The sequence below is a fragment of the Aquarana catesbeiana genome, linkage group LG11 (genome assembly GCF_042186555.1).
Source record: "Aquarana catesbeiana isolate 2022-GZ linkage group LG11, ASM4218655v1, whole genome shotgun sequence".
NCBI lineage: Eukaryota > Metazoa > Chordata > Amphibia > Anura > Ranidae > Aquarana > Aquarana catesbeiana.
In genome coordinates this window covers 52,029,589-52,263,483 of record NC_133334.1, presented here as the reverse complement: position 1 = coordinate 52,263,483, position 233,895 = coordinate 52,029,589, and the positions used below count along the sequence as shown (strand labels likewise).

Genomic DNA, 233,895 nt, shown 5'->3' with positions numbered 1-233,895 from the left:
AGCATTTGCTTGCCCGTACGAGGTATGAGCAAACAGATACACTGACAGATCTGCAGGAGTCCTGCATGGCATCAGCAATCTGCTGATCGCTTGTGCAATGCTTTACAGGCCCACCCCCAAAAAATAGTAAATGCACTTTAAATTGCATTTTTTTTTTTTAACCTGCAAAAAAATGTGCTTTGATTATTTTTTGTTAAAGGGTGAACTTTCTTTTTACTCATTAGAAATGTCTTTAACATTACAGAACAGGTCCAGCTGAATGTGACCAACTACTACTAGATATACCATGACCTGGATAAATGAAAATCTCTCCAGGCATAATCCCTACTTTATGCAAAACGAAGAAGAAAAACTTGACTTGTTACACTTTTAACTAGAATGTATAAGCCAGAGGAAGAAAGATGTCGGTATGGTGGGTGGTCAGAATTTTGGGGAAAAATCGAGGACCTTTTTTTACCAGAGTATCACATTCTTGTGTTTTGGGGTCCTGCTGTGCCCCAAAACATCATCTGTACAATGCGGTGGATTTCTACTGCTTTTTAATTGTTGCATGAATGGAGTTTAGGCTTTTCTTGCATCTTGTGGCTTATGTACTGACAAACACCCCCATTAACTGAGTGTCCTGTTCAGGGTATAGAATGCCGAATGGACCTATTCTGTTCAGTGCTGGCTTTTTTTTCTCTTGTTACTTTCTATATTGTTGCACAAAGTATCTGAAAGGGGAAAAAAACACGTGTGGTATACCATGACAATCATGAACAACTGTGGCATTGGTAGAAAATCTTGGTTGGTCAATAAGTCAGTTGAGGGAAATTGCACATGTTGTTAAACGCATTATTGTGTGCTAAAAATCTTGAGGGGGCTATTCGTGGTTTTTTTTTTTTTTTTCAGCAGTGTTTTAATTTTGTAACTAAAAATGTCTACAGGCTTTTTTTTTTTTTTTGTTTTTTTTGTTTTCCGTTCAGCAGAAAATATGAATGTTGGGGGCTGGAAAAACTTGTGACCAGGACATGTCCACATTTTAATATTTCCAGGTAGTACAGGTAGGGGGAGTTTAAGCTGTGCTTCCCTCTCCTAAATGATATGTGCCTTTTTTTTTTTTTTTTTTTTTTTTTTTTAATTGCATGTCTTTTTTTTTTTTTTTGAGCATCTACTCGTTTCATGGTCTTTGTTGAAATCAAATTGTTACTCTCTTGCAGTAGATAAATATTCACCTCTCCAACGGCCCGTCTCTCCTCCCTCCTCTCTGTTCCAGAGCTGCAGTCCCTGCTCAGGGACTGCCATATCCTTCCTTCTGCCAACCCCTACATCCACCGCTGTGTCCTGTAATGACATAGGGATTTGAGGAAGGAATTCTGGTGTGTGGTGGGGGACACAGGCTTCCGACACTCCCAGAGGAGTTCTACAGAAGAAAAAAAAAAAAGATGGAGGCTTTAAGAGCTCGAACAGAGGGAAGATGGTAGACACCGGGCCATTAGAGAAGCGAGTGTACTTATCTTCTATATCAGGGGACTACTGGTTTGATTGATTGATCTTTGGACGATGTGTGAAAGAGACCTTCACATCTCTAAAGAAAAGTCCACAGAAATCTGGTACCTTTTTTGAAAAGGCTTACTTGCATATATTTCCCAAAAAGCACAACCTGAAGTCTCCCACCCTGTACTTTGATGATGTCACTTGTATGATGCTTCACATGCTGGTAAGAACCACAAGCCTTCGGCTGAATCACTACTACTCACAGGTGGTTGTTCAAGTTCAGCAAAGTCCATGCAGTGATTTAAAATGACCCTGTTGTGAGAGTAAGAGGATTAAATTACAATAACCCTATGAATGAAAATGTTTATTACTCGCCTCTCCAGCTCAAGTTGAGTCAGATCTCCCTTAAAAAACTACAGAGTCCCAAACACCACGGAGCGACAGACCATATTGGATATCTGGTCCTCTGCTTTGGGCTGTGGTCACTATGTCACTACTGTGTCCTTTAGCACCATAGCGGCTGGTGGGAGGGAAGCACAACCTGCATCAAGGATATCTGACACAACCGAAAATGTTAGACATCTGCAGCAACCTGTAGCTGTTAAAGCGAGATCTTATTTTCTGCTTGTTGGAAAGGTGAATAATAATCACTTACAAGGTGATCTAAACTTTCATATTCTTTAAAATGGGTTACTTTAAAATCCTAGTGAGCTGAGCATTTACATTTGGACCTGCATGTCTTTTTTTTTTTCTACAAGTCTATTTGAAGGTTCTCATTTCTCCAGGTCATGGTATATTTGTAGTAGCTGGTCACATTCAACTGGACTTGTTCTGTAACGTTGAATAAGCTTTGCCGTTTACTAAAGCCACTTCAGTTTAAAGGAGTTGTAAAGGCAGAAGGTTTTTTATCTTAATGCATTCTATGCATTAAAGCGTAACGCCACTTTTGTTGAGAAAAAACACTCCCACCGCCCAGGTGATCTATGTACGTTGCAAGGATTATAATAACCTTTGTTGCAGATTCCTACCTTTTTTTTTTTTTTTTGTTCTGAAGAAATCCATGTCTGTGCCTCTGTACTGAGTGGGTCTTATGGGAGTGGTTTCATAATTAACTGTCAGGTGTGCAGCTGCAGGGCACTAATGAGGAAAGTATCTCTCCAAAAATGACATTTTTGTTGCAGGGGATGCCTGAAATCAGACTTGTATATTAGGCAGATTTCTGGGGAAATTGGTGAGCCAATTACACAAGCAGGAAATGATGTTTCTGGGGAGTGGTCAGTACACATTGTGTGTACAGAACTCCAGGTAGCCATATTGCATTGCATTGCATTCTTAGAAACTTACAGTGACTGCAGATTGAAATGTAAAGGTAATTTTTATTAACATTCAATTACAATATGATTAGTGTCGAAATTATATGTGCGCTATTAATTTTTTTTCTTTATTTGCAATTGTTTTTCCCCACAAAAGTGGAGTTACCCTTTAAGATAAAAAGCCTTTCTGTGTGTAGCAGCTGCCCCAGCACCCCCTAATACTATTCTGAGCCCTTCTCTGTCCAGCGATGTCCACGAATCCCTCAGCCATTCGGGACTTTCCCAATCAAACTTTTTCCAATCAAAGTCAGTTAGCCAAACGGGGAAAGAGGGGGCGGGGCTGAACTGAGTTCGGCTTAGGTGCACCTTCAGCACGCTGCTTGCTGTGGGGGCACTCGACAGGAGGGAGGGGCAAGGAGCAGAGAAGAGGGGCCCAAGAAGAGGAGGTTCCAGGCAAAACCAACTGCATATAGGAGGTAAATATAACATGTTTGCTGTTTAACAGCTTCCTGACCGCCTCACGCGGATATACTGCGGCAGAAGGGCACGTACAGGCAGATTAACGTACCTGTACGTTGCCCTTTGAGAGGCGGCTTGCGCGCGCCTAATGGGAGCTCCGTGATTGCGGGTCCCACCGACTCTATGTCCGCGGGGATACCCGTGATCGTCTCACTGTGAGGAAGAATGGGGAGATGCTAATGTAAACAAGCATCTCCTCGTTCTGCCTAATGACACTGTCACTGATAACAGCTCCCTGTAATCGGGAGTGGTGATCAGTGTAGTGTCACACACAGCCCCTCCCCCTACAGTTAGAATCACTCCCTAGGACACACTTAACCCCTACAGCGCCACCTAGTGGTTAACCCCTTCACTGCCAGTCACATTTACACAGTAATCAATGCATTTTTAATCGCACTGATCGCTGTATAAATGTGGTCTCAAAATCGCGCCAAAATTGTCCGACGTGTCCGCCATAATGTCGCAGTCACGATAAAAAACGCTGATTGCCGCCATTACTAGTTAAAATAAAAATTATCAATAAAAATGCCATAAAACTATCCCCTATTTTGTAGATGCTATAACTTTTGCGCAAACCAATCAAACGCTTTTTGCCATTTTTTTTTTTTTTTCCAGAAATATGTAAAATACGTATCGGCCTAAACTGAGGGAAAAATGTTTTTTTATATATTTTTTGGGGATATTTATTATAGCAGTATCGCTAATGTCGCTATTTTTTTTGTTTATAGCGCATAAAATAAAAACCGCAGTGGTGATCAAATACCAGCAAAAGAAAGCTCTATTTGTGGGAAAAAAAGGATGTCAAGTTTGTTTGGGAGCCACGTCGCACGACCGCACAATTGTCAGTTAAAATGACACAGTGCCGAATCGCAAAAAGTGCTCTGGTCTTTGGCCAGCCAAATGGTCCGGGGCTTAAGTGGTTAAATAAAAATAAAATAAGACTTTACAATCACTTTAATATTATGGATGAACATACTGGGGTATGCTCCTGACACTCCTCAGAACCGAAGAAGGGATTTGGATAAGTTACGGTAACATTTTCAGAATTACAGAACAAGTCCAGTTGAATGTGATTAACTCCTACTAGATCTACAAGCGTTTTCTTCTTTTGTAGAAGAAGATTTGCATAACGGTTACATTGGGTAAACTCTTTGGGCAGGTCATCATGACAGTTGAGGAACTGTGGGGTTGATTTACTAAAGGCAAATAGACTGTGCACTTTGCCAAGCCACAGCTTAGTAAATGAGGGGAAGCTCTGCTGACTTCCATTATCCAATCATATGCAAGCAAAAATGCTGTTTTTTTTAATTTCCTTACATGTGATTGGGTGTTCTTTGTATAGTGAAGCTTTACCTCATTTACTCAGCTCTGGAGCAACTTCATTTGCAGAGTGCAACTACACTTGCAAAAGTGCACAGTCTATTTGCATTTTAGTAATCAACCCCACATTGTCCTGGTTTGTCCTGTGTTCACAAGTATTTTCCTTTCCAAAAGAATAGGCCATTAGAATATCCGATACCCCGTGTGACCCTCCTTATATAATATATATATTTGCGTGTGTGTATATATATGTATAGAGAGAGAACGTTTTTACGAGTTGGAATAGATCTAATTTTGCATACCTCTTTATGAACACTATGTTGAGAGAGATTTAATAAATTCTTTATCTTTTGCATGGAGTCTTGATAATAAAACCTTTCTATTTATTCAAGATACATAAAGTGTTGTCTTCAATTATTTTAGGCAGTGGTGTACATTAATTGGGTTGTAGTAAACCACTTTTTAAAGACTTCTGAAAACCGCAGTATTCTGTTAAGTCAGGCTTGTTATTTACACATGCCAGGTAAGTTTGATGTGGTGGAACTCAAGTGACCTGCACAGAGCCCTGACCTCAACCCTAAGGCCGGGTTCACACCATTGCGAATTGGATGCAGCATCCAATTCACAATAGCAGGAGATTTTGACTGGCTCTCTATGGAGCAGGTTCACATATCTCCGCAGCAGGTCCGGTGCGTTTTACGTTTTGGTCCGTTTTCCGGTGCAAATTCAGCCCAAAATTCAGGCTGAAATCGGACCTGAAACGGTAAACCAGCACGCATCGGACCCCCTGCTGTGAGCTGCATGCGGCTCATATGTGAACCGAGCCTAATGAAGACTTTTAGGATAAATTGGAATAGTGAGTGTAAGTTGGGTCTTGTACGATACAACATTATTAACTGACCTCACTAAGGCTCGTCTGGTTGTTCTCTATCATATGGAAAGTCTTTTTAGAAGAGTGGAGGCTCTTCTAGCCACATGATTTTTAAATAAATTTGTCCAACAAACTCATATGGATGTGATCAAGTGTCAACAAACAAATGTTTGGTCATATAGTATAGATCTAGAGCCCCGGTGCCCAATCTGCAGTCCAAGGGCTGCATGTGACCCTTTGGTATATAATGAGCGACCCTCGGACTTCAGCAGTCGGTAGTGTGATTAGGGTAATAGCATTGATCTCTACTAGCCTCATGATTCCAGTTTCATATAGTCTTCTGCAGCATATCCCCAGTCAAAAATGTAGTATGTCCACACTCATTTCCTCTAATAGGTCTGCAGATTTTGACAGTCCTCTCAAGCATTACATGTATAGAACATTATGCTCGACCCTTTGGTGATGTCAGGGGCTGCATTTGAGGCCCCCTTTAGCTCATTAGTTGACAACCACTGATCTAACGTAGGGTTCTCCAAACTTTCTAAGCAAAGGGCCAGTTTACCAATCTTTAGACTTTAGGGGTGGAAGGACTGTGTCCAGGTGGAGTGGAAAATGTTCCAGCATCAGTGGGCATAAACAATGCCCCCCCCCCCCCCCCCCCATCATTGGTTCGAATGGAAGGAATAGTGCCCTATTCTTTGTATGAACGGGAAGAATCGATGAGGTCACTTGGTGCAATATTGCCCCAAGGGCCACAGATCTATAGGAACCTCTACACACTTCAAGTTCAAATTATGACATGAGCTTTTTAGCCACAAAGATCAGCAGTTTTAGACATGCATTAATTGCATAATGAATTTAAACTGCATCTCTTATTTGTTCCACGGTGCTTTTTTTTTTTTTTCCAACAAGGACTATATTGAGAGAATAAGAATCTGTACAGTTCTAGTAGTAGCAGCGATACAACAGGGGTAAAGGGCCTATCAGCCAACTCAGTAAAACAGTAAAATAAAGAACACCAAAACAGTACTCCATCTCATGTGTCACATACAACGGAGGAGTGGTAATGTTAACCACATTGTTTAGTACCCTATAGATTGATAATCGCTCCCACCATCCAACAGGGAAAAAAAAAGGGGGGATGAAAAGAGGCAAGAAACCAACCTATAGACCAAGTCATTCTACAAAACATGGTAGATGTTAGTCACGGTAAAGAGCTTGAAAACCATGCTCCTGTGATGTAGCTCAAGAATACAAGTGCCACATGACCGCCCCGTCCACTTTGCTCTCTTAAACAAGAAATAAGGAGTTAAATGAATTTCTGGGACACAAGCGGGTGTTTTCTGTAGTTGCAGGGTCTTTGGGGCCCATGCAAACCAGGAAGTGAAATTACAATACATTTCTGTGAACTGCGGTGGCATTGCGATGTGGTGGTACTGTATGCAAAGCTATGGTGTGATCTGACACCATAGGAAATCGGGAATTTTTGGGGGGCTGCACTGGAAATGTCTTCCCCAACACTGGCGTGAATAGGCCTTTAAAGGGACAAACCATAGGGAAACGTGCACGTATGGCAGTTGAAACTGGGGTTTCCAGCTTAACCCCTTCACTGCCGTACGGACCTGACAGCGAGGGGGTTTACACACATTCCTAGTAGCTACAGCCACTGGGAGTGTGTGTAAATCTGACAAGCAGACTCCTGCCTGTCGGTTGGATAGCTTTCACACACTCCCCGTTAATGGCAGGCCCATCTGTGGGCCCAGGACCGACGTATTGGGTGCCGCAGGGTAGAGAGGGTTGACGTCCCATGCTGGCCTCTCAGTGTCCCTGCAATGCGATCTGATTTGCATTACATTCAGTGGAGCACAGGGGAGACATGCAGGGTCTTTTAGAACCTGTCACCAAAAAATCATCATGTAGGGGACTTTGTTCCCTATGCGATGAAAAAAAAAAAAGTAAAAAAAAATTGTCTTTATATTTCAATATTTTTATTGAAAGAATAACAAAGTTCAGAATAACCAGACGCATAGACAGATCGGCGTCAATTTTTCAGATCATCACATAACAATACAGAGAAATAAAAGGTATGGCCATACTATTTATCCATCATCTATCACAATAACAGAACGTAACAGCTGCGGTATGTATCCAAAAACTGATGGGGTTTAACAGTAATTTCCCCGCTATGATCCGGAGTACCCCTGTATGAAGGGATGGTAGAGATCCAGAGTCCCGGCAAGTCCCTGTTGCGATCTCCGGGACAATCTCAGGACTCATGGTCGTATGAGGCCTCATACATGATCATCTGTATAGTGTATAAAGTTTCTGGAGAAACAAGTAAAAAAGAGAGGAGAGAAAAGAGGGAGAAACGAAGGAAAAAAGGGAGATGAGGAGAGAGAGGGTCGTCATGGAGTTCACTACGGAGTCAAAATGTAGTCGATCCACGGGTCCCATATCTTATTAAATTTCTTGGTTTTAATACAAAGAATATGGGTGAGTTTATCATTAATCATAATCCAATTGAGTTTACTTTTAACCTAGTCAGGAGGAATTATCGTCTGTTGCCAGTGTCTTGCGATTGTGATTCTCGCTGCTAACAATATATAATTAATCAATTTTACCGATTTTTTTTTTTTTTTTTGGGGTGTTAGTGGAAATTTTGGATAGCTGATAAGCAATATCTTGCCATTCAGTCAGATCAAAGGTAAGGTTCAAATCCCTTTCCCACTGGTCCATATAAGCAAGTTTTGTGTCTGGCTCAGTAAAAGAAGTATATATTGCAGATATCTGACCCCTCTGGAAGCCTCTGGCAGCCTCTTGCCTTACATGTCAATTCAAATGTTGTAAGCGTAAAGGGGCCCCCCACTTGGTTAAGTTTGGATCTGACAAATGATGCGATTTGGTTGTATCGAAATATTTCATTAGGAGGCATTAGAAACTTGTCTTTAAAATGTTGTGTAGTGTATAGTTGATCCCCATTAAGAAAATCTCCGATTCTCAGTAGCCCTTTATTGAGCCACCAAAAAAAATAAAGTTTTTGATAGTAAAAAATTAAAGTGACAACCGAGCACATAAAAAGAATTCTTATTTTTGTGTCCCCTCACATATACACACGTATGTACGAAAGAAAACGCACGCGTCGGGGCACCTACGCATGAAAGCGTTGATTGCGATACACGTTACATATCACCGCGCACACCATGAGTGTGAACAATGTTTCTAGCACCATACCTCCTCTGTAACACTAAACTGATGCCCTATAGGGGGCTTTTAGAGTGTCACCTATGGAAAATATAGGGTACTGTTTGTCACCATTTCACAGGCACATGCAAGTTTAAGGATTGACATGTCGGGTATCTGTTTACATGGTGCAACCTTGTCTTTTAGATTTTACTAAAAAAGAAAATGGGTAATTTATTACATTTGTGTGCCCTAAAATAACTATAGTGTATTTTTTACTGAAAGTTTGCGTTTTTGTGATAAAATTGCGTGATATAAAAAATTGGAAGTACCACTATTTTATTCTCTAGGGTGTCTGCTTTCAGAAAATCTGTAATGTTTGGGGAGGTTTCATGTAATCTTCAGGCCTATAATTATTTTTTAAGCATGTGTGCAAAAAAAAAATAAATTGCGCAACGATGGCTTTGGCAGCGAAAGCGTTAAGTAGTTCTTGATTTGTGGCTAGCCATGCTCAGAGTGCACAAAAAAAAGGTCCGACCTCCAAGCACTTCTAGTCTGGCACCAGAAGTTAGATTAGCATTTAGATTTTGCTTTGAAGTTTTCATGGTCTATAAAATGTATGCTTTGGGAAATACAGAGGTCCCTCGTGTGGTTAAAATGTATTACTACTGCTGCTATTTATAGCAAGCATGCTGCGAATAGGATGGAGTCATTGTAAAATTGTGTAAGGAGATACAGCAGTACTACTGAGCGCCTGACCTGCAAATACAACTACTTTTAGAGATTCGAATTGAAAAATATCTAGTAATTGAGATGAGTATTTGATTCGTCTGCTTTGCGAAACCACCAGCCCATTTTTTACTTGCAAAGCTGTCAAGCAATTCAAAGGAATTGTAATCTTAATGAATAAGTGATCTTCGCATTGGAGTGCTTAGACACCACGCTACCTTCCTCCGTAGTCACTTTGCTTATAGTACTCACTAGCTCTGCTCCGTACAAGTAGCAGTATTTTTTTTTTAAGCTGTTAGATCCGCCTGCTATCCCCTGTTCTGTGCTTCTATGACATTTGAATAGACAGATGGCACAAGCATCATAGGTATGACTAGAGGAACTGCCATAGAGTGTATAGGCAATCCCCACCTGCACCTCAGTGCTTCCATCATCCATGATCTTCTAGATGACCCTAATTCATATATACACTCACCGGCCATTTTATTAGGTACACCTTGCTAGTACCGAGTTGGACCCCCTTTTGCCTTCAGAACTGCCTTAATTCTTTGTGGCATAGATTCAACAAGGTGTTGGAAACATTCCTCAGAGATTTTGGTCCATATTGACATGATAACATCACGCAGTTGCTGCAGATTTGTCGGCTGCACATCCATGATGGAAATCATCTGTTCCACCACATCCCGAAGGTGCTCTGTTGGATGGAGATCTGGTGAGTGTGGAGACCATTGGAGTACAGTGATCTCATTGTCCAGGGGGGAGATGATTTGAGCTTTGTGACATGGTGCATTATCCTGCTGGAAGGAACCATCAGAAGATGGGTACACTGTAGTCATAAAGGGATGGACATGGTCAGCAACAATACTCAGATAGGTTGTGGGGCTTAAACGATGCTCAATTGGTACTGAGGGGCCCAAAGTGTGCCAAGTAAAATATGCCCCACACCAGTACACCACCACCAGCCTGAACCATTGATACAAGGCAGGATGGATCCATGCTTTCATGTTGTTTATGCCAAATTTTGACCCTACCATTTGAATGTCACAGCTGAAATCGAGACTCATCAGACCAGACAACGACCAGTCTTCCCATTCCCCTCTGACATCAACAAGGCATTTTCATCCATAAACTGCCTCTCACTGGATATTTTCTCTTTTTCGGACCATTCTCTGTAAAACCCTAGAGGTTGTGTGTGAAAATCCCAGTAGATCAGCAGTTTTTGAAATGTTCAGACCATCCCGTCTGGCACCAACCACCATGCCACATTCAGAGTGACCTAAATCCCCTTTCTGATGCTCGGTTTGAACTTCAGCAAATTGTCTTCACCACATCTAGATGCCTAATTTGTGTTACCAAGCAATTAAACAGGTGTACCCAATAAAGTTGCTGGTGAGTAAAGGTTCTCACTACAGACCTCAGATGAGTGATATGGGCCACAGCCCTATAGAGGGTTCAGCAACACTTCCATACTTTCCATGCTTTCCAATCGAGTGGGTTGTAGTGCCCTGCTTATGTACATGGGCATTTCTCCATAGACCCTAATTAAGAAGTAGTATATAATCAAGTCGATGGCCTCTATTAGGATCTATTGAGAAGGGACCAGTAGGCTGCAGCCAATGGACAAGGTCATTGGCTGATCTGAGGTCAGCACTGTGCACTACATATATGGAATGGGGAGGGTGAGGCCTGCTCTACATGTGGCAAACGCAACAAAAAAAGTTAAAATATCTCTTTGAGCTTTGTGCACTTTGTCGTGTGCAAAATCGCGCATGCTGCACTTGGGCACCACAAACGCAACATGTTTTTTGCACATTTCACGAACGCACTTCAAATTGTGCTACACAACTGTGAATGCAGTCTTGGTGATCCTACCAGTAACACACTTCCTGTCCTAGGGTGACAATGCTCACTCCTTGTTCTGTATCTATGAAGGAGCAACTTTGTCACCTTAGAACAGGACTTCCAAAACCTCCCCTGTTTCTCTCCTCCGTAACATAGAGGAGGGGGTTCTCTAGTCCTTAGAGATGCATGGGCACAATGTAAGAATGGAGCACGAGAAAGTATTGGGGGACATGATTTCTGGCAGGATCAACAGATATTTTTGGACTTATTGAACAGATATTACAAAACTTTTTCAATGGTATATTTAACAGACCAAAGGAGCAAATAAAAGAAGTTGTTAGGGTTTACATACAGTTTTTAACCGCTTGCTGACCGCCGCACACAGATGTACGTCGGCAGAATGCCACAGGCAGGCAAATGGGCGTGCCTGTACGTCCCTTCAAATTTGCCGCCTATCAGGCGCGCGCCCGCGGGTCTTGGGAACTGTTCGCTGGCGGCCCGCGATTGCGGTGTGGAGAGGTAGAACGGGGAGATGCCTATGTAAACAAGGCATTTCCCCGTTCTGCCTAGTGACATGACAGAGATCTACTGCTCCCTGTCATTGGGAGAAGTGTTCGCTGTCATGTCAGTGGAAGCCCCTCCCCCCACAGTTAGAACACCTCCCTAGGACACGCTTAACCCCTTGATCATCACCTAGTGTTTAACCCCTTTCCTGCCATTGTCATTTACACAGTAATCAGTGCATTTTTATAGCACTGATTGCTGTATAAATGCCAATGGTCCCAAAATAGTGTCAAAAGTGTCCGATGTATCTGCCGTAATGTCGCAGTCACAATAAAAATCGCAGATCACCGCCATTACTAATAAAAAAAAAATTATAATAAAAATGCTATAAATCTATCCCCTATTTTGTAGACGCTATAACTTTTGCGCAAACCAATCAATATGCGCTTGTTGCGATTTTTTTTTTTTTTTTTTTTTTTACTAAAAATATGTAGAAGAATACGTATCGGCCTAAACTGAGAAAAAAATTTTTTTTTTATATATTTTTTGGGGCTATTTATTCTAGCAAAAAGTAAAAAAATATTGCTTTTTTTTTTTTTTCAAAATTGTCAGTCTTTTTTTGTTTATAGCGCAAAAAATAAAAACCGCAGAGGTGATCAAATACCACCAAAAGAAAGCTCTATTTGTAGGAAAAAAGTACATCGATTTTGTTTGGGTGCAACGTCGCAGGACTGCGCAATTGTCAGTTAAAGCGACGCAGTGTCGTATTGCAAAAAGTGCTCCAGACAACACTGCAGTTACAGCAGAGTTAAAGATTTTACATGAATAAATAAGGACATTCTGGTCCAGTCACACGATCGGCTCCAAGCAGCCAGCCTCAGGGGAGAGGGGGGACAGTGACCAATGGATGCCCCATAAGCCTATGGGTAACATCACCACCCTGGCATTCCATATGTTGGCGCACTCTCCTCTCTCCAAAAAGCTGGCGACTGGAGAGATCACATGACCAAACCTGAGCACCCTGAGAATAGGTAAGTCTACACACTTGAAGAGGGGTGGGAGCAGTTTTAAATTTTGTTAATCTAGCCTGGAATTCTACTTTAAGCTGTTTACCCGTTATAAGTATATATTTAATTAATACATGAATTGAAAGTCAATGTTCTGTGCTGTGTCCCTTTGGGTCCCATAGGCACATGAGGAAGTGGGGATTTCTTTTTTTTTTTTCTATGTGGGTTTATAACCACTTTAATTTGCTTTGTGTGCACCAGATGCCTTTGCAAATCCAATTATTATCTTGGCCCTCCCAGGCCACACCCACTATAAGCTGCCTGCAGAAAATACAGCAGGGGGCGGAGACAGGACCTGTCACCCTGCACAAGGAGAGAGCTGCAGTGACCGGTCTTTATTACATGAAGCTTCTTCACAGAGGCAAACTTTTGTATTAGATTACTAAACAGATATGGAAATACACAACACTCAAGATTCAAGTAAGAATACACATGACTCTTGTATTTAGGTAATATCTGCTTATCCCAGAGTTCAGCTTTAAATATAATTTAATAGCGGATCCAATTACAGCCAATTCACAGCATAGTGGTAAAATGACTTGGCAAATATGGTGAATTGATGCTGCCAGCAAATGGTAAACATGACATATTATTATTCATTATTTCATATTCAGACATAAAATATATTGGGCAAAAATGCTTTACATTTCATATACTGTAATAATGCAATACATAGAAACATCTTTCATTTCTTTCTCCTTCCCTTTTTTATTTTCAACCCACTCACTTCCCCCCCCCCCATCTTGCCCATTCTCTCTGTCTTTGTACTCTCCATTTCTCTTCTCTACCCCCCCCCCCGTTTCTCTCTTTACCCCTTTATCTCCGCTTCTCTTTTCTTTACACATTTTACTACTTCTCTCTCTCTTTATTAACCCCCTTCTTTTCCCCTCTCGATCTTTTCTTTCATCACCCCTCACTTACTCCCTCTTCTTACTGCCTCTCTCTTCCACCGTTCTCTGACCCCGTGTCTCTTCACCTCCTTTTCTCTTTCTTGGCCCATTCCCCCTTTTTTTTCTTTGCCCTCACTCTCTCTACACCTCCTTATCTACGTCCACTCTCTTTTCAGCCCTCTCTTCACCCCACTTTCTCTCTTCCTCTCTTTTTTTGCCCCATCGCTCTCTCTCTCTCTTCACCTCACTCTCTCTCTTCACCTCACTCTCTCTCTTCACCTCACTCTCTCTCTTCACCTCACTCTCTCTCTTCACCTCACTCTCTCTCTTCACCTCTCTCTCTCTTTACCTCACTCTCTCCTCACCCCACTTTCTCTCTTCCTCTCTTTTTTTGCCCTATCGCTCTCTCCACCTCTCTCTCTCTCTCTTCACCTCACTCTCTCTCTTCACCTCACTCTCGTTCTCTCTCTTCACCACTCTCTCTCTTCACCACTCTCTCTCTTCACCTCTCTCTCTTCACCTCTCTCTCTTCACCTCTCTCTCTCTTCACCTCTCTCTCTCTCTCTCTCTCTCTCTTCACCCCTCTCTCTCTCTCTCTCTCTCTTCACCTCACTCTCTCTCTCTTCACCACTCTCTCTCTTCACCACTCTCTCTCTCTCTCTCTTCACCACTCTCTCTCTCTTCACCACTCTCTCTCTTCACCACTCTCTCTCTCTCTCTCTTCACCACTCTCTCTCTCTCTTCACCACTCTCTCTCTCTCTTCACCTCCCTCTCTCTCTTCACCTCCCTCTCTCTCTTCACCTCTCTCTCTCTCTTCACTTATCTCTCTCTCTTCACTTATCTCTCTCTCTCTCTCTCTCTCTTCACTTATCTCTCTCCCTCTCTCTCTCTTCACTTATCTCTCTCTCCCTCTCTCTCTCTTCACTTATCTCTCTCTCCCTCTCTCTCTCTTCACTTATCTCTCTCTCCCTCTCTCTCTCTTCACTTATCTCTCTCTCTCTCTCTCTTCACCTCTCTCTCTCTTCACCTCTCTCTCTCTTCCTCTCTCTCTCTTCACCTCTCTCTCTTCACCTCTCTCTCTTCACTTTTCTCTCTTATCTCTCTCTTCACTTCTCTCTCTCTCTCTCTTCACTTATCTCTCTCTCCCTCTCTCTCTCTCTTCACTTATCTCTCTCTCCCTCTCTCTCTCTCTCTCCCTCTCTCTCTCTCTTCACTTCTCTCTCTCTCCACCTCTCCCTCTCACTCTCTTTGCCACCTTCTTATCTTTTTCCATTTGCACCACCCTCTCTATCTCTCTTTGCCCTTTGTTTTAGCCCCTTTCTCTCCCCTCCTCTATCTCTTTGAACCCTTCTTTTCCCCCTATCTCTCTCTTCACCTCCCCTCTCTTTTCTTACCCGCATTGCCTCTTCTATTTTTTCTTTTTTTCTTCACCTTTCTCACTCTCTTTCACCCCATTCTACCTTTTTTTCTGAGTGTTTAGATTTTTTGTTAACTTTTATCATTAGCCTTTGTGTAATTGTAAATGGATTCAGTCAATAGCATTAATTGCTAAGCCCCTTTGGATTACAGGAGCCTAAGTGCCCCTATTAGGCATTTCATTGCTATGATTGATTTCCGATTACTTTCTAGATTGCATTAGAGGTATTGCTCACAGATCCCATTTTTCGTCATGTTACAACCAAAAACGTAAATGTATTTTATTGGGATTTTATGTGATAGACCAACACAAAGTGGCACATAATTGTGAAGTGGAAAGAAAATGGTTTTCAAAATTCTTTACAAATAAATATCTCAAAGGTGTGGCGTGCATTTGTATTCAGCCCCCCTGAGTCAATAATTTGTAGAACCACCTTTCACTGCAATCACAGCTGCAAGTCTTTTTGGGTATATCCTCTACCAGCTTTGCATATCTAGAGAGTGAAATTTTTGCCCATTCTTCTTTGCAAAATAGTTTAAGCTCTGTCAGATTGGAAGGAGAGCATCTGTTAACAGCAATTTTCAGGTCATGCCACAGATTCTCAATTGGATTTAGGTCTGGACTTTGACTGGGCCATTGTAACACATGAATATGCTTTGTTCTAAACCATTCCATTGTAGCTCTGGCTGTATGTTTAGAGGAGTCGTACTGCTGGAAGGTGAACCTCTGCCTCAGTCCCAAGTCTTTTGCAGACTCTAAAGGGTTTTCTTCTAAGATTGCCCTGTATTTGGCTCCATCCATCTTCCCATCAACTCTGACCAGCTTCCCTGTCCCTACCAAAGAAAAGCATTTCCACAATATGTTGCTGCCACCACCATGTCTCATGGTGGGGATGGTGTGTTCAGGGTGATGTGCAGTGTTAGTTTTCTGCCACACATAGCGTTTTGCTTTTAGGCCAAAAAGTTCAATTTTGGTCTCATCTGATCAGAGCACCTTCTTCCACATGTTTGCTGTGTCCCCCGCATGGCTTCTTGCAAACTGCAAACTGGACTTCTTATGGCTTTCTTTCAACAATGGCTTTCTTCTTGCCACTCTTCCATAATGGCCAGCCTTGTGGAGTGGTTGACTAATAGTTGTCCTGTGGACAGATTCTCCCACCTGAGCTGTGGATCTCTGCAGCTCCTCTAGAGTTACCATGGGCCTCTTGGCTGCTTCTCCGATTTAATGCTCTCCTTGCCCAGCCTGTCAGTTTAGGTGGATGGCCATGTCTTGATAGATTTTCAGTCATTTTATGCCATACTCTTTCCATTGTTGGATGATGGATTGAACAGTGCACTGTGAGATGTTCAAAGGTTGGGATATGTTTTTATAACCTAACCCTGCTTTAAACTTCTCCACAACTTTATCCCTGACCTGTCCGGTGTGTTCCTTGGCCTTCATGATGCTGTTTGTTCACTAAGGTTCTCTAACAAACTTCTGAGGGCTTCACAGAACAGCTGTATTTATACTGAGATTAAATTACACACAGGTGGACTCTATTTACTAAATAGGTAACTTCTGAAGGCAATTGGTTCCACTAGATATTTATTTGTAAATTGGAAAACCATTTAGCACTTTCCTTCCACTTCACAATTATGTGCCACTTTGTTGGACTATCACATAAAATCCCATTAAAATACATTTACATTGTTGGTTGTAACATGACAAAATGTGAAAAATTTCAAGGGGTACGAATACTTTTTCAAGGCACTGTACACCAATCAGCCATAACTTTATGACCACTGACAGGTTAAATGATTAACATTGATTATCTCTTCACAATGGCACCTAAAAGTGGGCAAGATATATTGTGCAGCAAGTGAACATGATGTCACTGAAGTTGATGTGTTGAAAGCAGAAAACAAATTGACATCACAGTTTGTTGTGTATGGGGCTGTGTGGCTGCAGACTGGTCAGGGTGTCCATTCTGACCCGTGTCCACAGCCAAAAGCACCTACAATGGGCATGTGAGCATCAGAACTGGACTACAGAGCAATGGAAGAAGGTGGCCTGGTCTGATGAATCACATTTTCTTTTACATCATGTGGATGGCCAGTTGGCGTTGCTTACCTGGGGAAAAGATGGCACCAGGATGCAGTATGAGAAGAAGGCAAGTCGGCGAAGGCAGTGTGATACTTTGGGCAATGTTCTGCTGCAAAACCGTGTGTCCTGCCATTCATGTGGATGCTAATTTGACATGTACCACCTACCTAAACATTATTTGCTGACCAAGTACACACCTTCATGGAAACGGTATTCCCTGATGGCAGTGGCCTCTTGCAGCAGGATATTGCGCCCTGCCACACTGCAAAAATAGTTCAAGGATGGTTTGAGGAACACAACAAGAAGTATGAGGTGTGAACTTGGCCTCAATTCTCTAGATCTAGATGTACTGGAAAAACAAGTCCAATCCATGGAAGCCCCACCTCCAATGTACAGGAATTAAAGGTTCTGCTACTGAGGGCTTGGTGCCAGATACCACAGCATACCTCCCAAGGTCTAGTGGTGGCCATGTCTTCACGTGCCCGGGCTGTTTTGGTGGCAAAAGGAAGGGGACCTATTAAGTTACGGCTGATCGGTGTGTGTGTATGTATGTGTATATATATATATATATATATATATATATAGATGTAGCACCCTGATGTTTAGGCAGGGTTGCTAGTAAATTTATTTGGCCAATTAATAGGAGGTCATATGATTTCACCCTAATTCTAGAATTGCTGCACTTCTCTCTTCTGTCACCAAATGGCTGGGTATCTGGTGCCATTAAATAAGACTAGGGCATTCAGATTAAGAATAGATGGGGTGTCTCAGCCAATGGGCAAGGATTTTCTTAGGTCCCTTGGCCTGCTGGGAGAGCCTATTTATTTTTCGGTAAGGTCAGATGATCAGGGTTCTGTGCCACCTGGACGGCTGTCTGGGTGGACGTGTGTTGTGCTGCCCCAGGCTGCTAGTCCAGAGCCTAAGGCCTATCCCGGGGACATCTGGCTGCTAGGCTGTCTGAGGGACTATCCAGAAGCAAGAGAGCAGCATAGATTTGGGATTGCAGCTTGCAGTCCAACCAGAAGTGACGGTTCTGTCAGCCAGAGAACCTGTCGTGGACGGAGGTAGAGGGCAAGCTGTCGCCACTAAGGGACCATCCACCTTACTAACAGAGGCCACTGTGGGTTGCTGAAGCAAGTATCAGAGCAGTATTCTCATCAACTGGGGACCGTGAAGAATTGGGAAACTTCAGCCGATGTCAAGCCAGGGACCCAACCAGTGGAGGTGACGGTTGCAGAGCAGTCTTGTGTGCCAAGCAGGCCAGTGGGGTGATGCTTGAGAAGTATCTGAGTGCCAAGCTAGGGACCCAGCAGGGAAGCAGGGGTGACGCCTGAGGAAAATACTAAATGAGAAGATTGGAAAAGCTCAGAGGATCCAGTGGCAGTGGATCAGCAAGTCTAAAGCTTTGTACACACGATCCGATTGTTGGCCAACCGAGCGTCTGATTTTTATTCAAAGGGCATGTGCCAGGAACTTGTCTTGCATACTAAAGCCTCGTTTCGGCCAACAAATGTTGCATGGCAGGCTAGTACATTTTCGGCGGACAACGGTCTGTTGTCAGATTTTCGTATTGTCTGTACACAAGTCCGTCACACAAAAGTCCAAAGTACAAACAAACATGCTCGGAATCAATGCTCACCAAACACAACATTAGCAGAAGTTGCCCAAAGGGTGGCGCTCAAGAGCTGAAATTCCATGTAGTACGTCACTACGTTCCTGTTTGTTGGCCGACATTTGTGTGCCATTAGTATGCAAGACAAGATCCAAGCACACGCCCTTTTGACAAAAGTCTGACGCTCTGTTGGCCAACAATCCAATCGTGTACGAGGCTTTACAGTATACAATTGTCTATGGGGGTCCTCTATCTAATTGCCCTTACTTGTGTGTTCTCCACCTGTTGAATGTTAGTCTATTATGCCCTTTAATCTGGCCATACCGGCTGGCTGAACAAGAAAAACTGACCGGATTCCCCCATGCACACATTAGAGATGGGTGGAGGGACTCCTCCCTACTGCGCTATTATATTCTGACAGCAGGGAGACTAACCTGCCATCAGAATACACTGATCAGCGCTGCAGCAGCTGATTGAGCGGCTTTTATTCGATAGGGCGTATTTCTGTTTAGCAGTGGTGGCCACGCATGGGCTGAAATTCCTCCAGTCCCTGCTGAATCGGGTGAATTTCGATTCATCTATTCTAAGGCCACTATAACTGATCTGTATTTCAGTTTCCTTTCACCATTTGTCAATCCCAGCTGTGATTTCTTTTAAACTTTAAGAAAACCAGTCTTGATAATTAATACGATACAATTGATACAATGGTATTCCTACACCTACACCAGCAATCTTAGCATTTAATGTTATTAGAAATGACCTTTCCAGTTCAATCTGATTCTAAAAGAGATCCAACATAAGTTGTAGGTCTCTTTCTTATACCCATGGCAGACCGGGGGCGTTCTGTGCACACACCGCTCACCGGCAAAGGGCTTTTTTATTTTTTCTGCAGGTGCTCTTGAAAGAAAAACCATATGGAGAGAAATGCAAAGGCTGCCGCTGCTGACCTCCTGGAATGCTAATTGCCTGGCTGTCATGCCGATTCATTGGCTTTTATACATTCTGCGTCCATCAGAGATGTCAGCCTGGGAGGATGGTTCAATGGCTGAGGAGGAAGGGGCACACGGTGAGGCTGAATGGTGCAGGGGGGTGGCTTAAAATAAGACTTATCAATCGACAAAGAAAAAAGATGATGAAGAAACATGTGGAGTTGTGCAGTGCAAATAGCAACAAAATAAGAACAGATACTGAGAATTACACCCAGCATACTGGACAAGAGAAGTGGTACTGTGCAAAGTCCACGCATACAGAATAAGAACAGATACTGAGAATTACATCCAGCATACTGGACAAGAGAAATGGTACTGTGTAAAGTCCATGCATACAGAATTAGAACAGATACTGAGAATTACATCCAGCTTATAGAACAAGAGAAGTGGTACTGTGCAAAGATCACACATATAGAAAAGGAACAGATACTGAGAATTACACCACGCATACAGAAAAAGAGAAGTGGTGCTGTGCAGTGTCCATACATACATAGTAAGAACAGATACTGAGAATTACACCCAGCATACAGAACAAGAGAATTGGTACTGTGCAGAGTCCATACATACAGAAAAAGAACAGATATTGAGAGTTACACCCAGCATACAGAAGAAAGGAAGTGCTACTGTGCAGAGTCCATACACATACAGTAGAATAAAGACAGGTACTGAGAATTACGTTTAGTTTACCAAAGATGTGAAGCAGTATTGTATCAAGGAACAGATACTGATAATTACACCCAGCTTACAGAACAAGAGAAGTGGCACTGTGCAGAGACCACACATATAGAATAGGAACAGATACCGAGAATAACACCCAGCATACAGAAAAAAAGTGGTACTGTGCAGAGTCCATACATACAGAATAAGAAGAGATACTGAGAATAACACCCAGCATACAGAACAAGAGAAGTGGTACTGTGCAGAATCCATACATACAGAATAAGAAGAGATACTGAGAATTACACCCAGCATACAGGACAAGAGAAGTAGTACTGTGCAGAGGGTGTGGCTGCTTGTGGAGCAGCTGAAGTCTGTGTGGTGCTGAGCTCCTTTGATGTCTGGTACAAGCCCAGGGTTGGGCTCCCCTGGGCGGGGATCTCTCTCAGGAGAGTCCCAGGCTTTCCGGCCTACTCAAGGACTGTCTGGTGAAGCTGTGGTTGGTGGTGAAGCCGGAGGACAGAGTTCTGGGAATGGGAAGACACTTGCAGAGACTGTAAGTAGACATGGAAATGTTTGTATGAAAAGTACCGATAATACTGATAAGAGGAAGTCTGTTGATGTTATTCAGCAAAAGAGTTCTCAGTCCAGCCAGTCATTGCAGGCCCAGCAAGCCCAGCACACTGCAGCTCAGTCTGTTCAGAGACATGTTATTATCGCTCAGCACAGTCCAAACTCTGGAAGTGCAACTCAAAGAACCCCTCAGAGTGGGGCTCATTCAGTCCAGAAACATACTAATACCACCCAGTACAGTCCAAGTTCTGGAAGCGTGATCCAATCCAGCCAGCCATTGCAAGCCCAGCACAGTGCAGCTCAGTCTGTTCAGAGACATGTTATTATCGCTCAGCACAGTCCAAGCTCTGGAAGTGCAACTCAATCCAGCCAGTCATTACATTCAATGCAAACCCCTAAGAGTGGGGCTCATTTAGTCCAGGAACTTACTAATACCACCCAGTACAGTCCAAGTTCTGGAAGCGTGATCCAATCCAGCCAGCCATTACAACCACAGCAAGCTCAGCAGAGTGCAGCTCATAGAGCTCAGAGTGGAGCAGAGACATCGGTTTCTCCCAGTACTCCTCGCAAATACACCAGAACTTCCTTAGAACAGAAAACCATTAAAGAGAACTTACAACAGTGTGTAATGGTGGACAGCGGCCAGGGACGTTCATCACGCTCTAAGCTGCAGCAGAATAAAGAAGAGGGTGGTAATAATTTTCCACAATCTGCCCCAGTGAAACCATCTACACCCAGCAGAGACCCTCAGCCCAGCACTGGTAATAGGAAGGTGGATCAGGATTTCAAGCGTCCTGCAGCCGCGAAGCAGAAAGTGTTAAAGTCTGAACCTGGGCTGCACCTGGCTGACAAGATTCCTTTCCTTGTAAAAAGAATGGCGTCCCTGAGAAAAGCCAAGACTAGGATCCAGAAGCAGATTGAATGTGTTTATAGACTTAAAGCTGCCAACCCCAAGAAGGAAATTTTATACGACAGCAAACTGAACTCCCTGGGCATTGAACTGGCCGGTGTGTCAAAGGACATTGATACTGTTCTGGAAGAACTGGGACCAGTGGCGGAGGTGTACCACAATCGTGATCGATTTGAGGCGGGATTGAGTGGAAGGATTGAGTCTTCTACAGAGTCAGACTCTGGGGATCCGGTCCAACGCACGCAGCCACCACATGTGTCTCCTGAAGGGAAGACTGTGCAGCCTCTGGAGGACAGTGAGGTTGGAGTAGATCCTTCTGCTGGACTTCCAGCTCTGGAGGGTGGTGGGAACATCAGTATAACCCAGCAGACATTCACAGTACAGGAGACTCAGAGGAGTGACATGGTGGACTCCCAGCACATGGATTGTGAGAACAGTGCTGCTGCCACTAGTACTCCTGGTGGGAGCCATGCTGGGGGGACTGGTGTTCATGTGGGGAGTCATGCTGGGGGGACTGGTGTTCATGGTGGGAGTAACACTGGGGTGACTGGTGTTCATGGTGGGAGCCATGCTGGGGGGACTGGTGTTCATGTGGGGAGCCATGCTGGGGGGACTGGTGTTCATGGGGGGAGTAACACTAGGGTAACTAGTAATGATGCTGCTAGTAATGATGATATGAGGTGCAGTGATGATGTCACTAATATTGATGTGAATAATTCTGATGTTATCAATGCTGGTATATCTGAATGGGGTCATCAGCAGTCTGAGGGCTCTGAGAATGTAGCGATGGAGGAGTCAGTTCAGAATAACTCTCAGGATTTCCCCCCTTTGGTGGATCCACCACCTGCTCCACAAGGGAATGCTGGTCCATCTGGTCATGTCCCTCCTCGGAATGCCTGGAGCCGTGGGGCCCCTTCTTTTTCCACCAGTAACAGTTATACTGGTCAGGCCTTTAAGAGAAGGAATGTGGTCAGATTGAAGCATAGGGGTTCCAGAGAGGAGCTCCCTGATAGGAGGTTTGTAGTAAGGGAGTTGCTGTGTCATCAGATGGGGTTTGCTCCTGCAGACATACTGGCAGTCATCAATCTCCCTGACAGACAAGGTTATGATGTCAGCTTTAAGCTCATGTCTGACTTAGACCGGTTCTGGGCCAGTTTCAGTGGTTTGCGGGACAAAGAGGGTTGGAGGAATTTCATCTTTATTCCCATCTCCAAACCTGACACAGCAAATGTTACCATCATGTTCTGGAATGAGTCTGTGCCCCCCCAGGATGTTGTCATCTGGCTTAGAAGACATTGTGAAATGGTTTCTGAGTTGACAAAAACTAAAGACAGTGATGGGATCTGGACGGGTGGTTGGAGGGTTCTTGTTAAGTTGAGGCAAAGTAACAATGTTACCCATCACCTACCAAACTCTTTTTTCATTGGGCGGGAGAGAGGGGTTTGCTTCTATGCAGGTCAGCCCAGGTTATGTTATAAATGTGGTAAATCTGGCCATGTGGCGAATGTTTGTACGATCCTGAAGTGTAATCTTTGTGGGGAGGTTGGCCACATCAGTTCTACCTGTGAGAAGGTTAAGTGCAATCTATGTGGTGGGCTTGGCCATTTCCATAGGGATTGCCCGGAGGCCTTCCATAATAAGGATGGGGAATCTGCAGACAATGAATTGTTGGCTGCAGCAGAACAACTAGAGGAGGAAGCCTTAATGAATGGGGCTGTATTGACTAGGGAGGAGGTGGTCCCGGAGGTCCAGGAGACTACTCCCGGGTGGACGGACAGTGTTCAGCAGGCTGAGGAGCAGCCGGCCCCACATTCCTCTTCTGTTCCAGTTCCTGTCTCTGTGAAGATCACTGGTCAGAAGAGGAGGAATAGGAAAAAAGATAAGTCTACCCGTAAACCCGAAAGTGACTGGACATTAGTGCAGAAGCCAGCTAAAAAAGTGAAAGGGGCACCAGAAGTGGGTACGGCAGTTTCCACCAATAGGTATGAAGCCTTATCAGATTCGGATGCTGACTCCTATTCTCTGGGGGCCCGGGAACTGGAGCAGGAATTAAAAAGAGTGGAAAAGGAGTATGTGATTGGCTCAGAGGATGACCCGCCCACTAAAAGGCGTCCGCCCCCTGATCCTGGATCCGCAGAATCTGACATGGAAACTGGTAGTCAGCAGAGTGACTCCGATTCTGACTTATAATGGAATGTTGGAGAAGTATAGATTTATGGAAAGGAGTCTTATTGTCACATTTATTACTATTGATGCCCTTTAACTGCTAAGTTTTTGACCTAAACAACATGTCAGTAATTGTTGTATTTATGTTTTTTTTCAGTCAGTTAGTTTGTTATTATGTATCTTGTTTGTTTTTTACAAATAAAAATCTCCATACATACAGAATAAGAAGAGAATGTGAAGCAGTATTGTATCAAGGAACAGATACTGAGAATTACACCCAGCTTACAGAACAAGAGAAGTGGTACTGTGCAGAGACCACACATATAGAATAGGAACAGATATCGAGAATAACACCCAGCATACAGAAAAAAGTGGTACTGTGCAGAGTCCATACATACAGAATAAGAAGAGATACTGAGAATAACACCCAGCATACAAAACAAGAGAAGTGGTACTGTGCAGAGTCCATACATACAGAATAAGAAGAGATACTGAGAATAACACCCAGCATACAGAACAAGAGAAGTGGTACTGTGCAGAGTCCATACATATAGAGTAAGAAGAGAAGTGCTACTGTGCAGAGTCCATATATACAGAATAAGAACAGATACTGAGAATTACACCCAGCATACAGAAGAAAGGAAGTGCTACTGCACAGAGTCCATACATATACAGTAGAATAGAGACAGATACTGAAAATTATGTTTGGTTTACAGAAGATGTGAAGAAGTATTGTGTCAATTTTTTATAGAAAGACCAAAAACAAGAAATGATATCCAATGTACACCATATAATAAAGGAAGTAGTACTATGCAAAGTCTATATGAAAATGTTGCCAGCCTATTAAAAACAAAGCAGTAAACACACAGCTATGCTGAGCGTGGAGCAGCGTGCTTGTTACGGGTCAGTGTTTCAGAGGGAGCCAGGCAGCTAATATTTTCAAAAAGTAGTCCTTTGCAGTTTCTAATAACATGAAATACACACTATGCTCCCATGTGATCTTATTGATTTTATTTACAGTTCTATTTGAGTTCTATTGAATTGTGCAACTTTAACAATAGGTCCATTTATGCTATTTTTTTTCTTACCAAGCCCAAGGCACATTGTCAGAGCAGAACTATATGCAGGCAGATTATTTATCATCTGTGACACCAGGCGATGGCTGTGCTGCTCTGGGGACACCGCGGACAGCGGCAGGCTCTATACATATGTACTTACACTGAGGGGTGGGGGTGATGATTCTTTATTAGCAGCCCAGAGCTGATCACTGATACAGAAACTTTAAAAAGATAGAAAAATATCTCTCTGCCTGCAGGTGGAAATTGTACACATAAATTCCTCGGGAAAATGGGTCATTTTTACAGGCAACATTTATTTTCTTCGTTTTATTTGCTTGCTAAAGCATGAAGAATGTTTTATGGCGTAATGACATCGGAGCCCGCAGGAACGCCGTGCGATGTAATGTTATAAAATAAGCCACTTACTTGATCATTAGAGACCTAAAGTGTGTTACGCGCTTCTTGCTGAGCGCAAGGATAAGCATAGGATTTTGAATAGCAGATTTCCAGCATTGCATTTTATCAAAGTGTTCACAAAGTAAGACCCCATCCACACCGGAGCATAGCGGAAATGCGCACAGAAACGTGCGTTTTTACGAACATTTCCAAAACGCGTGAAAAGCAGCAAAAGGCAGAACACACATTTGGGTGCCATTCAATCTTAATAAACTCTTTAGAAAAGTGAGTTTTGGCATGCGCAAGTGTGAATGGGGCCCATAAGGTAAATCCAGGCTACCAGTGAAATCAATCAATCAATCAATCAACTGCTAATGTAATTCAGCCAGTAATGTGCTGATTAAAGTGTGTTGGTAAAATCAAAATTTCAGCACAAATCTGCAATACAAGCACATTTCCCCGTGTTTTGTCTCTTTAAGACACTGCGGGTACTTAAGGTGGTTCTAAAGTCTTATGTTTTTTTTTTACCTTTACCTTTGTATCGCCATGTACAGGTGTGATGTTACCATGAGCCTGCCATTCAAACGGCTGGAGAGCACAAAAGGAAGACAGGGTGAAGATGGAAGTGCCTGCAGTGGTGAGTCTATCATAATGTGCTAGTGCACGCCTGACCCAAATCCCATAGAGAATCTGTGGGGTATTGTCAAGAGGAAGATGAGAGACACCAGACCCAACAATACAAACGTGCTGAAAGCCACTATCAAAGCAACCTGGGCTTCCATAACAACTCGGCAATGCCACAGGCTGATCGCCTCCATGCCACGCCGTGTTGATGCAGTAATTCATGCAAAAGGAGCCCTGACCAAGTATTGAGTGCATACTATACTGTACATGGACATACTTTTCAGTAAGCCAACATTTCTGTATTAAAAATCCTTTTTTTTATTGGTCTTATGTAATATTCTAATTTTCTGAGATACTGAATTTGGGGTTTTCACTAGCTGTAAGCCATAATCATCAAAATTAAAAGGACGAAATGCTTGAAATATATCACTCTGTGTGTAAAGCCTCTATATAAAATATATGAGTTTCACTTTTTGAATTGAATTACTGAAATAAATGAACTTTTTGATGATATTATAATTTTATGAGATGCACCTATATACAGTGCCTTGCAAAAGTATTCACCCCCCTTGGCATTTTTCGTGTTTTGTTGCCTCACAACCTGGAATTAACATGGATTGTTTGAGGATTTGCATCATTTAATTCACAGAACATGCCGCCGCAACTTTGAAGATTTTTTTTTTTTTTTTAATTGTGAAGCAAACAACAAACAGGACAAAATAACAGAAAAAAGTCAATGTGCATAACTATTCTCCCCCCTAAAGTCAATACTTTGTAGAGCCACCGTTTGCGGCTATAGCAGCTCCAAGTCGCTTTGGATAAGTCTCTATGAGCTTGCCACATCTTACCACTGGGATTTTTGCCCATTCCTCCTTGCAAAACAGCTCCAGCTCCTTCAAGTTGGATGGTTTGCGCTTGTGAACAGCAATCTTTACGTCTGACTACAGATTTTCTATGGTATTGAGGTCTGGGCTTTGACTAGGCCATTCCAACACATTTACATGTTTCCCCTTAAATCACTCAAGTGTTGCTTTAGCTGTGTGTTTGGGGTCATTGTCCTCCTGGAAGGTGAACCTCCGTCCTAGCCTCAAATCACACACAGACTGGTAAAGGTTTTGCTCAAGAATATCCCTGTATTTAGCACCATCCATCTTTCCCTCAACTCTGACCAGTTTCCCAGTCCCGACTGCTGAAAAATATCCCCACAGCGCTACTTTAACTGGCAATTGCACGGTCATGCAACATTGTACCCAAATGAAATTTATCATTTTTTTCACACAAATAGAGCTTTTTGGTGGTATTTGATCACCACTGGGTTTTCTATTTTGTATTATATAAAAGAAAAAAGACCCACATTTTTGAAAATATTTTTTACTTTCTGCCATAAAACATATCCAATAAAAAAAATAAATCAAATTTCTTCATAAATTTAGATCAAAATGTATTCGCTTGAGACGTACTGGTTTGTTATTGTGCCTGTATGGGACAACCTGCCATAGTAAATGTATTGTGGTGGGTTCAGAAGAAGTTAATAAATGTTGAGGGGTGAATGTGACCTATAGCATAGGACAGGCTTTCTCAACTAGGGTTCTATCAGGGCTGGACTCAGCCCTTTCTTCTCTGAGCTGGCTGCTCAGCTGTCAGCTAATTTCCAGCTCCTATCTCTCCACAGTTACTCAGCTGTTGATGATATCCTGCTTGTCAGTCCTGTGAGTCCACCAAAGTCGGTAAGAGTATTCCATCCCTTACTCAGATTTGGATTTTTTATTGTGATGTTACCCGCCTGGGATTCAATTTGGGTCAACCACGCCATACATCATATGGACTAATTTATTATGCCTATATTGTTTACTTGGGAGTTATATCTCCCCACTTGCATTGTGGACACTTTTGACACTATATTTTTTTCACTACTGAAAAGTTTGGATATTTTATTTAATAATTTTTGATATATTCATTATTTTTCTTTTGTGATGTTTTGTGCTCTTCCTGAAAAGATAGAGCATTTCACTTGTTTATAGGTGTGGTGATATTGGATGTTACACCCATATTCACTGCACTATTTAGTATACATACCTTTCAGGTTTGGGATTAGATGAGGTCACTCGCTCCTTCAAATGTAAATAGACTTCCTTCTGTCCTATACCTTTACACTTGTTTTTTCATCATAGCGCTACACTTTTAATATCTAGTTAATGTGCACAAATTTAGTCGTTTTGTAGTGTTGGCTGCTGTTTTGACTTGTTGGATTGGCGCGGTATTTCACTTATCCATTTGCTTGTCAGTCCTGCCTACCTAAGCCGTCCAGTCCAGAGGATCTCTGCCTTCGCCTTGGTCAACATCACAGAAACTATCTCCTGCAATCCTGTTCAAGATTTGCTTTGCTGACATCCCTTCTGGCTCCAGATCCTGCTTGCTGTTCCGCTGCATTGATCCCTGACTTCTGGCTTGGCTGACTATCCATTCCGGTTACTGAACTTTGGCTATGTTTTGACTCTGTTTGTTCTGTTTACTTTTATTATTAAACAAGTGTGATTTGACTGTACTTCTGTCTCGTCTTGATTTCATGGTTTCTGACAGGTTCCTCCAGAGGTTATGAGGGGTTCCTTGAGCAAGAAGCAATTTCTGCCACTCACTGAGACCAGAACATTATTTAAAGATCTCCTCCCTATTAAAAAAGTTGGGAATGGCTGGCATAGGAGGGATCTCATGGTACACATTGTAAATTTAATATTCTAGGGAGAACATTTTCTAGAACTAGAGATAACTGTAGAAATGATAGCGGACTGACTACAATGGCTTTGGTGGAGCTGCTATTGTGTCTATATGGTACGTACGGTTCTAATTAGCTCCGTACATGCTGCTTTTACATCTGTGTTTTACAATTTCTTCGGCAAAGCTCCACCATTGTTGTGTCCCGTGGATTGTCTGTGTATCATTAACATATCATCATGCGTCAACAAATTAACCTCTTAATGGTTCCATTTGGCTGATCCAGTTCACAGCTGGTCATGAATATCTCAGGGTTGATTTTTGACTTAAAAATATGGAGCTGTGAGAGCAGACGTCTCCTGATCTAAATTCCGCACCCTGCCTGCTTTCTCCTGAGACTCCTTGAGCTTGATTACCTTGTAATGAGGCCCAGGGAAACCCAGCTGCTGTCAGGGTGAGACAACTGCGAGATAGCGCTCCATCTGCCCAGGGAATTAAAGATTAGGTGGAGAGACGGTGAGCTTTGTAAACAGTGACTGCTAAATGTGGGGCGTCCCTTCCCGCTGAAATGCTAACATATGACACCGTATGTTCCTATTAAAATCTTCTCGTATTTTTCCATTCTGGAAGAATAAAATTGGTAGATGAAAAAATGGGATAAGAGCAAGAATGGGGTCACATGGTGCTGTCAGTCCAATGGAGAGTTCAGTGCTGTCATAGATTGTACTTTTTCAAATAGTTTTACAATCGATCTGGTCAGCCCAATTTTACATCTTTATAAACTTTCAATTTTTTTCCATAATTTTTTTTTTTTTTTTAGACAAAAAATTAACCACCTACAGCTGTGATGGACTTACAAATTACTTTGAGGAGGGTGACACATAAAGTAAGGTCACCAGATTTTCAAAATAAAATCCAGGGACATCCTATTTTTTGCCGACGACACTAAGCTAAGCAGGGCAATAACTTCTCCACAGGATGTGGAAACCTTGCAAAAAGATCTGAACAAATTAATGGGGTGGGCAACTACATAGCAAATGAGGTTTAATGTAGAAAAAGGTAAAATAATGCATTTGGGTGACAAAAATATGAATGCAATCTATAGGCTGGGAGGGAGAACCTCTGGGGGAATCTAGGATGGAAAAGGACCTGGGGGTCCTAGTAGATGATAGGCTCAGCAATGGCATGCAATGCTAAGCTGCTGCTAACAAAGCAAACAGAATATTGGCATGCAATAGTAAGGGAATTAACTCCAGGGATAAAACGATCATTTTCCCACTCTACAAGACTCTGGTCCAGCCGCACCTGGAGTATGCCGTCCAGTTCTGGGCACCAGTCGTCAGGAAGGATGTCCTGGAAATGGAGCGAGTACAAAGAAGGGCAACAAAGCTAATAAAGGGTCTGGAGGATATTAGTTGTGAGCACTGAACTTATTCTCTCTGGAGAAGAGACGCTTGAGAGGGGATATGATTTCAATATACAAATACCGTACTGGTGACCCCACAATAGGGATAAAACTTTTTTGCGGAAGGGAGTTTAACAAGACTCGTGGCCACTCATTACAATTAGAAGAAAAGAGGTTTGACCTTAAACTACATAGAGGGTTCTTTACTGTAAGAATGGCAAGGATGTGAAATTCCCTTCCACAGGCAGTGGTCTCAGCAGGGAGCATCGGTAGTTTCAATAAAGTATTAGATAAGCACCTGAACGAGCACAACATACAGGGATATACAATGTAATACTGACACATAATCACACACATAGGTTGGTGTGTTTTTTCAACCTCACCTACTATGTAACTATTGACCACGCCCACGTTTGACCAAGCCCACAAAATCATGCCCCTATTTCAAGCACTATTTTAGGTGTTAACAATACCCATAAGGGTAAACTGCCTACCTAAAGTCAAACTAGTATGACAATCAGTGGCAGCCGCTCCATTAGGGGCACAGGGGCGCCGCCCCCTAATCTACATGCAGGGCGCCGAACACATAGATTTCCATATAAGGTTTTTTCTTTGGAAGCATGTGATTAGAGGGTCTAATTGGCTTCAAAAGGAGTGGGCTCGGGCCCACCCAGTTGTGTGACAATAGCGAATTTATATTCGCTATTGTCTTCCAGCTTCTCATCCTGGCCAATCAGAAAGCGGGTCCTGATTGCTTGATTGCCCGAGAGAAGAAGCGACCATATAGGCTGGTACCGGGGAAGATGTACATGGAGATCCGGGAGATCCAGAGGAGGCCATCCTCATCAGAGGGCGCAACCTCGCTTTGCACCGCCGCAAGCACCGGAGCCTGACCACGGGAGGGGGGGGTTTGCTGGGGGGGTCGGATGGTTTGTTTGCCGCCCCCCCCCTGGCTGGAGCACCAGCTGCCACTGATGACAATATGTGAGCATTACTAGAGTTCAGGATTGTAATTTGGTTTCCTCCCTCCATCTCACTCTTGATAGGGCCTGGGACTCTCTTCACAATCAAGGGCACTTTTTATGCAGCCTCCTAAAAGTGGGATCTGTCCCCAGCCCACAGAAATCAGGGACGTCCTGTCACCCTAATATAGTGGTGATGGTATTTGTATTACACTGGGGTTGATTTACTAAAGGCAGAAAATACCCAATCATGTGCATTGAATACCCAATCATGTACATTGCAGCTCTTCACACTGGCTGCCCTTAGTACTGGTACATGGATTCCTCTCCCTCTTCATCTTAGAGACTGTTGCTATGGACTTTGTCCCTCCTGGTGAGAGACTCTTTTAATCACATTTATTTGATCTGTGTACACCTCCAGGGTCTGAGTTTATTTTTTGTCTGTCTACTCTGACAGAAAAGACTGTGCTGCTTGGCAGAGCTGTGTAGATCTCAGGGCTGGATAGACAGAAATACAAATCCTATGGCAGGTAAAAATGCATTTTCTCTGAGTATTAGCTCTTTGCCTAGAATTTGGCTGTAAACCAGACTGCAGATTGCAGAAGGTTGATTTAAAACTGTATCTAACCACAGCTAATCATATTGAGCACTTTATCTGAATTTAGGAAGATATCGCCTTGTTACATCAGTGATTTACTCGCTGTCATATTTATAATCAGGCGGTGCCACAAGCCGGTCTTGGCATCGGATAGAATTGATCTGCATAATTCTGGGCCTCCGCCATTTCACTATTGTCATATTTAAGATAGACTAGCGGGAGCGTTCAGCAGCTCTATACATTGTACATAATATATAATACACAGTAATGATAAGAAGAGGGAAGTGCTGCCTGCATAGCATGACCTTCAGACACCAGAACAATACAAGTCTATCTAATACCTTCTTCCACAATCCTTTGCCTTGCATGGCACACAGGGTAAGTAAACACTGACAATTCATCTTGCATACAGAATAAGGTATGTTGTGCTGGGGGCTTTGTGATAGTCCTCGGAGAATGAACGCTGACAACGTTGTATGTTGGTTTTCAGTACAAAGATTCTGCCGCATATTAGTTCTTCCCAGCGTGGGGCTTTCACTGCTAATAATATAAAAATAAAGTATGTGTTTCAAATGTTCCCGATTCCTAACCTTACAGAGGCTCTAAACTCAAGAACAAAAATGTAATATATTGCAGCTTATCAGTCATCCGTGGTTGTGATTGCATGAGTTTTCTTTTTTCAGGATTTTCTCATTTATTTTCACCTGATCATCCTGAAAATAACACGATTCCTGCCCTAGGGTGACAACACTCAATCATTGCACTGTATATGTGGAGGAGCAGGGATGTCTCCCTAGCACAATAAGCAGTGGCAGCCAGTGTCTTTTTTTTGGGGGGGCTGCAAACAACCACTCCCCCCCCCCCGGTTGGCCGGCAGCACACACCCCACCGCCCGCCCGCTGTAGGCCAGTGGTCGGCCCTTACTCCATAGGTCGCGGGCAGACATCGCTCCGGCGGGGCGATGGGCAGCAGATCCTATGTGTCCTCTTCTTTTTCGCAGGGGCTTCCGTGCGTCTCCTCTCTCCTCCTCCTAGGCACTAGGCGTCCAATAGATTTGCCTGTCTTTTCAGCCTCCCCCCCGGGTTGGCTGGCAGCACACCCCCCCTGCCTGCCCGGCTATAGGTCAGGGGTTGGCCATTACCCCATAGGTTGCGGGCAGACATCGCTCCGGTGGGGCGACGGGCAGCAGCTCCTGTGTGTCCTCTTCTTGTTCACGGGGCTTTCGTGCGTCTCCTCTCTCCTCCTAGGCATTAGGCATCCAATAGGATCGCCTGTCCTTTCAGCCAAGCAGGTGACGGGTCTCACGACCCACTGATTGGCCGGGAAGAGGATTAGCATACCTCCCAACTCTTTGAGATGGGAATGAGGGACACCTATCAGCAAAAGTATGCAGGCATAGGACACACCCCCAGCCATGCCCCCTTAACCCCCCTGGCGGTATTCCCGAGTCTGGCTCGGGGTGGTATTTCAGAACCAAAAGCGGTAACCCCGAGCCAGACTCGGGATGGCATCGCAGGATCCAGGAAGAGCTTACTTACCTTGTCCCCTGGATCCTGCAATGTCTCCCCTCAATGTGAGCAGCTCGTCCGTCGCTCGATTCATGACGGAGCCGAGCTCCGTTCCCTGCGAGCGCTGTGACGTACGGGGACGGAGAACGACGCCAAATTCAAAAAGTGAAACACACAATACATACAGTACACTGTAATCTTACAGATTACATTACTGTATGAAATTATTTCACATCCCTTTTGTCCCTAGTGGTCTGTCCAGTGCCCTGCATGCAATTTTATATTATAAAAACTGTTCTTTCTGCCTGGAAACTGGAGATTGTCCATAGCAACCAAAACCGTCCCTTTACATCAAAAGTGGTTTTAGACCAGCGAGAAAACAGCGATAATAAATTAGAATCACTTGCAGAATTGAGTGATAGCGATTTGTGGGGAAATCCGTCATCAAACACTGAAAAGGAATGACAGCGACAATTCTGCAACTGAGCAAATTTCAGTGTTTTTGATTTGATTACATTATTGAATCATTTTTATTATTATTATATTATTATTTGGTATAATTATTTATAGTTTTTTTATTTTATTATAATTTATTATTTCGTTTTTCAAACTTTATCATACCCGGGATGTCTACTAGACTCTTGTTTGGACAGATTTAAGTGAATTATTCCTAAGAATTACAGGCCTACAATATAAAACGCCAAATTTCCATGCAAAATAATTGTACCGCTTTCAGCACCAAAAATCTGAAATAATCATACCGCCAGGGAGGTTAAAGGAGAATTGTACCAAAAAACAAGATTAGTTAAACCCACAAGTGCTTTTTTACTGCTACTATTCCTTTATATTGGCTTTTGGAATTTATAAATGCAGCAATTTAGAAATCAGATGAAAGGTTTAGCGCTGAAAAAAAAACACTTTTTGATAGATAAAAAAATGTATTTTATATACATCTATAAAGATCAAACCAAAATGAGGGACAAATGAGGAGGAATGAGGGAACAGAGGGACATTCTCCAAATCAGGGACAGTCCCCCAAAATCAGGGACAGTTGGGAGCTATGGATTTGTGTGAGAATAGCGAATATTCATTCGCTATCCTCACACAACTGGGTGGGCTCAGGGCAGAGTGCTCTACACCCCGAGCCCACCCTTTTTTTTTTTTGGATAGGGGGCTGGACGCATGGATAGGGGGGTGGCACCCGTGTGCCCCTAAATGGATGGGCCGCCACTGACAATAAGTGTGTTAAGCCGACGACAGATGGAATGAATCTCAGCAAGTTCAGGAGCGATCGGCTAAGATTCAATCCATCTATGGGCAGGCTGTTTGTACTGAAGTTGATCCATTAATCGACTTCAGTACAACCAGCCTGTTGGATTTTTAGCATGCGGTCACTGCTGGTGTCTATAGCCTCTAGCAGTAATCATTGTGTTCTACCAACAGCGAAATCTCCCCATGGACTGGCGAGACTTGTCCGGATTTTTCTCCCCTATGCACCATGAGATCACTATCCAAGATTAGAGGTGAATTAAACATCACATTATATATACATACTGGGTGTGGGCCTTTGCACTCACACTCTCATACAGGGTTTTTCATATTTATTTTACATTGTGTTTATATATTTTCTTGTTTTTTTTCCTCTGGTGGGTTTAACCACTTCCGGACCGCCCACCGCGGATATACGTCGCTACTTTGACGTTAAATACTAGATAGCTGCCATAACCCCAATATTTTTATCCACGGCCGGCGATCCTCTTTCACATAAAAGTGGTCTCAGCAGCGGATTCGCTCACTTTTATGGGCGGTGGTAGTCTCCGCCTCTTACCTGAGCCGTTGGAAGCGGTGGAAACGATCCGATCTCCTGGATAGATGGGCAAGAAGTCGAGTGAGGGCATGATGGTCCCCACTCGACTCTATGCCCTTGGAGGACCAGAGAGACATCAAACGTCACTTCTGCCCTCCAGCCTTAAAAGGGACAATTTTTTTTATTGAAAAAAAAAACAAAACATATTATTATTATTTTTTTTTTTTTGCTTTTAAGTGTAAATGTGAGATCTGAGGTCTTTTTTAGGCCCTGTCATGCCTTTATTCTATTACAAGGGATGTTTACATTCCTTGCAATAGGAATAAAAGTGATCCAAAACATTTTTTTTAAAGGGAAAGCGTAATAAAAAAATAAAAAGTAAAATAAATAATAAGAAGAAAATTTAAGTGTCTTGTCCCTCTGAGCTTGCGCGCAGAAGCGAATGCATATGCAAGTCGCGCCCACATATCTAAACGGTGTTCAAACCACATGTGAGATATCGCCACGATTGTTAGAGCGAGAGCAATAATGATAGCCCAAGACCTCCTCTGTAACTCAAAACTGGTAACCTGAAGAAATATTTAAACGTCGCCTATGGAGATTTTTAAGTGCCAAAATTTGTTGCCATTCCAAGAGCGGGCGCAGTTTTGAAGCATGACATGTTAGGTATCAATTTACTCGGTGTAACACTATCTTTCACATCATAGCAAAAAATTGGGCTGACTTTACTGTTTTCTTATTTTTTAATTCAAAAAAGTGTATTTTTTCCAAACAAATTGTGCTGGTAAGACTGCTGTGCAAATATGGTGTGACATAAAGTATTGCAACAATCTCCATTTTATTCTCTAGGGTGTCTGCTCAAAAAAATATATAATGTGTGGGGCTCTAAGTAATTTTCTAGCAAAAAAAAAAAAAATGATGTTAACTTGTAAACAACAAGTGTCAGAAATAGGCTCGGTCCTTAAGTTGTTAAGATATTTTGGATGTAATTACATGTTGTTGTTTACGCTGTAAGTTTCTTCATCTATTTTTTTCTTTCAATATGATTTCAGTGTTCATTTTGGGGTATATGTTAGATTCAAGGTCCTGATGAAGCGGGGGTTACCGCGAAACACGTCAACCCTTTGGATGGTGATTTCATTGGACCCTTATATATCCAGTGTCCTGCCAATTCTTGCTTGAGGATATATGGCATTATTGACATTGGATCTTAAACCATGTGATTATTAAAATATTGAAGTTTTAAGGTTTCTCAACCTACATACAGTATTTTAATGTCGTCATAATAAAACTGTATATTCTTTTATATGTATTTGTGATTTCTATTTTTCTACCTTTGGAGATATGTATATGTAAAGTCCCAAGCATAAGACAAAGTGTAACAGGCAGTGAAACAATTGTAGCACGGGGCTGCCTAGGGGTAGTTTCCACAAAGGCCACTAGGTGGCAGCAGATTACAGAATAGTAATATCATTATTATATTATATTATATTATAATAGTATATAGAGAACCAAGTACTGTATAAGAAAAAAAATCACTAGTAATGAGCAGCACAATACAGATTAGTATGTAACAAGCATAAGACAAAATGGGGAAATTTATTAAAACTGGTGCACACAGAATATGGTGCAGCTGTGCATAGTACCCTATCAACTTCTAACTTCAGCTTGTTAATTTAAGCTTTGACAATAAAACCTAGAAGCTGATTGGTTATTATGCTGTGATACAATACCGGCAAGTGAGCCACGGTTCTCCCTCCTCTGACACTCCCTGGATATCTGGCCATAATCCTTGCATCCACCCTCTGGAAGGATTCCATCTGGCACCCCTGTCTCCCGATGTGCCCATCCCTTGCCCCAGGCAGCCTTTGAGGTGGGACAGCCATCCTTCTACCCCCTCTGGCTTCTATGACTGGCACAGCTACTGTGAGTCCATGTGCTCTTTAGGCACTTCTAATTGTTTCATTGATTATCATTGCCTATGACACCTGTACCTCTTGGTTATATACAATTTTTTACACAATTTTATTTTTATCCTACCAATAAAGTCCATATGGTATACATAGATTTTATCCTTTATTGACTGTTTGGCACTCTTTGGATCAGCGCTTCCCTATTTGTTTTTCTCTGTTTTTCCTCATTTGGTCACTTGAGTCTGGGTGCAGCGGCCTAGTTTGGCACCATTATAAGGCTTTCTTGGTTTTCATTTTTTGCACCTGGCTTTCCATTGTATTTTTCATGTTTTGTACCTGAATGTTATACAATGCAACTGAGTGAGCAACAGTTGTCCATTATTACTGGTCAAAGCCAAAGTCGTATCCAAGTTGCACCCGTCTAAAGTTGCGTCTTGCATCAAAGTTGCATCAAACTTGCTCCAAAGTCATCACAACTTAGGAGTGGAATCAGTGTGAATGGAGCCTTAAGGGTTGGTTCACCTTTTTACCGCTGTACTTACCTCCATGGGTGAAGAACTCTCAGTGCCCATGTAGCCGGTCCAGGGATTTGAAATACCCGCTTTTTTCCATCTTCTTTCTGCAACGCTTCTATAAAAGATCAGATCGACTCTGATTGGTCAATGCTGGCACAGAGCATCACTCTGATCCATCCCAGAAGTGCTGCAGAAAGAAGAGAGAGAAGAGCAGGGATTTCAAATCCTCTGCGCGGGCGCTGACAGCTCATCCCCCATGGAGGCAAGTACAAAGGGGACCAGAGGTGAATTGTGGACAAGGAAAATGACCAGAGGTAGGTGGGGGGGGGGGGGGGTGTATACAGTGTTATGCACACGGTCGGACTTTTCGACCGGACTGGTCCGACGGACGCCGATGGACCAAATCCGGCGGACAATCTGATCGTGTGTGGGCTTCACTGGACCTTCAGCTGACTTTTCCAGTCGCAAATCTAACAAACTTTAGATCTGGAACATGCTTCAAATCTTTACGTCGTAACTCCGCCGGACCCAGAAATCCGCACGTCTGTATGCTAGTCCGACGGACAAAAATCGACGCTAGGGCAGCTATTAGCTACTGGCTATCAATTTCCTTATTTTAGTCTGGTCGTACGTCATCACGTACGAATCCGTCTGACTTTTGTGTGATCGTATAAAGGCAAGTCCGTTCGTTATAAAGTCCACCGCAAGTCCGCCAAAAGTCTGTCGAAAGTCTGTCGGACGGGCTGTCGGACTTTTGTAGCAGCATTAGTTCCCCTTTTCTGTTCCAATTTGTTTAGTGAAAGTTTTTCCAAAAAGGACAATTGTATGCAAAGCATGACATCAAAAAGTGAAGCCCAAGTAAGGCCCACAACGCAGGTGGAACATATCAAGACATCAATAACAGAAATAAAGATATCCAACTAGTATACAACCAGTCTTCTACAGCAGTGGTTCTCAGCCCTGTCCTCAAGTACCCCCACCAGGCCATGTTTGCAGGTTTTCCTTTATCTTGCACAGGTGCTTTAAATCAGAGTCAATGGCTTGGAATTTTGGAAAGCTATGTCATCTAAGAGAAATTTCCAAAACATGGCCTGTTGGGGCTACTTGAGGACAGGGTTGAGAACTACTGCTCTACAGCCCAAAGGATCACCATGTAAAGTATAAATTCAATATAGGGATAAAGAACTCTTGTAAAATCATATAACAATCCTACGCAGAGAACACCAACAGGGGGAGGGTTTAGAACCCCTACATCTCCACCACCCACCTTGCCAGCCAGCGTGGGTCGAAAGTATATAAAGAGTTCTACAAAAAGTGCTGTCAAAATAACTCACCTTTTCATATTTTCTGAAAGGTTGAACGTAAGTAGAACTAAAAGCAAAACTTATTTTTCATTTTGGATAAAGTAACGGAGGGTTATAAACTCTACAAGGTTTATTTTTGTTATATGTGTCCCATTGAGGAGATTTCACTTCACTTCCTGTCCCATAGCTAATGGTGAACAGGACAACTAGAGAGAGTGAATCTTCCTAAAGGGGACACAGACAGCAATACAAATCTGACAGAGGCTCTAATCCCTCTCCATTCTGTAGTTATTCAGTACTTTAATGTTATAATCCAGATCTGGCCTCTTCTTCTTCACTCCATTCCCTCCAGTGACTCAGAAAAAGTTCTCATGTTGTTTGCCCTCAGGGTAGTCATTTGGTGCCTGCAGGTCTATGGCTTTAGGGCATTTTTTCCATGCACTTCCCTGGATTGTTGAAGATCCACACCAATTAATATAGATATGTATTCATTCAAAAATCTAAATGTAAAAATGTGCATTTTGCAGAACAAAGGGCCAATCTGGTGTGTTACATGCACATGTGCCAACAAGGAACAGGAGGACAGAAAAAAAAAGAAATTACCTCATCGGCCTACTGCTGCTCAACATTTTCCAATCACAACAGCTTGGGAGGGGAGGTGACCAAGTTGCAATACCCAGAGCAGTAGAGAAAAGCAAGGTCACCAGTCTGGCTCTGCTATGTGGCAGAGCTGTATAATACTCAGGAGTGAATGGACAAAAATCCAAATCCTTTGGCAGTGTATGTATTTCATTTGTGTATTTAGGTATTTGCCCCAAGTTCAGCTTAAGGCTGGGTTCACACTGCGGCATGGAGCGGCTCCCAGCAGGGGTCAGGTGCGTCCCTGTTCTCTGTTTCAGGTCTGATTTCAGCCTGCATTTTAGGCTGAATTCAGACCTGAAACAGGCCAGAAGACGTACAGGACTCCTGTGCAATTTGAACCAGAGCCACCCTGGAGATGTTTGAAGCAGCTCCATAGAGAGCCGGACACAATCTCTTGACATGCAAATTCGCAATAGTGTGAACCCAGCCTTAAAGTGTATGTAAACTCTAACAATACATTTCTCCCTTTTGGTTTGTTATATATACCATTAAAGCATTTTATTATATCTGTTCAACAAGTGCAAAAAAAAAATAGCTGATCATCCAGCTGGAAATCTTATGATCTGATAGCTTCTATACTCTGTCTCTGGACTGTTATCAGTTTGCGTTGCTCCCTACTATCTATGTGGACAACAAAACACCTACACCTGTTATGAAAAAGATATTATGTAGTCCCAGCACAGTGTTAAGTAGTCGTAACACACTTTGTCTCCTAGGTTGACAATGCTGCTCAGTGCGGTTGTCAGCCTAATGCCTCGTACACACGATCGGATTGTTGGCCAACAAAACCATGGAATTTTGTCCGAAGTCTTGCATACAAACAGTCACACAAATGTTGGCACACAATTACGAACGTAGTGACGTACTGGACGTACTATGTGTTTTTTCAGCTCTTTTGCGCCACTCTTATGCCCTGTACACACGGTCGGATTTTCAGACGGAAAATGTGTGATAGGACCTTGTTGTCGGAAATTCCGACCGTGTGTGGGCTCCATCACACATTTTCCACCGGATTTTCCGACACACAAAGTTTGAGAGCAGGATATAAAATTTTCCGACAACAAAATCCATTGTCGGAAATTCCGATCGTGTGTACACAAATCCGACGGACAAAGTGCCACGCATGCTCAGAATAAATAAAGAGATGAAAGCTATTGGCCACTGCCCCGTTTATAGTCCCGACGTACGCGTTGTACGTCACCGCGTTCAGAACGATCGGATTTTCCGACAACTTTGTGTGACCGTGTGTATGCAAGACAAGTTTGAGCCAACATCCGTCGGAAAAAATCCTAGGATTTTGTTGTCGGAATGTCCGAACAAAGTCCGACCGTGTGTACGGGGCATTAGTGTTAGTAGAAGTTTGGTGAGTGTTGATTCGCACTTTTCTTTTCGCGTTTTTCATTTAGTGCTTTTTAGTTCATGCTTTTCAGTTCATTTCTGAACGGATGTTCGTCAACCAGAGACGTTGCGGAATCGGAGGAGATAACATGTTATTTATTATTGGCCTTGGAGTTATTGCTTTGACATTATTTTTTGGTTGAATAATGATTTGATTTGTTCTATTTTATATTTTTGGATGCATAGAATGTACTTTTTGATTAAGTTCTATTGGCAGATAGCATGTCTAATTTTATTTGTTTTCTTTTTTTAATGCACAATAAAAAAAATTGTGTAGAATAATACTTGGCTATGTGTTTTACTTCAAATGACAGTTTGGGAGTAGGCAGTTGCATTTTAAAAAATACAATGTAAAATCGACAAGGGACACCAACATAGTTGTATCTTTGATCTTTAAAACTACGGGATAATGGTGTTGTGGTAACTTGCCCAAAAAAAAAAAAAAAAAAAAAAAAGCATAATAATATTATTCTTGATATCATTAGAAAAAAAAAGCCTTTGAAAATTTGTTTGCAACAACTCCATCAGTATTACCAGCAAAGCAGTTTGATTATTATCCCATTAAAGAAGAAGAGAACTGTGCGCTGTATTTTGAGATTTCATAATTTGCCACGTCACAAAAGTTAATTCTCCATTACGAACGCTAGTTTACAAGACCGACCGCTTCTGGCTCGTCCTTCCGAGCATGTGTGTTTGTACTTTGGACTTTTGTCCGACGGACTTGTGTACACACGCTCGGAAAATCCAACAACAGACATTTGTCCGTGGAAAATTTGAAAACCTGCTAGCCAACATTTGTTGGCAGAAAGTCCAACAACAATTGTCCGATGGAGCATACACATGGTCGGATTTTCCGCCAACATCGACATCACACATTTCCCGTCAGAAAATCCGATCATGTGTATGAGGCTTAAGACTAGATAATGGCAGCATTACCAGGTTAGCACAAGGCCTCATGTAAATAAGGCAGGGCACCTCCCCAGGCACTAGAAAGTGCCAGGAATTTTATGCCATTTTCGCATTAGGGGAGAAGCACCGTACCTGCATGAGCGGGTAAAAGCTAATGCAATCTGCATTTACTCAAGCGCGGTTGCATACAGCCATTCACTTGCATTGCCATCTGTATGCGGTATGTACAGCTTCCTGGGTACCAGCATTACCAATTTCGAATAAGGCCTCATGCACATAGATGCTTAGTTGAGGTATAAACTCCCCACCGCTTTCTGGTGCTTGGGGAACCGCCATGTCCTGTGTGTCTCTTCACCCTGCATGTGGGGGTACCTTTCACCAACGCAGACAGGGACTGCGCTCATGTGGATATCAAACATTATGGTGGTTCCCCGGCTTAGAGATGAGCTGTACACTGTGTGCAGCAACAATAGTACAGATATCAAAAAATGTGTCAAAGTGCAAATATTCTACATTAACGGTAGCGCAGTGATATATATAATCTCAATACCATTCATCAAGTGATAAAAATAAACATAGAAATAGAAAAACGTTTAAAAAAAAAAAAATAGTCCATAATAGTTCAAAATAAAATAAAAATTAAACCAAGTGTCATTTGTGCTCAAGTAAACGATCCACCAAATGCTGTTATGAATGATTGTTGGTGTTTCCACACGCCCGTGGCTACACGGCAACCATAGGAGATGTTAGGACAGCATCCGGAGGTGGTGAGACATTGCCGTCCATCACCAAATGTGACTCCTGATGCCAATTATAAAAAGCGCTTAATGTGCTTTTAACCTGTGAGTGGCTTTTCATTTGTTTTAATAACGGAAAATTGAATTTAAATACTTACCGTAAGTTTCCTTTCCTGACGAGCTCCATGGCAGCACAGCTGCCCCCATGCCTCCAGGACTTAACTCATATAAATTTGAGCCCACCTACAGCCTCGGCGTTCTGTAACTAGTCCTACCAAGCTGGGTGGGATCTGTGCTGCCATGGAGCTCGTCAGGAAAGGAAAATTACAGAAAGCATTTGAATTCAATTTTCCGTTTTCCTGATGGCTCCATGTCAGCACAGATGGGAACTAACTAGCCAAAACAGGGAAGGGATAATGCTACACACTCCTCAATTCTGACTTAAAAAAACAGAAGCCAGGATGCCTCTGCCAAACTCAACCGTCATTAAGCCATGAATATGAATATTTTGGTGCCCACGTAGCTGCCTTGCAGATAGTTTCAGACACTCGGCCTGCTGCCACTCTCAGGGTCGAGACCCTTCTAGTGAAGGGTGCCATGATTCTAATGGCACGGCCAACCCTTTCAACTTGTAGGCCGAGGAGATGAGCTTTACCAACCAAGAGGCAATAATCTTGCTGGAAGCCGTAAACTCATTATGTGTTCCACCTGGAATGAGCCATTTAGACCAGCCAGGTAGAGGAGCACACCTAGGTCCTGCGCAGAGGAGAAAAAAAGAAGAACGTCGAGGCTGTAGGTGGGCTCAAATTTCTATGAGTTAAGTCCTGGAGGCATGGGGGGGCGAAGCCTATACCCAGCTGTGCTGCCATGGAGCCGTCAGGAAAAATACATTTGGCTTGGTTACTGTACCATTGGAGGCATTTGTTTCCCTCTTTTATATGGGATTTGGCCATACATAACCCTGTGGAGGAACACTACTACATTGCTTATATAAGGAGAGAGCTGATTTATTGATACATTGCTTATCATGTCAACCATGAGAATGGAAGGCATGGGAATCTGGTGAGTTATTTTCTATTGGGAGAGGGATCACTTGCACACAGGAGGTGTTTTTTTCCTTGGATGACATCGAAATCAGGAAACAGTGGAAACACCAACAATCATTGATAACAGCACTTTGTGGATTGTTTTCTTGAGCACAAATGACATTGGGTTTATATTTTTATTTATTTTGAACTATTATGGACTTTTTTTTTCTTTAGTTTTTTCTATTTCTATGTTTATTTTTATCACTTGATGAATGGTATGGAGATTATACACAGTGGGGACGGAAAGTATTCAGACCTCCTTAAATTTTTCACTCTTTGTTATATTGCAGCCATTTGCTAAAATCATTTAAGTTCATTTTTTTCCTCATTAATGTACACACAACACCCCATATTGACAGAAAAACACAGAATTGTTCACATTTTTGCAGATTTATTAAAAAAGAAAAACTGAAATATCACATGGTCCTAAGTATTCAGACCCCTTGCTGTGACACTCATATATTTAACTCAGGTGCTGTCCATTTCTTCTGATCATCCTTGAGATGGTTCTACACCTTCATTTGAGTCCAGCTGTGTTTGATTATACTGATAGGACTTGATTAGGAAAGCCACACACCTGTCTATATTAGACCTTACAGCTCACAGTGCATGTCAGAGCAAATGAGAATCATGAGGTCAAAGGAATTGCCTGAAGAGCTCAGAGACAGAATTGTGGCAAAGCACAGATCTGGCCAAGGTTACAAAAAAAATTCCTGCTGCACTTAAAGTTCCTAAGAGCAAAGTGGCCTCCATAATCCTTAAATGGAAGACGTTTGAGATGACCAGAACCCTTCCTAGAGCTGGCCGTCCGGACAAACTGAGCTATCGGGGGAGAAGAGCCTTGGTGAGAGAGGTAAAGAAGAACCCAAAGATCACTGTGGCTGAGCTCCAGAGATGCAGTCGGGAGATGGGAGAAAGTTGTAGAAAGTCAACCATCACTGCAGCCTTCCACCAGTCGGGGCTTTATGGCAGAGTGGCCTGACCGAAGCCTCTCCTCAGTGCAAGACACATGAAAGCCCGCATGGAGTTTGCTAAAAAAATACCTGAAGGACTCCAAGGTGGTGAGAAATAAGATTCTTTGGTCTGATGAGCCCAAGATAAAGCTTTTTGACCTTAATTCTAAGCGGTATGTGTGGAGAAAACCAGGCACTGCTCATCACCTGTCCAATACAGTCCCAACAGTGAAGCATGGTGGTTGGCAGCATCATGCTGTGGGGGTGTTTTTCAGCTGTGGGGACAGGACGACTGGTTGCAATTGAGGGAAAGATGAATGCGGCCAAGTACAGGGATATCCTGGACAAAAACCTTCTCCAGAGTGCTCAGGACCTCAGACTGGGCCGAAGGTTTACCTTCCAACAAGACAATGACCCTAAGCGCACAGCTAAAATAATGAAGGAGTGGCTTCACAACAACTCTGTGACTGTTCTTGAATGGCCCAGCCAGAGCCCTGACTTAAACACAATTGAGCATCTCTGGAGAGACCTAAAAATGGCTGTCCACCAACATTTACCATCCAATCTGACAGAACTGGAGAGGATCTGCAAGGAGGAATGGCAGAGGATCCCCAAATCCAGGTGTGAAAAACTTGTTGCATCTTTCCAAAAAAGACTCTTAGCTGTATTAGATTAAAAGTGTGCTTCTACTAAATACTGAGCAAAGGGTCTGAATACTTAGGATGTGATGTTTCAGTTTTTCTTTTTTAATAAATCTGCAAAAATGTCAACAATTCTGTGTTTTTCTGTCAATATGGGGTGCTGTGTGTACAATAATGAGGAAAAAAATTAACTTAAATGATTTTAGCAAATGGCTGCAATATAACAAAGAGTGAAAAATGTAAGGGGTTCTGAATACTTTCCATCTCCACCGTATATCACAGCGCTACCGTTAATGTGGAATATTTGCACATTTTTTATATTGATACAATTTTAAGGTGGTAGCAGTGAAAACTATTGGTTTAATTACATACAGAGCCTTGAAAAAGCATTCATTCCCCTTGAAACTTTCCACATTTTGTCATGTTACAACCAAAAACGTAAACGTATTTTAATGGCATTTTATGTGATAGACCAACACAAAGTGGCACATAATTGTGAAGTGGAAGGAAAATGATAAATGTTTTATATTTTTTTTTTACAAATAAACATGTGAAAATTGTGGGGTTAATTTGTATTCAGCCCCTTTTACTCTGGCACCCCTAACTAAAATCTAGTGAAACCAATTGCCTTCAGAAGTCACCTAATTAGTAAATCGAGTCCACCTGTGTGTAATTTAATCTCAGTATAACTACAGCTGTTCTGTGAAGCCCTCAGAGGTTTGTTAGAGAACCTTAGTGAACAAACAGCATCATGAAGGCCAAGGAACACACCAGACAGGTCAGGGATAAAGTTGTGGAGAAGTATAAAGCAGAGTTAGGTTATATAAAAAATTTCCCAAGCTTTGAACATCTCATGGAGTACTGTTCAATCCATCATCTGAAAATGGAAAGAGTATGGCGCAACTGCAAACCTACCAAGACATGACCGTCCACCTAAACTGACAGGCTGGATAAGGAGAGCATTAATCAGAGAAGCAGCCAAGAGGCCCATGGTAACTCTGGAGAAGCTGCAGAGATCCACAGCTCAGGAGGGAGAATCTGTCCACAGGACAACTATTAGTCATGAAATCCACAAATCTGGACTTTATGGAAGAGTGGTAAGAACAAAATCATTGTTGAAAGAAAGCCATAAGAAGTCCTGTTTGCAGTTTGCGAGAAGCCATGTGGGGGGCGCAGCAAACATGTGGAAGAAGGTGCTCTGGTCGGATGAGACCAAAACGGAACTTTTTGGCCTAAAAGCAAAACCCAATGTGTGGCAGAAAATTAACACTGCACATCACCCTGAACACACCATCCCCACCGTGAAACATGGTGGTGGCAGCATCATGTTGTGGGGATGCTTTTCTTCAGCAGGGACAGGGAATCTGGTCAGAGTTGATGGGAAAATGGATGGAGCCAAATACAGGGCAATCTTAGAAGAAAACCTGTTAGTCTGCAAAATACTTGAGACTGGGGCAGAGGTTCACCTTCCAGCAGGACAACAACCCTAAACATACAGCCAGAGCTACAATGGAATGGTTTAGATCAAAGCATATTCATGTGTTAGAATGGCCCAGTCAAAGTCCAGACCTAAATCCAATTGAGAATCTGTGGCAAGACTTGAAAATTGCTGTTCACAGATGCTCTCCATTCAATCTGACAGAGCTTGAGCTATTTTGCAAAGAAGAATGGGCAAAAATGTCACTCTCTAGATGTGCAAAGCTGGTAAAGACATGACCCGTGTAAGACCGATATCCCCAACTCTCCATAACCCCCTTTTACCTTGTTAAACCCCTTTCTCTTTCCCCCCTTTTATCTATAATGAAATAGACCACACACAGGAGTTTGGAGTAAAACTGGCCATAGCAGCCTTTTTTATTAATAAACTATTAAAACCAATATTAAATAACTTTTTTCATCAACATGTATAACTATGTACAACCTTTTTACCGACAATTTTATAACTCCCAATCTTTTGGTCTTCTGATGGTACTTCACATTCTCCACTTTAAACTTTCCACCACCAGTACACTGCGGGACCATATTTTACCATACCAGGCCTCCAGCCGTATTAACAGCTCGGAGACAACCCCCTTCCCGCAGTGCAACTATTTCCATATTCCAGCCTACCCTTCTGCTGGAAACACACCAGAGGGGCACATACCACCGAATGAGCCCCCCACCACTTCCATCACATCTGTTTTGTAGCACCATCAGAGACCAAAGATACCGCCATTACATCACTGAAATGACGACCCAGATCCATCAAACCTGAAAGAAAAGAAAACAAAGAAAGAAGACCCACACAACAAAGGGAGGGTGGGCAACTTCTTCCTATACTTCTGTCTCTCCCCACTCTGCTCCTGAAAAACCCCGCCTCCTTCTTTTATACCACTCCACCCCCATTAGTTCATTTCTAGCTCCTCCCCTTTACTTCCTTCTCCCATTAACCCCTTGTTGTCTCACTGCTCCACACTTGTCATGCCCAGGCCTTCATTATTTTTCCATGCTTTCTTTGCCATTCCGGGCCTCACTTCCCCAAAAAGACTTGCAGCTGTAATTGCAGCGAAAGGTGGTTCTACAAAGTATTGACTCGGGGGGGGGGCTGAATACAAATGCCCCCCACACTTTTCACATATTTATTTGTAAAAAAAATTTTAAAATATTTCTTATTTTCCTCCCACCTCCTTATGTGCCACTTTGTGTTTTTCTATCACATAAAATCCCAATAAAATACATTTAAGTTTTTGGTTGTAACATGACAAAATGTGGAAAATTTCAAGAGGTATGAATACTTTTTCAAGGCACTGTATGAGTTTATATTTAAATACATATATATAAAAGGTAAAGTACAGTAGAAAAGAGGGTTTTGGGACTTTAAATGAGGTTACAGGGGCCATTCAAGTCCCCTCCTCCATCCCGGTTCAATATATTAAAAAAGAGAGCAAGAGGCGGGACTTTGCATGAAGCACACGGAATCAAAGAGATGAATTGGGTAAAAAACAGCTTTTAATTGTCATAAAATTTTATATTTAATTTTTTGCATTTTGCTATATATCTATATTTTTACAATTCATTAGAACCAAATAATACACATTAATTAGCACTCCAACAAGGAGTTTTTACAGTATTATGCAAGTACATGAGACAAATTGATGCATGATTATACACATTGTAAATTATACCTGTACAAAGATAATTGATGCACTAAAGCGTCACTTAAAAGAGATAAAGGAAAAGTGAAATAAGTTGAAAGGAACGGCCATAAAGAATTCATGAATATATACACATAACGGTAGTTGTAAGCTCTACGCGTTTCAAGGCCTTATAGCCACTCATCAGGAGCAAAACCATAGTGATCATCTATAAATAAGAAAAAAATCATATTGGCTGCTTGGTCGGTTCCACCTTCCTCCCCCCTGTGTGCTCTGGCGTGACGTTGGGGGTGTGCTTGTGGCAGCGCTGCTTATATGAGCCTCCCCCCTTACTGGGCCTCACTCACAGAACCAGTCACACCACTTTTTTCCGTAGAACATGATTCACCATGGCACCTTTACTCCTATCCATTATTCAACAGGTACTCACTCTCTCTCACTACCTATCTACCATCTGTTTTTTCTTTTCATCCTTCTATGTTCCCCCTCTGCCTTTCTTTATATTCATTTGCTTCCCACTTGTAGTTTTTTCTTTTTCTCACTTTTCTCAAACTTCCTTCTTTCACTTTCCTGAACTCTTTTCCATACATTTTCACATCAACCTTGTTTCCTTTCATTTCGTTCTTGTCACATTTTTTACACAGGTTCCCCATATTGGGGCTACCCCATTCAGCCCACACTTGCGTCACTTTATACATACCGGCCCACTCGGGGCGATGTTTTGTGTGGGTTGCTGTCACCCTGTCATGCCCCCTCAGCTCCCGGAAATGGCATTTGTGGCGAGTCTGGGATTCTCATGGCCGCCCCACCATTGCGCAGATACATATGTAAGTGTGTGGGCTAAATAACTATATGGGTGGCCTTTCTCATGTTTTATATTTGCCCACATGATCATTAAATATAATTGTTTTTCTTATTTATAGATGATCACTACAGTTTTGCTCCTGATGAGTGGCTATAAGGCCTCGAAATGAATAGAGCTTACATCTACCGTTATGTGTATATATTCATGAATTCTTTATGGCCGTTCCTTTCAACTTATTTCACTTTTCCTTTATCTCTTTTAAGTGACGCTTTAGTGCGTCAATTATCTGTATACGTATAATTTTACAATGTGTATAATCATGCATCAATTTGTCTCATGTACTTGCATAATACTGTAAAAACTCCTTGTTGGTGTGCTAATTAATGTGTATTATTTGGTTCTAATGAATTGTAAAAAATATAGATATATAGCAAAATGCAAAAAATTAAATATAAAATGTTATGATAATTTGAACCAATTAAAAGCTGTTTTTTACCCAATTCATCTCTTTGCTTCCGTGTGCTTCATGCAAAGTCCCGCCTCTTGCTCTCTTTTCTAATGTAAAGTACAGTAGTTTCTCTAAGGCATGGAGATTATTTGTATATGTATAGTACAGAGTCCTTTTGTAAGAACCCTGTCCTGTGTCACCACACACCTTGCATTATAATAGTTTGCATTTAGGGGGACCCCTACTGAGCCTGTGCCCTCTCCTCTGCCACCTCATTCCCAGTGACAGAATGAGGGTCTGCCAAGCACCCAGTGCAGACCTCATGTGTGCTCTCACTCCTTCTCTTCCGTACCATGCGGCCGGTTACATGAGGTCTTCATACTGCGGGTTCCATCCCAGATGCCTTCGGGGAAGCAACCGCTAGAAAAGGAACCAGGACACTGATCCCCTTGCTACCAGAGGACCTGTCATCTACGCCAGGTACCACACTTCATGACTGGCTGATTTGTACTTTGCACTAGTTCTGGTTACCCGTATTCCTCTTGTCTCACTGAGTTAACCTTATAGTAGTGGCTTTACTTCATACCCCACATGTGTTTTACTGACCCTGTCCTTTTATATGCCAGAAATGACCATGCACCCCTTGAAATTACTTTAAACCAGGCTTGATAGCTAAATGTATACTTTTTGTATTGGACCAGGCTTGGAACAGTCTGGGAAAAGGCTTGGTTCACACTGCAGCGACCTGAAAGTCACCTGACTTCCTGGCGATTTGCTGGCAACTTGAGTACTACTTGATGCAACTTTAAAGCGACTTTGAAGTGACTTTGAGGCAACTTTGAAATTACTTTCAGGGAATGCCTGGGCAATCTTCCAGTAATGTCAGATCCAAAGGATCCGACTCGGAGGCGACTTCCATTAAAGTCTAGGGACACAAATCAGGTAGAAGTCGCTTTGAAGTAGTACAGGAAACTTTTCTAACGTTGGAGCGACTTCTGTAGTGCTAATTATGACAGCTCTCGTTGACTAACATGGGACTTCACATGTCACGCAACTTGGGGTCTCACAAGTCAGAACGCAAGATGCGGTAGTGCGAACCGAGCCTAGCTCTTCTTTGCAGAACATACAACAGATGTAACGTTGTCTAGACCCTAAACTGAATAGTGGAAGTGGCTGTCCAGGCATACCTTTGCAGTTGTTAGTCCATGTATGGTGATTTCCAAAGGCTGGTAGTGTCCACCCAAAACCCGGCATCTTGTGGGGTCACATACAGGCTCTTGAATTCCCAAACTTCATGAAGTTGGTGCATTCCCTTGCTCTAAGGCTCCCGCAGCCGATCCAAAGGCCTCCTGAACCAGACCTTCCCCCTATTTATCTATGACACAGGGTGGAAGGCTGGTCCAAAGCCAAAAAGCCTGGGAACTGAGGTACTGAAAGTTAACTCTTCCCCAGCCTGGGGGAGCCAACTACCTTGCTAGTGCAGTACACTATAGGTAACCTGCCTACATGTGCAGCCTTTCACTTGCATTGGCAGCTGTATGCTGAATGGCGGCTCCCAGGTGCCAGAAAGCACCAGTGATTTTCTGTCACTTTTCCATTAGGAGAGAAGCACGGTATGCACATGTGCAAACGCTGATGCAAAGGCCATATGCATTTACCTGAACTCAGTTGCAAACTACCAGGGCTGCTGTTAGACATCATGGGGCCCCATACGGCCTATTGTACAGCCCCACCCCCCCCATTTCCGAAAATATCAAATAATATTTCTGCTAAAATGCCCCGGCTGCGATGCCATGCTTCACAGCCATGGCAGAAACTATACCCATCATCGATAAATACCCATTCAATTGAATAGCACTGCTCTGCAAGTGCTCCACAAATATGTGGGGTTAAAACAGACAGTAAGGAGGCAATATAAAACAAGTCCTTATTAAAAAAAAAAAAAATGAGAATGTTACAATTTTTTACATTTGTTTAGAATTTTATTTTTTATTTAACTTTTTTTATTTTTTAACTGCCCTGTTGGGGGTTAGCGGACTTTGATGAAATATTAGGGGTCTAAACAGACCTCTGATGCCTCACATTTGAGACAGAAATAGAGACTGAGGACAGAGCTTCATCAATCCCTTTCTCTGCAGCCTCATCTGCACTGGATCCACGAGTGTCAGCAATAGGGCAGTACAGCTGGCTCTTCTGCATAGCAGGTGCCCGGGCCCCCCTTTTGAACTGATGTGGCCTTGCCCCTGTACAGGAGGGCTGGCTGTACTGCCTTATCAGTGGCCCTACATGCAACCGTTTAGCACAGGAGCTGTTAAGTGTCCAAGTGTCTGTGTATGAAAGTCCATATGGAAAAACTACATCAACAGTGAAAATAATAATTGAGTCCGTAGCAGAAAACGAAAAACAGTGTGATTCCAAAAGTCCACACTTTTGGAATCACACAGTTTTTTTGTTTTCTGCTACGGACCGGACTCAATTATTATTTTCACTGTTGATGTAGTTTTTCCATATGGACTTTCATACACAGATTCTGCACGTATTGTTCACTCAGAATTTGTTTTTTTTTTTTAGTAATTATGCTTCAGTAATGAATGGACACAGGAGTAATCGGTGCTGATCGCTCACTGTGTTCATTCAGGAAAGGAAGAGGCCAGTAAATTACATCCCTCTCTGTGATCACAGCAGCTGCCGGCAAGAGGGGAGGGAAACTGGCAGTGCTGAAGGGGAAAGGGGCACACAGGTGGGCCCAGACAGCAGATGGAAGGAGCGCATGTGCTAGAACCAATCCCCTTGCAATGGTGCTGGAGTGAGGGAGAGAACGAGAAGCTGGCAGCACTGCAGTGGGAGACAGAAGAGGAATTGGTGTCTGCAATAGGACAGTACAGTGGGATCTTCTGCTCAACAGATGCCTGGGCCCCTCATTTAAACTGATGGGACCCGGGCCCAGTACAGGAGGGCTGGCTGTACTGCCTTATCAGTAGCCCTGCCCGGTAGGGGGGTTCCTCCATCTACCTCACATGTGTGAATAGGGGAATCCATTTGTTTTTTTTGATTTGTGCAGCCTGCTGGCTGATCGAAAAAAAAGAGACCCACCTGTGGCCAGCCTAAATACTGGTAAGCTGCAATGCTATGAATGTTTATTCTTGGGTTTAGCTAAGCTTTAACAATTTCCAGAACCACAGGATTTGATCTGTCGTTTCTTGATAAATAGGGAGGCTTTTATGTGCGACGTGGAACAGAGTAAATCGGACAGCATTTCCCGTCTTTGATAAATATTCTCCAGCTATGGACACCCACATAGTTAAACCACCTACATGCCACTGACCGCCTCAGCTACCAGCAACCACATAACCTATGGCGAACCTAACACACCTATTTGTTGCGATTGGTCTCGGTGCTTTTGTGGCCGCGGCGCCTAATCCGTCACGCGCCTTATAATATGGAACACTGTGGAATCAATTTGGACACTCCATCAGGCATTCCGCTCCATGCCGTGTACATTGTGCTACTGACAATATTTAATATGCAAACCGTGTCAGAAATTATCTTCCCTCTAGCCACGAATAGAAATTCCTTCTTTTTTTTTTTTTGCTGGCGCATTTCGAAACACAAAAGGACAGCTCTGTCCCAAATTCCTCCATCCAGCCTGCCTGCCATTCCCTTCATCTCGCCGTCACTTTTTCTATTTCTATATCGCAAGCTCGGTTTCCACAGCGACCAAAGTGAAGCGTTTAACAAGCCACCCTCTCAATTTCTGTTACCGCAAAGAAAGAAAAAAAAATAATAATAATAAAGGAAAACATGAAAAAAGCAATTAAAAAAAAAAAGAAATAAAGCTCAGCAAGTCTGTGTGTGGATCTGAGGTGAAGGGAACATTGGATCAGTCAATGTGTGGATGACCTGGATCACAGCGTATGATTTCATACACACCGCCTGTCAATCTTGCAGCCTCTCCCTGTCATCTTTGTCATGTGTGCCAGAAAGGTGACGTCATCCAGAACCCCCCAGCAGCCTGCGATGCTTGGCACAGGAGCGCACACCGAGGGGCTCTCCGCACAACGCTCGCCGCCTGCTTAAAGGGTTAATGAGAGGGAACCTTCGCACAGCTCCAGGCTGCTGACAGTGTGACAATACATAGACACAACACCCTGCCAGCGTCTCCAGAGTTGTGGCTGATTGACAGTATACACTCCAGCAGCTGAATACGCTGCCAGCGCTGTCACAGTGTCACAAACCTGCTACACACAACTCCCCCCCTCCCCCCACCATCCTGGGCTCCGCTATGGGGACAGATGGTATTCTTACATCTCCTCCTCCCTATGTGGGGACTAATACGTTGTATGGGGGTGGGTGGAATGAGCCCCCTTTCCAAACACAGACATCCTGTTTAATCATGAATCAAAATTTAAGGGAGGTTTGCCCAGACCTAGAGAGAAGGGGACGGACCTGGATGGATGACAGGAGGAGAGATACAAACACAGAAATGTACAAATCCCATCAAGGGTACAAATGGAACGCAACGGCACGCTCCGCTATGTACACAATACAATAGATGTGATAGAGGGCCACCAATTAGAATTCCTCTTACACCACACACACACACACACACACACACACACACACACACACACACACACACACACACACACACACACACACACACACACATATATATATATATATATATATATATATATATATATATATATATATATATACAGTATCTCACAAAAGTGAGTACACCCCTCACATTTTTGTAAATAATTTATTATATCTTTTCATGTGACAACACTGAAGAAATGACACTTTGCTACAATGTAAAGTAGTGAGTATACAGCTTGTATAACAGTGTAAATTTGCTGTCCCCTCAAAATAACTCAACACACAGCCAGTTATAATCGGAATTTAGTTGCGTCAGCGGCACAACGATTCATATCGGATCCATTCGAACACTCACTACAGTCCCATTCAAATCTAGTCGCGTTGGCGGCACAACAGTTCGTATCGGATGCTTTTCATACATTGATTCACATCGGTTCATGTCATTTATCCTACTACTGATTCGTATCAGATCCGGAGTTGACAATGCGGGATGAGTTCTTTACAAACTGGAACGGCATATCGATGTTCATCCCATCAGCATCAGCTCTCTCCCCTCAGGTAGTCACTGATGCCGCAACCTCCACAGGCTTCGCTGCAATTTTTGGCCATTATTGGTTTGCAGGAGCTCGGCCTCCAGAAATTCTCCTGATCCAATGCTATTCTAGTCGCATCGGCGGCACACTTCTAGTGGCACACAATCCAGCCACACATCATTTTAGTGGCACATAATCGGCCACACATCATTTTAGAGGCACATAATCGGCCACACATCATTTTAGTGGCACATAATCGCCCACATCCTCTCCAGTGGCATACAATCGAGCCACTCACCGTTTCTGTCTGTCATTTCTCCTTTAGGTCAGTCGAATTCAGGTCCCATCCTGCACCAGGTTGGACGTTATTTTTTAGGTAAAAAAAAAAAAGAGATTGCATCTTCACCAGGGCCATTTGCATTACAGGGGTGGGACAGTTCGTTTCAGGTAAAAAAAAAAAAAATGATATATGTACTGGACTTATGTCACCCTTACTACAGGTTTCTCCAGTCAACAGATTTCTCAATCTCAACTAGGACTTCGCTACTAGCGTGCCAGTTAGGTGTGTAGTACACGGGTCCTTCTATCACATCATCCTGCAGCACCCTTTCACTAACGTTCACTTCACATATATGATTTGGTGATGCTCAACGGGCGTTAGTTACTGTATGTATCTCTGCATTACTCTCTGTTTTCGAAGGGCGACCCTTCACCTACACAGACAAGGTCGCCAAAACGTTAAACTTCACTATCCTACTTCTACGTCTCTTCCTAATACATGCACCCCCTTGGTTTTGTTTTATAGCCGGAGCCATGTTGCAGGCCAGCAGTGATGAGTTCACACAATGACTTCAATCTATCTCTGGGGCCATTTCCCAGCTTCACTCCTTGGCCTCCACCTTATCCACAGCGGTCTCTGATGTTCAGACCAGAGTGACAGTTCTGGAAGTGCGTCCAGCCACGGCCCTACCTGACTCAGTTGCGGTCCTGGGACTAACTCTTCTCCTTCAGGTACCTCTGCTCATCTGGTCCCAGCCAGCACCAGGACGGACATCTTGGAGGGCAAAGACATAAATCTGGCTTCCCTCTTCATATCAGTACATGACCTGGCCGAAAATAAATTGTACGCCCGGGGGGACGTCTCAGCAGTCATGAAATCCAAGGACCCAAGGCTCAGCCATAAGCTATCAATCACTGAGTTTGTCTTGGCTTTTGGGATGTTGAGAGACGTCCTCTGCTCGGTCACCCCCCGCAGGAGGGAGGAGCCAGGCTTGCCCAGTTCCAGGCCAGTGGAGACAGAATTGTTCTGCCACCACTTTGACGGTCTACGCTCCCCACTCTGCACTATCTGTCAGTCCTCTACTCACACAGCAAACTGATGCAGCCACAAAGTGCCCCAATTTTCCCTTCACCTCTGGTTTCGGTCAGGGCTTGCCAGGCCCCACACAACCGCGACAGGTGGACAAATTAGGATGACCTATCTTGTCAGTAGAGGGGGGGGGGCAGCTATGTGTAATACCTTTAATTACAGTGCATGCACCTTTATCCAGTGCCGGCTACTTCACAACTGTTCAGGGCACATCTGAAGGTTACGTGTCAGTTGAAGCAGCTAAACAAATCCTGACTAGGCCAAATAGATGTCCTTTGGTTGGGGTTCTACCTCTCTATACACCCCATCCCCTCACTGCCCTATTCCTGATAAATGGCTTCACATTAGGATTCCACACCGGCTTCATCACCTTACACCACGCCACTCACAAGTGCAAGAATCTCCTGTTAGCGGCTATCGATGAACAGGCCATAGACACTCTATTACAGGCTGAACGAGGGTTCATCATCAGCCCCTTCGCACAGTCACCTTTTTAGACCTGGAGAGTCAGCCCTATTGAGCTTGTCAAGGGCAAATTGTCTAATAAACTTTACTTAGTGTACGATTTGTCTGCACCTCATTCTTCTAACATCCAAATCTGAATTCCCTGATTCCTTCTGAGGAATTATCCCTGAAATACACGTCGGTTGACTTGTCTATCCAGGCCATCATTTAAATAGGTACCGGCACATGGCTGTCTAAAGCAGATGTTTCAGACACATTTAAACTTCTGCCTATCGAACCATTCCTCTGGCGGTGGCACGGCATCAAATGGAGAGATTCTTATTAGTTTGCCACTAAGCTGACCTTCGGGTCCAAAAGCAGCCCATGACTGTTCAACATCTTCGCCCAGTCTCTTACGTGGATTTTATTGCACCAGGCCCAGTGTCAGAAGGTCATTCATTACCTTGATGACTTACTGCTCATTGAACTGCCAGGCATACCCCCGGTAGACCTGGACAGGTTAAGGGTGGTAATTAGCAGCCTCAACATGTCCATAGCCGAACATAAAGTGGAAGACCCGGCGCATTCTATCACCCTCCTAGGCATCACCTTGGACAAGCATCGCCATGGCCAGCCTGCCTCCTGACAAATTAGCCCAGATCAGGTCAGTTATTCACAATTTTACCCTTTCGCAAGGCTGTACTAAAAAACAGCTACAATCCTTACTAGCGATGCTCAATTTCGCCATGAGGAATATCCCTCAGGGGCGGTCTTTTATTTCATGGCTCTTGGTCTTCCTCTCCCAGGTACGAGACCCTGATCAAATTCTTAAACTAGACCTAGCAGCGATATCGGACTTAACAATGCGGGATGAGTTCTTTACAATCTGGAACGGCATATCGATGTTCATCCCATCAGCATCAGCTCTCTCCTCTCAGGTAGTCACTGATGCCGCAACCTCCACAGGCTTCGCTGCAATTTCTGGCCATTATTGGTTTGCAGGAGCTCGGCCTCCAGAAATTCTCCTGATCCCCGGTTTCACTCAGTCTTCATCACTGTTCGAACTGTATCTTATTGTGGCAGCTGCTCAGGTCTGGTGCCACAACTGGACAGGACAAACGGTGGTCTTTGCCACAGTTAATCAGGCTACTGCCGTCATCATCAACAAGGGCAGGTCCAGGTCGCTCCCCATCATGTCCTTCCTATGCAGACTGGTGCAGTTGTCACTTCATTACCAATTTAACATTCACTGTATGCATATTCCACACAAGTGCAATGTCGCAGCCAATGGACTGTCCCGTTTCAATTATGTTTCGTTCTTCCAGCAGGAACCTGGCGCCGACCCAATGACTACTCCTGTCCCACCTTGGTCACATCTAACGATGGATTAGAGCCACACCTATTCAACGCAACCCAGCTCATTAACCACTCGTTGTCCCGCAACACACTGTAGGCCTATCACACAGCTTGGAATGCTTACTAGCCTCATACCCCGGAGCACCGACAGGTGACATCAGGCATGTCCTAGCCGTAATATCGTATTGCCACATGCAGCTGGCACTCATAACACCATCAGGCTATACTTAGCCGGCATCCAGTATTTCCTGTCCTTACAGGACCATGGGAAGCCATCTTTGTTCACGGCCCATACAGTCAGATCCATCCTACGTGGCATCCAAAAGCATCAGCATGTAGCCAGCGGCAAACGCATGCCCATAACAAGTGCCATATTTAGGGACATGTCTAAAATACTTGCACGTTCCCCTTTCGGGGTTCTGCCCAGCCTGGTCATCCAAGCGGCCATCTACCTGGCCTTCTGCGGCTTCCTACAACCTAGTGAGTTCACCTCTAGTGGTACCGGCAGCCAGATACTATACAGACATCACCTGACTCACTTTAAAAACCACTATGTTCTTCACCTGATAGTCTTCAAAACTCAACAATCTGGACCCGGGGTCGATATCAACCTCTTTCAGACTAACAACGCCTGGTGCCCAGTGATGGTGCTCGACCGCTTACTGGCTCACCTGCCCAGCCAATCAGACTTTAGCCCCTTGTTACCTTTTCCAGCCCCCTGAGTGGCAGCCAATTCATCAGGCACGTTAGAATCCTACTGGTTAACCTAGACCTTGACGTAAGTCAGTACTCTGGCCTTTCCTTCCGGTCATCAGGAAATTAGGCAGATTGAAATCCGCCTGCTTCACTCGATACATTTCAAACCCTCAGGTAGAAATGGCACAAGCCTTCACCAAGCTTGCTCAATGATAACACAAATCATTAAAGAGTTACTTCCCTATCCGAGTATTTTTGCCCCGTTTTCTTGGCATACTGACCACCCGACCAATGCACACCTCAAGTCTATGTTATGTTGTAAGTCTTGTTGCGTTTTTATGTGATTCATATTTGTCTCAGTTGAAGGGCTTTGACCATAAATAAGGAGGCCAGTATGGTGGCCTGAATTTATGGGAGGAATCCTGGGGGCATTTAAGTGGACCACTTGCCTGTGCTCTTTGACGATTCCACTGCGCGATACCCTCTCCCCCATTTCCCTTTTTAGGGCAATTCTCAGCACATTCCTCTCCACAATCTTCCATTACTTATCTTGGGTATGCCCCCTTTCTTGGCATACTGAACAGCCGACCAAGGCACACCTCAGGTTTATGTTATGTTGTAAGTCTTGTCGCGTGTTTATGTGATTCATATTTGTCTCAGTCGAAGGGCTTCGACCATAAATATATAGTAATCTGCAAGGTTGCTGCAGATTAATACCTTTGTGGGGCTTTATTAAACAAGCTAAATATGTCCTTTTGCATTTCATCAAAAAGTCACCTTTTGTTGATCTGAATTTGTTGTTCTTGACATATAAATACTGTATAAAGCATATTAAGAATTGTATTCTTTTTATATTTAATATATTATATATTGTTATATTATATATTAAAAGCACTCCATCCTTTATTACATATAATAGAGATGAAAATTGAAATTGTAATAAATAAAAAGCAAATTCCATTCTTTTTATATTTAATATACAGATAGTAATCTGCCAAGTTGCTGTAGATTATTACCCTCACTCGGCTTTATTAAACGAGCCAAATGTGTTGCATTATACTGCATTATATTGAAAAGTCGGGTTTTGTTGATCTGAAATATAAAGTCAATTTGGTTGCTATGGATAAGACGACCCCTGTTGTGAAAAATATTGTATTACTATAACTTTACATGAATCCTTCTTGATGATATTTGTTATATAAGTATTAATGCATTTTGATTATTTTGCATGTATTTATTTGTGTTTGGGCTGAGACCAGCTCCAGTGACATCTATTTAATAGGGTATTCGCTTTCATCAGTGACGTGCACAGAGCTGTGATAGATGGAGACCTATCAGATATGCTCTTAGACCCCTTTCACACTGGGGAGGATTGCAGGCATTATTGCGCTAAAAATACCGCCTGCAAACCGCCCCTAAACAGCCTCCGCTGTTTGTTCAGTGTGAAAGCCCGAGGGCTTTCACACTGAAGCGGTGCGCAGGCAGGGCGGTGAAAAAAGTCCTGCAAACCGCTTTTTTGGAGCGGTGAAGGAGCGGTGTATTCACCGCTCCTAAACCGCTCCTGCCCATTGAAATCAAAGGGACAGCGCGGCTATACTGTGGCAATACCGCGGCTATAGCCGCGCTGTACAAGGGATTTTAACCCTTTTTCGCCCGCCAGCGGGGGTTAAAACCGCACCGCTAGCGGCCGAATACAGCTACAAGAACGACGGTACAGCAGCGCTAAAAAAAGCGCTGTTGTACCGCCGACGCCCCCACCGCCCCAGTGTGAAAGGGGCCTTAGGCAACATTCACATGGGCGACCAGAGGCACATACATTATATTATCAAAAGTATTGGGACACCTACCTTTACACTCACATGAACTCTAATGGCAATCCAGTTTTAGTCCGTAGGGTTTAATATTGAGTTGGCCCACCCTTTTCAGCTATAACAGCTTCAACTCTTCTGGGAAGGCTGTCCACAAGGTTTAGGAGTGTGTCTATGGGCATGTTTGACCATTCTTCCAGAAGCGCATTTGTGAGGTCAGGCACTGATGTTGGACGAGAAGGCCTGGCTCTCAGTCTCTGCTCTAATTCATCCCAAAGGTGTTCTATCGGGTTGATGTCAGGACTCTGTGCAGGCCAGTCAGGTTCCTCCACCCCAAACTCGCTCATCCATGTCTTTATGGACCTTACTTTGTGCACTGGTCCAAATCATTATGGCGTAGGGTTGTTTTTCAGGGGTTGGGCTTGGCCCCTTAGTTCCAGTGAAGGGAACTCTTAAGATATCAGCATACCAAGATTTTGGATAATTTCATGCTCCCAACTGTGAGAACAGTTTGGGGATGGCCCCTTCCTGTTTCAACATGACTGCGCACCAGTCCACAAACAAGGTCCATAAAGACATGGATGAGCGAGTTTGGGGTGGAGGAACTTGACTGGCCTGCCCTCTGTTGTTCCGCATTGACTTTAATGGGATGCAATACCGCATGCGGCCAGAGGCGGGGGGCGCCGGAGAGCCTCGGAAACGGCCGAAAAGGCCCGGGCACACTTTGGCTGACCTTGGCAGACCTCGGGAAGACTCCGTTCATGAGCCTTTCCGAGGTTTGCCGAGGTCAGCCGAACTGTCCTCGGGCCTTTCCGTGCATTTCCGAACGCCGACGATCGGCGCTGTTCGGCTCTGGCGCCCCCCACCTCAGGCCAAAAGCGGTACTGCATTCTGCTTTTGGCCTGAATCCTGCTCGTTTTGGGAGACAACACTCGCAAACCGAGTTAGGATTTTTGAGAAATACAGTGCTTGGTTTGTGAAACGCTCGTTAACCGCATTACTCGCAAACCGAGGTTCCACTGTATAGGATATAGAAACCCAGACAGGTGAGCATTATCTTAGGATGTTCTGTGCACTACTCCTGGTTGACCTCTCCTTATTAATGTGGAGGTTCGCTTTTAAGGGGTGTTACATGCCTTACTTATATTGTCTCTATATTGAGCCAATCCTCTGGATTTTTGCAAAACATACTTATCCTATTACCCCCCTTTTTTTCTATGGTAGGTCACATGTCCATGTCATTTTGGCTTAATCCTTGTGAGCATTGATGCGTTGTGCGGTGAGGTAAACGCTGCTGCCTTTCAATACATAGCTTTTGTATTCTGGTTGGAACCACTTAACACTGAATGGGGTGAGGCACCTCATGACCCCCCCATACAGAATATCCCTTGAGTTTTGTAAACAGGTGGTGGAGCGGAATAGGAAGATTTCAGCCTCGCCTTGTGTCAATTTATCCTGCTGTGTAAAAAGACACAAACTATGTAAGTATTCTTTGCAAATTGTTGATGTTATGCCATGCTCGTGAAATAGCGAAGAAACAGCCATTGTATCAATACTATTATATTTATTTAGTATTTTGTATCATTTTGTTTTTTCTTTTGTTAATAGAATCAAACAGCATACCTCAGTTCAGCCCCTGAAGAAGGAAATATATACTATACCATCCATCTGAAACATGTTGGGTATATTGCAAACACATTGTGGTTGACTACAGGTCTAGACCCCATGTGTATGTTAGATAAACTCTATGCTGTTTATAGATTATCTTTTGGCGTCATGTACTAGTATTTTTATAGGTATTTCTACGCTTTGTATATCCAAACTATGCTTATGTGTATTTTCAATACATTTTTGTATACTTTTTATACCTTTTTATATGATCTGGTTTTACTTCCCATGCCCACACAATCCCTAGGGCATTTCCCTTTTTGCTAAACCTTGTGGACAGCCTTCCCAGAATAGTTGAAGCTGTTATAGATGCAAAGGGTGGACCAACTCAATATTGAAACCTACGGACTAATGCCCCGTACACACGATAGGACTTTCAGACGGAAAATATGTGATAGGACCTTGTTGTCGGAAATTCCGACTGTGTGTGGGCCAGTGGCGTAGCGTGGGGGGTGCGAGGGGGGCATAGGCCCCGGGCGCAACATTTGGGGGGGGCGACATCCTGCTCCAGTATGTGTCACCCTCTCTCCATACAGCTAAATTCTGTTCTGTGACCCCGCGCTCCGGCCGCCATGATAATTCTCAGGCCGGCCCCTGGCGCCCTGTGATTGGGCGAAAGGGGTCATGTGCGGCAGGTGGGGCTGGCCTGTACTCAATGGGGGGGGGGGGGCGGGGCTGGCCTTTGTTGTGGCCGCCGTCTTCTCCTGCTCCTCCTCTCCAGCCCGGGTCACCAATCATGACGGCCGTTGCGGAAGGCAGTCTGTGGCCGCCGTCTTCTCCTCCTCTCCTCCTCCTCTCCGGCCCGGGTCACTGAACATCATGACCCTGTCGGCCGTCGCGGCAGGCAGTCTGTGGCCGCTGTCTTCTCCTCCTCTCCTCCTCTCTGGCCCGGGTCACTGATCATCATGTCCCCGCCGGGGCAGGCAGTGTGACAGTCGGCGGGGCAGAGGCACAGCAGATGGAAGAAAAAAAGGTAAGAGACTCACTCGGCCCGGGGGGGAGTAGATATGGTCTGAGGAGAGTGAGCAGCCAGAAAGTTAGCGTATAGTGTAATGTATAGTGTTGTAGGTAGTGTATAATGTATTGTGTGTAGTGTATTGGTCTGTGGGTAGAGTGTTGTGTAGCAGTCAGTATGTAGTGTATTGAGTAGTAGTGGTCTGTGTCTAGTGTATTGTGTAGTGGTCAGTGTGTAGTGTAGTGGTCAGTGTGTAGTGTAGTGGTGTGTAGTGGTCAGTGTGGTGTGTGGTTGGTGTGTAGTGTAGTGTAGTGGTCAGTGTGTAGTGTAGTGGTGTGTGGTTGGTGTGTAGTGTAGTGGTCAGTGTGTAGTGTAGTGTAGTGGTCAGTGTGGTGTGTAGTGTAGTGGTCAGTGTGGTGTGTAGTGGTTAGTGGTGTGTAGTGGTTAGTGGTGGTCAGTGTGGTGTGTAGTGGTCAGTGTTGTGTGTAGTGGTCAGTGTGTAGTGGTTAGTGGTCAGTGTGTAGTGTAGTGGTCAGTGTGTAGTGTAGTGGTCAGGGTGTAGTGTAGTGGTCAGTGTGGTGTGTGGTCAGCGTGTAGTGGTCAGTGTGTAGTGTAGTAGTCAGTGTGGTGTGTAGTGTGTAGTGGTCAGTGTGTAGTGGTCAGTGTGTAGTGTGGTCAGTGTGTAGTGGTCAGTGTGTAGTGGTTAGTGGTGTGTAGTGGTCAGTGTGTAGTGGTTAGTGGTGTGTAGTGGTTAGTGGTCAGTGTGTAGTGGTTAGTGGTGTGTAGTGGTCAGTGTGTAGTGGTTAGTGGTGTGTAGTGGTCAGTGTGTAGTGGTTAGTGGTGTGTAGTGGTCAGTGTTTAGTGGTGTGTAGTGTAGTGGTCAGTGGATAGTGTAGTGTATTGTGTAGTAGTATAGTGTAGTGGTCAGTATAGGAATCAGGTAGGTCAGTGTGTGGTGTTTAGTGTAGTGGTTAGTGTGGTGTGTAGTGGTCAGTGGATAGTGTATTGTGTAGTGGGTAGTGTAGTAGTATAGTGTAGTGGTCAGTATAGGAATCAGGTAGGTTGGTGTGGTGTGTAGTGTAGTGGTCAGTGTATAGTCGATTGTGTACTGGATTGTATAGTGTAGTGGTCAGTGTGTAGTGTAGTGGTCGATGTAGGAATCGTGTAGGTTGGTGGGGTGTGTAGTGGTCAGTATAGGAATCAGGTAGGTCAGTGTGTAGTGTAGTGGTCCTTGTAGGAATCGGGTAGGTCAGTGTAAGGGTCAGTATAGGAATGAGATAGGTCAGTGTATTGTATAGTGTAGTAGTATAGTGTAGTGGTCAGTATAGGAATCATATTAGTGGTCAGGTAGGTCAGTATTATTGTAGGAAGGGAAGGGACTCAGGGAGTGCGAATTGTCCGCAGGTTAGGGGGCGCAAATTACTTGCCTTGCCCCGGGTGCTGGCAATCCACGCTACGCCACTGGTGTGGGCTCCATCACACATTTTCCATAGGAATTTCCGACACACAAAGTTTGAGAGCTTGCTATAAAATTTTCCGACAACAAAATCCGTTGTCGGAAATTCCGATCGTGTGTACACAAATCCGACGCACAAAGTGCCACGCATGCTCAGAATAAATTAAGAAACAAAAGGAATCGGCTACTGCCCCGTTTATAGTCCCGACGGACGTGTTTTATGTCACCGCATTCAGAACGATCGGATTTTCCGACAACTTTGTGTGACCGTGTGTATGCAAGACAAGTTTGAGCCAACATCTGTCGGGAAAAAATACATGGATTTTGTTGTCGGAATGTCCGATCAATGTCCGACCGTGTGTACAGGGCATAAGAGTGGGATGCCATTAAAGTTCATATGCGTGTAAAGGCAGGCGTCCCAATACTTTTGGTAATATAGTGTCGTTTGCTACGTTCAGAGGCAGCTACATGCCTCCTCTGGGTGCAGCAACACTCTGTGCTATGGCCATATACAGACTGGCAGATTAGCTGCGGCCTTTTATGTGTTTGGCCAGAACTCTGCAGAATGGCTGACCCTGGATGCAGACTGTTGGTGTCTAGGGTTGGTCAGAGGCTATATTTACGTTCTAGCTTTGGAGTCAATTGGGAAGGGGAAATTAAAGCCCACCTTCACAAAAAAAAAAAAAAATTGCCATTGCAACTCAACCCACCATCGAGTTTGGAACTTTGCATATTAATTAGAAGTCTAATTGAATCAAATTATATGAAGCTGTTAGGCCGATCCAGGCACCCTCTTCTCCCTATGCTCCGGCAGTCTAAGGTCCTCTGAGGTCATCAAGACCAATATAGGATGAGGGACAGTGCACTGCTAAAGCTAGGGGGAGCACCATCTGTGAGGGGAGCACTGGATCAGGTAAATAAAAATGCTTTTCCCATCCTTTAGACTTTTCCTGCCCGGGGGGGGGGGGGGGGGGGCGCGTCGGGCAACCCCACTGCAAGGGTATATTTTTATTCTTCGTGAAGTTGGGCTTTAAACCATAATTGTTTTAACATTCAAGCTGTGGAAGTCTATCTACCTTGTATGCTACCCTTCCTGTTTTATCAAGCTTGTCTTTATAGCTGTTCCTTCCAGTCCCATGATTGCTGTCCCTACTTTTCTGTTCTCAGGTGTCTCCTGTGCCCTGTGGGATCCCATGGAGGCACCCTTGATGTGTGACATACTTGCTATTGTGGCACTAGAGATGAGGCTGGTCAAGTGACAACAAAATGCAAGTACTTCAACCATCGACAGGGTACACATTTGCTGTTTTATGTATAACTGACGTAGGAGGGACAGGGGCATACAAAATGCTATCATTCGGATGAGGGAACCCATAATGCTGACATGAGCAGTCATGTGACCATTATAGCTTACGTTCCCCATCCTCCCCAACTGGAAGTAGTAGCATGGATCTATAAGGAGTGCCTGACAAAACAGTAAGACATTGGGGATATAGTAACAAAAATAATTGGTGCAATAAGTTGCCTTGGTTTGGGTAAATGTTTTAACCACTTATGGACTGGAAGGATTTGCCCCCTTAATGACCAGGCCATTTTTTGCGAGACGGCACTGCGTCGCTTTATCTGACAATTGTGCGGTCATGCGACGTTATACCCAAACAAAATTGGTGTCCTTTTCTTTTCCCACACATAGAGCTTTCTTTTGGTGGTATTTGATCATCTCTGCATTGTTTTTTTTGGTTTTTGTTTTTTTTTTGCGTTATCAACAAAAAAAGTGGCAATTTTGAAAAAAAATTATATTTTTTACTTTTTGCTATAATAAATATCCAAAAAAAAGTATAAAAACAAATTTCTTCCTCAGTTTAGGCCATTATGTATTCTGCTACATATTTTTGGTAAAAGAAATCGCAATAAGCGTATATTGATTGGTTTGCGCAAAAGTTATAGCATCTACAAACTATGGCATAGGTTTATGGCATTTTTATTTTTTATTATTTTACTAGTAATGGCGATCTGCGATTTTTAGCCGGACTGCAACATTGCGGCGGACAGACCGGGCACTTTTCTTTGGGACCACTGACATTTATACAGCGATCAGAGCTAAAAATAGCCACTGATTACTGTATAAATGTCACTGACAGGGAAGGGGTTAACACTAGGGGGCGATCAAGGGGTTAAGTGTTCCCTAGGAAGGTATTTCTAACTGTATGGGGGCTGGGCTGACTGGAGGAGGAGAGAGATCATTGTTCCTAATCACTAGGAACAGACGATCTGTCTCTCCTCCCCTGATAGAACAGGGATCTGTTTGTTTACACTGACAGATCCCTGTTCTGCCTGTTTCTGGAGCGATCGCGGGTGGCCAGCGGACCTAGAGTCCGCCAGACCCGGTGGTTGGCTCTCCTGCTTGTGAATGGGCGCACGTGCGCCCACAAATCGCTGTGTATGCGCCTGACGTACAATGACGGCAATTTGCGCAGGGGAGCCAACTTGCCGCAGTAGAACTGCGGTGGGCAGGCGGTAACTAATTAAAAGAAGAATCCTAGGTATGGATATTTTGTACATACTGGATGAGGTTGAGATGCAGGGCGGTGACGTCACATTCTCTACCTCGTCTAACAAGAGAATGCCTTGCATTCATTCAGAAAATGCAAAGCATTCTCTGAATGGTGCCCATGCTAAGCGGCTGACCTCCTATGTTCACAATGCAGTAGGCCAGTCACTCAGCACAGGACCCGGAAGCAAGTGGAGATCATTGGAATGGCAGTGTCTACTTCAGTCATTTACACCTTCCAGGGTCATTAGCCAGGTATGGTATATACATAATTACATTGGTCCAAGCTGGTGGATTGTAAATCTGTAAAAATATGTCATGCCTAGAATTCTTTTTTAACATAAAAAAGAGGATTATTAATCTACATCAACAGGTCAGCTCAGCTAAAACAACAAGCACGAGTTATCCGTGTGAAACCGGTCTACCAATGTTCCTGTAACGTCCTGTCTACGTCCTTTGGCACCTTGACAATAAAGTAACTATTCTACAGAAGTTATTCCTTCCAGGGTGTGTGATCAATTTTCTTTTTTCTTCAATTACCCTTGACGGTGGTGAGCCGGGGCCAGCACCCAAGAGGAAATCTTTATCCACAGTCTGAGCGGTGTTATGCCCCGTACACACGGTCGGACTTTGTTCGGACATTCCGACAACAAAATCCTAGGATTTTTCCGACGGATGTTGGCTCAAACTTGTCTTGCATACACACGGTCACACAAAGTTGTCGGAAAATCCGATCGTTTTAAATGCGGTGACGTAAAACACGTACATCGGGACTATAAACGGGGCAGTGGCCAATAGCTTTCATCTCTTTATTTATTCTGAGCATGCGTGGAAGTTTGTCCGTCGGATTTGTGTACACACGATCGGAATTTCCGACAACGGATTTTGTTGTCGGAAAATTTTATCTCCTGCTCTCCAACTTTGTGTGTCGGAAAATCCGATGGAAAATGTCCGATGGAGACCACACACGGTCGGAATTTCCGACAACACGCTCCGATCGGACATTTTCCATCAGAAAATTCGACCGTGTGTACGGGGCATTACACTCTTTCTGGACCAGCTAAAATTGATATTTCAGTATTTCAGGGGACCCTAACAATGAGTAAAGCCAAGTTAGGTGAAATCACCCAATCATCCTTAAGTTCAGGCTCACATTGATGCGATTTGACATGTCAAATCGCATGCCAAATCGGCGGCTATTGCTGACAATGGCACCGTTCGAATTAGTGCGACGCCTCACCGATTCCCAAAAGTAGTTTCTATACTACTTTTGGTGACTTCGGGTGCGATTTCAATAGACATCTCTGCAGGGCCCCTGAAGTCGGACTGACATGCGGGTATGAGTTCAGCTGAACTTGCATGATTTCAATCCCGCAGCAGTGTGAACCTAGACTAATAGAGATTTCTGCACACCTGCTGTGCCCATTATAAGGGGTTCCCACCATCCCTGCTGGATTTATGTTATATTATAGAGAATGTAACAGGAGCAGCTGGAACTCACAATGGGAGAATGAACACTTAAATCTCTCAGGTCCACAGGAACAGATTCTGAAATTATCATAGGGAGATCTTGCTGTAAAAGTGGTAGTAAACCGCCGGCAATTGTTTTTTTTTTTTAAACCTGCAAGGCAAAGTTATAAAGTGCTAGTATAAATCGCATACTAGCACGTTATGTCAAACTTACCTTAGAACATAGCCCTCCAATGGCGTGCTGTCACAGCTTCCATCTTCACCCCGTCATCCTTCCAGGTTCGCGGACACTGGCTGTGTGAGTGGCCGGAGCCATGATGACATCACTCCTGCGCATGCATAAAGGAACCGCCATTTACGGCACAGAATTCTGAAGGAATGGCCTCGAGTGTCCGTTCCTTCAAAGCACATATGTCGTTGACGTCACCGGCTGCATGTACAGTAAATATCTCCTAAACGGTGCACGTTTAGGAGATATTTACAGTACCTATAGGTAAGCCTTATTATAGGCCTACCCAGGGCTTTTTTTCAGCAGGAACTAGGGTGAACTCAGTTCCACCACCTCTGGCTCAGGTCTTCTGCTCCCTGCTCACCACTATCACTTGGTAACACTGAAGTCCAGCTTCTGCATTTACAAGTGATAGCTTATCTCCCAGTAGCTCCCACAGGTCAGATCTCCTGCGCAGATCTCACTGAGTGCCTGACAGGGACCAGGGACATACAGAACAGGTGCCCAGGGTTCAGTGCAGTCATGGGCAGGAGAGGGTGCCTGGTAGGCTGCACCCTCTGTGGTCTCCATTTTTTTCCCTGTTGACCAGTTGTTGATGCTCCTACTGCATGATCTCCCTTGCAAGTGACTGTACTATAGTATAGTATGCTGGGAGGTACTATAGCCAGATAGGTGCTTCAACTTAATATTGCAACAAAGGTAAGACATATGACAGATGGTGGAGCTTTTAAGGAGGGGGGAGAAGATGAGGGCAGTGGAGGGAGGGGTTGTATGCAGAGAGAAGAGCTACTATTTGATGCCATTTGGCAGGTATGTATGTGTGTGGAGGGCATGGTTGAGTTTCTGCACCTATTCTCTGAGAAAAAAAGCCCTGGGCCTACCTATAGGTAAAATTCATTCATGGGAGTTTACTCCCACTTTAAAGGAGTTCTATGGTCAAAGTATATGCTTTCATTTTATAATACCAACATTGTAATAACAATACAAACAATAGTTATAGTTGACAATCCAATATAAACTTAAGTAACCCTCTTTTGGTGGGTTTATGAGAAATGGCCCTCCCCAAACAGGATATTGCGCTAAACCTGTAGGTAAATAAGAGAGCCAGAACCTTAGCTAAGTGGAAGAGTGGGTTTGATAATAAACTTGGCAGTGCCTCCAGCCAGAGAGGATTTCCTTCCTGGGAAATTAACGAGTTATCTGATCAAACTAATTGGGAGCAGAAGAAATACTGCAACCAGCATATAACATTACCCATAAGTATATAGATGCACACCAGAATAGAAATATTACAAGTTTTATATAAGAAAAGATTAATAATCGTACATACATATAATGTACAGACAGATATTATCAGCAAAGGGCCCGATAGCAGTCCTGGTTGGAATTGTGCACATATACCCAGGTATATATAGTTTATTAATAAAGATGCAGTTATTCCAGTTAAGTGTTATAATAAAGTCTAGTTGAAGGGGCCCCAGCGGATGATGCACTGCCTGTTTTTGTGTCAGAGACCTAAAGATAAGATCAGCAGTCACGCTGGGATCTTCCAGCTGTTGTCCAACCGGCCTGGAACGCAGCTTCTCACACGCAGAAACCGTGGTGTGGCACTGGAACTCAAAGTCAGACTATCTACTCTGCATTATGGTCCCTCCCTAGTAGTTTCTAATCTGTTATGCAACCAGACCTCTAACTACCAGAAGTGGCTATCGGTTACCTAACCTGGCCCCAGCCTATGCTTGTTATGGAGCTCTAAGCTAAAAATAGCTATATAATCTCAGACCAGAAGGGACAGGGTTAACTAAAATAACAAGACCTGTATATAAACTCTATTCCAATAAACAGTTCACCTACTAATATGCAGCAAGGTGACCACTACATATATACAGTAGCATAGACCCAGCTATCTGGCACTGTGCATGTAAGATAATGACAATAGGACAGAAATATTCTGTCACAAGGATTCAGGTACACACTCAAAAAGCTATGGGCAATTGCAGTTAAATTATTAGAACATAGGGATACATGCATAATGGTCTCTGCTTCTGGTCTGGGTGAAGATACAGCAACTTTCGCTTGGATAGTACATGTGTCTCTCTCTCCACTCCCTCCTTCTGGAGTTTCAAAGCCCATCTCCCAGAGACAGGAAGTGCTAATACATAATTATACATATCACTATGATATTAGCAGTGAAGAATAGAGGGTAGCAAGTCCCTACACTTACTTCAAAAATCTCCTTTTATGTTGTGAGCACTGCCTGTCTGCTAGCCATCTCTTTCATCATCTTCTTGGATTTCCTGCATGCTTTTCAGTGTCTCTTCTTTTTACTTTCATATTCTAAGGACTAAATATCCCATGGTACCGTGCTGCCTGCAAGCAGTGCTTCCTGTGCTGACTCCGCCTCCTGAAACTCCTCCTCTCAGCACCTCTGCAGTTCAGAAGGCAGACTCTGTGAAATGTGTGACACAGCAGTGCCTATGTACAGAGCATAGTAAATACGTGCCACAGCATTCAAGTAAATTTACAAACTTGAGGATCATTCAGATTAATAGGATTAGGCTAGAAATAACTGAAATACAGTGTGGAAATGAATATAGGATTTTACATTTTGACCATGGATAGATTTTGAGTATCCAAGACAAGAGACTGGGGCTTTGCGTTTAACTAATGGATCAATTTTGGGTGAACTGACCCAATCAGGTTGGCACGTTCCCGCAAATCGCCATAGGTGTACGGCGGCTCCTTTAAGGAGTTGAAGCAGGCGCACGTGCCCGCTGTGCGGTGGGAGACCCGATGCGTGTGGCCACCCGCGATCGTTGGAACGAGAGCCAGAATGGGGATCTGTCAATGTAAACAGACAGATCCCAGTTCTGACAGGGGAGTTAGAGAGAGATCTGCTGTTCCTAGTGATCGAGATTAGAGATCTCTCTCCTCCTCCAGTCAGCCCAGCCCCCATACAGTTAGCAACACCTCCCAGGGAACACACTTAAAGCAGAGTTCCACCCAAAAATGGAACTTCCGTTTTTCTGGTTCCCCCCCCCCCCCGTGTCACATTTGGCACCTTTCAGGGGGGAGGGGGAAGCAGATACCTGTCTAATACAGGTAGTTTGCTCCCACTTCCGGGCATAGATACCCGAGCCACCCGCAAGTATTTACGCTAATTCCCGCCCCCCGTTGTCTTCTGGGAGACACACGGGTCACAGCAAGGACCAGTGGGATAGCACAGCGCGAGTCGCACATGCGCAGTAGGCAAGGCTTCACTTCCTGATTCCCTTACCGAGGATGGCAGCAGCAGCACCCGACAGCCGAGGGATAGATCGGCTTCGGGTGCCCAAATCGCGGGCGCCCTGGACAGGTAAGAGTCCATATTTTAAAAGTCAGCAGCTGCAGTATTTGTAGCTGCTGACTTTAAAAAAAAAAAAAAAGTTAGGCGGAACTCCGCTTTAACCCCTTGATCGCCCCCTAGTGTTAACCCCTTCCCTGCCAGTGACATTTATACAGTAATCAGTGGCTATTTTTAGCTCTTATTGCTGTATAAATGTCAAAGGTCCCAAAAAAGTGTCCGATCTGTCTGCTGCAATGTCGCAATCCCACTAAAAATCGCAGATCACCGTCATTACTTGTAAAAAAAAATCAAAAAATTAAAATGCCATAAATCTATCCCCTATTTTGTAACTTTAGCGCAAACCAATCAATATACGCTTATTGTTTTACCAAAAATATGTAGAATACATATTGGCCTAAACTGATGAAGACATTTTTTTTTTTTTTTGGAGGGGGGGGGGAATATTTATTATAGCAAAAAATTAAAAATATTTTTTTTTTTTCCAAAATTGTTGCACTTATTTGTTTATAGCGCAAAAAATGAAAAACGCAGAGGTGATTAAATACCACCAAAAGAAAGCTCTATTTGTGGGGAAAAAAGGACGTCAATCTTGTTTGGGTACAGCGTCCCACGACCGTGCAATTGTCAGTTAAAACGACGCAGTGCTGTATCGCAAAAAATAGCCTGGTCAATAAAGTGACACTAAAGGTATTTTTTTTTTTCTTTTAAATAACAAACATGTCATACTTGCCTCCACTGTGCAGCTCGTTTTGCACAGACTGGCCCCAATCCTGGTCTTCTGGGGACCCCCGGCGGCTCTCTCGGCTCCTCCCCGCATCAGATAACCCCCTGGTAGAAGCGATCTCCTGGGGGGTTATTTCGCGGGCGCGCTCCCGAGTCCAGCATTCAGCGTCCATAGACGCCGAATGCAGGACTCGGCCCCCGCCCCCCGGCAGCCGCGTCATTGTATTTGATTGACAGCAGCGGGAGCCAATGGCTGCGCTGCTATCAACCTATCCAATCAACAGCCAAGAACCCCCTAGCAGAGAGAAGGTGCGTCCAGGTGAAAAAACACGTACCTTTACAACCCATTTAAAGTGGGGTTCCACCCAAAAAACAAAAATACCTGGAAAGATTCTAGAAAAAAAAACAAAAAAACATTTGGATATTTTTTTTTTTTTTCACTTACCTCTAAATGCCTGTTGCTAGGTGGTCCCTCGTAGTCTGCCTGTTCCTTTGCCTGGGCTGGTGACATCACTTCCCCCTCGGCACAGGAAGGGCTCCACTCTGCTCCCTCCCTCCTGTCAATCATCTGGGACCCATTACAGGTCCTAGGTGATTGAGCGGCCAATCACGGCATGCGCTGTGGGTGCCAGGCTGTGAAGCCACAGCTCGGCGCCCACAGTTGAAATGCCGGCGCCGACGAGCGGAGGGGGGGGACGAGTGGGGCTTCGATCCCCCGCATCGCTGGACCCAGGGACAGGTAAGTGTCCAATTAAAAGTCAGCAGCTGCAGTATTTGTAGCTGCTGACTTTTAATTTTTTTTTTTTTTTGACGGCCCCCCTGGGTGGAACTCCTCTTTAAGGGGGAAAATCTTTTGGTCTGTAAGTGGTTAAAGTGATATTAAAGGCTTTTTTTAAAAAAAAGAAAAACAACAAACATGTCATACTTAACTGCAATGTGCAGTGGTTTTGCACAAAGCAGCCCGGATCCCCCAGAGCAAGCTTGTTCCCGAGCTGCGGCTCTGCGTATCTATTCACACACAGAGCTGCAGCTCCGCCTCGCCCCCTCTTTCTTCTCATTGGCTCCCTGGCTGTGATTGACTCAGCCAATGAGGAGGGAGAGTCCCAGGAGAGCTGAAGCTCTCACGCACATTGCTGGATTGCATAGAATCCAGGAACGTAAAAAACCTTGAACCTTTAGAACCACTGTAAGGCTGCATTCACCCCCAAGCAGTGGGATTATTAAACGTTTTTATCTGAGTGTTTTTGCACGTGTATACGAATACTATAGGAGCATAGTTCAAGCATTTAACCACTTTACCCCCAGAAGGTTTTACGCTCTTAATTACCAGGGCATTTTTTGCTGTTCAGAATTGCGCTACTTTACCTGGCAATTGCGCAGTCATGCAACGCTGTACCCAAATGAAAGTTTTATCTTTTTTTTTCACACAAAAAGACATTTCTTTTAGTGGTATTTGATCACCACTGCATTTTTTTAAATTTTTTGCTATATAAAAGAAAAAAATACCAAAAATTTTGAAAAAAAAAACACATTTATTTTAGTTTCTGTTATATAATCTTTCTTCATAAATGTGTTCTACTACATTTCTTTGGAACAAATAACCCAAATCAGTATATATTATTTAGTCTGTGTGAAAGTTATAACGTCTACAAACTATGGTATACAGTTAGGACACAGGCACAATTTTAGTTTTTTCAGGTATTTACCAAAATATATTCAAGCTATAGTTATATAATGGATATGGGCTGAAAGTTCACACTCCCAGGTTTAATTTGAGGGTATGTATTTCCAAATCGGAGGAAGGGTTTAGGAATTACAGCTCTTAAGATTAGCCATTCCCCCTTTTTTCAAGGGGTCATAAGTAATTGGACAATTGAATCAAAAGCTGTTTTATGGCCAGGTGTGGGCTACTCCTGCGTTATTCCTTCATCAATTAAGCAGCTAAAAGGTCTGGAGTTGATCCTAAAGGCCCGTACACACGATAACAAAATCTGAAGAAAAATTTCGTCCGACGAACGATCTTCTGATTTTCAGATCGTTCGTATGGTGATTTCAACAGCCGATTCCAGTTTTTTGTCAGACAAAAGCTGGATGTGCAGACTATAAAATTTTTGTCGTACATGAACTTCAATGTCTGATTTTTGTTTCATTAGTACAGTTTTCATACAAAGAAAATCTTAAGCGCAAGACTACGCATGCTCAGAAATGAAAGAATACATACAAAACTATTCAACACATTACGTCACTTCTGAAGTTGTATTCTGTCTTACGAAAATTTCCGTATAGTGAGTAACCTCTTCACTTTCGACATGAGACTAGCATGCAACAAAAAACAAACGAATGGTCGTTTGAAATTCTGATCGTGTGTACGAGGCTTTAGTGTGGTATTTGCATTTGGAATCTATTGCTGTGAACCTACATCAAAGGAACTGTCCGTGCAAGTGAAACAGGCCATTGTAAGGGTTCAAAAATGAAACAAATCCATCAGAGAGAGAGCAGCAACATTAGGAGTGGCCAAATCAACAGTTTGGCACATTCTGAGAAAAGAAGAACGCACTGGTGAGCTCAGCAACATAAAAAGGCCTGGACGTCCACGTAAGACAACAGTAATGGATGATCGCAGGATCCTCTGTATGGTAAAGAAAAACCCATTCACAACATCCAGACAAGTGAAGGACACTCTCCGGGAGGTAGGCGTATCATTGTCAAAGTCTACAATCAAGAGAAGACTTCACGAGACCAAATACAGAGGGTTCACCACAAGGTGCAAACCATTCATAAGCCTGAAAAGAGTAGAAAAGCCAGATTAGTGAAGTTTGTCTGGGGCTCCACTAGACCCAGAATTAATAAACAAGTTCTGTGTGCCTGTGGGATTAACGGTGGTCTCTTGGTCACCAATTTACAAGCCTATTATACAGCAGCGAGTATAGCCCCATTATCTCACCTTCACGAGAAATATCAAATGCCGTTATGGGCCACCATGGATTTAATAGACTCCCCTCCGATTCCTGTCGCCTCCCTGCCCTGGCTCCCCCATACAAATCGCCCTGATACGATTGGACCTCCGTTTGTGGGATTCAACTAAATACTCGGCGGGCCTGATACCTCCTCATCTTCCCTTACTTTGCCTCCTCCATTTTCCATTTTTTCCATCATGGTGTGATAACCCACAACAATTCTCTTGGTGGACCAATAACGGCTTTGTTGATATCTACACTCTGTTTACCCCCACTAGGATAATTACGTTTGCTGCTCTACACTCCACACACTATATCCCCCTCCGAGAACATTATAGCTACCTGCAGTTTCGACATTTTCTTCAACATCTTATAAGGTCCCAACCTACTCCATATACCTTGACCCCTTTGAAAGATTTTGGAGATCTCTACCTCAATCTTATGGGTTAATCTCACTAATCTACTCAGCAATAATTTCCTAAAAAAAAAAACCACTGCTGAGACCTTATCACCTACAGTGGGAGACTGAGCTGGGAAGGCAGCTTGATCCTGAGGACTGGCAGGTCATGACATTAGCATTGTCCAAATGCACCAAAAATGTCCTTATTTTAGAAAATACCTATAAAATACTCTACAAGTGGTATTACACTCCTGCTAGGTTGGTATTTTTTATCTCATCCTATTCTCCCCTTTGCTTTCATGGATGCTCTCAAGAGGGTACCATGGCACATATTTGGTGGACATGTCCGAGGGTATGCAAATTATGGGTCAGAGTCTACACTCTTCTTCGCAAAAAACATCTAAAAAAGCCAGACCAGTTCTGGAAAAGCATTCTTTGGATGGAGGAAATTAAGATTAATCTGAACCAAAATGACGGGAAGAAAAAAGTGTGGAGAAGACTGGGAACAGCTAATGATCCAAAGCACACAACGTCATCTGTAAAACATGGTGGAGGCAGTGTGATGGCATGGGCATGCATGGCTTCCAATGGCACTGGGTCATTGGTGTTAATGATGATGTGACAGAAGATAGAAGCAGCCGGATAAATTCTGCAGTGTTTAGAGATATACTGTCAGCCCAGATTCAGCCACATGCAGCAAAGTTGATTGGACAATGCTTCACAGTACAGATGGACAATGATCCAAAACACACTGCAAAAGCAACCCAGGAGCTTTTGAATGAAAAAAAATGGAATATTCTGCAATGGCCGAGTCAATCGTCTGATCTCAACCCAATTGAGCATGCATTTCACTTTCATGCTCCCAACTTTGTGGGAACAGTTTGAGGATGGCCCCTTCCTGTTCTAACATGACTGCGCACCAGTGCACAAAGCAAGGTCCATAAAGACATGGATGAGCGAGTTTTGGGTGGAGGAACTTGACTGGCCTACACAGAGTCCTAATCTCAACCCGATAAAACACCTTTTGAGATGAATTAGAGGGGAGACTGTGAGCCAGGCCTTCTCATCCAACATTAGTGCCTGACCTCACAAATGGGCTTCTGGAAGAATGGTTAAACATTCCCATAGACACACTCCTAAACCTTATGGACAGCCTTCCCAGAAGAGTTGAAGCTGTTATAGCTGCAAAGGGTGGGCCAAATCAATATTGAACCCTACGGACTAAGGCTGGGATGCCATTAAAGTTCATGTGTGTGTAAAGGCAGGTGTCCCAATACTTCTGGTAAAATAGTGTATCCGGCACATCCTGCACTGTTAGGAATACAGGGATATCCAGCAGATCCTGCACTCATAGGAGTGCACAGCCTATTGCATTAGGCTGTTCACCTCAAAGCTCAAACACATACTGTATATATGTGTACATGTGTATTTATACTGATGGTGTCATTAGGACAGGGATTGGTGTCAGTAGGGCAGTGGATGGTGTCAGTGGTTTTTATTTTCTACAATCTTATTTTTTTATTAGTTTTTTACAAATTTTTGTAGTAGCCCTGCTAGGGGGCTTTGGTAAAATATCAGTTTAAACATAGGGAATCTGCACCACACAGGGTGATTAGGGTGTGCCCAGGCACACCCTGTGCACACGCCTATGCCTCCACTGTTAGGCCTGATTAATACCCATGCATTTTTAGTGCTTTTTGCATTTTGCAGATTTGCACTACAAAACGTGTTCTGTAGGAAACCACGTTAAATGGACTGTATTGCAAATCTGCAAAAAGCACTAAAAATGCATAGGTGTGAATCAGGCCTTAGGGATATAGAGATATCCGGCAGATCCTGCACTATTAGGAATACAGGTCTCATTGGCTCCCACTGCTGTCAATCACAGCCAGTGAGCAGGGGCAGGGTCGAGCCACGCACTGTGTGTCCCATAGACACACAGAGGGGACTCAGTAGCAAGCACGCATGAGTGCCCCATAGCAGGCAGCTTTCTCCTCGGGGTAATCGGCAAATGGGAGGGGCCAGAAGTGCCAGCGGGGAACCTGAAAAGAGGAGGATCGAGGCTGCTTTATGCAAAAGCACTGCACAGAGCCCATAAGTATGATATTTATTATTTTAAAGAAAGAAAAATCAAGCGTTTAGAACTGATTTAAAATAGCACATGCAGTATTTATCACAGAAGTAGTCAATTTACTAAAAAAAATGCGTTATTTAACAAATGCGTTATGTTTTGCAATATTTAGCACTTACAACTAGTGTTGTTTTTACATTATTTTATTGTAAAACTATATTGGGTTTTTTTTCATAGGCTAAGAGTGAGTCAGATAATGATGTAAAGATGACCATACACTATATTATCCAGGAATACAGAGATATCCTGTAGATCCTCCATTGTTCTATGAATGAAGGCATGCAGGAATATTGTGACACTATGAAGACGTCCTCAGTGTGTCTTCATTCATAGAACAATCTCCTTCTAGTGAAATGTTAGAATTTATTTCCATTCCTGAGCTCGGGGCACAACATTTCCACACTGACACATTGTATACTTGTAACTTTCTGGCCAGTGCAGAGAACGGCTCATTGTTATTTTGTAAATTCTTAAAATATTGGCTACCTATATATCCATGGTGCCCATCCTGTGGCTACATGCCACCCTTCAGCTTTTTTGTGCAACCCTTGGGGCCCCTGCAACACTAATCTGTGTTTCCATATAGCCCTGTTATAAAAGTCATTTCTAGCAGTCTTATATAATATGTATCCAGTCATTGAATGTCTCCTGAGACATGTCCCCAGCTTCCAAAAACTCCCATAGCATGTCCAGAGTCTCTGGCCATCTCTTGTACCATGTCCAGAGTCTCTGACCATCTCTTCTGCCATGTCCAGAGTCTCTGACCATCTCTTGTACCATGTCCACAGTCTCTAACCATCTCTTCTGCCATGTCCACAGTCTCTGACTATCTCTTGCGCCATGTCCAGAGTCTCTAACCATCTCTTGCACCATGTCCAGAGTCTCTGACCATCTCCTGTACCATGTCCAGAGTCTCTGACCATCTCTTGTACCATGTCCAGAGTCTCTGACCATCTTTTGTACCATGTCCAGAATCTCTGACCATCTCTTGTACCATGTCCAGAGTCTCTGACCATCTCTTCTGCCATGTCCAGAGTCTCTGACCATCTCTTGTACCATGTCCAGAGTCTTTGACCATCTCTTGTACCATGTCCAGAGTCTCTGACCATCTCTTCTGCCATGTCCAGAGTCTCTGACCATCTCTTGTACCATGTCCAGAGTCTCTGACCATCTCTTCTGCCATGTCCAGAGTCTCTGACCATCTCTTGTACCATGTCCAGAGTCTCTGACCATCTCTTTTACCATGTCCACAGTCTCTGACCATCTCTCATACCATGTCCAGAGTCTCTGACCATCTCTTGTACCATGTCCAGAGTCTCTGACCATCTCTTGTACCATGTCCAGAGTCTCTGACCATCTCTTGTACCATGTCCTCAGTCTGTGATCAGATTTCTATCATGCCCATAGCCTATGAAGGGACAGACAGGTGTCGGTGTATGATGGGATGGTTAATCTGTTAAGTGTACAGTATAGTGTCAGGTGTTTGGGTGATACATTTGTCGGGTGTGCAGTGTCGGGTGTATGGACTATCCATGTGTCGGGTGTATGGACCATCCATGTGCCGGGTGTCGGGTGTATGAATGATCCATGTGTCGGGGCTCCAGGCTCCTCCCCTCCCCCTCCTCTCCATCCTCAGTGCTCGGAGATCTGCGGGCTGAGGCTGAGGCCGGTGCCCGGGGTGTGATCCCCTCTCCTCTCCGGTGTGATGAGGCTGCTGGCCGGTGCCGGTCTGTGCCTCGCCCTGGCCGCCCTCGCCCTCCTGGCGGTGGCCCTGAGCACCGATCACTGGTATGAGACGGACGCCCGGAGACACCGAGACCGGTGCAGGAAGCCGGGAGGGAAGAGGAACGATCCGGGATACATGTACACCCCGGGCCAGCACCTCCCCCTCCGAGGGGAGAAATCACGGACCGCCCGCGGAGGAGAGCCGCTGTCCAGAGGAGTCCGCCTGATCTCCAGGGTGGGGGAGGTGTCACACCGGGAATACCGGTACCGGGAGATCCCCTCCCCCCGCCCCTACCTGGCCCTGGACAGTCACTGCACCCGCCGCTTCAACTCCACCGTGTCCGGCCTCTGGAGGAGATGTCACCGGGAGGGCTTCGACAAGGACACCGAGGAGCTCATCCTGAAAGGTGGGGGACCCAATCCGAGTACATACCGGAGAATAGGGGGGTCACCTATAGTACATACCGGAGAATAGGGGGGGTCACCTATAGTACATACCGGAGAATAGGGGGGTCACCTATAGTACATACCGGAGAATAGGGGGGTCACCTATAGTACATACCGGAGAATAGGGGGGTCACCTATAGTACATACCGGAGAATAGGGGGGGGTCACCTATAGTACATACCGGAGAATAGGGGGGGTCACCTATAGTACATACCGGAGAATAGGGGGGTCACCTATAGTACATACCGGAGAATAGGGGGGTCACCTATAGTACATACCGGAGAATAGGGGGGTCACCTATAGTACATACCGGAGAATAGGGGGGTCACCTATAGTACATACCGGAGAATAGGGGGGGGTCACCTATAGTACATACCAGAGAATAGGGGGGTCACCTATAGTACATACCGGAGAATAGGGGGGGTCACCTATAGTACATACCGGAGAATAGGGGGTCACCTATAGTACATACCGGAGAATAGGGGGGTCACCTATAGTACATACCGGAGAATAGGGGGGTCACCTATAGTACATACCGGAGAATAGGGGGGTCACCTATAGTACATACCGGAGAATAGGGGGGTCACCTATAGTACATACCGGAGAATAGGGGGGTCACCTATAGTACATACCGGAGAATAGGGGGGTCACCTATAGTACATACCGGAGAATAGGGGGGTCACCTATAGTACATACCGGAGAATAGGGGGGTCACCTATAGTACATACCGGAGAATAGGGGGGTCACCTATAGTACATACCGGAGAATAGGGGGGTCACCTATAGTACATACCGGAGAATAGGGGGGTCACCTATAGTACATACCGGAGAATAGGGGGTCACCTATAGTACATACCGGAGAATAGGGGGGTCACCTATAGTACATACCGGAGAATAGGGGGGTCACCTATAGTACATACCGGAGAATAGGGGGGTCACCTATAGTACATACCGGAGAATGGGGGGTCACCTATAGTACATACCGGAGAATAGGGGGGTCACCTATAGTACATACCGGAGAATAGGGGGGGTCACCTATAGTACATACCGGAGAATAGGGGGGGTCACCTATAGTACATACCGGAGAATAGGGGGGGTCACCTATAGTACATACCGGAGAATAGGGGGGGTCACCTATAGTACATACCGGAGAATAGGGGGGGTCACCTATAGTACATACCGGAGAATAGGGGGGGTCACCTATAGTACATACCGGAGAATAGGGGGGGTCACCTATAGTACATACCGGAGAATAGGGGGGTCACCCATATAGTACATACCGCAGAATAGAAGGGGGTCACCTATAGTACATATTGGAGAATAGGCGGTCCCGACTCATACCGGAGAAAAGGGGGGTTACCAACAGTACATACCAGAAAATAGTGGGGGCAACCTCTAGTATATATCGGAGAATAGGGGCACCACCTATAGTACATACTGGAGAACAGGGGGGAACTGACTGAGTAGATACCAAAGAATAAGGAGGACCACCTATAGTACATACCAGAAAATAGGGGACTCCCCTGTATACACACTGGAGAATACATACCCAAAATTGTGGGGCCTCACATAGTACATATCATGGGGGATCATCTAAAGTACATATCAAAGAATGTGTCCATACAGTAGGGGGGACTACCTATAGTACATACTGGAAGATGTGATCATACAATGGGGGTACCACCATCTATAATGCATGCTAATATTTACTGTCTTCTGGGGTTAGAAAGTGTAACTGTAGTTCATATTGGTATTTTTTTGTTGGCATATTTAGTCCAACTGTGTGGCATGCCAGCTTTCATTATTTGTAAGGCTTAGGGGGTCCAGCTATAGTGCATACTGCCTTATGGCGTCTTTAGGGAAATGGGGGCCCACCTATAGTGCATATTGACCTGTAATCTCTTGAGAGAATGTGTGGTGCACCTATAAATAGTGCATGTTGACTAATATTTTTTGGGATACTCCAGGTTTTGGGTATAGCGGGTCCATCCTCTCAATACTTTCTATAATATCTTGTAGTGGTAGAGGAACCACCTTTACACTACTTTGTATTTTATTTGCAGTAAAAGAGGAGCAACCTTCATAGTACCTTCTATTTTATAATCTAGTGGTAGAAGAAACCCCTCCACAATACATTCTATTATATCTTCTAGTGGTAGAGGAATCACCTCCACAATACATTCTATTATATCTTCTAGTGGTAGAGGAATCACCTCCACAATACTTTCTATTATATCTTCTAGTGGTGGAGAAGCCACCTTCACGGTACTTTCTGGTATATATTCTAGTGGTGGAGAAGCCACCTTCACGGTACTTTCTGGTGTATATTCTAATGGTAGAGGAGCCATGTATGGTGCATCCTGGAATATGTTGCCTTCTAGGAGCAGAGGGTCCACTGGTACAATGTGTTGTCTACTGTGCATAGTAAGACCATTCATGCTGTTTGCATCGGGATATGTCATCTTTGTTGGCTGAGGACCATTTAAACAGCGTATCATAGAGCACATTGCCTTCTGGTGGTAGGAGCTCCAGGTATATGCATATTATCGCTAAGTTGAGTAGGCTGTGCTATAAATGTTTAGATAATTAAAGTAGTCTTTCTATATAAGGTGTCCACTTTGACACATTTTTGGAATATAGTCCGCTGAGATAGGTTGTCCACCTATGCAGTGTGTACTTGGTTAAACAGGGTGCTATATGGGAAGACTGTGTATAATAGGATATAAAGTCTAGTGAAAGGGGTTTAATGTGTGTTGGTATACAGCCTTAGTATATCAGGGCTGTCTATATATTATATGCAGGAAATGTAGAGATGTGTTATACACCTTTTATACTGATATGTAGAAATGAGAACCGCCTATATAATGCATATAGGATTACACAGTGTCCTTAATAAGGAAGGTCCACCTGGAATATGTCTGCTGGAATGTATATCCTAGGGTGTATAATGCTCAATTATACAACCTACTGGTATTTTGAGTCTTGGTATAGAATATCCTCCTACACCGCATACTGTGATATATGAGAGACTGCTATAGATCCACCTGAATAATGAATGCTGAGATTTCGAGACACACCAGCACCGGGACACTTGGACTTGTAGTCCTACTTCCCAACACAGTGTCTTTGACTATCTGGCTAGGTCACAGTGATGGGTTTTAGAATGATATTTAGTGTATCTGGGACAATATAAATGCTAATGCATGGTCTTCTATAAAGATGTCTTGTAGGGCATGGTCGATGCTTCACGAGATTGTCCTCGGGCTGTTGCACCTTTTTGAAATGAATGAGAATGTCATGTTCAATCTGGGACATGAAGAGCCTGTGTCTAATACACAGTATATGTGTGGAGTAATAACGGAGATGATGAATAGGTAGGTGTGAATGGTTCATAACATTAGGGTATATGAAGCTGAACACTGTCAATATAGCAGAGGTGGAGACATCTTCAGGCTTTTAATGTGCGTGGGGTCTAATGTGTGCACGTCTGTTAATGGGGAATTCATGTTTATGTGCTCTGCAAGGCAGGCCGGATGTATTAGGGTCTTACTAGATGACCATTAGACACTGTAAATGTTTTTAGTGTGGTCTTCAGAGATGGCAAGCTCTGTCTTTTTAAGGGATTTGTTTGCCTTCCTATGGATCAGCTGTGGGTATAGTGTTCTGTATATGGCGAGTTTCAATTTATTTATGTATCGGGTTTAGTAGTTTATTTTAAACATGTAAAAAATATAAACAAAAAAAGTAATCAGATACAAAAAACAAACACAAAACAATAAAACAAAATAATTTGGTTTACATATCCGAAAAAGAATACTAGCTTATTTAATTCCATCCCTTCTCCATAAGGCTCTGTTCACACCTGAGTGATCCGAATCGCGGGCAGTATCGCCGCAATTCTACCCACGATTGGAAATCACAGCAAATTGCGGGACGCTTGTGTGATGCCATTACTTCTCAATGGCACCCCAATGGTGGCGTGTTTTTGCCGCCCGATAAATCGCACTGAAATCGTGACAAACCGCGCTGCTTGTCGCTCAAAAAGGAGCAGTAATGGCATTGCGCCGCAATACTGCCTGCGATTCGGATCGCTCAGGTGTGAACCGAGTCTAAATAATAAAAATAAATTACCTAGCTTCCCATCAGTCTAAAGTTATTCAATAATTGTTCAAATTGTTTATACTAATAATCGTGCTATACAATCATACATACAGACACATATACACAGATATATGCATACATACGTACACTATATTGTCAAAAGTATTGGGACACCTGCCTTTACATGAACTTTAATGGCATCCGAGTCTTAGTCTGTAGGGTTTAATATTGAGTTGGCCCACTCTTTGCAGTTATAACAGCTTTGACTCTTCTGGGAAGGCTGTCCACAAGGTTTAGGAGCGTTTGACCATTCTTCCAGAAGCGCATTTGTGAGGTCAGGCACTGATGTTGGATGAGAAGGCCTGGCTCGCAATCTCCACTCTAGTTCATCCCAAAGGTGTTCTCTTGGGTTGAGGTGCAGGCCAGTCAAGTTCCTCCACCCCAAACCCACTCATCCATGTCTTTATGGACCTTGCTTTGTGCACTGGTCCAAATCATTTGGTGGAGGGGGGATGCGTGTAAAGACAGGTGTCCCAATACTTTTGACAATGTGTGTGTATACAGTGTGTAATAAAGATATATAATTATATTTTATACACACAGTGGGGGGGGGGGGGGGGATGTATTTGATCCCCTGCTGATTTTGTACGTTTGCCCACTAAAAGAAATGATCAGTCTATCATTTTAATGGTGGGTTTATTTTAACAGTGAGAGACAGAATAACAAGAAAAATGCATTCAAATAAAAATTATAAATTGATTTGCATTTTAATGAGTGAAATAAGTATTTGTCCCCTTCAAAACATAACTTAGTACTTGGTGGCAAAACCCTTGTTGGCAATCACAGAGGTCAGATGTTTCTTGTAGTTGGCCACCAGGTTTGCACATATCTCAGGAGGGATTTTGTCCCACTCCTCTTTCAGATCCTCTCCAAGTCATTAAGGTTTTGAGGCTGACGTTGGGAACTTGAACCTTCAGCTCCCTCCTCATAATTTTGAATGGGATTAGGGTCTGGAGTCTGGCTAGGCCACTCCAGGACCTTAATGTGCTTCTTCTTGAGCCACTCCTTTTGTTGCCTTGGTCATGTGTTTTGGGTCATTGTCATGCTGGAATATGCATCCATGACAAATTTTCAATGCCCTGGCTGAGGGAAGGAGATTCTCACCCAAGATTTGATGGTACATGGCCCCGTTCATCGTCCCTTTGATGCAGTGAAGTTGTCCTGTCCCCTTAACAGAAAAACACCCCCAAAGCATAATGTTCCTACCTCCGTGTTTGATGGTGGGGATGGTGTTCTTGGGTTCATAGGCAGCATTTCGCCTCCTCCTCCAAACACAGCGAGTTGAGTTAATGCCAAAGAGCTTGATTTTGGTCTCATCTGACCACAACACTTTCACCCAGTTCTCCTCTGAATCATTCAGATCTTCATTAGCAAACTTCAGACGGGCCTGTACATGTGCTTACTTGAGCAGGGGGACCTTGCAGGCACTGCAGGATTTCAGTCCTTCACAGTGTAGTGGGTTACCAATTGTTTTCCTGGTGACTATGGTCACAGCTGCCTTGAGATCATTGACCAGATTCTCCCGTGTAGTTCTGGGCTGATTCCTAACCGTTCTCATGATCATTGAAACTCCACGAGATGAGATCTCACATGGAGCCCCAGACCGAGGGAGATTGACAGTTATTTTGTGTTTCTTCCATTTGCAAATAATCACACCAACTGTTATCACCCTCTCACCAAGCTGCTTGGCGATGGGTCTTGTAGCCAATTCCATCCTTGTGTAGGTCTACAATCTTGTCCCTGACATCCTTGGACAGCTCTTTGGTCTTGACCATGGTGGAGAGATTGGAATCTGATTGATTGCTTCTATGGACAGGTGTCTTTTTGTACAGGTAACAAGTTGAGATTAGGGGCACTCATCTCAGCTCTTTACCTGTATAGAAGACACCTGGTAGCCAGAAATCTTGCTGATTGATAGGGGATCAAATACTTATTTCACTCATTAAAATGCAAATCAATTTATAACTTTTATGAAATGCGTTTTTCTGGATATTTTTGTTGTTCTGTCTCTCACTGTTAAAATAAACCTACCATTAAAATTATAGACTGATCATTTCTTTGTCAGTGGGCAAACGTAGAAAATCAACAGGGGGTCAAAAACTTTTTTTCCCCCTTACTGTATTGGTGTGTGTTTTAATGATTTTTAGGGCTTGTTCACACTTGCTTTGGTCTCTGGAAAACGATCCATGTGCAGAGAGCATGTGAACCAAAGGCCTTCTCGTCACCTGCTTCAACCTCCACACTAGCGCATCGCAATTGCATGCAGTTGCGGAGTGCTTGCAGAGTGGCCTTATTCACTTAAATGGGTCACACTCTGTGATGCTATGCTTGCAGAAAGTAACATGAGGCATAATTCCTGCCACAGCATGTGCACACCCTCATCTACTGGAGGAGAAGTAAAAATGCCCCTTAACCACTCGTGTGAATGAACCCTTAATTTCAATATAGTTTATTCGTTAGGCTCTGTTGACACCTATGCAACTTGGGAGCATGTGCAATTGTGCATGGATTCCCTCAGAGCATGATGACATGCTATGTCCTGGCGGGTGCTCTTCAGTGCCATTCATTCTTGATAGCACCCCATATGCACCAGCCAATACATGTGTACTACATTGCACCATAGTACGCATGGTAACTCATTGCCATGCATTATATGGCAATGTGATTTAAAATAAAAACAAATGGCCACACTTCTTTTGTTGCAAATAGGGCAGATCATTGAAACAAACGAGTTGCACCAAAGCGCCCACGCATCGTCACACCTGCATAGGTGCAAATGGAGCCGTGACATGATTCTGGTGACGCGCCAGGTGGGATAGGAATTTAGAGCGTTGGTGAATTATTATTTTATATAGGTCAGTTTTTATTAAAGAATATTGAATGTTAAAGCAGCCAAGATCACGTTATGCAGAATACAGAATATTTTTTTTTTTTTTTTTTTGCTGTACTAGTTGTGTGTGTTCTTGACCTACATTGTCTTGGTATTCAGTCCAAGAATTCCAGACTTCATAAAACAGAACTGTTTTTGTCATAGAACAAGGTCCCCCTTTTTTTTTTTTTTTTTTTTTTTTTTTTTTTTTATAAAGTCAATAGATTGGGAGGGGGGTCTTTTCCGGAATATTTTGCCTTGAGGTTTGTGTCTCTTAGGAGAAAGGCTGCGTGGTTTTCCAGATTTAGGTCATTCTTTTATAACAAAGGCTCAAACCACATGTGAATATTCTGAGTGTAATACAGGCCAAACAACTGTTTTACTCACCCCCCCTCCACAGACAAACAGACACACGAGCGCACGCAATCCACAATCCACCCCCAGCTTCATCATCCACTTAGAAATCCATTGAAAACAACCGGAAAGGCGCGCTCCGTGAGATCTCACTGACATACTGAGATGGTGACATCCATTTCTCAACCCCCTAATGAGGTGATATTTTCGGAGGTGGTCAGAGAGTGAAACAGACAAGGAGAAGGGAAATGTACAGTCTGTTCATGTATAAGGGATTCAGTCCCCATGTATTCTATTAAAAATGTTTTATAATGAAATCAGCACTTGGTACTCCCAAATTGCAGATTTCTTACTATTTGTTTCCTATGGATGTGAGAGGGAAGAGAGTATATCAGGTATGAGCAACGATATCCTTCCTGCTGCAGAGGAACTACCATTTCCAGCATGACGGTAGAGGCATGGGGGCGTGCTGGTGTGAAGATATGAGACATATCATGTTATGTATCTTTATAAACTTAGAGTTCCTCTTCAACATGAAAATGTATTTCTTAGCAAAATCTTTCTGAATTCTTTTGGTATTGCAACCAATGTTTTTGTCTTGGTTGCTCTCCGGATGACATGAAATGTTCTGCCAATGATATGATAAAATTCGGAAGAGATGTTGATATGGAAAGTCCCTGTTTTATAAGTTAATTACTCCCTTTTTGTAATCAATCTTTCTTCTGTCAAACTAACCTTTTCACTCACTAATCAGTAAGGTCATGATGACCAGATGTAATGTTGAAATAATTAGTAAAGAATGTATTGTGTAATGTGGGCATGTGCCTGCCATAGACTAAAATGTTATCATTTCCTATAAAAGTCTGTACCAAATTGTATTCTGTATCACATTCCCTTGGAAGATGTGATCCTCTGTATGTACAGTGTATATTCTGAAGTAAACATACATTGAGACAAATGCAGCTCTATTGGCATAGATGTCCTTTATTTCAAGGCTCAACTTAACATTGGTGACCCCGATTCGTGTCATTTGTTGTTCCTCTCTATATATTTTTAGGCTAACACAATAAAGAATGTTAGATGATAGACTATGGGACTTTCACTGCAATGGAATCAGTTTAACCATCGCTTGGCAATCAGTGTATGGGAAAAGTGATGTCCAATTTTAATTAGAGGGCTGGACAAGGAAATGTTCCAGTTTGTTTTAGAATGTACCTGCAGACAGGTCCTGCTTTGTTCAGGAACCCAGAGCAGCTGTCTGTGGTGCTGAATATGAACAGTCCATTATTCATGTTCAGCACCATGGACAGCACACTACCCATAGACGTCCACGGCAATGTTCATTCTGAGTTCATTTCAAGTTTCGATTCATTCTAGTCCGTCTTTAGACTAAAATGCTATTTTAGTTTTAGTTATAATTAAAGCAGAGATCCACCCAAAAGAGGAACTTCCTCCTTGAGTAGTTCTTACCCCCCTGACATGCCACATTTGGCATGTCATTTTTTTTTTTGGGGGGGGGGGGAGCGGGTACCTGGTTTTGACAGGTACCCAGCTCCTACTTCCTCTCCGGGCCGCCTAGGCAACTCCTCCTCTCCTCCCAGATGGCCCCTCCCCACCCTGCAATCTTCTGGGACACGTGACGTGTCCCAGAAGATTGCACAGCCATTCACGACGCGCAGAGCGACTCACGCATGCTCAGTGCGCACCCGGCTGTGAAACTGTAAGCTGTCAGTTGGGTGCCCACAGTAGTAATGCTGGCATCTTGGACAGGCGGGGGGAGGAGCGAAGCTTTGGGCGCCCGCATCGCTGGACCGTGGGACAGGCGATTGTGTGTTTTATTAAAAGTCATCAGCTACACTTTTTGTAGCCGCTGACTTTATATAAACACAGAACCGGGTGGAACTCCGCTATTAGTCATCTGAAGTGTTTTAGTCGTGTTTTAGTCTACTAAAAGATCCAGTACATTTAAGTCTACTAAAATCCTAATGGGTTTAGTTAAGTTGTAATGCAATATTTAAGCATTTCTTTAGAATTTCTAAACTCATTTTATACTCCTGGAGTAAAAATCAAATAACATGTTGTGGGGATGGGGATGAAAATGGGAGTAAAGGAGTGCCCAGGGCAGAGAACTGGTCTGGGGTGACTGTGTCTCTCAGCCAATACAGCTTATCAGGGAGCTGGGGGTTTAACAGACAGGCGAAGCTCAGAGGAAAGCAGAATTTCAAATGGGTAAACATCCCTCCCTCCAAAATTTCATCATTTTTCGTCTATTGACTAATTCTAATTTCATTTGCGTTTTCATTTTCGTCACTGAAAACCTGCTGCTGATGAAAATTAGGCCAAAAAATATATATATTTTTTTCTACAACGTCTACAAAATTAACACTGGACCATGGTGCTAAACATGAACAATAAATTATGCTGCCCATGGTGCTGAACACAATACACTGCATATAGCTTGTCCATGGTGCTGAACACAAACAATACACTACCTATAGCTGTCCATGGTGAGGAACATGAACAATAAATTACCTATAGCTGTCCATGGTGAGGAACATGAACAATAAATTACCTATAGCTGTCCATGGTGAGGAACATGAACAATACACTACCTATAGCTGTCCACGATGAGGAACATGAACAATACACTACTTATAGCTGTCTATGATGAGGAACATAAATAATAAATTACCTATAGCTTTCCATGGTGAGGAACATGAACAATAAATTACCTATAGCTGTCCATTGTGAGGAACATGAACAATAAATTACCTATAGCTGTCTATGATGAGGAACATGAATAATAAATTACCTATAGCTGTCCAAGGTGAGAAACATGAACAATGCACTACCTATAGCTGTCAATGGTGATGAACATTTTATAGCTGTCAATGGGGAGGAGCGTGAAGAATGCACTACTTATAGCTGACCATGGTGATGAGCAGGAACAGTTCATAGAAATAGCAGATACTGGTATCATGGTCCCAGTGTTGCTATCTTTCAGTGTAGAAATGTGTATTCGAGCAGCAATCACCAACCAGTGGTCCATGAATCACTGATGGTCCACAAGAAAATTTTGGTGGTCCCCAGGGGATCTGCTGCAAATCAACATTGTGGTGGATGTTTACCGCCCAATGTTGTTTCCAGTGTTGTTCTCAGAGCGCTGACAGTCAGTACTGTGAGTGCGCATTGATACCGGATGCCTCCTCTGTAGTTGCAGCTCCTGTGAACTCAGAGGGATGCGCTGGGAGTAGTGCAGAGAGTGGGAGGTATAGAACGAGTGGACTTCTGATGGCAGCACTGATCAGACTCTGGGAGGGAGCATGGAGCTCGAGCACATGGCTGGATAAGGCGGTGAGATCCAACAATGAGTCTGTGTAAGGCAGCAGTGTGATTCAGAGTGGGGGGGGGGGTAGAGATCCAGAGCATTGTGTGTGTATAAGACAGCAGTGTAGTGTGATCCAGGGGGAGGGGGGCAGAGAGCCAGAGCATTGTGTGTATGGGGCAGCAGTGTGATCAAGGGAGAGGGAGCAGAGAGCCAGAGCATTGTTTGTGTATGTAAGACAGCAATGTGATCCAGGAGGAGGGGGCAGAGAGCCAGAGCAATGTGTGTATGGGGAAGCAGTGTGATCAAGGGGGAGGGGGGCAGAGAGCTGAAGCAGTGTGTGTGTGTGTGTGTGTGTGTGTGTGTGTGTGTGTGTGTGTATAAGGCAGCATTGTGATCCAGGGGGAGGGGGGGCAGAGAGCCAGCGCATTGTGTGTGTATAAGGCATGTAAAATTAATGTTAGTGGACCATGGGATTTAAAATTTGTGAGTTATCCGAAGAGGTCCGAAAGTTTTTGGCAACTACTGTACTAGAGGTTGGTGTGCAAACAAGGGGTTAACTTTTCAATGTCAGGGTTACAGGCAAGTTAGAGGGTGGCTTTAGGGTAGAGTAGTGCACATGAACAGTAAAATAACATTGTTCATAGCTGTCCATGGTCATATACATGAACAGTGCACTGCCCATAGCTGTATTTGGTACTGAACATGAATGGTGCACTGTCAATATATATCTATTGTATCATGAACATTGCCCATAATTCTTCATGGTCATGAACAATACAGTGCACATAGCCACCCACAGTTCTAACTGCAAATAGTGCTGAACATTACGAGTACATTGGGGAAATGATGTCAATGAAGCTGAACATGAATAGAACATAGCCCATAGGGGCTACGATTGGTGCACATGACAGTGCGCTAACTGCCCATACTGTAGCTGTCCATGGTACTAAACATTGAACAGCTCTGACTTGCCTATCGCTGTCCATGGTGCTGAACATGAACCGTGCACTGATCATAGCTGTCTACACTGCTGATTTTTACACTCCTTGTGCTGGGGATGCTTTGTTTGATTTAGGATATTTCTATATAATAGCATGGGGATTTCTTTTATTAATATTTATCTTTCGATGTAGAAAAGCTTAGTCTGCAGTGTAGCATCCTGGTGTACTAGAGATTGGTATGTGGTTAACTTTTTTCCCAGTGTTCGGGTAACAAGCAAGGTTAGTTAGAGGGTGGCTTTAGGGTAGAGCAGTGCACATGAATAGCACAATAGTGCTGTCCATGGTCATATACTGTAAATAGTGAACTGCACATTCTTGTCTTTGGTATTGAACATGAACTGTGCACTGCCCATAGCTGTCTATTGTCCTAACATGAACATGTTAGGACAGTAGTTCTGCATGGTCATGAACAATACAGTGCACATAGCCACCCACAGTTCTGAATGCAAATAGTTCTTCACATTTCAAATATGTTGCGTAATTATGTCAGTGGAGCTGAATATGAACACTACATAGTCCATAGGTGCCACTGGTGCTGAACATGAACAGGGCGCTGCATAGAGATATCTTTGCCACTGAACATACAGAGTGCAGTCTGTAGCTGTTCTTCACACTGAGCATAAACAGTGCACTGCCCATAGCTGCCATGGTCCTGAACAGGGCACTGCCCATAGCTGCCATGGTACTGAACATGGAACAGGGCACAGCCCATAGCTGCCACGGTACAAAACATGGAACAGTGCACAGCCCATAGCTGCCATGGTACAGAACATGGAACAGGGCACTGCCCATAGTTGCCATGGTATGGAACAGGGCATTGCCCATAGCTGCCATGGTACAGAACATGGAACAGGGCACTGCCTGTAGCTGTCCAAACTTATGAACTTGAGCAATACTTTGTTCATAGGTGTCAGTGATGCTGAACTTGAATACTGAACTGCCCATAGCTCTCCACTGTCCTTACATGAACCAATATTGCCCATAGTTGTGCACGGTCATGAACAATACAGTGCACAGAGCTTCTCTCAGTTCTGAACATTACAAATACACTGTGTAATGAATTCAATGGAGCTGAACATAAACCGTACATGGTCTATAGGTGCCACAGGTGCTAAATATGAATGGTGCCCTACTCATAGGCAGGGGCGTTGCTAGGTCTACAAAAGATCTGGGGCTAGAGCCCATAGCAGCGTAGTAAAGAAAGTCATATGCTTGGGCGGGCATACACATGTATATACAGTAATATATATGTGTGTGTATATATCCCCAGAGAGCCCCCCCACTTACATCAGGGTCCCCAGAGAGCCCCCCCCACTTACATCAGGGTCCCCAGAGAGCCCCCCCCTTGCATCAGGCTCCCCAGAGAGCCCCCCCCTTGCATCAGGCTCCCCAGAGAGCCCCCCCCCTTGCATCAGGCTCCCCAGAGAGCCCCCCCCTTGCATCAGGGTCCCCAGAGAGCCCCCCCTTGCATCAGGGTCCCCAGAGAGAGCCCCCCCTTGCATCAGGGTCCCCAGAGAGCCCCCCCCTTGCATCAGGGTCCCCAGAGAGCCCCCCCCTTGCATCAGGGTCCCCAGAGAGCCCCCCCCTTGCATCAGGGTCCCCAGAGAGCCCCCCCCTTGCATCAGGGTCCCCAGAGAGCCCCCTCCCTTGCTTCAGGGTCCCCAGAGAGCCCCCCCCCCTTGCATCAGGGTCCCCAGAGAGCCCCCCCCCTTGCATCAGGGTCCCCAGAGAGCCCCCCCCTTGCATCAGGGTCCCCAGAGAGCCCCCCCCCTTGCATCAGGGTCCCCAGAGAGCCCCCCCCTTGCATCAGGGTCCCCAGAGAGCCCCCCCCTTGCATCAGGGTCCCCAGAGAGCCCCCCCCCTTGCATCAGGGTCCCCAGAGAGCCCCCCCCTTGCATCAGGGTCCCCAGAGAGCCCCCCCCTTGCATCAGGGTCCCCAGAGAGCCCCCCCCTTGCATCAGGGTCCCCAGAGAGCCCCCCCCCTTGCATCAGGGTCCCCAGAGAGCCCCCCCCCTTGCATCAGGGTCCCCAGAGAGCCCCCCCCCTTGCATCAGGGTCCCCAGAGAGCCCCCCCCCTTGCATCAGGGTCCCCAGAGAGCCCCCCCCTTGCATCAGGGTCCCCAGAGAGCCCCCCCCCTTGCATCAGGGTCCCCAGAGAGCCCCCCCCTTGCATCAGGGTCCCCAGAGAGCCCCCCCCTTGCATCAGGGTCCCCAGAGAGCCCCCCCCCTTGCATCAGGGTCCCCAGAGAGCCCCCCCCCTTGCATCAGGGTCCCCAGAGAGCCCCCCCCCTTGCATCAGGGTCCCCAGAGAGCCCCCCCCTTGCATCAGGGTCCCCAGAGAGCCCCCCCCCTTGCATCAGGGTCCCCAGAGAGCCCCCCCCTTGCATCAGGGTCCCCAGAGAGCCCCCCCCTTGCATCAGGGTCCCCAGAGAGCCCCCCCCCTTGCATCAGGGTCCCCAGAGAGCCCCCCCCCTTGCATCAGGGTCCCCAGAGAGCCCCCCCCCCTTGCATCAGGGTCCCCAGAGAGCCCCCCCCCTTGCATCAGGGTCCCCAGAGAGCCCCCCCCTTGCATCAGGGTCCCCAGAGAGCCCCCCCCTTGCATCAGGGTCCCCAGAGAGCCCCCCCCTTGCATCAGGGTCCCCAGAGAGCCCCCCCCTTGCATCAGGGTCCCCAGAGAGCCCCCCCCTTGCATCAGGGTCCCCAGAGAGCCCCCCCTTGCATCAGGGTCCCCAGAGAGCCCCCCCCTTGCATCAGGGTCCCCAGAGAGCCCCCCTCTTGCATCAGGGTCCCCAGAGAGCCCCCCCCTTGCATCAGGGTCCCCAGAGAGCCTCCCCCTTGCATCAGGGTCCCCAGAGAGCCTCTCCACCCCTTGGGGACCCCTGCAGAGACTCTGGGCTATGGGCCCCAGATTCGGGGCTATAGCCCCAAAAGCCACCCCCTAGCAACGCCACTGCTCATAGGTGTTCATGGTACTGGACTTGAACAGTGCAGTGCCTATAGTCCACAGTGCAGTGCCTGTAGTCCACAATTCTGAATGAGAACAGTACATTGTTCGTATATTTCAATGGTGCTGCACACGTACAGTACACCAACCATATAGATGTTCATTGTCTAGAACATTGGTCTCTGGGCTAAATGTGGCCATTTGCTTGCCTTTATCTGGCCCTTGGTGCTCCATTTGTCCCACTGACACCAACATGGGGGCACCATTCTTTCCACTGACATCAAAAATGGGGAATTTTTCCTCCCTCTGACACTAATGATGGGACACTATTCCTCCCTCTGACACCAGCAATGGGGCATAACTCCTCCCATTGATATAAACAATTGGGCACTATTCTTCCCACTAATACCATCGACGTGGCACTATTCCTCTTCCTACTAACTACAGGCACTCTAGCCCGACTAAAGTCTGGAGGACAGTGAACCGGCCCTTTTGGTTAGAAACTTTGGAGACCCCTGGTTTAGAACATCAACAGTGCTCTACCCTTTGCTGTCCATAGTTCTGAACATACACAGTACATTGTCCTCAGGTGTAGGTGGTGCTGATCATGAGTAACACACTCCCAATGGTTGTCCATGGTATTTATCATGCACAGTGCATTGTCCACACTTGCAGTGGTTGTCCATGGTATTTACCAGGCACAGTGCATTGCCCATGGATGCCTGTGTTCTGTTCGTAATAGTGAACATACCAAGTATGCTCTCCATATAGGAGTGTGATGCTAAATGAAAGTGAACACACTCTCTCTGTATCTGCTCATCACACTGAATGTAAACCATGCATTGAATATGGTAACTATGGACAGTAAGTTGGTATACACTGTCTGTGACTGTCTGTTTTCAGACATAGCTGTCCATTGATGCTGACTGAGAACAGGATACTGCCGACATCTATACATGTAGTGTACATTTTCATAGATGACTGTAGTGTTAAATACTCCCAACACAAATACTATAGCTGTCCATTATACTGAATGTGATCATTACACCATCTAGTGCTATCCATGGTGCGGCCTATAGATGTCCATGATGCCAGAAATAATCAGGAGAACATTTCAGGTGTAGAAAGTGAACACACAGTACATGCAGCATAAACGCACAGCTCCAACTAAGGTACTGAACAGTTACCTATAAATAAACACTACATTGTAGAGCGCAGTTTTTCTCCAGATCTGTGTATTAACCTTGGGGAACCTTGCACCTCATTTAGAGATATGCAATGTGGTAGTTGCCTACCTACCATGAGAAATATGATTCACTAAACTGAGCTAAGTGTGTTTCTTGGCATAATTGCACTTTTTGCAAAGAAATCATGTTCTTAGTTGGAACAAAAAAAAAGGTGTGAAGACAAGTATATCGGTGCTCATTAACTCTTCAACTGCTTTTTTTTTTTTTTTTAATCTCTTTTCAGCAGGGGGTCCATTGTTGAGACAATTGTGAGATTTGTGGGGTAGATCATTATATGTGATTGCTGGTTTAAATAAGCTTGGCCTCATTTATCAAGTGCTGGTGACTTTTTTCTGTTGTTGTAATTGAAATGTGAATATATATATATATATATATATATATATATATATATATATATATAATTTATTTATTTTTTATAGGATTTTTGCGTATTCATAAATGTATTCAAGCTTTGGAATCTAAATAGGAGAGAATGATATTTATTTTGGCATATCATTCAGCAGACTGATGAGGATAGATAAAAAAAGAAAAATATAAACTATATAATTTTAATGGTAAAGCACAAACTCAAATTATTTGATAACTGCACTGCAACCACATTGTCTTTTAAATTGTTAAAGCCCAAATCCGTAATAATAAAAAAAAGATCCCTTGCTGTCAGGGGAGAGGAGATGCCGGATTCCCACTCCCCCGTCATGTTCACTCAGGCTGTGCTGGTGGAGTGTCCCCCAATGCCATCCAGTTCAGGGCTGTGGACCCTGCATTAGTCTTCATGATGTCAGGATCTTAGACCACTGTTGCATGGGGGAGAAGAAGCTGTGGGGACTGATCTAGCTTTGGGGAAGAGCAGAGGATTGGGTAATTAAGTTGTTTTCTTTGTTGCCCTAGACCAGGGGTCTGCAAACTTTCTAACCAAAGGGCCAGTTTATTGTCCTTCAGACTTTAGGGGGGGGCCGGACTGTGGCCAGAGGGAGTGAAAATTTTCCTGGCATCAGTGGAAGTAAACATTACCACATTTGGTATAAGGTTGGAAGAATAGTGCCCCATCGTTGGGATCACTGGGAGGACTAGCGCCCCATCGTTGGGATCACTGGGAGGACTAGCGCCCCATCGTTGGGATCACTGGGAGGACTAGCGCCCCATCGTTGGGATCACTGGGAGGACTAGCGCCCCATCGTTGGGATCACTGGGAGGACTAGCGCCCCATCGTTGGGATCACTGGGAGGACTAGCGCCCCATCGTTGGGATCACTGGGAGGACTAGCGCCCCATCGTTGGGATCACTGGGAGGACTAGCGCCCCATCGTTGGGGTCAATGGAAGAATGGTGCCATAAAGGCAAGCAAAGGGTCACTTCCGACCCCCGGCCCACAGTTTGGAGACCACTGCCCTAGACTAACTGGGGCAATTAACTCGCTGGCACAGCCCCACTGCAAGGGATCCATTTTTTAGTTTCCTGGAGTAGGACTTTAATACTCAAAACGGATAACAAACTTTCTGCTTTCTTACAGTGGGGGCTGTTCAGTGATTTAGTGAATTCAAGCTTCCTACCAGCTTACAAAGGGCCTTGTGCATTGCTTTCCAGCCCTCGTTTCATTCCTTTCCATAGTCCTTATCTGATATCAGCCATGCTGAGTCATGCTGGTTGTGGTCTTATCACAAATACCTATTAAGTACTATACATATCTTCAGCAAAACCTTCGCTAACAACCATTATGTCTCAGCACTGATGATTTTAGATTTTTAGATGAGTGCTAAAACTTTAAACGGCCTCTGGCACTTCCATGAAAGTTTAATTCAGTATTAAACTCATAAAAAAAATATATTGCAGCTTACCAATCTTTAACCCCTTCCCGACCACCCACGCAGTTGTACTGCAGCAGGTTGGCTCCCCTGGGAGAAACTACCTAACTGTACGTCAGTTCGCCTTTTGACCACTAGGGGGCGCACTTGTGTCGCCACGCTGGAGCCGAGGTCATTGGGCCCGCCGGGCACCCGGGATCACTCGCAACAGAGCGAGAGCCGGGATCTGTGTGTGTAAACGCACAGATTCCAGTTCTTTCAGGGGAGAGGAGACAGATTGTGTGTTCATACCAAGTATAAACACTGATCTCTCTCCTTCCCTAGTCAGTCCCATCCCCCCCACAGTTAGAACACACACTAGGGAACACGGTTAACCCCTTGATCGCCCCCTAGTGTTAACCCCTTCCCTGCCAGTGTCATTTATACAGTAATCAGTGCATTTTTATAACACTGATCATTGTATAATTGTCAGTGGTCCCAAAAATGTGTCAAAAGTGTCCAATTTGTCCGCCGCAATATCGCAATTCCACCATTACTAGTAGAAAAAAAAACAATAAAAAATGTCATAAATCTATTTCCTATTTTTAGACGCTATAACTTTTGCGCAAACCAATCAATATATGCTTATTGCGGGTTTTTTTAATCAAAAATATGTAGAAGAATACATATCGGCCTAAACTGAGGAAAAAATGATTTTATTTCATTTATTTTTTTTATTTGGGATATTATAGCAAAAAGTAAAAGATATTGTGGTTTGTTTTTTTTTCAAAATTGTTGCTCTTCTTTTGTTTTATAGTGCAAAAAAAACCAAAAAACGCAATTTTGTTTAGGTACAACGTCGCACGACTGTGCAATTGTCAGTTAAAGCGACGCAGTACCGTATCGCAAAAATGGCCTGGTCATTGAGCAGCAAAATCTTCCGGGGCTGAAGTGGTTAAAGTGGAATAGAAGGGGGGATTTGGGAACTTATATGAGGCAAGTGATCGAATATCAAGTACAGAAATAATAATTTATTATTCTGATTTGTAAACATGGCACATTACAATAAGAATTTTAAAAAAAAAATTTTTTTTTTTTTATGACCAATCCTTAAAGTAGAAGTACTGCCTGACCATAACTATTCTTAAAAATGTGCCCAGCGCTCTGTGTATAGTGCATTCCTGTGCCCAGCGCTCTGTGTATGGTGCATTCCTGTGCCCAGCGCTCTGTGTATGGTGCATTCCTGTGCCCAGCGCTCTGTGTATGGTGCATTCCTGTGCCCAGCGCTCTGTGTATGGTGCATTCCTGTGCCCAGCGCTCTGTGTATGGTGCATTCCTGTGCCCAGCGCTCTGTGTATGGTGCATTCCTGTTCCCAGCGCTCTGTGTATGGTGCAGTCCTGTGCCCAGCGCTCTGTGTATGATGCAGTCCTGTGCCCAGCGCTCTGTGTACGGTGCATTCCTGTTCCCAGCGCTCTGTGTACGGTGCAGTCCTGTGCCCAGCGCTCTGTGTACGGTGCAGTCCTGTGCCCAGCGCTCTGTGTACGGTGCAGTCCTGTGCCCAGCGCTCTGTGTACGGTGCAGTCCTGTGCCCAGCGCTCTGTGTACGGTGCAGTCCTGTGCCCAGCGCTCTGTGTATGGTGCAGTCCTGTGCGCTGTGACATTGCGGCGGACAAATCAGACACTAAGTGACACTTTTTTGGGGACCAGTGACACCAATACAGTGATCAGTGCGAAAAAATATGCACTGTCACTGTACTGATGACACTGGCAGGGAAGGGGTTAACATCAGGGGCAATCAAATTGTTAAATTTGTCCCTAGGAGGTGCTTGCTAACTGTGTGGGGGAGGTGCTTTAACTTTAAGAAGACAGAGATCTGTGTTCCTGCTTAGCAAGACAGAACGGCAAACTGCCTTGTTTACATAGGCAGACCGCCATTCTATCTGCCTCGGGAATGATCGATGGGTCCCGACAGACCCAATGAGACCCAGGAGAAGAAACCGCGTCAGGTACGTAATTTCATGCTTAAGGGCCACCCTGCCACAGTATATGTACGTGGGGCCGTCCTTAAGCGGTTAATCTACCAGCATGTCTTTGGAGTGTGGAAAGAAACCTAGGCAGGCAAATGGAGATCGTGCAAACTCTGTGCAGGTAGTACCGTGGTTGGGATTACAAACCAACAGCCCTAGTGCTGCTAGGCGGAGATGCTAACCACTTTGAGTTAAGAAAACAGTACATACTCGCAGAGTTTAGTGTCACTTTAACTGCTTGCTGACCAGCCATAGTACATATTCTGTGGCGGGGTGGCAGCTCCAGGCACAGCGATGCACTGGTACGCCGCTGCCTGTTTTCAGGTTGCGGGCGCGCGCATGTGCCCCCTCCAGCCTACTCCCCTGTGATTTGATACAGCTGGAGTTCGTCAAGAGATCCCGACCAATGATTCATGGCCGGGACCTGATGATCAGCTGTGTTGAATCACAGCCTAGAGCTCTGTTTTGATAAACAACACAGGGCTCTATACAGAGGGAAAGATCGCTTTGTTTCTTTTCCCTGCAATGCAAAGAGATGTGTAGTAAAAGAAGCACACAGTACACACACACACAGATAAGTTACTGATCGCTTCCATTGGTAGCATAAAAAAAAAAATCTGTATATTTCCAATAGTTTGTAGGTTCTATAATTTACACAAACCAATTATTATGCACTTATTGGCATTTTTTTTTTTTTTTTTTTTGGGAGCGAGGTGCCTTAACAGTGAAGTTTTTTTTATGGTACCTTCGTCCCAACAATATGGTGGCATCGGAGCATATATATAATGTATGCGCAAGGGGTAGCTGAGACAATATTGCATTTTGCAAGGGTCTCAATAAGAGTGACAGGCTGCTAATACGTTTTTTTCGTGGGTGCAGGGTCTCAACGAATGGGAGTCAGGTTGGTGAGAAAAGGATAGAAACACCTGGCTTGTTTGACGGTTCACCGTACCCCCTAAGCAGGCAGTATAAGGGATAAGGACAACATCCATTCGATTCGTAGGTTCCGTAGGGGGAACTAACGAACGACCCGGGGGACAACGAATGGTAAGGAATTGATACGACATAAAGAAACTGGTGATGAATCTTGCCTGTGACAGTGAGCCATGCGAGTGGATCGCGGCGGACTGTGGCGGGAGTGCAACGTATCGGAAGGTGTGGTGTGGTGCTGTGCACGAGGCAACAAGTGTGAGAGAAGTGCGTACAAATGATTCGTAAGTTGCACTGCGGGATCCGAACACGTGGTAGGGGGTGACACTGCGAGTGGCTACGACATGATAAAAACATGGTAACGAATCCTTCCTGCGACAGTGGCCTTGTGACTGGGTCTGCATCGGTCTGTAGCGGGTATGCAATGTATCCGAAGAATGTGGTGTGGCACCGTGCATGACACTCACAACATGACTCGATTTAGGCAAGTAACATGGGGGGGGGGGAACCATGTATGAACGATTCGTAAGTTCCGCGGCAACGAATGGCAACAATTTAGGACAAGATACGAATGCAAAGTAACAACTCCTACCTGCAACAGCGAGCAAGATTCGACAAAAAAAACGAATGAGTAACCGCAACGCACTACTTGGGAACAACAGACTCATGAACACGCAGTGAGCTGAAGAGTCGGCCTGGTGGCGTAACAAATTGCGCACTGGAACCGACAAAGAGCATGGGCGAGTGGGCTGCTTTAAATACCCTCCGGGCTCCTCCCATAAATTCAGGCCACCATACTGGTGTGTGTATATGTATGTGTGTGTGTGTATGTGTGTGTATATATATATATATATATATATATATATATATATATATATATATATATACATACATACATACATACATACATACATACATACATACATACATACATACATACATACATACATACATACATACATACATACACACTTGAATATTAAAGTGGTTGTAAACCCTTACAGACCACTTTGACCTACAGGTAAGCCTAGATTAAGGCTTACCTGTAGGTCCAAGAAATATCTCCTAAACCTACATGGTTTAGGAGATATTTGCAAAAAGACAGCTGCTAACGGCGATATGCCGTTAGTGGCGGCTCCCATGCGCATGTGCGGGAGTGATGCCATTGCGGCTCTGGCCAATCACAGCGCCGGAGCCACGATACCCGGAAAGAAGATGGATGCTCCGTAGCAGAGGGGACAGCGGTGACATCGCAGTTAAGGGACACGTAATGGGCTACTGTGCGATGCATATTAGCCCATTATGCTTTTCTTTGCAGGGAAACAAAGAGGAAGTAAACCCATTAGGGGAAGCGCTTCCCCGAGGGGGTTACCTTGCAGGTGCTCTCCTGAGTCCAGCATTCGGCGTCCATAGCCGCTGAATGTATGTCTCGGCTACGGCGCCCGCGTCATTGGATTTGATTGACAGCAGCGGTAGCCAGTGGCTGCGCTGCTGTCAGTCTAGCCAATCGGGACACGAGACACCGGCTAGAGCTGGTGTGCGCGTCGCCAGCACGAGAAAGAGGGTTCAGGTAAGTAAAATGGGGGGACTGGGGGGCTGCTGCACTGCAAGAGGTATTCTTCACCTCAATGCATAGAATGCATTGAGGTGAAAAAACACGAAGGTTTACAACCTCTTTAATGTAAAAGAGAGCATCTGCTGTGCGTATCACCCCCGTAACAGCCATCTTACCCAGAACGTAGAACTACCGGAGGCCTAAAGGAGGATTATTTTATTTATTCATTTATTTATTTTTACCAAAGACATGTAGCAGAAGACAATTTGCCCCAAATTTATGAAGAAATTTGATTTTGAATTTTTTTTTTTTTTTTTTTTTTTGTGGATTTCTTTTTTTCTTTTACATTTTCAGTGTTTTGTCGTTTTTATATAGTAAAAAATGGAGAAAAAAAAAACAGTGGTGCTTAAAAATATGTGTAAGATAAGTGTGCGAAAAAATATGATATCAATTTTTTTTTTTTTGGGTACAGCGTTGCATGACCGCGCAATGGCCAGTTAAAGTAATGCAGTGCTGAATAGGAACAAATGGCCTGGACATGAAGGGGGTAATATTTTCCGGAGCTCAAGTGGTTAACTGCACTAAGCGCTATCTTTCTTCTGAATGGCCCACATACCATAACCTATGTTCAATTAAAAACAAGCAGCAATCTGTCTTGTGATAAAACGCTTCTATTTCATGCTTGTCCACGTTTGTAACCATCAGGCACGGATAACGCTGTATAGTCGTTCTTTGCTGGGAATGTGTGAGCTGAAAAATCGAATTCTTCTCCTTTCTCCGGCATTGGGGGCTACACCTGTTCTGTGGATAGGTGTGATATTCGTCATCGTATAAATAGTGGAGGAAGTGGGCAGAGATGCTGAAAATGTGAAAGGTTTGGGCCATAAAAAGGACGAAAAACTGATGATCGCAATAAATGATCCCTGAATCATACATGGCGGGGGAGAGTAGAGCGCAGCCGCGAGCATCTTAGAGAGGGGGCTGTGGGGGATCATTCACACCACTGGAGGGGACCTGCTGGAACACAGAAAAGACAGTATTTCTCCTTCTTGCCGCACACCTAGACATAATGAGCATTGAACCCTTGCAGTGCGGGGGGGAGAGGGGCCCACAGCCACAGTAGATTCCTTAGACTTTAAATAGCTCATTTACAATAGAGTTTAGGGAAGGGGGAAGTGGTAAAACCACACAGTTGAGCTGCGTTGTTACACCCCCCAACTGTTGCCCCTGTAGCTGCAAAGGCAGAGGCTGGGGTGTACACATGGCATGGCCATAATGCTTTGTGTCGCTCCTGCAGCAGGGATTATACCCCTACCAAACGCAACTTATTCAAGTGAATACAAAATCATACTGGGGGGGGGGGGGGCACACCCTAAAACTGCGTTTACATTCTAGATGGTGGTACTATTGGACCAGAAAACAGTACAAAATAGAATACAACGCACACATACATAAAGACATTTAACCTCTTGGCATCCGCGCTATAGCCGAATGACGGCCACAGCGCGGACCTGAATTTCCGGGAGGCCGTCATATGACGGCCTCCCCTGTGCACGCTCCCTGCGCACTGTGATCACCGAGTCACTGAGACTCGGGTGATCACTGATCCGAGTAAGGGGGCGGTCAGCTGATCACATGATGTAAACAAAAGCTCGGTACTCGTTTTTTTTTTTTGTCAGCGTGAGGAGAAAAAAAAGCCGATTACCAGCTCATCTGCAAGGGACATCGGTTCCAAAGAGGAAGAGGCAATTATGCCTCATCTGTGCCACCTGCCAGTGCCACCTATCAATGCCCACCAATGGTTCCAATCAGTGTAACCGATCAGTGCCCATTACTGCCACCCATCGGTGCCCATTACTGCCACCCATCGGTGCCCATTACTGCCACCCATCGGTGCCCATTACTGCCACCCATCGGTGCCCATTACTGCCACCCATCGGTGCCCATTACTGCCACCCATCGGTGCCCATTACTGCCACCCATCGATGCCCATTACTGCCACCCATCGATGCCCATCACTGCCACCCATCGATGCCCATCACTGCCGCCTCATCAGCGTACATCAATGAAGGAGAAAAATGACCTGTTTTAACATTTTTATAACAAAATATAAAAAAAAAAAAAGTTTTGCAAAAAATTCGGACTTTTTAAATTTTTTTAACAAAGAATAAAAACCGCAGAGGTGATCAAATACTACCAAAAGAAAGCTCTATTTGTGGGGAAAAAAAACAATTAAAATTTCATATGTGTACAGTGTAGTATGACCGCGCAATTGTCATTCAAAGTGTGACAGCGCTGAAAGCTGAAAATTGGTCTGGACAGGAGGGGGGTTTAAGTGCCCAGTAAGCAAGTGGTAAAATCCTGCAAGCCTATTTAAAACACTTGAACATGTTAAAAAAAATATGGGGATTTGGTCACTATATATGACCATATTGTGTGACCAAATCCCCATACTTTTGAATATGTTCAGGTGTTTTTAAATACCCTTGCAGGATTTAAATGTCCTTTTGTATGTGTGCGCTGTAATCTATATTGTATTCAAGTGAATGTCCTGCGTTTGCAGCGCAGTAGTGTGCAGCATTTGGGGGGTTAAAACAGGCTATATGTCACCTCCTAACGGCCTTTCAAATGCCTCTGAAAAGCAATCGGAGCGTAGATTGCTTTTCATAGAAGTGGCAGCCCTTGCCGCTAGTGTAAACAAGCCCTAACCCAGCTGCTTATGTCAAAACCAGCTTCTTTCTGTTAGGCCAATGTTCTTCCATCCCACCCTTCTGGGGTTGTAGTGTAGCAGCTGGCATTCGGGGGGTTAAACCTAAATTTAGCACTTTTTCAGCCACTTTAATGTCCCTTCTCTGAAATTATTATGATTTAGCCTGTTGCTGTTTTTAAGGCCAGCTCATACCTGAACCACACAGAAATGCGCTCCGTCGCGTTCCTGGGCGATTCCTGTGCAATTCAGCGCAATTTTTTTTTTTTTTCTCGGCCTATTTATTTGAATGGCCTGAAATCACACTGGATTGCACAAAAAGTAGTGCATGCGATCTGGTGCAGACAAACGCACCACATTTGCGACCTGCATTTGCTGTTAGTCTACTGTATATCAGGGATATGCAATTAGCGGACCTCCAGCTGTTGCAGAACTATAAATCCCATAAGGCATAGCAAGACTCTGACAGCCACAAGCATGACACCCAGAGGCATGATGGGAATTGTAGTTTTGCAACCGCTAATTGCATATCCCTGCTGTAAATGGGCACTCACAGCAGATCACGTACTCAGCGTCTTTTGAATGTGGTGCAGGAAATGAACACGGAGCGCTCCTTTCCCGCACTGCATTCTGTTGGAACCAGCCCTTACTGTGACAGGTGCACTTTGATCAACCAGTTATTCCAGGCAACGCCAATTAGCATCAGCAACAAGTATAAGTATAAGGTAAGTATAAGGTGTGATGCCACGTACGCACGAGCGGACTTCTCGTCGGACTGAACTCCGAAGGACTTTACCACGGAGTTCCAACGAAACGGACTTGCCTACACACGATCCCACCAAAGTCCGATCGTTTCGGACGTGATGACGTACGACCGGACTAGAAAAGGAAGTTCAATAGCCAGTAGCCAATAGCTGCCCTTGCGTCGTTTTTGGTCCGTCGGACTAGTGTACAGACGAACATTTTTTTTCGTTAGGAATCGAGTCCGTCGGAAAAAGATTCTAAACATGTTCTATTTCTAAGGTCCGTCAGATTTTTCGACAGAAAAGGTCCGATGAAGCCCTCTCGCGATCGGAATGTCCGTCGGATTCGTTCCGTCTGACCTTTTCTGCCGGAAAGTCCGGTTGTGTGTACGCGGCATAAGACCCGGTTCACTCTGGTGTGATGCGTCAAACCCTGCGATTCAGTGCCAGTTCCAGAATCGCACACTGAGATCTGCGACCCGCTGGGGGTGTCACTGTAAAGTTAAAGAGGAGGTCCAGCCCACTTCAGAAAAAAATAACAAAATACTGTTGCTGCAATATGGAAAAGTTCCCCCAATGGGTTTTTTAGCAGCAAAAAGGGGTTAAATTGATCCAAAAAAAAACGAGGTAACTATTTGTAAAGATATTTTTATTTTATTATTTTTCAATTAAAATAATTTTACAAATGGGTACTTTTTTTTTTTTTTGTTAATTAAAGTATGGTAACTATTTGTAAAATTATTTATATTGAAAAAAAAAAAAAAAAAAAGTTTGGTGCTAAAAACCCCCTTGGGGGAACTTTTCCATATTGCTATTTTTTCAGAGTGTGCAGCCTCCATTTCCAAATGTGTGATTTCTCTATTTCAAATACTGTAGCTGCTGATTTTTAATATTAGGACACTTACCTGTCCAAGGAGCCCGCTATGTCAGCACCCAGCCGATGTTTTCATCGGCTCTCGGGTGCTGTTGTCGCCACCGCTCCTTCTAAGGGAATCTAGCAGCGAAGCCTTGTGGCTTCACAGCCGGTCCCCCACTGCGCATGTGCGAAACGCGCTGCCCTCTCTTAATGGCTCAGCGGCGGGGGAAAGAGGAGGGGGGCTGAACTTCCGGGTGATCGCAGGTTCCCAGGTCTCCCCCGAAAGGTGCCAAACGTGGCACTGGAGGGGGGGGGTGGGGGGGAGGCAGATAGGCGGAGCTTCTACTTCTGAGTGTAACTACGCTTTAATGATGACATCCCCCCCAGATCAGATCGCACTGTGAACTGTCAAATGATGCAGGAATCGGATTGCACAGGTATGAACACCTATGTGATCCAATTCCAATGTGGATCAAAAAAAAGAGTCCTGCACCATTTTGCAGTTTGTGTGGCTGAATTTGCATCGCGCAGACATTCGGTGCAAATTTGTGAGGGGAGTGGTCACAACTGTGATTTTACTTTCTATAAAATCTTGGCAAAAAAATAAATACATTTGCAGTGATGTGAACACTGGACTGTGATTTTAAGTCCAGTCCCATAGAAGTCTGTGGAGCTAAAATTCGCACCGCACTAAACTCGCACAGGACCCTTTTTTGAACCAGATCAAATTTGCCCCGCATATATGTGAACAGCCTTCATGGGAAATAATGCTTTATTATTCGACAAATGCAAATCTATGCTTTTTGGATCGCATCTGATTTGCAGCACTTAAACTCAGCCATTTATGACTCCTCCTTAAAATGCTTGTTTGCTGGCTGGAGTGATGACGCTTTGCCTTCACTACTTTGAGTAAATGACCTGACTATGGTAATTTGGAATTCTGACTGTCCTTTAAATCATTTGCTGCATACCTGTTCTGGGCGAATGACTCAGAAGTGTTAAAGTGGTTCTAAAGGCTCAAGGTTTTTTTTTTTTTTTACCTTTTAATGCATTCTATGCTTTAAGGTAAAAAAAAAAAAAAAAAAAAAAAAAAACCTTCTGGGTGCAACCCCCCCCCAATACTGGAGCCCCATCTTGATGTGCATGAGAGCAGTGGCTCTCCCGGATCTCTCTCTTCCCAATGTCAATCTCAGCCAGTGACAGGGCCGGACTGTCCTACTGGGAAATTTCCCAGTAGGCTGCCTGCCCTGGGGCCGCATTGAGCGGCGACTGCAGCGCTCTCCTCCCTCTGTCCTCCGTCGCTCGTATGTCATGGAGCTCGGTCTGTGTGCAAGGTACCGCCCCCCTAGACCAGCTCGTGTGATAGTAGATTGAATCAGTGTTCTGCCTATCATACAAGCTGGACTAAGGGGGCGGGACCTTACACACAGACCCAGCTCCATGACATACAAGCGCCGTGTTATCCAGAAAATGGTGAGACTGGGGCTGCAATTGGTGGGCAGAGGCGCTACAGTGGTGGGCACACAGAGGCTGCAGTGGTGGGCACAAGGGCTGCATTGAAGTGAAGCTGCATTGGTGGGCATGGCGGGGCTGCATTGGTGGGCACGGCGAGACTGCATTTGATCTCTTGTATCATGTCTGCAGTCTCTGACCATCTCTTGTACTATGTCTGCAGTCTCTGACCATCTTTAGTATGATGTCCTCAGTCTCTAACCATCTCCTGTACCATGCCCGCAGCCTCTGACATCTCCTGTACCATGCCCGCAGCCTCTGACATCTACTGTACCATGCCCGCAGCCTCTGACATCTACTGTACCATGCCCGCAGCCTCTGACATCTACTGTACCATGCCCGCAGCCTCTGACATCTACTGTACCATGCCCGCAGCCTCTGACATCTACTGTACCATGCCCGCAGCCTCTGACATCTACTGTACCATGCCCGCAGCCTCTGACATCTACTGTACCATGCCCGCAGCCTCTGACATCTACTGTACCATGCCCGCAGCCTCTGACATCTACTGTACCATGCCCGCAGCCTCTGACATCTACTGTACCATGCCCGCAGCCTCTGACATCTACTGTACCATGCCCGCAGCCTCTGACATCTACTGTACCATGCCCGCAGCCTCTGACATCTACTGTACCATGCCCGCAGCCTCTGACCATCTCTTTTATCATGTTCTCAGTCTCTACCCATCTCTTGTATCTTGTCCTCAGTCTCTAGCCATCTCTTGTATCTTGTCCTCAGTCTCTAGCCATCTCTTGTATCTTGTCCTCAGTCTCTAGCCATCTCTTGTATCTTGTCCTCAGTCTCTAGCCATCTCTTGTATCTTGTCCTCAGTCTCTAGCCATCTCTTGTATCTTGTCCTCAGTCTCTAGCCATCTCTTGTATCTTGTCCTCAGTCTCTAGCCATCTCTTGTATCTTGTCCTCAGTCTCTAGCCATCTCTTGTATCTTGTCCTCAGTCTCTAGCCATCTCTTGTATCTTGTCCTCAGTCTCTAGCCATCTCTTGTATCTTGTCCTCAGTCTCTAGCCATCTCTTTTATCTTGTCCTCAGTCTCTAGCCATCTCTTGTATCTTGTCCTCAGTCTCTAGCCATCTCTTGTATCTTGTCCTCAGTCTCTAGCCATCTCTTGTATCTTGTCCTCAGTCTCTAGCCATCTCTTGTATCTTGTCCTCAGTCTCTAGCCATCTCTTGTATCTTGTCCTCAGTCTCTAGCCATCTCTTGTATCTTGTCCTCAGTCTCTAGCCATCTCTTGTATCTTGTCCTCAGTCTCTAGCCATCTCTTGTATCATGTCCTCAGTCTCTAAACATCACTTGTCTTTTATCATGTCTGCAGTCTCTGAGGGGGAGTCTGGAGAGGAGTTAAGAGTGGGAGTGCCGCCAGGATGGGGGTCATGGGAGAAGTTAGATGTGTGTGGACTGTGGAGAGGAGACTATAGGATAAAACCAGAGCCACCCCCCATGTTTCTGGGGTGCCCCTTGATGATGGACCAATTTTACCACCATTAACTGGAATTTGCTTATATATATATCCCTATGTGCTTTCATATCTGCCTTCTATGTGTGTGTTGCATGTGCGTGTGTGTGTATATATATATATATATAATACACTCTTCAAATATGCTTTAAAATGCATGGTTTTGCCTTTTCATGAACAAGGACATAATGACGTTATGATGTTGGGCTGGTATAATATTTTTTCCAGGGCTGGTTTTTATCCCCAGTCCGGCCCTGGCCAGTGAGCAAATGAGGATAGAGTGGGGGACCAAGCCACGCTCTGTGTGTATATGGACACACAGGGCGCAGCTCAGGAGCGAGCCTGTTAAAGTGCCCCCATAGAGGCTCGCTTCTGGGGGCACTCAGCAGGGGGAAGGAGCTAGGAGCGCTGATGGGGGGGACCCAAATAGAGGATTGGGACTGCTCTATGCAAAGTCATTACACAGAGCAGGTACGGATAACATGTTTTTTTTCTTTTTTTTTTTTAATTCTTTACTTTTAGAATCACTTTAAAGTCCGAATCCAGCTTGGGTAAAAACTGTTGCCCAACTGTGGCCATCTCATGCCCACGCGGGAAGATGTCCAGGGATGTTGCAACCCTACACTTTTCCTCCTCGTAAGGAACCTTTCCCTACCGCTAGTACTGTCCCCCCCCCCCCCCCCCAGCGGGGTACCTCTCTCTATGCTACCCACTCGCATAAAGTGTGTCAAGCATGGGAGCCAGAGCCATAAATAGGCTCTGCCTGACCCAAGATGGCTGCCAGGGTCACATGGGGTGGTAACATCCAACTGGATTGTTGACCCAGCTACAAGAGCACTGCGGATGAGCGCCACCTTCAGTGGTGAAAGTAGACTGCACCTGCCTACAAGGTCTTCTTGTCCAGTATCAGTGCTTGGTCACCCAGCTGCTCTCTTGGCTGAAAAACCACAAGTTCCCCCAGACACACACTAAAATCTCATGTAGAGCCCTACAGATAAGTGAAGACTGTTATAGCCGCAAAGAGGGGGAACACTACTCCATATTGTATGCCCATGGTTTTGAAATGGGATGTCCAACAAGCTGTTGTAGAGGCGATGGTCACTTGTCCACAAGCTTTGGACCATATGATTATGTAGCACCCTGGTGTTTAGGCAGGGTTGCTCCTAAATTTACCTGCCAGGTATAGCTACCTTGGCCTATTGTTAGGGATCAATTGATATCACTCTAAGACTGTAATTGCTGCACTTCTCTCTTCGCCGCTAGGTTGCCGGGTACCTGGTGGCATTAGATATGAGAAGGGCCATGCAAGGTCAGATTATGGGTATTTGGGGTATCCCAGTCAATGGGCAGAGGTTTTCTTAAATCCCTTGGCCTGCTGGGAGAACCTATATATTTAGGTGGAGTCAGGTGATCAGTGTTCTGTGCCACCTGGACGGCTGTCTGGGTGGATGTGTGTTGTATTGCCCAGGCTGCTAGGCTGTCTGAGGGCCTATCCCGGAGCAAGAGAGCAGCGCAGGGTTGGGATTGCGGCTTGCAGTCCAACCAGAAGTGACGGTTCTGCCGGCTGGAGAACCTGTCATGGTCAGGGGTAGAGGGGAAGCTGTCGCGACTAAGGGACTATCCACCTTATTACCAGGGACCACAGTGAGTAGCTGAAGCAAGTACCGGAGCAGCATTCTCACCAACCGGGGACGGTGAAGAATCAGGAAACCTCAGAGGGTGTCAAGCCAGGGACCCAGCCAGCGGAGGTGATGCTTGCAGAGCAGCCTTGTGTGTCAAGCCTGGGACCGAGCAGGCCAGTGGAGTGATGCTTGAGAAGTATCTTGAGTGCCAAGCTAGGGACCCAGCAGAGAGGCCGAGGTGATGCTTGAGGAAGATACTAAAGTGAAGATTGGCGGAGCTCAAGGAATTCAGTGGCAGTGAATCATCTAGTCTAGTGAGAGACCGGGAGCTCATTGGGCTGAAGAACTACAAAAAGTGATTGTAGTGAAAGCAAAGTAACTGTTACGCTTTGTGTTAGGAACTGCTAAAGACAGTTGCCATAGTAGACAGCATTCCTACACATGCAGATGTGGTGTCTTTCTGGATGCCTTTCCCTGCATGGCTGTCTACCTATTGAAGTCTCGGAGTCTGCCAATTGATCTTGCAACTACCTAATGGTGTCCTGGCCCTAACACTCCCGCCCAAAGTGCTGTTAAGAGAAATAAAATCTCTTTTGCATTCAAGAAGTGTGTGGCGCCCAATTAATCTACCTTGCATTACACCCATTATGCCATGCAATCCACCATATACAGAAGGATGTCAGCTTCACATTAAACCGAAGGAGGCCTGGGACCTTGCTACAATATCATTATATCACTACACCATGCAGCATTTTAATGTTGGAAATACAGTATTTGTATCTCATAAACTGATCAGGGTACATAAAATGTTACAAGCTATGCTTGACAATAAGGTTTTTAAAAGTTGACACACCCTGATAAGTATTGTTAGAGCCATATTTACATATAAACACTTTTTGAATGTAGATTTCCCTTATATGAGGCATTGTTGATTGTTATTTAAAAAGTAATTCATTTCTGAGCTCACAGGCGCAATCAAATGCATACCAGAGTATGTTTCCTACCAATGAGCATTAATCCTTAATCCTTCATAATCCACTAACTGCTATCCTTTTTGCCCTGGCTCCAGGATAAAGATAACTTGCAAGGATGCCAAATTTGTTCTCTGGCACTTACATATGCCAGGCAACTCATTGGCCTTTTTGGCAGAATCAGGTTTATAATTAAACATGCTTGAGAAGAGCGACCTAGGTTCACTCTGTCTAAATAGCTGCAAACATTTGAAAGTTCATGCCAAAGAGTCTGTGATATTCTAGTATGGTAGGCTCCCCTATGTCTTTTGTTTTGTGATATTTTAGTATGGTAGACCCCATCTATGTCTATATGGTTTGGGATATTTTAGTATGGTAGGCTCCTCTATGCCTATATGGTTTGGGATATTTTATTATGGTAGGCTCCTCAATGTCTTTATGGTTTGTGATATTTTAGTATGGTAGGCCCCACTTATGTCTATATGGTTTGGGATATTTTAGTATGGTAGACTCCTCTATGTCTATATGATTTGTGATATTTTATTTATGGTAGGCTCCTCTGTCTCTATGGGTTGTGATATTTTAGTATGGTAGGTTCCTCTGTCTCTTTGGTTTGTGATATTTTAGTTATGGTAGGCTCCCCTATGCCTCTATGCTTTGGGATATTCTAGTATGTTAGGCTCCTCCTATGCCTATATGGTTTGGGATATTTTATTATGGTAGGCTCCTCAATGTCTTTATGGTTTGTGATATTTTAGTATAGTAGGCTCACCTATGTCTTTGTTTTGTGATATTTTAGTATGGTAGGCCCCACCTATGTCTATATGGTTTGGGATATTTTATTATGGTAGGCTCCTCGATGTCTTTATATTTTAGTATGTTAGGCTCCCCTATGCCTATATGGTTTGGGATATTTTATTATGGTAGGCTCCTTGAGGTCTTTATATTTTAGTATGTTAGGCTCCGATATGCCTATATGGTTTGGGATATTTTATTTATGGTCGGTTCCTCTGTCTCTATGGTTTGTGACATTTCGGTATGGTAGGCTCCCCTATGCCTCTATAGTTTGTGATATTTAATATGGTAGACTCCCCCTATGGTTTGTGCTATTTTAGTATGGCAGCCTCCCCTATGCATCTAAGGTTCCTGGAATTTTACTATGGTAGGCTTTCCCATGTCTCTATGGTTGTGATATATAGGTTAATATGACAGGTTACTCTTTGCTTCTATGAATGCCCTTCCAGGTTCCATTCCATTTGTCTGTCATTTTCCACAGCCAATGGAGGACATTTCTGTCTGATCATATATGAAAAAAAGATTGCACAAATTTAGTGGACACCATTTTTTTGAATGCACCGAACACTTTCTCATAGTGCTGATTAGTGCTGTCATTAGTTGTCATGCATTGGGGCAGCTATCATCGTTATTCGTCAAAGGCACCGAAATGAGATCACAAGACCATTCTTGCACTACTTAAATTAGAAGTCCAGCCAAAAATAACTAGATAATTATTCACCCATTAAAACATAAAGCATACCGCTTTTCTATCATAAGATGCCTTTAGTCATTCAACCTACTTCCTCTGAGCCCAGGTGATCCTGAAACCACCCCAGTCTGTGACTGGACAGTAAAAGGAGAAGCAGCACAGTGATGAGTACATTTCTCTCCTCCTATCAGCATGCTTTTTGTCAGCACATGAACTGATTGGCTATTTGTATTGCTTCTTCCTCTCACACTTCAGCCCTGCTGTACAGAGGTGGCAAGAAGCTAATGCCAGGTCTAACTCAGGTACTTACACTTCTTGTATTAAACAAAAATATGCGTTAATGATTACAAAGCTGCTTTAATTTGTGTCTTTTATATCTGCCTGGAGTCCAGCTTTAAAACTCTCAACTCCAGGAAAACGAAAGGTTCACAGCCCCACTGCAAGGGTTAACTACTTCTTAATGGTTAAGGACCGGAAAAAGCATTTTTACTTACCCTATCTCCTCTGTCCCTTGCAAATGGTACTCCCCTACACTTTGGCAGTGGACTGTCCCTTGGTGTCTCCCTATTCATTGCAAAGCTATGGGCCCTTCATGAGTCTTGAGGATGTCAGAGGACTTTGGAGTGTAGGGGACCAGTACACCAGCACAGAGGAGCCTGCAGGGGCACAGGATCAGGTAAGTAAAAGTGCCTTACCCAGTCACCCTAGACATTAAAAGAGCAGTTTTAACCACTCCCTGCCCATGCTATAGCCAAAAGACGGCTACAACATGGGCTTACTTTGCTGGTAGGGCATACATGGACGTCCTCCCATGATTGGGCGGCGCGCTCTGGGATCGCTGAGTCCTTCGGAGGGCCAATCCCAGCGCTCCCTTTACCACGTGATCAGCTGTGTCCAATGACAGCTGCTCACGGATGTAAAAACAAGCCTTTTATTGGCTTTTCTTTCCTCACTGGCAGTGTGAGGAGAGAGGAAGACAGCCGATAACTGGCTTGTGTTAAAGGGACATCGGCACTTATATTCAGGGCACTGATTATCAGTGCAGTCCCAACAGTGCCGCCAATCAGCGCCCACCAGTGCCGCCTCATCAGCGAACAGCAGTGCCCCCCCAACCACCCCCCCTCCCCCCGGGCGGTCCGTTGTGCTTCCGCTAAAGCACTAGGCATCCAATAGGCTCACCTGACGCTTTGGCCAATCGGGAAATACTCCGGATTGGCAGGAAGGAACTTTAGTGTGATAATAGCGAAAATTAGTTCGCTTATCGTAACGCAACATGGTGGGATCGGAGTGCAATGCTCTGCGCTCCGAACCAACCCTTTTTTTTAAGCCTATTAGAACTTGTAGCTCTATTCAGGTGCTTCAAAAAAACACCCCGCTGCAACTTTAAAGATTTTTTTTTTTTTTTTATTGTGAAGCAAATAACAAATAGGACAAATTAACAGAAAAATTCAATACTTTGTAGAGCCACCTTTTCAGCTCCAAGTCGCTTTGGATAAGTCTCTATGAGCTTGCCACATCTTACCACTGGGATTTTTGCCCATTCCTCCTTGCAAAACTGCTCCAGCTCCTTCAAGTTGGTTGGTTTGCTCTTGTGAACAGCAATCTTTAAGTCTGACCACAGATTTTCTGTTGGATTGAGGTCTGGGCTTTGACTAGGCCATTCCAACACATTTACATGTTTCCCCTTAAACCACTCAAGTGTTGCTTTAGCAGTGTGTTTGGGGTCATTGTCCTGCTGGAAGGTGAACCTCCATCCTAGCCTCAAATCACAGAGTGCTACAGGTTTTGCTCAAGAATATCCCTGTATTTAGCACTATCCATCTTTCCCTCAACTCTGACCAGTTTCCCAGTCCCGACTGCTGAAAAACATCCCCACAGCATGATGCTGCCACCACCATGTTTCACTGTGGGAATGGTGTTCTTTTGGTGATGTGATGTGTTGGGTTTGTGCCAGAAATAGCGTTTTTTTTTGATGGCCAAAAAGTTCAATTTTAGTCTCATCAGACCAGAGCACCTTCCTCCATACATTTTGAGAGTCTCCCACATGCCTTTTCGCAAACTCAAAATGTGCCATTTTTGTTTTTTGCTGAAAGTAATGGCTTTCTTCTGGCCACTCTGCCATAAAGCCCAACTCTATGGAGCGTACAGCTTATTGTCGTCCTATGTACAGATACTCCAGTCTCTGCTGTGGAACTCTGCAGCTCCTCCAGGGTTACCTTAGGTCTCTGTGCTGCCTCTCTGATTAATGCCCTCCTTGTTCGGTCCGTGAGTTTTGGTGAGCGGCTGTCTCTTGGCAGGTTTGCTGTTGTGCCATGTTCTTTCCATTTGGTTATGATAGATTTGATGGTGCTCCTAGGGATCATCAAAGATTTGGGTATTTTTTTTTTTTATAACCTAACCCTGACTTGTACTTCTCATTGTCCCTTATTTGTTTGGAGAGTTCCTTGGTCTTCATGGCAGTGTTTGGTTAGTGGTGCCTCTTGCTTAGGTGTTACAGCCTCTGGGGCCTTTCAAAAAGGTGTGTCTATGTAATGACAGATCATGTGACACTTAGATTGCACACAGGTGGACATCATTTCACTAATTATGTAACTTCTGAAGGTAATTGGTTGCACCAGAGCTTTTTATGGGCTTCATAACAAAGGGGGTGAATACATACGCACATGACAGTTATCAGTTTTTTTATTTCTGAAAAATAGTTTTATGTATATATTTTTCTAATTTTACTTCACCAACTTAGACTATTGTGTTCTGATCCATCACATATAATTCAGATTTAAAAAATTTGAACTAAAGGCTGTAATGTAACAAAATAGGTAAAAAGCCAAGGGGGTGAATACTTTTGCAAGGCACTGTAAATCAGGGAGCCAGACACATGGATAGGGGAGGCGGCACCCATGTGCCCTCTATGGACGGGCCACCACTGGGTTTGAACACCGTTGGCGTGATTTGTGTATGAGTTCACTTCTGCGCGCAATATCCGAGGGATGGGAGTGCTTTTACATTTTTCCATTTTTTTTTTTATTTTTACACTCTCCCTTTTAAATGTTTTTTTTTGATCACTGTTATTCCCATTACAAGGAATGTAAACATCCCTTGTAATAGAAATAAGCAGGACAGGGCCTCTTTAATGCGAGATCTGGGGTCAAAAAGACCTCAGATCTCACATTTACACTTAAAAAAATAAATAAAATGTTATTTTACTTTTACACACAAAAAAAATGGACCCTTTAAAGTCAGAGGGCGGAAGTGACGTTTGACGTCACTCTGATCCCCCAAGGGCACAGAGTTGAGTGGGGGCCATCTTGCCCTCACTCGACTTCCAGCCCATCCATCCAGAAGGTCGGATTGTTTTCGCCGCTACCGACGTTACATAGTTAGTAAGGTTGAATAAAGACACCAGTCCATCCAGTTCAACCTGCGTGAGTGTGGGTGCATGTCTACAATTATCCCTATTTATTTAAAGCGGGGTTCCACTCAAATTTTTAACTTAATCTTACCCCCTTCAGTTAATTGCATAGATGTTCAAATGCCGCACAAAAATTTTTTTTTCATCGCTGTAATTACCTTTATATTGTACTTTATTGTGGCACTTCCTGTCTCTCCTCCCATGGGAGTAGGCATGTTTATTGCCTTTCCCTGGCGCCGCACTGTCTCCTGGGAGCTTAGTGTCAGGCTTCCCAAGATTCAGTGCGGGAACAATGATCATGCTTGTGAACAAGCTGTGAATGAACCGCATTCGCCGCATCCAGGAAATCAATGCTTGTGGGCTTCACATGCCCACAAGCAAGATGAAAACAGCCAGCATCACATTTTTAAAGTTATTCTTCAGTACAAAAACAGACAGAGGCGGACATATTACACCCAAACTGTGAGTATTATTTTGGGATTAGCAAAGTGTCTCAATGACCTAAAAAAAAAAAAAAAAAAAAAAAAAAAAAAGATTGGTCGCCGGACTCCCACTTTAAGGTACCCATATAGCACTGTCAATTTACGCAGCACTCCACGTATAAATCGCACCCTACCCTTAAGGAGCCCACCACCCAAGGTCCCAAACTCACATTCATATACTAGGGCCAATTTTGGACAGAAGCCAATTAACCTACCAGCATGTCTTTGGAGTGTGGGAGGAAACTGGAGTACCCGGAGGAAACCCATACAGATACAGGGAGATTATACAAACTCCAGGCAGGTAGTGTCGTGGTTGGGATTCGAACCAGCGACCCTTTTTACTGCTAGGCGAGAGTGCTACCCACTACACCACTGTGCCGCCCTGTGACGTCTCTGGTAAGCGGGGAAAACGACCGGGGGGGGGACGACACACCTCTACCACCGCCCATAAAGGGATTCCGGGGAAAACCCGCCTCCGGGACCACTTTTATCTGAAAGCGGATTGCCCACCACTATGTAAAAATATACAGGGGTTATGGCAGATATCTGCTGCCATAACCATGGTACATAACCTCAAAGTAATGACGTCTGTATATATACAGTGGGCGGTCCGGAAGGGGTTAAGCACCTCAAACATTTGAGCATTTATGGATTCCATCAACTAGAATAATAATTTATTCTGGCCATTGGAATGAATGCTCAAATGCTGAATGGGTCTAGCATTTAGGCGCGTTTACACACATTTAGGCAGGTTTGGTGATGGTGTGGTTTTTTTTTTTTTTTTTCTGCCTGTAAACGCCTATGTGTGCGTGGACACATAGGCTAACATAGAGGTGCATTTAGAGTCCATGCACACTAGGCAGCAGAAAAAATGACATAACTGCTGGCAAAAAGCAGCACAAGAAAACGCTCATATGGAACATATTGTACAAGTGTTAGGCCTGCTTGCATTTTATAAGCATTTTTCCCCAAAACACTAGAAAAAATGTAGACTTAAAGTGGAACTTCACTCTCCCAATCAACATTATTTATTTTTAAAATAAAAAAACAATGTGTCTGCGCTAGAAAAAATCGCTGCACTCAAAGTGCAGTACCCCTAGGTGCTAAAGTATAAAGTGCACAGTGCTATGTGAAACACAGCAAGTGAGTGATCAAACAAAACAACATATCCATTAAAATATCAAAATAAAATACAAGGGGATATAACAAACAGTGAATAAATGAAGTCCAAAAACGTGTATATCCAATGATATAAAAGTGCCCAAATAAATTAGTCCAAAAATTTGGTGAATTTCACATATCCTATCTTCCAAACTGTGCCACCAAAAAACATGCTATGGTGTCTTCCAGCCGCCCCCACAGGTGTATATGCTCACCTTCCTGTGTGTGACACAGCGATTAGACTATGTCAAACAAAGCCTTGGAGCCACTCCTGTGCTCATTAGGAACCAGCTGTGCAGACTTCCAATGTTCTCAAGTGGAGATGGTTTATGCAAGAGAAAAAAACTCCATAGCGCAATATGTAGGTATAAAGGATTTTAAAATAATCAGCTCCCCTCACATATATGTGCATGCGTAAAACTACCCCTAAGTGCTAAAGTATAAAGTGCACAGTGCTATGTGAAACACAGCAAGTGAGTGATCAAACAAAACAACATATCAATTAAAATATCAAAATAAAATACAAGAGGATATAACAAACAGTGAATAAATGAAGTCCAAAAACGTGTATATCCAATGATATAAAAGTGCCCAAATAAATTAGTCCAAAAATTTGGTGAATTTCACATATCCTATCTTCCAAACTGTGCCACCAAAAAACATGCTGTGGTGTCTTCCAGCCGCCCCCACAGGTGTATATGCTCACCTTCCTGTGTGTGACACAGCGATTAGACTATGTCAAACAAAGCCTTGGAGCCACTCCTGTGCTCATTAGGAACCAGCTGTGCAGACTTCCAATGTTCTCAAGTGGAGATGGTTTATGCAAGAGAAAAAAACTCCATAGCGCAATATGTAGGTATAAAGGATTTTAATCAAATAATCAGCTCCCCTCACTGGGGTACTCACATATTGTGGGTGCGTGAGTGCACCATCCTTAACAAGCATAAAACGGTCAATCTCTCGGTGTGGTGTGCGGTGCGGCGTGTGTAACGAAAATCTCCTGCTCTCTCTCTGCTGACAGCTCCGTCCAGGCCCCTCCCCTACGCGTGTTCGGCACCGGGACCACGTGCCTTCTTCAGGGGAGATTCCCCCTGAAGAAGGCACGTGGTCCCGGTGCCGAACACGCGTAGGGGAGGGGCCTGGACGGAGCTGTCAGCAGAGAGAGAGCAGGAGATTTTCGTTACACACGCCGCACCGCACACCACACCGAGAGATTGACCGTTTTATGCTTGTTAAGGATGGTGCACTCACGCACCCACAATATGTGAGTACCCCAGTGAGGGGAGCTGATTATTTGATTAAAATCCTTTATACCTACATATTGCGCTATGGAGTTTTTTTCTCTTGCATAAACCATCTCCACTTGAGAACATTGGAAGTCTGCACAGCTGGTTCCTAATGAGCACAGGAGTGGCTCCAAGGCTTTGTTTGACATAGTCTAATCGCTGTGTCACACACAGGAAGGTGAGCATATACACCTGTGGGGGCGGCTGGAAGACACCACAGCATGTTTTTTGGTGGCACAGTTTGGAAGATAGGATATGTGAAATTCACCAAATTTTTGGACTAATTTATTTGGGCACTTTTATATCATTGGATATACACGTTTTTGGACTTCATTTATTCACTGTTTGTTATATCCTCTTGTATTTTATTTTGATATTTTAATTGATATGTTGTTTTGTTTGATCACTCACTTGCTGTGTTTCACATAGCACTGTGCACTTTATACTTTAGCACTTAGGGGTAGTTTTACGCATGCACATATATGTGAGGGGAGCTGATTATTTTAAAATCCTTTATACCTACATATTGCGCTATGGAGTTTTTTTCTCTTGCATAAACCATCTCCACTTGAGAACATTGGAAGTCTGCACAGCTGGTTCCTAATGAGCACAGGAGTGGCTCCAAGGCTTTGTTTGACATAGTCTAATCGCTGTGTCACACACAGGAAGGTGAGCATATACACCTGTGGGGGCGGCTGGAAGACACCATAGCATGTTTTTTGGTGGCACAGTTTGGAAGATAGGATATGTGAAATTCACCAAATTTTTGGACTAATTTATTTGGGCACTTTTATATCATTGGATATACACGTTTTTGGACTTCATTTATTCACTGTTTGTTATATCCCCTTGTATTTTATTTTGATATTTTAATGGATATGTTGTTTTGTTTGATCACTCACTTGCTGTGTTTCACATAGCACTGTGCACTTTATACTTTAGCACCTAGGGGTACTGCACTTTGAGTGCAGCGATTTTTTCTAGCGCAGACACATTGTTTTTTTATTTTAATACTTTGCACGAATATGGAACGTGACTGAGTGTTTGCAGCTGGTCTCCACTGTTCACTTATTATTTTGTAGGCATTTATCCGTAAGTGGCTCGCAGGGTTTCATATATATATTATTTATTTTTAATCCTCATACATGTCATACATCCCAGGAGTCTTCAGGAGGGGAGAGGAGGAGGGGTTTTCTCAGCTAAGCACACTCCCTTGTGCATGCATGCCTGAGTTAAAGGCAGATGGACTCCAGGAAGTAACTGCTATATGAATCATTTGACCTTACTCAAGATGTTCACGGCCAGAAATGCTAGGGGATTGTTTTTCAAAGTGATTTCTCAACAGAATAAAGCATAGAGACTTGAATAGATTGGGGGGGGGGGGGGTTGCTTTGAATAATAAAAATTTATTTAATAGTGTTTTTGGTTTGTGGTGCTCAGATGCAGTGAAGATACACTTAATGGACCTAAATGCCGCGTTTACATGTGTTTAGGCTTTTTTTTTTTTTTCTGCCCAAAAGCTCCTCTCAAAAACACACGTGAGATGTTTTTCTTTTTTTTTTTTCAACCTGTAAACGCTCCTCTACAAATATGCCTGTAAACGCCCAAATGTGTATGGACACATTGGCTAACATAGTTACTTCTACAGGCTGAAAGAAAAATACCAAACACCTGTAAAAGTGGCATTTTTTTTAAGCCCTGCATGCAAGAGGCCTAAATGGGAGTAGCAAAAGTGACCACAGTAGGACAAGTAAGTTTGTGGAAGGGAGCTGATAGTGGAGTACAGTTTTTAGTTGTGGTTGTTAAGGCTCAACGTTTTTTACCTTTTTGCAATCTATGCATAAAGGTAAAAACCTTCTGTGTGAAGTAGCCCCCCCCCATACTTACCTGAGCCCCATCTTGATCCAGCGATGTGCATGAGAGCGGTGGCTCTCTGGAGTCACTGCCTCCTCACTGGCTGAGACCTCAGTGGGATCCATGGGCTCCTGCTACTGTCAGTCACAGCCAGTGAGCCAATGAGGAGAGAGCGGGGATGAGGCCGACCCACGCTCTGTCTCTGAATGGACAGACAGAGCAGCAACTTGGGAGCTATGGGGGCATTCTTCAGTAGGGAGGGGTCAGGAGTGCCAGCGGGACACCAGAGAAGAGGGGGGGGGGGGGGGCGCGGGGCTGTTCTGTGCAAATCCACTGCACAGAACAGGTAAGTATAATCAGTCTTTTTATATAATATAATTTAATATCATTATTAATATAATTAATATATAAATCAAATATAAATAATACAAAAATATATTCTAATTTTAATATAATAATATTTTAATAATATAATAAAGAAAATATATATACATCACTAGCGTGTTTTTTTTTTTTTTTTTTTGTTTTATTTTTAAGCTAAAAAAATGCTAGAAAAACCATTGGTAATAGCTTTTTGTAGTACCGTTTTATTAGCGTTTTTGCAGTAAAAGGGGAAAAAAAATGCTAATAGCTTTTCGGAGAGTTTAGGAGCCTTTCTGCTGGAAAAACGCTCTACAAAGAACTTCTTTTTTTTTCTGCTCCTAGACGCTGAAGCTCAAAAAATGCTAATAGTCTAATGTAGTGTGCATGGACACATAGGATAGCACTATTTAGCTTCTAGGAGCTGAAAAAAATGCTAATAACAGCTTCTAGGAGCTTAAAAAAAACGCTAGTGTGCACGGAGCCTTAATATCACTTTAATCTAAAATGTTAAAATAGTTTTTGTGCTGACTAGCTAAAAAATGTGCTGGGGAAATTTTTGTAAGCATTGCCCTGCCCATAGGGACTTTACTTTTTGTTGGGTATAAATTGATCCGAGCACTTACCATTTTTCCAAACCTGAGCTTTTTGCCCAGAGTATCTAGATTGCTCAAGGAAGCTTTCTGATTTGCTACTGGAGGTTGCCTCGATTTTTGTCTCCTTTTTTTTTTTTTGAAAAATAAATCAAGTTGAGTTTATTTGAACATAGCTAATGCAGCGGAGACACATCCAGAGACGAAAGCATTCTTCTTCCTGTGGGTCAATTAAATATTTAAATGATTGCTCGCAAGATGACATCACCTAGTTAGATGTTGAAACGGTTGGATCAGTCTTTCCTCTTGGCCGTTTAAGGAAGATGGCATCAATGTTTCCGAGCCACAATATGAATAGCAGTTGCATACTCTTGGTCGGATGCATTGCATTACACGGGTACGCTGAGGGCCGGGTTTGGCAGCACTCCCAATTTGTCTGAGCTAAAGCTCCCATGATGCCGCAATGCTCCTAAGGCAGGCCGATAATACCTATGAATGGGCACCGTTCCCAGATCAACCATTTTAAAACTGACACTTATGAAACACGCATGCTGAACTGTGTGCAGATATAGTACTGAGGATACAATGATGTATGAAAGCCAGGGGAAAGACAAAACCGTTGTCCATAGAAACCAATTGGGTTTGAGTATATATATATATACTGGTTTCTATGAGTTTGTTATTAAAGTTGTTTTAAAATGCTTATAGAGAAGAGAACCTCACTGGCAGCCATAGGGCAGCCTTTCTTAACCCTAATAACATGCAGAGACCCCTAAAATAGAATTCAGGTCTCAGTAAACCCCTGCTAATAGTTTATCTACAGCTCACAGTACATTATTATGTTGGTCATTGGGAACAAATGCTCCTTACATAAGTGGGATGAATACTTTTTACGTTGGTGGTCAGTGGGAGGAATACTTCTTACGTAGGTGGACAATAGGAAGAATATTCCTTACATTGGTAGTCATTGTGAAAAATACTCCCTATGTTGGTGGTCATTCAGAAGGATACTTCTAAAATTGGTGGTCAGTAGAAAAAATGTTTCTTACATTAGTGGTCATTGAGAAGAATATTCTTTTTACATTGGTGGTCAGATGGAAAAATGCTTCTTGCATTGGTGGTCAGTGAGAAGATTGTCTCCTTACATTGGTGATCAGAGGGAAGAATGTTCCTTAAATTGGTGGTCAGATGGAAGAATGCTTCTTACATTGGTGGTCAAAAGGAAGAATACTCCTTGCGGCTGCCATTTGTTACCTGCCAATAAACACAAGATATTCAAATATTCATATACTAAAGATATTCATATACTAAAACTGAGCTTGTAATATTTCATCCTTCCCGGTCCCCCCCACCATGACTTTACCATTAAGATCAACACAACCATTGGTCCCTCCACACATGCCAGGGTGCTGGGTGTAATAATTGACTCTGACCTCTCCTTCAGCCCCCACATCCGATCACTGACTAAATCCTGCCGCCTTAACCTCCGCAACATCTCCAGAATTCGACCCTTCCTGACTAATGACACCACAAAGTAACTTATTCACTCCTTGATTATTTCCCGCCTTGACTACTGCAACTCTCTCCTTAAAAGCCTGCATAAGGGTAGGCCATTATCTCCCCTTCAGTCTATTATGAATGCTGCTGCTAGACTAATACACCTCACTAACCGATCGGTGACTGCTGCTCCTCTCTGCCAATCCCTTCACTGGCTTCCCCTACCCCACCGTGTAAAATTCAAAATACTAACCACAACATACAAGGCCATCCACAACATCGCCCCGAGCTACATCTCCAACCTCATCTGCAGATATCACCCAAATCGTCCCCTCCGCATCTCCCAGGACCTCCTGCTCTCTAGCTCCCTTGTTACCTCTTCTCATGCTCACCTTCGGGTCTTCTCCAGTGCCTTTCCTATCCTCTGGAACTCCCTGCCCCCGGTATATCTGACCAGCCCCCAACCTGTCCACCTTTTAGGAGATCCCTGAAAACTCACTTATTCAGGGAAGCCTATCCCACCTTCCCCGCATCTATTATCTTTTGTACCGCCACCCCCTCCCTTTTAGAATGTAAGCTCTACGAGCCAGGCCCTCCTGTCCCTTCTGTATTGATCTGTACTGTAATTGTGCTGTCCCCCCTCTACATTGTAAAACACTGTGTAAACTGTTGGCGCTATATAAATCGTGTATAATAATAATAATCAGCTGCCTCTGCCAGAGGGAAGAATTCTTCTCACATTGCTGGTCAGTGGGAAGAATGCTTCCTATGTTGGCTGTCAGTAAGAAGAATTCTCTTTGCAGTACATTGCTGGTCAGTGGGAAAAAATGCTCCTTGTCTTGCTGGTCAGTAGGAAATATGCTTCCTATGTTGGTTGTCAGTAAGAAGAATTCTCTTTGCAGTACATTGCTGGTCAGTGGGAAAAAATACTCCTTGTCTTGCTGGTCAGTAGGAAATATGCTTCCTATGTTGGTTGTCAGTAAGAAGAATGCTCCTTACATTGCTGGTCAGTGGGAAAAATACTCTTTTTATATTGGTGGTCAGTGAGAAGAATGCTTCCTATGTTGGTGGTTATTTAAGAAGAATGCGCCTTTTAAAGTACATTGGTGGTCAGTAGGAAGAATGCTCCTTACAGGTCAGGGGGAAAAAAATACTTCTTATAATGGTGGTCAGTGGAAAGAATGCCCTCTTACAGATAGCTAAAAATATCATTGGTGTCAGTGGTTAAATATCTGAGAGGCAGAAAATTGCGTATTGCTCAAGAAACCCCTAGCAATCTCTAGGTCTAGAGGAACCATAGGGTTCCACAAAACCCTGGTTAAGAAAGGCTGCCTTAGGGTTTTCAACATTGTCTCCAATAATATAAAAGTTAGGATGGTGGCTGGGTGATCTACCCACCAGCTATTTGTATATCTTCGGGGGGCTTTATTAACAAAGTCTGTGCTGTGCACCTGAGTTCTCAGATCCTTTTTTTTTTTTTTTTTCTTTAGCCCGGGTTCACACTACAACGGGCTGCGGATCGCACAGGAGCACTGTGTGTCCCTGTTCCCCATTTCACGGACGAATCAGGGACGATTCTATGCCTGAATTCGGCCCTGAAACGGAGCCAAAGACGCACAGCGTTTTTGTGCAGTGCGCTCCGCAGCCGCCCCGGAGATATGTGAACCGGCTCCATAGGGAGCCAGTCACATTCTCCTACTATGCGAATTAGATGTGCGGAAACGCACATCTAATTCTCATTGGTGTGAACCCGGGCTGAATTTTTTATTAATTATCTTCAAGGTTGTTCTTTCTAAAGTGTATGTAAACCTTAACAAAGGACTCTTTGTATTCCCTTTTGGTCTGTTAAATATAGCATTGAAATTGTTTTGTTTTATCTGTTCAATAATTGATATAAATACCTGTTGATCCTGCCAGAAATCAATGGAGCTTGTAACTTCATTGTGCTGTGTTAACAGCTTTTCCCCAGCCACCAACACCTCCCCATATGTTAAGGAAAGGAGATTGTGTTTAGTGGTGCGCCAAAATTAAAATTCTGGACCAAAACTGAAACCAAAAATTCAGGCAGCACATGGCCGAAAACTGAAATGGACAGTTTAAAAATCGCATGCGCAATAGGGAATCGGCTGTGAAGCTGCAAGGCTTCACTTTCTGTTTCCCTTACAGGCAATGGCGGTGGCACCACCCGAGAGCCGATGAAAACATCAGCTGGGGTGCCAACATCGCTGGATTCCAGGACAGGTAAGTGTCCTTATATTAAGTCAGCAGCTACAGTATTTTTAGCTGCTGAATTTTTTTTATTTTTTGTGGGGGGGAGAGGGGAGGCAAACGCTGCCTTAACAAAAGAACATGCATTCCACATTAATAATCATGCTACTAAAATGTGTGTGCTTTTATATTGCCTCCACCATTGCTCTTGTTTGCTGAGCCACCATTTTGTTGAAGCCCAGAGCAGTTACTAATCTTTTGAAAACTCTCCCCCTCTCCTTGGTTTCAAAAATTAAATATCACTTTCTGTAATTAAAATGCGTTCATTTCCAGTCTTGGCCCAGCTAGAGGGGAAGACTGACAGAAGTTTTGGCCCCTTTCACATGGGGCGGATTCTTTTCCAATCAGCGGGGGATCAGATCCCCTTATGATCAGAGCAGAGTGGGTGGATGGCATATCCGTGTCCGCTCAGTTTCTGCAGAAGTTTAACGCTTTAGTGTCTCTGGCAGCAGAGTTTGTCTTGTCATCTCTCTTGCTTTTCTTTTCTCCCTCGTAATCTGATCCATTGGCACTATCTGTGTCTTTCCTGTTGATTTCTCCCCCCTTCAGCAACAGTAAATTTAGAGCTGTCAGCTGATTGACCAGCTGATTTTAGGCACAATGGGGAGCAACTGAGCATGTGCAGAGCAGAGTCGGACAGTGTATTGCTGCATTTTGAACAGTATAGGCACTTATTTTTAATTTTTTACATGGCTATACCTGCAAAAGGGGCCAGCCTGGAGTGATCTATCAGGACTTAAAGATGTAAAAAGTGAAGGTATGCTATGAGTTGGGTCCTTCGAGGTGCATGACATCTTCTGGACTCTCGATTATTTACATCTGACAGGTTTACTGCTCTGCTGGAGAAAACCCTCCCAGGATCTGAGAGGAGAGAAGCACACAAAGCAGCTATGCCTGCCCCTTCTATCTGTTGCCCATTTACAGAACTTTTTTTTTTTTTTTTTTTTTTTTTATGCATAATACCAAGGCTTCTGTGATTGGGCAGGAAGCGAGAGGCGGGCTTAGCAGCTGCACCAACTCTACTGTTTAAGATTCAGGGATCAGAAGAATCAGTGTCGGGCTTTTGGAAATACATTGACAGCCTTCTTACGGGAGTGCTATAAAGCTGCCAGATATTTGGATTTCGGCTAATAGTGTGCCTTCACTTTTTGCAAAGGAGCTGCATTCTTGGAGTTCAACTTCAGTTTTCTTTTCTTTTAAAAAAGTTCCACTTTAAAATGCATATATGCAAACTTTTTTACATGCCAAAATATTTTTATTCTGATTTAGTCAGTCTTGCAATTGGTACACTTATACCACACTGTTTACTGTTTCAGCTTCTTGTGCCACCTTTCTTCTTGTTGGTCAAAAAATATTAATTACTCTATGGAGGAGAATGTTCCTGCCCATCTTTTAGGATACCTAATCACCTCCCATCAGCTCCTGGTGCATGAAATCACAATAGTTTGGTTGCGTGGTAATATGCAGTATTGCAGTATTAATAATAATAATAATAATATACAGGATTTATATAGCGCCAACAGTTTGCGCAGCACTTAACATCGGGGAAGACAGTACAACTACAATACAAATCATTACAGGAGGGATCAGAGGACCGTGCTCATTAGAGCTTACAATCTAGAAGGGAGGTAGAGTCTAGGCTGTCAATATACAGGAAGTCCTCGAGTTACGAACATCCGACTTGCGAACGACTCCTACTTATGAACGGGGACGGCGTGCACATTCGACGGACCCTTTTTCGACGGCGTGCACATTCGACGGACCCTTTTTCGACGGCGGGCACAATCGACGGACCATCGGAAAACAACATATCTGCTGTTCTGCCCATGCTGTTCCAACTTACGAACATATTCGACTTAAGAACAAACCTAAAGTCTTTAGCCCGTTCGTAACTCGGGGACTGCCTGTATAATCTTCTATTCTGTCTATCTGGTCTGCAGGGAATTTTGGGTAGATAATATGAAAACTGATTTCAGACCAGCTGTATTTTAAAATACATTTCATTATTTTTAAAGTGTAAGTTCACCTTTTCACTCTTCACAGACCTCCTACCCTTCGCAATCCCCTCTGTACTTGCCTCCATAGGTAATAAGCTTGCCAGTGCCTATGCAGCCCATGTGATGACCCAGGGATTTGAAATCCCCGCTCTTCTCCCCCTTCTTTTTGCAGGGCTTCCAGGACAGATCAGAACAATTCTGATTGGTCAGCACTGACACAGAGAATTGTTTTAATCACTCTCAGAAGTCCTGCAGAAAGAAGGGGGAGAAGAGCGGGTATATCAAATCCCTGGGTCATCACATGGGCTGCAGAGGCACTGACAGCTAATCACCCACAGAGATAAGTACAGCGGGGACAAGGGTGGGTTGGGGCGCGTGAAGGATGTTTAGTTCACCATTTTGTTCTTTCTGAAAGGGTGAACTAACCCTTTAGGCCCTGTTCACACCAGCGGAGCGATTGGGTCCGCCTGTCTGTTTTTCAGGAGGACCCGATCGGCCCACCAATTGCTCTCTATGGGGCGGCGGATGTCAGTGGACATGTGTGGACGGCATCTGATCTGGTCAGCTAAAAATATGGGGGGGGGTATACATTCGCCATCCATCGAATTTCCAATTGGATGGAAACGGACATGTAGTCCGTTTCCATCTGACCTCCCTATTGAGCACAGTGGGCTGTGTCCGTCTCCGCTCTACATAGCGGAACAGACACTGACGCTGAGCAGGCGGATCCTCTTGGACAGATTCCGCCCCATCTGAAAGGGGCCTTATTGTATACAATTTAAACACTGTATTGCTATCTGTGTCTCCCTTGTGGAGATTTCCCCTGTACTTCTGCTTTTACCAGGACAGGAAGTGAAGGGGAAATCTCTTGGGCATTCGACACTTCTGGGGTGTCGGTTATCTGATTTTCACTGTATGCTGTGCTCCCATCCTCTGACCTCTACATCACTACAGGACTCAGCCGTGTCCCAGGGGTCGGTTGTTGTAAAATCTTGTAGGCTTGAGGCCACAGTACTGGAACGAAGAAAAGACATTAGGCACGGGCCGCCACAGAAATGAATAGAAGAGTTTTGCCCCTTCGGGGACCTTTTCATCTGGATTTTATTTCAACCTTTCAGGGTCGCTATAAAAAATAATAATATTTTGTGTGATGCTGAGAAACTCAATGTGTTATTCCTGCCTCGGGGTGCTGGTGTTTAATATACAAATTAGCGACTATGCCAAAGTGTTAATTGGTGAACATGTTTAACATGCTGGAAATAGTTGCAAAAAAAAAGTGAGTTATGCAAATACATATTTATTAACAACTTATGTTCTTAAAGGATACGTTTACTTTGAATGATTCCAGGTAAGGTTTGTATTGTGTAGTTACTGTACATTGGCCCAGCATGGACCAATGCAAGGATCCATATTCCGCACCTGTGGGAGGGCTGTGGAAGTGTAGAATCAGCGTAGTAGTTGCCTCTACTATAGCGATCCCCACTGTTTTCTAGGACCTGTGCCGAGCAGCTGCATAGTTGACAAAGGGGGTTGCTTACTCGGCACTGCCACCATTCACAGAACACCTTATATTCTTTTCAATGAACACAAAATGCTCTCCGGGTGATGTGCAGATCGTGACATTACCGCCCCGTCTTTCAACCTTATACAATCAAAGAATGCCTTCTATTCCAGGGAAAATAGAATACAGGTCATTTTGTAAATGGCAGCCGTGCCGAGCAAGTAACCCTCTGTGTTCTCTATGCAGATGGCACAGCACCGGAAGGCTTCATCGATCACTATGGTACCAGCAACTACTACACTGACTCTCCACTTACATGGCAGTCTCATAGGTTTGGAATATGTATACTCACATTTAGGCCCGGACTGGCCATAGGGCACAATGGGCGTTTGCCTGGTGGGCCGGGGCCATTGAGCTGCTTGTCCATGGACATTAACTTCAGGAGGCTGCCTGCATTAGAGGAAAACAAGCCCAGCCCCCCCCCCCCCCCACCTTTTAATATAAACTGCATTATGTTTCTCTCTAGGCCCATGGTGCCCAACCTTCAGCCCTCGAAACTTGATTAGAGTGGGAAGCTTGATTAGGGTAATATCATTGATCTCCACTAGCCTCGTGTAACATGCTACCAGTTTTTGTATTGTATTCTGCAGCATATCTCCAGCTAAAAATGTAGCCTGTCCACACTCTCTGGCCCTCATTTATTTTATTAGTCAGGGGCTGCATTTGTGGCCCCCTTTAGCTTATAAGTTAAAAACCACTGCTCTAGGCTTATTAAAGTGCATGGCAAGGCTACATTGCCAAACATACACATATGAATCAAATTTTAAAGTGGTTGTAAACCCTTACAGACCATTTTGTGCTACAGGTAAAACTTAGCTGTAGCTACCCAGGATATCTCCTAAACTTGCACAGTTTAGGAAATATCCCCTGTATTTGCATGTGCCGGCGTCATCGGCACATGCGCACTGACACAACCTGAAGCAATGGCACGAAAGTAACCCCCGGAAGAGATGTTGGCCGCCCGTGCTGTGTATGGGCACCGCAGCGAGGGCTTCGATTTCAGTTGAGTATTACATATTGAGCTAGTATGCTATGCATACTAGCTCATTATGCCTTTGTCTTGCAGGTGTTAGTCTTTTTTAAGTGGGTTTACAATCACTTTGAGCAGCGTTAAGTATATTAAAAAAAATTTGTGTTGGTCCGAAAGCCTATGGTGCCTATGTGCCCCTGGAGTGGCAGTCCAGGGGTGCCATAAAATCACTGTGAGTGAGGGTCACTTTGATTTGTGGCACCACAGTCACTGCACCATTACACGCTTTTTTTTTTTGCACCTGCCTCCTGGGCCGGGCCTTTTGGCTGGGACCGGAAGAATTTTTTATTCCTGGCCGGAGGGCCTGGCCATTGTATTGCACAATGGCCACTTTTTCACTCTCCTCTATTTCCTTGTGTGTCACTTTTTGTAATTTTGTGTTGTTGCACTGTGTGATTAGTAGGGTTGCAGGTCCTCGGGCCTGCCCTGAAAGTCTTGGGAGGGGGTGGACATGACCTTTTGGCTTGGTTCGCCCTCTCTCGCGGGGTCTCCCTTCGGGGGAGCCCCACCGAGTACTTGGGTGGGTCTGTTTCGGCAGGCGCTCCAGAGAAAGGGGTCCATCTGGTTTCGGCCAGATAGACCAAGTGTAAGTACCCTTGTCCCCGTCCGGAACCTAACACCCCAGGGGATTCAGGGCAAGGCCCTCTGATTTTAGAGGACTTGTTTACCCGTTACACTTTTTTGTGTTTCACTCCTTACGTGTGTGCACATTTTTTTGGCACCGGGTAAAATTTTTGAGTGTGTTTCACACGCCATGGGCTTTCAAAAAAAGAAAAAGAAAAAAAATTGTATATAAAGTGCAATGCTGCAAACAGAACTAAACCATAACAATCATAATATTGTTATATTATATATAAAGTGCTGGTGTGCAAATAATGTGTGTGTGTGTGTGTGTGTGTGTATATATATATATGTATGTATGTATATATGTATGTATGTATATATATGTATATGTATATATATGTGTGTGTATGTGTGTATATATATATATATATATATATATATATATATATATATATATATATATATATATATATATATATATATATATATATATATATATATATATATATATATAATCTCTACAAATAAATGGTGAAAGTCCATACTGGTGAACATTTCAAAGTAAATTAATCTGTCTGTTCAAAAGTGCAATGTGAACCAGTAAAGGGGATCCGCCACCAGAAACATCCTCTTGGCCTACGCCTCCTACCAGACCATCGAGCAGGACCATCCATTATAATGGTCCAAAATGCACAGGACAAAGCATAAGCAACTGATCATCCAGCAGATAGCAGCAGTCAGTATATCAGCAGCGGGTTCCAATCAGTGACTCGAAGAAATAGTAGAAAACCCCCCATAGTGAAGCCCATCAAAAGTTGAAACTTTTAATAAAAGTGTTGGCAGAAATTGCCTTAACATGGCTTGGAAACAGCATGTAAATCCCATCAAATCCGTAAGACTTCCAGCAAGCTGCCGGCTCGTATTCGACCGCTGAGTAGCGGTTAAGCACGTGCGTGATGTCGTCAGCTCCCAGCCACTCCCTACGCATTTCGTAGGGAGGTCAAGGGACTGTCCCTCATTCGGGAACAAAGTCCCTCTGTCTCTCTTTTCTCCTCATTCGTCCCTCATTTTGGTCCAATCTATATAGTTGTATATAAAATGCACTACTTATCTATCAGAACTGTTTCCCAGTACTAAACCTTTCATCCAGTTTCTAAATTGCTGCATTTGTAAATTTCAAAATCCAATTATATAGGATCAGTAGTCGTAAAAAAGCCCTTATGGATTTAACCAATCCTTTGTTTTTTTTTTTTGTACAATTTTCCCTTAGACTCCTTTCACACTGAGGTGCTTTTCAGGCACTTTCACGCTAAAAAAAAGCCTGAAAAGCTCACAAAAACCTATTTTCATTAAGATCAATGAATACTTTCACACTGGGGGCAATGCGCTGGCAGGGTGGTGAAAAAACGTCCCTCTCCATTGAAATGAATGGAAAGCGCTTCTAAAGCGCTTGAAAAGCTCTTCAAAAGTGCTCCGTGTTTTACTGGCAGTTTACAAGCGCCTCAGTGTGAAAGGGGCCTAAAGGGGACATGGCAGGGGGTGTGTGCCTACATACTTTTGCTAAAAGGTGTGCCTCACTCCCAGCTCAGAAAGTTGCATTACATCAGCAAGCAGAAAATTACAGGAGGGGGCGGAGACAAGACCAGTCTCCCTGCACAAGGAGAGTGAGCAGTAGGGAGCGGTCTTTATTACAGGAAGCTCCTGCGCAGAGACAGAGTGTCACGCTGGACTAAAGCTGAGTATACAACAGACCAAAATCGGCTTCTGTCAAATGGGAATGCTGGAAAACCAGCATCAGAATACAATAGTGTGGCGGGGGAGATCTCTGCATCACACAGAGATTTATGTTGATCTGACAGTTTTTCTTGTTCAACCCGCTTGTTGAATGATAAAAAAAATGAACATTCATACCCAGCTTTAGACAATGATCTAGCAATTACCTTTACTGGATTTTTTCCTAATTGTCAGGTGACTGCCTTTTCCTCCTATTCATCCTTTGTACTGTGAGCATGTTTTTGCGGGAATGTACCCTGTTTCCCCGAAAATAAGACCTAGCGTGATTGTCGGTGATGGCTGCAATATAAGCCCTACCCCCCAAATAAGCCCTAGTTAAAGTCCTTGTAGGTCTTATTTTCAGGGTAGGGCTTATTTTCGGGGAAACAGGGTAGGGCTTATTTGGGGGGTAGGGCTTATATTGCAGCCATCACCGACAATCACGCTAGGTCTTATTTTCGGGGAAACAGGGTATCTCGCCTTAAAGGAGCTCCAGTCTCTGCAAAAAAATATTAAAGGTCAGCAGCTACAAATACTGTAGCTGCTGACTTTTAATATAAGGACACTTACCTGTCCAGAGATCCAGTGATGTCCTCACCCGAGCTGATTTTGTCAATAGGTTTTGGGGTGCAGGCACCGGCATCTTCAGTAAGGGAAACCAGCAGTGAAGCCTTCAGGCTTCTGCGCATGTGCGAGTCGCGCTGCGCTTACTGAATGGTTCCGCTGTCTTCTGAGACCTGTGTGTGTCCCAGAAGGCAGTGGGGGGAAGGAGCCAGAAATATTCAGAGATTGCCGCTGCAATCTTGCACGGAAGTGGGAGCGTGTACCTGTCAAAACCAGGTACACGCTCTCCCCAAAAAGTGCCAAATGTGGCAGCGGGGGGAGGGTGTGAACAGGAGGAGTGGCTTCCCCTTTTGGTGGAGCTTCACTTGAAGTGATCTCATGTTTTAGAATCACATTTCCCAGCAGCCCTTGGAAGAAGGTGTTTGATCTTCAGCGGTAGGCATTGTCTGCAATTTGTCCACGGTAACAACACATACAGTCAGGTTCATAAATATTGGGACATCGACACAATTCTAATCTTTTTGGCTCTATACACCACCACAATGGATTTGAAATGAAACGAACAAGATGTGCTTTAACTGCAGACTTTCAGATTTAATTTGAGGGTATTTACATCCAAATCAGGTGAACGGTGTAGGAATTACAACGGTTTGTATATGTGCCCCCCACTTTTTAAGGGACCAAAAGTAATGGGACAGATTAACAATCATCCATCAAACTTTCACTTTTTAATACTTGGTAGTAAACCCTTTGCAGTCAATTACAGCCTGAAGTCTGGAATGCATAGACATCACCAGACGCTGAGTTTCATCCCTGGTGATGCTCTGCCAGGCCTCTACTGCAACTGTCTTCAGTTCCTGCTTGTTCTTGGGGCATTTTCCCTTCAGTTTTGTCTTCAGCAAGTGAAATACATGCTCAATCGGATTCAGGTCAGGTGATTGACTTGGCCATTGCATAACATTCCACTTCTTTCCCTTAAACTCTTTGGTTGCTTTCGCAGTATGCTCCGGGTCATTGTCCATCTGCACTGTGAAGCGCCATCCAATGAGTTCTGAAGCATTTTGCTGAATATGAGCAGATAATATTGCCCGAAACACTTCAGAATTCATCCTGCTGCTTTTGTCAGCAGTCACATCAATAAATACAAGAGAACCAGTTCCATTGGCAGCCATACATGCCCACGCCATGACACTACCACCACCATGCTTCACTGATGAGGTGGTATGCTTTGGATCACGAGCAGCTCCTTTCCTTCTCCATACTCTTCTCTTCCCATCACTCTGGTACAAGTTGATCTTGGTCTCATCTGTTCATAGGATGTTGTTCCAGAACTGTGAAGGCTTTTTTAGATGTTGTTTGGTAAACTCTAATCTGGCCTTCCTGTTTTTGAGGCTCCCCAATGGTTTACATCTTGTGGTGAATCCTCTGTATTCACTCTGGTGAAGTCTTCTTTTGATTGTTGACTTTGACACACATACACCTACCTCCTGGAGAGTGTTCTTGATCTGACCAACTGTTGTGAAGGGTGTTTTCTTCACCAGGGAAAGAATTCTTCGGTCATCCACCACAGTTGTTTTCCGTGGTCTTCCGGGTCTTTTGGTGTTGCTGAGCTCACCGGTGCGTTCTTTCTTTTTAAGGATGTTCCAAACACTTGATTTGGCCACACCTAATGTTTTTGCTATCTCTCTGATGGGTTTGTTTTGTTTTTTCAGCCTAATGATGGCTTGCTTCACTGATAGTGACAGCTCTTTGGATCTCATATTGAGAGTTGACAGCGACAGATTCCAAATGCAAATAGCACACTTGAAATTAACTCTGGACCTTTTATCTGCTCCTTGTAAATGGGATAATGAGGGAATAACACACACCTGGCCATGGAACAGCTGAGCAGCCAATTGTCCCATTACTTTTACTTTTGGTCCATTAAAAAGTGGGAGGCACATATACAAACTGTTGTAATTCCTACACCATTCACCTGATTTGGATGTAAATACCCTCAAATTAAAGCTGAAAGTCTGCAATTAAAGCACATCTTGTTCGTTTTATTTCAAATCCATTGTGGTGGTGTATAGAGCCAAAAAGATTAGAATTGTGTTGATGTCCCAATATTTATGGACCTGACTGTAGATGTTGGGGAAAGCCCAGTGTGCCTATGTAAACACTTAGTTCACACAGAAGGTGCTGAAGGACAGGATGACAGGGATAAATACAAAATCAATTACCGTAATCAAGGTTAAGCTTTTGTTACAAGGCAAATGTTTGCCAGCAGATATAATTTATAGCTTCTTTCCAGGAATCATTTATTAAAATCAGGGAATATTTGGGAGGGGAGGAATAGGAAGGGGGGTTTGTGTGTGTCTGGTGATTTTTTTTGAAAATTTAATTGCAATTTAAATGTAATCCTAAATGAGATATACACCCGCCGGCCGCTTTATAAGGTACACCTTGCTTGTACCGGGTTGGACCCTTTTTTGCCTTCAGAACTGCCCTAATTCTTCATGGCATAGATTCAGCAAGGTGTTGGAAACATTCCTCAGAGATTTTGGTCCATATTGACATAACCTCACACAGGGTATAGGAAGGACAGAGATAGTCAGCTGAAAGCACCACATCCCATGATTAAATAATGAACAGAAAATAAAGGCCGTTTGGCCTAAAGAAGGAGGGGGAGGGGAAAAGATTTTCCCCATGGACTTTTAAGGTGCTATTTAATCAACAGTATAATCAAAAATTCTGTACAATCATATTAAATAAAATTAATGTTTTATTAAATCACAATTAAAATATCCATGCCTCACTTGAGGAGTGGGACATGTTCTTAAGAACAATTTGACATAGACAATGTCACCCAAAATTATTCACATTAAACAATGCAACAAAAAGCAACTACTTAAAAGTGCCATGACAATCTGCCGCTCGACATGTTTCGCTCTAATACGAGCTTCTTTAGGAGTTTAAAGGCAATGATTGTGGTGGACTCTAAATGATAGGAGAATAAACAATAATCAATACATACATTTAAACATGTGTAGAATACATCTAATGAATATTAAATTCAATTAACAGAGTGGAGATTGATACAGGGCATTTAAATGCATTCATGTAAGTTTAGGTACTAAACACTTCAACCAAATATATATAGAAAATCAAGGTTTATACATCTTACCAGGCTGTAGCGCACCGATACGACATAAATACTCCAATAGAATGACAAACTGCTGCTAATTTCAAATCGGGGAGTTCTCATATATGAGGGATATCGCTGCCATACTGTGACCACAGGGGAACATAAAGTTTAAAAATGGCCCTTTAAAAAGCAGAATAGATTCAAAGTTAGAAAAAAGGGGATCGCATCCAAAATCCTTCATATTTAAATTTCAGGGGATATGTTCCCTAAAGTAGAACCAATTAAGGATCTATTACCTAGAACATAAAAGTATCACGGCATATAACATCACGTAGGTAGGGATGGCATCATAGTCAAGTGAAATAGTCACTAATGACTGCAAAAATAGATAATGCAGGGAGAGCGATCACCAACAAGGATGTTTTCTAGATAAAGAAAAAGAGAGTGCAATAAAGGGACCATTAGAGATTCAAAGGTGCAGCTTACTGTCAACTAATGGCAGTGTTGCAACGAGAGAACTTACTTTACAGACAGTAGTCCGGCACGCAGGCTTGAGAGAGCTTCACGCTGCCTCCGTAGGACCGCACCGGTGACAGAACTGTGGGCGGTGTGTAGCCGCCTTTATATACCCCCATCGCGGCGGATCAGTCACCGGTGCGGTCCTACGGAGGCAGCGTGAAGCTCTCTCAAGCCTGCGTGCCGGACTACTGTCTGTAAAGTAAGTTCTCTCGTTGCAACACTGCCATTAGTTGACAGTAAGCTGCACCTTTGAATCTCTAATGGTCCCTTTATTGCACTCTCTTTTTCTTTATCTAGAAAACATCCTTGTTGGTGATCGCTCTCCCTGCATTATCTATTTTTGCAGTCATTAGTGACTATTTCACTTGACTATGATGCCATCCCTACCTACGTGATGTTATATGCCGTGATACTTTTATGTTCTAGGTAATAGATCCTTAATTGGTTCTACTTTAGGGAACATATCCCCTGAAATTTAAATATGAAGGATTTTGGATGCGATCCCCTTTTTTCTAACTTTGAATCTATTCTGCTTTTTAAAGGGCCATTTTTAAACTTTATGTTCCCCTGTGGTCACAGTATGGCAGCGATATCCCTCATATATGAGAACTCCCCGATTTGAAATTAGCAGCAGTTTGTCATTCTATTGGAGTATTTATGTTGTATCGGTGCGCTACAGCCTGGTAAGATGTATAAACCTTGATTTTCTATATATATTTGGTTGAAGTGTTTAGTACCTAAACTTACATGAATGCATTTAAATGCCCTGTATCAATCTCCACTCTGTTAATTGAATTTAATATTCATTAGATGTATTCTACACATGTTTAAATGTATGTATTGATTATTGTTTATTCTCCTATCATTTAGAGTCCACCACAATCATTGCCTTTAAACTCCTAAAGAAGCTCGTATTAGAGCGAAACATGTCGAGCGGCAGATTGTCATGGCACTTTTAAGTAGTTGCTTTTTGTTGCATTGTTTAATGTGAATAATTTTGGGTGACATTGTCTATGTCAAATTGTTCTTAAGAACATGTCCCACTCCTCAAGTGAGGCATGGATATTTTAATTGTGATTTAATAAAACATTAATTTTATTTAATATGATTGTACAGAATTTTTGATTATACTGTTGATTAAATAGCACCTTAAAAGTCCCTGGGGAAAATCTTTTCCCCTCCCCCTCCTTCTTTAGGCCAAACGGCCTTTATTTTCTGTTCATAACCTCACACAGTTGCTGCAGATTTGTCGGTTGCACATCCGTGATGCAAATCTCCCATTCCACCACATCCCAAAGGTGCTCTGTTGGATGGAGATCTGGTGACTGTGGAGGCCATTGAAGTACAGTGATCTCATTGTCATGTTCAAGAAAACAGTAGCGAGATGATCTGAGTTTTGTGACATGATGCATTATCCTGCTGGAAGGAGCCATCTGAAGATGGGTACACTGTAGTCATAAAGGGATGGACATGGTCAGCAACAATACTCAGGAACATTCCAGAGTGCGAACCTCATTACCGTAGGAGCCCTGTACACAGCGGTGCGGAGACCAGCCGGGCACACAGGGCCCCTCTGGGAGTCCTTGATAGGGCTGCTGTCACTGTACAGGGCTGCATCGCTCTGGATGGAGGTATGCAACTTTGTGTTTTGCACCTCTATGTGGGAACCTGGGGGGGGGGGGGGGGAGAGACCTGTCGCAGGGCCGTTCTCCATGCAATTAGTATGCAGTGTGGGCTACAAAGCCAATCCGACAGAGACATCTGCTGAGTGTGGGCACAGCCACAGGGGGTCATTGCCTGGCACCTTCCCTTCTGGGCTGAGATGTCTGTATATGGGGATCTGTGGGCACAAGACTGTGTGATGTGTGCTACATGCAGTCTGCATATCATATGAGCACAATATAAAGTCCATATAGGATGCGTATGGTTGGCATAGTAAACTCTGCATAGTTGTATTCAGTATTGTATAGTCACACCATGCACTGTGTAATCTATAGTGTGAGCATGGCATAACCCTGTTATGGCAGTACCTGTAGACACAAGATAGTCTGTACCTTGCACATCTGCTTGCAGCATGCTCTACATCAGTGTTTCTCAACTCCTGTCCTCAGGGTGCTTCAACAGGTCTTGTTTTCAGGCTTTCCATTATTTTGCACAGGTGATTTGATCAGTTTTACTGCTTTAGTAATTACCACAGCCATTTCATCTGAGAGAAATCCTTAAAATATGACCTGTTGGGGTGCCTTGAGGACTGAAGTTGAGAAACACTGCTCCTACCTCATATATGTCAAACACGAGGTCAAATCCAGCCCGCCAGGCCCTGTCATGTGGCCCTTTTACCTATGTTTGCAGCCAGAATGTGTCAAAACTCCACTCTGCCACCTCTGGCTCTCACCCTCTGCTCCCACTCCCCGCTGTCACTTCTAGAGGGACAGCTTTGCTCTCAGCTGCTTTCAGGTGTAACAAATCCCTGCACACACTCCCGGCGGGAACATCTCTCTAGAATGTGAGATCTGTGAGCATGATCTCCCTGCAAGGCAGTGCTGCCTACACAGGGAGGTATAACAGTGTCAGGCAAGTCGGGGAGTGGGTGTTGCACACTGTGCAAGGACCACCACTAAACCTTGCATTCTGTACATAGCGCACCCCTGAACTCTGTACACATCACATCCCTAAACCTTTTACTCTGTATGTAGTGCACCCCTGAACTCTGCACTCTGTGCAAAGGGCACCCCTGCAATCTGCACTCTGCACATAGTGCTTCCCTGAAACTGCGCTCTGTACATAACACACTCCTGAACTCTGCGCTCTGTACATAACACACTCCTGAACTCTGCAGTCTGTACATAACACACTCCTGAACTCTGCAGTCTGTACATAACACACTCCTGAACTCTGCAGTCTGTACATAACACACTCCTGAACTCTGCAGTCTGTACATAACACACTCCTGAACTCTGCAGTCTGTACATAACACACTCCTGAACTCTGCAGTCTGTACATAACACACTCCTGAACTCTGCAGTCTGTACATAACACACTCCTGAACTCTGCAGTCTGTACATAACACACTCCTGAACTCTGCAGTCTGTACATAACACACTCCTGAACTCTGCAGTCTGTACATAGCATACCCCTGAACTCTGCAGTCTGTACATAGCATACCCCTGAACTCTGCAGTCTGTACATAACACACCCCTGAACTCTGCAGTCTGTACATAACACACTCCTGAACTCTGCAGTCTGTACATAACACACTCCTGAACTCTGCAGTCTGTACATAACACACTCCTGAACTCTGCAGTCTGTACATAACACACTCCTGAACTCTGCAGTCTGTACATAACACACTCCTGAACTCTGCAGTCTGTACATAACACACTCCTGAACTCTGCAGTCTGTACATAACACACTCCTGAACTCTGCAGTCTGTACATAACACACTCCTGAACTCTGCAGTCTGTACATAACACACTCCTGAACTCTGCAGTCTGTACATAACACACTCCTGAACTCTGCAGTCTGTACATAACACACTCCTGAACTCTGCAGTCTGTACATAACACACTCCTGAACTCTGCAGTCTGTACATAGCATACCCCTGAACGCAGCACTCTGGGCCCGGTGTTCTGCCACCATGGGGGGTCCCCAGCTGGTGGTCAGGGGGGCCCTTTATGGTTCCTTGCACCGGTGCCCTGAAGGTTCTAGTTACGCCTCTGATCTGTGGTCTGTTGTAACATCTGATCAGAAGGGGGAGAGGAGGCAAAAATTTAAAAATTTTTAATAAAAGTGAACTTATCCTTTAAAAAGTATTCTGATTGCTGCAGTCACTCATAAAGGGATATAATACAAAGATTTTGCATTGTTACATAAAAGTATGGCCTTGTGAATGCGTTGTACATGCTCTCCTATTAACCGGCTAACCAAGCCGCTGTGTAATATATTGCTGCGTGAGTCTCTAATTGGAAATTTCTGTGTACATCTGAGGTCCGCTTCGAATCCAGCGTAGACAATAGAAATGTTGATACTTGTGATTAATGGGGTGTCCAAACAGCCATTATAGAAAGCCTCCAACCAATATTCCATGAGGATAAAACCCAGTATAATACTCCAATAGTAGGGGAGATGACTAGATTATCATACGGGCTCATCTGGATGGAGCTGATGAATGCAGATGGGAGAAATTAATAGACCGTCTCGACTTGGACTGTTTGGTAGGGTCATTAGTTCACAACCCATGCCGTGACATTTCCATCTAGAATCCAATTACAAATTCTATTTAGACACTGGATTCCAGAATGCCACCATTATAAACCTCCTTTTATATTACAATGTATGAATTTCAGACTCTTTAAATCTAATGTTCAGGCAAAAAGCTAAATACACAGCTAAATAAGTATATGCAGATTGTCTTACTTTACCTTTTGGGCCAGGTTCACTTTGTGTAGTAGTAGGCAACCTTCAGAGGTTGAGATCTACTAGGACAACATGAAGGAAATCAAAGATACCCAAAAAAGACAAACTATCAAGCCCCCAATAAAAAGATACTATGGAGAACACTTAATGTGCCACAGTAATGCCCTCTGCCCCCCCACTTCCACAGTAGTGTCCTCTGCCCCCCACCCCCCCCCACAGTAGTGTCCTCTGCCCCCCCCCCACAGTAGTGTCCTCTGCTCCCCCCCACAGTAGTGTCCTCTGCCTCCCCCCCACAGTAGTGTCCTCTGCCCCCCCCCCACAGTAGTGTCCTCTGCCCCCCCCCCACAGTAGTGTCCTCTGCCCCCCCCCCACAGTAGTGTCCTCTGCCCCCCCCCACAGTAGTGTCCTCTGCCCCCCCACCTCCACAGTGGTGTCCTCTGCCCCCCCACCTCCACAGTGGTGTCCTCTGCCCCCCCCACAGTAGTGCCCTCTGCCCCCCCCCTACCCCCACAGTAGTGCCCTCTGCCCCCCCCCTACCCCCACAGTAGTGCCCTCTGCCCCCCCCCTACCCCCACAGTAGTGTCCTCTGCCCCCCCTACCCCCACAGTAGTGTCCTCTGCCCCCCCTACCCCCACAGTAGTGTCCTCTGCCCCCCCCTACCCCCACAGTAGTGTCCTCTGCCCCCCCTACCCCCACAGTAGTGTCCTCTGCCCCCCCTACCCCCACAGTAGTATCCTCTACCCCCCCCCAAAGTAGTGTCCTCTGCCCCCCCCACAGTAGTGTCCTCTGCCCCCCCCCACAGTAGTGTCCCCTGCCCCCCCCACAGTAGTGTCCCCTGCCCCCCCCACAGTAGTGTCCCCTGCCCCCCCCCACCCCACAGTAGTGTCCTCTGCCCCCCCCACCCCACAGTAGTATCCTCTGCCCCCCCCACAGTAGTGTCCTCTGCCCCCCCCCACAGTAGTGTCCTCTGCCCCCCCCACAGTAGTGTCCTCTGCCCCCCCCCAGTAGTGTCCTCTGCCCCCCCACAGTAGTGTCCTCTGCCCACCCCCACAGTAGTGTCCTCTGCCCACCCCCACAGTAGTGTCCTCTGCCCCCCCCCCACAGTAGTGTCCTCTGCCCCCCCCCCACAGTAGTGTCCTCTGCCCCCCCCCAGTAGTGTCCTCTGCCCCCCCCCACAGTAGTGTCCTCTGCCCCCCCCCACAGTAGTGTCCTCTGCCCCCCCCCACAGTAGTGTCCTCTGCCCCCCCCACAGTAGTGTCCTCTGCCCCCCCCCACAGTAGTGTCCTCTGCCCCCCCCCACAGTAGTGTCCTCTGCCCCCCCCCCACAGTAGTGTCCTCTGCCCCCCCCCCACAGTAGTGTCCTCTGCCCCCCCCCCACAGTAGTGTCCTCTGCCCCCCCCCACAGTAGTGTCCTCTGCCCCCCCCCACAGTAGTGTCCTCTGCCCCCCCCACAGTAGTGTCCTCTGCCCCCCCCCACAGTAGTGTCCTCTGCCCCCCCCCCCACAGTAGTGTCCTCTGCCCCCCCCCCCACAGTAGTGTCCTCTGCCCCCCCCCCCACAGTAGTGTCCTCTGCCCCCCCCCCACAGTAGTGTCCTCTGCCCCCCCCCCACAGTAGTGTCCTCTGCCCCCCCCCCCACAGTAGTGTCCTCTGCCCCCCCCCACAGTAGTGTCCTCTGCCCCCCCCCCACAGTAGTGTCCTCTGCCCCTACCCCACAGTAGTGTCCTCTGCCCCCCCCCCCACAGTAGTGTCCTCTGCCCCCCCCCCACAGTAGTGTCCTCTGCCGCCCCCCCCCCACAGTAGTGTCCTCTGCCGCCCCCCCCCACAGTAGTGTCCTCTGCCGCCCCCCCCCCCACAGTAGTGTCCTCTGCCGCCCCCACAGTAGTGTCCTCTGCCGCCCCCACAGTAGTGTCCTCTGCCCCCCCCCACAGTAGTGTCCTCTGCCCCCCCCACACACACAGTAGTGTCCTGCCCCCACCTCCACAGTAGTGTCCCCTGCTCCCCTTGATATCACTCCCCCCCCCCCCCCCACAGTAGTGTCCCCTGCTCCCCTTGATATCACTCCCCCCCCCCCCCCCCCCACAGTAGTGTCCGCTGCACCCCTTGATATCACTCCCCTTAACGTCACCCACCACAGCAGTGTCCGCTGCCCCCTCAGCCCCTACAGTAGTGTCCACTGCCCCACTTATTATTGTTTCACATCACCCCCAAAGTAGTGTTCCCCGATCCCCTTCACATCACCCACCTCCACAGTAGTATCTTCTGCCCCCCACTTCCACAGTAGTGTCCCTTGCTCCCCTTGATATCACTCCCCCCACAATGACACTCCAACAGGATTGAGACAGAGAGCCAGATGAATAATCTCTCCCGTGTGATGTAGTTATAAGGAAAAAAGGAAAAGGGCCACATAGTGTGATTCCATTTAAGAGAAAAGGGTATTTTATTCTATAAAAGGAACACTCACATTTGTGAAGATAAAAAAACGATTGATGCCGGGATGGGATCTGCTGATGCAACTGCGTCATATTTTATACCAAGTGCTTTTTTATCTTCACAAATGTGAACCCATCCACTTATGGACTCTGAACTACTTTTGTTTTTTTTGCTTCATTGTCATTATGTTCATATGATATGTTCATTCTAATGCCGCGTACAGACGATCGCACATTCCGACAACAAAACCGTGAATTTTTTTTCCGACGGATGTTGGCTCAAACTTGTCTTGCATACACACGGTCACACAAATCTTGTCGGAAATTCCGAACGTCAAGAACGCGGTGACATACAACACGTACGACGAGCTGAGAAAAATGAAGTTCAATAGCCAGTGCGGCTCTTCTGCTTGATTCCGAACATGCGTGGAATTTTGTGCGTCGGCATTGTGTACACACGATCGGAATTTCCGACAATTTTTGTTGTCGGAAAATTTGAGAACCAGCTCTCAAACATTTGTTGTCGCAAATTCCGACAGCAAATGTCCGATGGAGCCTACACACGATCGGAATTTCCGACAACAAGCTCCCATCGAACATTTGTTGTCGGAAATTCCGATTGTGTGTACGCGGCATAAGTATTACATTGAGTGCCATGTCCCTTTTTAAGATTTGTTCTCACCCATTAGCCTTGTATATTGTGTACATTAAATTTGTATGCAATCACATTTATTTCATCACAAGTTTTTTTTTTTTTTATTTTTTACCATAGAAGGGGTTTACATATAGTGTACACCTTGCACAAATATTCAGTCTTGGTTTATTCTGAGACCGTATATCAGTGCTGCACTCATTTATAATTTTTTCACGTTGCAATTAATCTTTTGCTGTACCGACTGCTACCTAACAACTTAGAGACATCGCGGTATAGTTGTTTTGTTATGTTAATGACCTCAGAAGGAGTGCTGATCAACTTGCTGATTTTTACTTGTGTGTTTAGTTTGTTAGTGACCTCACTTTTCTTTATACTGGCTAAGCATTACTGTCAGTGGAGTCCCTCCAGCCTGTTGATTTTAGCTCAGTAGTGTCCATGATGAGGTAATCACTCTGCTCTGTCCTCCTGTCATCAAGTTCTAAAGCCGGCCATACATGGATCAAAACTTGGCCGGTTCAACAGAGACTGGCCAAATCTCAATCCATGTATGGGGACAGTGGCTGTACAGAATTCGATCTACCGATCAACTTCTGTACAACCAGCTTATCGGTCGGATAAATGCGACTCAATCAGCATCGCAGGCTAAAGCTGGCAGCGCCGATCAGTGTACTCTACAAAATAGCTCAGCAGGAGTGATTCCTCCATCCACTTCGAATGTGTGGATGGGGGAATCGGGTAAGCCTTTTCTGTTCAACCTGCTGGTTGAATGAAAAAAAGTTGAATCCTCTATGGGCTTAGGGTCGCCATACCCTTACAATCTGACTGTACACTCTCTTTGCACGATCAAGTTTAGATTTACCAAAACTTTGTAAATGGAGGACCTACCCAAACTAACCAATCAATTTATGTCCAATCAGGCAGGCCCTTGCACTACATACTTGTTGGTAGATCATAGACCCCTTTCAGATGAAGCAGACTCCCTAAAGCGCATCCACCTGCTCAGCAGAGGATCTCTCTGCTGATCCCCGCTGAGCAGGCGGATGACAGGTCTGTGTCCACTCCGCTATGCAGAGCAGATATGAACACAGCCCCGCTGTTCTCTGCGGGGCAGTCGGATAGAAATGGATTGCCTGTTCATTTCCATCTAACTGTCATCTGATCTGCCGGACGGATGGAGAATGGATCCCCCATCCATCTGTTTTTGGCGGACAGGATCAGATGCCAGTGGTTGTCAGCAGCACATATTCGCTGACATTCACCCCACTCCATAGAGAACAATGGCTGGATCGGATCAAGTCCACCTGAAAAACTGACAGGCGTACCTGATCAGATCACCCGTAGACATGTGCACTGCCGAAAAATTTGTTAGTTTTCGTTTCATTCGTGTTTTTTTTTTTTTTTTTTTTTTTTTTTTTTTTTTTCTTTTTTTTTTTTTTTCGTTTTTCGGATCATTTATTACATTGGATTTGTACAATGGAAAATCTGAAAATAAGAAAGAAAATTAAAAAATTAGAAAGAATAACCAACTATTAAAGTATAGGTATTGGAAATTCCTTTCAAATTTGGCTGTTAGTAAACAAAACGAATACAAATTTATCCGAAGTTACGAATTATTTAAAATAACGAATTCCGCATCTAAACAAATGGAACGGAACTAATTAATAATAACAATAAAAAGTTTTTATTATTGTTATTTATTAATATGAATTTGATCCGTTCCATTTGTTTAGATGCGGCATTCGTTATTTCAGATAATTCGTAACTTCGGATAACTTTAACTAACAGCCAAATTTGAAAGGAAATTCCAATACCTATAATTTAATTATTATAAGTTTAGTTATTTCAGATTTTCGAGTTTTTGAATGTTTGAATTTACAAATATTCGGAAAAATTCCCTAAATGGGTTTTCGTTAATTCGTATATCTCCAAATTAACGAATTTGTCAAAATTCGTTAAACGAATTTGAAACTAAATAAATTGCACATGTCCAATCACCCGTGTGAAACCAGCCTAAAGGAGTTTATACAATCAGATTGTAACAGGGTCAGCTATAGTGTTATATGGAAATCAAAAATTTGCAATGCAAGCTCAGATGACTCAAGCTGGCCTTTTGATTGCGCTGTCTGTGTCTATAGATGCAGGCAGCGCAGCTTTGTGAGCAGGTGTGCCGTGACAGCCGGGAGCGCTGACGGGGAACTCAAAGGATTGGAACCGCTCTGTGCAATACCATTGCACAGAGCAGGTGAGTATAAGCCTGCTTGTTCTTTACAAAAAAAAAATTGAGTTCACAATCACTATAAGCAATGATCTTCATCAGTATATCTATCTGTAGATCTGCTAATAAAACCTCCTGCCTCCCGTTGTACTGGCAGCGCATGCTGAGACTTCTAGTTCCACTGTACAATCTGAATGATTGGTTCTGAGAGAGATAGAAAAAGCAGACTCTGCCCTACAGACAGTAAGAGAAGCCTTTCCTAGAGAATGCACGTTTTGTTATCAATCAATTTATAAAAAGGGAATTTGCTATGATTGATCTGAATGATGTCTTCTCTGTCACTGTCTGCCGGTGTCTTTTTCAAGCCTAGTACACACTATTAGAAAATCAGATGAATGATCATTCACATTTTCCCTGTCCTCATGTTTAAAACAAGAATGCCTAAAATGGTAAAGAAAAATTATTGAACAGATGACAAAGTATATAGCTTTAGTCTATGGTCATACATGGTTTCCAATCATGCACAGACTTGCTCATTTTATATTTATAGGAGGAATACTGTACTAATTAAATGAAAATTGGATGTAAATAAGCGGAAAAAAATTCCAGCGTGTCCCTTTGGAAATTTTTATCTGAATAGTCCATATTGGCTCTTGAAAGCAGTGTACTAATGAACAGAACGATTGTTACAAATACAGATCTTTTCATCCTGTTTTCCAATAGGGCTCAATTACACTTGCTTCGGCTTCAACGCACATTAGCGGCTAGTTTACACTTGCTTCAAAACATGGCTTCGGACAGGCTTTGTTAAAGCTCTCTGAACGCCAGTCAAAGCTCCTGTCACTAAATAAAATGGTTAGCTTACAGTCCTGTTTACACCTTGCTTTTGCTTTGCTTTGCTTTGCTTCAAAAATGATCCCCCATGTAGCTTTAGTGGTGCTTCAAAGCGTCTTCATAGCCTCCATAGAAGTCTATGGCAAAGCTCGCTTGAAGCCTCACCAAAGGCCCATTGAAGCCTCACCAAAGGCCCATTGAAGCCTCACCAAAGGCCCATTGAAGCCTCACCAAAGGCCCATTGAAGCCTCACCAAAGGCCCATTGAAGGTGTAAACAGAACTGTAAGCTAACCATTTTATTTAGGGACAGGAGTTTTGAGCACATTTGATCTTTTTAGAGAAATCCATGATAAAAGTTTAGAAAAAAAGAGAAAAGGGATGGAAGGCACAAAAAATATAAGAGTGTAAAAGAAATAAAACTATTTCATTACTAAAAGCCATGTTTTGCATGTGCTTTTTTGCGTGTTCATGTGCATTCGGTGTCAATGCATTCTGTTGGCCAGAATATTAATTTATTCTGGTCATTACAATGCATTAATGGAAAGCGCATCGCAATCCCTGTTAATGCACATTTGGCATTTCTTTCACCCAAACACTGCTCTTCTGAATCTGCAAATGATTTTTTTTCTCTTCTGCCTTCATGCTTTGTAAATGCATATATGTGCGCAGACACATAGGCTAACATAGAAGGGTTTTTAGAGGCAGAAAAAAAAACTCAAATGCCTGTAAAAGTGCTGTTTTTGATGTCCTGTGTGCATGAGGTCTAAGTGTGAATGGGTGGTCTGCAGCTCTTGGGTGGCATGTTGGGTACCAGGGGGTTTACAGCCTTATCAACCAATCATGTGTTGTCTAAGGCCAAAACTATTCTTTTTTTTTTTTTTCATTTTGGATAGAGTGAGGAAGAGTTAGAGTGGTGCTGTGGACATAGCCCATCTTGATCTTAGCCAGGGCTTTTTTTCAGCGGGGACTCGGGGGAACACAGTTCTGGCACCTCCACCACTGAATGTATGTAATGGCAAGAAGTGCTGGGTTGTGCTACAGTGTCTATTGATGCTGGCTGCTCATGGATTTATTGTTGCTGGAGGGTATCTGTTTCTGCAGAAGGGTGGATTGCTGCTGGGGAAGTCTATTGTTGCTGGTGGGGGATCTATTTTTGCTGGGGTGGGTCTTAAGTTGCTGGGGGGTCAGTTGTCGCTGGGAGGGATCTACTTTGAGGGAGCAGTCTATAGCTGGCTGCTAGAGGGTCTATTGTTGCTGGGTGGTATTTTGTTGTAGGTGGTCCATTGTTGCAGGGGGGGGGGGATCTATTGTTGCTGGTGGGTCTATTGTTGGCTGTGGGGGGGGTCTATTTTTACTGCTTTTCTTGTTATCAATTACAAATTCCATACATATTACTTAGTACCACAAATGTTACATGGTTCTGTATTCTCTAAAAGGGGCAGTGCTGGGAGGTGGGTAGGGGGTGGAACTAAGGACTGGTGCTCAGAGGTAGGTAGGGGCAAAGAAAATGGGTAACGCCCAAAAGGGGGAGTCCCTGCACCTATTCTCTGAGAAAAAAAGCCCTGATCTTAGCAAAGCATTTAATACCGTTCCAAATATTCTAATAAAAAAAATTGTACAAGCTAGGACTTCAGTGGATATGCAGTTGGCTAAAGGTTTGATAACTGGGTGTGGCTGTAAATGGGTTTCATTCAGAACAAAGACCAGTCACTAGTGGTGGACCACAAGGTACTAGGTCCTGTTCTATTTAATCTGTTTTTAGGTTTGCTGGGTAATGTATGTCTTTTTTTTCTGATGATACAAAGGTGTGAAATGGGGTTGATACCCCTGGAGGTGTCTAACATGGAACATGATTTGGCATTATTGGAAGATTGGTCAAAGCAGTGGAAGCTGCAGTTCAATGGTTCTAAATGCAAAATAATGCATTTAACCTCTAGAGATCCACTCTATAGGTGAATGACGGCTACAGCGCGAACCTGCTTTGCCGGGACTACGTCCATTGACATCGTCCCGTGCACGAGCGGCCTGCGCGCCCTCGGCGCGCTCTTTGATGAGCGAGTCTATGAGACTCGCTTGATCACAGATCGGAGTGAGGGGTCAATCCCGACCCCTTACCACATGTTCAGATGTCAGCCAATGACAGCTGATCATGTGACATCAACAGAGCTGGTAATCGGCTATTTTTTCTCCTCGCGCTGACAGCATGAGCAGGAAAAAAAAGACGATCACCGGCGGCCGTGAGAGGGACATCAGTCACTCTCACGGCAAGCGCCACCAGATCATCTGTGCCCTCTGCCAGTGCTGCCCATCAGTGCCCACAGTGCCACCCATCAGTGCCTAGAGTGCCACCTATCAGTGCCCACAATCGGTGCCTCAACAACAGTGCTCCCTATCAGTGCCACCTATTAGTGGTACCTATCAGTGCCCATCAGTGCCGCCTTATCTATCCCCATCAGTGCCGCCTTATCTGTCCCCATCAGTGCCGCCTTATCTGTCCCCATCAGTGCCGCCTTATCTGTGCCTATCAGTGCCGCCTTATCTGTGCCTATCAGTGCCGCCTTAAATGTGCCTATCCGTGCCCATCAGTGCAGCCTATCAGTGCCCACCAGTGCTGCCTCGTCAGCGTATATCAATGAAGGAGAAAAATTACCTGTTTGCAAAGTAACAAACTATGAAACATGATTTTTTTTTTTTTTTTTTTTTCAAAATTTTCCATCTTTTTTTGTTTGTTTAGCAAAAAATAAAAATCCCTGCTGTGATTAAATACCACCAAAAGAAAGCTCTATTTGTGGGAAAAAAATTATAAAAATTTAATTTGGGTACAGTGTTGTATGACCGCGCAATTGTCATTCAAAGTGCGTCAGCGCTGAAAGCTGAAAATTGGTCTGGGCAGGAGGGGGGTTTAAGTGTCCGGTAAGCAAGTGGTTAAAGAAAAATAATCCCTTAACAGAGTACAATATTGGGGGTTCAGTGTTGGCCAGCACTAATGAAGAAAAAGATTTGGGGGTACTTATTTCAAATGATTGCAAAATGAGCGTACAGTGTGACCAGAGAGTGGGAAAAGCAAATAGAATTCTGGGATGTATCACTAGAGGGATCCCCAGCAGGAGGAAGGGGGTTCTAATTCCCCTAATATAGATCTTTATATCACTAGAGGGATCACCAGTATTTAGAAGGAGATTGTGAATCCTCTATATAGGTCTTTACATCACTAGAGGGGGTGACCATCAGGCGGAAGGAGGTCCTGATGATTCCTCTATAACAGAAGTCTTCAAACTGCGGCCCTTTGCTTGCCTTCATCCAGCCCTTTGCTTGCCTTTATCTGGCCCTATTCATCCCACTGATGTGAGACACTATTTTGCCCATTGACACCAAAAATGGGGCATAATTCCTCCCACTGACAGCAACAATGGGGCACTATTCCTCCCCATAATACCAAAGATGAGGCACTGTTTATTCCCCACTGATGCCAGAAAAATTTTCTTTTCCCGCTGGCCACAGTCCGGCCCCCTTAAAGACTGAAGAACCGTAAACTGGCCTGTGACGGATCCGTCGCACACCCCGCTTGAGTGCTTCTGTCAGTACACTGCTTCCTCCAGTCTGAACATATAGATCAGATCTTATAGCTGATCATACAAGACTAGCCGACAATAGTTTGTATGAACCTGGAGTGTTTTATTGAACAAGGATACAGGCTTTTTATATGTCAGTCCCCCACGTACATAATAACCCAAATATTTACCCAAAACCTCACACAATGGGTTAGATAACAAGGTGGGGCTGACTCATGGCTATTCCCACCTTCTCTAGCAACTACTAGCTGACAATGATATAATTAACATACTAATTAACGCAGCACTTAAACCAGCCTAGGTGAACAGACTGCCCGGCAACAAGGGTAAAACAAAGTACATTACACATTATGCTAAGTATAAACACAGAGCACCTTATTAAACAGACAAAGTAAAGAAAGGGAGGATTTGGGATTTTGAATGTGGGGAGTACACATGGCTATAAGATGAGTCGATATCAAAAACATGTTTTTATTGGTGAAACAAGGAACATGGCAAAATGACATGATACATGCAGCAATGAATAAAATTGTCAATCACATATTACAGACCGTATATTGAAACACACATTACTAGCAACCAGCCAACCAATATGTGGTATGGAACAAATGCTGGATGTAATAAAAACACTTAAAAATACATAGTAGGTGGTGAACTCAAGATAATGTAATGAGTAAGCCTCGGTTCACACCAGAGGCGGCACGACTTGCAGGTCGCCTCAACCGAGTATAGAAGTCTATGCAAGTCGCCCCCAAAGTCGTACAGGAACCTTTTTCTAAGTCGGAGCGACTTGCGCCGCTCCGATTAGAATGGTTCCATTGTACTGAACGGGACGCTACTTGTCAGGCGACCTAGGTCGCCTGACAAGTCGTCCCAGTGTGAACCGAGGCTAAAGGCGTCTGCAGGAGAATAAGTGCATCCAAATTAGTCTGATGCGTTTCGTGGATAATACCACTCTTCAGGGGCGGGTGCACACAAATCTATAAAACAAAACATGAGTAGACCAGTATGATCCAATGTTATACCCCTCAACGGGGAGGATATGTACAAAAAGAAAGGGAGAGAGTTACTCATCCCTAATAAGTACTTACATCGTAATAAGTCTGGAACATGGGAGACAGGAGTCAGAGGCTACCCAAATTGTCTATACCGGGAGCTGTGGAAGGGACCCGCAGAAGAAAGACCAGGCGCACAAACATGGTCCCCAAGAAGAAGACAAAGGTCCAGATGGCGATGTGAATGGGCTTCATATCTAAAAGTGTATTGGGTATACTGTAAATACTCTGTATTGTGGGAAGTTACTAGAGCCCAACACCAAAGTAAAAGTGAGTGGAAAGGAAAATAGCATGTGAGGAGGAAAGAGCAGATCAGAGATAAAAAAAAGAAAAACATGAAACAGATATAAATTACAAAAATGAAAGGAAGATGGGAGGAAGCCTCTGTGAGCTTGAACAGAAAAGGAATGACTATGTAATTACCTGTAGTGATGTAGAAAAGTGGATTCCAAATAGTGTGCAGTGTGCACAAAAAAGGTGCTGCCATAAGGACTGGCTAGCACAGAGCACAGTACCTTTGTCTTTCTTCTTCTTGGGGACCATGTTTGTGCGCTCCTTCTTCTGTGGGTCCCTTCCACAGCTCCCGGTATAGACAATTGGGGTAGCCTCTGACTCCTTGTCTCCCATGTTCCAGACTTATTACGATGTAAGTATAAGGATGAGTAACTCTCTCCTTTTCTTTTTGTACATATCCTCCACTTTGAGGGGTATAACATCGGATCATACAGGTCTACTCATGTTTTTGTTTTTTATAGATTTGTGTGCACCCGCCCCTGAAGAGTGGTATTATCCACGAAACACATCAGGCTAAATTGGATGCGCTTCTTCTCCTGCAGACACCTTTACTCATTCCATTATCTCGAGTTCACCACCTACTATGTATTTTTAAGTGTTTTTATTACATCCAGGATTTGTTCCACACCACATATTGGTTGGCTGGTTGCTACTAATGTTTGTTTCCATATATGGTCTGTAATATGTGATTGACAATTTTATACATTGCTGCATGTATCATTTGCCATTTTCCATTTTCACCAATAAAAACATGTTTTTTGATATTGACTCATCTTATAGCCATCATGTGTACTCCTCATTCAAAGTCCCAAAACCCCCCCTTTCTTTACACAGATTCAGGAAGGGAGACGTGACCCACACAGGGCTGAAACTAGGGGGGGCAGGGGGTTTATGTGCCCCGGGCGCACCTGACTGGGAGAGCACCACTGCAACCTCCACTTCCTGGTATATTGATTCTCTGCCATTTGACAGGTTCCTGATGTCTCTGCTCCCCCTACACTCACCGCCATTTGACAGGTTCCTGATGTTTCTGCTCCAGCTACACTCTCTTGCCCAACAATTCCTCCCCTCCGATGCAGTCCAGCTCATCTATTCTCCTCCTTTCTTTGGTCTCTCTTTTTTGTTTTGTTTTTTTTTCTCTCCTCCCCCGCCACACCTGTTCTCTGATTTCCTCTCCTTCGCCACTAACAGTTCCACCTATGCGACTCCTTTCTCTAAAGTCAGGTCCACAGCCCTATTTTCTAGCTCTTTCATGCAAGCAGCAACTCAGGTCCTGATACAGACCTGTGCTTTCCGCGGCTCTCTGGGCAGCTTTAATGGAGCTTCTCCAGGTGTCGCTGGTGTACTGTATAAGAGGGGCAACGATGACATCGCTAGCGCAGGGCACCCGCAGCATCCCCGCCGGTGTTCTATCTGTCACCCCAGCATAACAGAGCAGAGGCAGCTTTCCCTAGGCTCCTCCTCAGCTCTTTTTTGACTTATGACAGATCACCATGTCTAGGAGCCTGGGAAGAACATCTCTCACCCTGCATGGAGATGCTCTGTATTTGAGGTCTGTTGGGAGGGGAGGGAAACAGAAAAGGTATGTTTGCATTTGTACAGGGGGATTGGGGTGGGGGGGTGGGTAATGTGCTGGTTAGGGAAGAGGTTTTATACTGGGAGGGGGGCTGGAGGGCTTGTTCTAAAAGAGGGATGCCAATCATGCACATGCACCTCTGCACTCCTGATCACCACGCACACCTGATCACCACGCACGCCTGATCACCACGCACGCCTGATCACCACGCACGCCTGATCACCACGCACTCCTGATCACCACGCACTCCTGATCACCACGCACTCCTGATCACCACGCACTCCTGATCACCACGCACTCCTGATCACCACGCACTCCTGATCACCACGCACTCCTGATCACCGCATTCTGTACACCACGCACTCCTGATCACCGCATTCTGTACACCACGCACTCCTGATCACCGCATTCTGTACACCACGCACTCCTGATCACCGCATTCTGTACACCACGCACTCCTGATCACCGCATTCTGTACACCACGCACTCCTGATCACCGCATTCTGTACACCACGCACTCCTGATCACCGCATTCTGTACACCACGCACTCCTGATCACTGTACACGGTGCACAACTGGTTACTCACAAATTCCTGCTAAGTCCTAATGGCAACCTGAGTCTTTTTCTTCCCGGGTGAAGGAAAGTCTAGTTACGCCACTGGATCCACATATCTCATTCAATGTCCCAAACTCCCCCTTTTTAGTCCATATTAAACCGACAATAGCAGGAGACCCCAGTAGCAGACTCTCTGGCTCTTACATTGGAAACCAGAGGCCAATGTGACCAGATTTTTCAATTTACATGTATAGTTCAGAATAAAAAAAAAGGAATAGTCTTTTGGGCAAATCCGAGAAAACAGTCTCTCAAAAATGTAACAAAAAGAGAAATATATCAATAACAAATAACGGTAAATGTGGGCAGAAAAGGTCCCTGCAGCCAGTGTCTGTGACATGGCCCCTTGTTTAGAAAGTTTGGAGACCCCTGGTCTATATGGATCTTTATATCACTAGAGGGAACACCAACAGATGGAAGGAAGGCCTAAATCCTCTCTATAGGTCTTATCACTAGAGGGGTCACCAGCAGGAGGAAGGAGGTCCTGATTCCTCTATATAGACCTTTATGTCACTAGAGAGGTCACCAGCAGGAAGAAGGAAGGCTTAATTCCACTCTAAAGATCTTTTATCACTAGAGGGGTCACCAGCAAAAGGAAGGAAGTCCTGATTTCCCTATATAGATCTTTAGTGAGACCTCATTTAGAATACTGTGTTCAGTTCTGAAGACCTTGCTTACAAAAAGATATTGATAAAATAGAGTCCAGAGACAGGCAACCAAAATGATGAAAGGTTTTATCCCTCAGACCTTCCTACCAGGAGGGACTTTTAATATGTACAGTCTGGAGGAAACAAGGAAAAGGGGACACATGACTGAAACCTTATAATACATCAAAGAGGTGAATAAGGTCAAGGAGGGCAGTTTTTTTCAATATGAAGCCAAGATCAAGAACACTGGGACGTTTCTTCAAATTAGCAGGAGGTAAGTTCAAGTGTTATTTTACCTAAAGAGTAGTTGATGCTTGGAATAGACTTCCAGCAGAGCTAGTGAGTCTGTCAATAAATTGATTCAAACATGCTAGGGACAAACCTAGATCTATACTCAGCCAAAAAAGTTAATCAAAAAACAAACCTACTGTGTATAAATAAAAACAAAAAAGAGGGGCAGACTCCATGAACCAGTTTGGTCTTTTTCCTGTCATAATTCTTCTATGTTTCTTTATTTCTGTGTGATCCACTCCTCTTTATGTACTAGAGATGACAAAGTGAGGGGAAAGGCAAACTTTTAAAGTTATCAAATCAAAAGGTGAGGACATTTCCCAATGGGCAATTTTGTTTCTGTGACCGTTCAAGGATAAAAATTCCCCATGTGGAGACTTCCTCTCATTTCCTGTTGTGCCTCCAGGACAGGAAGTGAAGTGAAGGGAAATCTTTCAGTGGGACGAGGCAGCAAAACATAACCACACAAGGATGTTTAACCCTTCCCTACTCTATCCAAAACTAGAATGTGGCTGTACGTACACTTTCAAGCGTGATTAAATCTCACTGGTTGTTTCAGCCAACAGCAATTTGCTTTTGTTGTAATATTTTTAATATTTATAGTAAATTTAGATTTTTTTTTTTTTTTTTTAAATGTTTATTTTCCTTCTTTTTCAGGACTTGTTAATCGATGTACTCCAGTCCGATATCACTACACATCATCTTCACTGCCAACAAACCTTCCACTCAATGTCACCAAGACCATCCGTCAGGATGAATGGCACGCACTCCGTAAGTATCCCCTTAGCCGGCTTCATGAACTGGATGATTTATGGTCTTTTTGCTGTCAGGATTTAGGGTGTAAGGCTTTGTCTAATAAATAGGTCTAGTGTGTGTATATATAGCTTAAGGTTTTTACTAAACTTTATTTCAGATTCCTGCTTATTTCTTTTTGAAAGATATTAAACATTCTTTCCTATGGGTTAGCAAAATCTTTCACAATGGCAGATAAGCAGAAAGAAAACTGAGGTCAGTGCAGGGCTTGTAAACCGGCACAGCAAACTAGCGACATGCCTGTTTTCCTCAGTGATAACTCATAACTGGCACAAATAGGAGGAGGCAAAAACTATTGCCCAACAGAGGCACAAATTGTAATAAAAAATAAACAGAGGCTCTAGCCACACTGAAGCCCACAAGCCAAATGCGGCTCTTTATCTGGTCCTTGTAGCACAATGCCTACTACTTATGCAGTAAGGAACTATTCCTTCTACTGACAAACGATCATAATCCCTCTTACTGATTCTGCCCCTTGATACAACTCATGGGGTACTACTCCTCCTTTTAATGTAATTGATGGGGTACAATTCCTCCCTATGCCACAATTAATGAGGCACTAATCCACCCCACTGATGACTTTGATGGAGCACCACTTCTTCCACTAATGCCATTGTTGGGGCACAATTCCTCCCACTGATTTTTTTTTTTTTTTTAATCAGTGGTGGTGCTGAAAATGAAAAATAAAATTTTTTACATGTACAAAAAACGTACATGTGGACACACTACGAAAATGCACTTAACCACTTCAGCCCCGGAAGGATTTACCCCCTTCCTGACCAGAGCACTTTTTACAATTTGGCACTGCGTCGCTTTAACTGCTAATTGCGCGGTCATGCAATGCTGTAACCAAACGAAATTTGCGTCCTTTTCTTCCCACAAATAGAGCTTTCTTTTGATGGTATTTGATCACCTCTGCCGTTTTTATTTTTTGCGCTATACACGGAAAAAGACCGAAAATTTTGAAAAAAAATGATATTTTCTACTTTTTGTTCTAAAAAAAATCCAATAAACTCAATTTTAGTCATACATTTAGGCCAAAATGTATTTGGCCACATGTCTTTGGTAAAAAAAATGTCAATAAGTGTATATTTATTGGTTTGCGCAAAAGTTATAGCGCCTACAAACTAGGGTACATTTTCTGGAATTTACACAGTCTTTAATTTATGACTGCCTTTGTCATTTATTGAGGTGCTAAAATGACAGGGCAGTACAAAACCCCCACAAATGACCCCATTTTGGAAAGTAGACACCCCAAGGAAATTGCTGAGAGGCATGTTGAGCCCATTGAATATTCATTTTTTTTGTCCCAAGTGATTGAATAATGAAAAAAAAAAAAAAAAATTACAAAAAGTTGTCACTAAATGATATATTGCTCACACAGGCCATGGGCATATGTGGAATTGCACCCCAAAATACATTTAGCTGCTTCTCCTGAGTATGGGGATACCACATGTGTGGGACTTTTTGGGAGCCTAGCCGCATACGGGGCCCCGAAAACCAATCACTGCCTTCAGGATTTCTAAGGGCGTACATTTTTGATTTTACTCCTCACTACCTATCACAGTTTTGAAGGCCATAAAATGCCCAGATGGCACAAACCCCCCCAAATGACCCCATTTTGGAAAGTAGACACCCCAAGCTATTTGCTGAGAGGCATGTTGAGTCCATGGAATATTTTATATTTTGACACAAGTTGCGGGAAAGTGACAATTTATTTTATTTTTTTTTTTTTTTTGCACAAAGTTGTCACTAAATGATATATTGCTCACACAGGCCATGGGCATATGTGGAATTGCACCCCAAAATACATTCTGCTGCTTCTCTTGAGTACGGGGATACCACATGTGTGGGACTTTTTAGGAGCCTAGCCGCGTACGGGACCCCGAAAACCAATCACCGCCTTCAGGATTTCTAAGGGTGTACATTTTTGATTTCACTCTTCACTGCCTATCACAGTTTCGGAGGCCATGGAATGCCCAGGTGGCACAAACCCCCCCCAAATGACCCCATTTTGGAAAGTAGACACCCCAAGCTATTTGCTGAGAGGCATGGTGAGTATTTTGCAGCTCTCATTTGTTTTTGAAAATGAAGAAAGACAAAAAAAAAAATTTTTTTTTTCTTTTTTTAATTTTCAAAACTTTGTGACAAAAAGTGAGGTCTGCAAAATACTCACTATACCTCTCAGCAAATAGCTTGGGGTGTCAACTTTCCAAAATGGGGTCATTTGGGGGGGGTTTGTGCCACCTGGGCATTCCATGGCCTCCGAGACTGTGATAGGCAGTGAAGAGTGAAATCAAAAATTTACGCCCTTAGAAAGCCTGAAGGCGGTGCTTGGTTTTCGGGGTCCCATACGTGGCTAGGCTCCCAAAAAGTCTCACACATGTGGTATCCCCGTACTCAGGAGAAGCAACAGAATGTATTTTGGGGTGTAATTTCACATATTCCCATGGCACGTTTGAGCAATATATCATTTAGTGACAACTTTGTGCAAAAAAAAAAAAAAAAAAAAGTAATTTGTCTCTTTCCCGCAACTTGTGTCACAATATAAAATATTCCATGGACTCGACATGCCTCTCAGCAAATAGCTTGGGGTGTCTACTTTCCAAAATGGGGTCATTTGGGGGGGGTTTGAACTGTCCTGGCATTTTATGCACAACATTTAGAAGCTTATGTCACACATCACACACTCTTCTAACCACTTGAAGACAAAGCCCTTTCTGACACTTTTTGATTACATGAAAAAATTATTTTTTTTTGCAAGAAAATTACTTTGAACCCCCACACATTATATATTTTTTTAAAGCAAATGCCCTACAGATTAAAATGGTGGGTGTTTAATTTTTTTTTTTCACACAGTATTTGCGCAGCGATTTTTCAAACGCATTTTTTGGGGAAAAAACACACTTTTTTACATTTTAATGCACTAAAACACACTATATTGCCCAAATGTTTGATGAAATAAAAAAGATGATCTTAGGCCGAGTACATGGATACCAAACATGACATGCTTTACAATTGCGCACAAACGTGCAGTGACAACAAAATAAATACATTTTTAAAAGCCTTTAAAAGCCTTTACAGGTTACCACTTTAGATTTACAGAGGAGGTCTACTGCTAAAATTACTGCCCTCGATCTGACCGTCGCGGTGATACCTCACATGCATGGTGCAATTGCTGTTTACATTTGACGCCAGACCGACGCTTGCGTTCGCCTTAGCGCGAGAGCAGGGGGGACAGGGGTGCTTTTTTTTTTTTTTTTTTTTTTTTTCTTTATTATTTTTTTGCTTTTTTATCTTATTTTAAAACTGTTCCTTTCATTTTTTTTTTTTTTTTAATCATTTTTATTGTTATCTCAGGGAATGTAAATATCCCCTATGATAGCAATAGGTAGTGACAGGTACTCTTTTTTGAAAAAATTGGGGTCTATTAGACCCTAGATTTCTCCTCTGCCCTCAAAGCATCTGACCACACCAAGATAGGTATGATAAAATGCTTTCCCAATTTCCCAATGGCGCTATTTACATCCGGCGAAATCTAAGTCATAAAATGCTCGTAGCTTCCGGTTTCTTAGGCCATAGAGATGTTTGGAGCCACTCTGGTCTCTGATCAGCTCTATGGTCAGCTGGCTGAATCACCGGCTGCATTCTCAGGTTCCCTGTTGAGACAGGAGAGCCAGAGAAAAACACGGAAGACGGTGGGGGGGGGGGGGCATTCTCTCCCACTGCTTGTAAAAGCAGTCTAGAGGCTAATTAGCCGCTAGGATTGCTTCTACATGAAAGCCGACCGCTGGCTGAAAAGAATGATACCAAGATGATACCTAAACCTGCAAGCATCATTCTGGTATAACCACTCAAAGTCGTGAATGCTGTACCTGAAGACAAAAATATGGTTAACAATAAAGCACAGTAAACGGTAAAGTATAAAAAATTGCAGACCTGAAAAGCAAACATGATAAAACATAATAACAATAAAACATTGCAGAATAGAATACAGTAAAAAAGAGCAGAACAATAGAGAGAATAGAGAAAGAGAGAATAGAGAGAGAACAATAAAACGACAACTATTATTTTTTATTTTATATTTTTGTTTGTGTTTTTTTTTACACTTTTTTTGTAACTGTAACTTTTATAACTGTAACCGGTTCCAGGTTCGGGTCTCTCAAAATGCGATGGCATCTTGGGAGACCCTGTGAAAGTGTGCCTAGTCTGTGCAATGCTGTACCCTACGCTAATACTCAACTAGTGAATGGTAGCGTTCAAAACATTCACCAATGCAAAGACCAGGATTGTCAGGACAGGAGGGACAATAATAGCGGGTGTCGCGCCTATATCCGCGCTTGCTGCAGACACAACATCTTTTTTGGGGGGGTTCGTTGGGTAGGGGTACTCGGGAGGACATAAAAATGCCTCTCATGCAGCCGACTGCATTTGGTTGGGGATGTGAATGGGGGAAGTACGGGCGCTGCAGAAGTGGTGGGTTCCCAATTAGGATTGGCGAATGCAGCAGGAAGGGCACTATGGGCATGACGGGCCTGTGTTTGTCTTCTTCTTGGTGGCAGCGGGACACTATTTGTGCTTGCCACCTCACCAGCTTGAACTGCACTTATGGGACTCGCCACGTCACCAAGTGTTACTGCAGTGCTGGTTTGACTACGACCTGGGTGTACTAGGCCGCTGGCGCTTGCCAGTTCACCAAAACGCTACCAAAAAAACTGTTAACGATCGCAGGGATCAGGCCTGACTCTGCGAACGCTGCAGTTATGCATTTAGTGTTTTGTAAGTGACAGTGATCGATCGATACTGCACTTGGGTGGGCTGGGCTGGGCCGGGCGGAGGGGCAAAACGCAGGTGCTAGCAGGTATCTGGGCTGATCCCGCTAACACTGCGTTTTTGGGAACCCTAAACTGCTGGGGACGCCAGTATAGATCTGATCGGATCAGATATTGATCAGTTCAGATACTATACCACTAAGGGAGGTGTACAGTGCGTGCGTGGGTGTTAGCGCTACTGGCACTAACCTGACGCTGCCTGGGGCTGGTGCTTGCCAGTTCACCAAAACGCTACAAAAAAAACTGTTAGCGATCGCAGGGATCAGGCCTGACTCTGCGAACGCTGCAGTTATGCGTTTAGTGTTTTGTAAGTGACAGTGATCGATCGATACTGCACTTGGGTGGGCTGGGCTGGGCCGGGCGGAGGGGTAAAACGCAGTTGCTAGCAGGTATCTGGGTTGATCCCGCTAACACTGCGTTTTTGGGAACCCTAAACTGCTGGGGACGCTAGTATAGATCTGATCGGATCAGATATTGATGCGTTCAGATACTATACCACTAAGGGAGGTGTATGGTGCGTGCGTGGGTGTTAGCGGTACTGGCACTAACCTGACGCTGCCTGGGGCTGGTGCTTGCCATTTCACCAAAATGCTACCAAAAAAACTGTTAGCGATCGCAGGGATCAGGCCTGACTCTGCGAACGCTGCAGTTATGCGTTTAGTGTTTTGTAAGTGACAGTGATCGATCGATACTGCACTTGGGTGGGCTGGGCCGAGCTGGGCGGAGGGGCAAAATGCAGGTGCTAGCAGGTATCTGGGCTGATCCCGCTAACACTGTGTTTTTGGGAACCCTAAACTGCTGGGGACGCTAGTATAGATCTGATCGGATCAGATATTGATCCGTACAGATACTATACCACTAAGGGAGGCGTATGCAGCGTGCGTGGGTGTTAGCGGTACTGGCGCTTATCTGACGCTGCCTGGGGCCACGCATATCACCGCCGGGCGATCAGGGGGCTAAACCTTTATTCGGTAATAAACGGCGGGTGCCCTGACACTATAAAAAATAAACAAACTAACCAGCGTCACCCGTAACGGTTATACGGTGATCAGTGGTGAAAGGGTTAACTAGGGGGCAATCAAGGGGTTAAAACATTTATTAGATAGTATATGGGGGTCCCTGTCGCTATAAAACTCTGACGGCGAACCTAAATATTTACGTCCCTAACTAGCATCACCAGCGACACTAATACAGCGATCAGAAAAATGATCGCTTAGCGACACTGGTGACAGGGGGTGATCAAGGGGTTAAAACTTTATTAGGGGGGGTTAGGGGGGTACCCTAGACCTACAGGGGGCCTAACACTCACTGCCCTGACACTGTAACTGTCACAAACTGACACCAATGCAGTAATCAGAAAAAAAAAAAAAAAAAAAAAAAACCTGCTTGGTGTCAGTTTGTGACGGGGGGGGGGGGGGGTGATTGGGGGGGGATCGGGGGGCGATCGGGGGGGGATCGGGGTGTTTAGTGTGCCTGGCATGTTCTACTGTGTGTGTAGTGTGTTGGTGCACTTACATTGCAGTCTTCTCTCCTCGGCCCGGAACGGAAAATACCGAGCCGAGGAGAGATGACATCATTTCCTCTGCCTCTGTGTACAATACAGAGGCAGGGAAATGATCCCATTGGCTGAGAGCGATCGCGAGGGGGGGGCCACGAATGGATGGCCTCCCCCTCACCACCGATCGCCGGGGGAGATTTGCCGACCGCCGCAGGCACCGGGGGGGGGTCCGATCGGACCCCCCACCCGCGGGCAGGCAAGGACGTACATACACGTCCTTTTGCCTGCCCGTGCCGCTCTGTCGACGTATATAGTCGTGCGGCGGTCGGCAAGTGGTTAAAGGAGTTGTAAAGGCAGAAGGTTTGTAATCTTAATGCATTCTATGCATTATATAAAAATATAAAAAGCCTTCTGTGTGTAGCAGCCACCCCAGCACCCCCTAATACTTACCTGAGCCCCATCTCTATCCAGCGATGTCCACAAATCCCTCCAGCCATCAGGGACTCTTCCCTCTTGATTGCCTGAGACACAGCAGTGGCGCCATTGGCTCTAGCGGCTGCCAATCAATGTCAGCCAATCGGGAGAGAGAGGGTGTGGGGCAAATGGCAGCTCCATGTCTGAATGGGCACACGGAGCTGCAGCTCGGCTCGGGTGCCCCCATAGCAAGCTACTTGCTGTGGGGGCATTCGACAGGAAGGAGGGACCCAAGAAGAGGGGGATCCAGGCTGCTCTGTGCAAATCCACTGCTGAGAAAAAAAAAAAAAAACAAGACTTTACAATCACTTCAAGGGTGTGATTTGTCCAGCCTCCGAAGAGGTAGGAACTCTCCCTGATTCCCTCCCGGGGCAAAGCTCCTGGCAGGGAGATAGGGTATGACTTAGTCCACCTAGCCAAAAGGCCTGCTTTGTGTACTGGTCCAAATTATTTGGTGGAGGGGGGATTATGGTGTGGGCTTGTTTTTCAGGGTTTGGGCTTGGTCCCTTGGTTCCAGTGAAATTAACTCTAAAGGCATCAGCATACCAAGACATTTTGGACAATTTCATGCTCCCAACTGTGTGGGAAGAGTTTGGGGACGGCCCCTTCCTGTTCCAACATGGCTGCGCACCAGTGCACAAAGCAAGGTCCATGAAAACATGGATGAGCGAGTTTGGGGAGGAGGAACTTTACTGGCCTGCACAGAGTCCTGACCTCATCCTGATAGAACACCTACTGGGAAGAATTATAGTGGAGACTGTGAGCCAGGGCTTCTTGTCCACATCAGTGCCTGACCTCACCAATTTGCTTTTGGAAAAATGGTAAAACATTCCCATAGACACACTCCTAAACCTTGTGTACAGCCTTTCCAGGAAAGTTGAAGCTGTTATAGCTGCAAAGAGTGGACCAACTCAATATTGAACCCTACGGACGAAGACTGGGATGCCATTAAAGTTCATGTGCGTGTAAAGGCAGGTGTCCCAATACTTTAGGTAATATACAGTGAGGGAAAAAAGTATTTGATCCCCTGCTGATTTTGTACGTTTGCCCACTGACAAAGAAATTATCAGTCTATAATTTTAATTATGGGTTTATTTTACCAGAGAGACAGAACAACAAAAATATCCAGAAAAATGCATTTCAAAAACGTTTTATGACCTGATTTGCATTTTAATGAGTGAAATAAGTATTTGACCTCTCCGCAAAACATGACTTAGTACTTGGTGGCAAAACCCTTGTTGTCAATCAGAGGTCAGACCTTTCTTGTAGTTGGCCACCAGGTTTGCACACATCTCAGGAGGGATTTTGTCCCACTCCTCTGCAAGTCATTAAGGTTTCGGGCTGACATTTTGTAACTCGAACCCTCATTTCCCTCCACATATTTTATGTGGCTGCGTGCTCGGATAAGGGTCTGGTATGGATTTGGATGGGGGAACCCCCACGCCGTTTTTTCGGCGTACGGGGTTCCCCTTAAGGTCCACACCAGACCCAAGGGCCTGTTATGCTCCTGGAGGGGGAACCCATGCCGTTTTTTTATTTAAAATTTGGCGCGGAGTTCCCCCCCCCTCAAGATCATATGAGCACAAGTCGCATCCCGAAGTCGGATCATGCGAGACGGCGATCCCACTTTGATCCGACTTCAATGATAGTCAATGGGCTGAAGTAGGATCAAAGTCGGACCAAAGTAGTACAGGGAGCATTTCTAAAGTCGGAACGACTTGTGTCGGACCAGTTAGGACGGCTCCCATAGGGAAACATTAAATTTTACACGTCATGCGACATGAGCTCCCAATGTCGGAGCGTTTGTCGGACCAGTGTGAACCCAGCCTGATAGAGGATCAAATACTTATTTCACTCATTAAAATGCAAATCAATTTATAACTTATTTGAAATGCTTTTTTCTTTTTTTGTTGTTGTTGTTCTGTCTCTCACTGTTAAAATAAACCTACCAATAAAATTATAGACTGATCATTTCTTTGTCAGTTGGCAAACGTACAAAATCAGCAGGGGATCAAGTACTTTTTTTCCCTCATTGTAGTGTATCTGCTAGACTTTATTGTTGAGATCTCTGCTCTGAGTTCCTGCACACCCACACTGCCTGCTGAATCTTTCATTATATGATTGAGCAGGAACAGTCGGAAATTATGTCAGGGAGATCTTACCACTGAACTGTCAGAGATGCCAAGGGTGCCTGCATCATTGGATTTGATTGACAGCAGCGGGAGCCAATGGCTGCGCTGCTATCAATCTATCCAATCAAGAGCCGAGACAATGGGCAGAGGGGAAGAGCGTGTCTCTGGCGGGGGAATACAGGACTCAGGTGAGTAAAACAGGGGGGCTGGGGGGCCGGTCAGTGACAGAAGTTTTTTCACCTTAATGCATAGAATGCATTAAGGTGAAAAAACATGAGGGTTTACAACCCCTTTAACCACAGGCCAATTCTGACATTTCTCTCCTACATGTAAAAAATCATAATTTTTTTTGCTAGAAAATTACATAACCCAAACATTATATATGTTTTTTTTTGCAGAGACCCTAGAGAATAAAATGGCAGTCGTTACAAATTTTTATCTTGCATGGTATTTGCGCAGCAATTTTTCAACCACATTTTTTTTTTTTTTAATAAAACAGTTAGCCCATTTTTTTAATGCATAATGTTAAAGATGATGTTACACTGAGTAAATGGATACCAAACATGTCACGCTTCAAAATTGCACACACTCGTGGAATGGCGCCAAACTTTGGTACTTAAAAATCCCCGCTTTAAAATTTTTTACTGGTTACGTGTTTTGAGTTACAAAGAAGATCTAGGGTTAGAATTATTGCTCTCGCTCTAACGTTCGCGGCGATACCTCACGTGTGGTTTGAACACCGTTTATGTATGCGTTCGCTTCTGTGTGCGAGCACAGCGGCACTTAAAAGTAAAGTTCAATTTTATTTTATTTTTTTTAATTCTAGTTTGACGCTTTTTTAAATTTTTTTTTTTTTTTTAATCACTTTTATTCCTATTACAAGGGATGTAGACATCCCTTGTAATAGCATGACAGGTCCTCTTTACAGTGAGATATGGGGTCAATAAGACCCCACATCTCATCTCTAGGCTGGGAAGCAATGCAAAATGGGAGGGGAAGTGGGAGACAGTTGCTGAGGCTGTTTTCCCATGTCCACACAGGATATCTCGATACCAAAAATGGGAATAGATTTATAAAATAATTATTTATTACATATAAAAACATACATAATTTTACAGAAATCAAAAGCATGAAAAAAAGGAAAAACAAGGAAGATCGATTCATTATACAGGTACTTGTAGACTTCCAAATGGTTTACCGATTATGTAAATGGCTCACAGATTTATACATTCCTCTACCAGTTTCAAATGATCGCTTCTTCAGGACCTTCTCAGCTGAGGAGGCGCCATTTTTTCGAATGCAGAGGCCGGGGGCGTAATGTCATAACATCGCGCCCGGCCTCCAAATGATCATAGAGACTTCCGGGGACCATCTGGTCCGCCGGAAATCTTTATCGTCAGCATCCAGGGCCAGCGGATCCCTTCTCCGACTCACTGATGGCAGGGATGAGTCGGTAGAAGCACTGGAGGGTGGCGGTATGTCCCCTCACGCCGCCCGTAAGAACAATCAAGTGGCTGAACAGCCACTATGATCTTTCTTATGGTGTAGGGAATCACCGGCTCTAAAAGACGATATCTGAATGAGGTCTGTAGCTACAGGCATCATTCAGATATCACCGCTCAAAGTCCAGGATGTCCTATGACGGCCGGCGGGTGGGAAGCCATTAATGTGCCTCTGATTGACCCCAAATAAAGTTCTGCTGTTCTAGTAGGTCTTTCCTGAAATTTTCTTAGTTGCATCCTACAGCAAAAGCCATGGTCCACAGAGAGCTTTCAAAGCATCAGATGGATCTCATTGTTAAAAGGTATCAGCCAGGAGAAGGGAGAAGGGTACAAAAGAATTTCTAAGGCATTAGATATACCATGGAACACAGTGAAGATGGTCATCAAGTGGAGAAAATATGGCACAACAGTGACATTACCAAGAACTTGACGTCCCTCCAAAATTGATGAAAAGACCAGAAGGAAACTGGTTAGGGAGGCTGCCAAGAGGCCTACAGCAACATTAAAGGAGCTGCAGGAATATCTGGCAAGTACTGGCTGTGTGGTACATGTGACAACTATCTCCCGTATTCTTCATGTGTCTGGGCTATGGGGTAGAGTGGCAAGACGGAAGCCTTTTCTTATGAAGAAAAACATCCAAGCCCAGCTAAATTTTGCAAAAACACATCTGAAGTCTCCTAAAAGCATGTGGGAAAAGGCCTTATGGTCTGATGAAACCAAGGTGGAAACTTTTTGGCCATAATTCCAAAAGATATTTTTGGTGCAAAAACACTGCACATCACCAAAAGAACCCCATACCCACAGTGAAGCATGGTGGTGGCAGCATCATGATTTGGGGCTGTTTTTCTTCAGCTGGAACAGGGGCCTTAGTCAAGGTAGAGGGAATTATGAACAGTTCCAAATACCAGTCAATATTGGGACAAAACCTTCAGGCTTCTGCTAGCAAGCTGAACATGAAGAGGAACTTCATCTTTCAGCATGGCGGCGACCCAAAGCATACATCCAAAGGAATGGCTTCACCAGAAGAAGATTAAAGTTTTGGAATGGCCCAACCAGAGCCCAGACCTGAATCTGATTGAAAATCTGTGGGGTGATCTGAAGAGGACTGTGCACAGGAGATGCCCTCACAATCTGACCAGGTCAAGATGTGCCATGCTGATAGGCTCCTACCCAAAAATACTGAGTGCTGTAATAAAATCAAAGGGTGCTGCAACAAAGTATTAGTTTAAGGGTGTGCACACTTATGCAACCATTTATATTTTAGTTTTTTTATTTGTATTTCCCTCCACCTAAAAGGTTTCAGTTTGTTGTTCAACTGAGTTGTACAGTTTATAGGTCACATTCAGGCTTGGTTCACACTATTGCGAATTGGATGCTGTGGTTTTCATCGCATCCAATTCGCATAGCAGGAGATTGTGAAAAGCTCTCTATGGAGCCGGTTCACACATCTCCGCAGCGGCTCCGGTGCAAATTGCACAGGAGCCCTGGTCGTCTTTTGGTCTGTTTCAGGTCCGAATTCAGCCCACAATTCGGGCTGAAATCGAGCCTGAAACAATGAATGGAGAAGCACCGGACTCCTGCTGTGAGCCTCTGCTTTCTCAAGTGTGAAGCCAGCCTAAAGGTGGAAACCTGACATTTTAACAGGGGTGTGTAGACTTTTTATATCCACTGTACATTTGAACATGATCACCTAGATATAAAAATCTGATCAGTGTGTTTTTATAATCGTATAGTATATCTAGTTGTAATTTGCAGCTTGTTCCATATGCAGATTATGCTTCCTGCTTAGTAGCAGAGCACAGTGATTGTGTTGTACTTTCCTCCCTCTCTGCAAACCTGTCAGTCTGACCAGGGTGATTTGAAATCAGTGTAGTGTCTAATTGCCTATAGATTTTTTTATTTTTGTTAATTGTTCAGCAACAAGTTAATAGCGTTGTCTTCCACAAAAAAAGCCATTAGAGGGAAGAGGAAAAATTGATATATCCATCTGTTCAATAGCCCGGGGGGTGGGCTGGGAACTTTTGGTCCGGGAGGCAAACACAGCCAACCAATTCTTCCATAGGAGGACACTAAAGAAATTGCACCATACAATGTGTTCCAGGGTACCGCAATGATGCCCATTATATAAGGTGGACGCAGTCTTAAAAAATGTGGTTTATTCTAACAGACATTTTTACATACAGTGGGGAAAATAATTATTTGATCCCCTGCAGATTTTGTAAGTTTGCCCACTTACAAAGAAATGAAGGGTCTATAATTTTTATCATTGGTGTATTTTAAATGATAGAGACAGAATATTAACCAAAAATCCAGAAAAAACACATAATACAGATGCTATAAATTAAGTTGAGGTTCCGTGAGTAAAAGAAGTATTTGATCCCCAAGCAAAACCTGATTTAGTACTTGGTGGAGAAACCCTTGTTGGCAAGTACAGAGGTAAGGAGTTTCTTGTAGTTCGTGACCAGGTTTGCACATGTCTCAGGAGGGATTTTGGTCCACTCTTCTTTATAGATCTAAATCCTTAAGGTTTCTTGGCTGTCTCTTGGCAACTTGAAGTTTCAGCTCACTCCATAAATTTTCTATAGGATTAAGGTCTGGAGACTGGATAGGCCACTCCATGTGCTTCTTCTTGAGCCACTCCTTTGTTGCCTTGGCGGTATGTTTTGGGTCATTGTCATACTGAAAAACCCATCCATGACCCATCTTCCGTGTTCTGGCTGAGGCAAAAAGGTTCTCATCCAAGATCTTACAATACATGACCCCGTCCAGCAGCACAGTGGTGGATAGCACTCTCACCTAGCAGCAATAGGGTCGCTGGTTCAAATCCCGACCACGGCACTACCTGCCTGGAGTTTGCATGTTCTCTCTGTGCCTGCGTGGGTTTCCTCCGGGTACTCCGGTTTCCTCCCACACTCCAAAGACATGCTGGTAGGTTAAAAAGCGCCCTGAGGCGATTCAGTTCACATAGGTAGCGCTATACAAGTCACTCATTCATTCATTCAGTCCACTGGTCATTTAATGCAGCAAATTCGATCTGTACCTTTTATCAGAGAAAAAGCATCATGTTTCCACTTCGGTGCTTGACTGTAGGATGGTGTTCCTAGGGTCATAGTCAGCATTTTTCTTCCTCCAAAACACGGCAAGTCCCCCTCCTCAAGAAGGCACATGTAAAGTCATACCAATGAACATCTAAATGATTCAGAGAAGAATTGGGAGAAAGTGCTGTGGTCAGATAAGACCAAAATTGAGCTCTTCTGTATTAACTCGACTCGTCGTGTTTGGAGGAAGAAAAATGCTGACCATGACCCTAAGAACACCATCCCTACAGTCAAGTACGGAGATGGAAACATGATTCTTTGGGGCTGTTTCTCTGCTAAAGGTACAGACCGAGGGGCCAATGGATGGGACCATATATTGTAAAATCTTAGATGAGAACCTTTTTCCCCTCAGCCAGAACACTGAAGATGGGTCTTTTAGCGTGACAATGACCCAAAACATACCGCCAAGCCAACAAAGGAGTGGCTCAAGAAGATGCATATTCAGGTCATGGAGCAGCCTAGCCGGTCTCCAGACCTTAATCCTATAAAAAATTTATGCCGGGAGCTGAAACTTTGAGTTGCCAAGAGACAGCCAAGAAACCTTAAGGCTTTAGAGAAGATCTATAAAGAAGAGAGGACCAAAATCCCTCCTAAGATGTGTGCAAACCTGGTTACCAACTACAAGAAACGTCTGACCTCTGTGCTTGCCAACAAGGGTTTCTGCACCAAGTCATGTTTTGCTTGAGGATCAAATACTTATTTTACTCACTGAACCTCAACTTAATTTATAGCATTTGTTTTCTGCGTGTTTTCTGGATTTTTGGTTGATATTCTGTCTCTATCATTTAAAATACACCTATGATAAAAAATTTACAGGCCCTTCATTTGTAAGTGGGAAAATTACAAAATCTGCAAGGGATCAAATTAGTTTCCCCACTGTATATACTGTTTGCTAAAAAAAAAGCAGGATTTAAGCAGATGAAATATAGTATAAAGCAAAAAGTACTTTTATGAGCTGAACAAAATAGCTCTCTGTGAAAAGATAATAGACTCCCCTATATAAATACTTAAAGGCAAAAAAAACCCCTTCCCATGCAGTTGGGCTGTGCCCACACTGCACGTGTCAACTGTTCATTTTTGTCTAGGGCAAGGGTCTCAAAACTCAAAAAAAGGGCCGTTTTACTGTCCTTCAAACTTTGGGGAGGAGGGGGGTCGCTGACTAAGGTCATCGAGAGGACAAAATGTCCCCCAGGGGAGGAATTGTGCCCCATCATTGGTATCATTGGGCCCCATTGTTGGTGTCATTGTGAATTGTGTCCCATCATTGGTGTTACTGGGCCCCAAAGTTGGTGTTCTTAGGAGGAACTGTGCCCCATCGTTGGTGTAATTAGGAGGAATTGTGCCCTTTATTGGTGTCAGTGTATATAACAGAACCCCAAGGGCCGGATAAAAGCAAGTAAAGAGCTGCATCTGGCCCCCGGGCTGCAGTTTGGAGACCACTGGTTTGGGGGATTGGTGAAAGCTTATACTCACCTAATGCTCCGCTCCACCTGCAAACCTTACTCCTCTACGATCCAACAGTGGACTGTTCCTGACGTCCTCACATACAGAGCAGGTCTATGGGCATGATGAGGATAGGATCAGTCCACCGCACAAGACCGCTAAACTGTGAGCGGGAGGGGGCAGGAGCCACAGGGACTGCTCTTGTGCAGGGCGGATCAGAGGATTAGCTAAGTATATCTCTGTTCTCCCATCCCCTAGACCAGTGGTTCTCAACCTCAGTTCTCAAGTACCCCCAACGGTCCATGTTTTCAAGTTTTCCTTTACTTTGCACAGCTGCTTCCAATCAATATCAATGATATGGTATTGATAAAAGCTATTTTGTCTAGGGGAAGTTCCCAAAACATGGCCTGTTGGGGGTACTTGAGGACTGAGGTTGAGAACCACTGCCCTAGACCAAAATGAGCAGTTGACTCACAACCCCACTGCATGGGACAACTTTTTTTTTTTTCCCAGCGTTGTGCTTTAATTTAATACCATGCCATCAGTACAAACTATCCTTATCATTAAGCTTTGTTTAATAAATAAGAACATCTTGCAGCATTGATTTCCTTTGCAGCTGTCTGCATCTCAGAGCTCATAAAGGAAGTCAGTGTTGGAAGATCATTCACAGGTCTGAACGGGGAGCAGATTGCTCCATGACCAGGAAGAGACATAATAGACAACTGCCTTTGGTGCTGTCCTTGGAGGAACCTCTTTTCCTCCATGTTGCTCCAGGTATCTCCAGAACTATGCAGGGCCAAGGTGTCAGCCTACACTGGAAGGGCGTGACTCTCCAGATGTAATCAGAGGAACTCTGCTGTCAGTTTGACAGTCACCAGCTCTGTATCTTAAGCACTATGTACTCCTGGAGCACAGTGAACAGCTGTCAGTGGCAGCAGAGCTCAATTGATTAGAGAAGGTGAGCCACCCTCTCCCGGTGTTCTCTGTAGGACTGAGCTGTCAGTTTGATGGGTGGACAGTTGCTGTCACTTTTGCACCGTCTTGGCCACGGTTTGTGCGGCTGAACAATCTCCATCCATCTTAGGTGGGTAGGTCGTACTTTGATATCCATGATTTGGTTAGCAGAAGATCTTCTGCCAGTACTGGATAGCTATATATCACCCAGCATGTGACTGCGGCTCTGATTGGGGTCTAAATGGGGTAGTATCTCCATTCACAGACACCAACCCAACATACTGTAAAATAATTGTAGTGGCCTGGGAGGAAAAAAACACTGCACACCCAGTCCTCCTAAAAAATACGCAACAGCAAATGTAAAGGTTGCATCTATTAAACTTCACAGTAATAACTCAGTCTTCTAGCTAAAAATACACATTTTTTCTTTTAATGAAGAACAGCTGACTCTGCAGATGCCCCCTGATTGATAATACAGTGACAATGTACATGCCATTAACTCTCCTGTGTCTTTTCTTTCCCTCCCCCCAGACCTGCGGCGGATGACAGCTGGCTTCATCGGAATGGCGGTGTCTATCATCCTGTTTGGGTGGCTGATAGGGGTGCTGGGCTGTTGTAAGCAGCATGACCTAATGCAATATGTGGCCGGGCTGCTATTTCTCATGGGAGGTAAGAGTTTTCACTGCTCTTCAGGTCAGCCAGAAGAAGCTAATTATCAGCTATTGACTTGTCTTTTAACAAAGAGATCATAGATGGATGGCGGCTCCTCCAGATGAGCACATGGGAGGGGGCGCACCACAGTCAATTATTAAACCCCTTGGGAGACCATCTTCACAGCTTTACTTGTTACACTGGGTTTTATGTCATTGGCTGTTTGTATAGAAAGAAAATATTGCCCCCATTCCAAAAAAAAAAAAAAATACAAGGTACACTTTTTTGTTTAGGGCCCTGCATACACCTTGCGCAGGGGTTACAGAATTACAAATCATATCTCTCAACTTTATAAAGTATTATTATTATTACAGTAATAACAAAAATAAATTCCCTCTGCAGTATACACCTTCTCTCCAATGCTCTCCCACTTGGGCCCCTTTCACACTTGTGCGACTGCAAAGTCACATGACAAGTCGTACCCCATGATTTCCAACGATGTACCATTCATATCTGTGCTACTTCAAGTCGCAGCAACCTCAAAGTAGTCCCTGCACTACTTTGGTCTGACTGATGTGACTTGAGGTCCATAGACCTCAAGATTACACAGGCATTGCTTCAAGTCATGGGAAAATCGCAGCAAAATTGCATGACTTTCAGAGGTCGCACAAGTGTGAAAGGAGCCTAAGAAAATCAGCTTGTCCACTAGATGGCTCTCATCTTCGGGGTCTGGTTGTCATTTAGCCCACTTCCTGTGAGCCCATGCCACCAAGTGCACACCCCCCTGGGCATTTGTTGGGCTTCAAAAGAGGCATTATAATAGAGAGAGAAACCTAATCTTGTTTCTATAGAAAGCATTAGTAAGACCTCATCTTAAAAGAGAAGTATGTGGTTCTTTCACCACTTCAGTATTAGTTAACATTAATAAATCACCGGGGCCAGATGGCTTGCATCCGAGGGTACTTAGGGAACTCAGTCAAGTGATTGCCAGACCGTTGTTCCTAATTTTTACAGACAGTCTACTGACTGGAATGGTACCAGCTGATTGGAGAAAAGCCAATGTAGCACCAATATTTAAAAAGGGCCCAAAATACATCCCTGGGAATTACAAACCAGCTAGCCTAACATCAATAGTATGTAAACTCTTGGAGGGGATGATAAGGGACTATATACAAGATTTTAGTAATAAGAACGGTATCATTAGCAGTAATCGGCATGGATTCATGAAGAATCGTTCTTGCCAAACCAATCTATTAACCTTCTATGAGGAGGTGAGTTCCCATCTAGATAAAGGAAGGCCCGTAGACGTGGTGTATCTGGATTTTGCAAAAGCATTTGACACAGTTCCCCATAAACGTTTACTGTACAAAATAAGGTCCGTTGGCATGGATCATAGGGTGAGTACATGGATTGAAAACTGGCTACAAGGGCGAGTTCAGAGGGTGGTGATAAATGGGGAGTACTCAGAATGGTCATGAGTGGGTAGTGGGGTTCCCCAGGGTTCTGTGCTGGGACCAATCCTATTTAATTTGTTCATAAACGACCCGGATGATGGGATAAACAGTTCAATCTCTGTATTTAAGGACGATACTAAGCTAAGTAGGGCAATAACTTCTCCGCAGGATGTGGAAACCTTGCAAAAAGACCTGAACAAATTAATGGGGTGGGCGACTACATGGCAAATGAGGTTCAATGTAGAAAAATGTAAAATAATGCATTTGGGTGGCAAAAATATGAATGCAATCTATACACTGGGGGGAGAACCTCTGGGGGAATCTAGGATGAAAAAGGAGCTGGGGGTCCTAGTAGATGATAGGCTCAGCAATGGCATGCAATGCCAAGCTGCTGCTAACAAAGCAAACAGAATATTGGCATGCATTAAAAGGGGGATCAACTCCAGAGATAAAACGATAATTCTCCCGCTCTACAAGACTCTGGTCCCGCCGCACCTAGAATATGCTGTCCAGTTCTGGGCACCAGTCCTCAGGAAGGATGTACTGGAAATGGAGCGAGTACAAAGAAGAGCAACAAAGCTAATAAAGGGTCTGGAGGATCTTAGTTATGAGGAAAGGTTGCGAGCACTGAACTTATTCTCTCTGGAGAAGAGACGCTTGAGAGGGGATATGATTTTCAATTTACAAATACTGTACTGGTGACCCCACAATAGGGATAAAACTTTTTCGCAGAAGAGAGTTTAATAAGACTCGTGGCCACTCATTACAATTAGAAGAAAAGAGGTTTAACCTTAAACTACGTAAAGGGTTCTTTACTGTAAGAGTGGCAAGGATGTGGAATTCCCTTCCACAGGCGGTGGTCTCAGCGGGGAGCATTGATAGCTTCAAGAAACTATTAGATAATCACCTGAATGACAGCAACATACAGGGATATACAATGTAATACTGACACATAATCACACACATAGGTTGGACTTGTGTCTTTTTTCAACCTCACCTACTATGTAACTATGTATGTAACTATGTAGTACTGGGCACTTGTACCCCCTTCCTGCCCAGGCCAATTTTCAGCTTTCAGCGCTGTCACATTTTGAATGACAATGCAACGTTGTACCCATATGAAATTCTTGTCCTTTTTTTCACACAAATAGAGCTTTCTTTTGGTGGTATTTGATCATCACTGGGTTTTTTTATTTTTTGCGCTATAAATGAAAAAAGACCGAAAATTTTGTAAAAAAATTAATTTTTCTTTTGTTCCGGTTATAAAACTTTGCAAATTAGTAATTTTTCTTAATAAATTTTGGCCAAAATTCATACTACTAGATATCTTTGGTAAAAATAACACAAATAAGTGTATATTATTTGGTCTTTGTGAAAGTAATGCTGGCCATACACTATACGAAAAATCGGCCGAAAAATCGTTCGTATGGACACTTCGTTCGTTTTTTGGCAAGTTAGTGGGTACAAATCGATAATCGTTTGTGACGTTTTTGTGGAAAAAAAACGAACGGCATGTTTGGAAAATTTCTGCCGAACGTACGATAAATTGCAAGGTTAATGTGTTTCCCGTCCGAACTGCCTACACTAGGTATATGTAAAAAAACTAACACAAAATTATTTATTCATGTCCACTGAACAGATTATCGGACATTATATGATGGCACGATCGTTTGCGGTCACGGTCGAACGTTCGTTTTTCGAAAATGGGTACGGCCGATTTTCTGTATAGTGTATGGCCAGCATTAGTCTACGAACTGTGGTGCCAATCTCTGAAAATTGATCACACCTGATGTACTGAAGGCCTATCTCCTTTCTTGAGGCCCTGAAATGTCAGGACAGTACAAATACCCCCCGAATGACCCTGTTTTGGAAAGTAGACATTCCAAGGTATTTAGTAAGAGGCATGGTGAGTTTTTTGAAGTTGTAATTTTTTCCCCACAATTCTTTGCAAAATTAAGATTTTTTTTTTTCACAAAATTGTCATAATAACAAGTTATTTCTCACACACAGCATATGCATACCACAAATTACACCCTAAAATACATTCTACTACTTCTGAATATGGCGATACAACATGTGTGAGACTTTTTCACAGCCTGGCCTTATACAGGGGCCCAACATGCATTAGGCATTCTAGTGACATAAATTACACATTTCATTTCTTGACTACCTCTTTTGAAGGCCCTGGAGCACCAGGACAATGGAAACTCCCCAAAAAATGACCCAATTTTGTAAAGCAAACAACCCAACGTATATTTTATGAGGCATGATGAGTCTTTTGAACATGTCCTTTTCTTCTACAAGTTTTTGGAAAATGTGGAAAGAAAATGAAAACGTATATTTGTTTTACACAAAGTTGTCAATTTTATAAGATTTTTCTAACGCATACCAAAAATTACACCCAAAAATACATTCTGCTTCTCCTCCTGAGTACGGCAGTACCACATATGTGAGACTTTTACACAGCGTGGCCACATACAGAGGCCCAACATGCAGGGAGCACCATCAGGTGTTATAGGAGCATACATTACACATCTAATTTAACTACCTATTACACTTTTGTGAGACACTGATGCGCACTGATGTGGTACTGGTGTGGCACGGATGCGCACTGATTCTGGGTGGACTTAATATGACGGCCTCCCAGAGTTATCTGACCGTGCTGTAGCCGTTATTTGGCTATGGCCCAGTCGGCAACTGGTTAATCACCACTGGAATTTTTATTTTTTGCTAGGAAACACACAAAAAAAACAGACTGAAAATGATTAAGGAAAAAAAACGTTTTTTTCTTAGTTTTTGCCAGAAAATTTTATAAATTAATTTTTCTCCTTCACTGATTTGCGCTGATGAGACTGCCGATGGGGACTGATAGGCTCTGATGAGGCGGCAGTAAAGGGCACTGATCAGGCGGCACTATTATGCAGCACTGATGGGCACAGATTGGCCTCACTGATGGGCACAGACTGGCATTACTGCTGGGCACTGTTGGGGCTGCACTGATGATCTGTACAGGTCTCCCCTGTGAGAAGATTCCACTGATCGGCTCTCCTCTCCTCTCCTCACACTCTGTCAGGGTGAGGAGAGGAGAGATAACTAACATTTCCTTGCTTACATGTGATCAGCTGTGATTGGGTAAAGAGAAATCGGTCGTGCCGTGTCCCAGTGGGTGAGACTGGGACGAAGTTATATGATGTCGTCCTAGAACAACAGAGCATCCCCCTGCCGTTATTTGTCTGTACAGGGGGCGGGAGGTAGTTAAATTATACTTACCTAGGAGAATGTAGTATCGATCCGATGCTGCATCTCCCCCCCCCCCCCGCCAGCTCTAACACTGAGAACTGAGCGATCAAAGACCGCTAATCACTCAGTTCTCAGTCTTCAGTGAGCAGAGAGCCAGGGACTGTCAGTCACCGGCTCTCTGCTCTTTCCCTCCAACGCTCAGTGGAGCAGCTGGCTCAAGCACTCAGCTGCCGGTCCAGGTATCTGGGTGGATCCCAACTGTAAAGTCTGGATCTTTCCAGAGCCTAAAAACTGGTAACAGGAGTGTAGAACGCAATCCTGTGATCCACAGGAAAAGTAGGGCCAAAAGAGCTTTGGCCCTACTTCTCCTTTTTAATTATACATTTCAGTTTATTCAGTTTACATAAAAAGGATTTTGCAGAGCTGGAACGTGTGCAGAGAAGGGCAATTAAAATAATGATTATGGAGAACCACGGGTATAACATACAGAAAGGCTTCTTCACAGTAAAAGCTGTAAAAATGTGGAATGTCAGATTGTGGGTACAATGAGTGTTTTTTTGCACTTAGTTTTGTTGGCACCTTAGCTATAAAAGCATACAAAAATAACTGTAGACTAATGATCTGTTAAATATTAAGCACATTTCAAAAGATTAAAATAAGAATCATCTCCCATTACTGTCTGCAGCCTGTATGCGTACTTACCAACACTATGGTCCCAGATCCCTGTCCATAGTCCGCATTTCATTAGCCCACTTTCCCCATGGGGGAGCCCAAATCACACCTACTATGGTTGATCCCACCCTGACCTCTTTCAAATTTGCGGGAACTGCCCATCACACCCACTTTATGGGTTGGTCTCACCCAGACCCTGCCTCCTAAATATGCAAGGACCATCCACTCACAGTGCATGTCTTTTTTTGAGTTACTGCTCAAATAGGGTTGATTCTGTGATCCCAGGACATGGCCCAGGACATTGTATGGGTGGGACAGAGGGCCAAGAAGCCGGAGTGTCATCTATGGTCATATCATGTATACCTCCTGGCCGCACAAGTAACGCATGACCAGCACATCCAAATGTAAATCAATATATAAGGACAGGTTTGCATGGAAAGGTTTAAATTAGTGCATGGCCAATGTCCCAGAATCTGTCAAGGTTCACTTAACAAGGTATCAGAAATGTATGTTCATTCCAGCAGCATGTTATGTAATTCTGGGTATGTCAGTCATTAGAACACTTCTGTACTGAGAAGTGACACTTAAAGTGAAACCTGTGTTTTTCCAATGCAAAATGACAGCTTTACCTAAAGTAGAACAAAAAAGTAGAAAAATGGCAAAAGTAGAAGCAAACGCAAAAACGACATTCAGCATAATGATGCAGTCATTTAGTCGAATGAACACAGCAGTTTTGTTTTCCTTATTCCCCCTTGTAACATAGTTCTATTACGTGTTGGTCCTGCCAGGAGATGTTTTTTTTTCACTTTCTGTAATTGGGTGACACCTCTGTTCATTCTGCAGTGACAGCAGCATTATCGCCCAATGGACAGAGAAGCAGAGTAGTCTTAAGCCCCCGTACACACGATCCGAAAATCGGACAAAAAATGTCGCATTCGAATCGATCATACGATAATCAGATCGTTAGTACAGAGCTTTCTAGAGCCCATCAGGACAGTTCATCCGATATTATTCTATCGGAAATGCATGGACATTTTTTCCGTATGATGCCAGATCGTACGATTTTCGTGTAGCCTCCCTGGTGGTATGATTATGTCCGATTTTTGCGTCTCAAATCGGTACAATTGTTTTGCATAGAAATTTGGTGTTTTATATTGTAGGCCTGTAATTCTTAGCAATAACACACTTAGATCTGTCCACCAAGTGTCTAGTAGATATCTCGGGTATGATAAAGTTTGAAACACAAAATCATAAATTATAATATAATAAATAACTATAAATAATTGTAAAAAATAATATAATAATAAAAAAATTTCCCCACGATTCACTATTGCTCAATTCTGCAAGTGTTCTAATTTACTATCGCTGTTTTCTAGCTGGTCTCAAACCACTTTTGATGTAAAGGGACACTTTTTTGGTTGCTATGGACAATCTCAAGTTTCCAGGCAGAAAGAACAGTATATATAATATAAAACTGCATGCAGGGCACTGGACAAACCACTAGGGACAAAAGGGATGTGAAATCATTTCATACAGTAATGTAATCTGTAAGATTACAGTGTACTGTATGTGTTATGTATTTTCAGTTTTTTGAATTTGCTGCCAGGCTCCGCCCCCGTGCGTCGCAACGCTCGCAGGGAACGGAGCCCAGCACACAGAGGCATCGGGCGGAGGACAGAGCCCGCAGACACAGCGGGGGGGACATCACAGGATCCTGGGGACAAGGTAAGTGCACTGCACCAGGATCCTGCAATGCAGTCCCGTGTTTGGCTCGGGGTTACCGCTAATGGTACTGAAATTTAACCCCCAGCCACTTGGGAAAACCGCCAGGGAGGTTAATCAGTACACCTATCGTTCGAAAATGCAATACAAATGCATTGCAACACGTGACATCACTTCCGAATTTTTATTCTGTCGTACGACAATTTTCGTGACTTTAGTAAACTCGTAAGATTCGAGGTGAGATTAGCATGCAAAAAAAAACAGACAATCATTCGTCCGATAATCGGATCGTGTGTACGGGGCATTAGATAAAAAGCTTGTTTGTCGCTTTACCTAAAGTCTATCTGAAACGTATTAAAGTGTTACTAAACCCAGGACCCTGCATTCACTATATCTGATCTCCCACAGTACACAGAACATGGAAATGCAATTATTTTAGTAAATAAAAACTGCTAAATACCTTTTTCTCATCAGCAGTATATAGCAGTCCTGTGACTTCTATCAGTGTCTGGCCGAGCACAGGTAAAAGCTTGTAGGAGGAGTTTTCATTCTTCTCTGACGGCCCTATGAAGCTGCATGACCCCTGACCCTCTATTTGGACAGTGCTGTTTGGCCTGTGATAATCACATGCACCCTCCCCCCCCAAAAAAACAAAAAAAACTAGCAATACACGCCAAACTGAGTATGTGCAGAGTGCCTCCTAGGGCTCTAATCTATGAGCAGATGGATTGGAAATTGTGGAAGAAGGGGAGGATCAGAGAAGACAAGCTCAAACAGCCTTTTTTACACAATGCAGAGGATTAACTCATTAGGTTCTGCATTGAGCATAACAAGCATGCTTTACTGCATATACAGACTGAATTTACTGTTGGGGGTTTAGTAACACTTTAATGTTACTACAGAATTTATGGAAAAGGGGTTTAACAGTATGATTAGGAGCTGACCGTTGTCTGCTTTGTCCCAACCCTGTACCTCTCACTTTTGCTTGGCTTCATGTAAATGCGGGTAAAAATATAAATAAAGGATTACGAGAAAGTTTTATATATGGGATATTAACATTTCAGGTACTAATACCCAACAGTATTGTTACCAGCTCACAATAATTTTCACTATAGTGGTACTTTTAAGCAGAACTTCACCTGGAAGGGGAATTTTCATTTATCCTCCTCCTTCCCCTTTCATTATTGTGAGCATTTTTTTTTTTTTTGGGAGCGGGTACCTACCTCTGACCTCCCAATAGGTGAGCAGAGTGGAAGTTTGGTCCCAGTATTTGTATTTCTGACCAGAGCTCCTCTTTAAGGTTGCAGGCAAAAACAAAGCACATAGTGTGTTTTCAAAGTTTAACTAAACCCAACCTTACTTTTGCCATTTAATTATCAATCACCCTCCATTCTCCAAGTTTTTGCAGAGCTGGGGCTGTGAGTGGGGAGAATTCTCAGCACACTGTCACCTTCAGTAATGTCTCTGCAGACTCGGGGATTTCTGCTCCCAGAGGTCTTTTGCAAAAGGCAATGAGAACACTGCTGGGAGTTACAAGTAGGGCCACCAGTACGGGGTATAGGCGGGCTTTCTGTACCCGATGAGGCTTCAACCCAAATCTAGAAGATGGAAACAGCCCAAGTATGACTGGAAGGGGGCGCTGTGTGTCAATCGGATGCAGAGTGCGTGTAATGAGGGTGCAAATGGAGGAGTATTGGAGAATTCAGAGAGTAGGCAATGGGGGATAAAGGGGGTACAGAGTGTGGGGTAATGGGGGAAGTTGAGTACAGGGAATGAATGAATGAGGTACTGAGTATGGGGTAGTGGCACATGCAGGGGCTACAGAGTAAGCAGTACAGAGTGAGTAGTGGGGGTGCAAGTAGTGCATTGAGGTGTGTGGGGGGGGTGCAGAATGTGGAGTTGTGGGGATGCAGAATATGAAGTAGTGGGGGGGGGTGAGAAATATGAGAGGCACAGAACAAGTAGTGGGGGTGCAGTGAGGCATAATGGGGGTACAGAGCATTGGTGTATTTTGGATACAGGTGATGCAGAGTATTGGGGTAGTGAGGAGTGTAGGTCGTGCAAAGTGATCTGTATTGGGGGTCAAAGAGAATGCATAGTGGGGGGTGCATGTGGACTGTATAGGGAAACATTGGGAGGCCCCTGTAGGGCAGGCTGATTTCCAATGGCGGTCCTGGTTACAAGGGGTGTTGACTGCTGGACTGGGGTGACAACACTATTACCATCAGGAACGCTTTGCATTGGCCATGTGGTTGCCTGTGATTCATTTTGAGTGCACACAGGAGGGTGACGAGGCTAGCAGTGGGAAACTGCGGTTTAGCTTTGTCACCCAATAACTGGAAGTAATCAAGAAGCTATAAAAAAATAAAAAATGAATTCAGTTTTTTTGGCTTATATGTGAATTACCATCTATATAGCCAGATTTAATGCTAGGTTTTCCATACATACAGGGGGCATGTGACTCTGTTCCCTTCCTTCCATGTTACAGAGATGGTGCTTGGTCACCCTGGACCAGGGTGTCATGTAAGGAAGGGGAGAGAGTCCTCAGCCCTGTGTAAGCTCCAAGGTCAACAACACACATAAGACATTTTTTTTCCTAATGCTTAACAGCCATATAGAATGGTATGGAATTAAGGAAGACTATGTTTGTGCAGTTAGGGAGGGATACAATTAAAGTAGACCTTGTATGAAAATTAAAGGTCCACCTATACTATACCTCTGCCTCTAAATTAACAACAAATAAAAAAATCACAAAACATTAGAAGAATGTTAAAAAATCATTTACTATGGTTCCCGTTTTCCATCTGCTTCCCATAAGCGTGGTTGTTGTCACTGGACCTCACCATTGCCTCTTGGGAAAGCCGGGTACTCCAAATTCCACCAATATGAACTCCAGTAAGTAGTTCTGCCTTTGGGTTGTTTAGCTTTGAATCTGTTGCATTTATTGGGGTTGGGAAGCTCAGTATAAGCTCACCATACACACTAAGATCTGATTGTACATTCTTCTTTATATCTACCGACAAGTATGTAGGACAAGGGTCTCTCATTGGTTGGGTACAGCTTGATTGGATGGGTTAGGTAGGTCCTCATTTTACACCAGGGGTCCCCAAGTTTCTAAACAGAGGGCCAGCTTAATGCCCTTCAGACTTTAGAGGGGCTGGACTGTGGCCAGTAGGAGTAAGACATGTCCTGGCGTCGGTGGGAGTAAACCATGCCCTATTTTGCATATTAGAGAAAAAGCGCCCCACGTTGTTGTCAGTGGGAGGAATAGTGTCCCATTGTTGGTGTCAGTGGGTGGAATAGTGTCCCATTGTTGGTGTCAGTGGGTGGAATAGTGTCCCATTGTTGGTGTCAGTGGGTGGAATAGTGTCCCATTGTTGGTGTCAGTGGGTGGAATAGTGTCCCATTGTTGATGTAAGTGGGAGGAATAGTGCCCATCCTTGGTGTCAGTGGGGGAATATGGTGCCCCATTGTTGATGTCCATGGGGGGGAATTATGTCCCATTGTTAATGTCAATGGGAGGAACCGTGCCCCAAGGTAAGCAAAAGGCCGCATCTGGGCCTTGGGACGCAGTTTGGAGACCACTGTATTACACAGGTTTGGTAAATCTAAAGTTGAATATACAGTGATTGTATGGCCAGATTGTAAGGAGTATGGCAAATCTTAAAGCGGTTGTATTGCCCGCTTGTTGATTTTTACCTACAGGTAAGCCTACAATAAGGCTTACCTGTAAGTAAAATTAACATCTCCTAAACCTGCACGGTTTAGGAGATTTTCACCCTGCATGTAGTCGCTGATGTCAGCGGCATATGCGCTCTCTGAAGGTCTGGCGTATTGTGCCGGAACTTCAGAGCTCTTTGCCAGAATGAAGGGCTGCCGTGCGCATGCGCCGGAGCCAGCGAACCTGGAAGAAACATATCCGCTCCCCTCATCGGTGACCGGGCGCCGCTTATGGGGCTTCATTCTAAGGTAAGTATTTCATAATGTGCTAGTATGCAATGCATACTAGCACATTGTTATTGTCTTGCAGTTTACTACCGCTTTAAGTGGACCTTGCATGGTCTGTTTTAAGTGAACCTGCTGCGTGGCACAGAATTAATAGTATAGATCAGTCTTTCTCAACCTTTTGGTCTCAGAAGAGACATTAAGAGTTTTTCAGTTCTTGGGGAAACCCCTGATAAAACCAATGAATTGGGAATTAGTGGGGGAAAAAAAAGCTCCTTACATTGGTGACCAGTTGGAATAATGCTCCCCTCACAGTGGTGGTCAGAATGCCACCCTTACAGACGGAGATAGATCACTGGAGTCATGCTGCTGACTCTTCCAAGTGGCATTGGCCTTGAGGCTGGGTTCACACATGTGCGGTGAGAATTGAAGCTCCGTTTTCGCAGCTAATTGACAAAGTAGTTGTTCAGTGTTTCACGTCAGTTTTTGATCAGCATCAGGTCAGGTTTACATCAGGATCAGGTCAGGATTTTTTTGCAAATCAGATGCATTCCCATAGAAGATAACGTGCTTGCAATTTGCACCGCAATGCCCAGAAACCGCACACTTTTTTTGGGCAATGTGGAGTGCGAATGCAACGCACATATGTGAACCAGCCTCATTCAAATGAACATATTTTAAAATGTCATGCGAATTGGATGCGGTGTAAACCGGGCCTAAACTATGCAGACACCATCAAATGGGAAGTCAAGTAGCCATGGCTCAAGGAACCCCTAACAACCTCTGGAGGAACCCAGGGGTTTTGTTTCGTGGAAACCTGGTTGAGAATGCCTGTTTATAGAGGAAGGAACCTTAAATACAAATGGAAAGAAATGACATACAATTAATGACATAAAAAAAAAAAAAACTCATCCACAAAGTCATGGCTCCTACCTCCTGCTAGTAATGCAGAAGACCAGCCTGCCAAATGTCTTGGTTTTCAGCCCCCTCCACCACCACCTTACACAAGGCTCTGGAAAGTCTAGCACCTCCTTCCAAGCCCAACACTGCCCGAATTCTCTGTTCTCAAGGCAACAGTAGTAGATGCTGCCAATTTAGTCTTGAGATCTGGATAGTAATTGGTGGCAATTTAGAGGTCAGAGAACCGGTACAAATCAGGTCAATTCTGAAATTAATAGAACAAAGCGAGGGGAACAGCAGGGCCCCGGGATATGACTTGAAATCTGTGAAAAGTCTGCAGTACTCCGGAAAGGTTGTAGAGTATCAGTATGCAAATACATTTGGCAGATAAAACATTTCACTTACCTGTATTTTAACTAAGCAGTAGGCTGTTAACATGTGATTTTACAGATATATTAATAATAGACGTAGGTCTGTGTAATGGCTGGGAAGAGCCACTTAGCTCTCCACCTATTCTTCCAGTAGTGTCACTGGAGAGTAAAAATTTGATTTTCTTACATAATCTTTTTTTTTTTTTTTTTTTTACCTTTTTCTTTTTTTTGAAGATCATTGAAAGATCATTTTGATGTATATAATCGAACCACTAAGTGCAAATGATTAAAGCGCTCCTCTACTGAATTTTACACTTTTAAAAGATCTGCTTGCTATTACATGTATAATCAGAAACCCTTTGTAGTATGCGACTCTCTGATTTAATATCACTGTGTTACTGGGGCCTGGTATATGACTTGCTAACTGACATTTTTTCACTGGGATTGCTTTAATGGCCACTAAGGGCTCTTCCACACCAGTGGGCATGTGTTCCCATGCACATAACACGCACCCACTTGTGTGCTCTGTGCACATGTGTACACGCAACACAGAGCAGACATTTTTGTTTATTATTCAGACTCTGTTTTGTGCTTCTAGAGTTGCATGCTTATTGGGTTTTTTTTCACCTCATTGCACATCTACCAGACTGGATCTGTCTGAAAACTAGATTATCTTGAGTCTACGTTCACATTGGAGCGATTTGACATGCCAAATCGGCGGCAATGGCACAATTTGCGGCGCCGATTCCCAAAAATAGTTTCTGTACTACTTTTGGCGACCTTTGGGGTGCGATTTCCATAGACATCTGTGCAGCAACCCGCACAGATGTCTCTGAAATCGCCCCTGAAGTCAGGACTGACACGTGGGAGTGAAATTGTGCGAGTTTAGCTGAATTTGCACAATTTCATTCCTGCTGTCCGTGTGAACCTGGGCTCAATCTCGAATCATCGCGTGAAGCACCCACATTGCTGGTGGGTAACCATGTGATCTATGCTTCCCAATAGCATGAGAGCAACTGTTTTATTTTCATGGCAACTGGCAAGCATAGGTGCTTTTAACTTAAAATAACATGATGTAGTAATTTTAACATGTACCCCATCAGTTTGTGTTTGTTAAAATGTAAAGGCAGATCTACGCAAGTCAAGCCAATAGAGGAGATGATAGTTATGTACCCTGTTTCCCCGAAAATAAGACCTAGCGTGATTGTCGGTGATGGCTGCAATATAAGCCCTACCCCCCAAATAAGCCCTACTTAAATTCCTTGTAGGTCTTATTTTCAGGGTAGGGCTTATTTTCGGGGTAACAGGGTAGGGCTTATTTGGGGGGTAGGGCTTATATTGCAGCCATCACCGACAATCGCACTAGGTCTTATTTTCGGGGAAACGGGGTAGATGGATAGATATGGATATCTATCTGAACATAACCATCACCTCCTCTATTGGCTTGACTTCTAGATATATAGATAGAGAGATTAAAAAAAATTTGTATATATGTATTTATATGTATGTATATATGTGTGTGTATGTATGTATATATATGTATGTGTATGTATATATATATGTATGTGTGTGTGTGTGTGTGTAAAAAATTATAGAATACCTGGATATATGTGTGTGTGTGTGTGTGTGTGTGTGTGTGTATGTATATATATATATATATATATATATATATATATATATATATATATATATATATATATATATATATATATATAAATTATAGAATACCTGGAGAGTGAAAAATCTGGTGCAACTCTGCACAGAAACCAGTCTGCTTCCAATCTTTTTGTTTTTTTTGTCACAGCTTAATTGAAAAAGTTGAAGATAGAAGCTGATTGTCTACCATGCACAGCTGCGCCAGATTTTGCACTCTCCAGTTTTAGTAAATCAACCCGAGTGAGCTGAAGTAAACGTCTAAGATTTCCTCAAATTTCTGCTGCTTTGTCTTCCTAAAGCTTCGCACACGCGCTTAGATTTTCGCACGACCGAACGTCCGATTTTTGTGGCATGCTAGTCTCATGTCGAAAATGAAGAGGTTACTCACAATATGAACATTTTCGTACGACAGAAAACAACGTCAGAAGTGACGTAACCTTTTGAATAGTTTTGTATGTATTCTTTCGTTTCTGAGCATGCGTAGTCTTGCGCTTACGATTTTTTCCGTACGAAAACCGTACTAATGAAAGGAAAATCGAACATTAAATTCACATCCCACAAAAATATTATAGCCTGCACATCCAGCTTTTGTCTGACGAAAATGCGAAATCAGCTGTCGAAAGCACCGTACCAACGAGCTGAAAATCGGCAGACAGGTCGTCGTACGAATTTTTCCATCCGATTTTCGTATCGTGTGTACAGGCCTTAAGGCTAAGTTCACACTGGCATTAAAAGCAGGCGTTTTGAGAGGCTTTAACCACTTCAGCTCCGGAAGGTTTTACCCCCTTCCTGACCAGGCCATTTTTTGCGATACGGCACTGCGTTACTTTAACTTCCTTGGCGTTATGATTATTTCATATTTTTGATGCTGAAAGCGGTACAATTATTTTGCATGGAAATTTGGCGTTTTATATTGTAGGCCTGTAATTCTTAGGAATAATTCACTTAAAACAGTCCAAACAAGAGTCTAGTAGACATCTCGGGTATGAAAGTTTGAAACACAAAATCATAAATTATAATATAATAAACAACTATAAATAATTATACCAAATGATAATATAATAAAAAATATTTAATGTAATCAAATCAAAAACACTGAAATTTGCTCAGTTGCAGAATTGTCGCGGTCATTACTTTTCAGTGTTTGATGACGGATCTCCCCACAAATCGCCATCGCTCAATTCTACAAGTGATTCTAATTTATTATCGCTGTTTTCTCGCTGGTCTAAAACCACTTTTGATGTAAAAGGACGGTTTTGGTTGCTATGGACAATCTCCAGTTTCCAGGCAGAAAGAACAGTTTTTATAATATAAAACTGCATGCAGGGCATTGGAGAAACCACTAGGGACAAAAGGGATGTGAAATAATTTCATACAGTAATGTAATCTGTAAGATTACAGTGTACTGTATATGTATTGTGTGTTTCACTTTTGAATTTGGCGCCGTTCTCCGTCCCTGTGCGTCGCAACACTCGCAGGGAACGGAGCTCGGCTCTATGATGAATCGAGCGGAGGACGAGCCACTCAAATTGAGGGGAGACATCGCAGGATCCAGGGGACAAGGTAAGTAAGCTCTTCCTGGATCCTGCGATGCCATCCCGAGTCTGGCTCGGCGTTACCGCTTTTGGTTCTGAAATTCCACCTCGAGCCAGACTCGGGAATACCGTCAGGGAGGTTAACTGACAATTTAACTAAAAAAAAGAAAATTTTATATATATATATATATATATATATATAATTTTTTTTTTTTACTTTCTACTATAAAACCTATCCAATAAAATTTTTTTTAATCTCTTCTTCATCAGTTTAGACCAGTTTGTATTCTGCAGCATATTTTTGGGAAAAAATTCCCAAAAAGCGTATATTGATTGGTTTGCGCAAAAGTTATAGTGTCTACAAACTATGAGACATATTTATGGACTTTTTATTTTTTATTATTATTTTTACTAGTAATGGCTATCAGCGAGATGACTACATTGAGGCGGACAAATCTGACACTAAGTGACACTTTTTGGGGACAAGTGACTCCGTGCTAAGAAAGAAAAAAAAAATCACTGATCCATGTATAAATGACACTGGCAGGGAAGGGGGTAACATCAGGGGCAATCAAAGGGTTAAAGGTGTTCCCTGGGTGTGCTTTCTAAAGCCAGGTATACACAATCAGATTATGTGTCCAATAACAGCGGGAGCGCTGCTCCGGCGGTGCGCACCCCAGAGCCGATGGAAGAAATCGGGCATCATGATTTTGCGCATAATATGCCGCAGTATATGTATGTGGGGCAGTCCTTAAGTGGTTAAAAATGCCTCTCAAACGCCTATGCGAATGATGCAATAAACAGGATAAAACTTTTTCGCAGAAGGGAGTTTAACAAGACTTGTGGCCACTCATTAAAATTAGAAGAAAAGAGGTTTAATCTTAAACTACGTAGAGGGTTCTTTACTGTAAGAGCAGCAAGGATGTGGAATTCCCTTCCACAGGCGATGGTTTCAGGGGGGGGGCATTGATAGTTTCAAGAAACTATTATATAAGCACATTAACGACCACAACATACAGGGATATACAATGTAATACTGACATATAAAAAAGAGGCGCTTCACCAGGCCCACAGAAACCCCACTCAGCGCCAGGTTGCGATGCTAGTCGCAGAGCTGCCAACAAGCATACAAATAAAATTTCATAAATGAGTAATAGTAAATAGAACCCACTTTGTAAAAAGGGGAAATACAACCTAACCGAAGAGAGCAGCTGTTTAAACAAAAAAGATCACATGCAGACACAATGTTTCAAAAAATCTAAAAATAGACTATAATGACACATTAAAACAGCGCTAATGTTGAGCTATCATCCAATAGACACGTGGCCAACTACACATGCATAAGGAAATCCATTATAGGAACGTCCTTAAAGAAAAAGTCCCTTAAAGAAATAAGTGATGCAGAGTTCAGGGTGTACTTCAAACAGGTCATCAGTTGATAATAAGAGAATTCTTAACGTGCACCTTCCACCGATCACTCAGGATTCCACCCAGTGTAGACACACTCCCCCTAGGGGGTTAAACTCACCAGAGTTGGAAAATAATAAAGCATTCAGAATAATCCAAGTCAGCAAATTGAAGTTGACATCACTCATAAGGGATCAGGGATGTTCAGGGCAACTGGTCAATATTAAAAACTTCTTCATCATATACTGAGTATAGGCGTCAAAATCTTCTCTGTAAGATACCTTTACTTAAGCATATAACCCAGCACACCATCCAGCAATGGACATTTTCACACACAGCATGCTCCTGTGTCTCTCATTCCTACTCAAACAGCTGCTGTGTGTGAAAATGTCCATTGCTGGATGGTGTGCTGGGTTATATGCTTAAGTAAAGGTATCTTACAGAGAAGATTTTGACGCCTATACTCAGTATATGATGAAGAAGTTTTTAATATTGACCAGTTGCCCTGAACATCCCTGATCCCTTATGAGTGATGTCAACTTCAATTTGCTGACTTGGATTATTCTGAATGCTTTATTATTTTCCAACTCTGGTGAGTTTAACCCCCTAGGGGGAGTGTGTCTACACTGGGTGGAATCCTGAGTGATCGGTGGAAGGTGCACGTTAAGAATTCTCTTATTATCAACTGATGACCTGTTTGAAGTACACCCTGAACTCTGCATCACTTATTTCTTTAAGGGACTTTTTCTTTAAGGACGTTCCTATAATGGATTTCCTTATGCATGTGTAGTTGGCCACGTGTCTATTGGATGATAGCTCAACATTAGCGCTGTTTTAATGTGTCATTATAGTCTATTTTTAGATTTTTTGAAACATTGTGTCTGCATGTAATACTGACATATAATCGCACACAAAAGTTGGACTTGATGGACTTGTGTCTTTTTTCGACCTCACCTACTATGTAACTATGTAGCAGAACACAGTACTGTTCACACTCTCTCAACATGAGGCTTCAAATTTGAAGCAATGCTTCATGTTTTGTCAGGAGGTGTTTATGAAGCCTTTCAACGCCTCCCTCTCAAGTCCCTGCTCCGGTGACGTCGCTCCTAAACGCTGCGGACCGCACTGCGTTCCGGCACCATCAGGGCTGATCAGTTTCTCCCGGAATACTTCCGCCCGGCCTCCACACGCGGCAGTGGACTCTGGTGGTCCTTTCATGGACATCCAGCACTGACATCCCGGATTCCCTGCATGACGACCCTTTTTTTTTTATCCTGCTCTATTGCCCCTTGTTATTGTGATGTCCAATAAACCCCTCACACAGTCTGCATTTAGAGGCGCTTCTCTTTTCTTTTGATTTACAAGTCTATGGTAACTCTTTGCAAGTGCTCTGGCAGGCAGTTGCGGGGCATTACGATTAGTTTATTTCCTGTAATGGAATAGGCGTTTGAGGAGTGGTTTTAACGTGCCTTAAAGTGTTTGTAAACCCACGCAAAAAAAAAAAACCTGCAAGACAAAGGCATAATGAGCTAGTATGCTTAGCATACTAGCTCATTATGACATACTTTAGATCAAAGCCCCCGCAGCGGTCCCGGCGCACTGTTCTATTTGGCGACATGACTCTCTGAGTTATTTACGGGTATCGCGGGCTCCGGCGCTGTGATTGGCTGGAGCCGCGATGGCGTCACTTCCGCACATGCCCGCGGGAGCCGCCGGTAATGTCACGTCAGCTGAAGCAACGGCACGAACGAGCCGTTGCTCAGTGCGCATGTGCAGATGACGTCGGCACATGCTGATACAGGGGATATCTCCTAAACCGTGCAGGTTTAGGAGATATCCACGGTAACTACAGGTAAGCCTTATTATAGGCTTACCTGTAGTAAAAATTGGTTGTAAAAGGTTTACAACCACTTTAGCGCTCATCAAACGCTTCAAAACTGCACATAGTGTTTGGGGAGCATTTTTTAACTCTTCATAAGGGCTTTAAAATGCCAGTCTAATGCCCATACTAAAGCTATAGGAACATTTGTTAAGCATTAGAAATGTAGTCAAGTGTGAACAAGCCCTTAGAGGGAGAAGAGATGGAGTCCACCCAACACAGTGCAAGTCAGTACCATCAACAACCCTTGTCTGAGATCCCATATATTTTGGGCCTTAGGCACAGCAGCCTATAAAATTCTATGGAATTTTAATGCAGCAGCTGGATGCTGTACTGAATGGTACTAATGTTTTCGGGCCATAGGTGTCCAGGACTTGAGACAAATGCCCAGAACGCAGGCACAGGAGCTAAACACCCAGTGTACTTCAGGCCTAAATGCCACCCCTACGACAGCTAAATAGATCACTGGTGTCATGGCACTGCCAATTGGCATTGGCCCCGGAACTATAGAGACACCCTTTAATGGGAGGTCAGTCAGCCACAGCTCAGGGAACCCCTAGCAAACTCTGGAGGAACCCTACTGCTCCACAGAAGCCTGATTGAGAATGGGAGGTCTAACCTTTCACCACTTATGTAAAACTAATAAAAAAAGTGTTTTGACTTTGGATACACTTTAAAGCTCAGGTCTGGGCAGACAGTTTAACTAACATGAATTAGTCGAAGGGGTGTTAATGATAAATTCATTGAGAATATAGAAATCTAACTGCCACTCAATTTTTAAAAGATTTTCCATAATTCCTTTGTTCATTAGGCGGAGTATTGTACAGACTGACTCCTCCATCACCACTTACACCATCATACACCTATTACAACTTCTAGAATACATTGCACCAGACCAGTGGTACATGTAGGATGTGGTAAATAGGATGTTCATATAGATTGGCTTTAGGATTGCACCCTTTGTACTACTGCTAAGGGAGCTTAAGTCTTTCTCATGTAAGTAATTAAAGGTGAAGCTTAGTTAAAGGCGTTGTAAACCCTCAGGTTTTTTTAACCTTAATGCATCCTATGCATTAAGGGGAAAAACCTAGCTGAAATTGGGGCACAAATCAATGACCTTCTACAATATAGAGCCAAGGCGGCATTGCAGAAATGCAGGAAAACCAGTTACACATACGGGGATAAGTGTGGGAAAATATTAGCTAGGTCAATTAAGGAACAAAAACTCCAATCATACACAGTGGCGTAGCGTGGGTTGTCAGCGCCCGGGGCAAGGCAAGTAATTTGCGCCCCCTAACCTGCGGACAATTCGCACTCCCTGAGTCCCTTCCCTTCCTACAATAATACTGACCTACCTGACCACTAATCTGATTCCTATACTGACCACTACACTATACTACTACACAATACACTGACCTATCTCATTCTGACCCTTACACTGACCTACCCGATTCCTACATGGACCACTACACTACACACTGACCTACCTGATTCCTATACTGACCACTACACATCCCACCAACCTACACGATTCCTACATCGACCACTACACTACACACTGACCACTACACTATACAATCCAGTACACAATCCACTATACACTGACCACTACACTACACACCACACCAACCTACCTGATTCCTATACTGACCACTACACTATACTAGTACACTACCCACTACACAATACACTATCCACTGACCACTACACACCACACTGACCACTACACTAAACACCACACACTGACCTACCTGATTCCTATACTGACCACTACACTATACTACTACACAATACACTACACTATCCACTGACCACTACACTAGACACCACACACCACTAACCACTACACACTGACCACTACACACTGACCACTACACACCACTGACCACTACACACCACTGACCACTACACACCACTGACCACTACACACTGACCACTACACACCACTACACATTGACCACGCTACACACTGACCACTACACACTGACCACTACACACCACTGACCACTACACACCACTAACCACTACACACTGACCACTACACACTGACCACTACACACCACTACACATTGACCACACTACACATTGACCACACTACACATTGACCACACTACACATTGACCACACTACACACTGACCACACTACACACTGACCACACTACACACTGACCACTACACATCGACCACTACACACCGACCACACCACACCACACCGACCACACCACACTGACCACACCACACTGACCACACCACACTGACCACACCACACTGACCACTACACACTGACCACTACACACTGACCACTACACACTGACCACTACACACTGACCACTACACACTGACCACTACACACTGACCACACACCACACTTACCACTACACCACACTGACCACACTACACACCACTACACACTGACCACTACACTACACACTGACCACTACACTACACCACACACTGACCACTACACACTGACCACCACTAACCACTACACACCACACTGACCACTACACACCACACTGACCACTACACACCACACTGACCACTACACACCGCACTGACCACTACACACAACACTGACCACTACACACCACACTGACCACTACACACTGACCACCACTAACCACACACCACCACACTACACACTGACCACTACAAACTGACCACTACACTACACCACACACTGACCACCACTAACCACACACCACCACACTACCCACTGACCACTACAAACTGACCACTACAACTACACCACACACTGACCACCACTAACCACTACACACCACTAACCACTACACTACACACTGACCACTACACTACACACTGACCACTACACACCACGCTGACCACTACACTAAACACCACACACTGACCTACCTGATTCCTATACTGACCACTACACTATGCTAGTACACAATACACTACGCTATCCACTGACCACTACACTACACACCACTAACCACTACACACTGACCACTACACACCACTAACCACTACACACTGACCACTACACACCACTGACCACTACACACCACTGACCACTACACACCACTGACCACTACACACCACTGACCACTACACACTGACCACACACCACACTGACCACACCACTACACACTGACCACTACGCACTGACCACTACATTACACTACACACTGACCACTACACACTGACCACCACTAACCACTACACACCACACTGACCACTACACACCACACTGACCACTACACACCACACTGACCACTACACACTGACCACCACTAACCACACACCACCACACTACACACTGACCACTACAGTACACCACACACTGACCACCACTAACCACACACCACCACACTGACCACTACACCACACACTGACCACCACTAACCACTACACACCACTACACACCACACTGACCACTACACACCACACTGACCACTACACTACACATTGACCACACTACACTACACATTGACCACACTACACTACACATTGACCACACTACACTACACGCTGACCACACTACACTACACACCACACTGACCACTACACAATACACTACCCACAGACCACTACTACTCAATACACTACATACTGACTGCTACACAACACTCTACCCACAGACCAATACACTATACACTACCCACAACACTATACATTACACAACTTTCTGGCTGCTCCCTCTCCCCAGACCATATCTACTCCCCCCCCCCCCGCCGAGTAGTGAGTCTCTTACCTTTTTTTTCTTCCATCTGCTCTGCCTCTGCGCCACCAACTGTCACACTGCCTGCCCTGGCGGGGACATGATGATCAGGGACCCAGGCCGGAGGAGAGGAGATGAGAGGAGGAGAAGACAGCGGCCACAGACTGCCTGCCGCGACGGCCGACAGGGACATGATGATCAGTGACCCGGGCCGGAGAGGAGGAGGAGGAGAAGACAGCGGCCACAGACTGCCTTCCGTGACGGCCGACATGATTGGTGACCCGGGCCGGAGAGGAGGAGCAGGAGAAGACGGCGGCCACAACGAAGGCCAGCCCCGCTCCCCCGCGATTGAGGACAGGCCAGCCCCACCTGCCGCACATGACCCCTTTCGCCCAATCACAGGGCGCCAGGGGCCGGCCTGAGAATTAATATGGCGGCCGGAGCGCAGGGTCACAGAACATAGAATTTAGCTGTATTGAGAGAGGGTGACACATACTGGAGCAGGATTTCGCCCCCCCAAATGTTGCGCCCGGGGCCTACGCCCCCCTCGCACCCCCCACGCTACGCCACTGATCATACATACCACATATTATGCCCTCAAAAGCCCAGAAAATAGCTTTGCCATTGGAGATTTCGGAGGCTTTTCGAGATTTTTACGCATCCCTCTATAACATACCACCTGCTACAAACTCCCAATCACTGATGGATGAATATGTGCAAGCAGCTCAGATGCCCACTATTACACCTGAAATCAAAGCGGAACTAGACAAACCGATAAGTTTAGAGGAACTGACAATAGCAGTAAACTCTACAAAACCGGGAAAGGCCCCCGGCCCGGATGGCCTCACCCTGCAATACTATAGAACCCTGCTTCCTACACTAGGACCCTTTATGGTAGATCTGTTTAATGACTTGGGCAATGACGAGGCCCTTCCTAGAGATGCATATATATCCGTATATCCCGAGGGAGGGCAAGGACCCGACCCTATGTGGCAGTTATAGGCCAATCTTTCTTCTAAACGCTGATCTTAAACTGTTCACTAAAATTTTGGCGACTCGTCTAGCAACTCAACTACCAGACTTGGTGCATCTAGATCAAGTAGGCTTTGTCCCTACTAGGGAAGCAAGGGATAATACGACCAAAGTCCTAAATTTGCTACATGTAGCTAGAACCTCCCTCACACCATGCGTATTTCTTAGTACGGACGCTGAGAAAGCGTTCGATCGGGTGAACTGGCAATATATGTTCACGGTTCTTCGACATCTGGGCCTAGGAGATACCATTATTCAATGGATTACTACAATTTACTCACAACCTACGGCTCAGGTTAAAGTAAATGGGGTCCTTTCTGATCCCTTTTCTATACTAAATGGCACCAGACAGGGATGTCCGCTTTCCCCCTTGCTATTTGTCCTGCCCTTAGAACCATTTCTAAATAGAATTAGTCTGAACCCGGACATTCAGGGCATAAGTATCGGAGGTGATCAGTACAAAATTTCGACCTATGCGGATGATATGCTCTTTTCATTGACAAATCCCGCTATTTCACTCCCTAATCTATTACGTGAATTCGAGATCTATGGATTTCTTTCCAACCTGGAAATTAATTTTCATAAATCAGAAGCTATGGGGATAGGGATACTTCTTCCCGTGCTGTCTACATTTAAGTCTAGTTTCAAATTTAAATGGATAGCGACAGCTTTGCAATATCTAGGTACCTATCTCCCGACGGAGACGTCACGCATATTTGAACTTAATTTTCCATCACTGTTGTCCAAAACCCTCACGCTTTTAGAGACCTGGAATAGGGGCCTGCACTCGTGGTTTGGCAGAATTAACTTATTAAAAATGAGTATTCTACCTAAATTTCTGTATTTACTCCAAGCCTTACCAATTAGGATCCCTATATCTTACTTTAAACAAGTTAACGCACTTTTTATCAAGTTTGTGTGGGTGTATAAGAAGCCACGACTTTCTTTTCATTTAATGACTCTACCTAAGCAACATGGTGGGCTAGCTTTCCCGGATATCCGAGCATATTATCAGGCAATCCACGTAGGTAGAATTGTAGATTGGTGCCGTCATGGCCGATCTAAACTATGGGCTCTGATAGAACAGGCCCAAACACGTATTCCACTCCCAAGGGCCCTGTGGTGCTATGACCATCTCCAACCACTATTGAAAAGCCACCCCCTAATAGGGACGACGCTTTGTATAGGTTCGGTAGCTATTAAACAACATTCCCTTTCATCTTTGGACTCTCCGTTATTTCCCATTCTAGGGAACCCACAATTTTCTCCTGGCCTCTGCCCCCATACGTTCGGCATATTACGCCGGTCCGGCATAACCCAAGCATCCCACTTTCTAATGAATGGTAGATGGCCCTCCATCAAGGATTTAATGTCAAAGGAGGAGGGTCCCTTTAAATTGACCTTTTGGTCAGCACTCCAGCTACGACATTTTTTGGATACTATACCTAATCCCCGTAATTTCGCCCGCCCCTTGACGACGTTTGAAGAATATTGCTCTGACGAAGGCAATATAACACAGGTTCTATCCAAAACATACTCTAAGCTGAACTGCCCGGCAACCCTACCATATCTGCCGTTCTTAGATAAATGGGAACAGGACCCACAACGGAAATTTACACTGGCTCAAATTCAGAATATATTTAGATTTGCTCTTGAAGACCTCAGTTTGTACAAAAATACAAGAATCTAATTACAAACTATTGACGAGATGGTATTTCACTCCCCACCTCTTGCACCAATACTATCCTGATACTACTGACCTTTGCTGGAGATGCCTGGGAGACAGAGGTACATTACTTCACATATTCTGGTCATGCCCCAAATTGACTAACTTCTGGACGACAGTCCGGGAAGTGACTCAAAAGTTTACGGAATATAATATACCTGGTGATCCGGCATTTTTCTTACGGCATGTTTCTAATATCCCTGCCAAATGCTATCAAAAATCAATCTTGGGGCACCTCCTCAATGCTGCAAAGTCCTGCATCCCACTTTACTGGAAAAAACAATCACCACCAACGGCGGCCGATTGGCTGCGTAAGGTGATAGACATCAGTAGAATGGAGGACCTGCTGGCGGTTGAGCGAAACCAACTGGACAAGTACTCCATGATTTGGAGTGTCTGGAAACAGTTCATCCTGTCTATGGAGGGAGTAGCCCTCCTTGGACAGGAGAGTCATGTATGAATATTATTTTTTATACGCCTTTTTTTTTTTTTGTTTGTCTGTTTGTTTTGTTTTTGTTAATTGATTAGAAATAGGAAAAAGGAAACGAGCGACGTCAGGTTTGCTACCTGAATTCCTTTTATATACCTCTCCTAGTAGATAGCAAGGGGCGGCGCCGGTCGGGGACTGGCCCTATAAATAACTATACTGATCTGCACCACCAGATATAGACGAATAAGGTTATATTGCAGTTGTAATCTGTATGTTATATTGTTTTCTTTCTGTTGTATTGACCTGATTTTGCCCGTTGTGGGTGTTAATAAAAGTTATATTTGGGAAAAAAAAAAAATAAGGTGAAAAACCTTCTGTCATGCAGCAGCCCCCCAGACCCCCATTTTTCTTACCTGAACTTGTTCTTTCTCGCCCCGGGGACGCCTTATTGCATAGATTGACAGCAGCGGGAGCCAATGGCTGCGCTCCTGTCAATCAAATCCAATAACGTGGGGGGTGGGGCCGAGTCCTGCTGTCTGTGTCAATAGACGTAACAGCAGGACACGGGAGAACACCCGCACAGGTGTCCCGAAGGAGAGCGCTTCTCCGGCGGGGAACTCAAGAAGAGGAGGAGCCACCAGCGCCACTGAGGGACCCCAGAAGAGGAGGATTTTCTGCAAAACCAACTGCAGAGAGGAGGTAAGTAAAACATGTTGTTTTTTTTTTTTTTTATATAAACAGAGGGTTTAGTAACTCTTTAAAAGAGAAAAAGAACAAAACCGCTTTAGCCATAATGAAGTATGTTACATAGTTACATAGTTACATAGTAGGTGAGGTTGAAAAAAAGACACAAGTCCATCAAGTCCAACCTATGCGTGTGATATGTCAGTATTACATTGTATATCCCTGTATGTTGTGGTCGTTCAGGTGCTTATCTAATAGTTTCTTGAAACTATCAATGCCCCCCGCTGAGACCCCTGCCTGTGGAAGGGAATCCCACATCCTTGCCGCTCTTACAGTAAAGAACCCTCTACGTAGTTTAAGGTTAAACCTCTTTTCTTCTACGTTTAATGAGTGGCCACATGTCTTGTTAAACTCCCTTCCGCGAAAAAGTTGTATCCCTATTGTGGGGTCAGCAGTACTGTATTTGTATATTGAAATCATATTCCCTCTCAAGCGTCTCTTCTCCAGAGAGAATAAGTTCAGTGCTCGCAACCTTTCCTCATAACTAATATCCTCCAGACCCTTTATTAGCTTTGTTGCCCTTCTTTGTACTCGCTCCATTTCCAGTACATCCTTCCTGAGGACTGGTGCCCAGAACTGGACAGCATACTCCAGGTGCGGCCGGACCAGAGTCTTGTAGAGCGGGAGAATTATTGTTTTATCTCTGGAATTAATCCACTTTTTAATGCATGCCAATATTCTGTTTGCTTTGTTAGCAGCAGCTTGGCATTGCATGCCATTGCTGAGCCTATCATCTACTAGGACCCCCAGGTCCTTTTCCATCCTAGATTCCCCCAGAGGTTCTCCCCCCAGTGTATAGATTGCATTCATATTTTTGCCACCCAAATGCATTATTTTACATTTTTCTACATTGAATCTCATTTGCCATGTTGTTGCCCATCCCATTAATTTGTTCAGATTTTTTTGCAAGGTTTCCACATCCTGCGAAGAAGTTATTGCCCTGCTTAGCATAGTATTGTCCGCAAATACAGAGATTGAACTGTTTATCCCATCCTCCAGGACATTTAGGAACAAATTTTAATAGGATTGGTCTCAGCACAGAACCCTGGGGAACCCCACTACCCACCCCTGACCATTCTGAGTACTCCTCATTTATCACCACCCTCTGAACTCGCCCTTGTAGCCAGTTTTCAATCCATGTACTCACCCTATGGTCCATGCCAACGGACCTTATCTTGTACAGTAAACGTTTATGGGGAACTGTGTCAAATGCTTTTGCAAAATCCAGATACACCACGTCTACGGGCCTTCCTTTATCTAGATGGCAACTCACCTCCTCATAGAAGGTTAATAGATTGGTTTGGCAAGAACGATTCTTCATGAATCCATGCTGATTACGGGTAATGATACAGTTCTCATTACTAAAATCTTGTATATAGTCCCTTATCATCCCCTCCAAGAGTTTACATACTATTGATGTTAGGCTAACTGGTCTGTAATTCCCAGGGATGTATTTTGGGCCCTTTTTTAAATATTGGTGCTACATTGGCTTTTCTTGTCCCATGAGTCTGTAGAAATCTTCAGTGTCGATCTGCCCTGTCCCCTTCCTGCTGCTGAACTTCTGGTGCTGTGGGCTTAGCTGCACTGAAGATGATCGAATGGGGACAGCCCCCCCCCCCCCCCGTAAAGGTGGTTGTTTTTTAAAAAAACATGTTATACTTGCCTGCTCTGTGCAATAGTTTTGCACAGAGCGTCCCAGAACCTTCTCTATTAGGGTTCCCCGTTGGAGCTGTCCGCTCCTCTTCCCATGTGGGCTTGCTCCCGAGCTGGGCTATGTGCGGCCATAGACTCACACAGTGCAGCTCAGCCCCACCCCCTCCTCACATGATTTTATTGACAGCAGCTTGTCTTCTCTCAGCCAAATTTGTAGGAGTGGGGAGAAGGGAAAAAAAACTAAAACCGGGATCTATACAGAGAATGGATTAAGGCAAAACATTTTTCTTTCCTTTACAGCCACTTAAACTTTAGCTTTAAAGGGTGTGTAGGTGTGTGTAGACTAGACTAGCAGAGTGGAAGGGAATATGAAAAGTAGTCCCTGCAAAAACAATGGACTGTTAGGCCCAAGCAAAATAGAAGTTTTGGTACCTCCAAAATTGCTTACAAAATCACTAGCCAATCATTTGTAAGAGTAACGAACAGTAGCTTCACAGATCGAACAAATGGCTCCCTAAAGTGTAAACTACAAAAGTATTATGTAGCAGCGATGACTCTTCTGTGATTGCACAATGCTCCAATTGTGTTTGATTGATTGCTACTCAATGTTATTACATGCTTCTGTAGCTTATTCTATAGAGGCCCATTTCTTCCAGCTGTGTAGCGATCTATTACTAGCGATTTTAATGGCATAATTAAAGTGGACCTTCAGTCATTTTTTTCATCTTTCCATCCATTAAATCTTCTGCCCTTGTTGTTTTAACTTTGGATAGTAAAACATTTTTTTTTCTGCCAGTTTACCTTATACAGCCCACTTCCGCTTTCTTGTCTGGAAAAAAGCCTAGGCTTATGACATCATGCACAGCTCTCTCTCTCACTCTTGTGAGCGTTTGCCAGGAAGGGAGGGGGGGTGAGTCATAAGAGGGCCAATGAGAGCTGCAGAGCTGGAAGTGTGTCTGTGTAAATCCAGGAAGTTAACAGGCAGCAGCTTCAGCTGCCCACAGATTTCTGCAGCATATTTGGCAAGTACAGATTCACAGTATATATAAAATAATATGCAAAGTGGTTGGAGGGAAGCTTCAGAATGGCAAAGATGTTTTTATTACAAATTATGTGAGCAGACTGCAGTTCCTCTTTGAGCTACTAAAAACCTCCTGTATAGCTCTAGCCTTAAAGCGAATCCAATGTGGTAGGCTGCATTCGTTTTTTTAATTTTTTTTTTCTCTTTATTTTCACCTGCTGCTTTGGTCAGTAACACACCATCCGTCTTAGCCCCTATTCATTTTTTTTTTTTTAGCCAAGCTTCCCAAGCCTGACTACACTCAACACACAGAATCACATTCTTTCTTCTCGTCCCTATTCACGCAAAAAATAGGCACAAGCATTATAGACTGGGCAGCCCTTTGTTTTGGTTCTTTTTTTTTTTTTTTAAACCCTCCCAACGCAGTGTCCTCTGCTGCCCCCTCTTCCCAACGCGGTGTCCTCTGCTGCCCCCCCCCCCAATGCAGTGTCCTCTTCTGCTCCCCCCTATGCAGTGTCCTCTGCTGCTCCCCCCCCCCAATGCGGTGTCCTCTGCTGCTCCCCCCCCCCAATGCGGTGTCCTCTGCTGCTCCCCCCCCCCAATGCGGTGTCCTCTGCTGCTCCCCCCTATGCAGTGTCCTCTGCTGCTCCCCCCTCCCAATGCAGTGTCCTCTTCTGCTCCCCCCTATGCAGTGTCCTCTGCTGCTCCCCCCCTCCCAATGCGGTGTCCTCTGCTGCTCCCCCCCAATGGAGTGTCCTCTGCTGCTCCTCCCCCCCCAATGGAGTGTCCTCTGCTGCTCCCCCCCAATGCGGTGTCCTCTGCTGCTCCCCCCCCCCCATGCGGTGTCCTCTGCTGCTCCCCCCCCAATGCGGTGTCCTCTGCTGCTCCCCCCCAATGCGGTGTCCTCTGCTGCTCCCCCCCAATGGAGTGTCCTCTGCTGCTCCCCCCCAATGGAGTATCCTCTGCTGCCCCCCCCATGCGGTGTCCTCTGCTGCTCCCCCCCCCCAATGCGGTGTCCTCTGCTGCTCCCCCCCCAATGCGGTGTCCTCTGCTGCTCCCCCCCCAATGCGGTGTCCTCTGCTGCTCCCCCCCCAATGCGGTGTCCTCTGCTGCTCCCCCCCCAATGCGGTGTCCTCTGCTGCTCCCCCCAATGCGGTGTCCTCTGCTGCTCCCCCCCCCCCATGCGGTGTCCTCTGCTGCTCCCCCCCCAATGCGGTGTCCTCTGCTGCTCCCCCCCCCAATGCGGTGTCCTCTGCTGCTCCCCCCCCCAATGCGGTGTCCTCTGCTGCTTCCCCCCCCCAATGCGGTGTCCTCTGCTGCTCCCCCCCCCCAATGCGGTGTCCTCTGCTGCTCCCCCCCCAATGCGGTGTCCTCTGCTGCTCCCCCCCCCCAATGCGGTGTCCTCTGCTGCCCCCCCCCCCCAATGCGGTGTCCTCTGCTGCTCCCCCCCCAATGCGGTGTCCTCTGCTGCTCCCCCCCCAATGCGGTGTCATCTGCTGCTCCCCCCCCCAATGCAGTGTCCTCTGCTGCTCCCCCCCCCAATCCTCTGCTGCTCCCCCCCCAATGCGGTGTCCTCTGCTGCTCCCCCCCCAATGCAGTGTCCTCTGCTGCTCCCCCCCCCCCCCCCAATGCGGTGTCCTCTGCTGCTCCCCCCCCCCCCAATGCGGTGTCCTCTGCTGCTCCCCCCCCCCCCCAATGCGGTGTCCTCTGCTGCTCCCCCCCATGCAGTGTCCTCTGCTGCTCCTCCCCCCAAATGCAGTGTCCTCTGCTGCTCCCCCCAATGCAGTGACCTCTGCTCTCCCCCCCCCCATGCAGTGTCCTCTGCTGTCCCCCCCCTCCCAATGCAGTGTCCTCTGCTGACCCCCCCCCCCAAAGGCAGTGTCCTCAAATATATAATAAAGTCTACTGGGGCCAAGCCTGGTGCATCAAGCCAACTCCAACAGCTTTAATGTGAAGATTTTCTCTGCACATCAAGAAAAAAATAGGACATAAATTTGATTTTGGTACAGCGTTGCACAACCGCAAAATTGTCAGGTAAAAAAACGCAGTGCCATATCGCAAAAAAATGGCCTGGTCATGAAGAGGGGTAAATCTTCCAGAGGTCAGGTGGTTAATCTTTGAGAATTTAAAGAAGTCTGCTAGAAAAAAAAAAAGTTGCAGGAACAATGACTGCTGCCAATCAGCTGCATACACTGTTTGGGTATTTTGGCTGCCAGAGGTGCCGACTATCCATATACAGTAGCTGACATGGGGGAGATTTATCCATGCACGCTATTTAGCATGTATGGGGTATATACGGTAAACAAAGGCAGTGCGATATCTCGGCACATAGCTCAGGTAAGTAATGCAGTCTCTTCCATATATGCAGGGAAACCATTATTGCAGGCAGCGTGTTTTTCTTGTGCCAAGATTTCATCTTTAAAGCCTTTTAAACATATGGCAGTGCTAAGGGATGTAATAATGTGCTACGTACAGTTACCATAGCAACCAATCAAAATTCAGTTTACATAAAAATCACCGTGCATTCGAATTTTATTTTAAAGAAAAAAAGGTTTCATGCCTTTCTATATTCTCTTTTCAGGAACTTGCTGCATTATCTCCCTCTGCACCTGTGTAGCTGGCATCAATTTCGAGCTGTCACGATACCCACGCTCCGTATACGGTTTACCCGAAGACATCAGCCACGGGTATGGCTGGTCCATGTTCTGTGCCTGGGGTGGTCTGGGACTCACCCTCCTCTCCGGATTCCTCTGCACCTTGGCACCATCCCTCAGTGCTTCCCAGTCTGCCGTCCACAAGCCACGGCAAGAGAACGGAGCAGTGTGACCGAGAAAAGCGGGAGCAGACGTGACCAGCCGTCCCCCCTAATCCCAAAAAAAAAAAAGAAACCTTAAAAACTACAAAAAAGGACACACACTATCAGACTGAGGTACCCGTATCCTGCCGAGGAAGTTGTCCTGTTCAACTTGTGTTTGGTCTGACCGTGTGGTTTGCTTGTGATAAGTTGCTGAAGTTTGAACCTCATGTTGGCAAAAAAAAAGGGAACTGGTGGGACAGTGCGAAACAAGGACATGTTGTTCACCAAAGATGGAACAACCCATCACTTTTAGTGTTTGGACTTGCAAGAGAAGTTGGTCTGCAAGAGAAGTTGAAGGGATAAGGGACATCCATCAGATGCAGATGTCAGAGTTCCAGAACTTGGAGAAGATTCCAGTCCGTAACTTCTACAGAAGCTCCTTTTGTACAGAGACGTTAATGAGTATGGAGCGGGCCGCAGTGTTTTGGGGAATTTTATATTCAGACACAATACACATACAAACACACCTATTTAAATATATATACGTATAAGAACAGGTAACCGATTTTTACATGTTTTAATACTATCCACAAAAGCAAAGATCACACATTCATAATTAATTCCCTATTACTCCATTTCCGTTCTAAATTTCACCCAGAGTGCAGTGCCATGGCACTCAGCAGGGACTTGGTGACATTAAAAGCATATACGTAGACCTCCTGCCGTGCCTTCAAGTAGGTTCCATGAACCTACGACTGACTCAGGCTCCACCAGAGATGCTATGGGAGGAAATTAATATATACATTGCGGTAACAGGGCACTCAAGCAGACACGTCACGACCAGATGGTCCAGACATTGTAAATGATCGACATGCCACGTGGGTTGGGAGTTCAGAAGGTTAAAAAAGGGGGAGGTGGGAATTTTTAGTGGTTCCAGATCACCTTGCTTGGGGTGATGTGATGTCATGTACATGTTGTCCCATCACAACTTATAAAAAGCACATAATAAAAATTGTTTATTGGCGTTTTTAATACAACTACAGTATGCCCATGTATCATTTATTTCATTTGTTGAGTTCTACAGCAGTGGTTCTCCACCTTGGTCCTCAAGTACCCCCCACTGGCCAGGTTTTGGGAATTTCTCTTAGATAAAATTGTTGTCCAAAATACCATTAAAAAAAAAAAGAAGAATTTGTTGCGCTATAGATCTTTAATATCAGTTGGTTTCAATAAGATATCAGCAGCTAGCACAGTATTGAAGGAAGTCAATAACAAGATATATGTGGTAAGTGTGCAGCGCTTTAAATCCCAAAAGGACAATCCAGGAACAAAAGTTCAATAGTAGTTCAATCTGCGATAGAGAGGGAATAGGGAGACCCGTCACCAGCACCCGACAATACAGCCGCTTACCCCATGTGGTGGACCCTCATCACAAAGGTCACATCAGCTTATGTAAAGTAAACTCAGGTAAGGAGGAAGCCCATCAATCTTTATACACTTAGTGGCAGTAGACTGGATAGTGGATGCAGTGAACCTGGATGTGACTATCATCAAATGTCATTCCAAGCAGACAAAAGGAGATAAACCTCATTTCGTAGTACATCATAACAGTCTTTATTAAGATACAAGCGATTGGATTTGCACTAACATTGCTGACAAACAAAAGCAAACTCTGTATGTATACAGCCTCTCCCCACCGGAAAGATGGCCGCCGTGTCCCAGCATGCAGTAGTGTCACGTTGCCGACCCCTCCCTACGTCGTTTCATGAGAGAATCACGTCATCAGGGGCGATTCTCTCATGAAACGACGTAGGGAGGAGTTGGCAACGTTGCGCTACTGCATGCTAAACCTCCTCCCGAATTAAAATGCAACCGTGTGCATGGGCCCATGGGAAATGTTAATGTTTCTAGAATTAGACTGACCTTCTTGGTTTAAAGCGGTTGTAAGCTCTTTCATATAACAAGTGAAGTGATAAAACACATACCATAGGTGAAACAAATCCTCCTGTATACATTGTACCAGTTTATCTGCAGCCTCTCTTTTCTACAGCCATTCAAAGTGCAACATTTATACCACTTGTCTTGAGCTTCATTGGACAGGGAGCTGAAGTTACACTCTGCAGAGCTCGAGGAGAGGGACGGCACACACACACACTTACTTCCCTCAGCAAGAGCGCTGAGGCTGTCAATCACAGGCTGTGTGTTGGAGCTCCCTCCCCTGTCACCTTGTTTGACTCCAGGTAAAACTTGTTAGAAGTGATTCATGGTGATACCGGAGGAATGAAGCAGTAGACAGAAATGACACTTGGTGTTCTGGATTCAGACAAGTACACACTATAGAGGGATATGCTTTGTTCATATTTTATGTCTGAGGTTTACAACCACTTTAAAGTATATGTAAACCCTACAAAGAACTTTATTTACTCCCTTTTGGTCTGTTAAATATACCATTAGATGCAGTTTGTTGTAGCTGTTGATGTGGGTCAAATTCAGAGCAGTCCTGTGTCCTCTACACCCTTCCTGTGTTATCTCAAGGAGTCCTTCTAGATCAGTAGGAGGCAACCTGGGGCCCTCCAGCTGTTGTGGAACTGCATTTCCCATGAGGCATTGCAAGGATGGCAGTTACAATTACTTCCAGAGGCATGATGGGACTTGTAGTTCTGCAACAGCTGGAGGGCCCCAGGTTGCCTACCCCTGTTCTAGCTCTTATCTTGGACTACAGAATGATTAGCCTTATGTATTAGCAATCTGAGAGTGGGAGTGGTTGACTAATTTAGCAAAAGACACTGGGGCAGATTTACTAAAACTGGAGAGTGCAAAATCTGGTGCAGCTCTGCATAGAAACCAATCAGCTTCCAGGTTTTATTGTCAAAGCTTAACTGAACAAGCTGAAGTTAGGAGCCGATTGGCTGCCATGCAGAGCTGCAAAACGCATAATTCAGGGTTCCTCATAATAAAGATATTTTCTTCCCAGCTCAGTGATGCAGTGCAGCATGTTTTTTTAAACTATGACATGTCCAATCTTTTCTAGGTTTTTTTGAGCTCTTTCAGGCTCCATTCACATTTGGCGTTTTGGGATCTTAGGCAGAATCACTGAAATTGTGCCCACGATGCAGTAACTCTGCCCGTGAATTACACTAAATCGGACTGCAATCGCAAAACGCATGTTCGGGTGGCATTCCTTTTCAATGGAACCTAAACACAATGCAGTTTTGCTACGATTATCTTGTGATAAATAGAGTGGCAAACCGCAACCCACAAAGCTTGTTGCCCGAAAGATGTTTATGCCCCTTGTTGGGTGGTGACAAGCTTCAGGTGATGTGGTTCTGCCGCGATTGCAGCGAGATTTATCACGTGACAATCATGGCAAGACTGCATTTGGGTGCCATTGAAAATGGAAAGCACCTGAACACGCGTGCTGTTTTGCCAGCATTGCGGTGTGATTTGGAACTGTGGACAGAAGCGTGGCGATTCCACACGTGATCCAAAATATCCAGATGTTAAAATAATATTAAAGGCTTTTTTTTTTCTTCGAATAACAAACCTGTTATACTTCCCTCCTCTGTGCAGTGGTTTTGCAGAGAGCGACCCCGATCCTCCTCTTCTTGGGTCTCCAGCCGGTGCTCCCAGCCCCTCCCTCCTTGCAAGAGCAAACCGCTTGCTGTGGGGGCACCCAATCAGGCTTGCTCCCGAGTCGTTGCTTTGCATGTCCATTCAGACACAGAGCCGTGGCTCAGCCCTGCCTGCTCTCTCCTCTCATTGGCTCACTGGCTGTGATTGACAGCCAATAGTTCCCATTGCTGTCTCAGCCAATGAGGCGGGAGAGTCCCCGGAGAGCCTCGGCTTTCATCCACATCGTTGGATTGCGATGAGGCTCGGGTACAAATTTGGGGGGCTGCTGCACGCAGAAGGTTTTTTTTTCCTTCATGCACAGAATGCATAAAGGTGAAAAACCTTGAGCCTTTAAAACCACTTTAAGTGGGCCTGTGGCTGAGCCACGGTTTGGCCACCCACTGGAATCCTAACATTAGCCTGGCAGGGCTGTACACATGCCGCTAACATGATCCTTTGCTTTGCAGCTGCAGCATTTTTAACTTTGGCTGTGCCACTGCCTGCCAAACTCGCCCATTGATATCAATGGGACCGCACCGCAACTGCGAGCTAAGCACTTGGCTTGAAGTAACGGCACAATCCTGCAATGTAGAATTGCCATTCTGCAATTTAACCCCTATGTGCTGGTGCTAGGAGGCGGGGTGACCGTCGTGATCGGCTATTATATTGGTCACATGACCGGAAAGCTCGCGAGCTTTCTGTTAGCCGCCGGTAACTGTGCTGGATCACCCCAATTCACGAAAATGTGCGGCCGCTCGGTGCCAAGGCCCACCTGCCTAAAGGCTGCGTGCAGCCAGTGCCAAGGGGTTAAAAAAAATAAATAAATAAAACATTGGCATCAGGAAGCAGCAGTAGCCTAAAACTTGACACTTACCTTAAAATCATCGGAAGTGCTCTATGCCAAGTCCGAGTCCTTGAAATATTTCCCGGCTTACGAAGGCTCTATGCCACAACAGGGCTGACCTAGGGAAGTCTCGCACGCAGACTCTGCCACCTGACATATCAAAAGCAAGCGGTTCATTAAAGTTTTTCATAAAAAATTTGTTTACGAGAATTGGCTCTTAATATATAAACTATGTAAAAAAAAAAAAAAAGCACATTTTCAATCTTCATCACAATACTTCCTCTTTAAAAGTAATTAGTCATGGCATATGCGTCCGTTTAATTTTTTCTCAACGTTATTAGCGAGAATATATTTAATTACTTCGAAAGTTTTGCGCGGCCTATCTGTTCTCTACAGCTGGCGAGGTCCCCGGAGGATGATTTACTGAGACAGAATGGTAAATTTACAACACAAGTGGAAGTAGCAGGTGTGCGACTCATTAAATCCACCAATGTACAGCGCATCAATTTATAGCACGCCGCTTTGTGCCGCGAAGTGGGTGAAATGCCAGCAACGCGTGTGGGAGTTTCTTCCAACTTTAAATTGCTGTTGATGAACGACCATTAATGAACGCACAAATTCAATCAAATTTATAGGCCATTATGATGCAGAGAGCTGTGGAAGCTCACACACCCCTTAGTTGCTGCGTGTTTACAATCGTATAGCGAAAATGGCGCATCCAGTCTGTATATTTATAATCAAAGATGCATACCACGTGAACATACAAAAATACTGTATTCGGACTCACAAAGGGGACATTGTCTGCAAATTGAGTTGATCTTAAAGCGGAGCTCGACCCAAAAGTGGAAGCTCCACTTATTTACCTCCACATTTGGCACCTTTCGGGGGGGGGGGGAGCGGGTACCTGGTTTTGACAGGTACCCGCTCCCACTTCCAGGTGATCTTGACGCAGCAAGATCGCCCAGAAGTTTGGGCCCCCCTCCTCCTTTCCCCACCACCATTCACAAAGCGCAATGTGATTTGCGCAGTAGGGAGACCGGCTATGATACCCCAAGGCTTCACTGCCGGTTTCCCCTCACAAGCAATGGCGGCGGCAGCAGCATCTGAGAGCCGACGGAAAAAATCAGCTGGGGTGCCAACATAGTTTTTTATGAATGAGCCTGGAGCTCTGCTTTAAAGTGGTTGTAAACCCTTACAGACCACTTTGTGCTACAGGTAAGTCCTATAATAAGGCTGCACGGTTTAGGAGATATCCCCTGTATTTGCATGTGCAGACATCATCAGCACATGCGCACTAACACAAACTGAAGCAATGGCACGTATGTGCTGTCGCTTCAGTGAGTGTGCTGTTACCGCGTGCATGCGCGGGAGTGACGTCATTGCAGCTCCGGCCAATCACAGCGCGCCGGAGCCGCGATACCCGGAAGTAACACCAGGAGTGATGTCACCGGCCGGTGCTGTGTACAGGCACCGCAGCGAGGGCTTCGATCTCAGGTGAGTATTACATAATGAGCTAGTATGCCATGCATTAAAGCTGACACCTGCAAGACAAAGGCATAATGAGCTAGTATGCCATGCATACTAGCTCATTATGCCTTTGTCTTGCAGGTGTCAGTTTTTTTTTTTTTTCAAAGTGGGTTTACAACCACTTTAAGTCGGCTTAAAAAATAAAAAATAAATCGTACAAACATTCATAAAACTCCCAGTACATTCGATGGCTTGATGAATGTCATTCAAAAATAGTTGCACATTCAGTGTTAGAAATGAGTTTCCTGCCCCTCTAAATTTTCTCGCCACTGTTTTTGAAAATGAATGCCGATTTGACCCACTAACGAATAGAAAATTAAACGAATGATCTTAAAACAAAAAATTCTACTAGCGAATACCTGGCTTTAATTTGGGAACCAGAAAAAAAAACATGCACCAATGGAAGGAACACCAGACCAAAGGGTAATGCCCCGTACACACGGTCGGATTTTCCGATGGAAAATGTGTGATAGGACCTTGTTGTCGGAAATTCCGACTGTGTGTAGGCTCCATCACACATTTTCCATTGGAATGTCCGACACACAAAGTTTGAGAGCAGGCTATAAAATTTTCCGACAACAAAATCCGTTGTCGGAAATTCCGATCGTGTGTACACAAATCCGACGCACAAAGTGCCACGCATGCTCAGAATAAATAAAGAGATGAAAGCTATTGGCCACTGCCCCGTTTATAGTCCCGACGTACGTGTTTTACGTCACCGCGTTTAGAACGATCGGATTTTCCGACAACTTTGTGTGACCGTGTGTATGCAAGACAAGTTTGAGCCAACATCCGTCGGAAAAAATTCTAGGATTTTGTTGTCAGAATGTCCGATCAATGTCCGACCGTGTGTACGGAGCATTAGAGTCCAAATTCATTTATTGGTTTCTATTTTAAAAAAATAATAATAAAGCAGCTAATGCGTTTCAGGAGGCAGAGAAAAGCTCCCCCTTCATCAGGGCTTCAGTTGGAGAAAAAAAAAAAAAAAGGAACCTTCAGCCTGGGTTCACACTGATGTGATGAGGGAACCAATGTGATTCCAGTGCTGGTTTCCGCATTGCATCTCTCCTGCAGGCAGTTCACACTGCCCTCTGCGAACTGCTGCGGGTGTCAATACAATGTTAATGGCACCCCCAGATCGGTTCACAGATCGCAGTGCGAATTGTGGATTCGGATCGCTTGGGTGAGAACACCCATGCGAACGGATTCCAGTGCGGGGAAAAACAAAGTGCCTGTATCTTTTTTTCAACTGTATGGCTGAACTCATATCGCACAGACATCGCATGTGATCGGCACCTGCGGTGGGGGTGCGAATAACATGCGATACCTGAGATCGCTATAGTGTGAACCTGGGCTGAATAGATTTATAAGACTTTTCCTGTGTGAAGCGGTGTCTATGTAGGAAAGCTAATTGCTGGATAAGGAGAGTTAAAGTGGATCCACACTGCATCTGAGAACCACAAACTAAAAACACTATTTAATTTATTTTGAAAGCAAACTCCCCCATCCATCCATTCATGTCTCTATGTTGCTGAGAAGTCACTTTGAAAAACAGAAAACCCCCTAGCATTTCTGGCCGTGGCCATCTTGAGTAAGGGCAAATGATTCACGTAGCATTTACTTTCTAGAATCCATCTCCCCTTAGCTCAAGCATGCATGCTTAGTGTGTGGTTAGCTGGGAAAATCCCTCCTTCTCTCCTCCCCTTCTGAAAACTCCTGGGGTATCTGACATAATTTGCCTAGGCATGAAACCAGGAAGTAACTGAAGAAATGCAAATGAAAAAGTTTAAAACAAGTAAATATAATATACCTTTTTATCTTTTTATCTTTTTTACTAATGCTAGCAGCATAAGGATTAAAAAAAAAAAAAAATAGTTGATTGGAAGAGTGAAGTTCCACTTTAAGTCGGCCATAGATGGATCAAGCCAAGTCTCGGACAGTTCTGTATAGAGCTACCGCGAATTTGATCCATCTGTGAGCAGGCTGATTGCACTAAAGTCAATCCATCGATCAACTTCAGTACAACCAGCCTGTTGGATTTTTTTTTTTACATGCAATCACTGCCTGCAGTTATAGCCGCCAGCAGTGTTTATTGTGCTCTGCCAACAGACAAGGCTCCCCGCCGGCAGGACACAATAGCATTGTGGTAGGGATTCCCCCATCAACACCGACTATGTTGGTGGGGGAATCTAGCAACTTTCATTCCTTCCACATGTGGTGGAAAGAAATAAATTTGCATAATCTATAGGCTACTTTTTTTTTTTTTTAAGTACATATATACAGCGCCTGCAGAGATTAAACATATGCTACTATAAAGTTCCTAAGTGCTTAAAAAAAATATATATATATAATAGTTCTGAAGTGCTTCAAGTATAACACACTCAATGTATAATAAAACAATGAACAATAAGAAAACAGTCTCTAGTACTGTGCTAAGTGCTCCAAACAGATGAAGTGCTATAGTGCTCCAATGATTATTCCAGGTGCTGGGTGCCACGCTCCCCTCTTGTGACCCCACTCACCAAAATGAATGGACCCTCAGCTTTGCAGTCTGTGGGTCATACACACTGTGATCTATTGATCTGGTAGGATGGGAAGAACTCCCCAGAAACTCTCCATACACAGCAAGGGGGTCTTGGGGATGGCCAGAGAAACACAGATCCATCAAGCTCCAAAAACAGAGAAGCTAATAGTGAAGTACTGCAGGGTAAGGCAATAAGTGCAATCTAGGCGCCACTTACTAGACAATGGAAGAAAACAGGCATCAGTGTAGAGAAATTATATAGGATGTCCTTGATGAAGCCCTTGGGTAGGGGGCGAAACGCGTTGATGTATTTCCGGCTATTTGAACCATTGATGTCAATTCTGCCCTCCGTGGAACGCTCGCCGCGCAACGGCAAACCCGGAAGGGTAGTTTCTCTACACTGATGCCTGTTTTCTTCCATTGTCTAGTAAGTGGCGCCTAGATTGCACTTATTGCCTTACCCTGCAGTACGTCACTATTAGCTTCTCTGTCTGTTTTTGGAGCTTGGTGGATCTGTGTTTCTCTGGCCATCCCCAAGACCCCCTTGCTGTGTATGGAGAGTTTCTGAAGAGTTCTTCCCATCCTACCAGATCAATAGATCACAGTGTATATGACCCACAGACTGCAAAGCTGAGGGTCCATTCATTTTGGTGAGTGGGGTCACAAGAGGGGAGCGTGGCACCCAGCACCTGGAATAATCATTGGAGCACTATAGCACTTCATCTGTTTGGAGCACTTAGCACAGTACTAGAGACTGTTTTCTTATTATCCATTATTTTATTATACGTTGAGTGTGTTATACTTGAAGCACTTCAGCACTTGAGATATATATACACTTCTTGAGCACTTAGGAACATTATATTAGCATATGTTTCATCTCTGCAAGCGCTTTTTATATGTACTTTTATATTCTGGGGTTGTAGCACTCTGTGGACAGCTGCTGCAGGTTTATTTTATAATTTTTTTTTGTCACTTAGCGTGAGTATTTATGTTTTAATTACGTTATTTTTTTAGGCTGGCCATACACGAGTCATTTTCTTTCGGTCAACCAGCAGGTTGCACAAAACAAAAATGACTTGATTCCTCTTATCCACACACTCCGTGCGGATAGGAGAATCCCTTCCACTGAGTCTTTCTATTCTGAGGGCAGAGAGATTTCCCCATCGGCTATATTTTCCAACAGGCTGGTTATACACAATTCAATCGATATATCAAATTGTGTACAACCAGCCTGCCCATACAGGGATTGAAATTTGGCTGGTCCCTGCTGAACCCGCTGAATTTCAATCCATGTATCGCCGGCTTAACTGGCCAGCAGTATCTGGACATGGGCAATCAAGATAAGGAAAAAATTTTTTTTTTTTCCCCCTTCATATGTTTGTTAGTATCTTTATCTTCTGGATGTCCCTCTAGCTGGCCATACAATGGAACAATTGAATGCTTGATTATACCTTTCGTCAAAGAAAATGGCGATTTTGATCGGCCACAAGGTTGATGGGATCGAAAATGGCCCCGAGTGATTCCAATGGAAGAATCACTTTTAATGAAATTGCGGTTTTTAATAAACTGTACCGAAGTTGTGCGATCATTGTCTAATTTCGACTTCACAATCCACCAAATTCAGGTGGTTGATCAAAGCCATAGGTGGTAGATTGTTGAGTTTTGGCCAAGTATGCATGTTGGATTTCTGGTGCATAGAAAGTGTATTACATTGCCATGTGTATGTATGGCCAGTATTAGCTTGTAAAGAAGCAGGTCAGTTGGTTCTAGCCTGTTCCAGCTCCCTGCCCCTAAAGCCCAACCCATACATACTAAAACAAGAGAAATTGTATAGCAAAGAATCATGTACAAAAATGCGTCTTTGTAATGCACTCTAAAAGCTCTGCTGAATCGGGATGCAAGGATTTAATGAATCCATGATATAGTTAAATAATTGATAAAGTTGAAAAAAAATAAAGGTACATCCAGTCCAATGCGCTCGTCAAGTTTGTTTTCTAATGGTGGCCAAAGGATTCAATCCTTTGGTAGATCATAAGCTCAAAAATAACATGCAATGCCAAGCTGCGGTATCCAAAGTGGGCAAAGTTCTTTCTTGTATAAGAGAGGTATGGACTCCAGAGAGAGAGATATCATTTTGCCCCTATACAAATCATTAGTAAGACCTCATCTGGAATATGCAGTTCAGTTTTGTGCACCAGTTCCCAAAATGGATATTGGGGAACTGGAGAAAGTGCAGAGAAGGGCAACCAAACTGATAAGAGGCATGGAGGAGCTCAGCTATGAGGAAAGATTAGAGGAACTGAATTTATTCTCTCTTGAGAAGAGGAGATTAAGGGGGGATATGATCACCATGTACAAATATATAAGGAGTCCATATAGTGAACTTGGTGTTGAGTTATTCACTTTACGGTCATCACAGAGGACAAGGGGGGACTCTTTACGTCTAGAGGAAAAGAGATTTAATCTACAAATACGGAAAGGTTTCTTCACAGTAAGAGCTGTGAAAATGTGGAATACACTCCCTCCAGAGGTGGTTCTGGCCAGCTCAGTAGATTGCTTTAAAAAAGGCCTGGAGTATTTCCTAAATGTAAATAATATAACTGGGTACTGACATTTATAGGTAAAGTTGATCCAGGGAAAATCCGATTGCCTCTTCGGGGATCAGGAAGGAATTATTTTCACCTGCTGTAGCAAATTGGATCATGCTTTGCTGGGGATTTTTGCCTTCCTCTGGATCGACTGTGGGTATAGGATTGTATGATTTTTTTTTTTTTTTGGTTGAACTAGATGGACTTGTGTCTTTTTTCAACCTGACTAACTATGTAACTATCTTTTTATTTGATTGTTGTGCAATTCAATCAAAACAATTGCATAGAAAGAAAGGGCAGAATTGAATTGCCCACTCTCCATTCATTAATTGGCAGCACTGAGACACTATGGGGGAACCAATCAGCTTCCAGGTTTTACTTTCAAAGTGCTGCCACTTTGCAAGGCTTCCACTGATTGGCTGGAGTGGAAATTGTGATGTCATCCACCCACCTCATTGATAAAAACACAAAGCTTCTCCTCAATGGTGGAGAAACACTTAGTTCCCATCTTCCTCCAAACACAAACTAAATTGAAATTAAACCCGGAATTCTACTTTAGCAGAAAGCACCTCAAAGTGCTTGTAAATGGGCTCTTAATAAATTGGTGGGAGGTCATAGGCTAAATGGATGTTGTGGCAGAATAACCAGAGGAAGCCATCTCTGTCTTCATCAAAAAAAAAGTGATTCCTATATAATTGCTACACAAGAGATCTTCTAAATATGGTCAGTAGTAAAAAAAAAACAACATATCCATTTACTGTAATAAAAGCCCGCCGTCTGCTCTACTCTGTACACTGCAATTTGGAATACTGCCGGGGGGAATACTTATAGCAGCTCCAGGTGCCTCTCCTGGGGAGAAGATCCTATTGGGGTGAATTGAGGAAATTAGATCATTTACAGCATTGCTTCCGGCGATGTAAGCGGGAATGAAAATCATTTTACATCGTAAACCACTATATATTTTTAATGCAGACAGCTTGTCACTGCGCAAGCTAAACGCATATACTGAGGACAGTATAGTGCATCTTAGAAAAATGTACATGCTGCTATAAGGTTTCATGCACACTGTGGATGGAACTACAAGTCCCTGCATGCTAAGTGCAGCCTTTTTTATTTTTATTATCATTATACAGGATTTATATAGCGCCAACAGTTTGAGCAGCGCTTAACAAAATGAAAGCAGACATTACAGTTACATAATGATTTGGTAAAAGAGGAATCAGAGGGCCCTGCTCATTAGAGGTTACAATCTAGGAGGGAGGGTCAATTAATACAAAAGGTAATAGCTGTGGGGGGATGAGCTGATGGAGAAAGTAAAACAGTGTATTAGTTAGAAGCAGGATCGGCTTCTTTGAAGAGAAGGGTTTTCAGGGATCGTCTAAAGATGGATAGCTTAGGCCAGTGATGGCGAACCTTGGCAGCCCGGATGTTTTGGAACTACGTTTCCCATGATGCTCAACCACACTGCAGAGTGCATGAGCATCATGAGAAATGTAGTTCCAAAACATCTGGGGTGCCAAGGTTCACCATCACTGGCTTAGGGAATCGTCAGGCATATTGGGGTCGGGCGTTCCAAAGGATGGGAGAAGCTCTGGAGAAATCCTGGAGGTGAGCATGGGAGGAGGTGACAAGGGAGCTAGAAAGTAGGAGGTCTTGGGAGGACCGAACAGAGCGGCTTGGTTGGTATGTAGCTGGGGGCAGAGTGATGGATGGCTTTGTAAATTATTGTTAGTGCTTTGAATTTTATTCGTTGGGTGAGTGAGAGCCAGTGGAGGGTTTGGCAGAGACGGGTGGAGGACACTGAACGGTTGGTAAGGTGGATGATACTTGCAGTGGCATTCATTATGGACTGAAGGGGGGATAGTCTATGTAGATATAATCCAATGAGGAGGGAGTTGCAGTCTTAGGTCTTTATTCTTTATACAGTAAATTGCTGCTTTTGGGGACTTTTCACACTGTAGCTCTATGGGAAAATAATGGTCAAGTTTATGAAATCCCTACAAAGATACATAAAATGTCCTATATTAAAACACATCAGCCTGGATAAAGTTGACCAATTCTAAATTACCTTCTGAAACTGCTTCTTACTCACCTAAGCCTTGCTGGCACTGCTTCCATGACTGACAACCCATGATCCAGCACCGCAGTCTGTGACTGCCTGGACCAGTTCCCTCTTCCTGAGATCATCACTATGGGGTTGGTTTACTATAACCGGAGAGTGCACAATCTGGTGCAGCTCTGCATGGTGGCCAATCAGCTTCTTACTTCAGCTTTTTCAATTAAAGTAAACCCTCCTATCAGCTTCAGCCAAGAAAGCTACCATCTTGGCCTCTGTTTAATCTTCAACTGCCATGCACATGTGATCAGTTATGACACCAGCCATTGGATGGTTTGACAGTTTGGTTTAGAGCACAGAGTTACATTCCCGGCAAGTGCTGCAAATGTAACTGTTTTTGAAACTGTTAAATCTATGGGTTTACGTCCGCTTTAAGCTTTGACAAAATAAAACCTGGAAGCCGGTTTCTATGCAGATTTTGTACTCTCCAGCTTTAGTAAATCAGCCCCACTGTGCAGTCTTCATCAGCCTGAGAGAACCCGAATAGACAGCCAATAGGAAGTGTCCACACCTGAGGAAGGCCAGAGCAATATTCTGAACACACACATTCCTCAATATGGCTGAAGAGTGAGTGGGTGCTGAAGTGGCCACCGGCTGGAGACTGGAACGACTGCAAGGCAAGAGATATATCACCACCACACCAAGGAACTCCATCAAAGGGTCCTATGTTTTATTGAATAATCATAGTGACATTTCGGAGCCACGCAGGACCCTTTCATCAGGGCATACCTGATGAAGGGGTCCTGCCTGGCTCTGAAATGTTGTTGTCTTCTGCTTTGATGTGATTTGTAAAGTGTTGGATCCTTTTAATTGAGTTCCTTGGTGAGCTGGTGACATCTCTAGCCACACTTGAAGAAGGACCCTTCTACTCTTCAGATAAGATAACTCGGGATCTTGGTACATCACAGGACCAGAGATTTAGAGAAGTAAACTTGACACTTAGATGGATTTTTTTTTTTGCATGCTAATCTAGTATTGAAAATGAAGATGATGTCCCTAAAGTTATGAAAATTCTGGTATGACAGAATAGAACTTTGGAAGTGATGCAATTATTATACACAATCTATATAGCGCCAGTTTGCGCAGTGCATTACAATGTAGAGGAGGACAGCACAATTACAATAAAGTTCAATACAGAAGGGACATGAGGGCCCTGCTCGTGGCGTTTACATTCTAAAGAGAGGGGGGAGGTGGTACAAAAGGTAATGGCTGCAGGGGATGATTTGATGGAGGTGACTCGGGTATGGTTCTTAGGTGGGTGTGGGATAGGCTTCCCTGAATAAAAGAGTTTTCAGGGATCTCCTAAAGGTGGACAGGGTAGGGGCTGATCAGACATACCGGGGGCAGGGAGTTTCAGGAGGATGACCGAGGCTCTAGTGAAGTCCTGTAGGCGAGTGTGGGAGGAGGTAACGAGGGAGCTAGAGAGTAGGAGGTCCTGGGAGAAGCGGTGGGGACGATTTGGGCAATATCTGCAGATGAGGTTGGTGAGGTTGCTGGGGACGATGTTGTGGATGGCCTTGTATGTTTTGGTTAGTTTTGATGTGATGTATTGTATGCTTGTTTCCAAGTATGCGTGGTCTTGGTCTTACGATTTTTCAGACGAATACTGTACTAAATAAGTGGAAATCATTTGTTCTGGTACCAGAGAAAAAAAAAATGTGTGTTTGTCCCCATGGATAATTTTGCATGAACAGTCGTGCTTGGCTCGTGAAAGCGGTGTACTAACAGATTGTCATACGATCGCTTTGAAAGTGGTATTTTTCATCCGAGTACTAGGTATAAGAATTTTTGTTCAAAATTATACCCATCTATGGTCATCTTTAGAGTAGGATATTTTTTTTCAGTATTAATTCAAAATTTTGTTTTTCATTTGGACTTTCGTTTAATTTACAGCAGTAAATGGTATGGGCATAGGTGGGCAGATATGGTGACATTCTTGCCTCGCAGTGATGTTGTAGCGGGTGTGACTCCCACTTGGGATGCATTCTCTACAAACGTATGTTCCCCCTTAGACGCCCTGGATTGCAATCAAAAACAGAGTGGTAGGTTAATTGGACTCTGTCAGATTGTCCCTAGTTCTAATGTGCCATAGCTGGACCCTAGCTTGTGCAGACAACAGATAACATGGTGCTTCTCTAGCAACCTATCTTTTTATCCACTTGCTTACTGGGCACTTAAACCCCCCTCCTGCCCAGACCAGAATTTTCAGCTTTCAGCGCTGACGCACTTTGATTGACAATTGCGCAGTCATACAACACTGTACCCAAATGAAATTTTTATCATTTATTTCCCACAAATAGAACTTTCTTTTGGTGGTATTTAATCACAGCTGGGATTTTTATTTTTTGCTAAACAAACAAAAAAAATGGGAAATTTTGAAAAAAAAAAATCATGTTTCATAGTGTAATTTTTCTCCTTTATTGATATGCACTGATGAGGCAGCACTGGTGGGCACTGATAGGCTGCACTGATGGGCACGGATAGGCACAGTGAAGGCGGCACTGATGGCCCCTGACCAGTGGCACTGATAGGTAGCACTGATGGGTGGCACTGATAGTTGACACTGATAGGTGGCACTGATGTGTAGCACTGTTGTTGAGGCACTGATTGTGGGCACTGATGGGTGGCGCTGGTGGGCACGGGTAGGCAGCACTGCTGCTTATTGCTAGGTGGCACTGGCAGGGGGCACTGAGGATCTTTAGCAGCTTGCTGTGAGCGGGACTGATGTCACTCTCACGGCCGCCGGTGATCGGCTTTTTTTTCCTCCTCACGCTGTCAGCGCGAGGAGAAAAAATAGCCGATTACCGGCTCTGTTGACATCACATGATCAGCTGTCATTGGCTGACAGCTGATCACGTGTTAAGGGGTTGGGATCGACCCCTTACTCCAATCTATGATCAGGCGAGTCGCATAGCGCTCAGGCCGCTCATGCACGAGACGGCGTCAATGGACGCCGTCCCGGAAAAGCAGGTCCGCACTGTAGCCGTCATTCGGCTATAGCGCGGATCTCAAGTGGTTAAATAAGAGAAGTACCTAAAAGCAACAAATGTTCTGTATACACAGTACAGTAATACCTCGGTTTGTGAGTAACATTGTATACAAGCTTGTTGAAAGACGAGCAACATTTAAAAAAAACAAATTTGACTTGATACACGAGCAGTACAAACCATGTAGTAAAGCCACTGGTGTATGCAGTACTGCATGCGGCCAGAGGCCCAGGGGGTGCTGGTGGCTCCCAGCACTTCGTGGAAAACTCAGACGCTCGGAGACACTCCCAGCTTAGTGGGGCGGGCATTACAAGGGCCGGAGCACCCAAAAGTGTTAACAGTTCCCAAGTGTCTCCGAGTTCTCCAGGAAGAGCTGGGAGCCACCAGCGCCCCCGCACCTCTGGCCACATACAGTACGTTATACACCAGCGCCCCCGCACCTCTGGCCACATACAGTAAGTTATACACCAGCGCCCCCGCACCTCTGGCCACATACAGTACGTTATACACCAGCGCCCCCGCTCCTCTGGCCACATACAGTGCGTTATACACTAGCGCCCCTGCACCTCTGGCCAAATACAGTACTGCATACACCAGCAGTGGTTGTGGAACGAATCATCTGAGTTTACATTATTTCTTTTGGGGAAACTCGCTTTGATATACGAGTGCTTTGGATTACAAGCATGCTTCTGGAACAAATTATGCTCGTAATCCAAGGTATTACAGTACCTGCAAGTTTATGTCATTCAGTAAAGCTGACCATACATTATACAATCTTATTGTACAATTTTCCTTTAGACTTTCCAAAAACAATATAATAAGTCGAACCTAAAAAAAAAAAAAAAAAAAAAACTTTCAATTAGTATCCAAACAGGCAGGCCCTTGCACTACACACAAGAAAATTGTATAATGTATGGCCAGCTTTAGCAGGTGGGCAGGTTTTATGCCTGCTATAACCGCACAAACAATCCCAACATTATCAAATCACAAACCCACATACCAGTGGATGCAGTGGAAATATCTGAGCAAAGGAGAAATACTCAGTGAAGAAAACATAAAAACAATGCTGGGGATGGCAGATGTTTTACTACAAGCTCTGTGCACACTCCCTGGAAAGGCAGTGAATCAATCACACACGTGAAAAACAGGATTTTTGGGCCGTGTAGTGTGGAGCTCCAATGTTATGATTGCAAGAAAGGGAAAATCTGAAATTTCTAGCAGTTAAAAAAAAAAAATCTGCTTGTTGACTGAAATGGAAAGGCAAATCCAATTTTTTTTTAATATCCAATTAATTATATATATTGAGATTGGTTTCCTGGCATGGGTGTTTTTAACACATTAATAAATCCAAATATGTCTCAGTATAATAAATAGTAATTGTCTTGACAGCATGGTTTCCATTAGTATTAGATCAGTGAGGTGCGGGTGAGTATAGTTTACATACTCTTTCACCTGCACCCCTATCTCCTTTATGCATTGTCCTGAAGATGACCTGTAAATGAGGAGCGTTGGGTGTATGAGATATCATTTTTATAACCACACAACAGAGGGAGAAATCTGCTAATCCACTGTAAATCTGTGTTACAAGGACCGGAATTACAATCAGACAGAAAAGTAATAAATCATTCGGCTCTGATCTGCTAGGGGCACAAAAGGTTCTGCACAGATTTACCAGAAAAAAGAGACATACATGCTGATAGCAGCACATGAATTAACCATATCCATCCATCAAATAAAATAAACACTTCTGTTTTCTATATAAACGACTGTTCAAGGGTTCCCCTTGCAACTGACAGGCACTAAGGCTAGGTTCACACTTGCGTGGGACAATGTGTGTAAATCGCACCTGTTCCCGCACCAGCAACCACCCGCAGCCAAACCGTGCCGCTCCTCTGCAGACGTGCGGGACCGCCGTTCATTTTTAATGGCACCCCCCATGCATCTAAAAACCGCAGCACGTTTTCAGTTGCGGGAAATGGCATGGTGCAATAGCACCGTGCAGTTTCCCTCCAGCTACAACCTAAAAAAAGGTGCAGGAACCTTTTTCCTGTGTGAAATGCAGAGCCGCTTAGGTGTGAACTTAGCCTAAAGGATAGGGCAGAGAAGGGCAACCAAACTGATAAGAGGCATGGAGGAGCTCCAGGAGATTAGAAATAAAGCGTTACTGGATCTACTGATTACCAACAATACAGACCTGATGACGGATGTGGAAATACAGGGCACTTTAGTTAACAGCGATCACAGGTCAATTGGCTTCAGTATAAATCACACAAATAGGAAATACAAAGACACTGAATTTCAAAAGAGCCAACTTCCCTAAACTACGAACCTTGCTAGAAGATATAAATTGGGATAAAATCTTAGGAACAAAGAACATGGAGGAGAGATGGGTATGCTTTAAGAGCATATCAACCACTTCACCCCCGGAAGAATTTACCCCCTCCCTGACCAGAGCGCTTTTTGCGATTCGGCACTGCGTCGATTTAACTGACAATTGAGCGGTCGTGCAACGTTGCACCCAAACAAATTTGACGTCCTTTTTTTCCCACAAATAGAGCTTTCCTTTGGTGGTATTTGATCGCCTCTGCGGTTTTTATTTTTTGCGCTATAAACAAAAAAAGAGCAACAATTTTGAAAAAAAACAATATTTTGTACTTTTTGCTGTAATAAATATCCCCATTTTTTTTTTAAAAAAGCAATTTTTTTCCTCAGTTTAGGCCAATATGTATTCTTCTACATATTTTTGGTAAATTTTGTTTTTTTCTACTAGTAATGGTGGCGATCTGTGATTTTTATCGTGAGTGCGACATTATGGCGGACACATCGGACAATTTTGACACATTTTTGAGACCATTGGCATTAATACAGCGATCAATGCTATCAAAATGCATTGATTACTGTAAAAATGTCACTGGCAGTGAAGGGGTTAACACTAGGGGCGGTGAAGGGGTTAACTGTGGACGGCTAAGATAGAACATGAACAAGGATGGGGAGATGGCGAAGGTATTGAATTTATTCTTCTCCTCAGTCTTTACGAGGGAATCAGGGGGCTTCAGTAACCAAAACTGCAGTGTTTATCCTCATGACATTATACAGGAAGCACCTCCATGGTTAACAGAGGACAGAATTAGAATTAAAATTAAACTTGGGAAACTTAACATTAATAAATCACCGGGACCAGATGGCTTGCACCCGAGGGTACTTAGGGAACTCAGTCAAGTAATTGGCAGACCATTGTTCCTAATTTTTACTGACAGTCTACTGACTGGAATAGTTCCAGATAACTGGAGAAAAGCCAACGTAGCACCAATATTTAAAAAAAAGCCCAAAATACATCCCTGGGAATTACAGCCCAGTTAGCCTAACATCAATAGTATGCAAGCTCTTGGAGGGGATTATAAGGGACTATATACAAGATTTTAGTAATGAGAACGGTATCATTAGCAGTAATCAGCATGGATTGCCAAACCAATCTATTAACCTTCTATGAGGAGGGGAGTTGCCATCTAGATAAAGGAAGGCCCGTAGACGTGGTGTATCTGGATTTTGCACAAGCATTTGACACAGTTCCCCATAAATGTTTATTGTACAAAATAAGGTCCGTTGGCATGGACCATAGGGTGAGTACATGGATTGAAAACTGGCTACAAGGGCGAGTACAGAGGGTGGTGATAAATGGGGAGTGCTCGGAATGGTCAGGGGTGGGTAGTGGGGTCCCCCAGGGTTCTGTTCTGGGACCAATCCTGTGTAATTTGTTCATAAACGATCTGGAGGATGGGATAAACAGTTCAATCTCTGTATTTGCGGACGATACTAAGCTAAGCAGGGCAATAACTTCTCCGCAGGATGTGGAAACCTTGCAAAAAGATTCATTCATTCAACAAATTCATGGGGTGGGCAACTACTGTACATGGCAAATGAGATTCAATGTAGAAAAATTTAAAATAAATGCATTTGGGTGGCAAAAATATGAATGCAATCTATACACTGGGGGGAGAACCTCTGGGGGAATCTAGGATGGAAAAGGACCTGGGGGGTCTAGTAGATAATAGGCTCAGCAATGGCAGGCAATGCCAAGCTGCTGCTAACAAAGCAAACAGAATATTGGCATGCATTAAAAAGAGGATCAACTCCAGAGATGAAACGATAATTCTCCCGCTCTACAAGACTCTGGTCTGGCTGCACCTAGAGTATGCTGTCCAGTTCTGGGCACCAGTCCTCATGAAGGATGTACTGGAAATGGAGCAAGTACAAAGAAGGGCAACAAAGCTAATAAAGGGTCTGGAGGATCTTAGTTATGAGGAAAGGTTGCGAGCACTGAACTTATTCTCTCTGGAGAAGAGACGCTTGAGAGGGGATATGATTTCAATATACAAATACCATACTGGTGACCCCACAATAGGGATAAAACTTTTTCGCAGAAGGGAGTTTAACAAGACTCGTGGCCACTCATTAAAATTAGAAGAAAAGAGGTTTAACCTTAAACTACGTAGAGGGTTCTTTACTGTAAGAGCAGCAAGGATGTGGAATTCCCTTCCACAGGCGGTGGTCTCAGCGGGGGGCATTGATAGTTTCAAGTAACTATTAGATAAGCACCTGAACGACCACAATATACAGGGATATACAATGTAATACTGACATATCACACGCATAGGTTGGACTTGATGGACTTGTGTCTTTTTTCAACCTCACCTACTATGTAACTATGAGCGCTCAGCTATGAGGAAAGGATTAGAGGAACTGTTGTTATTCTCTCTTGAGAAGAGGAGATTAAGGGGGTGGGCGATATGATCACCATGTATAAATATATAAGGGGTCCATATAATGAACTTGGTGTTATTCACTTTACGGTCAACACTGAGGACAAGGGGGCACTCTTTACGTCTCAAGGAAAAAGAGCTTTCACCTCCAAATACAGAAAGGTTTCTTCACAGCGAGAGCTGTGAAAATGTTGAATAGGCTCATTAGATTGCTTTAAGAAAGGCATGGATACTTTCCTAAGGCCCCTTTCACACTGGGGCGGGGTCGGCGGTAAAGCGCCGCTATTGTTAGCGGCACTTTACCGTCGGTATTCGGGCACTAGCGGGGCGGTTTAACCCCCCGCTAGCGGCCGAGAAAGGGTTCAAAACCACCGCAAAGCGGCTCTGCAGAGGCACTTTGCCGGCGGTATAGCCGCGCTGTCCCATTGATTTCAATGGGCAGGAGCAGGGAAGGAGCGGTGAATACACCGCTCCTTCCCCGCTCCAAAGATGCTGCTGGCAGGACTTTTTTTTCGTCCTGCCAGCGCACCGCTCCAGTGTGAAAGCTCTCGGTACTTTCACACTGGATACAAAGCAGCGGCACTTTTGGGTCAGTTTGCAGGCGCTTTTATTAGCGCAATAGCGCCTGCAAACTGCCTCAGTGTGAAAGGGCCCTAAATGTAGCTGATCCAGGGAAAATCCGACTGCCTCTCTGGGATCAGGAAGGAATTTTTTCCCCTGCTGTAGCAAATTCGATCATGCTTTTCTGGGGGGGGGGGGGGGTTCGCCTTCCTCTGGATCAACTGTGGGAATAGGATTGGGTATATGGGATTGTATGATATTTTTTAATTTTATTTATTTTTTTTATGGTTGAACTAGATGCACTTGTCTTTTTTCAACCAGACTAACTACGGTATGTAACTATATTGCATGTGATATGTGGGTTGAGTGACCCATTTTTTCCAAATATTGCATGAGATATTAAAAATGTAAATTCACTAACCCTTTATGCGGTATTTACTTCAAAAAGAATAAATGCTCGATAAATGCCACAAAAAAGAGCAATAAAGTAGAACCACTGCAGTAAATAAGATGCATGTATGCGTTAACCACTTGCCAACCGCGTTATTGCCGAAATACGGCTACAGTGCGGTCATCCAGTTCTGGAAAGGTGTCTGTTGACCCAACACCCCATCCCATGGGGCGCGCTCTGTCATCGTGGATCGCAGATCGAGATAAAGAGCAGATCACAGCAGGCATTTACAAAGTGATCAGCGGTGTCCAATCACAGTTGATGCCATGTGAACAAATGCCGGTTATCCGCATTTCCTTATCTCAGCACTGTCACAGCGTGAGAAAAGGAAGGCCGATAACAGTCTATCCTGTGATAGCACACATTTACACTGATAAACAGGGAACTGATCATCCGTGCTACCCATTGGTGTCCCCTCCTTAGTGCCGCCTCATCAGTGCAGCATATCAGTGTCACCTATCAGTGGTCATCAGTGTCTCCTCATCAGTGCACATCAGTGAAGAAAGTATTTATTTGCCAGATTTTATACAAGGAACAAATAAAACGTTTATTTTTTATTTTTTCTGGTCTGTTTTCATTTAGTAAAAAAAAAAAAAACCCAGTGGTGATTAAATACCACAAAAAGAAAACTCTGTCTAAAAAAAAATGATAGAATATTTCATATGGGTACAGCGTTGCATGCGAGCAATTGTCATTCAAAGGGAGATAGTGCTGTAAGCTAAAAACAGGCCTGGGCAGGAAGTGGGTAAAAGTGCTCAGTAGGTAAGTGGTTTACTAATTAGTGGTCCAGGCATTCAATATTTAAGGAATATACAGAATTTGTTTGGGAAGGAGGCGGCAGAACATGGGTGTGTTATAAAAAGCACCATTTGTTCTACAAGATCCAGGACATTGGGCTTTTCCTCCAGACTCACCTTCATTGCTCCTTCTACAAAGTCCCTCAGAAGTGTCCACTGGAAAAGAAGTAATGCCTGATAGATAGGATGTCATGCGATAACAGTACAGATTGGTTTCATGCAATAAATACTGCACATGTCGAACGAATAAAGCATGTCTTATTGTACAAGTGTTTTTTGATGAAAGGCAAAAAAACTTTTGGAAAAATACTAAAAGCTATTTGTCTGCTAATCCTAAAGCAATAAATACCATTTCATGAATTGAGCCCATTGTCTCTGGTTTATAGCACAATTGTCGCTTGAATTGGAGGAAATCTAATGACAATTATTTCCAAAAGTTGTCTGAATTAAAACATCACTGCAGCTCAAAGATAATGGGATTTTTTTTGTCACAGTAAAATCCTTTTCTTAAGAGTCCATTGAGGGACACCGGAAGTCTTTCACCTTTTGCTTTTACTGCTGCCTATAGAAGGATTACGTAATGGAAAACAAAACTTATTGTAGTGCAGCCCAGGATAACCTGTCCTACTACTTACCCCTATACTAGGATGTCTCAGTTTTAGTAGCAAAGCGGTACCAAGAGCATAATCAAAACACAGAGGGGTGAGACCAGAGATCCCTCAACGGACTAAGAAATTGATTTTATGGTGAGTACAAAAATCGTGTTTTTTTTTTTTTTTTTTTTCCGTCTACTGGAGTGACACAGGAAGTCTTTCAACCTCTGGACATCCAAAAAGGAGTCCAAATGAGTGGCGGGCAACAAAGCAATCACTAAGAGGCCGACCATAAACAATAGAAAAAAAAAAATTGAGACTGCTTGCAGCTAGGGAGCTGCTTGAAGCAGATATCATATGAAGCCACAACCTCTACCTGGTAGAAGAATATTGTAATAGAAGACGACCAGGTGGCAGTCTTGAAAACGCATCATGAAAACGCAATAGGGCTAACAATGGGACTCTGGTGAACACTCAATGTTCAAAGGCAAGAATGAACAATGAGAGCACTGGAAAGCTGGGATAGGTACGCATCCTAATGCCGTGTACACACGATCAGACTTTACGGCAGACTTTGCCCGGCGGACGGGATTTCGTCGGACAATTCGATCGTGTGTGGGCTCCAGCGGACTTTGTTTTCTCAAAAGTTTGACGGACTTAGATTTGAAACATGTTTCAAATCTATCCGACGGACTCGAGTCTGGGCGAAAAGTCCGCCGTCTGTATACTAGTCCGACAGACAAAAACCGACGCTAGGGCAGCTATTGGCTACTGGCTATGAACTTCCTTGTTTTAGTCCGGTCGTACGTCATCACGTACGAATCCGTCGGACTTTGGTTGATCGTGTGTAGGCAAGTTCGTTCATTTGGAAAGTCCGCTGGGCAAAGTATGCCGTAAAGTCCGGACGTGTGTACGCGGCATAGCTGACCACAGAAGCAAGCATTTCCTCCTGGAGAAGAGCTGTAATAGATCTGGTAGATGATATAAAAAATTGTGCCATGCTAATCCTGCATTACGGAAAGATAAATGAAAACTTTCAGTCCACAATGCATTTGGATGTGTAAATGATTATCAAATCACAATACAAATATACAGTATCTCACAAAAGTGAGTACACCCCTCACATTTCTGTAAATATTTTATTCTATCTTTTCATGTGACAACACTGAAGAAATGACACTTTGCTACAATGTAAAGTAGTGAGTGTACAGCTTGTATAACAGGGTAAATTTGCTGTCCCCTCAAAATAACTCAACACACAGCCGTTAATGTCTAAACCGCTGGCAACAAAAGTGAGTACACCCCTAAGTGAAAATGCCCAAATTGGGCCCAATTAGCCATTTTCCCTCCCCAGTATCATGTGACTCGTTAGTGTTACAAGGTCTCAGGTGTGAATGGGGAGCAGGTGTGTTAAATTTGGTGTCATCGCCATCACTCTCTCATACTGGTCACTGGAAGTTCAATATAGCACCTCATAGCAAAGAACTCTCTGAGGATCTGTAAAAAATTATTTTTACTCTACATACAGATGGCCTAGCCTATAGGAAGATTGCTAAGCACGGTGGCCATGACCATACAGCGGTTTAACAGGACAGGTTCCACTCAGAACAAGCTTCGCCATGGTAGACCAAAGACGTTGAGTGCATGTGCTCGCAAATGCAAATAGCACACTTGAAATGAACTCTGGACCTTTTATCTGCTCCTTGTAAATGGGATGAGGGAATAACACACACCTGGCCATGGAACAGCTGACCAGCCAATTGTCCCATTACTTTAGGTCCCTTAAAAATTGGGAAGCACATTTACAAACTGTTGTAATTCCTACACCGTTCACCTGATTTGGATGTAAATACCCTCAGATTAAAGCTGAAAGTCTGCAGTTAAAGCATCTTGCTCGTTTCATTTCAAATCCATTGTGTTGGTGTATAGAGCTAAAAAGATTAGAATTGTGTCGATGTCCCAATATTTATGGACCTGATTGTAATCCCCTCCCTTTGGAGACAGGGCCGCAGGGCAGTATTCCAACATGATAATGACCCCAAAAACACCTCCAAAACGACCACTGCCTTGATAAAGAAGCTGAGGGTAAAGGTGATGGACTGGTCAAACATGTCTCCAGACCTAAACCCTATTGAGCATCTGTGGGGCATCCTCAAACGGAAGGTGGAGCAGCTCTGTGATGCCATCATGGAGGAGTGGAAGAGGACTCCAGTGGCAACCTGTGAAGCTCTGGTGAACTCCATGCCCAAGAGGGTTAAGGCAGTGCTGGGAAGTAATGGTGGCCACACAAAATATTGACAGGGGTGTACTCACTTTTGTTGCCAGCGGTTTAGACATTAATGGCTGTGTGTTGAGTTATTTTGAGGGGACAGCAAATTTACACTGTTATACAAGCTGTACACTCACTACTTTACATTGTAGCAAAGTGTCATTTCTTCAGTGTTGTCACATGAAAAGATAGAATAAAATATTTACAAAAATGTGAGGGGTGTACTCACTTTTGTGAGATACTGTACATATATTAAAAAAAAAAGCAGGTGCATATAGAAGCGAGTAAATATCCTCAACAGAACTGTCGGTGAACACACTGCAAAAGTGCAAACAAATATTGTGACACTCATAATTACCACAAAGTCCTTATGCATTTCTTAAAAAAGTGCTTGTTGGAACAGAAACTAGTACCAAAAAGAAGAAATGCAGCACACCCCTGGTAGATGCCATGCAAAACAGGGGCCCCAACCAAGGTGGATGTTTTTTTTTAGAAAGAACAGTGAACAGGTTGGAGTACAACTCCTGAAACTTTTCTGATACAGGAATTGGAGCAATAGCACCCTGGTTCAGAAAACCTCTATACGGAGCTCTGCAAATCTGTGTGGTGCCACAGAAAGGCTGGAAGTGAGAACAACTGAAAATTTGAGCATTCAATCCATGGAATACAGCTGCCTAACTAACAGCAAACTATCTAGGTATCCGCAAGGTTTTACAAAAGGGCCCTCCACTTTGAAATGAGGGCGCACATTTATTCTGATGAAGGTTTTTCTGAGGGTTTAGCAGGCTTTGCAGGTAGCCAGAAAATCAAGTTTGGAAGCCCTAGATGTGCATACCCCAGGAGTAAAGAAATGAAAGTGAGGGAACTTTGCAAAAAACTTTCCCTAAGCTTCGTGCGCTGAGACAGGCATGTACTCCTGCCTCCAGTGATATCCTTAATAATAATATCAAGGGTTGGTCCAAGAGACGTCAATCGAAGACCGCATGGGTCAGGTGTTCCTTGGATTCATGATCTATATACAAACAAACTGTGGGTTAATTAGGGCAAGGCTCGACTCGACTACCATCAAGCTAACTTCTGCTGGCTTCCCCCTAAACTGGTACGTAAAATTTAGTGGAGTGCAGGAAACAAATACGGCCATGCTCCTTCTAGTGGATACTCTAAGAAACAACCGGTCTGTCACAGCAGAGCCAGAGTAGGGGATACCTCTATGTAGTGTCCAGGACAGTAGCGGGGGGGGGGGGGGCTAGATCAGTATTAAACGTTATCTTTTGTCTCTCAAGAGAGCAATGCACTATATGGCCAAAAGCTTGAAAGCTTGTGGGTGCCTGATCATCACACCTATCTGAGCTTGTAGGACACCCCATTCCAAAACCATGGGCAGGAATGTGAAGTAAACCACCTCTTCATAGTTATAACAGCCTCCACTCTTCTGGGAAGGCTTTATACAAAATTACGGAGTGGGAATTCAGCCATAAGAGTATCTATAAGAACAAATACTGATCTTGGATAAAAAGATCTTGCTTGATAACCTCATTCAAATTTACCTGAAAAGGTGTTCAATAAGGTTGGGGTCAGGTCTCTTTGCAAGCCCCTCAAGCTCCTCCACACCAAACCCATAAAACCATGTCCTCTTGGAGCTTGCTTTGTGCATGTGGGTGCAGTACTGCTGGAACACGAAAGGGTCTTCCCCTTCATCACAAGGTTGGAAACACACAGTTATGTAGCATTATGCAGTAGCATTCATAGTTGCCTTCACTCAAAACAAATTAACTAATTTTACGTTGAGACACAACTGCTCAAAAATGTATTTGGTGTCAAATATGAAAGGATAGGACAAAGGAACAGCCACAGCTGCTGGGAAAAAAAAAAACCTTCGTGGGTAGACGCACACAATCCACAAAATTATCCCAAATAAAGCACTTAGGACTGATGGGAATTGTGGAACTGGTTCTTGAAATATCCACTGTCATGTAATAAACCCCACTGGAGGTTATTCATAAATGACAATAAAGTTTAATAAATGGCTAAAAAAAACAAACAAAAAAAAAAACTTATAAATGTCTTGTAACAATACATTTGTCCATAAAGCAACTAATATTAGTATTAATTTATTCCATTATTGGTTATCTCCCCTCCCCCTTTCTTTAATTTTTATTATTTTTTGAGTTTAACTGGTGATTTCTAAGATAGATCAAGGTATAAAAAAAAAAAAAAAGTATAACTTTTTTTTTTTTTTAATTAAATGC

At 44.2% G+C, this 233,895-nt stretch overlaps 1 protein-coding gene across 1 annotated transcript; it reads left to right on the top strand.

The window, feature by feature from the left end:
• The first annotated feature begins 79,944 nt into the window (after positions 1–79,944).
• Positions 79,945–207,054, top strand: LOC141112023 (transmembrane protein 178B). The gene is made up of 4 exons (XM_073604355.1): positions 79,945–80,501; positions 157,409–157,522; positions 174,029–174,166; positions 205,802–207,054. Exons 1-4 carry the CDS (start codon positions 80,075–80,077, stop codon positions 206,044–206,046), a joined length of 924 nt encoding a protein of 307 aa, XP_073460456.1. The 5' UTR covers positions 79,945–80,074; the 3' UTR covers positions 206,047–207,054.
• The last annotated feature ends 26,841 nt before the right edge of the window (positions 207,055–233,895 follow it).

Excerpts from the sequence above, each read along its gene's own strand:
- LOC141112023 (XM_073604355.1), top strand. The coding sequence starts at position 80,075 with ATGAGGCTGCTGGCCGGTGCCGGTCTGTGCCTCGCCCTGGCCGCCCTC. Across the intron at positions 80,502-157,408 it reads CGAGGAGCTCATCCTGAAAG|GACTTGTTAATCGATGTACT; the intron begins GTGGGGGACCCA and ends CTTCTTTTTCAG. Across the intron at positions 157,523-174,028 it reads GGATGAATGGCACGCACTCC|ACCTGCGGCGGATGACAGCT; the intron begins GTAAGTATCCCC and ends CCCTCCCCCCAG.